The sequence below is a fragment of the Acartia tonsa genome, chromosome 12 (assembly GCF_053477335.1).
Source record: "Acartia tonsa isolate MP-2025a chromosome 12, ASM5347733v1, whole genome shotgun sequence".
In the NCBI taxonomy this organism is placed as follows: Eukaryota; Metazoa; Arthropoda; class Copepoda; order Calanoida; family Acartiidae; genus Acartia; species Acartia tonsa.
The window spans coordinates 18,205,014-18,493,371 of NC_137271.1; the positions used below are offsets into that span (position 1 = coordinate 18,205,014).

A 288,358-nucleotide genomic window follows, 5' to 3' on the forward strand; every position below is an offset into this window, starting at 1 on the left:
GCCAATTGTCTATCCATGCGGGGCGATCATGCTAACCCAATATAACCTAAAATAACCTATTAAAAGCCATTTCAAAAATACGACGAATCGCCCCTTAAGGGGCGTTGCCACGAATTGGACTATTGCATTATAGTATTCAATAAGTGCTGATTGTGACATAATCTAGAAGGCACAGCATATAAATAGCCTAAAGCCAGACCAGATTGAAATAAAGCTTTTATGATAACTTAGAAAAGTCGTCTAAGCCGTTTTCGAGATCTATCTAGATAGTATAAATTTGGGAATTTTGTGGTATCTTCCACCAAAATAGTTATAAACCTTCCCAGTAATGTACGTATGAAAGGCTTCACTGTAAAAGAGAACCATACTTTTTTAACGGTTATCAAAATCCTTCGCTACCCTCCCTCCCCTATCAATCTTTCAACGGTTTCGTGAATTATTTTATCATGTTTAATATTTAATTTTCATAGTCCTAGAGGTTCGCTCCTTATGGATGTAGTCATCCTTGTTTCTATCTCTTTTCTTTCCAAAACCTTACTTCACCATGTCAGCAACGTAAATTACAATAATTACTATGTTCTAAGTAAGATATCTATTACAAAGAAGTCATAGAATAAGTTTAAATAGAATCATCATGTAGAATATATCGGACGGGCAAGACTGCTGGCAAGGACACTGTAACGTCAGGTTTAAAAAGCTTTTTATAACACCTATAAAAAATGACTTTATACTGGCCTACCATTGGTCAATCTAATTGTATACTGGCCTGCCATTGGTAATTTAGTCTGTGTATTGATCTATCATTGGTCATTTAAAGCCAGACCAGATTGAAATAAAGCTTTTATGATAACTTAGAAAAGTCGTCTAAGCCGTTTTCGAGATCTATCTAGATAGTATAAATTTGGGAATTTTGTGGTATCTTCCACCAAAATAGTTATAAACCTTCCCAGTAATGTACGTATGAAAGGCTTCACTGTAAAAGAGAACCATACTTTTTTAACGGTTATCAAAATCCTTCGCTACATTTTCTTTCGTTTTTCCATTTTCTGTAGCTGAGCTACTCTATCATTCACTTTTTCTGCTCGTCAGTAAGTCCGTAACGCTATTTTCTCGGCTCTTTTTCAAATCAGACAGCTACATATTTCAACCAAGTTTTATTAAAACGGGCCCATTAATTGGAGTTCTAATCCTTATAATAAAGTAACACGCTGTCTGTTTGTACAGGATCTCGCTAACCGCCGAACCGATCGGGTTCTCCTTAACAGGGCAGCTTCTCATAGGTCCCGGGAAGGTTTATAGCTATTTTCGTGAGGGGTGGGACACCCCAAACCCTCAAAAAAATGAAAAATACCCTCCCTCCCCTATCAATCTTTCAACGGTTTCGTGAATTATTTTATCATGTTTAATATTTAATTTTCATAGTCCTAGAGGTTCGCTCCTTATGGATGTAGTCATCCTTGTTTCTATCTCTTTTCTTTCCAAAACCTTACTTCACCATGTCAGCAACGTAAATTACAATAATTACTATGTTCTAAGTAAGATATCTATTACAAAGAAGTCATAGAATAAGTTTAAATAGAATCATCATGTAGAATATATCGGACGGGCAAGACTGCTGGCAAGGACACTGTAACGTCAGGTTTAAAAAGCTTTTTATAACACCTATAAAAAATGACTTTATACTGGCCTACCATTGGTCAATCTAATTGTATACTGGCCTGCCATTGGTAATTTAGTCTGTGTATTGATCTATCATTGGTCATTTAAATTGTATGACGTCAGGATAACTAAATGTACCAGTAACTTCTTTGCTGTCCAAACATTAGTCAAAGAAAGGCAAGAGACAAGCAACCCTTTAATTGTAGACCATTGATAAGAATTTTTAACTCTGCATGTTAATGGGTTGTACCTTTTGGCAGACCAAGGCATTCCCTCTACTACAACTATTTTAATCTTGCCCGCCTGACATAGCAGTAGAAACATTTTTCTTCTAAGAACACAGTTTCTATATAGTCTATGGTTTATTTTACATTAAATAAACAAAATCAATTTTCTATAGCAAAAAAAAACACAACCTCGCTTAAAAACACTATTGCTTGAATTGAATCATGGCCTGTAAAGAAAGCAAAGTAGTGGGTTTTGTTGTATTTTCGTAGCAGCTTTTGATAGGTTAATATAGGTTAGGTTAGGTAAAAGATTGTCACGCAGGGTTAGGAAATTGGCCCCGCGGGTTTAGAGCCCCCGAAGGGACTAGAAATAGGAGAAAGGCTACTGTGAAAATACCACGAAATTCTCTACTTCGTTTTCATTCGTAAATTTTCTATAGGATTGCTGTAAAACTAGATCCACCGTTTTTTTATCTAGAATATTTTTGCGCTACCTATGTATATAATTAACCTTGTTGTGATAGTCTATTTTACTATTATTCTATGTAAAAATAGATGTTACACTGCACAGTAGGAAGGTTTTATATAATTTTATATAACATATGTTGTCATTACTATATTATATGCAGGCATCGCACTTTGGCTCCTTGCCTTATTGCATATAAAAGCGTAGAAACAGCGTATAGTGCCCAAAAAATGACTTCATTCAATACAAATGACCAATGATAGGCCAGTATATACTTTACATTGTATTGTTTGACGTCATTTTTATTGGACACTTCTTCAAATCCTTTAAACTTTGGGTACTTTTATTAAATCTTTATTATTTGGTTACAATAACTACAATTTAAACTTTTCGACTATATTTATGATTATCTTTAAAACAGGAGGGTTTACACATAGAAATACTTACATTTTATGAATTTATTAAAGATCTATAGTATAGATGTATATACAGACAACTACCTTACTTCATTTTTCAGAGACCTCTTTCGTCTGCTTCTAAATTATTTTCTGCTACTTGGCTGTGTTAATATAAGCGGTACCATTGGTTGACTTTCAATGACCCAATAGGAAGGTTACACAAGACGGTTGCGATGGGGAGATTTAACCCTTTCTCCTTCTAGTGTTTTACTCTAATGAATTTATTATAGAGATACTTCGCTCATAACCTTGTACCTAATGGTCCTAGAAATCCAGATTCCAATAATTAAGTTAATAAGTTAAGTATAAAAATCATCATGATTTAAGTAGCATAAGGACTTTCTGGTAATGGTTACAGAGTTGCTACGCTTTATAAATTGTACTTTAATGCTATAAAAATCGTAATACCAAGTTTGAAATTGATAGGACAATTCTAACATGTCTAAATCTATAATGTTTTGTAAATGTTTGAAAATTGTTGTAACGCCTAAAAATATTATTATTAACCCTTTACAGTCGGGCCCCTAGCCGCACCTTCATCGGTCGGGGCTAGAGGGCTAAGTTTTTTTTGTGCAAGTCCCCTGTTTGATAATGAATTTCCGACCTTTTATAGGTCTAAGTCATTTTTCGCTTCCTTCACCCTTTTATTTAACAACCTTTGTTTTTAGGTCTTTTTTTCCTTGAAAATTTCAAACGGCTGTATTTTTTTGTATTTTTGAAGCTAGATGAAAATTTTTTTTCCAGAAAATGTTTATCTTTATGTAAATTTTACATTAGAAATATCAAAATATAAATTTCAGCGGCCGCAGCTGTACTTGGCAGCTGCCAGCCGCCGCAGTCGGCGGTCGGCGGGAAAACGGCGGCGGATCTTCATGAAATTTTAATACGTTATGTAGACATGTCAGAAAAGCTTAAGTTTAAAATTTGAAGTCTCTAGATAAAAAATTGCGGCCACAGGAGCCTTTTAAAGATTTCTGGAGACCTGCAGGATCAGGACCTGCAGGATCATACCTGGAACCTGAAAGTGACTTGAACACCTGTATTTCATATAAGGATATACTACTAGAGGATTTTTTAGTAATATGGTATGATAAAATGCTTTGTTTTAGTCAAAAAAATATTTTTGCTCTTTTCCTGGATGACCCTGCCAGGATGGAGATATTCAAAAAATTCCAACTCTCAGTTATGTGTCATACCCATACTTAAAAAGTCAAGCAGTTTGGGCTCTTTATCTTTCACACACAGAAAATGAGATAGAAAAAACCGGATGGGGGGGCGTTCAACGCCCTCCCCCCCCCCCCCCCCCCCCCCCGACCGTTAAGGGTTAAATATTATTAATATTAAAGAGTTAACTAACTAACTGTCTTATTACTTCTTCTTTTTTAGTAGCAAAGATACTCTATAATTCCAAATGTCCGTCCGTAAGAGACAAGGTGAGGAAACGTGATTTTCTCTACTCCTATTAAAGCTAGACATCTGAAATTTGTAGTGAAGATTCCTATGACACATGCTCATCTCATTGTTTGTCCATTTGTCTGTTAATTGGGGCGCAACCTTATTCAAATTTACACTCTACAAATTTCTATCAATTTTTAATCTTATGATTGTATATTTATATTTTGGTAGAAAACTGGATAAAATACGATTATAGACATAGGTTTTTCGTATGGATGAAAACCGGTTCTAATTCACCGGATTTTAATCGGTTTGGAATAAATATGAGAAAATGTATACTTTATTATAAAAGTCTGTGTCCAAATTTTATCAAAGAAGGAAGTAAAAATTTCCATGAATACAGGGATAGAACAATTAATGGTAAATTAATCTTCCCCCAAATAATCATATATTAAATTTTGTCTTTGGTAACTACTAAATATTGTATGGAGAGCAGTGGTTGTACATTTTTAACAGGCCATGGGTTTCTCTACCTCCATGAAAATTATTTGTTTGGATTCACTATAAATTTGCATGTCATCAAGGTGAACATAATTTAATCAAAATAGTTGCTTCTTTTTAGTATCAATAGCGGTTGCGCCCATAGCTTCTAGGAAGCTCTGTATTCAAAGGAGTAAATAGGGGACAGAAAGAGAGCCTTAAACCATCTAACGGAGTAAATGTTCAATTATAATAGCCTAAAACCAACCCCTGACCTATTTGATGCTTTCTTATAAAGGATAACTCAATCAGTTTAGTAGTTATTGAAATCTTAAGATTCATACAAAAAAAACCTAGTACTTTATGTAATAGGATATCCGAAATATTCATAGCCTCAATTTTGCCTTTTAGGAAAGCTTCTTTTAATGTTCAATAGTACATTTTACCTAGTTAGGACTTTGACTTTAAGTAATCATACAATGACAATTAGGTATGGCGTAATTTTTAGCTAATCCCAACAGACAACGAACCATTTGAATGCAAGCCCCTAGCTGAGCATAGAAATAAGCTGCGCCCGTTTATGGGCAAAGGCATTCCAACTACTCTACATCTTAATGTCTCTATTATACCGCGGTAGGGTCCAGACTTAAACCAAACAATTTTTTAGGGTAAACTAAATAGTGAGATATATCCTTATACTAAAGTAACAGGATGTCTGTGTGTTTGTTTGTCTGTGTGTTTGTGTGTTTGTACCGAAGGATCTCGCTTACCGCTGAACCGATCGGCTTCTCCTTAACAGGGTAGCTTCTCATAAGTCCCGGGAAGGTTTATAACTATTTTGGGGGAGGGTACCACCACCCTATCAGGAGAAATCGCCCCTAGCAAAAAAATTACCCCTCCCGAAAAAGAGACTCCAACGAAACATAAACCAATTATTTCTGTAATAAGATATTTTAAATAAAAAAAAAACACATTCAAAGTGCCACTAGAGGCCTCTAGGGGCGTAGCCGCTAGTCCTGATAATAAAGTAACAGGATCTGTGTGTGTGTGTTTACTTTTACAATGTAACTTCTCAAATGTCCTGGTAAGATTTATAACTATTTTGAGGGAGGGTACGATCTCCCTCCAGAGAGAAATAGACCCCAGAAAAGAAATGTCAAAAAATATTTGAAGTGCCGCTAGGCGGCGCCACTGTATGACTTTCTGGACTTACCTTCGTACAAGGGTGCCGAAACTTTTTCTTTTCGAAATTAATATTTAAAGGAGGGGGTTAACTTCCACATTCCTTCCCCCACCTCAAGTGCTCCAAGAGGCCTCTAATGGCGTAGCCGCTAGTAGTAAATATACTATAAATACATATAATTTTGTACAAATATGCTTTTATGAAATGCATGCGATGTTAGAGTGTGCAATAACTTCCACTCATGTATAGCATTTTCAAGTCATTAGAAGAGAATAAACACACAGTCTTTATGTACCCTTTGTTTCATTCTCATTATGTTCCATTCTCTATATAAAATAGTAAGTTTAATTTTACTGTAACTTAAAATTTCAATAGCTGATGAAAGTTTCACATAGGTCTCGGGATGGTTTTAGGCTATTTAGATTTATGATTTTAGTTCTTAGAATAGTTTTAGGCTATTTATCTGATTCCCTATCCTACGAAAACCTAGCCCCTAGGTGCTAGGGGAGTAGCCGCTAGTTTGTTTATAAAACATTGCGAATTATCAATCCCTATGTAATAATAATCTACGGAAGCACATGCACACCTAAGTTGTTGTTTTAAATTTTTTATTTATGCATGACAAAATTTCAACATATGTAGAAATGGATATATAAATACCTGGATCTTACACCAGATTTTCATGTTCTCTAATTAAGTGAAACTTGTAGCAGGCTAAAATAATGTTACCCCCCCCCCCTCTTTACCCCCCCCCCCTCCTGAACCCATTCCGTCCCCTTCTACTGGATGAACGAACTGACCAATAAATAAGTTTTATGTTAGCAACTTTAATTGGCGACATTTTTTCTTCTAACATAATATCCACGTTTATTGTACATCCATTTATGTAAAAGATATTCTTAGATGCGTGATATCTTTATGAGTGTAATTTTCATGTAATTCCTATAGTAATGTTTATCTTGAATTTTTGAGTCTTTCCTCTTAAGGGGAATTGAAAGGGAAATTGTAGGAAATGAAAAAAGACTAAAACACTTACTAACCGCTGAACCGATATAGTTCTATTTTGCATGGTTCTGGAAAGGTTTATACCTGTTTTGGGAGAGGATACTTCAAACCTACCAAGAGAAAAATGACCATACCCAATTTGTATAAAAAATAATAGAGAGAGGGGGGATCAGATTCAAATCCCCCCCCCCCCTCACTCACTAATTCCCCCTTGAGGCATCTTAGGGGCGTAGTCGCCAATAAAATATTACTTGGATGTTTTTTTGGTCGATATAAAACGGATAAAAGGCGTTGTATTGGTCTATATTTAGGTTAAATTGTGATAAGAAGAGGAAAAAAAATTATACAACAATTTTTTTTTCTTTATCTATACAAATACAATACATGATTTTTCAGTCTGTGTTTATTCCAGTGAAAATTAATCGAATTTAGGGCCATACTGTATCTAAAAATAGAAATCATTAGTAATAAAATACTAATACTTAAATATTTATTACATGATACATGAGATCAAATTGACTATAAATCAAATAATTATCAATCTATGTCTAATGTATATGATGGTTATTTCCTTTTAGGTTTTTATTATCACATCTACTTTATAACTAGAGTGTGTCCGTACATCCTTCTGTCACAGATGATTAGCTATGACAACCATATGTAACGTCGACTATGTGGCACTTATATAAAGTGATCATGGCTGACATAATATCGATATATGAAGCTCTTTATAGTGCCCATAAAAAAATACAAATGCCCAATGATAGGCCAATACACAGACTAAATTGTCAATTGCAGGCCAGTACACATCTTAATTGACCAAAGGTAGGCCAGTATGACGCCATTTTAATATAGGCACTATAAAAAGCTTCTCGATACACAATTGTCTATTATTTTATGGCATTAAATCATATTTTATATGTTTCTATTCTATATAGTATACTTAAATTGATGTTATAACACAAAGTTATTAATTTTAGGTATAATTATCCTTTTTTCAGAAAATAATGTCGTGAAACTTAGAGAGAAAAGAAATGATTTATTTTTCAGGCAATTGTTATCAATAAAAAAACCTCTTAAATTATGTGACGAGTGTTTAGTAAAGCAGAACCATACCTACATAATAGGTCCCAATAATAGTACATCCAAACTTTTTAAAATATAGTGTTTAAAAGGTTTGAAGGGGGTAAACTAATGTTTTTTTTTCATTTTGAGGATTTAAAATGAGGGTGAAACACCTCTCTAGTCACACCCTTAGACATATATGGTCCCAACTATTGCTGGCAACAAAACCTTTAATTGCACGACCCTTGTCTGGAGGTCCCAACTGTGCACAGTAATGAGTCGCGTCTTTTTTTGGGCCAAGGCATTCTCCACACTCTTACTATTTATGACACTGCAGGAGTAGGTATAACTTTTAGCGTCTTTAAATATGACATAGTTAGGGCCGAGATTCGAACCAACGACGAGTTTATGCTCTATGCGTTATAAAGAAACAATCGTATAGAAGCTTCGCGTTATATAAAATTACACCAATCAATTAAAACGGAAACGTCTTGAAATAAAAACAAGGATGAAAATGATAACAAAATCAAAGCTCAAATAATAAATATTTAGACCAAAGTTTATTTGCAAGATTAGCGTATTGCCCTTTTTATTTACATATTGTTAAAGAGATGCTGTGCTTATAAAAATCAATATAATTTTTATATTTTTTTCTAATTTACATCTTCATATTTTTTAATAAACGTACGGAATTACAATCACTAGGTATAGAGTAGCTTCGCTACTAATAAGAAATAGACCTTTATAAGTATCAATAGATAATCAGCAACGGTATTTGTTGTCATTATTAAATTGTCTGCCTTTTATTTGTTCGGTGTTCTATCACTTCCGCATAGTCTCATATTCGCTAAGTTATTACAAGCGAAACTTTTCTACATTTTGGTCTGCCCGTACGTCCGTCTGTAATGGATAGATCTGATGTATAATTTAGGGATGTTAGATTCTTCCTATCAATTTACAATAAAGTACATTTTATTAAGCTTGACAACTTTACATACTTTTCCTTTAGTTAATTTCTGAAAATCCGTACAATATATAATATCTGCTGGATTTGAACCGGTTCTCAGCCATACTGAAAAGTTATGTATAGCATTGAATTACAGACAATTTTCAACGAATATTAAACTAAAAATCATAAAATTAAATCCAGTTTCGTTATCCATTAGGCAACAAAACTGGTTTTAATCTTATGATTTTTCAATTTAATTTCCGCGGAAAGCTGTTTATAATACAGTTTGATGACATTTCCTTTTGTTGTTCAGGGGGGGAGGGAACATCAATTGGACTGAAAATTATACTTGCTCCCAAAGGTATATAAAAACGTTCTCTCATTCGCTGGCCTAAATTTATTTTGTTATATTTTGATTGGCTGGTTAAAACTAGCAGTTTCTAAACGATGCTCCTAATAATAATCTACCAGGGAGCGGGTAATGGATATAGAATATTGACAGGGGAAAGTTAGTAATCAATTTAGGTTGCTAACAGTATGATGAGTGAGAGGGGGTAAAGTGGGTTGATGGCGGGTTTCGTAAATTTTTGCCATCAGCATCAGAGTTCATGAAAATCTGGTGTAAAATCCAAGTAATAATATATCCATCGTATGTACACAATGTACATCAATTTATCGTCTATTGATATATCCCTGAGTTCTGTTAGATGTGAAATTAATTATATTTTTATAATCATATAATTATTATCACACATTCGACAATAAGGTTATCAACAAATACAACAAAATTGGCTCTATAATTTCTAGCAAAATTAGAAAATAAATGCAATGCGAGGTAAATTGATATTCATCCCAATTACTGTAAAAAAGTAAAAGTAGAAGTAGAAATGTGTTGACAATCATGTTGAAAAAAAGTACCCACGAATTTTGCTATGTTTGTAGAAAACTTTGGGTATTAGTATAATTTCTGATTCCTGATCAACCACAGCAAATTAAAATTTTATTAGAAAATATTTTTTTTCATCAAACTTACATAAAAGTAACAGGATGTCTGTCTGTGTGTACTATATCGAAGGATTACGTCAACCCATAGACCAATATAGTTTTACTTTACAGTGAAGCTTCTTAAAGGTCCAGGGAAAGTATATAATTATTTTGGGGGAAGGTACTCTCACCCTCCCAAGCGATATCACTGTTAAACAAGGATGACAGCATCCATAAAAGCGAAGCACTAAAACGGTAGGACAAACGGACATTAACACAGAACTTAATAATCAGAATATAAATGTACAAGTGTCGAAGCAAGATTGTAAGTAAATTGGTTGAAAAACAGCTTAATACAGGATAATGTATATGGACATACTTACATCTTTAGGACTTGATTATATAGTTGCTTCGCTTATAACATTATACTTTGTTGTCCCAGGAATCAGTATACCAAAAATCAGATCAATAGGATGATTAGATCACATAAAAATTTGTTGTTAAAAAAAGAAAAGAAAAATTAATATTTTTAAAATGGACGTAAGGACATTCTTGACATTATAGAGTTGCTTTCTAAATCGTACCTAACTACTAAAGGAATCACCATGCAAAGTTTGAAATCGATAGAACAATTCTAACGGGCCTAAATTAACGGGATAAAGCTATCCGTTTGTGACGGACGGACGGACGGACCGACCCTAATTATAGAAAAGCTTCGCTTTTAAAAACCTCAAAACTATTTTTGTGCTTTTTCTTTCTTAAGCTAAAGTGTAAAGTTGACCACTCTCCCTCAAGTGCCCCTAGAGGCCTCTAGGGGGCGTAACCACCAGTCCTTATACCAGTTTGTGTGTAGCCTTGAATCTTACTAACTTTAAGACCTGTATGATTTTCCTTTCATTTAAAGCTTATTTAAGTCCAAGGAAGATTTTTAACTATTTATAACTCCCTCCTTCAAGTGTCAGAAGTAGTAAGGTTTTATTTCGGATCTCAGACAAAATAGCCTCAGAACAAAATAACCTCAGAACAAATAGCCTATAGGACAAAATAGCCTTAGGGCATCTAATTTAGAACTTATCTGGCTAGGGAGCCGAGCGCCTGCGGCCATTAAAATTTTCAATTGAGGCTATTTTCTTTAGGGCTATTATGTCTAAGGTTATTTTGTCCTAGGCTATTGTCCAAGATTCTTTATTTCTGTCCAAAAAGATCTCGCTAACCTCAGAACCGATTGAGATCTCCATTTTGAGGAAGCTTTAGAAAGCTTCCGGGATAGTTTTAGTCTATTTCAATAGACCCTATCCCTTCCCCATGTTTTAGCTGCAAATATTTTTTTAAAATCGATGCATTTCTATCATTTCTAAATTAAATCCTATTGTTTAGATTATTCATTGGTTTTATTCTTTCTTTTCTAATAAGTAGCCCCCCAGATGCTAGAGGCGAAGAACTAACATAAGAACAAATATCTTCTAATTATATAAACTAACTATAAAAAGGGGGCGTATCAGTTTTTTGCTATTGTAAATTTTCAGAGCTGTTTTTTATAACTTATTGTCTATTGTGTTTAATATTAAGTATGTATTATCTATTTTATATCTAATTATAGTTTTAGTATTTTTTTCTAATAACAAAATTTTAAACAAATCTTTTCATATACAATATGTAACTCACTCTGTTTGTCCGTCCGTCCGTCAGTCTTAAGTAACAAATGTAATTTATGGACAAAATCAGTGTGGGAGGGGTCAATGGGCTGTTTATTGCATTAGTCCCCAAACTTTTATAATAACGTTTTCTTTTGGGACTTTAGTGAATTTTGATTGGTTTATTTATTAAGTTGAGTGTTCAAACGTTTGTACAACTAATTTCACGCTACAGAAGGGGTAATTTTGTAAATTATAAATATGGATGAAATCAATTTGTCGGTCATTGTCTTATTTATCCCTAGATCCCTGGAACTAAATACTCCCATCAAGGACGTCCAAGTTTTTATAATTTATTATTTATAGTATATTAAGACGGACGAATTGATACTGATAAAAAAAACTACTTATAAAGTAGCTTTGTTTTTTTATACAATCAATATTTAATATCAAGATTTATTTTTTATTAATTTAATACATCGATTATTTACAGTTTGAAATCAACTAGTTCTCAAGATATTGAAATACAATTACACAAAGAAAGAGAGGGGACAATGGACTGTTTATTACACTAGTCCCCAAAGTTTTATGATAACGTTTTCTTGTTCGTTCGCCAAACAACTTTGGTAAATTTTGATTAGTTGGTTAATTAAGTTGATTGTTCAAACGTTTTAACCACTAATTTTAATTTTTACATAATTAATTAATTTTGTGCATCTTTAAAGGGGATGTACATGAATTTGGCCATTGTCTTATCCCTTTAGATCCCTGACAATTAAAACAGTGCAACAAATTTTAATTCTTGTAGCGCAGCTATAAGTTTAAACGTCCGTTCGTCACTTAAATTTGTAGTCTACAGTATCTACAAAGTTTATAACATACTAGCGGCTACGCCCCTAGAGGCCTCTAGGGGCACTTGAGGAGGAGAGAGTCGAATTTAATAATTCAATTTCTTATTTTAGATTTTATTAAAAGAAAAAGTAAAAAAAAATTAGGGGGGGGCGAAAATTTGTTTTTTTGGGGGCCCCCTTATTTTTAATTTTAGTTAAAAAATTCAACAAAAAAAAAATTTTCGGGGGGGGATTTTTCATTTTTTGGGGGGTTGGGGGTGTCCCACCCCCCCAAGAAAATAGTTATAAACCTTCCCGGAACCTATGAGAAGCTACGCTGTTAAGGAGAACCCGATCGGTTCAGCGGCTAGCGAGATCCTTCGGTACAAACATATAAACACACAAACACACATACACACAAACACAAACATCCTGTTACTTTATTATAAGGATATAGGGGTCTTTTTTAGAAGCGAAGCTTCTCTTTAATTCACTTTGTCTCTGTCCGTCCATCAGTTTGCATAATAAGGGGGAAATATACTTTTCTCGACCACTAGTTAAGATATACTGATGATATTTTTGTTATATACACGTTAGTCCGTCATTCTATCGACGAAACCTGAAAAAAAAACATTCATATTTTGATATATATTTAAATTACAAAGGCTTCGTGATTTTCTATAATTTATTTGTCCTTTTTTCTTCTACTCTCCCTCTCTTTTTAATACCATTGAACGAACATATGCTGTAAATCTCAATATATGTTTGTTTGTCTATCTAGAATTTTTTTTTTCGCCGCTTATCTTTGTGTTGTCATTCTTGATTTTACTATATCTAAATGATCTCGCTTTTGCCGCGTTTCTTTTGTATGAAAGTGTTCATGTTGAAACAAAAGTTACTCTGCAAAAGTCTTTTGTCTAACTGTCTAACGGATATACCATATTTAGACAGTAGTTGCGCTACTTAAAATAAATTAATCATGGTCAGAAGAAACAGACGTAATTATAACTGTTAAACAATAAAATGGCAAGTAATATTCAAAATGTTGCAAAATGCAACAAAAAAATGTTAACAAAATAAAAGTAAATAAACATTAACACGGATGAAAACATCAAAATACATATGTTTAACATTTCAATTGGGACAAAAATAAAAAAAAATAATAATACTTTTATTTAAAGTTAAAGTTTTTTATATTTTCCGTTAAAATCTTGCTTTCCACTAAGTTCTACATTTTAGGGAAGCTTTATTAAAGTCTTTGGATGGTTTTCGGCTATTTGTTTGGATCTGGCCATCAAAGAAAAGGAAAACATATTAATTTGTGTTTAGTCTCATAAAATTGATTCCAGTAATATGAGCAACAAAATTTTTGGACGGTAAAAATTCCCCAACGTTAGCTCTATTCAACTATTTATTTCCTACTTATGTTAATATTTTAAATAAAAACAAGGATGACATCATCCATAAAAGCAAAGCTCTGAAACAGTAGGACAAAACGACATTAACACTTGTAGAGTGTCATAACTGAATAATCAGAATATAATTAAATAAGAGTCAAAGCAAAATTTTTGATACAGTTTACGGACATACTAACATTTTTAGGACTTGATTATAGAGTTGCTTATAATATTGTACTTTGTTGTCCCAGGAATCAATATACAAAAAATAAGAACAGTCGGATAATTAGATCACTAAAAAATTTGTTGTTGAAAAAGTAAAAAATCAACATGTTTAAAATGGACGTACGGACATTCTGGTAATGATTATAGAGTTGCTACGCTTTCTGAATCGTACCTAACTACCACAGGAATCACCATGCAAAGTTTGAAATTGATAGGACAATTTTAACATGCATAAATTAACGAAAAAAGCTATCCGTCTCGGACGGACGGACGGACGTACGGACGGACCGACCCTAATTATAGAAAAGCTTCGCTTTTAAAAATAACTGCCCTTTTGTTCCAAAATTGTACACGTTCTACCAATAATATGTTGGGATTATCTCCTATGTTAGTCTTTGTCTAATTAACTGAGTAGGGATCTACTACATTTATTATATTGGTCAAATTTTTTTACCACACAAAAAACTAATTATAAAGTATCAACATGTATTAACAAAAATAAGATAAACAAAGAAAATGAAAGTAATGATTATTGCATAGTAAGGCCAAAGAAGATAAAGTATAGAATAGAATCCAGGTAGAAGATTCTGCCTGGCTAGCCTGAAGAAAAATTGGGACATTTGAAAGACCAAAACGGCTACAAGGCTGTTAGTAAATCACATGATTTAAGTAATTATTCTGAAAAAATATTCAAAATAAATTCCTTTTGCATTAATTTACTAAAAGCCTTGTAGCCAAGCTTCGACCTTTCTCTTCCCTATTCACAATGGATTAAAATCGAATTTTATGTGCAAAGCCTTAAAAATTTTAATTAAAGTAAGCAACTTACTTTTCAAAAATGTATCAAAATTATTGGTCTCAGCATTTATATGATAGGTTTCGCTCCTATGCTGTTTTCAAACAGCTGATTATACATACTAGCAACTACATCCATACATGAACTTGAGGTAGGGGAGGGGGGGGGGGGATGGGTTGTACCCATTTAGCTGACCCTTAATAATTAAAAACGTGGTCAATCATACTTATCAAAACAAGGTGTACTTAAAAAGTAAATTTTCATCTTTGTCTAAGACGACCAAGCATCTAATGCTGTAACCACCTCCATGTGAGGTGTGTATTGCAGCGGTGGTTTTCATTCTAATGAAACTAATATTTTAAAGGGCTAAAGAGTACCCACTGTAAACGATAGCAATATATTCAAAGATAAATCAAACAAATCACAATATGAAATTAAATTTCAAAATCTTAAATCAAATATTTAACAGTATCTATTAGACTTTGATACAAATTAAATTTTTTTAATTTTGTCCAACTGCTCATTGTGATTTCTTCTTCAGCAATATTGTCTTTACTGCGCAAGTCAAAGATTCCTTCAAATTTCCCAGAAATATTTAGGGTTTTCACTTCTATTCCTCCTTATTCTATGAGTAAGGCAGTGGACAATGGACTGTAAATTATATTAGTCCCCAAAGTTTTATGCACAATCTCTCATTCATTTGCTATGGGGACTTTTATTAATTCTTATTAAGCATATTACACCCTTCGGTTTCAATCCCGTTATTTTTTTGTGGGGAGGGGGGGGGGTGTATGAAAAGTTAGGTACAGGAGAACAATACAAAGATATTATTCCGCAGGGGTAAAGGTTCCCGCAGGGGCTATGAATTGAGAATTATAATCTAAAAATAGGAGGGGGGAGGGGGGGTGGTGTCTTTTAATGATAAAAAGGGATTCTATAGAAACCGTTCTTATAGATACCAATGAAATTTAATAATGTGCAAATAGTGGTTTTATTTATGAGTTAATTTTGCCAAATCTTTACAAGAAAATTTACAGTTTTAAAAACGTAGAATAGATTTATTAACCTAGATGATTAATCAGACACAGTAAATCGTCCAATTTTTAGCATGTTATGAATTTGTTAGACATTAAATAGTATAAATGAAAATAACTGTCATTATGGACTAAAATATTCACATTTTACTTATAATGTGGTCAGATTTCCCCTGTACTGCGTTGTAATTGATCTATTTACGGGATTGTTCATCTAAAATTTCTATATCTATTGAGCGTAGTACTCTGCAATAATCAGGGAGTAAGGGAGGGGACAATGGATCGAATATTCAATTTTTAGGAGTCTTAGACTTTGGGGACTGGCTTAAGGGGAATGTGCAAGAATTTAGCAGTTTCTGACTGAGTTTGGGGACTTGCGCATAGAATGCTGCTACTCGTTATGTATGTTTTGAATATTGCAGACGGGGAGAAGGGATAAGGGAAGTGGGGGGAAGGGAAATAAACACTCGTTGTGTTCGTTTGGAAAGTAGCAGACGGGGAGAAAGGAGAATGGAGGTGGGGGCAAGGAAAATAGACAGAATAAAAAGGGGCAGTCATATTCTTGCTAGCAGCTTGCCGGGTCCAATAATCTTTTAATATAAAAATCACACCAAAAAAACTCAATATATTTCATCAAAAACAAGTTGTGATTTACTCTACATGACGCTATGGAAATCTATTATTCAATTAATTAATTAATTATTAATCTATTATAATTTCCTACAAATTTATTGGATTAAACGCGATTTCATGCCCTTTCTTTGATAACTCTTATATGGAATTAATTGCCCATTGTCCCCTCCCTTACTCCCTGGCAATGATGGATATATGACATATGTGGATATATTGACAGGGGAAAATTTGTCGTCAATTTAGCTTGCTAAATATGAACCTATTTTTTTGGCTTCGTTCGTTCATCCATTAGGAGGGGAGAGGATGGTTTCAAAGGGTTGGATGAGGGAATCGATATTTTAGCCATCTGCGAGCATCACATGCAAATTCGGTGCAACATCCAAGTAATAATATATCTATTTTTGCTATTGATAACAATTGTCTTGTAGTTTTATTTCTGTTGATGTATGATATCGAGGCTAAACCATCGAATTTTGGGGCAGGTAATAAAAACAGCTATCGGCGGATATAAAAATGTACAATTACAAACAGCATCTCGGAGCTAAACTGGTTCTAATCTTAAGATTATACTTTTTTACATTCGTAGAAAACTGAATGTATGATGCTATACATGATTTTTCAGAATGGCTGATAACCGGTTCTAATCCAGCGGATATTAATCAGTTTGGAAGCCAATCTGGAAAATGTTTGAATAGATCTATTAAAAACAAGGATAATCATATTTATAAGTGACAAAGCATAAAAAAAAACAATCTTATTTTAGTTTAAAGGGGAGGTGGGTATTTTTTAAAAAAGCTTGCAGTACCCTCCCCAAATAGGGGCTATTTCTGTTAGGCGGGTGGTTGCACACTCCCCCTAAATAGTGACAACCTTCTCTTGACCAATCAGAAACTTCACTATAAATGAGAACCATATAAATACAGTTTGTTCTTTTCTACAGACTTACACACAGACACAAGACATCCTGTTACTTCTCTATACTTTAAATAAAGTTTTAATTCTAGTAATGGCTCCAGGACAGCAACAAAGCTTTTGGAGTGATATTGTTTTCAGAAATAAAGGTAGAATAATAGTCATTTATAGTATTATAGACACCTTTCCGCGGATATCAAATAAAAAATTATAAGATTAAATACCATAAGCCCGGATCTTCGGCACTTTCGGGCTAACAAAGCTGGTATTAATTTTATGATTTTTTTAGTATTCATAGAAAATTGTCTGTAATACTAAGCTATATTTTTTTCAGTATGGCTGAGAACCGGATCTAATCTAGCGGATATTAATCGAATTCGAAGCCAAACTGGAAAAATATTTTAACATTGTTTTCAGTTTTTTATTTAATCAACCGGCTGGCAGCTGTGGATTATTCATAGAGAGAGGGGACAATGGGCGGTTTATTACACTAGTCCCCAAATTCCTATAATAACGTTTTCTTATTCAATAAATTTATGGACCATTGTCTTATCCCTTTATATCCCTGGATTACTGCTGGTAGCCAGCTGGTTACTTTTTGTGGATTAAAATTATAGGTGAAAAATTTTGGACACCACTGCTAGCTGTATTCCCTAAACAAGATTTAATAAAAGTGCCCAAAGCTTTTAAGCCAATGAAGGAGGGAACGTGTTTTCAAACTCTTTAAACCTGTTGTATAATTACAGTATGTTGTCTCCTCCACCCCCTTTACCTTATTTACTCCCCTCCTACTGGAAAAACGAACTGATCAATAAATGAGGTCCATATTAGCAAGCCACGTATCCCCGTATATCCTATATCACTTATTGAAGTCTTGTTCAGTTTTTCAGTAATGCATTGTAATTCATCTGTTTTCAGGGGAAATTTCTATGCCACAAATACTTATGCCTGGCTGTCCTATACACATGAGGTAGATAGATAGATAGATAGATAGATAGATAGACATACAAAAAAACAAACAAAACAAACAAACAGACAAAAGGTGACAGACAGATAGATGGATAGATAACAAACAAGGATGACAACATCCATAAAAGCAAAGCACTGAAACGGTAGGACAAACGGACAACAACACTTGTATAGTGTCAGAACTGAATAATCATAAAATAAATGTATAAGAGTCAAAGCAAAATTGTAAATAAATTTGTTGAAAAACTGCTTGATTCAGGATAATGTTTATGGACATACTTACATTTTTAAGACTTGATTATAGAGTTGCTTCGCTTATTTCATTATACTTTGATGTCTCAGGAATCAATATACCAAAAACCAGATCAATCGGATGATTAGATCACATAAAAATTTGTTGTTAAAAAAGTAAAAAAATCTACATGTGTAAAATGGACGTATGGACATTTTGGTGATGATTATAGAGTTGCTACGCTTTCTAAATCGTACCTAACTATTAAAGGAATCACTATGCAAAATTTGAAATCGAAAGGACAATTCTAAAATGCCTAAATTAACAAAAAAAAGCTATCTGTTACGGACGGACGAACCGACCCTAATTATAGAAAAGCTTCGCTTTTAAAAATAAACTATTGATATAAAGTTAGAGTCAATCCTTGTTGACCATGAGAAATTCAAATGAAATATCAAGCATCATCCTAAATAGCAGCCAAAAAAACTATTATAAATTGATAATCATTTAGATGTGTGATAAGAAATTTCTGCTCAGACTCAATGCTCATGACTCACGAGGAAACATAAACTTTCAATTACATCTGTTGAAAAATTAGTACCCAAAATCGTTTGAGTACCCAAACTTACAGAACGACAGAGAATTGCTACTAAAAAGCTAAAATAAAGCTACTTTTATTTCAGAGAAAAATATAATTTTAGAGAAGCTCCGAGGTTTTTAAACTTCTGAAGGGTATCTAAAAAAGTGAAACCACGTATAGCGTCAAATAAAAAATGACGTCATAAAATACAATTTACCAATGATAGGCCAATATTCATTGGCCAATGTTAAATTGTTCTTTAATCATTGGTGAATTGCATTGTATGACGTCATTTTTTTATTGGACAGCATGTCCTGTTTCCTAAAACGTTCAATTAAAATTTTCTTCTTCAATTTTCTCTAAAAACCAAATATGAAATAAACCTTGATTTTTATTTAATGGATTTTATATTTGTCATTTGTATTAAATAAAATAGAATAATCCTGACGAGGTTTGTTGAAAAAAAGTTTGTTTCCGTTTATTTATTTTAAACTTTTGGTAAAAGATTATGTTTCAAAATTCAATATAGGCAGAAAACTCGCTATCATTTCAAAGTGACGACCGAGGATTTTTGGTAAGTATGTTGTTTTATATAATTTTTAGTAGCAAAGCTACTCCATAATTTACTTTGTCTGTCCGTCCTTCAGTTACTCAGTTAGTCCGTAGCGCTATGCCCATGGGGCAAATGTGATTTTCTCAGCGCATAATGAATATGGCTGATTTTTTAAAGATTCCTTGTATTAATGAGCATTCAGTATGTAACTTACTTTGTCCGTCGGACTGTCAGTCATGCTACTAAATGTAATATACAATACATGAGAAAGATTTAGTGATTTTTTTCTCTATTGCATATATTCTTGATTTTGACAAATACTCCTTAAATTTCCTTGTCCGTATACCAATCCATATTTTTTTCGTGCTTCGCTACTTATGGATGTTGTTATCGTTTTTGTTTAATATTTAACACCAAGATGATAACACCATGCCGCGGAAAACTAAGATATATGTACAATACATTTTCTAACTTTATAACACAAAATGTCTTTAATTTATACTTGGTTACTTGGTTGTATTTCTGTGGACATTTTCGCTTGAAACTTGAAACAGCGTATATTGTCTATTGAAAAAATGACGTCATACAATACAAATGACTAATGAAAGGCCAGTAAACAATTTCCCATTACAATGTATATTGACCTCTCATTGATTATTTGTATTGTATGACTTAATTTTTGATTAAATTTTAAATTTTATACGCTGTTTCCCTTAACTTTTTATATAAATGGTATAAGATTAATTAAATTAATTGTAAAATTGATTTGTGGTTTAGAGTGTAATAGATACTTTCATTTATTTTATTTCATACAACAAGAATGTTTAATCAATGAATGTGAAGCTAAAAATTTTAAAAATCTAAACAAAAATTTTTTAATAGCTTTTTTAGAGGCGAAGCTACACTATATGTTCGTCTGTCCGTTAGAAACGTGATTTACTCGGCACCTATTATAAAGAAAAATATCTTGTCGAAATTCTCACCTTTATGGAGCATATTGAAATTGTGCCTTATTTTCTTATGATTTACCCTTCTATAAATCTGTAATAATAAAATGTTATGAAAAAAATGGAATGCTACGCTACCCAGTCATACCATAATAAACTATCGATCGATTCTAAATAGAGAAGAGTTTTGCTATAAAAATAAAAACTTAGGATTTAAGTATAATATATTATTGTTATTTTCAGTCCTGTGTAATGAAACATGTCCCAATGCTTGGCGTTTGCTGTAGAGGTATATTTTATTAGCGGGGCTACTCTATGATTAAGATATGTTCATCTGTCTGTTCGTCTGTTCTAAATGTGTTTTAGTTAAGGGAAGTAGGGGACATTGGATTGTTAAAAACACAAGTCCAAATTTTTATATCACGTTTTCTTTCTCGTTGGCTTAAAAACATTGGATATTTTTAAAAGTTCTTGATTAGTTGGTTGATTTAGATGAGTGTCTAAACGTTTCAACCAATAGTTTAATCTACTGAAGCGGTACATTGTCTTGTACCTTAAAATATAAATTACACGGGGAAGGCAATCATCAACAATTTTGTTTCTTTTAATATTGCACGTACTGGATAACACTAAACCTGAAAAGGTAGGACAAACGAACATTAATGTTGTAGAGTTTCAGAAGTAAAAAAAAAGAATATAAATATATACGTCTTAACAAAATTGTATGTTAATTTGTTGCAAAAGTGCAAAAATTAACAATTACAAACTTCTAGCGTTCAGACCGACCAACCGTAATTATAGAAATAATTAAAAACTATTTTTAAGAACCTGAGGAAAGCTCAATCAAAAATCATACCACAACAATGGGGAAGGTAATAATTTAGAAGATCTTAAACTGGGGTATGTTCGTATGTTCCTCCAGCATTGCTAAAGGGTTATTGAATAGAGGAGCTACCCTTTTTAATCTCATTTATCATAGATAATTTAACCATCGACTGTCAGTATATCCATAAAACAAATTTGCGTTGTATATTTTGATATTTTAAAAACTCTGAGCCTACAATGCTTCAGGGTACTTGCCCTGTATCAAACCAGTCTGTGCTTTCCCCCCAAAAAAAGAGACTATCGAGCTCTGACCCCACTCATATTTTCGATTTTTTTAAATGCCCAATTTCTGTTGATTGCCGTTACCCTAAGGAGGTTACTCAGTACCAAATGAAACCTAACTTAACTAAAAACTACAACAAAGTCAAACATTCATTTTTTTATGTCGAGTGGGAGATTTAGACTTGCTTTACTGGAGAAATAATAATTTTTTTGAAGGAATTAATTCTTGTTGATTCTGCATTGTTGAAAGAAATGCCGGGAACCAAACCCAAGTCTGCCATAACACCTCGTAGGTTCAGACAGGTATGGTTGAAAATTTTAAAAACTATCAATAATGTGTGAGGGATATTGGAATCGATATATAATTACTGGGATGTTACACCAGATTTACATGTACTCTAATCAAGTGATATTCACTGGCAATCCCCCCCCCCCCTTAACCCATCCCCTCCCTTCCAATGTCAATATATCCACGTAGCCTTTATCCATTATAGTGGAACAAAATATAATTGGTAGGGGGGGAAGGAGTTTAAAAATGTGTTTAAATGCTAAAAACCTTTCACCATTGCACTGGGGAAAAATTTCCATCTTACCCTCCTGGTTATAATTTTTGAGGAGTGGGGGGGGCTAGGAGGGTTAAAACACTTATTTTAAGATGTACATATGATTTATGTACATCAAAAAATGAAGGTTAGGTTATCTATGGGATAAAATCTAACATATTTTTTTTAAGGGAGGGGGATGGGGGTAAAAAAATCCGTCCATTGTACGAAAATTCTTTAAACTGTTTTTAACCTATTTTTAAAACGTATATAAAAAATATACTATGACACCAGTAAAATCAGACTGCAGAGCCTAAATTTGAATTAAGTCCCCAATAAACTTTTTTGGGGGGATTTAAATATTAATGTTTACTGTTGTCGTAGTCATTTTGATCAAAGAAAAGGTCTTTTTTTTATTTGGGTAAAATTCATAGCTTTTAGAGTGTTTTGCTTCATAAATATTGTATTCTGGTATAGAGTAAAATTAGGCATTGTGATTTTACTATAAAAATTCACTAAAAAGTTAAATCTTTACAATATACCAATGAATTAACATTAACATGTTTGTGTTCGTTCACCTATTTTAAACACATAAAAATTGGCTGTAAAGGGTTAAATTTGATGTCAACATGACAAGATGTCAACAAATGTTTATGCAATACAACAAAATTATTTTTGACACATATACAAATATGATATAAAATAAGATTATTCAAACTTATTTTTTTAAAATATTTTTAAAAATTATGTATCTTTTACATGTATAGTTTTCATTCTTTTCATTTTAATTAAATAAAAATTATTTAACTACATTGTAAATAAGTCACTTTGTGAAAACACTCTTTCGGAAATCATAAAAAATTGAAATGAAACAAGAAATCTTATTGGTTTAACTTTAGCAAATGTGTTTTATTGTATTATGTTAAATTTTTTACTGAAATTGATTGTTTTAGAAAAAAAATTATTTCCATCGAACAGAGTAGAGTTTTTTTATTATTGTATTGATATAAACTGAATCATATAAAATTGTTCTGTAAGAAACAATGTAACCCCAAACTAAAAGTTGCTTTTGCTTCCGTCAAAATGATCACAGCAACATATAAAATTAATTTTTAAATCCCCCCCAAAAAGTTTATTGGGGACTTAATTCAAATTTGGGCTCTGCAGAATGTTTCTACTGGTGTCATAGTATATTTTTGATATATGATTAAAAAATAGGTTAAAAACAGTTTAACTTTCAGAGACCAACACCATTACCAAAGCCAAGATTTAAGAAACCCACAGCATCTGCGGCAAGATTAGAGATGTCAAAAAATATTCCTATGAAAAGATTCAAAGGAATTAATATCCAATAAATTTCTAAATCAAACAAGGATGACAACATATATGAAAAAATAGCTTAACAATTCAGACAGACAAACGAACATTGACAAATATAAAGAAACAGTGCATTCATATTTTTTAAAAAGTCTAATGGTAATAGGCCAGTTAACATTTTAATTGGCCAATGGTAAAATGTATACTGGCCTATCACTGGTCATTTGTATTGTATGAGGCACTATAAGCTGGTTCCCTAGCTAGAGGCCCTAAAAGCCCCTTAAGTAAAATAGGTGGGTGCACTTTAAGAAATGAGGGAGGGGTATCAAATCACGACCTTAAATATTATATATTGTTTTTTTTGAGGGGGGGAGGGAGAATGAAAATTTTTACTAGAAAGGTTTTCTCTTGGATTGGAGGAGATAAACTACCCCAAATAAATAAACGATATGCACTGATATGCACATATTGGTCCAGCGATTTTCTGAATTCAAATTAGATATTAAATAATTCCCAGAAATGGCTGAGCACCTTAGTTTCTCCAGTCTTATTCATGAAGATCAGTCTCTAAATCAACAGGAGATTCCTATAACAACCAGGTAAACATTTATAATGCTAGATCATTGAAAGCTCTGAGATGGATAAAACTTCATGGGTAGTAAAAGCATTATTTTAAGATATAAAATAGAAAGGTGTTTTTTTTTGTCTCTAGCGAAGGATCTCGCTAACTGCTGACACAATACGGTTCTGTTTTACAGTTTAGCTTCTCATAGGTCCTTGAAAAGTTTGTAAGTACTTGGGAGGGAGAGGGGGTGTACCAACACCACCCCTCCCTCCCCCCCTAAAATTGTTTTACTAATTCTTTTTCTAAAATAAAAAATTGAATTTCGAATTCAATCTTCCATCATCTCAAGTGTTCCTGGAAGCATATTTTTTTTAAAATCATGAATAAGAAAATATCTTTAAACCTTTCACCAATATTGATGTTAACAATTCTATTATTTAATTTTAGAAGACCTAATATTCCAGATTTTGGTAAGTTATTTTGTTTTTATTTTAAAATTTTATTATATCTAAAATTAATCTTTTTATACATTTAAAAAAAGATATCCCTTTTTTGTCTATTTTTTAAGGTGGGGGGGGGGGGGGGGTGTGTGAAAAAAATATCACGTTTCGCGCATCCAACTATCAACCAAAGAACGCTTTTTGAGTATATTGATTACCTGGGTGGTTGAAGACAAAGAGGAAATAACCATTTTCCTTACCTTAAAATAGCACTTATCTTATCATTAGTATTACACCCCCATTTATAATGGTTTAAGGTGGGTGTTAAAATAACCCCCCCGGGCAAAAACCCTGTGCACGACACTGCACTAGTATTTCGACTATTTTAAAATACAAAGGAGAATCATTTGAAAGATGAAAATCGGGTGTGATTAATTTATCGTCTATTGTCCTATCCTTACAATAAAGTCAGATGATGACTGTCTGTCTGTCTGTTTGTTTGTTTGTTTGTTTTGGAGGATGGTACCACCACCCGCCAAAGAGAAATCGACCCTACAAAAAGAATTACTACCCCCCCCCCAAAAAAAAAAAAAAAATTATTTTTAAAACTAAAACTAGAAATGGGGGAATGGTGATCAACCTCCCCCCCCCCCCCCCACACAAAAAAGATTATTCTCTTTAAATAGAAATAAGAAATTGAGTTATTGAATCGAACTCCCCCTCGTCAAGTGCCCCTAGAGGCCTCTAGGGGGTGTAGTCGCTAATATCTAACTAATGTATGTATTATTAAGTTACCCGGAAGCCTAAACAAAACTCTATGGTGGTGATTAATGTAAACCGACAACAATTAAGAAAACCAAAATCAAAAGGAAATTAAAGTTTGAGTGGTATCATATAGCAAGGCTTTTCAATAAGTTGGGTCTGTACGTCAATAAACACATGATTGATATATATCTAGATATACCAGGGATCTAATGGGATAAGACAAAACCTGATAAATTGATGTACATCACCGATAATGATGCACAAAACTACCCCTTCTGTAAATTAAAATTTGTGGTTGTAACACTCAACTTAATGAATCAACCAATAAAAATTCACTAAAGTCCCCAAAGCTGTTAAGCCAACGAATAAGAAAGCGTTATTATAAAACTTCGGGGACTGATGTATTAAACTGCCCATTGTGCCCTCTTTCTCTGCTAGATTACTGTATTTACAACTTAAAGTTAAAAAGCTACTAAAAAAGGTTTTGCTTTAATTAAGCCATATATTCAATGCATATACTGACATAATGTTTTATTAGCAAAGCAACTCTGTAATTCTACATATACGTCCATCTGTCCGTTATCTTAATTTTTATTTAATTTTGAAATGGATATATAGATTATACGTGGATATATTGACAGAGAAATTTTGTTATCAATTTAGGTTGCTAATATGGACCTTATTTATTGATCAGTGTGTTCATACATTAAAAGGGGAGAGGATGGTTTAAAGGGGGTGATTTAGCCAGATGCGATTATCACTCCCTTACAGTGCAGTGCACGAAATTATGGTGCAACATTCATGTAATAATATATCGATTTTTTTGAAGACGTATTTCTTCCATACCAATGAGCATCTTCTCAGTTACTTACTTTATCTGTTCGTTGTTTGTTAGTTATTCGTAATTAGCTTCGCTAGTTTCGGATGATGTATGAAAATTGTTACAAGTTTAATTCCGGGAGTGGGGGATATTGGAATGTTTATTAAACTAGTTTTATAATAACGTTTTCTTATTAGTTGGCTTAACAACCTTGGTGACTTTCGCTGGATTTTTATTGGTTGGTTCATTAAGTTGAGACCTTTTAAACACTAGTTTAGATCTAGAGAGGGGGTAATTTTGTGTATCATCATTGAGGATGTACATCAATTTATCAGCCATTGTCTTATCCCTTTAGATCTCTGGGTTTAATTACTATACATAGGGTACATACATATTTAGATTTATTACACTAAGGAAGTAATCTAAAATATGCCGAGGGAAGAAAAAGCAAAATCTTAACATAACAAGGAAAAAATTTTCATCAAAAGCGCAGCAAAGACAAATATTATTAATGATACTTTAATAATAATACTTTGTTACTTGTGATAGTCCTAAAAATATGTATAAGCCTCGACTTTTATTTTCAGCGTTTTTTATATTTTTGTAACTCTAGGACATTGAAGCTTTTTATTTTGAGAGGGGGTAGAAAATATCTACGTTTATAGGAGGGTTATTTCAATTCGATTGAACTTTAGCACGAAGCGCTTATTTTTTTTTTTTTTTTTGGGGGGGGGGGTTAGAGGTTTGTAGGTAGGGGTGGGGAGGTTGTCTCATTATATATCTATAGGTATGTACTGTGATAAAGTTATACTCGCAGCTGGCTAAAAAAAACGATACCCCTCTTTTCTCTTCTGTTAGATGAACTGACTGACCAAAAAAAATATGTCCATATTAGCAACCTAGATTTCCCCTGTCAATATGTCTACGTATTCTATTTCCATTATTGCTTTTTTAATATTTAGATTTTTTATCAAAACATCTGGGTTGCATTTTTCATAAAAATATTTAAATCTTCAAGAACAATTGTGGTCAACATGAAATGCAAAGAAACAAGGATGACAACATCCATAAAAGTGAAGCTCTAAAACAGTAGGACAAACAAACATTAACAAGTAGAGTGTCAGAATTGAAAAAGCAAAATATAAATCAAAGTCAATGTTGAAAAACTGCTTTAATACATGATAATGTTTCAGAACACAAACTTACGATCATTTGAGACGTTTTCCAGATCACACCTAATTTTTATCATAGGCAAAATTTTAAATCGATAGGACAATTGTAACATGTATAAATTAACGAAAAGAGCTAACTGTTCATGATGGACGGACCGACCCTAAAAATAGAAAAACGTTACTTTTAAAAATACATTTGCATATTTTGTATTCAATAATACATTAGTACAAACATACACACATACTATATATGGTTGGTAGTTGCACAGCTACTCTATAAATAATACATTAGTACAAACATACACACATACTATATATGGTTGGTAGTTGCACAGCTACTCTATAAATAATACATTAGTACAAACATACACACATACTATATATGGTTAGTAGTTGCACAGCTACTCTATAAATAATACATTAGTACAAACATACACACATACTATATATGGTTGGTAGTTGCACTGCTACTCTATAAATAATACATTAGTACAAACATACACACATACTATATATGGTTGGTAGTTGCACAGCTACTCTATAAATAATACATTAGTACAAACATACACACATACTATATATGGTTGGTAGTTGCACAGCTACTCTATAAATAATACATTAGTACAAACATACACACATACTATATATGGTTGGTAGTTGCACAGCTACTCTATAAATAATACATTAGTACAAACATACACACATACTATATATGGTTGGTAGTTGCACAGCTACTCTATAAATAATACATTAGAACAAACATACACACATACTATATATGGTTGGTAGTTGCACAGCTACTCTATAAATAATACATTAGAACAAACATACACACATACTATATATGGTTGGTAGTTGCACAGCTACTCTATAAATAATACATTAGTACAAACATACACACATACTATATATATGGTTGGTAGTTGCACAACTACTCTATAAATAATATAATTCAACGGAAAGGCTGATATTTTACATTTATTAGCGTCGATGGTTTGAATTAAGTACCTATCGGAAATTGAAACCCTCAACCGTTATTTTTTAAATGAATTGGAATCAATGTGGCGTTTTTTTTCTGTTACCTAAGCCCTTCAAGGATCCTATTCATGTAGTGACCCAAGCCCGCGAGGCTACCCTTTAACCTAACCTAACCTGACTCTGGGTAATAAACAAATAAATGAAAAACTATCACCCCCCCCCCCCCCGGCCCTCCCCCTCTAATTTTCGAAATAAGCCTACAATTTTCATTTTAATTTTAATAAGTTGCCTATTTTTATTGTACTAAAATTTACTATTCTTTTTCCATCTTCACTTTACTACCTTTGATCCATTTTTGTTCTTGTTGTAACCGCAAATCATGCTTTGTTTATAACAATTAACAACACGGTAACCACAAAAATTAAAATTTTATGCAATATAACCAAAAACATATAAAGCGAACCCAACAAGAACAATATTGTCCATAAATAGCGCAGCAATAATATATGGACTATGATAGCTGGGAGGCAGGCATGTAATAGAATAGTCTATAAGTTAATGATCCTGCATTTGGTAGCTTGTCCGTTCATATACGAGAAAAGAAGATACCTTTTGTATTGTAGGGGCATCTCTTTAGTCCCTGATAAGTGATAAATAAAACTAGAATACTCACAGTATAAATGATGTCATTGTTAAGTTTAATTGCTTATTATATGTGAACACTAAGATATAGACACAAATTAATAATAGCTATTTATCACATTGTATTATAGACAGCTTTTCGCGGATATTAAAATGAAAAATTAAAAAATTAAAAATTGACTTGTTAGCCTAGGGAGGGGGGGAGTTGTCAACGCTCCAATTTTAATTTTTCTAGGGATGATTTCTATAGTTGGGTGGATGCACCCTCCCCAAAAAATAGTTATAGATCATCCCGAACCTATTATAATCTTCACTATAAAGGAGTGCCATATCGGTTCAACAGTCCCTTTGATGCAAACAGACAGTTAGACATCATTAATCTTTTATAAACTTTTGTCTTAAGCTAAAGATCTCGGAAACTGATGGTCATAATTGGTTATACTTTTCAAGGAAGCTTTATAAATGTCTTTAGATGGATTTAAGCTATTTTAGACCCAACAGATCTCTAGTACAATGTACATATATGCAGATAACTACTTCCCTCTCTTTTCCAGTGACTTTTTTCGTCTGCTACTTGGCGGTGTTAATATTCTCGACACTATTGGTTGATTTTCAAAAACCCAATTGAGAGTCGACACAAGCTCATTGAGGTGGGGAGTTACAGTTAATAAACCCTTTCCCCCTCTAGTGTCTAATTTTCACCCTCCCCCAGAGTCTTGTTTCAAATAAAGAAAATGTTTATGCTAGTTTGTGTAAAACTTTAATCACTGATCAGAAATGAGAAGCAGAAGGCCTGGACGATTAAGAAAGACTAAACCTGATGAGGCTGCTATTCTCACCAGGTTCAACCAAAGATATCCAGAAATACAGGTATAGTACAGGGAGGGAGGGGACATTGCTTATTACACCAGTCCCCAAAGTTTTATAATAACGTTTCCTTATTCGTCGGCTTTACAACTTTGGGGTCTTTAATTGAATTTTGATTGGTTTGTTCATTAAGTTGAGCGTCCAAACGTTTCAACCACTAATTTTTTTCTACAGAAGAGGTAATTTTGATCATCAGCATTGGGGATGTACATCAATTTATCCCTTTAGATCCCTGGATATAATAGCCTAGACACAGACAGACGGAATGCATGTAGAGTTGCTTTGCTTCTTAAACATTTACAAACAATGATAATTAGGTCGATGTACATAACAGCGCCGTACCGTTGACAATTAAGAAAAAAATGGCTTAGATTATAAAAATTAAGCTTTTTTATTTTAAAATAAATTGAAATTTAGTTTATTACAAAAATAACATTGAATCTTTTTCTATCTATCTTTAATTTCCATATTAAAAAATTATAATAAAAAAGTTTTTTTTCAATTCTTTCTGGTCATTTGTATGGCCCTTGGGACCTCCAAATCTATGATCTCCAATATTTATTTGTGTGTAACACTTTTATTATAGTGCCCTGCATAGGCGTCCAAGGGGGGGGGGGGTAATGGGGCGATTACCCCCCCCCCAAACGATTTTGGGGGTGCCCTGGCACCCCCAAATTTTTTTTCATTTTACTCCCCCCATTTAAAATTTACCCCTACCCTGGGGGTGCCGTAGGCACCCCCAACCATTTAGGAGGGGGTATTTACCCCCCAAAATAAAAAGCTTGGACGCCCCTGGTGCCCTGCTTCTGTTATGTGCTTCGCAAGGTTGCGTGATTATAAAAATACAAATATGTGTTTTTTAGTTCATTTGAATTTTTTTATGAAAGCATTGGCAGATAATTTCTAATAGTGCAATACAATAATTGGAACTCGATCTTTTTTTTCTTTTAAAATTGGCATACTTTTTCATGAAAACTAACAACTTTTTATTTTAGGATTTGTTTTTAAGAAATCTTCTGGATCTAATGGAGCTACAAGAACAAAAACATCAAAAACAGTAAAATTATTTTGTTGTTTTCTAATTAATAATACAAAATAACAGGAAGTTTGTATGGCTCGATGCCTGTTTTTTTTCGACCATTAAAACAAACAGGAAGGGAATTTAGGGACCAAATAAGATGCAGAAAATGTATGAAATTGTCCTTGTTTCAATATAGTTATTATTAAGGTCTACCTCAAGCCTAAGAAAGCAACCAGAAGTATTTATTTCCTGCCCAGCCGCCATGAAGTGTGTCCAAAGAAATAGGTAACTAAAAACTAGTTTTAAATTCTCATCCTGTTGTATAAAGTGTGTTCAAAGAAATAGGTAACTAGAAACTAGTTTTTTATTTCATGTCCTCTTCTATGAAGTGTGTCCAAAGAAAAAGGTAACTAGAAACTAGTTTTTTATGTCATGTCCTCTACTATGAAGTGTGTCCAAAGAAATAGGTAACTAGAAACTAGTTTTTTATTTCATGTCCTCTGCTATGAAGAGTGTCCAAAGAAATAGGTAACTAGAAACTAGTTTTTTATTTCATGTCCTCTACTATGAAGAGTGTCCAAAGAAATAGGTAACTAGAAACTAGTTTTTTATTTCATGTCCTCTACTATAAAGAGTGTCCAAAGAAATAGGTAACTAGAAACTAATTTTTATTTCATGTCCTCTACTATGAAGTGTGTCCAAAGAAATAGGTAACTAGAAACTAGTTTTTATTTCATGTCCTCTACTATGAAGAGTGTCCAAAGAAATAGGTAACTAAAAACTAGTTTTAAATTCTCATCCTGTTGTATAAAGTGTGTTCAAAGAAATAGGTAACTAGAAACTAGTTTTTTATTTCATGTCCTCTACTATGAAGTGTGTCTAAAGAAATAGGTAACTAGAAACTAGATATTATTTTTGTCTAGCCGCTATGAAGTGTGTCCAATAAGTAAGTAGAAACAATTTTTATTTCGTGTCCTGCTGCTATGAAGAGTGTCCAAAGAAATAGGTAACTAGAAACTAGTTTTTATTTCATATCCTCTGCTATGAAGTGTGTCCAAAGAAATGTATAACAAGGGAAACAATATCCACTTCAGCGAAACACAATATTTGGACTGAGGAAAAATAGATTATTGTTAAATATGTTAAATTTAGGGACATGTAACCAATACACTATTTTTTTAGTGATTTAAAATACAACGTTTTTCCTTACTTCTTTAGCTATAGAGTAAATTATAGAAATAAAATGATTAATATAAGGAGCTTAATTAATTTTAAACAATTAAGTAGTTTTAAAATCTGTCAAGAAAAGGATGGATGACGGACAGACCATAATTACAGAGAAATGTAGCTAACCTTTACTTTTATTTATATGTGATATGAATGGATGGATGACGGACATACCATAATTACTAAGTAGCGTAGCTAACCTTAACTTGTATTTAGATGTGATATGAATGGATGGATGACGGACATACCATAATTACAAAGTAGCGTAGCTAACTTTAACTTGTATTTAGATGTGATATAAATGGATGGATGACGGACATACCATAATTACAAAGTAGCGTAGCTAACCTAAACTTGTATATAGATGTGCATATGAAGGGTTGGATGACGGACATACCATAATTACTAAGTAGCGTAGCTAACCTTAACTTGTATTTAGATGTGATATGAAGGGTTGGATGACGGACAGACCATAATTACAAAGTAGCGTAGCTAACCTTAACTGTATTTAGATGTGATATGAAGGGTTGGATGACGGACAGACCATAATTACAAAGTAGCGTAGCTAACCTTAACTTGTATTTAGATGTGATATGAAGGGTTGGATGACGGACAATCCAAGAGCAGAAATTCTTAAATTTGCCACCAAATCTGTTCCTTTAATTGTAAGTTAAATCGGCCTTTTCCCTTAAAGTGCCTTCTTGAGCACTGAACCTCATATATCAATTTAGATCAGCTAAGGTTGGGTTTTATTAGTATTGGTTAGCCCAGCAGGGCTATAACCCTATAACCCACCGCAGGAATAGGAATAAAACTTTAACCCATCCCCCTTATTTTCAGTCTAGTTTAAAGTTAAGAAGAGTAGTTTGTTTTTTTAGGAAGGGGGGAAGAAAGGCTAAGGGAACCTAATTAACTTTTTAAAAGCGAAGCTTTTCTATAATACGGGTCGGTCCGTACGTACGTACGTACGTAACGGATAGCTTTTTCCGTTAATTTAGGCATGTCATAATTGTCCTATCGATTTTAAACTTTGCATTATGATTCCTGAGTTAGTTAGGTACGATTTAGAAAGCGTAGCAACTCTATAATCGTTACTAGAATGTCCGTATGTCCATTTTAAACATGTCGATTTAAATTTTTTAACAACAATTTTTTATGTGATTTAATCATCCTATTGATCTTATTTTTGGTGTACTGATTCCTATGACAATAAGGTACAATCTTGTAAGCGAAGCATCTCTATAATTAAGTTCTAAAAATGTCAGTATGTCCTTAAACAGTACTCTGCATTTAAGAAGTTTTGCAACAAAGTTACGTATAATTTGGTCAAAATATGTATATTTATATTATGTATATTCAGTTTTGACACTCTACAGGAGTTAATGTTCGTCTGTAATACCGTTTTAGAGCTTCGCTTTTATGGATGTTGTCATTCTTGTTTTCTATATTCACAATTTATTTAATAAGCAATATAATGTATTATCCTATTATATAAAGTAGTAAGCGTTTTTTGTCTGTCCCGAAGGATCTCGCTAACCGCTTAACCGATATTGTTCTTCTATACAGTGAAGCTTCTTATAGGTCCTGGGAAGGTTTTAAACTATTTTTAGGGAGGGTGTCTTCACCCCCCTCCCCCCAAAAAATATTTTTTTTATTCTTTTTAAACTCAAATTAAAAATGGGAAGATGTCGACTTTTCCCCCTCCAACCTTAAGTGCCCCTAGAGGCTTCTAGGGGCGTAGCCGCTAGTATAAATATATGAAAACATCCTTTTTAGGTTTGCGATGATCCAAACTCTAACTTGGAAGATACTGTCTGTTGTAGAGATCCTCATTACAAGGTCAGTCTGTCTGTTTGTTTGTCAATCTGTCTTTATATCTGTCTATCTATCTTTTTATAGTCTGCCTGTCAGTCTTTTTGTCTATCTATTCGCCTGTTATTTTTGTATGTCTGTGTCTGTAATATACATATAAGATAATGTTTGTTGTAGATATCCTTATTATGAGGTCAGTCTGTCTGTATGTCTGTTTGTCTATCTCTCTATCTGACTATTTGTCTATCTCTTTTGGAGATGCGATCCCCAAATTTCAAAATTCTTTGAACATACGAATGAGACTTTTACAGAAATGCTTCGCATCTAGTCCACTTACCTATGTTTACTATAAATTTTACACCATATAAAAGTAGAATCTGAATATTTGATTGACGTGCCATGGCAATTATCGAGCGCAACTCAGGCACGAGATACAATTACTCTAGCTAGCCCTAAGGCACTTTTTATATGCTTTTAAGTATTTATTAGCCTATCTTTACTAATATAATACCATATATGGGTAATGCTAGCCTAATCATGGTAAACTGTATGTGATTGATTATTGTTATATGCTTATTAAAACATTATGTTTATTATTGAAGTAACCATGTAACCACTTAGTTCTAGTATGTATGCCTACAACCATAGTTTGATTTATGTCACAAGTTTAACATACAAACACTTTATTAAACAGACAAGGGCTTAGACCCTTATTAATAGTTGATGTTATAGCTTGCACTTCTTAAAATAATTCAGTTATTTATTGACTCTCTAACCATCAAGTTCTTCTGGCTTTAAAGGTAATGACTTAGTTGTTTGGCATGCATTGTAGTTTAAATTTAGGACCCTCAGTACTTAGCATGAATTGAGCTTAGGCCTTATGTTAGAGATCTAACACTTAGCACAATTCAATGCTTAGGACTTGGGGCACTTTTCTGTCCTACACTACTTATGATTATTATCACTTATCCTGTAAATATTTTCATACTTAACTTATTCACTTGTAATGTAAATACACTTTATAAAACCATCTTCCTTCTTGAGTGCTTAATATACTTATATGACATAGATCGAATACCATAACCAACCATTTATTCTTAACTTAAAGCAATATAATACCTTGCGTGGGTCTTTGTTGAGCTACCATGGGCTCAACCAAATTCGTATTATACTTGTGGGAATAGAGGGATAAGCATTCTAAATTGACGAACCGACGATGAGAATGTCTATGTGTATTGCAGTAAAAGTAGGAATTTTAGTAGTACTCATAGAAGAGCGATCTCCATACCATAATATTGGACAAGCGCCCCATTCGCACTACCACTTTGTTTGTCTATCTATCTATTTATCTATCAGTATGTTAGAAAATTTATCTATCTATCTATCTGTCTATTTGTATGTCTCTCTATTTGTCTATCTATTTGTCTACCTATCTGTTTATCTATTTGTCTATCTGTTTATCTATTTGTATATCTGTTTGTTTGAATGTTTGTCTGTCTGTCTATCTGTCAATCCGTCATCTGTTAATCTGTTAATCGTCAATCTGTCTTTTGGTTTGTCTATATATATAACAGTCTGTCTGTCAGTATATTTGTCTGTCTGTTTGTGTGACTGTTTGTCTTGTATCTGGCTGTCTATCTGTCTGTCTTTTATTACTTAAAGATTCCTTTCAATAATGAACATTTATTTATTACGCTGGAATATGCGATTAATATAATGGGAATCGATTATTTTTGTGCTTTACTACTTTAAAATGTTGTCATCCTTGTATTTAGGAAGAAAGTAAAGATTATTATGATTATCCTGAGGCAGAAACTAACACAGAATCAGATGATTATGATTATGATTATGATTATGAAACAGAGATTGAGGAATTAGATAGTGATCTGGGGTAAGTTAATATTCAGAGAACTGAGAAGTTGTCTAAAGTTCTACCTCTTAAAGCTTTAAATCATTTAGTGGGGATAAGTGATAATTGTAGATACAAAAAATAAAGAATTTTTTAATACTTTTACCTAAAAATTTATTTTTACAACAATTTGATTTTAATTTCAGAGTGAAGGCATTATTGGATGTTGTGCTTAGGAATACATTTTATAATATATTCTTAAATTAGAAAAAAATAATATAGGAAAGCGAGAGTAATCTGTAAATTAGAACGACATTAAGTCTAAATTGAACACTTTTAACTTCACCTTGAAATATTAATGAAGGGTTAACAGCAACCCCCCCCCCCCCCCTAAACACACACACACACCTAATTAAAGTTTTTGTTTAAAAAATAGATTTGTCCTAACATCCCCCATTCCCCTCCCCCTTTTGCTATTTATTTCAGCTTATGAGTAGCAAAGCCTCATTGGTCTACAAGTCCCCGAGAAATTAAGACGGACAGACATTGTTGTTTTAAATGTCGTGGACATTGATTTCATTTAGGAAAAAAATGGGGGCTGGGTATATTTTTATTTGAAGGGGGCGGGGTATCCTACCTAACCCATGATAACTCAAATTTTGAACAATGCTATGTAGAACGGGAGGGGACATTCGGCTGTTTATTACACTAGTCACCAAAGTTTTATAATAATATTTTCTTATTTATTGGCTTAAAAACGTTGACTTTATTTGGAGACTTTTGTTTGTTTTTCTTTGATTGGTTGGTTCATTAAGTTAAGTATCCAAACGTTTCAATTTCAATCTACACAAGGGGTAATTTCGTGTACCGTCGTTGGCGATGTAGATAAATTTATCGGCCATTGTCTTATCCCTTTAGATCCCTGATGCTATGACCAATATTATTATTATAAATATGTTAATTATCAGAGAGGAGATAATTGAAATAGCTGCATTAGGTAAATACAAATACAATTTCCAGTATGGCTTCCAAAACCGATTATTATCCGCTGGATTAAAACCGGTACCCAGCCATGCTGAAAATTCATGTATAGCATCGTATTACAGACAATTTTACACGAATATTATTATCAAAAATCATAAAATTAATACCAGTTTTGAAACTATTAAAAGTCTAGTTTTGTTAGCTTAGGCCTACGGCCCCTCGAGGCAAACAAAACTGGTAATAATCTTATAATTTTTCATTTCACTATCCCCCCCCCTTTCCCTATTCCCTCCCTCTTTCTGGATTAACGAACTGACCAATAAATAAGGTCAATATTAACAACAAGCTAAATTAACCGTGCAAATTTTCGATGCTGTGAGTATTGGTGCAAAAAATGGGGACATGATTCCAGTAACGTCATATTTTTCTTTCCAGAAAAAGGGAAGAGGGGAAGAAAATCTCTTCAAAAGAGATGGGGAAAACCCCCTTTTCTCCCATCTCTTTTTTTCTTCCCCCCATCCCTTTTTCGGGAAAGAAAAATATGACAGTTGGACAGCATCAAATTTTCCCCTGTCATTATATCCTCGTATCCCATTCATATGTTTTTCATTCTATATCAAATCATACATCTATACATTTATGACCTTTTTCGTTCTTGTTCTAGAGAGAGAAAGAAGAAAAGTACAAAAACAACTTGAAGAAAGTAGAAGGTACAGTATAATAAAATTTTATAAAAATTTAACATGATTAGAATAGACAAACTAACAACTATCTCGTTATTATTATAGAGTCACTTCGCTTTTTAGATTGTACTTTATTCTTACAGAAATCGCCATGCCAAGGTTAAAAAGAAAAGGACAATTATAAAAAAATTAATTAACGATCAAACGAACTGTAGGAAATTTAGCTTTAAAAATCTTATAATTATACTTATTTATTTTCAGAGATAGAGAGAAAAAGTCCCTGAAAGTTAGATTTAATGTACATTAAATCATGGTAATTTAATATTGTAAATATTAAACTATTGTTTCAATAAATATATTTAATTTTTTCATTTAATAATTTAATAAATCAAAAATTGATGTATCAATATTTTTAAAAGCGAAGCTTTTCTATAATTAGGGTCGGTCCGTCCGTACGTACGTCCGTCCGTACGTCCGTCCGTCCGTCCGTCCGTCCGTACGTCCGTCCGAGATAGATAGCTTTTATTCGTTAATTTAGGCATGTTAGAATTGTCCTATCGATTTCAAACTTTGCATGATGATTCCTGTAGTAGTTGGGTACGATTTAGAAAGCGTAGCAACTCTATAATCATTACCACAATGTCCGTACGTCCATTTTAAACAGGTTGATTTTTCTACTTTTTTAACAACAAATTTTCAAGTGTTTTAATTATCCGTTTGATCTGATTTTTGGTATATTGATTCCTGGGACAACAAGGAACAATATTATAAGCGAAGCAACTCTATAATCAAGTCCAAAAATTTAAGTATGTCCATAAACATTATCCTGTTTTTAAGCAGTTTTTCAACAAATTTACCTACAATTTTGATTCGACATTTATACATTTATGTTCCGATTTTTCAGTTCAGATACTATACAAGTGTTAATGTCCGTTTGTCCTACCGTTTCAGTGCTTCGCTTTTATGGATATTGTCATCCTTGTTTACTATAACATCATAAGCTCTAACCAACAACTAAAATAATTTGAAGAAAAAAAATTTTTGTTATTTCAAATGTTTTGGGGGTTTGTCTAATTAATTCAACTACCCCCCACCCCCCTACCCACCCAATTTTATCAACAATTAATTTTGCTAGCTGGTTATGCCAATTATCCATGAAACCATTTAATAAATATAAATTTTTGTATTTTATTTTATTTGTATTTTTTTCAAAAGTAGCGAAGCTCTTTTTTTGTAAAAGAAAATCAGCAAAGCGTGAGTATCCTATTATTTAAAGTAGTAAGGTTTTTTTGTCTGTAGCGAAGGATCTCGCTAACCGCTCAACTGATATGATTCTCCTATTACACTGGTCCCCAAAGTTTTATTATTGTAGCGTTTTTATTCTTGGGACTATTATCAAATTTTGATTTGTTCTTTCAGTTGAGTGGCAATCGTTTCAACCACTAACAATAATCTATAGAAGTTGTAATTTTGTTTATAATCATTGGGGATGAACATCAATGTGTCGGCCATTATCCTATATCAATACATCACTGGATTTAGGGCCTATTTCGCTTACATCAAAAAAAAAATACACATTTGCAAAGACGACATTTACAAATTTGACAAAGTTGCGGTATTTAGTAAATAATTTGCGCTTTGCCGACCAAATTCTACGTTTTATTGATTATTTTTCGTCTTTTGTAAATTACGCTACGTCTATTTATTAAGAAGAGTGATTTTCTGTGGTTTTAAAGTGATTTTTTAAAATATTTATGGATTTTGGTGAAAAACAATTAATTTATTATTATCATTTTTGATGGTACACTTAAACAGGTGAAATAATTAAAATGCAAACGCCCATAATTATTTCCTTATTACATCACGAAACAGGTTATTCCAATTATTTTTTGCTATTTTCAAACCAGTTCTAACCTGTGAAGAAATAATATTTTTCGGATTGTAATCGATTTTCTACAAAAATTTTAACATTATTACTGTTTCAATAATTTTCTTATCCGCGGTCAATATCTGTGTCAAGAAAGTATACAATAAATATGAAATATAGAATATACAACGCATATTTACGCCGGGAGAGGTTAGGGACAATAAGCTGCTTATTGCATTAATCCTCTAAGTTTTATAATACATTTTCTTTATATGTTGACTTAACAACTTTTTGAACTTTGATTGGTTGCTTCAATAAGTCTCCAAATGTTTCAAATAACTTTTATCTAGAGAAGGGTTAATTTTTTTGATTTACCGGATTTTGTCTAATCCTATTAGATCTCTGATATGTACGTGTAAAATTCTGTTTTTGATAGCTCATAATCAGACACAATGTTCACTCTTTTCCTTCACGTACTGAAATGATATTAACTGTATGATTTAGGAACTTAATTACGCACATTTAAAGGTTTTAACGGGGAGATAGGAAACATTGGTCTATTATAAATATGATCTCTCATATGATCATTCCTTGATTAAAATCTTTTAGTACCTTTATTAAAACTTGGTTGCTTGGCATAAAATAGCAGTGTCTAAACTTTTCAACCAATAATGAACAGATGAAAAAATTTTGTTATTTGTCATGTATTGAAGAGTACATTGATTTATTGTCGATTGTCATAAGATCATATCCCTTGAACCCTGGTATATACAAGTGTAGGGTAAGGGGGGTGGTAAGTAAATGAGCGGTCAAGCTGATTATTTAAGTAAATGGTATTTACTGAAAACAGGAGGATGGGTGATGGATTGAATAACAGTAAAATTAATAATCATCTTCTTCCTACTTTTAATATGAAATAGTCACTATTCTTCAACCAAATAGATAAATCATAAATAATAGTTTGAGACATTTAGAAAATGATAAATCTTTATCTTTTAGCCTTTTTTTGAGTGGATGGTGTTTGATTTTCCAAGAAAATAGCCTAAAACCATAGGACGACCAGTAGGGACATTCCCTTAAAAATAAAGCACATGCGGTCCAATGATTACTGACAAGGAGGGGGGTTGGCCCGTTGGGGGGTTGGAGGAATAATAAACCCCTAAAATTAAAGCTTGGGCGTTTTTATTATTTGGCGAGATCCGAAGCTTCATTCGGATAGACAGATGGACATTGTTCTATATACTCTGTATTATAGATTAAGATTGTTAGTAAGTTGATTACGTAACAACTAGAAACAATTTTTATGGTTGCATAATTTACATTTTAAACATTTTTCATATTTTTACAGTAGAGTATAAAACTATCTATCTACTTTTAAAGAAGAAACTTTTCTATAATTTGGGTCTGTAGGTAAGGTTTAATTCGAAATTATTCGGTTTTTCATTCGTTAACACAGAAACTTTTTAGGGTTATATTGAATCTTAATGTTTTCTTTTCTAAGTAACAGTGACAAAACTTTTTCGCCAATAATTTCAATCTTCGGGTTATTTTTGTGTTTTGTATTTGTACGTGAATTAATTTATCGTTCATTGTCCTATCCCTGGAGAAACTATAAATATAGCTGGCTATCTGATCTCTTTCATGTTTTCATCTTATACTTCTGCATTGACATTAAAAAGTTTTTAGCTTAGGTTCCCATCTACTATCTTCTCCACATTCTAAAGTTTTCATTCTCTGTCCCTCATCTTTATTTTGTGTGTAAATGTATGCTGTATATGTATGTGTAAAATTCGGTGGTTTCTGCATTAATGCAAATTTGTACAATATCACAAATAAAATTGAAATGGCCATTATTCGCAAGATGAATTTAAAAGTAATGATATAGTATCAAAATAACCTGATAAACAAAACATAATCTATTTGTCATCTTCTTCATAGAATATCTAGATATAAGTATAGATTGTGTTTTAATCAAGAAGGAAGGGAACATTGGACTGCAGAGATGCCAAATTTGTGTATACAAGTTGTCTTCTTTTCGTTGACTTCGAAATTTTATTAAATCCTGATTGGTTGGTTTGAACTAGCAGTGTGGAATTCTTTCAACCAATAATTTATTTTAAGAAAGGGTTAATTTTGTTGGGGATCATACTTTGGGAAGTACATCAACAGGGGCGTCCAAGCTTTTTTATTTGGGGGGGGGGGGTACAATTTTTTAGGGGGGGGGGGGGGTAATTTGCGTTTGGTGGGGGTAAATTGGAGCACGAAGCGCGTCGCTAATTCCCCCCAAAAATTTTTACCCCGGGGGTAAAATTTGCTTGGGTGGGGTAATTACCCCCCCCCCCTGAAATCTGTTGGCAGGGGGAAATTTGTTTTAACCCCCCCCCAAAAATAAAAATTTACCTCTGGGGTAAAATTTTTTTTGGTAATTTAATAATGTAAAAAGGTACCTACCTATTAAGGAAATACCAATAAATATATTTTTTTTTAGTGATTTTTTATTTTGGAGGGGTATTTACCCCCCCAAAATTGTTTGGGGGGGGGGTAATTACCCACTCCTAAATGGTTTGGGTAAATTTTACATGGGGGGTGGGGTAAAATGAAAAATATTGTGCCAAATTCGTTTGGGGGGGGGGGGGCGGTAATCACCCCTTTACCCCCCCCCCCTTGGACGTCCTTGCACATCAATATACCGACCATTGTCTTATCCTTTTGAGCAATTTTGTGTGACAACTTGTAAAATTAGGATTGCAATTTTCTGCCTTGGACATTTCTCTCCCTCTCTCTCTGTCTTTCTCTTTCTCTCTTTATCTCCCTTTTTCTCCTTCTCCTTCTCTCTATCTCTTTATATTTATCTTTATCTACATTGCAAATTTTGTTTTGCATCCTTCCTTTGCCCATTTCCTTACAGTTGGTAGTTTTATCAGCAGAGATACTCTACAATTTTCAATATCTTTTTATTTAATCCTTATAGTCTTTTTAAAAGCGAAGCTTTCCTATAATTAGGGTCGGCCCGTCCGTACGTCCGTAACAGATAGCTTTTTTCGTTAATTTAGGCATGTTAGAATTGTCCTATAGATTTCAAATTTTGCATGGCGATTCCTTTAATAGTAAGTCCATTTTAAACATGTTTCTTTTACTTTTTAACAACAAATTTTTATGTGATCCAATCATCCGATTGATCTGATTTTTGTTATATTGATTCCTGTGACAACAAAGTATAATGTTATAAGCGAAGCAACTCTATAATAAAGTCCTAAAAATGTAAGTATGTCCATAAACATTATCCTGTATAAAGCAGTTTTTTAACAAATTTACTTACAATATTGCTTCGACTCTTATACATTTATATTCTGATTATTCAGTTCTGACACTATATAATTGTTAATGTCCGTTTGTCCTACCGTTTCAGTGCTTTGCTTTTATGGATGTTGTCATCCTTGTTTTTCAATTTCTATTACAATTCACAAGAACTTCGTATTATTTTGGCGTACCTTTGTTATGGACTAGAGGATGAAACCAGACAATAGCAAACTGAAAGCATCCCAAGATAGGTATGGCATAAAACCATACCCTCACTTATTTATAAAAATAAAATAGGATGAAACCACCATAGGAAGCCTAACTATAAAGATGGACAATATCGGTTAAGCAGTTAACGAAATCCTTCGCTACAGACAAAAAAAAACTTACTGCTTTATATAATAGAACATAGAAACAGAGTTATTTGGTATTAATGAATTTATTTTTGTATTTTTCCAAAGTTGCTTGTTATGGATGTTGTTATTCTTGTTACTTTTCATTGCTGACAAATGTTATGAGAAGTTTGAGTTTACATAATTAAAAGGAAACTTTGCTTTTTCAAAACATTTGTTAAACAAGGATGATAACATCCATAAGTAGCGAAGCCCAAAAATTCATGGATGGGAATACGGTTGTTTTCTTAAAACGACAGGAAATTAAATTTTCATATCCTTAACTTAAAAAATTTGTAAAATCGGACTATATACATAAGAGAAATGGTAAAATAAGGAAAAAATTAAAAATAGCCAAAAACCTGCAAAAAAGGCAGTTTGACTGTCATGGTTGTTTTCTTTAAAACGACAGGAAATTTAATTTTGATATCTATAACTGAAAAAATATTGGAAATCGGACCATAAACACCAAAGATATGGAGAAAAATGTGAAAAATACAAAAATAGCCTAGAACTTGTTTAAAGGTAGTCTGACTGTCATAGTTGTTTTCTGTAGATGACAGAAAATTTAATTTGGGTATCTATAACTGAAAAAATTTTGGAAATCGGACCATAAACACCAAAGATATAGAGAAAAATGTTAAAAATGCAAAAATAGCCTAAAACCTGCTAAAAAGCGCTCCGACCGCCATTGATGTTTTATAGTTAATTGTGCTCCTTAATGATGGAAATGTTGTCAAAATTTTAGCATTCTATCTTTTATAGGTAGGAGCTGAGTAAATCCCATTTCCCCCATAGTGTTACGGACTTACTGACGGACAGACAAAGTGAATTATAGAGTAGCTTCGCTGAGACAATGGACGAAAAATTGATGTTAATCCCCGATTTTAATAAACGAAATTACCCCTTCTCTAGTTAAAATTTATTGGTGGAAAAGTTTGAACACTTACGGTTTGTTCATTGCAATTCAGATAAAACAACAGAACCCAAATCTTTTTGGCCAATAAATGAATGATCGACGATCGTGTTGAAAAAAAAAATACAGCCCTGTTACGGGGATAGGACAAGTTTCTTCATATGAAAAAGACAAACAGATAAAAATGTGGGATAAACGAACAAATTAAACTTAATTTCATTAGTATAATATTCAAGTTTTGAATACATAGCAGAGTGAAGTTAAGAAAGAAGTTATGTTAAAAGGGATTTTAAGGTGTAAGACAATAGAAGATAAATTATGACAAAAGTAGTTAGGTACTCTTTTTATAGATTTAAATAATTGGTGAAAACCTTTTGAACACTGCAAGTTTAAACCAATGAATCATTAAGTAACAAATTACCCAAAGTTTTTAATCCAACAAATGAGAGCATTTTAAAACACTTGCAGGACCATTGTTAGTAGCGAAGCTACTCTATAATTCGAAATGTCCGTCCGTATGTCCGTCTGAGACAAAGTGGGGGAAACGTGATTTTCTCGGCCCCTATAGAAGATAGACAGCTGAAATTTTTAGTGAAGATTCTTATAACATATGCCCATCTAATCTATACATTGTTTTGTCCATCCGTCTGTTATTTGGGGTGCTAGATCGATTCCTACATTTTCATGTTTTCCTGATTTTCTCAATTCCTTTTTAAGATAATGAGCTGAAATTTTCAGGAATTAAATAAATTTACATTCTACCTATTTTCCTTAAGTTTTATTACGATTTTCTATTAGTAGGGGTGCTAGATCGATTCCTAGATTTTTAGGTTTTCTATTGTTTTCTCGATTCCTATTCAGGATTTGCGGCTGAAATTATTAGGAATTGAATATGCTCATATTCTACATTTTTTTATCACGTTTCATTAAGATTTGTCTATAAATTGCGGTGCTAGACCGATTCCTAGATTTTTAAATTTTCATGATTTTTAAGTTTGCGTGATTTTAAAGATTTTCTGATTTCTCTATTTTATCAACATTAATGTTTATTGTATGACACTGCTTTTTAGTAATTTTTCCTGATATATACTCATAATCTTTGAGCTTCGCTACTTATGGATGTTGTCATCCTTGTTTGATTTATAGTCCAAAGTTTCCTTCCTCCCTGACAGACTTGGCAATGAGATGGAAAAGTCTTATTTTAGCAATTTAGCAAGAACAATTTTGCGTCAAAGATCTACTAACAAAATTTTTAAAAATATTAAGAAGCTTTAAACTCAAGAAAATATTTATAGATACTAGCTTTAGAATTATGCCTAATCATCAAAAAATCTTTATTTGCGTAACAGCTATCCTTCGGATGGAGAACCAGCACACATTAAAAGGTTTTTACTTCATGACTCTTGTAATAGGAACATATATCATACTTGTGTGTGTGTGTGTACGTGCATTATCGCAGCCTCGACCAAAATAAGAGGGGCAGGGGTTAGAAATATAAGCAAGTACCATGGGGAAGGGATGGGGTGTCTCATAATAAAGAGAAAGACAGAGAATAAGAAATTGAAAATAAAGAAAATATAAATATAATAATAAAATGTAATGAAATAAAAATAGTCATGGATACTTACAATATTAAAAAAAAACCAGAAAATATACAGAGGGAGGGAGAGAAAGAAAGATAGACAGAAAGGATTTGAACTAGTAAATCATATAGAGATAAAGTTATAGAATAATATAGAGAAATTTAAGACTGGGGGAAGGGAATAGGGGATTGGTAAAACTCCCAACGGAGTAAGATAAGGAAATGAGTGGGGGGTAGGGGAGGGGGATACGGCCCTATAACAGCTGATTTCCCGGGTAATTGCTTTCCTGTTATGGTTCAGAGCCGGGCCCGGGCCGATACCAACACACAAACTCACACACACTGACTAATACACACACTCACACACTCGCTCACTCTGCGAGGTCCCACGGCCCTTCACTGAGGCCAGTGCGGAGCACAAAAAGAGGGGTGGGTAGGAAAAGGGAAATTTTGGGGAAGTGGGTAAAAGAGAATTGGACTGGAAATGAGAAAAATTGGGGAAAGCATAGTATGGAAGTGGGAATGAAAAAAGTGGAATTAGGGGGAAGGGAAAAATTGGGGAATATTTGAGGGAGGATTATGCAAGATAAAGGTCCCAAGGGAAGGCACAGCTAGGGGAATAGTGGCACTAAAGGGGGAGTAAAATGGTTTATTCAAATAAGATACATACAGTAATAATAATACAGTTTGCAATTGAGATCAGTCAAGAAAACACGCATTTTCTAAATATTCTAATAAAATTTAAATTTTCCTAATGTTTAACATACTTTTTACATTTTAGTGAAATCAGTTTAATTCAAATTATCAATAGTTTTTGTCAGGTTTATTTCAAACTTATATTTTACATTTTTTAACTTAAAAGGTTAGTATATATTTTTCCGACGTTTAAAGCATGTGTATTAGGCAATAAGAATACGTATAAAAAAGAAATTGTTTTATTTTAATATTTTCAATTTCATTTTGTTTGGTATGGACATAGTTTTACAAGTTAGTAGCGAAGCTACTATATAATTTGCTTGGTCCGTTGGTTTGTCTGTCTTTAAACTGTCAAATGCATAAAACTTTTCAATATTATTGTTTACAGTCTAACTTAGAATTTTAATCAAATAATAAACCCTTAGATGAAAGAATTATCATTTTAGACCATGTAGTTTTGAAAAAGATACAAGCAACTTGTACATATATTCAACATTAATACATGATAATATTAATGATTTTAGGTCATTAACTGCTTGAGTGATGAATACTTATGTAATATATCTTAACATACTAAACATTAAGGTTATTATATTTGTATACTCTTGTGTTTTATGCATATACTAGTGGCTACGTCCCTTGAGCCCTCTAGGGTAGGTTTTAAGTTTAGGGGGAGAGTGTAAAGTCGACTCCTAATTTTTATTGAGTCTAAATAGGAAAAAGAATAAAACTTTTTTTTTATAGGGATTATATTATTTAGCAGAGTTGTGGTACGCTCCCCTAAAATAGTTATAAACCTTCCCAGGACTTATGAGAAGCTACACTGTAAGGTTGGAGAGATCTTTCGGGACAGACAGACACAGATCCTGTTACTTTTATGTGAGGATTATTCTCAAATTAAGCATAATTAAGAGTATAGATTCAGGTATGTATTATTTTTGCTGCTCAACCTATGGACATAATTTCTCTTGTTTTATTAAATATGTCGCTGTGTTATTAAAGATGTTTTGTTTTCGAAGAAGATCATTTATCATATAGGAAAAGTTTTCTAAATATTTTCTTTTCATAAATATTATTTTAAAACTTGCTCTAAGAAACTATGTACCTACAATATTTTAAGTTAAATATTTTCTTAATTTGAACATTATTTTTATTACACTGTCTGTCTATATATAAGGCTTGTGTTCTTTATATCACAATTAAAACAAGCATGACAACTTACATGAAAGCAAAGCTCTAAAATCAAAAGTACAAACGAACAATAATTCAGAATTTGTTGGAAAATTGCATAAATCATGATACTATAAAAGGACATACTTTCATTATTCACGCCAAGCTACAATTGAATCAAGACATAAGTAAGTGCCGAGCTTTGGGACCTATGTATGGCGAAATTAGACATAAAACCATAATGATTCCAGGTAAAACCAAAATATTTCAGCAAGATCTTTTTGAGAAAATTAGATTTGAAAATTTCAAGTTCAATTTTCATCCCCTAGGAGTTACCGCATAATAATGACAAGAAAAGCAAAGATTATTTATTTAATATTTGAACAACTTTGCTTTTATAAAGTCTTTCATAAAACCTCTCTATATATGATTTATTTAAGGCTGAATTTCTGTGACCTTAGCAAAGCAACTGATAAAAATGGCCATTAAATAACTCCATTCAGGAATGGTTTTATGAAGAACTTTATAAAAGCAAACTTGTTCAAAATTTTAAATAAATAATCTTCGCTGTTCTCGTCAAGTTTATGCGGTAACTCCTAGGGGATGAAAATTGAACTTGAAATTTTCAAAGCTAATTTTCTCAAAAAGATTCCGCTGAAATATTTTTGTTTTATCTGGTATTATTATGGTTTTAAGTCTAATTTTACCATACATAGGTCCCAGAGCTCGGCACTTACTTTTGTCTTTATCCAATTGTAGCCTGGAGTGTATTACGATCTGATTATAGAGATGCTTTGCTTATAATTTTGTACCTTGTTATAGGAATCAGTACTGCAAAAATCAGAAAATTGGATACTTATATCTTACAATAAGTTGTTGTCAACAAAGTTATAAACAAAGTTATGGACGTACAGACTTTTTGGAACGATTATAGAGTTGCTACGCTTCCATAACAAATGTTATAGGAATCATCATAATACAAAGTTTAAAATCGATTTCTTTCATGTCTAAATTAACTAAATAAGCCATCCATTTCGAATGGACGGACGGTTTTTTGTTACATTGAGCTTTGCTATTATGTAAAATGTTATTCTTGTTACCTAATATTCATACTAATATCGGTTAATATATTATTTTACTGGTTCTACTTAATTACCTATACACATACCTTTAGGTAAAGGGCGGAAGCATAACCGACAGAAACACAACTGATCAACTGATGCTAATGTCAATGTTACCTATTCAAGTTTTTATGTCGGCAATTTTAACTTTTTTAGATCTTTCTTTTCTAGGGGTGATTTCACTCGGGAGGGTGGTGGTACCCTTCCCAAAAATGATTATAACATTCCCAGAACCTATGATAAGCTACATTGTAAAGGAGAACCATATCGGTTAACCGTTTGGCTAGATCCTTCAGTACAGACAGACAAACTGATATATAGATAGATAGACAGACATACACAGATCCTGTTACTTTTATATAAGGATTAAAAAGATATTATTTTGAGTTTATTGTTTAGTGCCTTACTGAAATAAATTGTAATCACGATATCTTATTTGATGGCTCTTAAACTTTGGGAACTTTGTATTAAATGATGATTGGTTGGTTTCAAACTATTTAGGCCAGGTGGTAGTTGTCTGGATTATACATCTAAACTTTAACATTTATTGTGTGTGTTTTTAAAGTTTTCGACCGATGCACAGTGGGCCAGCAGGTGTCAAAATACAAAAATTGAGGGGGTATTTGGTTTCTTGGTATTTATATTTTTTTCTTTATATGACTAAATTACATACATTAGGGCTTTTAAAAATGATATTTTCAAGGTCCAGGTGTATTTCTGAGTGCGTCCAGTGCCTAACAAAGTAGAGTAGGGTCGCATTCTTTTAAGGTTATTTTTGACCACTACCAACCCTTCTTCAATTCAAGATTTCTCAGGCTAATGATGGCCGATTTTCGAAAAATCAAGCTTCAGATAAACGTTACAACAATTGTAATCAGATAATAAAAGTAAAACTAGAAATAAATAAATAAAATGGTATTTAAACAATCAATTATATAAAAAATATTCCTAAAATTTTGCTTATTTTTAAGCATATGTCAACTTTCAAAGCTTGTAGCAAATTTTGCCCAGACTTGCCCGGTCTAAGATCTTAACTCTCATAAAATTTAGCTCATTCATAGGCCAGGAGAAAAGATTTTAGCTGCAGCCGTTTGCAGCCGTGCATTCTAGAAAGTTTTAAAATTTGCTGGTTGAATTTTAAAAACTACAATTTTATACGTACGTTAAGAATTTGAGTTGCGCATTTTTTTTCAAATAAACCTAATATTATATGTGTAAATGTGACAATTTTGTATACTGTCATTTTTTCTCTCTCTCTCCCTATCTCTCTCCCCCCCTCTCTCTCTCTGCCTCTGCCTCTGCCTCTGCCTCTCTCTCTCTCTCTCTCTCTCTCTCTCTCTCTCTCTCTCTCTCTCTCTCTCTCTCTCTCTCTCTCTCTCTCTCTCTCTCTCTCTCTCTCTCTCTCTCTCTCTCTCTCTCTCTCTCTCTCTCTCTCTCTCTCTCTCTCTCTCTCTCTCTCTCTCTCTCTCTCTCTCTCTCTCTCTCTCTCTCTCTCTCTCTCTCTCTCTCTCTCTCTCTCTCTCTCTCTCTCTCTCTCTCTCTCTCTCTCTCTCTCTCTCTCTCTCTCTCTCTCTTTCTCTCTCTCCTCTCTCTTTCTCTCTCTCTCTTTCTCTTTCTTTCTCTCTCTCTTTCTTTCTCTCTCTCTTTCTCTCTCTCTTTCTCTCTTTCTTTCTCTCTCTTATTCTCTCTCTCTTTCTTTCTCCCTCTCTCACTCTCTCTTTCTTTCTCTCTTTCTTTCTCTCTCTCTCTCTCTCTCTCTCTCTCTCTTCTTATAATTCTCTCTTTCTGTGTGTGTGTGTGTGTGTGTGTGTGTGTGTGTGTGTATGTGTTTGTTCATAAGTGTTGATGCTACATAAAACTAACCCTTACATATGAAGTCCCTTAATTTATCCCCCTTCCCCATAAAAAAAGCATTGACGTCCTTGTATAATGTCCTGAAATAGTGCAGAAATAACTAATTTTTTGTTAACAAGAATGACAACATCCATAAAGCGAAGCTCTCTGAAACGGTTGGACAAACGAATATTACCATTTGTAAAGCTTTATATTAAAAACCTGTCGTATTAGCGTAAATGATAGCATACCTGTGTGTTCGATTCTTGTTACACCATGTTATACTAATGACGTTAAAAATGTTACCTTCTGCTGCTATGTCTGATACATGACACTAATAGTGAGAGTAGGGCATCATTACTTAAACGTTTTTTAAGCAAACACAGGGAGGAAGGGACCATTAAACCATAAATTATACTAGTACCCAAAGCTTTCTAACCCCGTGGTATTATTTGTTGGCTCAATTTGTTGACCATTCATTGAATTTTGTTGTTGATCTCAAATTTCTTATTAATAATGTTATTCAACCTGGTTAAATTTGTCAGGGATCTTAATGGATAAGACAAACAAGATTAACATTTCTGTAGATTAAAATTATCCATTAGTTGAAACATTTAGAAGCTTTTATAGAACTCAAATTTAATAAAGGTACCCAAAGTTTTTAATCCAGCGAATAAATAAGCATAAGTTTAAAACTTTTGGTATTTGTGTATTTAACATTCCTATTCCCCCTCCCCCCGAACTTTGTTAATTTATTATCATTATCAATATACCGTCCATTGTCTTATCCCCTGTGATCCTGGATAAAATAAATTAATAATATTATATAATTAGCTGTGGAGATATTTATATTGATTATTATGGATTTTGTCATCCTTGATATTAATGCTCCTCAGTCTAGTTTTTTCAAACTGGGTATTTCCCCCCTCCACAGTTAAAAATGTTTGCACGCCCTTGAACAAGAATGAAAACCATGCATCTTTATAAAGTAAAAACGCATTGAATACTAAGATTCTTAGATAGTACCCTACTGTTGGAATTATTATGAAAAGTTTGAAATCGATTGGACAATTATAATTTGTCTCAATTATTAAAAGGAGCTATACGTTTTGAACGGACAAACGGATAGAACGACCGGAATTATAGAAAAGCTTAGCCTTTAACAATTGTTGCTTATGCATAGCTATACTACTAATCAGAAGTCAAAAGGGATTAGACAATGGCCAATAATTTGATGTACATCCCCAATAATGATATACAAAATTACCCCTTCTGTAGATTACAATTATTGGTTAAAATGTTTGGACACTCAACTTTAAACAATCAAAATTTAATAATAAGTCCCCAAAGTTGTCAAGTCAATGAATAAGAAAAAGTTATTATAAGACTTTGCGGACTAAAGTAATAAACAGCCCAATGCCCCCTCCCTCCCAAACTACTATACTGCTTTTTCCAGAGAGAGTGAGAGGGGACAGTGTGTTTAATACAAAAGTCCCTAAAGTTTTATAAAAATGTTTTCTAATTCCTTGGCTTTTCAACTTTAGGGGGCTTTAGTTAATTTTGATTAGTTGTTTCATTGAGTTGAGTGTTCAAACGTTTCAACCAATAATTGTGAAATGAAGTTCTGTAGGTTAAAAAAAACCGCGAAAAATACACCAAAACCACCTGAAGGAGTGGTTAGAGGTGAAGTGTACATAAAAGTAAAGTTGCTTAAAATTTAAAAATATGAAATTGTTCTTTTGGTGTTGAAACTGTAAAATGAAGTTTGGTAGTAATTTTTAAAAAAAATCCGCGAAAAATACACCAAAACCACATGAAGGAGTGGTCAGAGGTTAATTATACATAAAAGCAAAGTTGCTTAAAATTTAAAAATATGAAATTGTTCTTTTGGTGTTGAAACTGTAAAATGAAGTGTGGTGGTAATTTTTAAAAAATCCGCGAAAAATACACCAAAACCACATGAAAGAGTGGTCAGAGGTTAATTGTACATAAAAGCAAAGTTGCTTAAAATAAAAAAATATGAAATTGTTCTTTTGATGTTGAAACTGTAAAATGAAGTTTAGTAGTAATTGAAAAAAAAATCCGCGAAAATTCCCCCAAAACTGAGTATACACAAATAAGCAAACTTTTAGTTTTTGCTTAGATAGACATTTCATGTTTTACAATTTTTTCTCTAAAACAAATAGTTTTTGAGTTATTGAATTTTGAACCGTTTTGGCCAATTCTGGCCCACTGTGCGATGGTTTAAATTTATAGTCATAATGATAAATTGGACAAAAGTACAATGAGATTGTATTTGCCGGTTGTATGAATTCTGCCGTCCCATCAATTCACATTATATAATATGTATATAATGGTTGCAACAAAATAGAAATTATGTATATCAATCCAGGGAGGGAGGCGACATTGGGCTGTTTATTGCATTAGTCCCCAAACTTTTACATGTAATATCGTTTTCTTATTATTTGGGATTATTTTGTGAATCAAGATTGGGGATGTACATCTATTTCATTTACAAGTATATTAGTCTACAGTTTAAACAATACTAGATATTAGGCTGCTAGGTCAATTACAATGTAGTCAGTTGGCTTCCCCTTTAAATGTATTTTGGGAGAAGGATTCAAATATACAATGGGTCTACAGGTTAAATTTAGATTTATTACAATAGCACAGTTTTACAATATTTTCACGGTTCTATAGCAGAGTAGCTACTCTGTTTATATGTCTGTCCACTACCTATGTTTATGAGAACATATCAGTTTTAACTTATTTTCACTAACCAGTTTATCAGTCTTATCATAATCACAGAGTAGCTGAACTTCTTCTTATAATGAATTAGGCATCAGGTAGTAAGGGAGGGGACAATGGGCAATTAATTCAATTTAAGAGTATTTGCTGAAAGACCTTGAAATCCAGATTAATCCAAAAAATACGGAGGAAATTGTAAAGGGAGAGTTAATACAATACAGAAAATTATAAAATAAGAAGAAAGTTCCAAGAAAAAAGCATTCATTTGAAAATTATATTACCAGCACATCAGACTGACATAACCATTCTGTAATTAATAACTAGAAAAATCTCCCTCGAACCCATTCAACCCATAGCCCCATAACCCAAAATTTAATTGGATTCTTAGATTGTTCATAAACAAAAATCACAATAAAGTTTTTATCTATGAAATGATATTTTCTGGAGAGAAAAAAATTGTTAAAACCAGCCACATCATAACAAAGGGGGGGGGGGGGGGGTTAATGCAACCATCTCGTAACCAAAGTATAAATGGCACTTAGAATTCGAATTTTGATCTGAAATTTTGCATGAGTAATCCTTGGTAAGTCTATTTTTTTTTGCTATTTTTAGAGCAAATCTGTCATAAATTACGTAGGAATCAACTTTTTGAAACATATTTTTGCTTTAAATCATGTGAAATGATACAAAAAACATTTTTTAGATTTCTAGTACCAGCAACTACCGGCTAGAACCGTTTGAAAACGTTTTGGAGCGGAAAAGAGTATTATGTGGAGAGAGGTTTCGTGATGGATTTCCCTTGAAAATACCCAAGAAATGGCTATACGGCTGAGCCGCAAGCCGTTAGCCGCTACTTTTCCAACTTTTTGTTCGATTTAGGGAAAATAGACCTACCAAGGATTACTCATGTAAAATTTCAGATCAAAATTCGAATTCTAAGTGCCATTTATACATTGATTATGAGATGGTTGCATTAAAACCCCCCCCTTAAGTTTATTGATACTTGTCTGCAATATTCAAAACTAACAAACAAGTTAGCGGCATTTTGTGCGCTAGTACCCGAAGTCAGTCAGAAACTGCTAAATTCTTGCACATTCCCTTTAAGCCAGTACCCAAAGTCTGAGACTCCTAAAAATTGAATATTCGATCCATTATTCCCTGATTAGGCATGCAATGGTAAAAAGAGCCATTATAAATGGCTTTTTTATTAAGAGACAGATACTACCAACCTAAAAATTGAAATAAAACATAAAAAAGCATTGACAAACATTGTAAATCCAAAATGTGTATTAGGAAATAGCCTAAAACTAGCGTAGGACTAATATGATCTTATTTTTTGTATTATTTCAATGTTCTTAACCCTCAATGTTATCAGTTTATTACTAGCGGCTATGCTCCTAGAAGCCTAGAGGGCCACTTAAATTGTGGGTTTGGGAGTTCCTCCCCCACCCATTTCAATTAAAGTTTTTAGGAGAAAAGTAAAAAAAAATATAGGTATAATGTTTTATATGGAGGATGGAGAAATCCTCCCCCAAAATAGTTTAAAATCTTTCCTAAACCCATAAAAAGCTTCACTGTAAAGAAGAAACAAATCTGAACAGCGGTTAACGGGATCCTTCGCTACAGACAAAAAGGCTTACTACTTTATGTAAAAGGATCTCTGCTCTTCTTATAGATATAACTATCCTTATTAGATATAAATCATTATTGGTAATTTTATTCCCTTGGTCTTAATGAGTGTTACATAAAGGAATAAACAAGAATAGCCAATGGAATAAGTAGAGCAGCTAATTTTGCATCAGGTTTTTAATGATTACATAAACAGAACGTCTGAAAATGGGGTCAATCTCCCCCAAAATATCTTATTTAAACACCAAAACCTGTTAAGCCAACGAATAAGAGAGGGTGTTTAAAAAACTTTTGAGACCATTAAAGATTACAATCCGATGTCCGGGCCCTCACTCTCTGAAAATAAAATATGTAGGTGTACAAAGTCAGTAATCTAAAGGGAAGACAATGGCCGATAAAATTATCCCCTCTGTAGATTACCATTTGTTGTTGAAACGTTTAAACCCTCATCTTAATAAACCAACCAATCATAATCCGATAAAAGTCCCCAAAGTTCAGCCATTATAAAAGAATGCGGTATTATAAATCTTTGGGGACTATTGTAATAAAACAGCCCAATGTCCCCTCCCTCCCTGGTACAAAGTACATAGACCCATATATAATAATACATACTCTACACCATATACTGATATGATAATAATATAATTAAAAACTAATATCAAAGTAGATTGTTATGGATAAGATGGGGAAAGAATACTGGAAAATAATAAATATTAATAGGTATTCACTTTTGAATACCTAACCTTTTTCATGTTTAATATTTGTACTTTTAGAAAAGCACATTGTAGCGTTTGATATTTCTAATATGGGGGATTAATGTAGATATCTTGTAAAACGACTAACTCAAGGCACCTAAAACTTCAAAGAAAGCTATGTGTTGTAGAAACATGCATTTTGAAGCAAAGCATACCATGGTAGGTAATCATTTGTCTTATATTTAATTGAAAACATACTTATTACTTATTATTTTTAAGGAAGAGTTTCATGAATTTTAACTATTTAACAACATACTTTTTTGCTTTTGTCAGATTTTAATTTAGCTGTCGTTTTTTAATGAGATATAATATAAATAGAACAATGAAAACCCATTATCCTATCCTATTATATAAAGTTTTAGATTTCATTAATATCTGAACTGATTTAGTTCTACTTTTGGGGGAAGCTTTAAATAGGTCCCGGGTTGTTTTTTTTGGCTATTTTTCTGACTCCTTTCTTAAACCTTTGAATGCGGAGCTAGGGATGCAACCGCTAGTTTTTATTAAGAAATATATATGATGTTATAACTGAGATACTTTCTTACATGTACATCGCTTTTTAACAACTTTAGGTGGAATTCTTTAGTTTTACAAATCATTTAGTGTATCCACTTAAATCTAAATTAAAGAACTTTGCAAATATCTTTAGTTTATTAATAACCTTCATTGAACTGTTTTCATTTTTACACTAGATTTTCATGTACTCTAATTAATAAAGTGAAACACGCAGCGGGCTGAAATAACGATTACCTCCTTCACCCTTATCCCTATTTCCTGTATTAGCAAACTGACCAATAATTCACAGGGGAAATAGTAAGATAAATTGACGGCACTTGTTCTCCAGTCATAATATCCACGTATAATCTACATCCATTGTTGTATCACAATATCCGGATCAACTGCAGTTTACGGTAAAATATTCCTGGTAACGAATATTTCCAAAAATCTATGAATTTTAAAGGCTGCTACCTGCCAAACGGCTGAACGTACAGATCATGCCCGCACACTGTTTTAAGCGGCATAAGAAGGCCTACAAATAATCTGGAATAACCATAAATCAATAATGCATAATTATCTCGCAGTCCAGAGAAATGCGCGAAAAAGACCTATTTTACGCATTTTTTCTTCAGTGAAGCTTTCCCTGTGCATCATTGGATCTTGGCTATTCCAGATTATTTGTAGGCCTTCTTAAGCCGCTCAAAATAGTGTGCGGGTATGATCTGTACGTTCTGCCGTTTGGCAGCTAGCAGCCTTTAAAATTCATAGATTTTTGGAAATATTCGTTACCAGGAATATTTTATGGTGAACTGCAGTTGATCCCAATATCCCTGATGTTTGTAAAGATGAAAGAAATATTTAGTGGCAAGTAAAATTGGTGTGGATTAAAGTTTTCTGCAATGCAACACCTTGCTTGCGAATACTTTCTTTCATTTCACCATACATTTGTCAAAGGGTTGTGGCGAATTTCTGCAGGATATTGAAATGAAAAACTAGAAGATTAAATCCAGTTATTTTTTATAATGGCTTATCATTAAATTTATTATTTTAATACTCGTGTCTGTAAAACAATGCTATACATGATTTTTCAGTATGGCTGAGAACCGGTTAAAATCCAGTATATGTTAATCTGTTTCGAAGCCATACTGGAAAACATGTTCTCAATGCGTTTTAGTTTAAGATCGGATTTTTATGCTTTCTTGAAAGATTAAAAGAAACAAAGGCAGTTCTAATGGATGTTTACGCCTTTTTTTTTTTTTGGGGGGGGGGGGGTATGGTTAATGTTTTTTTCGTAGGGTTTCATAGTTTTTGTTTGGGATGAAATATTTATGGAGAGGGGGAGGGGTAAAATCTATTTATTTAAAAGTTTTTTTTTTTTTTTTTTTTGGGGGGGGGGTACCTACCAAATCAACCTCCTCAATTCAACCCTGGGATGTCCAACTTTACATATTAATATTATAAACTTTCATTTGATTTACAAATAACTGTGACAACCCTATGAAGCATGAGGTACGGATATTTTATTAAGGCCACTGGGAATATTTTATACAAAATATCTTCAATCCGGAAAGAATAAAACACTCAAACATTTTTTGCTTTGGAAAAGAAGCAAATTTAAAATTTTGCATAAAAAATGCACTATATGAGAATTCTATAGATAATTCTTTTCCATACTTTTTTTTGAAAGACAGAGTTTGGATTCTCATAATAAAAGTATGCTTTCAAAACATTTAATTTACTCTCAATAATTGTAATCTACAGAATTATCTTTCCATTGTGGCCCCTCGAATAACACTTGAAATTAATAGGTTTAAAATTTTTACTTTGGTTCTGCTTGTTATTAGAAGTATAAGTGTATTTTTCTATTATTCTTCTTGATTTTTATATAAAACATTTTTAATATTTGCTTAGAACTGGTTTTAAACTTTTTATCCCCACCTCTGCAACAGATATTTTATGTAGCATGTTATGAAGTTGCTCATTGTTGTATGAAATAGGCCTGCTGCAGTTTTATTCAGGGATCTTAAGGGATAAGACAATAGGCACTAAATTGAAATTCATCCATAAATGATAATAAAAAATTTCTACTATTTATGAATCAAAAGTACACTAATAATAGTTATTTCTCGCATCGTATTATAAACGGCTTTCCGCGGATATAGAATGTACAATTATATGTACATTTCTATATTCGTAGAAAACTGGATATAATTCGATGCTAGACATAGTTTTTTCGTATTGCTGAGAACCGGTTCCTGTCCACCGGATTCGAATGAATACGAGAAAACTGTTTACAATATTATAAGTTACCATCCCTTTTTCTAAATTAACATGTTTCATTGAAAAAGTTTACTTTTGTATCACAGTAGTTTGAACTCAACAAAACATTTGATAATATATATATAAAAAAAAATGGCTAACGTTTCGAAGTTGTTTTCATATAAAACCATGGTAAAACTTATTTGTTTAATTGATATAATGATAATAAATATAACCCTAGTATATTCACCAAAAAACATTTAGAATCACTGCTGGAAGGTGCTTAGAATCACTCGTTCTTGTTCGTGCATACTTCTCTTTTGATTTTAGATTTTATCCTGAAGTTTCAATTTGTTCATTTTTTCTCCAACTGAATATTGATCAATTTAGAAAAAAAAACAAATCTATTTCTGTAAATGTCAATTTCTGATATTTAGAAAAATTCATATTGTTCTTTTATAAATGATAATACCTATTTAATATCGCATCGTATTATAGACAAACTTTCGCGGATAGAAAATAAAAATGATAAGATTAAACCCAGTTTGGTTACTAACAAAACTTGTATTAATTTTATGATTATTTTATAAAACTGTTTGTAATACAATGCTATGCATGGTTTTTCTTTATGGTTAAAAACCGGTTCTAATATAGCGGATATTAATCGATTTCAAAGCCATTTATAAATGTTTGATTTTCGCCGTAACTTTTTTCTCAAAATTGGGCATCGACTTCATCAAAAAATGTGGAGTTACTCCCTTTTATTTTTGAAAACAATAGCCAGTCGTTTACAAGATCTTAGCAGACATGCAGACGTTTTATAAGTATCAATACTTGTCACCCCTCCCTGTTTTAAGTAATCATATGTTATGTAGAAGTAGTAGTAGTGATTGTAAACTTAAATAACAAACTGCCAAATTAGAGATAACAAAAAATAATTACATTTTTTAAAGAAAACTAAATGCTAAAGTGTCGATATTAACTTAAGTGATTGATGTACATAATAACATTCAGAAAACCTCTTAACTAGAAAAGCCTTATTTTCTGAAATCCTAATTTTTATTACTTACTGATATATGTTATGTTTTTATTTCAATGTTTTTTCTTCTGTTAAAAGTTGTGTATTTGTTTTTCTTTGCAATTTTTGTTTGTTTAAGTTATGTTTTTATGTTTCAAATTATTTCTACAAGTTCAATGTAAACAAACAATTTTTTTAGCCAGATGCTTTTAAAAAAAAAGTTTCAATTTTAATTTTTACAGGATGGTTGGTTGTAAGAATAAATGTATAACCAAGGAAGGATAGTAACTTGCCCAAGTGGTGGGGACCTTTTTCATCTGCTAGCAAACTGCTTTCTGCTCTTTTGTAGTGGCTTGGCTGTGTTTACGTTTTCGAAACTATTGGCTGATATTCAAAGACCCAATCGAAAGTCGGCACAGGGTCCCCAAACCTGTGGTTTGATAGATATAGCTAGGTCCCCCTTTATCCTTTAACTTTAATGTTGTAAGTCAATCCCTCAAATCATTTTTTGACATACATTCAAACTAAGAAAAAACTGTCTAGAATTGGTATGAAGCTTTTTGTTAGTTTTAGACATTCTAATAGACACAAACATATAACATAGGACAAACTAACAAGAATTATTTTTTTATTTGTATGCATTCTTATCAAGTTACCTAATTCTACATCTATCCTCATACATGTATGATACATTTGTTTACATATTTTATATTGTAAATTATTTATACATTTGACCAATTTACATAGTTGTTTACAAGAGGAGAAATTTTTCTACAATTATGGTTTGTTCTTAAGAGGTGGAATTAAAATGGATAAGACATTGGACGTTAAATTGATTTATAGCCCCAATGATGTTTAACAATGTCACTGTTACACATTCTCTAGATTAGAATTATTAGTTGAGAAGTTTGGAAACTTCAAGTTTTAACCAACCAATCAAAAGAACCAAAAGTTTTTAAGCCAACAAACGAGAGGGCGTGTGTGAAAATCAATAAAAGTAGCGTGACTCACCACAAAACAAGCGTGTGTAACCATTTACCCAGGTAGACAGCAGCTTTTCATATATCTGTACAATTCACAAATACTTGGTCTATGACTTAATGTTGGATAAAAAACTAAAACCCCAGAATAGACTAAAATACTCTGGAATGTATAAAAGCTTTATAGGTACATAACAATAGATCATCGAATAAACAAGATAAAATGCACATAAATATATTTTTATATTAAGATGAGATAAAATAAGATTCTTGGTCTATGATCACTGGGTGCTTATGATTAGCAGAAAAGTCCTCCCTTGGTCATTTAAAGTCGGCCTCTTCTTCTTCAAGATGATTGGACACCCAGGCTGTTATTTGGTCTGTGATCACTGATAAACATACCTAGATAAAACATAGGTATTGGTCTGTTGATTATCAATCCTCACAGCCTATTTTAAACTTAAGGTTTTAGTATGATTATACCTACACAATCTTGAAAAAAACTTTTAATTTCTGTTCATGCCGTCCATTGATATTACAAATGATCTATATAAAGATTAGAATGGATGTTGCCATCCTTGTTTGCTTTTGATTACATTTTGATGGATAATTTGTTTGCCCATACCAGACTAACACTTATATAACACTAGAACATGATAAGGGGTCCTACAATCTAGTTACTAATCTAGCTAATAGATAATTTGTAGGTATCTAGAAAAGTGAAGTCATAGAGGCTAGGATCAAAACCACTTGGTATTAGACTTTAAAAAGACTTGTAAATTATTTCTATCTTAAGGTTCTAAAATAGCTCAGCATTAGAAAAAAAGGTTTAAATTAGCATCTCCCTTACCTAATACTAGCGGCTGCGCGCACCTAACATTAAAGGGGTTTATATTCAATGGGGATAGGAGAAGATAAAAGCAGTCTAAAATAATCCAAAGACCAGAATAGCCTAAAACCATCCCATAATACTTATGAATCTTTCTTATAATAGAGAACTCTATCGGGTCTTACATAACAAATAAAAAAAACTTTATTACCTAGGTACTTAAAATTATAGGGTATCAAATATTCAAATGTGTATTATGCCTATTTACTTTTCACTGGAGCCTAGTTATGAAAACACACATTATTCATTCTAATCAATCTTCATTTACACTTTTCCCAACACTGAATCATCTTATTAAATACAACACATACTAACCGCTTTGTATGGTACAAGAAAATGTTTAAAGATTTTTTTGTAAAAATCTTCTAATATTTTCAAAAACTTTTTGTTTTTGTTTTTTCTTGTAGTAAATTCATATAAAACTATTTCTTCATACCAACAAATTTGTGTATGACCCAATTATTAAGTATTATTTTAATTTGGAAAGCAAAAAAAATTCATGGTGAAACTGTATATCAATAGGGTCTCCTGTTTTTGAGATCTTACTGGACATACAGCACATAGGAAATAGCATAAGACCCCTACTCTGAATATAAAATAAACTTGTATATGTGGAGATGAAATAGTTAATTTAATTTATTATCTAGAGTAGATAATACCTGGAACCTGCAAAGTATTTCGTGACATTTGTGTTAACTCAGGGTTAAATAAGATGTCTTCCTAGTTAAGTTATTGGCTATAGAGTCTTAGCACCCAGCTTATACCAACAATGAAATTAATTCGGAAAAAAAATTCGGAACACATCGTAAAATTGACGACCTCTCCATTTGCCCCCCAAATATCATTTCAGATTTTTTTCGCTTGTTGGTTATACCTATTCCTGCTTAGCACCCCTTCAAGGGTTAAACTCGCCACATGGGTCAGACCGAGATTTCTTTGAAGGGAAGCTTTTATACAATTAGGGTTTCATAGTAAAATAAAAAAATATTTAAGATTTATCTCAGTTTTATTTTATTGACCCTGAGAAGCCGAAGGTCTGGGCCAACAAAATTGGTATTAATTTTATGATTTTTATTTCATTATTGGTGAAAAATTGTCTATAATACGATACGATACATGATTTTTCAATATGTCTTAAGAACCAGTGTTAATCCACCGAATATAAACTGGTTTCGTAATCATACTGGAAAATTTATTAAGTACTCTGACTTATAGCTTTAAATATTTGTTGCTGTTTTCTTTTCATCATTACCTTTGCTAAATATGCCTAAAGATACATATTTCTAGAAATGCTCCGCTTTCTATTGACAAAATAGTTCATGTTTTGAAACTTGTTGTCCCTCTAATAATCTAATACTTGTAGTGTGGCTCCTAATGGTTTTCTTTTTATCCTCAACACTAAGATTAGTTCTTTCACACATTTGCCAGGGATAAGACAATGGCCGATAAATTGATGTACATCCTCAATGACGATGCACAAAATTATCCCTACGGTAAATGGAAATTTTTGGTTGAAACGTTTCAACACTCAACCTTACCATCTAACCAATCAAAATTTACTTAAATTCCCAAAGTTGTTAAGCAAACGAATAAGAAAACGATATTTTAAAACTTTGGGACTAGTGTAATAAACAGCCCATTGTCCCCTCTCTCTCTGCACATTTACACATCATTATCAGAGAGAGAGAGGAGACAATGATCTGTTAATTACACTAGTCCCCAAAGTTTTATATGTATACAAAGTTTTTTTTATTCGTAGGCTGAACAACTTTGGTGACCAACGCCATAAATATTAAGGACTTGAGGCAAAAGGTCGTTCAAACAAGGGATATGTTTCCTTGACACTTATATGACAATATATTAATCTAGTTTTTTTTTTGTAGCAAAGCTACTCTGTAAAATACGGAATGTGTATATTCCTTAAACCAACGAGAATTCAGTATAAAATTAAGTAGATACATGTTTAGTATTTTAACGCTCAAATTTGTTTCAGATGAAAAAATAGCGTTAAATTCCGAGGTGTTTTTATTTGACGCATTTGTTGAAAATGGACGGAAATCCGCATCAGCGGGGTCACGCCGCCGCTGGCGGTGAGAAGCGGGTGAACGAGGTGAAGCTCGCCGAAGTAAAGAAACCCGCCGAAGTGCTCGCAATGTCTCTGAAGGACAGTCTCAAGTTTGGCATTCTTATAGGTGAGAGAAATAGTTTAAAGCCTGTCCGTCCCTTTTTATTCATTTTTTTTAACAAGTTTCGTCAATTTTTATCAATTAGAATTGTATACCTATTAGTTATTACCTATTATTGTATATTTTTCACTTTCTTATTCACTCTCATTTAAGTGATTTAAACAGATTAAATCTTAAAATACTTTAGGTACCTAACATTTAACTAAATCTGAATAATTTTTCTAATTGTTGCAAAAATCAAACTCCTTTTTTAAAAAGTCCTGTACGTTCAGCCGTTTGGCAGCTAGCAGCCTTTAAAATTCATAGATTCTTGGAAATATTCAATACCAGGAATATTTTACCGTGAACTGCAGTTGATCCAACAAAATAAATTAAGGGATTCAATTTTACCGGGTACTGGACAAAATCTAAAGCTGCATTTTTTTCATATTTTTACATTAGCTTTTCTATTTCGAGACCCTACAGCGGCCAAAATAACAGTTAAAAATTAAATATATATTCGGACCAAAAACAATCAAGACGCTAATTTTATCCTAACAATTAAGAATCCGAATCCGCTATTAAAAAACGGATTCCGGATTCGGATTCCGAAATTGGCCAAAAATTGGGCGGATTCCGGATCCCGGATTCAGATTCGGATTGCCAACCCTATCCTAAAGGCTGTATATTTGCGTACTTTGGCTATTTTTATCAGAGACATAAGCTCTGATGACAACTAATCTTGTTTAAATTCTAGGAATGCTGGATCTAAAGACAGTCAGTAATAAAGAAATCGTCGATGCAGTTCTCCACTTGGTAAGTTTTACACGCAATTTCCCTTTAAAAGTCCAGTTGAGCTCAGAACCCCCCCCCCCCCTTAATTTTGATGGAAATAATAAAAGTAAATGGGCGGGGGAGTTTAGCGTTGCGTGTATGTGGGTTATATTTAGTACGGGATAGTCCGGCAGGGTAAGGGCTTCCCGCGGAATGTAGGCATAAAGAAAAAAAAACTAGGTACCTCTTCCTTATTTTAATTAATTGCAAAATTAAAAGAGGGGTTTGCTCGCTAGGCACTTAGAAAGAAAGTCACGTTTCACACGGAAGGAGATTATTTGTAATTTAGCTGCAATTTTGTTTACATAATTATCAACAATTTATGAAACTAATAAGGACCCTTAAAGTATTTTTACAATCTTAAGTATATATTTAATACCCACCTACACAAACGTAAATAATAAATATTAAAAAATTACCTATCTACTTAATTTAAATAAGAATAGCGTAGTTCTCTTAATTTTCCATCACTTAAAAAGAAAAAACATGGTGCGGGGGAGGGATGGCTTTACTTATGGAGATCCATATCGGTTCAACTGTTAGGAAGATCCTGTGGCTCATAAACACCGACAGACATTCTTCTAGATATCCTATTTCTTTTATATAAAAATAAAAAAACAGAGAAGCTGTACAACTCATAAATAGAGACAAAATATTCCCAGACATGAATAAGTTGAATTAAAGACAGACTTGATTAATAAGGATAGATAGGAGGGATGGCAATCCGTCAAATTTTTGGACCGGATTCGGATTCTTACAAGAATCCGTCCAAAAAAATGGCGGATTTTCCGGGGATTCCGGATTCTTATTTTTGGCAGATTCTGGATTCGGATTCCGTATTGTCCCAATATTTTAAAAGGCTTTTTAAGAAAATAAAAAAAAATTAAGTGCTACATATGTCCTAAAAAATAATGTTCTTGGTGTTCTCTATAATTCACTTCCGAGAATCGAACCAGATTTTAAAAGATATTATATATAATGATGATAATCTTTGCCTTCAAAAAGGGGGAGTTGAAAGAAAAAATTCAAGACGCTAATTTTAGCCTACCAATTAAGAATCCGAATCCGCTATTAAAAAACGGATTGCGGATTCGGATTGCCAACCCTAATAGATAGGAGGACACATCCAGAACGTATCTTATTTCCATTTCTTAATTTATATTCGCACATTTTATCAACCATCATTTTGTGACCATAAAAAAATCACGGTAGCTTGATAAATGTCCTAGGGTGGTTTTAAGCTATTTTCCTTTTCTTACCATTTGTAACTTGTAAGAGCTTTATCGCAATTCAGGACCTCTAAAATAGTAGTCTCTAAAAATTTTGTCTTTGTGTCTTTTTTTTTGTAGTACCTATCATTGACAACTTTCCGCGGATATTAAAATGAAAATTATTTGATTTACCTAAACCTGTTTTATTTCATGTAAAATTGTCTGTAATACTATGTTATACATGATTTTTCAGTATGGTCGAGAACCGGTTCTAATCCACCGGATAACAATTGGCTTCGAAGCCATACTTGAAAAATTATTTTTTTCAGGTTTTTCAGATAAATTGTCTTTTTTTCCATTTAAAAGAAAGTTTATATTTAAACCAAAATCATTATATTCATATTTTTTACTACACTTATCCCGTTAATTGTCATAACTACCAAAAAATATTTTTGGAGGTTGTTTAAAACCCCAGCATCTTCCCAATTTGATTATAAATTATGTTTTAAGTTGGTTGGTGGAGAATTCGACATGGAGCTCAACTTTATCATTCAAGATTCTGAAAACATCAGGAAATTATCAAATAAAACTTTTTTTTTGCGCATTTTCTTGGGTTCGTTGTTGACGTAGATTTATAATTTTTGATACCTACCTATGTAACTTTCTATTAGTATTTTAGAATCTCTAATGCATTAGTTGCAAGATGTGTGTCTGTATGTTTTAAACAATAATTTAAAAACAGCGGGACTATACCTATTGGTCTTCGTTTTGAGATCAAAAATTCTTTTTGTGATGTGGGTTGGAATTTGCAATAAATATGAAAAATATATTTAAAAATAGGTAGGTATAGTCATTATCCAAATCATTCTAAGGTATTTGTTTTTTTTATCCATCCGTTCCCTGTTGGAAGGGGAAGAGATTTGACAAAGAAAGATATAAATTAATCTTCTTACACCAGTAAGTCTTAAATTATTCATTCGGCATCTTAAAAAAATGATGTGTAGGAAAAGTGTGTAGATTAATCAAAGGATCTAAAGGGATAAGACAATGGCCGATAAATTGATATACATCCCAATGACGATACACAAAATTATCTCTTCTGTAGATTAAAACTAGTGGTTGAAACGTTTGAACACTGAACTTTATAAACCAACCAATGAAATTCACTAAGGCCCCCAAAGTTGTTAAGGTAACGAAAAGTAAACGTTTTTTTAAAACTTTGAGGACTTGGTAATGTATTAAATGCCCATTGTCCCTCTCTCTTCGAAGATAAATCCCTGATACTTTATTATGTTTGCCTCCCTAGTTTTTTAGTTCTCTCTCTCTCTCTATTTTCTCTGTTAATTTGATTAAAAACTTTTCTAGATCCCAATTCAAAATAAACATTGAGGGGACACAAATCCCACCTCTCCCCCTCTTCTTAAGTCAATCTCCCTCCCTCCCTCAACAGGAAGTTAAGGTCAGAGAGAGAGGGGACAATGGACTTTTTTACACTAGTCCCCATGGCCCAAAGTTTTATATTAACGTTTTCTCATTCGTTGTCTCAACAACTTTGGAGACTTAATTTTGATTGGTTGGTTCGTTTAGTTGAGTGTTTAAACGTTTCGACAAAAAATTTAATCTACAGAAGGGATAATTTTGTGTATCATTATTGGGGATGTACATCAATTTATTGGTCATTGTCTTATCCCTTTAGATCCCTGAGTAAAGGTACTGCTATGAAAGGCATTTAATGTATATAATATATTACTTTACACTTAGATGTAATTTTCAAATATCTTTTATAGCTCTATGCTAATGAGAGCTTACTGGGTTAGCTTTTAGAGTACTGCTTACTGTCTAGGGGTTAGAATGTTTAACTCTACTACATACTAACGCTAATTTTCCCTATGTGAGATTAGGTCCATTAGTTGAATTACAAATTATTAGGACACCTTATATAGTCATTTAGAATAGAGTGACACAAAAATATCACTTGATTGATTAGCCGTAGTTTTTTTAGTGTTTGAACCTAAGTCGTGATGGATTAGGCTGAAAAACTTTTTTTATAGCCACTTGGACAAGGCAGGGCCAGCTCAAGCTCAAACACATTATTACTTGACCCGCTATCTCTATCCTCTATAAATCCCTTAGTTTTAGAGATTATTGGGTGAAATCTTTTGGGCTGGGTCACTAATTACCCCAAGTTTTGGTATCTTTCAAAAAAAAACCGGCGGCGGGTCCGCCGCTCCCGCCGTTCGCCGCCATTTTCCGCCGCTCCCTTATAACCAACCCTGCGGGGGACTCATTTTTTTTCAAATTTTCGTTTACCAAGGTATATCTTACATTCAGTGCCTCTCTTAAGCTTTTAAAGATATTGAGTCAAAACCTTTTGAGGTAGATCAGTAAAAAATATTGGAATAAAAAATGGCAGCGGTAACGCCGCTCCCGCCGTCCACCGCCGTTTTCCGCCGCCGCCGCCAAATTTTTTTTTGCTTTTCTCGCCGAATTAGGCAATTTGGAATCATTTGAGACCATATTATTTTTTTCAAAAATTTTTCCCCTTACAAGCCGTCCTCTGGCGGAAAATGGCGGTGGACGGCGGGAGCGGTGGTACCGCCACCATTTTTTATTCAAATATTTTTTGCTGATCTACCTCAAAAGATTTTGTTTCAATATCTTTAAAAGCACAGGAGAAGCACTGAATTTAAGATATATCTTGATAAACGAGAATTTGAAAAATAAAACTATGAAGTCCCCCCACAGTGTTGCTTGTAAGGGGAAAAATTTTTGAAAAAAAATAACATGGTCTCAAATGATTCCAAATTGCCTAATTCGGCGAGAAATGCAATAAATTTTTTTTTACGGCGGCGGAAAATGGCGGCGAACGGCGGGAGCGGCGGACCCGCCGCCGTTTTTTTTTTTGAAAGATACGAAAACTTGGGGTAATTAGTGACCCAGCCCAAAAGATTTCACCCAATTATCTCTAAAACTAAGGGAGTAGCACCCAAAATAAAATTGCTGGTATGTCGTGGCACGAGTCACCACATTTCCCCCCCCCCCCCCTTTATTTATATCCCCAATGATGATACACAAAAAAGCATTCTGTAGATTGGTTAAAACGTTTGACACTCAATTTAATGAACCAACCAATCAAAATTCTATAAAAGTTCCCAAATTAACATTTGAATAGTTTGATAACTTTTTTTTGTGTACCAGGAACCTTATGGAACTTATTGATCATTGCCAACCTGATTTACAGGTAAAATATAGAATATAGATAGATAGTTTTGTTAGATAGATAAGTAGTTGTTTTGGATCATGGAAAGAAAACGAAGTAGCGGGTTTCGTCGTATTTTCACATTAGCTTTTCTCCTATTTTAAGCTCATATTGGGCCAATTTCCTAATCCTAATCATTGACATTTACCTAACCTTAAATAACAAATAAAAAGCTACTGTAAATATACGACGAAACCCGTTTCCTTTACATGATCCGTTGTTTTTTAGTAGGATAGAAACTTGGATACCTAGACAAATATATTTTAATTTTTAGAAATTCTAATTATTGATAGATAGAGATAGCTGTATACCAAAAAATGTATGAACGGCCGCTCGGCGACCCTAGTTTTTATTTTTATTTTTGAGATTTATCTTATAGGGTGTTGGTACCCTCCCTCAAAATAGTTATAAAACTACCTAGGACCTATTTGAAGCTACACTGTAAAGGAGAACCATATCGATTAAGCGGTTAGCGAGATCCTTCGGTACACACAGACTGACAGAAAGACACACAAACAGACAGAGAGATCAATTTACTTTATTATAATTTATAATATAGGATAGGATAAGCATATATTTTTTAGTTGAAATAGAAATAATATTTTCTTTATTTTAGGCTGAATTATTTTCTGTGTTTATCGCGATTCTAAAGAAATCAAATAGAAATCTTCAGGTAACAGAAATTCTTTAAAATTATTATCTAAAATAAATAATGGAACATGACAGAGTAATGGTTGTTTATTGTATTGTATTATAGACAGCTTTCCGCGGATATTAAAATGAAAAATTATAAGGTTTATATCCAGTTTTGTCAGCATCGAGCTGAAGGCAACAAAACTGGTATCAATTTTATAGTTTTTTTTTAAATATTTGTAGAAAATTGTCTGCAATACAATGCTATACATGATTTTTCAGTATGGCTGAAATCCGGTTCTGATCCATTGGATAATAATCGGTTTCGAAGCCATACAGGAAAATTTTTACCTATTCTCAAAATTTTCAATTTAATATGAAAGAAATAGAGGCTAGTGGCGCAGCCGACAGTAAGATAACATATAAGACACTTATCTTATTTTTCTCCGAATCATTTGATAAAGTTTTTATTTATTGAAGTCTCTATTTCCTAGGAAATTAGGAAATCAAAGAATATAGAGAAAAGGAAATGGGTTCGAATTTCGGCCAAAACAGTATTATATAATTTGTTAAATAACAATGATTTAAAACAGTATTATGAATATTAAATAACAATGATTTAAATTGTTAAATATTGGATGAAAGATGTTTAGAAGCAAATTTGCGGCATATCAAATATATGTATAAAAAATTATTTCCAGTATGGCTTCGAAACCGATTAATATCTATACTAATAAATCATGTGTCGTATCTTAATATATCCAGTTTCCTACGAATTAAAAATGTTCAAACATCATAAGATTTAAACCAGTTTTGTTAACCCGTGCCTTCAGCATTTCGGAGCTAACAAAATTAGTTTTAATCTTATTATTGTACATTTTTATATCCGCCGAAACCTGCTTATAATTCGAAGCGATAAATAACTATTCCCGTTTAAAAGTGCGGTTACTCTATAAATGTTGATGTTCATTTATTTGACTGTATGATTTGTTTCAGTTTTTTTTAGATTTGTCATCTTCGTTTTGAATAAATCCTGGCCTGACAGGACAATTATGAAGCTTTCCTTAAAAAGTGTACTCACTCAATTAACTAAGACAACCAAACTTTATTATTTCAAAATAATTTACTTTTCTATTTTTGTCCGCATAAAAATCTAGGAATTCCCCAATTAATGCTAAGAAATTTCACTACAACTTGGAAACTTCTAAGAAATATACAATTGTAACTAATATCCTTATACTAAAGTAACAGGATGTCTGTGTGTTTGTCTGTGTGTTTGTGTGTTTGTACCGAAGGATCTCGCTTACCGCTGAACCGTTCTCCTTAACAGGGTAGCTTCTCATAAGTCCCGGGAAGGTTTATAATAGGGTTGGGCCGGATACTTTTTTGGCCGGATACCGGATACCGGATATCCGGTTGATTTCAAATGCCGGATATCCGGCCAACGCCGGATATCTGGCAAATATCCGGTTATCCGGCTAAATTACCGGATATCCGGCCGGATAACCGGTCAAATTACCAGATATTAAAGTAGTAAAAAAAAAATTTCTTCAGAAATCTTATATAAATTTACATAAAGTTAAACTTATCCAGAAAAAATGTTCTTCTAGCTTCAATAATAAGAAAATTATAGTCATTTAAGATTTTAAAAGGAGAGATTTTTGGTGTAAAGTATAAAAAATTATAGAGCCGGATACCCGGCCGGATAGTTTCAATATCCGGTATCCGGCCGGATATTGAAAATGGCCGGATATCCGGCCACACCGGATATTTGGCCCAACCCTAGTTTATAACTATTTTAAGGGAGGGTACCACCACCCTATCAGGAGAAATCGCCCCTAGAAAAAAATTACCCCTCCCGAAAAAGAGACTCCAACGAAACATAAACCAAGGGGGGGGGGGGAAGTTCTGACACTTTAGCGTAAACAGTGATTATAGGCTTTGTCTTTGGAGATAATGGATAGGTTATTTGGCAAAAAAGTTTCCTTTTGGGATGTAGTTTTCCTATTTTTAAAAAAATTTTGGATTCGGCCTCCAGGTTCCGGTACTCCAGGCCTCCAGGTGGATTCTGGACAGGTAAAAAAAAAATATAAGACAGAACAAAACTTATTTAACAAAAGTTGGTACTTTATGGATGGTATGAACTAATTTGAAGAAAATTTTGAAATCGGGCTCCAGGTTCAGGTGCTGCAGGCCTCCAGGTGGATCCTGGACAGATAAAAATTGAAAATTTTTACTTTAAAAGTTAGAACAAAACTTATTTAACAAAAGTGGCTTCTTTATAGATGGTATTAACTAATCTGAAGAAAATTTTGAAATCGGGCTCAAGGTTCAGGTGTGCAGACCTCCAGGTGGATCCTGGACAGGTAAAAATTGAAAATTTTACTTTAAAAGTTAGAACAAAACTTATTTAACAAAAGTGGCTTCTTTATAGATGGTATTAACCAATCTGAAGAAAATTTTGAAATCGGGCTCCAGGTTCAGGTGCTGCAGGCCTCCAGGTGGATCCTGGACAGGTAAAAATTTCAATTTTTACTTTAAAAGTTAGAACAAAACTTATTTGACAAAAGTGGCTTCTTTAAAGATGGTAGGAAGTAATTTGAAGAAAATTTTGAAATCGGGCTCCAGGTTCAGGTACTGCGGGCCTCCAGGTGGATCCTGGACAGGTAAAAACTGAAAAATTTTTCTATTAAAGTTAGAACAAAACTTACCTATTTATCAAAAGTTGATACTTTATGGATGGTATTAACTAATTTAAAGAAAATTTTAAAATCGGGCTTCAGGTTCAGGGACTGCAGGCCTCCAGTTAGATCCTGGACAGGTAAATATTGTATCCATAAAGTATCAACTTTTGTAAAATAAGTTTTGATCTAACTTTTAAAGTGAAAAAATTCAATTTTTTATGTCCAGGATCTACCTGGTGGCCTGCAGTACCTGAACCTGGAGCCCAATTTCAAATTTTTCTTTAAAGTATTTAATACCATCCATAAAGTATCAACTTTTGTTCAATAAGTTTTGTTCTAACTTTAATAGAAAAAAAATTCAGCTTTTACTCTCCAGGATCCACCTGGAGGCCTGCAGTACCTGGACCTGGAGCCCGATTTCAAGATTTTCTTCAAATTACTTCCTACCATCCATAAAGAAGCCACTTTTGTTAAATAAGTTTTGTTCTAATTTTTAAAGTAAAGAATTTCAATTTTTACCTGTCCAGGATCTACCTGGAGGCCTGCAGTACCTGAACCTGGAGCCCGATTTCAAAATTTTCTTCAAAATAGTTCATACCATCTATAAAGAAGCCACTTTTGTTAAATAAGTTTTGTTCTAACTTTTAAAGTAAAAAATTACTGTTTATCTATCCAGGATCCACCTGGAGGCCTGCAGTATCTGAACCTGGAGCTCGATTTCAAAATTTTCTTCAGATTTGTTAATACCATCTATAAAGAAGCCACTTTTGTTAAATAAGCTTTGTTTTAACTTTTAAAGTAAAAATTTTTAACTTTTACCTGTCCAGGATCCACCTGGAGGCCTGCAGCACCTGAACCTGGAGCCCGATATCAAAATTTTCTTCAGATTAGTTAATACCATCTATAAAGAAGCCACTTTTGTAAAATAAGTTTTGTTCTAACTTTTAAAGTAAAAATTTTCAATTTTTACCTGTCCAGGATCAACCTGGAGGCCTGCAGCACCTGAACCTGGAGCCCGATTTCAAAATTTTCTTCAAATTAGTTCATACCTTCCATAAAGAAGCCACTTTTGTTAAATAAGTTTTGTTCTAACTTTTAAAGTAAAAATTTTCAATTTTTACCTGTCCAGGATCCACCTGGAGGACTGCAGCACCTGAACCTGGAGCCTGATTTCAAAATTTTCTTCAGATTAGTTAATACCATCTATAAAGAAGCCACTTTTGTTAAATAAGTTTTGTTATAACTTTTAAAGTAAAAATTTTCAATTTTTACCTGTCCAGGATCCACCTGGAGGCCTGCAGCACCTGAACCTGGAGCCCGATTTCAAAATTTTCTTCAAATTAATTCATACCATCCATAAAGAAGCCACGTTTGTTAAATAAGTTTTGTTCTAACTTTTAAAGTAAAAATTATCAATTTTTACCTGTCCAGGATCCACCTGGAGGCCTGCAGCACCTGAACCTGGAGCCCGATTTCAAAATTTTCTTCAAATTAATTCATACCATCCATAAAGAAGCCACTTTTGTTAAATAAGTTTTGTTCTAACTTTTAAAGTAAAAATTGAAATTTTTACCTGTCCAGGATCCACCTGGAGGCCTGCAGCACCTGAACCTGGAGCCCGATTTCAAAATTTTCTTCAGATTAGTTAATACCATCTAAAAAAAAGCCACTTTTGTTATATAAGTTTTGTTCTAACTTTAAATTAAAAATTTTCAATTTACCTGTCCAGGATCCACCTGGAGGCCTGCAGTACCAGAACCTGGAGCCCGGTTTCAAAAATTTCTTCAAATTAGTTCATACCATCCATAAAGTACCAACTTTTGTTAAATAAGTTTTGTTCTATCTTGAATTTTTTTTTTTACCTGTCCAGAATCCACCTGGAGGCCTGGAGTACCGGAACCTGGAGGCCGAATCCAAAATTTTTTTAAAAATAGGAAAACTACATCCCAAAAGGAAACTTTTTTGCCAAATAACCTATCCATTATCTCCAAAGACAAAGCCTATAATCACTGTTTACGCAAAAGTGTCAGAACTTCCCCCCCCCCTTATTTCTGTAATTAGATATTAAAAAAAAAAACATTCAAAGTGCCACTAGAATCCTCTAGGAGCGTAGCCGCTAGTAAAATATAAAAGTAACAGGATATCTGTGTATGTGTGTTTGTTTGTTTGGATGATAAGTAAATTCTTTATTTTGTGTTATTGTAGACTTTTTGTCATAATCAGTATTTTTAACCCACCAGTTTCCTGTAAAATAGCCTAAAACCTGTCTAAGACTAACAAAAAGCTGTCCTTCAACTTTCAGACTCGCCGTTTCTAAGATTTTGCTTAACACACTCATCTAACAACTACAGAAGTCATGATATAGTCACTGAATAAAAATGAAAATTATTTTAATATTTCTAGAAGAGGTTTCTTCTATACCTACTTTTTGAAAGGCCGCTGATTGATGAAAGTTCCCTATGCAGTTGAAATGGACCCCTTTTGGAAATCCTCTATACAGAATCCAGCGTGCACAGATCCTAGCAGGGATCCAAAAGGATAAGAAAATGGCCGATGAATTGATGTACATCCCAAATGATGATACATGAAATTATCCCTTATTCCTTAATTTATAATTAGTGTGTAAAACATTAAAAAAAAATAATAAAAGTCCCCAAAGTTGCTAAGCCAACAAATAAGAAAACGTTATTATAAAACTTTGAGGACTAGTGTATTAAACAGTCTAAACCCTTCCTCCCTGGATTCTAGGGGTTCAGTATTATCAAGGGATAAGAAAGGGGCAGAGAAACAGCCTAAATTTTCCCAAGGCTTAAATCTATTAACAGAGCCGCCAATGTCTTATCCCTTTAATCGTCCTTAGTTTGCTATAAAAAAAATGCAAGTGTTACATGCATATTTTTTCTAGTTTTTGCAAAACTAGGAAATTGTTCTATGTGTCAATAAGAGGTTGAAATATTCATATGAAAACTTTCACAATATGATTGATCCAAAATATTCACCCTATATAGGATGACGTGTGTGTTATTTCATTTTCGCTAAAAGACAAAATAGCAAATATAAAAAATGGGCTGTTTAATGGAAATATTGAAGTTAAGGGTAAGGAGTATTATGTGCTGTTGTAATAATATGCGATTCTAGTAAAATGTGCAAAAATTTACTATGAAATTCCATGTTAGAATTATGTTTTCTGCTCTAAGCTTTTTTTTTTACATGTATGAGAAATCTTTTATGAAAAATTCTCTTTTAGTATAAACATAAACATAGGAGATCATGAATATAACAGGATATTTAAACATTAAAAAAAATACTAATAACATTTTACATTTGAAAAAATAACAATAAATGCTATTTGATAGCTATCAAAGACTTTTTTTAAGTCTAGAAAATTTATTAGCTAAAAAAGTTTATTCATAAGTAGTACCTAAGAAAACATAAATATTGAAGGTGCAGATTAAAGAAATGATGGGTTGTAATATTGGAAGTAATGTATGTGAAATAAAAAGCAAAAGAATATTTTTTTTTCAAATAGGTCAAAGTAGGGTTTTAATTTACAATCTATTCCATATATAGTATATACCTTTCTCTTTTTTTTTGAGGGGGGGGGGGTCATTTATCGTTCAACCCTGAATTCCTATTAATTTTTGTTATTTTAGTTTGATATTCAATAATCATTATGTTTCCTGTTATAGGTACAATTTGTAAAGACTAGCGGCTATGCCCCTAGAGACCTTTAGTGGGCCTTAAAGGGGAGGTTGGGACTCGACCAACTCCACTTAAAATTTTAGTTAATATAGAAGGGCGGGTCATTTTTGTAGGGGCGATTTCACTCCCCTAAGACCTATGAGAACTTAAAAGCTACACTTCAGTGGTTAGCGAAATCCTTTAAAGAGAGACACAGAGAATCTGTCACTTTTATTTAAGGATATTATTATAAGTTGTCTTTCAAATTTTGTATTTGTTTTTAAAATCATTTTTTGTTACAGGCGTGCACAGACATCTCCTTGATTGAGCTGATGCTGCAACGACTTCCAGACGTTGAACAAGTAAGTTCCTAATTTTTAGTAAATCCTTTACAATTCCAATTTACATGCACCAAGCATTGCAGGTTTAACCCGGTGCATTAGTTCCCGCCTGCCGTCTCGGGGATGTGTCGGGTTCGATTGAACCATACTAGAGACGTTAAAATGGTACATTCATTGTCCGGCACGTGACACTAATAGTTAGAGTAGACACAGCTTATTATCATGCACATTAGCCTGTCCCGGATTTGAAAAATTTTGTTAAAATTTTTGCCCCCAGCCATAATATAGTTGATTTATGCAAAATATTGACCCATGCAAAATATTTTTTCTGTAATGCAAAAATTGCGATGGTACAAGAAATGCAAAATTTTAAAATTTGCAAAAAAGACCTGTTTTTAAAGCTCTTGTACCATCTCAATTTTAAAGATTTTTACAAAATTTCAATTCTAGTGTGTCTATATAAACCTGAAATTTACCCAAAAAAATGGGGGCAGTCTCAATTCTAACATATAATGGAAGAAGGTGTAGCAAGTAATTTTCCAAAGTAAAAATTGCCAGATTTCATACATAAATAATGGGGTTGGGCTGGAATCAATAGATACAGATATCCGGCTGATCTATAATTCTGGATATCAAGTATTTAGGGTTATATTGACACACTAGAATTGAAATTTCGTAAAAATCTTTAAAATTGAGATGGTACAAACTTTTTAAAATCTGCAAAAAGACCGTTTTTAAAGCTTTTGTTTCATCTCAATTTTAAAGATTTTTATGAAATTTCAATTCTAGTGTGTCTATATAAACCTAAATACTTGATATCCAGAATTATAGATCAGCCGGATATCTGTATCCATCCAATCCGGCCTAACCCTATTATTTGTGTATGAAATCTGGCAATTTTTACTTTGAAAGATTACTTGCTACACCTTTGTCCTTCATATGTTAGAATTGAGACTGCCCCCATTTTTTTTGGTAAATTTCAGGTTTATTTTGACACACTAGAATTGAAATTTTTAAAAAATCTTTAAAATTGAGATGGTAAAAGAGCTTTAAAAACAGGTCTTTTTGTAAATTTTAAAAATTTTGCAGTGCTTGTACCATCGCAATTTTTGCATTACAGAAAAAATATTTTGCATGGGGCATTATTTTGAATAAATCAACCATATTATGGCTGGGGGCAAAAATTTTAACAAAATTTTTCCAAATATAAGGGTAATGCACATATAGGACTTTTATACCAAGTTCGTAAAATTAAAGGCTTGGTTATCTGTTGGGTATTATTAAACTTATTATCCTTTGGTAATAGAGCAGAGAATTTTTTGTAATAATTTTGGAAGCGTGTCTACTCTAGATTAAGGGAACAAAGTAATTAATCTGATTCAATTTTTTATCATTAGTGAATTTATATGAAGCTCTGTAACATATACCTACCTAATATTTACCATGAAAAATTGTACAGCCGGTATTTATTTCGCATAAAAGCTAGTTATTTATGACCCTGCTAGGTAAGGCATGAATCTTCAGTTTTTGAGGGAAATATATTGTAAAGTTTTATTGGAATTGCACTTAATTTTGAAAGGTGTAATGGGAGACACCGCAACCGAAATAAATTCAGGTTTTAAAGAAATTATGCTAATTTTATTTTATTTATCTATGAATTTAGATTTGTGATTGAAATCCTGATAGGTCATAGTAAAGAAAAGCATAACAACAGATCTATAGTATAGATGTATATACAGATAATTACCTCCCTCCCTTTTTCAAAGACCTTTTTCGTCTGCAAGCAAATTGTTTTCTGTTACTTAGATGTGTTAATATTGCCGACACCATTAGTTGATTTTCAATGACCCAATTGGTAAAAGGTCATTGCGATGGGGAGAAATAGTTATGTAACCCCTTCCCCCTCTAGCGTTTTACTCTAATAGCATAACATCCAAAAATCTCTACAATTTGCAAATTGTACTAAAAAAAATAAATGTACCTAGTATTTTTTTTTATTGGTTAAAAAGATTTTACTCTTAAAAAATAAACTTATTTTATACTTATCTTAAATTAAATAAGAATAGTTATTTCTCGCCTCGTATTATAAACGGCTTTCCGCGGATATAAAATATAAGATTATAAAATTAAAACGAGTTTTTTTGGCCCCGAGATGCCGAAGGCTCGGGTTAAAAAACTGGTTTTATTCTTATGATTGTACATTTTATATTCGTAGAAAGCTTGATATAATACGATGCTAGACATAGTTTTTTTCGCATGGATGATAACCGGTTCTTATCTACCGGATTCGAATGAATACGAGAAAATTTTTTAAACCTATATTTTGTTCTGGTTAGCTGTGAAAAGTAAAAGGAAACAAGCTGTAGTAAAAACGGAAAGTATTTCATTGATTGAGAAATGGGGTAAAGTCAGGGATAAGACATTGGACTTATCGTATTGATGTACATCCCCAATGATGATAAACAAAATTATCCATTCCGTGTTTTTAAGTTGCAAAGTGTGGACACTTAATTTGAACCAACCAATCATGATTTGATAAAAGTACTTTAAGATTTTGAGTCATTAATAAAAGAATAAGTTCATAAAACTTAGAAGAAGCTTCCCTGTAAAGTAAAGCCTTATCACCCTAGTGCAGTGGTTAGTGATTTTCTTGGTAATTATAGACAGATAGAAGATATCCTTTTTTCTATCTTAAATAACTCTGATCAAAATTGTCTTTTTTTATGGGATGTATGTCTTTTTCCTGTAATGCCAAAGTTGCAATAATTGGGGGAACAATGGACAAAATAAAATAGCCTATCATTCTTTAATTTCCTAAAATACATCAAAAAATATAAATTTAGCAAATTGACTTTTTTACTCGAATTTATTTTGAACATTTTTCAGAAAAAGCAGAGATCCTACTACTGATTACTTCTATTATATATTACTAAGGGGTACGACAATAGATGATAAATTGACCTACATTCTTAATAATAATCGAAAAAATTACCCCTTATTTAGATTAAATATTTGGAAATATAGAAATTACTAATTGTTTGAAGGTAACCAATCAAATTTCAATAAAAGTACTCAAATTTTTTAAGCCAACGAATGAAATAACGTATAATTAAAAACATTGGGTACCAGTGTAATTCACAGTCCAATGTCCAATCCCTCCCTAGACAATGTTCGCACTCTTGATTATTTTAAATTGTCAAAACATCCTTTTAATTTAACTAAAAACCTAAATATCAATCAAAACCAAAAATAGAAACCAAACAGACAGAAAAAGCTAAGCATTATTGCAAGAGTAGGATCGGTATTAAAAATCAGGCTTAAGCTTTTCTGATCCAAAATTTATGTATCTTTGATATTTGAGGGAGGAATGTTTAATTACCACAAAGGAATCTTCTGTATTGATCTTAGCAAATAGGAAAGAGCGGAAGACACAGTGGGATTAATTCACGGAAAATAGAGTTTTTAATGATTGCAATGCAAATAGGAAAGTGAATGGAGCAGAGAGAAAAAAATGTACAAAAAATAGAAGTTTCAATAATTGCAAATCTTCTTAATTACCTTTGAACATAGGAAATATAAGTGCACAGTAAAAATAAATCAGTTTTTGATGATAGCAACAAACATTTGTGTTAATATAAGTATACAAGAAAGAGAAGCATATATGAAAATTTTAACAATTTCAGTAAAGATGTGTTTTTTTTACTGTAGCTTAAGATTTCAAGAGCTACTAAAACGTATTAGTTATAGATTTCAGAGAAGGTTCACATAGTCTGAAGATAGAGTATTAAAAAAAAGTTGAAGTTTTCAATTAATTTCCATTGTGAATTGTCAAGATGTGGTATGAACAGGGAGGAAGGGGACATAGGGGACATAAATATACTAGTCCTCAAAGTTCTTACTCATGGCTAAACAACCTTGAGTACTTTTGTTAAATTTTGATTAGTTGGCTCATTATAGTTGAGTATCCAAACGTTTCAAACACTAATTGTAATCTAAAGAAAGGGTAATTTTGTATATCATCATTGGGGATGGACATCAATTTATCGGGACATTGTCCTTTAGATCCCTGGGTATGAAAACTATAGAATGTATGTAAAGGATGTCAAGTATTTCAAATAAACCATAGCTATTGGTGTCAGGGAGTACGAGGCATAGGTGCTTTCCTTTCAAGTGAATATCAAGCATTGAATCCCCCCCCCCTTTGTATTTTGATAAAAAGGGAGGGGGCGGAAGTGAAACTTTTTTAAACCAAAACTCAAACTCAAAGGAACTTAACTATATAAAGAGTCACAGCTCTGATATTTGGCATGACAGTGGTTTTGAAGATTTATATATGGAACTGTGAAAAAACGGCGGCCGAACCGCCGCTCCCGCTGAAAACCGCCGTTGTCCGCCGAAATTTTTTTTGCCTTTTCTCGCCAAATTAAACTATTTGGAATCATATGAGACAAATTATTTTTCCCAAAAATTTCCCATATATTTTCTTTATGATTTTTCTCCATATTCAAACATTTTCAGTGCAAATATAAGGATTTTTTTTTGTTGAAAAAAAGTTTGTCTAAAATGATTGAAAAGGAAAAAAAATTACGGCAGGTTTCGGCGGGAGCGGCGGTTGGACCGCAGTTTCTTCACAGTACCATATTGTACCTCTTTTAAGTAACTACTATGCCTAATCTCAGAGCTGTAACTCTTTATTTAGTTGAGTTCCTTTGACTTTTAGTTTAGGTTTCAAAAAGTGTCACTTCCGCTCCCTCCCTTGTACTAAGGGGAGGGGACTGATTGTACTATGCCTAAACCCTGCAGGGCCTTTAACTGCAGTGCCCCAACCCCACAGTTTGCCTTGTACCCAATTTAACCCAACCTAACCTGACCTAAATTAAAGCAGTACAGTAACAAAAAATAGTATACTGTAATTTATTTATAAAAATAGAAAATATATGTATTCGTGGGTTTGTGTAAAATGTTGACCGGCTAGGCTGTGTTATAAGTGATGGTCAAACAGGTGGATGTCTGCAGTAAAAAACCTAGTCATAGAGAGGCTTTGCAAAAATTAAGAAAATTTTAGATTGCTATACTTATTCTTAACAAGATTTGGATTAAAATTTTCAAATAAAATACAAAATAAATCTCGCTCAAAGTAAATATAAAATTCTTGATTTCAGCAAATATCTAACAATAAATTGCATAGAATTGTCAATCTGTACGTTCATCAGGGATTTAAAAAGATAAGACAATGTACCATAAATCCACAATGATGCATAAATAATAATGGTTAAAGAGTTTAAACACTATGCTTTGGAACCAACCAAATCTCATTCAATAAAAGTACCCAAAGTTTTTAAGCCAATGATTAAGATAACTTGGTCATAATCCTTTGGGTACCAATTTAATTTACAGCCCAATATCCCCTTCCTCCCTGACGTTCACATATTGATACTGTATCTGTTCAATACACACCAAACCAATCAAAAATACAATGAATTCTAACAAATTTTATTCCATCTTCTAGGTATGTCATATAATAATTTCAAGAATATTGTTAAATGTATTCAAATGTGTACCTTCAAAACCGATTTATATCCGCTGGATTAGAACCAGTTCTTATACATACTGAAAAATCATGTATAGCATCGTATTATAGACAGCTTTCCTAAGATATTACAAACTGGTATTTATATTATGATTTTAATTTTAATATTCGTGGATAAATAACTAATATTGTTATGAATATGATTTTATAGATTGACGTCTTTTTCAATGAAACAATACGATACATGAATTTTTAACATGGTGTAGAAATCTTATTTATCAATAGATAATGTTTATAATTCTGATCAGTGCTGAAAGTAGTCGAACCTAAAACCCAGGGGGGAGGGGACATCTGACTGTAAATTATACTGGTACCAAAAGTTTTGTAACCAGGTTATCTTAATCACTAGGTTGAGAACTTTGGTTATTTTTATTGAACTGTATTCCAAACTTATAAACCACTAATTGTAATCTACCCTGGACCTATCTACATCTGTCCAGTATGTAACGTCGAGCTTCGAAGAAATTCAAGATCCGTCCAATGCTGCAAATGTTTAGAATGGATACATTTTCGTTCTCAAAACAACTGCAGCAACCTTAAATCTACAACCAAAAAAGACTATGACAAGAACACCTATGTTTGTCCTTCCTGCCTAAATGACCCTTTAACACTTCCCAACAACATTCCTACTACAACTACACAACCTTCAACAATTCATCAACCTTCAACAAATCCTCAACCTTCCACTCCTCGACAACCTAAACTTACTCTCAACAATGACAACATAGACTATAAACTGAACATACTACAGTGGAATTGCAATGGTATAAAAACCAAGACATCAGACCTTATCTCATTCATCAATGAACATCAGATTAAAGTAATGGTTTTACAAGAAACCAAACTTTCTTCAAAATCTGCTCCTCCTGACATTCCTAACTTTACCATGATTCGGAAAGATAGGAAAAACAATGGTGGCGGTGTCGCCATCTTTGTACATAAATCCATCTTGTTTGCACAAACACCTGATCTTCTTAATGACGGCCACACAGAATCCAATGGAATCTCAATTGGTAACATTAAAATCAGGAATGTATATATACCACCAGTAAACAGCTGTGCCCCAGGATTTGAGCCAGACATCAAAGCCATTTTATCTGAACCAGACTCTCTCATTCTGGGTGATTTCAATACCCACAATCCTTTGTGGTATTCAAGCATTCAGGATGCGAGAGGAGATAAATTAGCTGAAGAAATTAGTGAATCAGATTTTGGAGTTCTCAACGAGAATGTACCAACCAGACTTCCATCTTTTGGCCAACCCACATCTCCAGATGTTTCACTAGCATCAACATCTCTACTACCATATATAGAATGGGAAACTAAAACTGCATTAAGTTCTGATCACTTACCCATCATCATCAAAATCAACACCTCCATCCAGACTATCAAAAGTGATTACAGAAAATTTATAAACTTCAAGAAAGCTGACTGGGACAAATTTACCAACATTACTGAAGAAAGATTCAGTAGACTCCCAGAGCCTGATAATATACACAATGCAGAGAAAAAGTTCAGAAAAATTCTTAACAAGGCCTCCAAGAAAACTATCCCTGGAGGTCGAATCAAGGACATTATACCTGAAATTCCCACTGCAACAACTAACAAAATGAAAGAAAGAGATAATCTCCGAGAAACAAATCCAGACTCTCCAGATATACAAACTCTTAATAGAGAGATCTTGCAAGAGGTTAATTTACATCGTAAAAATAAATGGAGAGAAAAGATAAATGAGATTACCAGCAGCTGCTCCTCTAAACTGTTTAAGCTTATCAAAAACTTGAATGGAAAAGGATGTAGCAATAATAATCAGGCTATTAAATTCAAAGGTCGATATCTTACTTCATCTTTAGATATTGCTAATGGATTCAATAAGCAATATTCCTCTGTAGTCAGACACATCAGTTCTAAATCATCCAGATGTGTTACAAGGAATATTAAGAAAAATAGCCTTGAAGATCCACCCTCTTTCACCACACAACAGACAGCTGAAGCCATCAAAGCCAGCAAAGCTTCTAAAGCAGCAGGACCTGACAACATCTCTAACCTGCACCTTAAACATCTTGGCCCAATTGGCGTGAGCTACCTAACAAAGATTTTTAATCTTTCATTAGCTCTCAGCATTATACCTGACATTTGGAAAAACTCGGTCATTATCCCTCTCCTGAAACCTGGTAAAGACCCTCAAGATTCCAACTCCTATCGTCCTGTCTCTTTGCTTTGCCCTGCCATCAAAATCCTGGAGCGATTAATTCTTCCTGCACTTTCTGAATCCCTTGAAATACCTGTTTTTCAGCATGGTTTTCGTAAAAATCACTCCACAGTTTCAGCCCTGAACGATTTTAATGACCAAGTTGCTTCCGGTTTCAGCAAGAAACGACCACCAGACAGAACGGTTTTGCTGCAAATTGATTTAAGCAAAGCTTTCGACATGGTGTCTCATGATAAACTCTTGAAAGACCTCGGACAATCTTCCCTTTCAGATCCTCTGAAACGTTGGTTTAACTGTTATCTGAAAGGAAGACAGTCTCGTGTCAACTTCAGAAACACTACATCCAAATGTAGAAATATTAGAGCTGGAGTTCCCCAAGGAGCTGTAACATCACCAATCCTGTTCAACTATTACCTGAGGAATCTCCCAAACCCACCCAAGAATGTCCAAGTGGTCCAGTATGCAGACGACATCTCTATTTATTCTACTGGTTTGGACATAAATGCTCTTACTGAAGCCATCAATAAGTTTGTCCCTAAGGTCATTGAGTTTCTCAATGAAAGAGAGCTGATAGTGTCACCAGAAAAGTCAACAGTAACTCTGTTCACTCCAGATACCAAGGAATACAAGATCCACCCAAAAGTTCTGATTAACAACATCCAGGTCAAACTTGAACATGAACCTAAACTTCTTGGTGTCACATATGACACTATGTTAACCTTCTCCAAGCACATAAGAAACATCACAAGCACAGCTGATACCAAAATCAATATGCTGAAGTCTCTCTGTGGCACTGACTGGGGCCAAGATAAAGAGACAATGACAATGACTTACAAAGCCATTGCCAGAAGTGCTATGGAGTATGCCTGCCCTATTTGGAGCCCCATCATCTCTGACTCCAACTGGGAAAAATTACAGGTATCTCAAAATAAGGCTCTCAAAGTTTCCACTGGCACACTGAAAATTACCCCTTATGAACACATACATCAAGAAACCAAAGTGTTACCTATTAGGGAGCACTGCATGATGAAAACTAAGCAATATCTGCTTACCTGTCATCTCCAAGAACACCCAGGCAACAAACACGTTGATAAGCCTTTACCTGCCAGAAAACACCTGAAACCAACCATTCAAAACTTCAGAAATAGCATACAACAACATCTTCCAATTAATGCTGAAAACAGAAAAGCCAAACTGAAAGCTATTCACACATCTGAAGTTAGAAATACTCTAGAGAATCTTCCCCCAAATGACGTTTTGGGTTGCAAACCCCCTGAAATTAACAAAGAAGAACTTTCTCTTCCCAGACATGTTAGGACCCAGCTCTCGCAACTTAGATCTGGTTTTAGTCGCAAACTAAACTCCTACCTAACAAGACTTGACAATACAGTTGAAGATAAGTGCCCCAACTGTAGCTACGTTCCTCACGACACTGCACACCTTTTTAACTGCCCCGACGACCCCACAACCCTGACAGTTGTATCCCTATGGACAAAGCCTAAACAGGCTGCTGAATTTCTGAAGCTCGACGAAGGATCTACCTGATAAATTTCAATATAAGACGCAAAATACATGTTGTTGGCAGATGCATGTGACAAATCTGTGGAGGCTAATCAATCAATCAATCAATCTACAGAAGGAGTAATTTTGTGTATCATCAATGGGTATATTTATCGGCCATTGTCTTATCTCTTTAGATCCCTGCCTTAAACCAACTTGTAATGTAGGATCGAAAATTCATTTGAAAGAAACATTATGTACATACAAGTTCTACTTTTACACCTTTGAATTTTATCCTACAATAATACATACTCTTTTTTTATTTAGATTGTAGCAGATTTGTTAGTGGAGCTACTGGGAGTATTGGCCAGCTACTCTATAACTGTCAGAGAACTAAAGATTCTCTTCTCTTCAATGAAAGCCACAAACATGGCGTGGCCAAGGCATTCAACCAAGTTGCTGAATGTCCTGCGTCAAATGCCAAACAGGTAAAGTTTTTTGAATAGCGAAACTACTCTTTAAGTGCATGTGTTTGTCCATACGTCGGACTTTAATACTTTTTTATCTTCTTTATTGGTTGAAACATTTAAAACTAACACTCGATTTTGGATGTATAGATATTTTTAAGAAATCATTGTCTTCAATGTACTTATTTCGTAATGGAAGAATATGTTTTCTTTTAAGAATTTACCCTATAAATAATTAAACATCTAATTTTCATTACCCGGTTTAATGTTATTTTTCAAGCACCGTCATAGAAAACTTGTTAGGTATTTTTTAAAATAAGGATTGAATTAAGTGTTTTAAGAAAAAAGTTAATTCTAGTTTTAATATTTTACTGTTCTCAATATACAAACTCTTAATGATAACAATTAAGGACCACCCTCTAATATTGCAGTCCACTTCTAAACAATTTGGGGTCGTAGATTTCGAATCTGGCGTCCATTTTTATCTAGCCTACATCCTTCATGGCGTAAAAGTCGACTACAATTCGAAAAATGCAAGTGCACCATCTTTTGCGAAAAAAATCCACTAATTGATATTGTATTAATTTTAGATCTGGACCTGATGTGTTCTTCAGTTTCCCTGGAAAATCTGGCAGTGCCATAATGATTCCACCTTTGGCAAAATTTCCCCAGGTAAGTGAAAGTAGTCACAGTGGCGTGCAGAAGGAAAAAAAAGATATAAGAAACACTACGCTTTTTCAAGTGCTTTGCATACTAAATGAATAGTATACATGTATAACCTAGACAACTACCTGGTCCAAATGGTGGAGACTTTTTTCGTCTGTTAGAAAATAGTTTTCTGCGTTTTTGTAACGACTTGGATCTGTTTATATTTCCGACACTATTGACTGATATTTTAAACCTTATTGAAAGTCGACACAGGTTCTCAACCTCGTTGGTAGAGTTATTTAAAGCTCTTCCCCCCTCTATTCTTTTACTTTAATCTTTACAGCCCTCTGTTTAATTGATGTGAATGCTTCTGCTTTTAAGAAACGTTTTTGAAAAAAGATTAAAGCCAAACCAAATTAATGATTTCTTTCATTTACTTTAATGTGCCAAATATGGACTAAGTTTTCCATTTTATTATTTAAGCTAAAATTTTGTTTTTCAAGACGAATATTCTTTTTGAATCATTCTCAAATTGTACGAATTATCTATTTTAAGGAGAACGGATTTACTTTTTCAACCTGGTTTCGCTTGGATCCGTACAATTCCATCAATATCGAGAAAGAAAAACCCTATTTGTTTAGGTAAGTAATGATTTAGTATTTTAAATACTTATAAATAAATGTTACCTAGTCATTTAAGTTTTGCGAAAATTATTGCTTAATTGGAGAAAATATGAGAAATTGAAAATGACCAAAAGATCGGTCTACTTCCGCAACTAATTTGAAAATATGAAATATCCTAGGACCTTAGTTTAATTTTGATTCTTGCCGGTCTTGTTCTAAAATTTGCAGGGAGGGAGAGGGGACATTGGGCTGCTTATTATACTAGGATCCCTAAAGTATCGTTTTATTATCATCGGCCATCGTCGATTTGTCTTGTCCCTTTAGATACCTGAATATTTGTGAGCTGTAGACAAGACTTGGTACACCTATATATGTGTGTGTAATATAATAATATTTATATTCAACTGCACTGCAAAGTAATTTCCAGAATAAAGGGACAAATATATTTTTCATGACATGGTAGCTTTCCCACTAAGCACCTCGTTGAGTACTGACACCCACCCTTCCCTTTAGGATAAGGGCACCACTAGGGTTAGGTATAAAAGATTTAATCTACCATACCTTATTTGAATTGAATTCAAAACTAAGTGGGGGGGATGCGGGTTGTGTTCAATAGTTGCTTCGGTTGATTTAATTTCGCATTTATTAATTTTAATTGAAAATCATTAGGTACAAAAAGACGAAAAATGAGATAGTATAAAGATTAAGATATTCCTTTTTTCTCTATACCAGCTGCAACCTATAACTTAATTAATTCAAAAATCCTAATTTCAGCTGATTTTTTCTAGATTTTGGGGGGCAATTTATCGTAATAAAGACGACTCTTTATCTTTCTCCCAAATATTATTTTGGATTTATTTGGCTTTTTGGCTATTCCTTATTCCTGCTTGTATACACAGATAGAACTGTCTAATTGATATTCCTAAATGCTGTCGGTGTCTGCATTTATACACATTTTTTTCTTTACATATTGGGTTAGAATAGGCCATTTGGATGTTTTTATTTGAGGGTTTTTTTTCTCTATGTTTTTCAGTTCGAAGATTTTTTCTCGCATTGCTTTTAAAAACATTAAAAAAACGTTGAAAATCTTATCTTATTATTTTTTCTTGGGTTTAACATTATGAAAGTTATTTTAGTGTTTTTTTTTCTATAATTTTGGAGTAAATTAAAGTAAATCTTTAAGCTCTTTTGTAACTAATGATTATTAGTATGTTTGTCCGTCATAGAATAATAAGATTGAATTCGACCTAAATGTTTATTCAGGTTTTCAAATATCCTTTAAAAGTTAGTTAAGAAAATTATATCGGTTCAGCGGTTAGCGAGATCCTTCGGTACAGACAGACAGACACACACACAGACAGACAGACAAACAAACAAACAAACATACACACAGTCAGACATCCTGTTACTTTAATATTATTAATACTTCTTTTTAAACAAGAACCCTTTTTTATATTTTGTACAATTTAATCCACTGTATTGTATGTGTACCAAGTACTTGTGGTACTTATTAGCTGTACTTATCCTAGAACTGTACTAATGTGAGCCAATTTAGTACACTTATTTACAACAAAAAAAGATAAACAATTACTGGGAAATTAAAAATACACGGCTCAGCAAACAGCCGGAAATTATTTCATTTTTGAAAATTGGATAAATGTCGATTTTACCCTCAACCCCCCCCCCCCCTCCTTTTTTTGAAAACAATTTAAATACCTTAGGGAATTGTTTTTCCCTATGCTTAATACCTAATAAAAACAACCAACCTTATTTTTTTTGCCTCAGAAATAGAGGGTTTCTTTAACAAGGCTTTTAAGGCTAAAACTAATAAGAATTAATTTCACATTTTTTTGGGGTGTTTACAATCTACATGTAAAGTAAATTAACATTTATTAAAAATCCTTTATGCGTAAATTTTCATAAAAACTAATATTCTTTTATGCTGTTTTAAGTATTTGTCCATACTGTTGTAATACAGGATAATCCTCAAAGAGAATATTTACATATACAGTCTGAAAATATTCATCATATGCATTTATTTATTCATAATAATGCAAGGTCGATTTTTTTTTATAAGATTTGTATGTCTCATTTTCGGACTAATTTCTAAGTAAGTTTACTTTTTTATCTTCAAATAGCTTTAGGTAATACAATTATCAACAAAATAAGATTCAAAACCTAAGTAAATTTGATGACTAGGAACTAGGGGTTTTTTTTCTTAAAAGTATAAGAACATAGACTAAAAATAGCCGAAAACCATCCCCGGGATTAAATCTAAAAATAACAAGGATGACAACATCCATAAAAGCGAAGCTCTGAAACGGTAGGACAAACGGACATTAACACAAGTATAATGTCAGAACTAAATAATTAGAATGCGAATGTATAAGAGTCAAAGCAAAATTGTAAGTAAATTTGTTGAAAAACTGCTTGATACAGAATAATGATTATGGACATACTTACATATTTGGACTTGATTATAGAGTTGCTTCGCTTATGATATTGTATTTTGTTGTCCCAGAAATCAGTATACCAAAAATCAGACCAATCGGATAATTAGGTCACATACAAAATTGTTGTTAAAAATGTAAAAAAAATCAACATGTTTAAAATGGACGTACGGACATTCTGGTAATGATTATAGAGTTGCTACGCTTTTTAACTCGTACATAACTATTACAGGAATCACCATGCAAAATTTGAAATCGATAGGACAATTCTAACATGCCTAAATTAACCAAAAAAGCTATTTAAAAAAGTTAAAAAATCAACATGTTTAAAATGAACGTACGGACATTTTGGTAATGATTATAGAGTTGTTACGCTTTCTAATTCGTACCTAACTACTAAAGGAATCACCATGCACAATTTGAAATCGATAGGACAATTCTAACATGTCTAAATTAACTAAAAAAGCTATCCGTGACGAACGGACTGACGGACCGACCCTAATTATAGAAAAGCTTCGCTTTTAAAAATCTTTTTGGTGGTTTCGCAACCTTTTCTTCACATTTCCACAGTGTTCCTCAAAATATCAACTGCTGTGCCAAATTTCAGTGCTGTGTTTCTTTTTTGGTTTCAAAAGTGTCTTTATCATATCCGACTACCCCCTTTTTAAAAGAATATTAAGGAGGATGGCGTTTTTAGTGCTCTCTAGGAACTTTGTGGTAAAGCACACAATTTTTCTTTGAAGGGTAAATGATGTGAGCGCTGACAAAATGCTTATTCAGCTTTGCTTAGTTACCTACCTACCTAACTAAAAATAATCAGGATAGGAAAATAGATTAAGAAAATACACAAATAGATCATAAACTATTTTTTTTTCTCAATTACTTTTAAAACAAGAAATAAAATTTACAAAATTCAATTAATAGAATGATTTTTATCTTCATGATATTAGAACTCAACAGCCAAATTTCTACATGTTTAAAATGGACCTAATGACTATTTACGCATCCCATATAATACCTTATTGTTACAGGATTCTCAGTGTATATTCGAAACCGACAGGAGAATCCTAAATTTGCCATACTTATTACTAACTTACTACATACAAGGAGAGACTAACGAACATATTCTAACTTTTTTCTTAAGATTTATTTCTCTCTGTTGATTATGCATGTTCTTCTAACATATTTATTTATATGTCTGACCATTACAAATAGGAAAATCAAAGAACAATGTGATTATGTAATAATACTAGTTAATTACTGCATCGTATTAGAGACAGCTTTCCGCGGATACAAAAATAAAAAACTTTAAGATTGAAATCAGTTTTGTTAGCCATAAGGGCCGAAGGCCCAGACTTTCAAAACTGGTATTAGTTTTATGATTTTTATTTTATTATCCGTGAAAAATTCTTTATAATATCATGATATACTTGATTTTTCAGTGTAATAAGTTCTGAAGCCGCACTGAAAAAATTGTTTATACAATACATTGAGATAAGTATATATCTTATAAAGATTAGGTTACATACCTAGCTTTTTTATAATAAAGTTTGAGTTTTAATTTGTGTTCTTTTTAGACTTTATCAAAGTGATTGTCCCCCTCACAGTTTGATTTATTTAGCCTAATAATCTAATGCTAAAAATATATAGAAAGCATAGAAGTTAAACAAAAAATGAATGTAACAAAATTAAAACAATTTAGCTTTAAATACACTCAAATAAATCCCTGAATTAAAATCTCAAATTCAGAAGTTTACTTATATGAGCAAAGTTACAATTTAATTTAATGGTGGATTTTTAGTACAATTTTGAAACATTCGGACACCAATAAATAGAACTTGAAATAGATTAAAAGATAAGAAAAGAGGGTAGTTTTTCTGGTTATGTTAGGTAATTTAGGGTAAAGGTTAGCCCGCAGAGTCAGGGCCCACGTTGGGAAACAATTAACCCTACCCATTTTTCTAATTTATTTCTAAGAAAAGGAGGGGTTAGGGTTTTATTTGCTCGCTAGGCACTTTGAGGAGAAGCTACGTTATTTTTTACAATGGATTTATCATTAATTGGATCTTACACCAGAATATCATGTACTACATTAAAGTGAAACGTGTAGCTGGCTAAAATTACTAACAACCTACACCCCTTTTACTCCATACCCTCCCCTCCCACTGGTAGAACTAACAGAAATGACTTGAATTGTCTCAAATGATGGGATGTAAAATTTGCGCCAAATATTACTTAATACCCTGATAACCTCGGGTGAGGTGGTGATCTTCCTGGGCTGCACAGCCAACTTGATGATCACCAAGGCCAGACTCTAGGTCCGTCACCTCATACCTCATCTTCTCCACCTTCCCCGCTCTCTCTCTCTCTCTCTCTCTCTCTCTCTCTCTCTCTCTCTCTCTCTCTCTCTCCTCCTCTCTCAATAGAGCTTACAGTATATACAGTATTTACCTAAAAATAAGTGTGTATATATATTTACATTATGGTTGCTAATACTTATTCAAAGTAGCTAAATCTTTTGGTTTTCTTGAAGAATTTTACTAAATCCCTCAGATTGAGTTCCCAAAAGTGTTTAGCTAATATAATGTTATTACCGAAGATGTTTGCCCTTATTTGATTGTATTTGGGACAATCTCCTAAGATGTGTTCAATAGATTCAATGGGGTCATTGCAATGTTCACATGCTTTTGTGTCAGCAAACCCCATTTCTTTAAGGTGTTTGTTAACACATGCATGTCCTGTTAGAATTTGAGTTATGTACATGACATCTCTTCTTGTCCAATTTTGGATAAAATTCCAGGCTTTATTACGTATGCTGGGTAGCATCATTTTTGTCTGCCTGCAGTCTGATTTTTTCTTCCTGGTTCGCCATTTTTTCTGATGTTCTCTTAGTCCCCATTCCTTAATAGTAGAATTAATGTACGTTAGCGACACAGGTAAGTATGGTTCTGGCCTGGTCCTATGGCTGTCGCCTCCATAGGAACCTAGCTTGGCAAGTCTGTCCGCCACCTCGTTGCCAAGGTGGCCGACATGACTTGGTATCCAGTTTACATTAACAACATTATCTCTGCTAAGAATATTAAGAGCTTTCTTTGCATTAAGAACACTCTTGTTGACCACTGTGAAGTTACTTACTGCCATAATGGCGGCCTGACTGTCAACAAAAAAGTTGATAGTGTTGTCCGAAATATTGAGTTGAATAAGTTTTGCCGCGGCTTGTTCCAGTGCTGATAATTCAGCTTGGAAAACAGTGGCGAGCTTACCTAGATGATCAAAGTTTTGTGCCTTGATATCTGTTGTACCTTTACAAATGTAACCATAACCGCTACCTGCTCCTGTTTTGGAACCATCGGTGAATACATTTATTGTATTTGGGGTTCTGGGTTTCATATGAACTTTAATACTTTCCATTTCTGTCCTGGATTTAATGATTGTGTTAAAATCACAGGTCTCCCTCTCTTTAAGAAGAAGTTTGTCCGTTGGCATTGAAATATCTTGTATTTCTTTGCTTAATTCAGTTACAATAACTGAATGATTATACTTACTATGGGTTTCTCCAGGTTTATGTTTCCAGTTTCCATTCCTTACTAACCTGATGTAGCTTTTTAGGGCCACTTCCTTGAGATGAATCTCAATGGGTCTGATGTCTAGGATGGTCTCCATTGATTCTGACCCTGTGGTGCACATTGCACTAAGGGTGAGGCGGCAACCTTGTCTTTGAACTTTTTCAAGTTTACAAAACTTACTTTTTTCTATGGCAACCTTTAGCCATACAACACTTGCATAGGATAATATAGGCCTAATAAGGCTGATATAAATCCAGCGACATACCTTAGGTTTAAGTCCCCAGTTTCTGCCAATGGTTGACCTGCACATGGCCAGAGTCTTGGTGGCCTTGTTTGTGATGTTCTCAATGTGTTTACACCAGGTCAGTTTACTGTCTAGGGTGACACCTAAATACTTAAAATGTTGTACCACCTCTATTTGTTCACCTTGTAAGAACAATATGGGGTTTCTGTACTTTCTTTTCAGTGTGAAAACCATTACCTTGGTTTTTTGGCCACTGAAACTGAGGCCGCTGTCTGTGGCCCATTTTTCTAAAATTTTTATGTCTTGCCTGAGTCTGCACTCTATGGTGCTCATGTCAATACCTGATATGATATCTACAATATCATCTGCAAAACAGTTTATAAGACTGGGATGTAACTGTGGGAACCTGTCCAGAAGGTCATCTGGCTCCAGGTTCCAGAAAATGATACTTAAAATACCTCCTTGGGGAGTGCCTCTAGTTGGTACCTTCATTACTGTTTCTCCATTTAAGGTTGCAAAACATTCTCTGTGTACTAACATGTATTCAGACCAGCGTACTATACCTGGATCAATACCTTTTCTTTCCATGTTTTTGAGAATACTCTCAATACTTGCCTTTGAAAAAGCAGCGTCTATGTCTAGAAATAGAGCAACTGCAAATTCTTTTTTCTCCAAGGCTTTTTCAACCTTGTGAACTAGAGAGTGCAAAGCATCCTCTGTACCTTTACCTTCCTGGTATGAGAAGAGATTCTGGTGAAGTTTGTTGTACTTGAAGGTTGTCTTGTTAAGGTGCCAGAAAATGATACGTTCTAGTCCCTTTAACAAGAAGGATGTAAGACTGATGGGTCTGACCGACTTGGGGTCACTAAGATCTACTTTACCTGGTTTACTGATGAAGACAATTTTTACCTTTAGCCATGCCTTTGGGATAATTCCCGTTTGGAGGCTTTTTCTGTAGATACTAACTACCTTTTGTACTATAATGTCTATACCTTGCTGTAGCATGGCTGGGTAAATCCCATCTGGCCCACAACTTTTATATGGTTTAAAAGATTTAAAAGCTGCTTTAACCGATTGGGTATTTATTACCTTGTTGACATCTAGATTACTTGGTTCATATGTTCTTGGAATATGATCTATATTTACCTCACTGTCTGGAAAGTGTGTGTCCAATAACAGTTTTAGAGTTTCCTCAGGTGTCTCTGTATATGATCCATCTGGTTTTTTATATGTACCAAACATTTGTTTTTTACCTTGTTTTAATGTTTTCTGTAATCTGGCTGCAGAGGTCAGATCTTCTAATTCTGTGCAAAATTTTTGCCAACCTTCCTCCTTTGCCTTCCTAATTTTGTACTTATAATCCCTTTTAAAGGAATTATGCTCCTCCTGGTTTTCCGGTGTTTTATACCTGTTACACTTTATCCTAGTGGAATGGACCCTTTTTTGGAGTATGGTAAGGTCTTTGTTCCACCAGGGTGGCTTTTTATTTTTTTTGAATTTAAGTACCTTGCTGCTACTTAAATAAGACTTAATTATAGCTTCTTCAAGCTCTGTGGCCATTGTATCAATGTCCTCGTTACCTGTGTCCTGAAAATTTTCCTTTAAATCCTTTTTAAAAGTTGACCAATTAGTTTTTTTAATATTCCTGTAGGTATCATTAGGGTTATCTGCATGTTCAAGAATGAGGTCAAACTCTATTCTGTTGTGATCAGAGAGAGTGACATCATTGCTGACATGCCAATTTTCAATGTTGTCCACAATGTTATTACTACATAAGGTTATATCTATAACTTGTTCCCTCCTAATATCATTAAAAGTTGGTTTATTACCTTTATTTACAATATGTAGTTGTGTCCCCAGGATCCAGTCCAAAAGTGCTGTCCCCCGGGGGTTGTTGTCTGAGGAGCCCCAGACTTGGTTCCAGCTGTTGGCATCAGATCCTATAATGATACCCCAACCCTTTACCCTACAATGATCCACCAACTTAATTAGTAAATCACTGGGGGGCGGGGATGGACTATCATATGGTAAATAGACGGAACAATAGATGTTAATATTATTGTTTTGTTTGACCCCAACTGCTACCATGTCCTCATTTGAGAATTGGTTTATAAGCCACGCATCAATTTCTTTACTTACAACGATACACGCACGGAGTTTGCTGTTGTTAGTACCAACAAAGAGTTTTAAATCCTTTGAAAAACCTTGTACTTTAAAGTTTCTTGCATTAAAATAAGGCTCCTGAATGAGAGAAATGGAGCCAGAGTATTTAATATGCGATTTACTAGTGTTATGATTTCTATGTAAAAATTGATCATGTGTAGTCATAGCCGTCACACAGTGATGGAGATTTAACTGTGAGATTTTTATGGCTACACTTGACCTATCCCTACGCCGATTATTGAAAATTAAATTTTTACCTATTCACCATTTTCCATGGCAGATTCCTCCTGGGTTCCTGCCTGATTCTGGCCGTTGGTATCCTGTTCTATGTCCATGTCCCTTATGTCATCCTGCAGCTTGGTATCAGCCAGGAGATCCTCGAGGCTGGTGGCGCCCTCCATTTCCTTAACTCCCCTGAGTTTCATGGCCTTTTCGATGCCTCCACCAACAGCCTTTACCTGGGAGAACATTGCCACTGACACTAGGTTATCCTCCCTGATTAAGTCCTTGATTAAGAACTCATCCATTTCTAGAATAATGGAGAAATGTCCCTTATTTGTGACCTCTTTCTTCTTGTTTAGGAGTCCACTGCAGACTCTGATATGTGTTGGCCTTTTAGAGCCATCCTCAAAGTCATCTACCATGTAGTCCAGGTGAGGGTTTAGAGCTCTGATAAGAGCTACAAATTTCTCCCTGGATCTCCAGATGTTCTCTTTGATACCCTTGATCAAGAAGTACCTGTAGGGCCTGCAACCAGGTCCGAAGACCTTGTATCCATAATCGGATCTGCCCTCAGGTATGCCAGCCCTTGGAATACAGTCTAGAATCCAATTCATGTATTCTTCATTCTTGAGGACGTACCATACGCCTCCCATGCTCCTTCCTTTTTCTACCATATCCCTTACTATATTGAAGGATGGTTTAACCACAGCATCAATATATGTGTTTGTCATGTATAGCTCCAGGTGATTGAAGTCTATCTGGTCTAGATCTGAATTTGATCTAGTGGATCTTACTTCAATTTTAAGACCCTTTTTAAGGGCCGTTGCAAAGGAGGAGGAGTTGTCAAGTTTAGCCTTCTTAGGCTTCGCCCCTTGACCATAACCTTCCTCTCCTTCCTTTCTGTTCAAATGTTTTCTCCTTTCCTGAATAGTAACAGAATTAGATGTTTGCATATTGACACTAACAGAGTTTGGCTTAGCTGGAGGATTTTGTCCGCTGCCTTCACCCTTTCCCTTTTCTCCCTTACTTCCCTTTTTTGGGGCGGATTTCCATTCTCCAACGTAGTCATTCTCATTGGTGTCATTTACATCATGAAGAGTGGCTTTAGTGGACTCAATAGTGTCACTCCCGAAGCTTGTGTTCAATTCTACTCTAGTTTTTTGAGCAGCATTGAGCTCTTCCTGAGTGAAACCATTGAAGCCACTGCCGTCACCTTCATCTATGCTTTCCATATAGTTATCAAGAAACTTAGTGTGACTATCCACTGAAGAGTCTGAGCCAGAACCTGATTCTGGATCAGACTCCACAGCTACGGTTTTGTCCTGCAAATTAGCTTTAGATTTCTTCAATGTTTCTAGGGTTTTGCCTTTAAAACCTTTAGTTTTCTTACTAGCCAGGGGCAAGGGAGGAAACTCTTCCCCCTGGATAGATAGATTGCTCGAGGTGGGGGATTTTTCAATACACCCCTCCTCTATTTTCTCGGCATTGGCTTGCGCCTCCGCTTGGGGTGTGCTGCTGGACAGGGGGGATACACCCTTTACCTTGCTCTCCTTTACAGGGGTAGCTCCGGTTCCGGTTTTATCATCCCTGGCCAGAGGCACAAAGGTTCTTTTTGTACCTTGAAGCCTTGGAGAAGATCTTAAGCTTTCTTGCACAACCTTAAAATTTTTCAATTTAGAAGGACTTTCATTTTGATTTTTGTACTCTGATAACAATGCACTTTTGCTATTATTAAAAGTTCCTACCTTTCTTGGTGTGTTTTCCCTCTTTTTTTTCACTGTGGAGGACTTCGTCGCTTGCTGGGTGGGGGCTGCCAAAGTCACAACAGACCCCCCTGCCCCGTCAGTAGCTGGTAGAACGACAACATTATCGCCGTCCTGCAGATTGGCTGCGCTGCCGGCACCACTGTCAATCTGGGTCCCAGTGTTTCGATCACTGGTAGGTGTATCATTGTTAGAGCTTGACATATCTGAAATGGATGGGGTTAGGTGCCTGTTAAACCTAAAAGATGTGATTTCGACACCTAAAAAAAATCACATGTTGTTTGCGGGAAAATTTTAATTATTTTGGGTGGTTTGGTTAAGTGTGGAGGTAATATATCTTTAGTTTTTTTTATTTTATTTTATTTCACTGAAAGTATAAAAGAAAAGAAAATAAGGGAAAAGTTAGTAGCAGCCGTTCTCCATGCGGGAAAAATTAAAGTGTAAAAAAGGTAAACAAGAAACAGCTGTTTATATTTTACTTTCAGTGAAAAGACGACATTTGTTTCAGGGGGAAGGGAGTCAAAACCTAAGATTTTCAGTGCTAAGAATTTTGCCGTATCTTATAGCTAAAGGATACAAAGGAGTCAAATACTTAAAAGTGAGTCAATTATATTCTTATCCTTGCATTGTAGATCCGTTGTCCAGGAAAGACCACTAGGAGGTAAAATAGCACCTAGTGGATAAAAAAGATATGTGAAAAGGATCAGATATATTTTCTACACACCACCTTTCCTAAATATTACTTAATACTCGAGCACCAAAGTTTGAGACAAACTAGAGTTGGCACATTTTCAACATCCAAGGCAGGGAGGGATATTTTATTGAAGATCAATTATCTAACTCTTAATATCTTAAATGTGCGAATTGTTTCTTCTACGGGCTGGTTTATCTTTCACTCTTAAACCAATGTATAAGGAAACTGGACACATATAAGACAATTTTTTTTTTTTTAAATTCCTTTATCATTATTTGTCGCACCTGTCCATGAATCACGACATTTCCTTGCTACTGCTGATCATATCACTGACCTGATAGGTATTTTATCAATGTCAATGATTTGAACCAGAATTTATAAACCTATTCCTTTCCCTGTTGTAAAGCATGTCAAAGGGGGGAGGCGGATGTGCCACTTTTTGAAACCAAAACTAAAAGTCAAAGGAACTCAACTAAAAAAAGAGTTACAGGTCTGAGATTTTGCATGGCAGTTGCTTAATAGGGGTACAATATGGAACTGTAAAGAAACGGCGGCGCAACCGCCGAAAACCGCCGAGAAAAGGCGAAAAAAATTCGGCGGGAAGCGCCGGTTTTCGGCGGTTGCGCCGCCGTTTCTTCACAGTTCCATATTGTACCCCTATAAAGCAACTGCCATGCAAAATCTCAGACCTGTAACTCTTTTTTTAGATGAGTTCCTTTGTTGACTTTTGGTTTTGGTTTCAAAAAGTGGCACATCCGCCTCCCCCCTTTAATCCATTTCATAGCTTTTGTGACTAAGTATGTTTGTGTATGTGTGTGTCTGTTTGTATGCTTTTGGTAGTTTGAAATTGCGCAGAAATTAAAATAAAGATTCGGAAGTCACAGTCTTACCGTAATCATATAGGTAATCAAACTTCAAACAAAGTTTTTGAGCTAAGAATTAAGACAACGTGGTTTACAGTCCATTGTCCTCTCCCTCCCAGGCATTCACCTTTTGTTAGTCATCAAAATGCTGTAATTTCTGCGCAATTCATTCATAATTGTGATCTTGCTCTAAAGATATTCATAAAAATGTTTGTGTGTGTGTGTGTGTATGTAAGTGTGAGTGTGTGTGTGTGTGTGTGAGTGTTTATTATTATAATGTATTACAGCAGAGAGTAGAATATTAATTTAGTTTAATTATTGTTTATGTAAGTCAGAGATATAAGAGGGATAAGGAAAATCTAACACACACAAGGTTTGAAATGTGAAATTCTGTTATTTTTTTTTATAAGTTTGTAAGTAGGATGAAAAAATATATTAACACAGGTAGCAAAGAAATGGATTTCATGTAGATATGGATGTAGACTGCGCAGAGACTTCATGTTATTTTAGATAAGGACAGTCGGACGGACACAAACCTAGAACAAACAGTTGCTTTAATAGTTGTTTATCGCATCGTTTTATAGACAGCTTTCCGCGGATATTAAAATGAAAAAGTAATATGATTATAACCATTTTTAGCAAGATATTGTATTTTAAATTTTATGATTTTAATTTAATTGTCTGTTAAACGATGCTATACATAATTTTTCAGTATGAATGAGAACCGGTTCTGATCCAGCGGATATTAATTTGTTTTGAAGCTATACTGGAAAAAATATTCCCAAAAAAGTAGACTTGTTTGACATATTCCTTTTTCCTTGATTTTAATTGTGTATTTGATTTCCTCTGCAATACTAAACGTTTGTTTATTTTATCACCTAGAGGAGTATCATTATGTAATATTTAAGAATGGGCCAAAATCTTACAATATTCCTTAGAAATGATCTAACGCAGCTTATACCAACAATGATATAAATTCGGGAAAAATCACGAAACCTATACGTGTTTTTCAGCTGTCGTTGGGGGACAACACATCGTAAAATTGACGACCTCTCCATTTGCCCCCCAAATATTATTTTATATTGGTTTCGCTTGTTGGTTATACCTTATACCTGGATCTAAAGTAATCTTTCAAATGTGTTTAAAGACACTTCTAGCGTTTCAGCCTTTAGGTGCTTTGCACCTAGAAGATATTTCTTGCTTTTAAAAGAGTAAAAAACTTCAAAGGGCCTCTCTTGGACTTTCGCCTGTATTTTCAATAGCTTGTAAGACAAAGAATTTGTTAAATTAGAATTCATTTAATCAAATGTTTAAAATAGACACAGAATTTGACAATTGCTCTTCCCCTTAACTTTAAGCTAAACTAGCGGCTATGCTTCAGAGACCTCTTAGGGCACTAAATGAAAAAAGGGTGGAAAGTCGATCATTCACTTAAATAAATTTTTTTTTTCAATTGGGGCGAAGTACATTTTTCTAGAGGCGATTTCTTTTGGGTGGGTGGTGTTACCCTCCCTTAAACTAGATTTAATCTTTCCTGTAAATGAGAACCATATTGGTTTATGCAATAGTTAGGTAGATACTTCGCTACAGACAGGTCCTATCTTTCCTATAATATCAAGTAGTAAAAATTTTTTTCTGAAGCTTAAGATTTCATAAACTATTGAACTGATTCGATTTCTTTTTAGGGAAACTTCATATAGGCCCCAGAAAGGCTATTTTATGGCCCCTTTTTACTCTAAATACAATGCCCTAGATCCTAGTTGTGATCTACTAGTACTTTTATATATTACAACGTTTTTCTACCTTTTACTTTTATTTATCTATGATAGCTGATGAAATCTAGCTGACACTATTTTGACAAATTAAAGGATAGAAGTGAGAGATGCATATTCAAGCAATAGGATTGGAACAAAGTTCTATAAAAACAAGGATGACAACATTCACTAAAGCATAGCTAAAGCAGAAAAATGATATTTGATTAATAATGTATAAAAATGCTATGGTTATTCAACATTACTTAGAAATTTGAAGAAAAAAATCCGTAAAAATAAATCTCAAATTCTAAAAAGAATCTTGTTTTGTATGACTCTCTGATTACTGAGTTGCTATACTATATAAATTGTACATAACTGTTACAGGAATCATCATACTAAGTTTGAAATCAATAGGCCAATTCTAACATGCCTATTAATATGGACTTAAATGTGTTCATGTTTAAGGCTAATACTAACATGCCTATTAGTATAAACTTGTGTTCATATCCTAAACCCCCCCGACGACTTTCCTTCTCTTTTTTTAAGAATATTTATCTCTATTCAACCTTTGCAAATGGAAGGACATATGCGAAAACCAAGACAGACAGACAGACAGACAAACAAACATAGACTAACCTATTTTTTATGATACAAATTGGGATGAAAAACATTTAAGCTAAAAAGTACATTTACTTTTTTCCTACCGAATGTGAATATACTCTCTGCTTTTTCCCAGGGATAAGACAATGGCCGATAAATTAATGTACATCCCCAATGATGATACACATAATTACCCCTTTTATAGTTTACAATTATTGGTTGAAAGGTTTGGACACTCAATTAAATGAACCAACCAATGAAAATTCAATAAAAGTCCCTAAGGTTGTTAAGCCAACGAATAAGAAAAGGTTATTATAAGACTTTGGGTACTAGTGTAATATACAGCCCAATGTCCCCTCCCTCCCTTGCTTTTCCCACTATTCTATATGGAAAAAATTATGGATCATAAACTTGAAAACATAAGTTTTTGCATTTCTTCAACTAGATTTTCTCTATTGAAAATTCGGGAATAGTCCCTTTCGGGGCGTTTCGTTGTATTTTGAAAATGACTTTTGATAGGTTATTTTAGGTTAGGTTATATTGGGTTAGGTGATTGCCCCGCAGGGTTAGGCAATTGGTCCCACAGGGGCTAGAAATAGGAGAAAAGCTACTGTGAAAATGTGAAGAATCGCCCCTTATGGGGCGTTGCCACGAAAGGGACTAAACCCGAAAATTCCTCAATGTATTTGTTTGTCTTTTCTATATTTAGTTTCAACATATTTAATTTTAAGATATTTGTGTGTATTTTTTTACGATTAAGAAAGCGCAATAACTCTATAATCTTTACCAACATTTTTTATGTTTTTTATTAAATGATATTTTCAATTGATGTAGATTTACTAGTACAAAGATTCTTGAATTTGAAATTCCTGGGATGATAGGGCATCATGTATTTAGCAAAACGTCTCTAGAAATAAGTCTAATTCTTAAGTACGTTAACATCAAATTTCCTGTCTTTAATCAAGATATTCTAAAATAGTAGGTATTCTTTTTCATTTATATTTAAAGTGGCATCCTTCAATATGTTTGTCCACCTGATTAATCGAGCTTCACTTCTATGGATGAAATCCTTGGTGAAATTTATGTATTATAAAGTTGAATATGAGCCTTTTGCAGAATTTCTGACTAAAATTGCTTAACTTTTTATCAGAGTATATTAGGAAATAGAATACATTTCATATAGGTATTTTTTAAAAAATATAATTTTTTATTGTCATTATTGGAGTTTTTAGAACAATGAACCCTTTTATTGCATGACCTATGTTTTGAAGTCGTAACTGTGCAGTGTGCAGGGTAATTAGTAGGCCTAGTTTTGGCAAAGGAATTTCCCTACATAAAAAAGTCGTGCACTTGATATAGCAGCATTAGAACATATTTTTCTCGTATTCATTCGAATCCGGTGGATAGGAAGCGGTTCTCATCTATACGAAAAAACTATGTCTAGCATCGTATTATATCCAGTTTTCTACGATGTAGAAATGTACAATCATAAGATTAAAACCAGTTTTTTAGCCGGTGCCTTCGGCACCTCGGGGCTAAAAAAACTAGTTTTAATCTTATAATTGTACATTCTATATCCGCGGAAAGCCGTTTATAATACGATACTAGAAATAACTATTATCGTCTTTATTTTTGACGCGGCGCTTGGTCGAAAAACAATGCCAATGAACGGATACGCTACGTGTTACGTAATTTTAATATTTGTAACCATCCAGAATCGATATAATATTACTCGGATGTTGCACCATATTTTTAAATACTCTGATAAAGTAATACTCACAGCTTGCTAAATTAACAATAACCCTATTCACCCCTTTATTTCATAACCGCTCGACCTACTGGATGAACGAACTGAGCAATAAATGAACTCCATATTTGCAAGCTAAATTGACGAAAATGTTCACCTGTCAGTATTTCCACGTATATTTTATGTCCATTCCATCTTGTCATATTTTTCATATCTAAAGGGATAAGACAATGGCTGATAAATTGATCCCCAATAATGATACACAAAATTACAATTAATGGTTGAAACGTTTGGACACTCAACTAAATGAACCAACCAATTAAAATTCAATAAACGTCCCCAAGGTTGTTAAGCCACCGAATATGAAAACGTTATTATAAGACTTTGAGAACTAGTGTAAAATCCAGCCCAATGTCCCCTGTTTCCATGCATATCTAATTTTATTTTAAATTTATTATTTTTTTTCAGTTTTAAGACATCCAAAGGAGTTGGTTACTCAGCGCATTTTGTTGGCAACTGTCTGGTCCTTACTTGTATGAAGGTAATGCAAATGATTTTCCAGTATGGCTTCGAAACCTATTGATATTCGCTGGTTTAAAACCAGTTCTCAGTCACATTAAACAATTATGTTGGCATTGTATAACACAATTTTCCATTAATATTAAAACAAGGATGACAACATCCATAAAAGCAAAGCTCTGAAACGGTAGGACAAACAGAAATTAACACTTGTATAATGTCAGAACTGAATAATCAGAATGCGAATGTTTAAGAGTCAAAGCAAAATTGTAAGTAAATTTGTTGAAAAACTGCTTGATACAGGATAATGATTATGGACATACTTACACTTTTAGGACTTATAATATTGTACTTTGTTGTCTCAGGAATCAGTATACCAAAAATCAGACCAATCGGATAATTAGGTCACATACAAATTTGTTGTTAAAAATGTAAAAAAAATCAACATGTTTAAAATGGACGTACGGACATTCTGGTAATGATTATAGAGTTGCTACGCTTTCTAAATCGTACCTAACTACTAAAGGAATCACCATGCAAAATTTGAAATCGATAGGACAATTCTAACATGCCTAAATTAACGAAAAAAACTAATTAAAAAATTTTAAAAAATCAACATGTTTAAAATGGACGTACGGACATTTTGGTAATGATTATAGAGTTGCTACGCTTTTTAGATCGTACCTAACTACTAAAGGAATCACCATGCAAAATTTGAAATCGATAGGACAATTCTAACATGTCTAAATTAACGAAAAAAGCTATCCGTTACGGACGTACGGACGGACCGACCCTAATTATAGAAAAGCTTCGCTTTTAAAACTCATAACATTGATATCAGTTTTGTTAGCCCGGACCTTTGGCCCCTCGGGGCTAACTAAACTAGTTTTGATGTTATAATTTTTCATTTATGTACATATTTCTGCGGAAAGCTGTCTATAATACAATGCGATAAATACTATTGTTTTATCATCAAATTTAGTATCGAAGATACTCTTCAAGTTTGCCTCTAGTGGCCTCGCCGTAAGAGGAGTTGGTAACCCCTCCTACTATTTTTTAGTTGTTAGAAAGACAAAAAAAAATAGATTGGAAGGTAATTTTGCCATTCACATTTATTACCAAAATAATAAAGTTTTTTTTTTGGAAGAGAAGAAATATTAATGGTCTTTGGGGCCAATCTCCAAGATATGGGAATTATCGCAGCTCCCTTTTATATAGCTAAAACATATGAAAATTGACATATTGACTCTATTCAGTATTTATATAAGAACAGCGTCGCTCATAACCCAATTTTATTGCAGGTGAAAGGTAAAGGATTCCAACACTGTGTAAAGTACGAGTTCCAGCCGCGGAAATGGTACATGCTCGCCATTGTTTATATCTACAGTAGATGGAGCAAATCTGAGATAAAGGTAGGTTTCATAAGGAATTTTTTTCATTACCATGCACAGTTAGGACTTCTCAGACAAAGGTCGTGTAATCAAAGGATTGGTTATCTGTTGAATGTTACTCAACCTAATATCCTTGAATGTTAGAGTATCGCGTCCCATTGAAGCCCTGGATTCTCTAGATGATCACATTAAAAAATCAAAGGAGAATACCGCCCTTCCGATAGTATAAAGCTTTGGGTACCAGTATAATTTACTATCCAATGTTCCCCTCCCTCCCAAATTCAAGGGATTTTTAAAAAGCATAAACCTATATCGCAGTTAAGGATCTTAAAGGATAAAACATTTGATGATAAATTGATATACATCCCCAATGATTTTAAAATCATTTACCACTTTTGTAGATCAAAATTATTTGCTGATAAGTGTGAACAAACAAATCAAGATTTAATAATAGGACCCAAAGCTTTAAGCTTTAAAAAAGTGATTATAAAACTTTGGGTACCTGTATAATTTATTGTCATATGTCCCCCTCTCTTCCTGATTAAAGCCAACCTTTGATAACAAAATTACTGTAGTATTTGATAATTTGTCAAATGCTAATCTTTAGTCAAAAATGCTTTAATCATAATGTTTCCTTAAGATACCCCAAAATAGCTTTAAACCTTTCATGGACCTATAAGAAACTTTACTGTAAAGGAAAACCATATTGAATCCTTATCTACAGACAAACACATAACATTATATGAGGATATCCTTAACTTTTTGGACTAGATAAAAGCAAGAGAGAAAATACATGTTAATACTTTTTTTTTCAAGTTGTACATGTTTCCAATTACATAATGTGATGGAGAAAAGATATTCTCAAAATTTTTTTTTTCAACAAAAAAAATATTATATTATTTTCACATACCTGAAGTTAGGGAAAATTTTTTTAATGATCTGTAATAAAGCATGCTATGATTGTTTGCATTAAAGAAAAAGTTTTTTTTGGCTACTAAGTACTAACAGAAATTGTTTATCCCTCGAACAGATAAACACAACTCATTATTTTTATCGTTGTTCTATTTTTTTTAGACAAAAGATTTGCTACTTATAGATTTTGTCATCCTTGTTTATATTAAAAACAATGTTTTGTTTGAACACTTGCTTTACCCAAAATAGGCAAAGCATCTAAAAAAATTCAAAAAATGATTTATTTGCGTTTAAATTTCAAATTTAAGCAAAATATTCCTGATTCTTCAATGTAATTTTGGGTATAGTCCCTTTCATAACATCGCACCTTATAAGGCGATTCTTCGTATTTTTCACAGTAGCTTTTCTCCTATTTCTAGCCCCTGCGGGGGGCTCTAACCCTACGGGGCCAATTACCTAACCCTGCGGGGCAATCACCTAACCCATTATAATATAACCTAACCTAAAATAACATATAAAAAGCCATTATAAAAATACGACGAATCGCCCCTTATGTGGCGATGTTACGAAAGGGACTATTCCTGTAATCTTTATTAGTATTCGTCCCAATCTCTGAATATGTGTCTGTCATAACGCTCCCTTGCCCCTTTGATCTCTTAACAAAACTTTGGATCCCAAATGTCTGGGTGTTCATACTTTTTGGTGAAAGTAAGGGCCAAAAGCAACAGAGATGTCAAAAAACCAAGTTTTTTTAAAAAGAACAAACCAGCTTGTTTTTTTGGTTTAAACCGGTTTATTTATATAAAAAAACAGGTTTTTTTTATTGATAGGTATCCAAATTATAGTATTCTAATTTTGTATAAAGTTGAATTTTTATGGAACTTATTGAATGTTTTAACTTTACCTAGGTAAACAATGTATAATTATGCATTTAAACTTCTTTTAGAAAAATTATTTGCCTTTAGAAAAGTATTAAATTGTCTAAATTGTCTATTATATATAATCACCAAAGTACAAGATTTAAACTATTTAAAGAATTTTATATCAGGTATTTAGGTTTTTGACACTAATTTACTGTATTATTTACATTATAAAATTAAAAAGATAGAACTGGAAAGATAGGCCTTTGTTTAAATATTTTTTTTAAAAACCATCCCCACCTTGGTTTTTTTGGTTATTTTAAGCTTGTTTTTTTTGGTTTAAACCAAGTGGTTTTTTATGCCTACCCTGAAAAGCAAAATATGTCTTAAAAGTTTTTAAATGGTCTGATTATGAAACTAGGACAAACTTATCACTCTACGTTTTGCTAAACAGAAGATGTTCGAAAGGAAAGAAAAAAGGCAAATTTTTTTTTCATATCATGAAACCTATTTAAATGGTAACGTTTTTTTGTAGCATGGCTAGCTTGGCCAACACATAGAGGTATCAAGTAAATTCTTTACTGGATGCTTATTGATATAGGAAATCATCACCCCAAATTTCAGCCGTCTATCTTATATAACAGTCGAGAAATAAAATTTTTGCTTTTATAAAGTATCCTCAATGTTAAACATTGCTAGGTAAGCATTATCTTTTTGCAGTAATGTTAAAACAGTTCATGTCTGGATTTTTTTGTTCTTTTCCAGATTTTACCCATTTTTTGTAATGGGTAAAATGTCCACCCTCTGGAAAAATGTTTCGTAAAATATTACTTTAGATTTATTTTTAAAACTGTTAGTTTAATTTTAAAATTAGAGGTGGTAGTTTTATTTATGAGTTTTTAATATTAAAAGTATATTTTCAACCTTTTTTTTCTCTAGTTAATTAAGTATTTTATTACACTTTATTCAAAAGAAAACTAAACTCTATCCATAGAACTATCAACTTAATATATAAAACTAGTGGCTACGCCTCTAGAGGAAAGTCGGCCCCCCACTGTCAATTGTAGTTTTAAAAAGAAAATATATAAAAAAATTGGGGGTTCTTTTTTTCTATTTGCTATTTTTCCTGGGAGAGTGATGGTACCCTCCCCCTAATAGTTTTAAATCTTCCCAGGACCTATGAGAAACTACCTTGTAAAGGTTCAGTAATTAGCGAGATCTTTCGGTACAAACAAACATCATATTACTTTATTATAAGGATTGCCCAAATTCAAATAGAAAGGATATTGAAAGGAATTTCTTTGTGTACTTTTATGAAAACTTTAAGTTTTTATCTTGTGTCTGTTTTACCATGTTTTGCTGAGCTGTCCATATGTTATACAAAACTTTTATTGTAAGTAATTAAAGTAATATTAAAGTATTTATGTTATTTTTCTCTCTATACATTAAGATACCTATTCAAAACTCTCATATATTGTGTCTATTTAATTTCTCTTCCTTTCTACCTTTTTTTTATACATTTTGCGACTTAGCCCTTAGCTCCTAAGGAAAATTGATTAACTGAAAAATTACTAAATAATATATTTGAATGTTTTCTCAGAAGTATAACCCAATTGTACCAGACCTTACCAAGATATTTTGATTAAAAAAAACCCTCAACTTGTGTTTTCTCTTATGTTTTACTCTTACCTTTATCCATTTTTGTGAACACCATAAGTATTTATCTATCTGTTCAACTATCAAATTCTCAATCTATCAATATATCTATTCATTCATCCATCCATCTATCACCTATTTGTCTTTCAATTCATCTACTAAACTTGTTATTAATCTATCCATTCATCTATTCGCCTATCTATCAATCCAAATATTTATCATAGACATTTGTGTTTTAGCTACCAATGCTTCAATCAAACTCTCCTTTTACTAATCAATTAACTAGGTACAACATATCAGGGAAATAGGGGACAATTGGCTGTTTATTACACTAGACCCCAAAGTTTTAATAGCGTTTTCTCATTTGTTCGCTTAACAATTTTGGGTACTTCAGTGAGTTCTGATTAGTTTGATCGTTAAGTTAAGTGTACAAGCGTTTCAACTATTAATTGTAATCTAACGATTGAGTAATTCTATTTATCATCATTGGAGGATGCACATTAATTTATTGGCCATTGTCTTATCCCTTTAGATTCCTGCATAATATTACCTATCAATCTATTTATTTAAGTCTTGTATCTTATCTATCATAGTATCAATCTTTCTAGGTGTTTGTAAACGGACAGTTGGCTAGCAGTACAGAAATGGCCTGGTTAGTGGCTCCCGCGGAACCATTTGACAAATGCTTCATTGGAGCTACGGCTGAATTGGATAAGGTAAGAGTGACTACATGTTAATTATAGAGTAGCTTCACTGCTTGCTATGTCCATAAGTAGCACAGGAAGAGATCTTGTTGGAAGTACTTACGTAGATACTACTCTTTTTTTATTCCTTTTTTTGAATGTGTGTGTTTATAATAGTATTTGTTGTATTATTAGTACACTTATGTTATTTCAGGATCGAGTTTTCTGTGGACAAATGGCAGCTATATATTTATTCAGCGAGGCTCTTACCCCACATCAGGTATGTATATCTTTGTTCTTTCCCTCCAAGTGCCCTATTGATCAAAGAACATTCTCTTCATCTGTAACAATGATAGGGGAGGGGGTGTTAACACATATAGCACATACGCTCGTCGTCGTGGAGGTGACAGGTTCGAATTTCGGCCCGACACAAGAAGTTAAAAATGGTTTTGGCCAACGAAAATCTTTGGGAACCAGTATAGTTTACAGTCCAATGTCCTTCCTTTCTTTCTTAATATGCATAATTTAAGGTGTGTGGAATCCATCGGTTGGGCCCTGCATACAAGAACGCATTTAAGTTTGAGAACGAAGCAGGACAAACACTTAGTGAAAATCATAAGAAGGTAAAAAAATGTATACCTACTTATTTGTGTCCGTGGGGGAAAGAAGTTAAAAATTGGCCCCTGCGGGAGCTCTAACCCTGCGGGGCCAATTGCCTAACCCTGTTGGGCAATCACCTAACCCAATATAACCCAACCTAACCTAAAATAACCTATTAAAAGCCATTTTAAAAATACGACAAATCGCCCCTTAAGGGGCGTTGCCATCAAAGAGACTATACCCGAAAATTATTATTTATAAATTTGAAAATTGGAGAGATATAAACAAATTAGAGAATTATACCATAAAAAAACATTTTTGTTAAAAAAATATGATATTTTATAGAAACAAGGACTTTCTGGTAACTATTATATCTTTGCTATGCTGTCTAAAATGTACCTAAACGTTACTGTAATTATCTTAAGTTTGAAACTGATAGGACAATTCTAAGATATATAAAATTAATGATTAGGCCTATACAATGCAGACTTACGGACAGGCTCAAGTTAATAAAAATTCCGCTTTAAAAAGTACAGAGAGAAATAATAAATCCCTCTCTCTATAAAGAATACCTATTGGTTTTAGCAGATCTTTAGGGAAAAAAATGCTTTAATTTCTGTAATTTGAATATTTTCTTTTTTAGGTTCTGTATGACAACAAGCTCTCCTCCTCAATTGCTTTCCTGTTCAACCCAGTGTCTGTGGATTCAACCCTCTGTCTACAGTGTGCCCCTAAAGGAATTTTTCATTACAACAATCAATATGCCAAATGGTTGGGAATATCTTCTCTATTTTTTCACCCTCTCAAGGCTTTCCCCTTCCCCATCAAATCTGTTCATGCTCCAGAAATAATAATGACCAATAATCAATTGCCTTATGAGTTCCTTAATTGAAGATCTCCTATCTCCTACAGAAAATGATTTTTTAACATTAAGAATTTTTTTAAGTGAGTATTACTAAATCAGTCAAAATATTCAACAGTTGTGTTGGATTTGCATCAGGATTTCCCAAGATATCTGCAATTCCAATTCTCTCTTTTTCTCTCTCTATCTATTCAACTTTTCAAGGTGGGTTTATGTAATTGGATGTAACTGATGGTTTAGCAGATAGTTGTTTTTTAGCTTGCAAATATAAGAAAGATGATTACTAAATTCAGAATATTCTTGAGGTTTAATATTCTATAGTGTAAAATACCATGATATTTATTAAGTTAAAACATTAAGGCCTTCTCCCAAACTTAAAAGTCTAATGTCCTTCAAAAAATCTAAAGATATATCCTAGTGTTCATTTTTGTTTATGACAATTTACCCCAATTTGACCAAATGATAACAAATAAGTATGTTAACAAAATATAATTTGTCATATGTCAAACAATTATTTGGCATGTCCCTATTTGTGTAAGTGCACTCAGCAAGCGAGGAAACCTTCCCAGGAAAGATCTGTTGCTTACTTGGTCAACCATACATATTGTTCAACTTCAACTTAGATGAAGTTTCTTACATGTAGTTCCCTAGAGGATATGTATATATTGGTGCTATATTACAATATTTTGCAAACATACAAATCACATGAATAACCATGTAAGATAGGAAATGCAAAAGTTAAAAAGATATATAATAAAAGTTATCCACTGCAGTTGAACATACAAATCAAGTAATCTTCCAACTCACTAAATAATATTAAATTAAATATAATGAACCTTATTCCTGATTTTTTTTCTGGAGTTTGTAAAACTGGATGACCTCTTCTCTGGTGCCTACTAATCTTGTAGTTGAGAACTGCATGCATCAACTTGTCTGCATTTTCCTCTGTCCATACTTAATTTTGCACTCAATCAGGATACTTTCAGAGTATAGTTAACAGAATTCATCCTGGTGTGTGCTAAATAAATATAATTTGCAATCTCTTTCCTGGGATATCTGATATATTTGAAATCCTGCTGCTGTTTCTCATATTGTCAGCATATTATGAAGGAGGTAAAAGGTACAATTGCAAACTATTAGATGGACTGCCCATTTATAAAATTTTCAATTTCTTTTAAAAAAGCATTGAATATTTTTTTATTCTATTCTTTTAAATTTGTGACCACATGTTTAAAACCAAATTGAAGATAAAAGGTACTAATCCTCTTGTATAAGATTTTGTATAAGATTTAGGTTTCCAGTTTCTTGATCTTTCTCCTTTAGATGTTCAATTTACTACCTTGCAACCAATACTTCATTTTCAAAGAAATTTAAAATTACTACACATGAAAGCATTTCTGAAAACTTATTCTCTAGAGTAAGTCAATAAATTCTAAAGGAAAATAGACAGGCGAGAGATGGAGAGAGAATATTGACCCTACACCTGTCTATCCAAAAGCACACACTCCCCTTCCACATTTGTACACATCCATACAGACCACTAAAATGATTTATTTTCTCAGCTTCTCACCCAGGAAATTGATTTACAACAAAAACATGCCAGGCTGTCTTCATTAGTGGGGCTAGATTATACCAACCTTTTTTTCTTTTCTATTTTGTACTTTAATTATTTTTGTTTCAGGATTATTTAATGTAAATAATCCAGTTGCTAAGCTATTTATTTTTAAAAAATTTTAATAGAAAAATATTATTTTAGTTAATTTTCAGCAGAAACAATTTTCTCTCAAATTTTATGAACGTTAGATAATGAAACATAATTCATTCTTTTTATCCCAGCTTAACTTAATCTTAGAACATTCTTTTGTCTTTTTTATCTGGTGAAACAATGGATGGAAAAAGCCAGACTACAATTTATCTTCTCTGGTGATTATCAATCTTTATAATTTTATGGAAGTCTCAATTCAATAATTATTATGTGTAAAGCACTAAAAATATGAAAGTTATTTAGCTTTAGAATAACTGCAAATGCTAAGTTGTAATTTAGTTTTAACTTTTCAATACTTGTTTAGTTACAAACCATTGAGTTTTGAACAGAATTATATTTTGTCACCGTAACTTGCATTAAAACTTAACAGGCAAATTTATTATCTCAAAATGTAATCACATTCAGCAAGGTTTTGAAGTAAGTAAATTTCCACAAACTGATAGATATTATTAGTGTCTCCAGATCCATTTGTCTTTGTACACCAATATTAAACCTTGTTTTTACGTATAACCTATTGAGGTTAGAGGTGAAAATAAAACACAAATTTTGAAGTGTAAAAATTAAAGTAAATCATTTTAAGATAAAGCCAAACCTGGAATTTAACTATTATGTTTGAATAGATCAATCTGTCAAAAGTTTTATCTTTGCCATGTACAATACATGTTTGAACTAAAAAGAAAGAAAGATGAATAATTTAGGATAAATTTGCATGATATGCTGCTTTTCATCTTATCTCACTATTTTATAACATGAATATATTTTATAATTTACAGGGTGTTCAGAAAGTTAATTTATAATAAATCTATTTAATAATTAAAAATAAAAGTGATGCAATTTTTGGATGATATAATTTCCCAAAAGCTAGCTTTATCCAAAGAAATTCATCTATTTATAGGTGACTCTAAAAGCAATGAATGACTGCATTTCATATAAAAATGTGTATATGTACTAACCAATAAATTAACCTTCTATATGCAGCACAAATGACTGTTAAGATCACTATCAAAGCAAAGAAAGCAATGAATGCGTATTTGAACACTCTGTATGGATATTATGCATAAATAACCATTTAAAAATACATTTTTAACTGTTTTTGTCTCAAATTTTGCTATTATGATAGGTACTAAATACTTCTTCAGTAAGATGATAAATCTTAACTGTTACTAACTTACTTTAAAACTTTATTTTGCTAAATATTGCAAACAAACATAGACAGATTTTAGACTATAATTTGATTTATTTTAGCTCATAAAATGTAAAAGTTTCTCTTTTTTGATTATCAATGTTTTGCTACTTCAGAATTTAAAAAAGAGAAAGAGATAAATATAATGTCAAAGATCTTATAAAATATTAAAAATTTTACATTGTTTCTTCAATTGAGTAAAAATTGATAGGATTTTAAAAGTAATAAATATTTACACCTTCCCCTTAAATTAGCTTCCCTTCATTTAAACAGCTTGTTTTTGTTTGTTTGTATGACTTGATTTTTAAAACATTAATTAATATGTGATAACATTAATTTTTTATTAAATCGCACAGATAGATTATAACCCCTTAAACTCATTGTATAGCAGTTAAATTAATAATAGTTTTTTTCCCTTGATAAATTGAAAAAAATTTTGACTTAAAAGTGTGCACCTTTACTCATGAGAATAAGTAATTTATATGTTTTTTTTAACTTGAAAGCTCAAATTGAGTGGTTTCAAAATAAATACTCAGACGTAGATTGAGAGAGAAGTCAGGAATAAAGAATAAAGAACAGTTTGACTTAATAAGAGCATTTGACTGAAAGGTTACACCTAACTTTACAGAAAATATGCTTAAAATAAACCACTTTGTTAATTTGGAGTACTACTCCTAAAGAAGAACTATTTTTTATCCAAGTGATAGGTCCTTTTTTATACGTTTTTTGACCTTTATCTTGTACTTTATCTTAAAACTATTTTTAAACAACTACCTATTTGATCATCAACAGTAGTCTAAAATTATGACCAGATTTATAGTTAAGTTGCACCTGTTTATTGACCTATGATTACCTATTCTTTTATATTAATTTTACCATTTTCACATCATAGCCTCATTAAACATAATTTTAAATGTCTTTATTATGACGCGACATCCCATCAACCCTGTAGTAAAGCTGATATTGGACTTTACTGTGTTTGCAAAGTTTTTTCCCTCCCATACTTATTTTCAATATTATTGAGATGTGAGAATGGACGCTTTGAATCTTAATAGATTTACACACACAAACATATTAACCCACCCACACACACACAATCACACAGATTTTTACGTCAAACTCGGGAAATATAAGCGAAGATACTATAACCTAACAATATTTTAGATATAAAAAGAACAGTAAACTCTAATTTATACAATATGATAATCTTGAATTATATTTAAAATGACGTTTGGTGAAAATTTTGATGGTATTTACATCAAAAGTTACCCAAGTCTTTGTTAAACGTCATTGCTTCATGTACAGACAAACGGACATTAACTAGTTACCGAGCAGCTGTTCAACTGAAAATACCTGGGTGCTTCCCCACAAAGTACCTGCGGTGCCCTAACCCTGTGGGGCTACATATTACGATATCTAACCGAACCTAACCAAAATAATGTCGCTTTAACTAACAACCACCCTTCCCCCTCTATTTTAAATAATATTTTTTTAAAGGAGGACGGGTGCGGGGGGGCTGGTGCTCAAAAAGGTAGTTTTAGGGAAAACGCCAATTCATAAAAATATACACTGTAAGCTCTCAAGTTCATTTAGAATCCGGGTCTGTATTCTCTAACCAAGACAGGCACTAATATTGGAGAAAAAAAAATATTTTTAAGAATTAAGAGTTTAGTCTACAACACAGGGATCTGAAGGGATAAGACAATGCCCAATGATGATACACAAATTTACCCATTCTGTGGATTACAATTAGTGGTTGCAACGATTGGACACTAAATTAACTGAACCAAACAATCAATATTCACTAAAGTCCCTAAAATTGTTGAGCCAACCAATAAGAAATTTTATTATAAAACTTTGAGGACTGACAATTTGTGCATTTGTAATAATTGGCTATTAATGATAATGTGAATAATGCGCGGCACTGAATTCACATTCTTGTTTGGACGCGGAGGGAATTTAAAACATTTATATCTCATCATTTTACAAAAAGATTAAGGATCAACTTTAATATATAAATAGAAAAGAATTTTAATGGATTTTTTTGTATCAAAGCTACTCTTTATATGAATTTTTCCGAATGTTTTTCTCAGTATAAATATTTAATAAAATGATATTCTAATGCCTACTATATACCAATGTATGTAGAATATACGTGGATATTATGACAAAGGGAAAAATTGTCGTCAACTCAGCGTGCTAACATGAAACTCGTTTATTAGTCAGTTCGTTTATCCAGTAGGAGGCGAGGAAATGGTTTAAGGTAGGTGAAATGGGGGAAATCGTTATTTTAGCCCGATGCATTAGAGAACAAGAAAATCTGGTGTAAGATTCGAGTAATAATATATCCATTTCTCTTTCTGTCTGTCTTAATATATAGCTTAGAATGCTTCTCTGCTATTGGACATAATTGTTATTGCTTTATTTTGTCAAAGAGAAAGAATTTTTAATAATGTTGAGATCTTAAACTTTTAGTTCCTTTGTTAGAAGATTATACTTTTAGCAACTTTAAAATTTCTTGTTAGGTTTATTTTAAAGCTTAGGGGATTTTTTTAACTTGAGTACAAATATCTATTTAAAATGTGATTCTTTTTTAATATTCAGCTATCTGATCAAAAACAAACCCGAGGGTTGAAATATCTAAAATTTATCTTATGTTTAATCCCTGAGGGGGGGGGGGGGGTTCATACATGTTGTGCCGTAATCCTGCGTGACTTGCAAGAACCCAATATAACCTAACCTGACCTAAATAAACAAACAAAAAAGTACTATCCCTTATTTTTAATTCATTTTAAAATTAAGGGGAGGGTAGGCTTTCTGTGTTTAACTGGCCACTTTGAGAAAACGCCGGTATTTTAATTAATCCAAATAAAGTTTTTGCCTAAAGTTAGCAAATTAAACGCTTGATTTACCAGGTATTTAAAGGAATAAGACAATTGCCGATAAATTAAGTACATCCCTAATAATGATACGTAAAATTACCCCTTCTATAGATTACAAATAATTGTTGTATCGTTTGAATACTCAACTTAATGATCCAACAAATCAAAATCAAATAAAAGTCGCCAAGGTTTGGAAGCCAACGAATAATAAAACGATATTAAAGACTTTTTAGATTGGTGAAATAAACAGCCCAATGTCCCCTCCCTCCCTCCCTGGGTTTACTGAAATCAATTATTGTACAATATTATTTCATTGTAATGAGAATGTTAAAAATGTAGGAAATCCCTCATTCTTTGTTCACTCTCCACACGCTCTAATGTTACAGGTAAAATATTTTTTCAGTATCGCTTTGAAACCGATTAATATCCGCTGGATTAGAACTGGTTTTCTTCTCACCAATACTGAACAATTATGGAAAGCATCGTATTATATCCAGTTTTCTAGGAATATAAAAATGTCCAATCAATATGATTTAAAATGTTAGCCCGTGCTTTGGGCTCTCGGGCCTAACAAAACTGGTTTTAATCTTACAATTGTACATTTTTATATCCGCGGAAAGTTGTTTATAATACTATGCGATAAATGACTATTATTGTAGAGTAGCTTCTTTATTGGTATTAGTTTAAAATCCGCAATCGAGGTGATAAGTTCGAGTCTCGGCCCTAACTGCGTCATGCTAAATACGTTTTATATGGTTCCTACTGATGTTTTGCCAGGCGACATAAAGTAAGTGGAAGAGTAAGCTAGAGTAAGGGGAATGAAGTTCATTACCATACACAGTTAGAGCTTCAAGACAAAAGTCGTGTAATCAAAATATTGCTTGTCTGTAGCGTAGGACGTTTGGTTGCGAAATTATGTATTTCACTAACAAGATTTTGTTCAGATATCATAATAACTAGAAACCGTCCCTGGACCTATAGGATGCGTCACTGCAAAGGAGAACTATATTGGTACAGCGGTTTTATAGATACTTTACTATAGAAAGACAAACATCCTGTTACTTTTATATCAGGATAACTTATGATTTCAGGGAGTGACAGCCGTAGTTACAAGATCTGTACACAGCACTCTCAATTCAATTGGCGGAATTCAGGAAAATAATAAAATAATCGTCCTAAAACATAAATAATTAAATCGATTCGCCATCACTTCTCTCCCATCTTCCCTCTCTTTTTTTCTCTCTCTTTCTTTTCTCTCTCTTTTTTTGACGCTCTATCTCCTTATATCTCCCTTTTCTCTCAACTTGTTAAAGGAAAGTTTTAATTCTAATTTAAATTCTAATTTAAAAAAAAGCTCGATTGATCTTGAAAGTAATCGTCTTTCTTGATAAAGACCAAATATCAACTCTAGCTGTGCTACCTACTTCACCTTTATCTTGTAACTATTGTAACAAATTAAATATAATATGACAGAACACTTGGAAATAATTTACACCATCAAATGCTTTTATCATATCAAAGAAACACTTAAATTCAGACGTGCCTTTAATACCAGGGAGGGATGGGACATTTGGCCGTTTATTACACTAGTCCCCAAAGTTTTATAATAGCGTTTTCGTTTATTCGATGGCTTAAAAACTTTGGGGACTTTTATTTAATTTTGATAGGTTGGTTTATTAAGTTAAGTTCAACCACTATTTGTAATCGAAAGAAGGGATAATTTTGTGTATTATCATTGGGGATGTATACCAATTTATCGGCCATTGTCTTATCCCTTTTGATCCCTGCCTTAAATGCTCTGGAACTTGACAAGTATTCTGAAAAATAAAGAATAGAATATTAAGAGAAAAATTTAAAACTCAATTTTTTTTTGTTTTTAGTCTAACGACTTGGTTTATTTTTTTTCAATTACACTTGTTGAAATACTGTATATTTTTGTAAGAGTACAAATATATACCTAAATGGACAGCTTAAAATAGGATTAATTCACCTTTTTGAAGCATATAAAAAGGTATGAAAATCTTAAAAAATTTTACCAAAAAAATCTTCAAATTAAAATATTTTCCCCGCGAAATATAAAATGGTTATGTTATTGTAAAAACAGGTTTTGTTCCCTCTCTTCTCGCAATTGGACTATCCAGGTAAAAATTGTTTTAAGTGACCTATCTACTAATTATTTGATTCTTGTAAGTTGTACGTATGTGATTACGTCATATGTTGAATTATGCGACAATGGCCCATCTCTAACAAAGAAATCAACATAACCCAATAATCTTTTAACTTTATTACCTTCTAGCGGCTACGCATCTAACGATAAAGGGTGTCTGTATTCTAAGGGGCAAAGAAGAGCTAAAAACTAGCTAAAACCATATTAAGACTTAAACTTGAAGTAAAATAGCATAAGAAGCCATCACAGGACCTATGCGAGGCATACCTAAAATAGAGAACTAAATTTTTTCAATAGTTAATGAGATCTTAAGCTTCAGACAGTAAAATCTGTACTACTAGGTATAAATTAGGTATAGGATTTTGCAGTAATATTCGCATTTGCCTTTAGAATCTTGCAAAATACAGGAGGATATATTAGGTATAGGATTTTGCAGTAATATTAGCATTTGCCTTCAGAAACTTGCGAAATACAGGAGGAGGGTTAAAATCACCTAAAGACATTGCCCTTGTTTTATTGTGATAAATAATAATGTAATAACATTTCTTGTTTTTTCAGTGCTTGGGGACGGTAACACCCCCCGAGAAACGGGGACAGTTGCCTCTGTGAGGAAAGATCCATCAATGTGTTCTACTCTTATGATGTTCATCTGTGAACTTATAGAGAGTAGTGCCAGTATTCAACAACAGGTAGATAGATAGATAGACAGGCAGACAGACATACAGATAGACAGACATATAGACAAACAGAAAAACAGACAGATAGACAGATAGACAGATAGACAGACAGACAGACAGACAGACAGACAGACAGACAGACAGACAGACAGACAGATAGACAGATAGACAGATAGACAGACAGATAGACAGACAGATAGACAGACAGATAGACAGACAGATAGACAGACAGATAGACAGACAGATAGACAGACAGATAGACAGACAGATAGACAGACAGATAGACAGACAGACAGATAGACAGACAGATAGACAGACAGATAGACAGAAAGATAGACAGACAGATAGACAGACAGATAGACAGACAGATAGACAGACAGATAGACAGACAGATAGACAGACAGATAGACAGACAGATAGACAGACAGATAGACAGACAGTTAGACAGACAGATAGACAGACAGATAGACAGACAGATAGACAGACAGATAGACAGACAGATAGACAGACAGATAGACAGACAGATAGACAGACAGATAGACAGACAGATAGACAGACAGATAGACAGACAGATAGACAGACAGATAGACAGACAGATAGACAGACAGATAGACAGACAGATAGACAGAGAGATAGACAGACAGATACAGACAGATAGACAGACATATAGACAGATAGACAGACAGATAGACAAACAGATAGACAAACAGATAGACAAACAGATAGACAGACAGACAGACAGATAGATAGACAGACAGATAGACAGACAGATAGACAGATAGACAGACAGATAGACATACAGATAGACAGACAGATAGACAGACAGATAGACAGACAGATAGACAGACAGATAGACAGACAGATAGACAGACAGATAGACAGACATATGGACAGACAGATAGACAGACAGACAGATAGACAGACAGATTGAACTAGAATGATAGACAGATAAAACAGGCAGACTTACCAACAGTTAGATAAAAAAAAAACAGAAAAATAGATAACATAACATAAATAAAAAGTGACAGATCGACAATAAAGATAGACTAGAGGAAGTGGAATATTCAGCCAGGTATATTGACCACTAACAGATAGACAGATGTATGGATAGTAAGACAGACAACTAAACTGTCTAAAATAAAAGGAAGATACCTAAAAAGAAAAAATATACATGAATTTTATTATTCATTTACACATCTTTACAAAGGGACTAAATAAACAGACAGAACATACTGATGGATAGGTGAATAAATCAGTCAATAAACAAATAATTACAAAATTTGACAGAAAGAAGAATAGAACGATCATAACAAGGTGATTATAAAATTATTTTATTTAGGTTATTTCTGGTAGAGGTTTTCTGGTCATTTCTCACCTTTTGGCTAAAGCCAGCAAGTAAGTAATCTCATTTCCAGTATTGATTTAAAACCGATTAATATCCACTAGATTAAAACCGGTTCTCATCCATACTGAAAAATTATGTATAGCATATGTATAGTCCAATCTCTGATATAAATTAAAGTTAATGTATGGGGTATACTAATGCTGAAATTAATTTGATATTTTAGTCATTAACTCAACTCTAAAATACAAGGATGAAAACATCCATATCCTATTATATAAAGTAGCAAGGTTTTTTTTTGTCTGAAGCTTAAGATTTTGAAAACTACTGAATGGATTGAGGGAAGCTTGACACAGGTCCTTGGATGGTTTTAGGCTATTTTTCTACCCTAACCTAACTACTCGGTTAGAGGCGTCGTTACTAGCCATATATAATGTAGTAAGGTGTTTTTTGTTTGAAACTTAAAATTTTAATAATTATTCATTAGATTAATTTCTTTTTTTTTAATGAGGCTTCCCTGAGGTCCCAACTGGGAAGGTTTTGTTTATTATAAGATTTACGACTTGGGATGGTTTTAGGCTTTTTTTTCTGCCCCTTAATACAGAGCCCCTAGATGCTATGTCTTAGATCCGCTATTAAATCTAACATAGAAGTAATATTTGTGATTTTATCTCACTAAACATATACATTTGGCTGTCACTCGGTTAGGATTTAGGCTATTTTTCAAGCCGTTTCCAATAGTTATTTCACCCTCAACCAAGCAAGTTTTTTTTTACTACGAATTGTCTTCTTAGATTATTTTATATTAGCTTTTATAACTACTGTAAAAAGAAAAAATATGAAAGTTAATTGTAGAGTATTCACGCTAAAGAGAAGCTTTCATATAATTAAATATATATTTATTTATCTATATATACAGGGTGGGGCAAATAAGACCGGACAAATTCTAACTTATAAACAAATGAACATAAAATCGTCAATTTTAAAGATTTTATTGAATTTTACAAACTGGCAAGCAAAATAGGTATATGACTCTTAGATTATTCAATAAAATCGCTGCCAACCTTAATCACCGCCTCTACCCGCCTCCTCAACCGCCGGCAGGTCCAGGTCAAAATGTACCTGTCCAAGCTTGCGTAGTTCTCCTTGATAGTGGCAATGAGGGAGATCTTTGTGGTATGGGCACGTCTATTGGTGCATGCTTCAAAGTAGCCCCAGGCCCAAAAGTCCATTGAATTAAGATCGGGCTGCTGGAACCTTAGGAACGTGAGTAACCTCAGGATCCAAATTCGCCCAACTTTCAAGCTACCCTTATACACGGAGGCTCTTATTTGGACCACAGTTGAGCTAGAATGACGTTCTTTACCCTTTTAGAAATGGCATGAAGTTTCAGCTAGGGTTGTCAGCGCAACCCATAGTCTAAAGTGAGTTTTTAAGTTCAATCTGGGTCCCTGAAGTCAAGAACCGAGAAATTTTCACAAAGAAGGTGTATCAACTTTTTTTTTATAGCTAGCCGGTTCTTTTAGTAAGTAGTAGATGTAAAATTTTTCATAGAATTCAGATATGCAATCGGTTTTTTTTGTAGACCTCTTATTTTTTAAGTAATTTAAGTTTAAAAAAAAAAAATTAAGTCGATTTTAAGGTACTAAAATGCAACAATAAAAAAGAAAGAAAATGGCCATTATGAACAAAAATAGTAAGATCTTTAATTTGACACCTTACTTTTTCAATTTTGTTAGGTAATTATTGAAAAAATTGATTTTTTTAAACCCACGAGAATAAAAACTTTGAACTTAATTTTATCATTTCACAGGTAAAAAAATATGGGTTCATATATACCTTTAGAATCAGAAAAATATTACGAATCCATTGTAAGCAAAATTGAAAAAAAAAGTTTACAATATAGTATATAAACTACAATAAAAGGAATTATATGAAAATATCATATTATATTATACAGGCAACGTCTTAATTCTTGAATTGAGTATAAAAATGGGAAGGGGGTAAAGAGGGGGTAAAAAAGGGAAGACGAAAGTGTTGCCTGAACAAAAAATATAATTGGCCATTTGTTTATTTTTTATTTTTTTACATTTTTTCAATTTTGCTTACAATGGATTCGTAATATTTTTCTGATTCTAAAGGTATATATGAACCCATATTTTTTTACCTGTGAAATGATAAAATTAAGTTCAAAGTTTTTATTCTCGTGGGTTTAAAAAAATCAATTTTTTCAATAATTACCTGACAAAATTCAAAAAGTAAAGTGTCAAATTAAAGATCTTACTATTTTTGTACATAATGGACATTTTCTTCCTTTTTTTTTGTTGCGTTTTAGTACCTTAAAATCGACTTAATCTTTTTTTTAAAAACTTAAATTACTTAAAAAATAAGAGGTCTACAAAAAAAACGATTGCATATCTGAATTCTATGAAAATTTTTACATTTACTACTTACTAAAAGAACCGGCTAGCTATAAAAAAAAAGTTGATACACCTTCTTTTCACGGTTTTTGACGTTTTTTATATCTCAAAATCTGCCCCGTTTCACTTTGCTGGAGTACTACGGCCAAGCCATTTCAGATAGAAAGCTCTAGTTTATTCTAGTGTCTTACTTATGTATCTAACAGTATCCCCATAAAGTTACATAACTCTACCTCACCTACAGATGGGCTGAGGTCAGATTTAGTGGGCCCTAGTCGAGAATCCATTTTAAACCACCGGCACATTTGGAATCTGCCTTGTTGAACATATGCGCGGCCAGCTCGTTGTACACGTCCATCTTCGTCCAAAGATTTTTTTGTGCTAAAAGGTCATTACCTAAGCTTTTTATAGTGTGGTCAAACGTCCTGATTGGTCAAGTAGTTTTCGCGCTATGACCGTTTAAAGTTTGTCCGGTCTTATTTGCCCCACCCTGTATATCTGTGTTTGTTTAGTTAAAGTTAGACTCTAGTTTGTTTTGGAAATATTTTAACAAGGACAAGACAGTTCACTAGTATCGCAAAGGTCAAGTAAAAGATCGTTAAGTAATTAAATCAAAAAGACTTTTTTTCATCACATTTAAAGAAAGTCTTTATTTTGATTATAGTCTGTACAATTACATTAATGTTACATTTTACTTAAGTATGTTAAAGTTGTGTGATCGTTTTGAAACTTATTAAGATTGTTTAATTCGCAATTTTCGACACAATTAATGTAGCAAAGCAATTTTGTCATTGCATCCATAAACCTTTGTACGTTCATTTCATGTACTTTATCTGTAATTTTGACTCAAACTCAAAAAATTATTTCATTGTATTTTTTGACTTGCGTAGTTTTATTGTCCGCTTATAAATTAAGGTGTTTTATCCTTGTTATTTTTAAATTTTATCCATAATTAGCAAAATAAGGATTACAGACACAGACGGACGTTTAAAAATCTCAAGGTATAGAGAAGCTTTGATACTAGAAATATTATGCAAATTTTGAGGCAGGGATATGTTTAGTTATTCTGAAAAAAATAGATAAAGACAAGGACAGAGTCTTTGTAAAGAGATTAGAGTAAAACACTAGAGGGAGAAAGGGTTAAATAACTGTATCTCCCCATCGCAACCGTCTTGTGCAACCTTTCGATCTATTGGGTCATTGTAAATCAGCCAATGGTATCGCTTATATTACACAGCCAAGTAGCAGAAAATAATTTAGAAGCAGACGATCTGTTGTAAAGAGTACAACTAGCTGGCCTTACCAAGATTAACTGAGTTACACTAACTTAATTCTATACTAGCGGCTTCGCCCCTAGCCTCTAGGGGCTTTGCCCCAAGAGGTGATAAAAAAAATTAATATTTATTGTTTTTAGTGAGAGAATGTTGCTATTCTTTCATTCAAAATAAATGCTGGAATAAAAAATAATAAAAAGGGCAGCCTGCGGCAGCCTGTACCAGAGCAAAATAAAAAATAAGGGGGGGATTTTTTTTGTTTTTTGGGGGGTTAGGGGTGTCCCACCTCCAAGAAAATATCTTAAAACCACCACAGGACCAATAGGTATATACCCTCAAGAGTAGAATCCGATCGGTTCAGTGGTTACCGAGATCTTAAGCTTCAGACGGACGGACGGACAGACAGACAGACAGACATCGTACTACTTTGTATTATTGATATCCCTATAGATGTTTAGAGAATGTTGAGTTGGGTGAGGGTGCACTATGTGCCCAGCCAATGCAAAAACTCCAAGATTCCAAAAAAAGTATTTTTGAATATTGACCAATTTTAAAGTTTTAGATTAATCTTTGTCATATTTGAGAAGGATTCCCAAAGCTAGAGGTGAAAATATCAATTACTTATAATTTTATAGCTTCGAGAAGTAGCCTACCTAGATATTTAGGATTTTGTAATAAAAGCCTGACTATTGAAATTACATTTTATATGCAAACTTTAAATTATCGTCAAACTACCAAAAACTGAGCTATAGTAATACGTTATACCTTTTTTGAAAGCTTATCGAATATACTATACGATTTTAAATTAGTTTTTATACGTTTACTTTTAAAACTTATGAAAAAATTGATGTCAAAGCATTCCCCCTTAAAGAATCAGGAATTATAATATTTTGTAATGATACTCTTAACTTCAAATAGTTTGATCTTTTTTCAGCTAACGATGCCGCATATCAGACCTTTACACATGTCTAACCAAGGCACTCAGTGAATGAATCCCGTTGGTTTCAATGGCGGCATCGTTAGCTGAAATTTTTTTTTCGCATTTTTGTAGGAGTGGTCGGACCCATTTTATAGCAATTTTTACACAAAAAAGACAAATTGAAATACCTTTTTTTTACTAATCATTTTATCGTGATATTTATAGTTCTCGATGCAGTTTTTTGATACAATTCCTTATTCTTATTGCTTAAAGTCTTTAAAGGATATCCTCGCCCCCCCCCCCACCTCCGGAGTGTGGGGGGAGGCCCCCCATGCACACGCCTAGGAATATTCATTTAAGCTATATAATCGAACCTGTTGCTTCTAATCAATTACCATTCTTTTTAAATCAAATTAATAATATCTTAAATGTTTCAATTTGATAAAACTAAAACCTATTCCACTCCATATGCACGCCCTAAAGAATTAAAAGAGTTAAGCAAACTTGTAAAGAAACTAAAAGATTTAAGCAAATTTGTAAATAAACGTATGAAGGCCTAGGGATCTAAAGGGATAAGAGAATGGCAGATAAATTGATGTACATTACCAATAATGATACACAAACTTACCCTTCTGTAGATTATAATTATTGGTTGAAAAGTTATGACACTCAACTTAATAAACAAACAAGAAAATGTTATTATAAAACTTTGGGGACTAGAGTGATAAACAGCCCAATGTCCCCTACCTTCCTGATAAAGGCCCTATTGCCCTATTCCTTTGATTGCAAGGCCTTTGGATTAAAGTTTTTAGTGCTTTTGGGGTGATTTGTGATATATTTGCTTTTATTTTTGAAACAAGGATTGTTTTGTCTATAAGTAGCGCAGCAATAACAGGTCAATTCTTAATGAAAAAGTACAGAAAAATGGGTTATGGGAAAATAGAAAATTATTTTACAAAATGTTATTAACATGTTTCCTTGTTTATAGTTATATGTCAACAAATCCAGGGATCTAAAGGGATAAGTTAATGGCCGATAAATTGATGAACTTATCCAACAATGATACACAAAATTATCCCTTCTGTAGATTACAATTAGTAATTAAACGTTTGGACATTCGACATTTGAAAAAAAAAAATTAAAATTCAGTAAAAGCCCCTAAAGTTGCTAAACCAATGGATAATAAAACGTTATTATAAAGCTTTGAGGACTATTGTAATAAACAGCCCAATGTCCCCTCCCTCCCTGAAACAAATCAATTGATATATAAGTATTTCATTGATTATTTATGTAAAATGTGGTGACTTGAAACACGACATACCAGCAATTTTATTTTGGGCGCTACTCCATTAGTTTTAGAGATAATTGGGTAAAATCTTTTGGGTTGTGTCACCAATCACCCCAAGTTTTGGTATCTTTAAAAAAAATTCGGCAGAACCGCCGTTCACGGGCTGTTTTCCACCACCACCAAAATTTTTTATATTGCATTTCTCGCTGAATTAGGCAATTTGGAATCTTTTAAGACCGTGTTATTTTTTCAAAATTTTTTCCCTTCATAACCAACCCTGTGGGGGACTTCATTTTCAAATTATCATTTATTAAGGTATATCTTAAATTCAGTGCTTATTCTCTGCTTTTAAGATATTGGATCCAAATCGTTTTAGGGTGTCACTAATCACCATAATTTTTGGTATCTTTTGAAAAAACGGCGGCGGGCCCGCCGCTCCCGCCGTTTTCAGCAGCCACCGCCAAAAATTTTTTTTTCATTTCTCGCCAAATTAGGCAATTTGGAATCATTTGAGATTATGTTGTTTTTTTTGGCGGCGGAAAATGGCGGTTAACGGCGGGAGCGGCGATCCCGCCGCCGTTTTTTTTCAAGATACCAAAACTTGGGGTAATTAGTGACCCAACCCAAAAGATTTTACCCAATTTGAAGCAAAATTAACAGAACTATGAGTTTTTGTTTTATATTGGAATTCTGGGCACATAGTGGGGTGGTTGGGTGTTTTAGTTTGAACAAAATTTTGTTTATTACAAATAGCCAGCCAGATAGACAGACAACATTTCTCAAGAAATCTTTTTAAAACCTGTTCTACTCTCCCCTTCTCTGATAACCAACTTCATAGCTGTGTGTGTGTGCTCCTGTTTGTGTGTGTGTATGCTCATCTCAAAATTGAAATCGAGGCTAAAAGGTCGGCGATGAAGAGAACATGGAAGGGATGAAAAACCGCGTCCGCGAAAAATCCATTTTTTGGGGTAGATTAGGCACGGAGGGAGGGGACATTAGGCTATTTTTGCACTAGTCTCCAAAGTCTTATTCGATGGCTTAACAACCTTGCTGACTTTTATTAAATTTTTATTGGTTTGTTCATTCAGTTGTGTGTCCAAACATTTCAACCACTAATTGTAATCAACAGAAGAGTTAATTTTGTTCGAGATTTAGTTATTTTTGTCCTTAACTTTATACTATTTTATCCTTCATTAAAAAAATCTGAATAGTAAAGTTGATAAACATTATTTTGTGTTTATGTATCCAAATGCACAAACGTTGAAGTGTTAATACAAGTCAATAGAACAATTTTAACACTTTGTTATAAATATCACCTTCTGGTGTTTTTATCCACTGTGTTTTGAGAAGAGGTTGGAAAGATAAACAAATTAAGATGCATAAATCAGTTTTATAAAAATGTTTTTACTTTTTGTATAAAAGAATATAAAACACATACTTTGGGTAGTTATATAATTTTTTTTAAATAAAAAATAATAAATAAATAAAATATTAAACATATCAAAAAAATTTTAAATCATTCTTCATTCCACTGAATCAATGTCTGAAAAATAAAGCATTATTTTGTGTTAATCTTGATTTGACATAGGTATAATATTAATTGACGAATGCCAGAAATTCTAGAGGGTGTTTTCCCTCGTAGTTCCTGTTAAGCACTGAAAAGCCTCTCTCTCTTAAAAACAAACAAAATAAGGGTGGGGTGTTTAGTTTTTTAAAAGCGAGGCTTTTCTATAATTAGGGTCGGTCCGTCCGTCCGTCCGAAATAGATAGCTTTTATTCATGTTAGAATTGTCCTATCGATTTCAAACTTTGCATGATGATTCCTGTAGTAGTTGGGTACGATTTAGAAAGCAACTCTATAATCATTACCAAAATGTCCGTACGTCCATTTTAAACATGTTGATTTTTTACTTTTTTAACACCAAATTTTCAAGTGTTCTATTTATCCGTTTGATCTGATTTTTGGTATATTGATTCCTGGGACAACAAAGAACAATATTATAAGCGAAGCAACTCTATAATCAAGTCCAAAATGTAAGTATGTTCATAAACATTATCCTGTTTTTAAGCAGTTTTTCAACAAATTTACTTACAATTTTGATTCGACATTTATACATTTATGTTCCGATTTTTCAGTTCAGATACTATACAAGTGTTAATGTCCGTTTGTCCTACCGTTTCAGTGCTTTGCTTTTATGGATGTTGTCATCCTTGTTTTTTCTATGTTTAACCCAAGTGGTGTTACCTCTAACATAATTATAACCTTACATAACCTGCCCTAATGTAATAAATAAACAAAAAAATATTAGTGTTGAACTGGCACTTTGCAGCAAACCACCCACTTTCGTAAAATTCAAGAAAAAATATTTGTTTAAAGACTGGTGTGTAATATTGTGCAGATAAGTTTGAAGCTTGATTTCTGATTATATTTATACCTAAATATAGAGACTAGCGGATGCACTTCTAGCCTCTAAGGGGCTTCATCTAAAAATGTACGAAAACCAATGTTGTTTGTATTTGTGTTTCTTAAGATTTCTTGAAAGGATTTTAAAGGATCACATTTATTTTTTGTTTAAAAGGAAAAAAAATAAAATAAAAATTTTGGGTGGTTATATTTTTTTTAATTTAAAAGAGAAAAGGGGTAGTTTCACGAAATGCATTTGAACTTTAGTGAACCGCATATTTTTTGCTAGTTAATGGGTTAAACTATATTTATGTGGTATGTATTTGAAAGAATTTCAATTTTCTACCACGTAGTTTTGAAAATATCAAGACTTGAAAATTGTCCTTTTGTGCAATTTAAAAAGACGATTTTCAAGTCTTGATATTTTAAAAACTACGTGGTAGAAAATTGAAATTCTTTAAAATATATGCCATATAAATGTAGTTAAACGAATTAACCAGGAAAAAATATGCGGATCACTAAATTAAGTTCAAATGCCTTTCGTGAAACTACCCCTTTAAGAAAAATTTTGTCTTTGTCAATTTGTCTTGAATCGGTGGTGGTACCCTCCCTCAAAATAGTTATAAACCTTTCCTGCAGGACCTAGAAAAAACTAAATTTTAAAGAAAAACCATATCGGTTTAGCGGTTAGCGAGATCTTTCGGTACACATAGACATCCTGTTACTTTTTATGTAAGGATTGTTTGCCAGAATTCTGGTCTCTAGTCCCTGTGGACAGTCAAGTGTTAGATCTTAGAATCCTGTTTCTAAATATATTATTCCCTTCTTTTATCAATAGAATAGTTGTTTATTGCATAGTATTATTAGAATAGTGTTATTAGATTAAAACACATATTTTTTTGCCCTAGATGCCAAAGGCACGGGCTAAAAAACTTGTTTTTATCTTATGATTGTACATTTTTATATTCGTAGAAAACGATGCTATACATAATTTTTCAGTATGGCTGAAAACCGGTTCTAATCCACCTGATATTAAAAGGTTTCGAATGAATACGAGAATAGTTATTTCTCGTATCGTATTATAAACGGCTTTCCGCGGATATAGAATGTACAATTATAAGATTAAAACTAGTTTTTTTAGCCCCGTGGTGCCGAAGGCACCGGCTAAAAAAACTAGTTTTAATCTTATGATTGTACATTTCTATATTCGTAGAAAACTGGATATAATACGATGCTAGACATAGTTTTTTCGTATTCATGAGAACCGGTTCCTATCTACCGGATTCAAATGAATACGAGAAAATGTTTTATATTTTTTCTTCATTTTATCAATGATCTTTGCTCTAGGGGTAAATCAAATTTCCTTTAAATCTCCCCCCCCCCTTTATTTATAAAATAAACAAGGATGATAACATCCATTGTTGGCAAAGCAAAAAAATCATGGATTTATTAACTTATGAAGTTCTTGAAACAATAAAGATAAAGAAAAAGGGACTTAATGATAAAGGATAGAAGATTTTTTAATTATTACCGACGAGTAACTTGACAAAAAACCTAATTATTGTAATTAATGCTTCTTGAAAATAAAAGTCGGCGCCTAATAGCAGCCGGAAAAAATAATATTTCTGCCATTGCGTTATTGACGAACCGACATACATAATACGTGAAATATAGAGTAGCTTCGCTACTAAAAATATATTTAAGGAAAAGGGGAAAAATATAAAATTTTGTAAAGATTTTCAGATGGATAGACACATTGAGCCGGGGGAAAATCCGGGGAACCTTATTTGTCCAGGAATCAACCCCTTCTGTTTCCTTACAGGACAGGGCCGGGAGATGTTGGATTTTTGGTGAGGATCACATTTTGTCATACTAGAGATATTAAAAATGTAATTTACAGCTGTTATATCAAATCCATCATTTTAATAGTAGGAGAAGATTAATGCCTTTTGGATAATAAACTCATTAAAACACACAGTTAGGACTTTTTGACAAAGGTCAAGCAATCATAAAGTAACTGACAACATCATGTACCTATAGAAAAGATTTTTTCATCCTACTCTATGACTACTGAATAAACTAGACAAGATTCAGTTCAAAAAATATAAAATCTTGTTCATAAAGTCTAAACAAACTAATAAAAATACTCTTGGGTTATCGAAACCCAAAGACCATCCACACCTTTTTGATGTTGAAATCAGATTTTCAAAGAAATTTTCCACAATAGTAAAAGGATGGTTGAACATAAAAGTAACAATCCAAGCTAATGAAATATTGCTGTTAAATCTTTACACAATGAAACAAACTTACTGAATATAATTTACAGTGGCCTGGGATTCATTTTATGGACAAAATTTTCTTGTTAAATTTTTTTTTCATTGTTGGTCTTGCCTTATTAAGGCTTTGAAAGAATTTTAAACGAATATTATGTTACTTAAACATAATCTATACCTTCCTAATATTGAAAAATTAGGATATCTTATGTATGTTTGCCCTTTATTATCTCTATAACGACTGGACCTAAAGTTCGTTACATGCACTGTTGTTGTTAAAGCTCAGGGAGCGGGGGGGACATTGTGCTGTTTATTACACTAGTCCTCAAAGTTTTATAATGCAGATTTTTATTCGTTTAGTGGCTTTTAATAAATTTTGATTGATTGGTTTCAACCACTAATTGTAATCTAGGCACAAAAGATGTAATTATGTTTATCATCATTGGGGATGTACTGTACATCAATTTATTAGCCATTGTCTTATCCCTATAAATCCCTGGTTAAAGCTATTTTCTACGGCGTTAATAATTGTAAAACATTTTCAGGGAACATTTGACTGGTGACCTGCTGAACACTTGTCTGAAGCTGGCCAAGTTCCTTGTGACCTCTCAACACCAGAATTCAGAGCTGTTACTGAAGCAGCTGTTGGATCATTGTCTGTTTAATCCTGGACTATGGATACAGACACCTGCACAGGTTCAGATAAGGTACGTTTTTTATGTAAGGCTTCGAAACCGCGGATTAATATCCGCTGGATTAGAACCGGTTCTCGTTTATACTTAAAAATCATGTATAGCATTCATATAAGGGTTAAATATATCTACTTATACAACTGTAAAGGTTTGATAGGAGAGTTTTACATCAGAAAAAAATATTTTACGGGTTTCTTCAATCGTGGCATGCAAAAACCTGTTTTTTTAAAATCATAAATTGATTTATACATTTTTGTTTTAGATTGTATGGATATCTGTCCAATGAATTTTTGTCGGATACGCAGGTTCGTGTAAATTTTTATAAGCGAAGCTTTTTTACTATAATTAGGGTTAGTCTGTATGTCTGGGCGAATATGTCTTTTTGTTAATTTAGACATGCTAGAATTGTTTTATCAATGTTAAACTTGTCATGAAGATTCCTTTAACTGCTAGGTAAAGTTTGAAAGCTTAGCAACTCTAAACATTACCAGAAAGTGTGTATGTCTATTTTAAATAGTTGATTTTTGATTTGTGTCTAAAGTATTTTTTTTTATGAATATTGATTTCCTTGTTAGAAAACAATCAAATGTTTTGTTGATATCAAACTGTCTGAAACAATATTTTTATATGTTTTAAATGAGTGGGAGGATTCTTTTAAAATCTAATGCCTATTTTGCCTTTAAGTTTAAAATCAATAGAACAATTCTAACCTGTTTAATTAAACGAAAAGAGCTGCTCGCTTTTAAAAAATTATGAATTCCAATATAATTTTAAGGTTATGTAACTCAATATGTACATAAAAATAAAGTGTGTTACCTTTTTTTATGTTTTGTTATTATTTGGCCACAACTTGGTCAAAAATGCTCACAAATCAGACCTTTTTCGACCGAAGATACTCAAATGGTTCCTTTACAAGCCCAATCAATCAGTTTTAAGATATCTTTATATTTCAAGGAAAATTGATGAAAATACTAAAAAATGGCAAATTTGGGTGTTACCTTTTATATGCACAGATACCATAAAATCAACAGAAAAAACACTTATTTTACTTCTTTGTCATTTTTAAAGTTTGATTCTGTTAAATTGGCTATTCTTGAAGGGATTTATGCATTGATTATACTGAAACATAATATTGGACAGAAATTAATGTATTTTAAAGAAAGAAGTTTTGGAAAATAAGAAATTCGACCTCTATCACTTCAGAGGACAGCTGCCAACCTCCAGTTGACAGGATGTAGTTAAATACTTGTTAGCAATAATAATTAGCCCAAAAAGTAAAACAAAATTTTTTTTAATATGGTAAAAAAATGATAATCTAAATCTTAATTTTGGGGATGATGATCTTAAAGACGCTCTTGCTGTTGGTGATGATGACCCAGATGGTATCCAAATACATGAGCATTATGACAACTTGTCTATTTAACTATGGTCCGATTTTTGTATTTGTAGCATTCTCCAATCAAGAGAAATACCAAAACATACAATCATGGTTTTTAAATTCTCCAATTCATAAGGTAAATATAGTAGTTTTTAAAAGATGGTTATATTTCTTGTTACAACTTTTAATTGGAGGCTGCTACAAATACAAAAATTGGACTATAGTTCAATATATGAGTTGTCATAACGATCATGTACTTGGATACCATCTGGGTCATCATCACCACCAGTAAGAGCATCCTTCAGAATATCATCCTCAAAATTAAGATTTAGATTATCATTTTTTTACCATATTAAAAAACTTTTTGTTTTACTTTTTGGGCTAATTATTATTGCTAACAAGTATTTAACTACATCCTGTCAACTGGAGGTTGGCAGCTGTCCTCTGAAGTGATAGAGGTCGAATTTCTATTTTCAAAATTTTCTTTCTTTGAAATACATTAATTTCTGCCCAATATTATGTTTCAGTATATTTCAATGCATTAATCCCTTCAAGATTAGCCAATTTAACAGAATCAAACTTTAAAAATGACAGAAAAGTAAAAATAAGTATTTTTTCTGTTGATTTTATGGTATCTGTGCATATAAAAGGTAACACCCAAATTTGCTTTTTTTTTGTATTTTCATCAATTTTCCTAGAAATATAAAGATATCTTGAAACTGATTGATTGGGCTTGTAAAGGAACCATTTGAGTATCTTTGGTTGAAAAAGGTCTGATTTGTAAGCATTTTTGACCAAGTTGTGGCCAAATAATAATAAAACATAAAAAAAGGTAACACACTTTATGTATCTAACTTACATAAATATATATATGCACTGTTCAAAACATTACTTACATATCAAATTGAGTTTGATACAAAAAAACAGTACTTTACCACGTCAAGTTTACTTATTAAAAAAATAATTCGCAATTCCTTAATAATGTTAGTAGCTTGTTGTTGCTACGCTACTTTAAACATATATTTGTCCCTAGAATCAGGGATCTAAAGGAAAGACAATTGCCGATAAATTGATGTACATCCCCAATGATGTTACACACAATCACTCCTTATGTAGATTAGAAATATTAGTTGAAACGTTTGGGCACTCATCTTAATGAACCAACCAAAATTTACTAAAAGTCCCCAAAGTTGTTGAGCCAACGAATAAGATATAGTATTTAGCGGGACCCTGCCGCTTTTTAATTCCTAAAAGTAAGAATAAAGCATTTAAAATAAATATTTTCAGATTTTCTTTTGAGAATTAGACATTGAATAAAAACTGAGTTTTGGGAATTGAGAAGGGTTTATGGAATTTGAATTTTTGTATGTAAAAAAGTACATACAATTTGTTATTTCTAACAAATATGAAAAAGTTTATCATTTCGTAGATTTTTATTTTTACATGATTTTTTGAAATTTTTTAATATATTTTCAAGTGTGGCTTCGAAACCGGTTTTAATCCGCTGAATTATAAGCGTTTCAGAGCCTTACCGAAAAATTATTATTCGTATCGTATCATGGAAAATTTTCTTTAAAAAGTAAAGATAAAAATCTTAAAAGTAATACCAGATTTGTTGGCCCGGGCCTTTGACCGCCCAGGGTAAAAAAAACTGGAATTAATCTACTTTTTAAAAAAATTAATATCCGCGGAAAGCTGTTGTCCATAATACGATGCGAAAAATAACCATTAAATCTTAAGTTTAATTCCTTACTATGGTTAAATAAGTTCTTTCTTTGTACCTAGTTTTTTTAATATTAAAAACATACAAAGAGTCTCACTAATCATATTTAGATCTACACAAACGTGCGAAGAGTATCAACTGTTCTCCAAACAATGCATACACTGAAGACATATTACTGGGTTGTCAGGTGATACAATATTTAAGTTTTATTGCTGTACTTTTTTACTTGTTCTCGTGATTAGGTGTCATATACTTTTATGTTGGCGTACAAGTAGGGTTGGGACGGATAGATATTTGGCCGGATATCCTACTGATTTGAAATGCTGGATATCCAGTATCCGGCAAATTACCGGAAATCCGACCGTAAAACCCGATATTGATGAATCAAAAAAATCTTTATAAAATTTCATAGATATCCTCCGCCGTTTACCTGCCGACCTCCGGTATTCGGCTGGATACATTTTGTAACAAGATCCCCGTCTTGCTATTTAATTTGATGGGCTATTTTTTACTGTTTCATCCAAGTGGTTATACGAGCATAGAAAGTCTTCCCATTAAAAAAAAAATAAAAAATTAGAAGGCTTTTTTGTCTGTTTGATTTGGCTCTCTTTGGTAATGGGTAGCCAATCATGTTTAGGGCTTCCCGCAGGTGCTAAGCATAGTAAACACCCCCTTATTTTCCATTTATTTTAAAGAAAAAGTTTAAGAACTGTTTTTGCTCGTTTGGTACTGTTTGGGAAATCTTTCAACTTTTCATCAAATATGGGTCTCATAATTTAAAAAAAAAAGTTGAAATAGGATATTTATTTGTTTAAGCAAACAAGTGCTGAAAAATTTCATCTTTTTTAGGCCCCAAGAGAAAGAGGACGAGGCAAACCTAAAGAGCGTGGATATCGCAAGGCCTAATACAAATGATATCATCACAATAAGGTAAGGAACTATACAGATATTTTAGTAAGTTGGGGATTTAAACAATTTCAAAGATGTTGCGCATCTAAAAATGCAAATTTGTGTAAATAAAAACAAAAATCAATGCAAAAAAGTAAAGAATTGCTTTTTTGAACCCCTTGGAAAGATATCTTTAGTTGCAAGGAGGGATTTATATTCTAAAAAGAAAAATAACAACATTGTAACGGTGCTTAAGCTGTTTAATTATTCTTTTTCACCTCAGACAGTAATTAGCGAAGCTACTCTAATCTCACGCCTACTGAAACTTGTTTCGAGGAAGTTAATTAAAGTTCGAGAGCTTATTATTATGTGGAGATTACTCAGCTAAGGTCAGGGTACAGCCAATTCCTACAATCATATTTAGCCAGAATTGACCAGAGAATTGACCCCAAATGTACAGATTGTAACCTCGAGGACCACACCACTGTACAAGTTTTTAACTGCCCGACGAAACCTACTAGGTTAACCCCCATCAATCTATGGACGAAGCCCAAAAAATGTGCGGAATTCCTTGATATATTGTATGAAGAATCTAGCTCCTGATGGCTAATAACAACAACAACAACATGTGGAGATTACTATCAATAATCTCTTTCGTTCATTACACAATAGATGTAATAAACCCCGAACCACTTCATTATGCAATCTACATTTTCCTGGATATTTTGTCTACGGTAGACCATAAGTGTACAGCTTTACAGTACATTGTTTCTATTTGTTAAAGCAACACGTATGATAAAAGAAAAAGATTCTGTTTAAAGTAAAATGCTTATATTTCAATCAAAATCTATATTTTTGTATTTTTTACCGATCCACGTCATTATGCAAATCAAAAGAAAATCAATGAGAAAACGTTTGTTTTGCCCTTTTCTCCACTTTTAAAAATTAATTCTGATAAAATAACAATTTTTTAAGGGATTTATGCATTAATTATAATGAAAAACAGTTTAAGGTAGATTTTATTGATTTTTCTAAATAAGAAATAAATGAGAAAAAGAAATTCTATCCCTAACACTTTAGAGGACAGCTGCCGACCCCCAGTCTTATGGATGAAGCTAAATACATGTAAAAAATAAAAATTTTCCTGAAAAGTATACAAAAATGTTTTTTGATGTGTTAAAATAATCCATTTTAAAATCTTGATTTTAAGGATGATGGCCCTTAAGATGCTCTTACTGGTGGTGATGGTGAGCTAAATGTTATCAAAGTGCATGCCCTTGAAGAAAACTTATATATTGAACTATGGTCCAATTTTTGTAGTCATAGCAGCCTCCAGCCAAGCAATATTAAAAAAGAAAAAAATTGCAATTTTAATTACTAAAATTCATAAAGTAAATAATGTAGTTTTTAGATAATGGTTATATTTCATGTCGAGAGGCTCCACTGGAGGCTGCTATGACTACAAAAAATGGTACATAGGTTAATAGACAAGTTGTTGTAATGGTCATGTACTTAGATAACATTTAGCTCACCTTCACCACCAGTAAGAGCATCTTAAAGGCCATCATCCTCAAAATCAAGATTTTAAAATGGATTTTTTTAACACATCAAAAAACATTTTTGTATACTTTTCAGGGTAATTTTTATCTTTAACATGTATTTAGCTTCATCCATAAGACTGGGGGTCAGCAGCTGTCCTCTAAAGTGATAAGGATAGAATTTCTTTTTTTCAATTATTTCTTATTTAGAAAAATCATTAAAATCTACCTGAAACTGTTTTTCATTATAATTAATGCATAAATCCCTTAAAAAATTGTTATTTTATCAGAATCATTTTTTAAAAGTGGAGAAAAGTGCAAAACAAACGTTTTCTCATTGATTTTCTTTTGATTTGCATAATGACGTGGATCGGTAAAAAATACAAAAATATAGATTTTGATTGAAATATAAGCATTTTACTTTAAACAGAATCTTTTTCTTTTATCATACGTGTTGCTTTAACAAATAGAAACAATGTACTGTAAAGCTGTACACTTATGGACTACCGTAGACAAAATATCCAGGAAAATGTAGATTGCATAATGAAGTGGTTCGGGGTTTAGATTTCTAATAAAACGAGAATATATTCTAATTTGTTGGCTTTTTATAAAAGTTTTGTGATCTATTTTTAAATGTTGATTGGTTGGTTCTAACTAGTAATGTACTATCTTTTCAGCCAAAATGATATAAAACTACAGAAGGTGTCATTTAGTTTTTATAAATTTATTTTCTATTGTCTTGTCCCTTAATTTCTCTGCTACTTACAGATCTGTTGTCATCCTTATTTCTGAATTTCTTTCCCTGTTGGTGAATAGTTGTGCATATGTATTAATGTAATCAGGGAGGTAGAGGACATTGGACTGTTTATTACACCAATCCCAAAAGTTTTATTCATTGGCTTGATAACTTTGGGGTCTTTTTATTAACTTGTGAATGGCTGGTTCATTTAGTTGAGTGTCCAAACGTTTCAACCACTAATTGTAATTGTAATTGTAAAGGGGTAGTTTTGTGTACCATCATTGTATGAAATGTATATCAATTTATCGGAATTGTCTTATCCCTTTATATCTCTGGCATGGAATGGGTGTGAGAAAAGATTTATTTATTTCTGCATTTAAGACTATAATGGACTTTATATACCTTTCTAATCTTAAACAGATATAGATTGATGCTTTTTTTTCTGCATTGCTTACAAATAAAGAACTATTACTTTCAAAAGTAGTAGACTTTGAAACAATAAGACCATAAGATTAAAGTAGTAGGGTTTTTATTTGATTGTTAGTTTAGATATTTGTAACCACTGAACCAGTTGAGTTCTTTATTTTGGGGAAGATTCATATAGGTCTTGGGATGTTTTTAGACTATTGTCTTTCCCCTCTCTTCCCTCTATTGAGAATACAGAGCCTCTAGATGCTAGGGACGAAACTCTTGGTAACAAATATAAATAGATCATTTGGATCATGGAAAGAAAACGAAGTAGCGAATTGGATTCTCCAATGCCAATGGCTCTCATTTTAGAACTTATAATGCATACCCCGTATTAATGTACTAAACATATTGCAATTTGTATAGAAACAGGTTATGATTGAATATCTGGGTTTGAGAATGTAATTGTTATTTAGGAGGGGGGACATTAGACTTAAAATTATAATGGTTCTTACGTTTCCTAAACACGATCCTTCACGTGTTAGCTAAAAACTTTGTGGATTTTGGGTCGTGCAAACCTTAGGGCCCAATTTTTTAACCAATCTTTTTTTAATCTACAGGCGGTTGTCTTATACTTTTTAATGTTATTTTACAGGTCGTACATCCTGCAATTTGTGAAGAAACTGGTTATGCTTGGGTCTGGTTCCAAGGACGATGAATTACAAGCAATACTAAACTATCTCACAACTGTGCACCAGGTAGAGATTTAAATATTTCCAAGGATATGAAATTAAATACTAAATACCATATGTTATTTTTTCATTATTGGCAATAGAACCGGTTTTATTTATTTAGGATTTAATGGGATTTGGAGCTAAACTAAAAAAATATTTTTTTGTCATTCTATGAAGTATCTTTATAAGGCATGTATGTCTGTCTGTCTAACTTTTAAAAATTAGCGTATTTTAGCGTTTTTTATCTGATTTTCTGTATTTCTATTGAATTTCGAAAGACAGGAAAACTAATCTGGTGTTAAAGTAAAAGCGGCGGCGGAAAAGATGAAATATACCTACCAAAACTTAGGATAATTATTATTGACTCAGAAAAAAAGATTTTACCCAATTATCTCTAGGTAGAACTAAGGGAGTAGCACCCAAAATAAAATTGCTGGTTTTTCGTGAAGATTTAAATTATTTTAATTTAGGATGAGAATGTGAAAGATGTGTTGGGTATCCTGATCCAGTTGATGAATGATCATCCTGCCAGTCTAGTTCCAGCTTTTGATGCTAAGGTATAGTTATTTATATCATCGTACTTTAAACAGCTTTCCGCGGATATAAAAATGTACAATTGTAAGATTAAAACAAGTTTTGTTAACCCCGAGATGCCGAAGGCATGGGTTAAAAAAACTGGCTTTAATCTCATGATTGAACATTTTTACCTTAACAATATTAATAACTCATGTTATTTATTGGCTGAACAACTTTAGGAACTATATCGAATTTTAATCTGTTTGGTTCAATATATTTAAGTGTTGAAGCTTTTTAACAACTAATTGAAATCTACAGAAAGAGTTTTTGTGTATAAATATTGGGGTTGTACATCAATTTATCGGCCATTGTCTTATCCATTAAGATCTCTGCATTTTATGTATGTGCTGTGTAATGTATGGAGTGAATTTATGCACTTTAGACTTTAACAAAGCGTTTAACTCTATACACCTGTGCTACCCAAGCTACATTCCATTTAGTTAATTATTTATAACATTATAATATTTAAAACAGGTCATAGTATGATAGGGGTGGTTATTGAATAAAATAAATATTTAGGGAGGGAGTGTATATTGGCAGGGATCTAAAGGGATAAGTCAACGGCCGATAAATTGAGAACATCCCCAAAATAATGATAAACAAAATTACCCCACCTGTAGATTACAATTATGGAAACGTCTGGACACTCATTTAATGAACCAACTATATTGGGCTGTTTTTTTCTGAATGATTAGCTATAGTTTTTTAGTGTCAAGAACTAAGTCATCTTGGAGTAGGTTGAGACACTAGGGCGAGCTCAAGCTCTATGTTCAAGTACATTATGACTTAACCCTCTACCCATCTTATGATAGCTCCTAATTATTACCTCATCCTCAGCGAGCTTGGTACCCAAAGTTTAACCTTGTGACTCTCTAACTTGTGCACTTTTATTGAATTTTGATTGGTTGGTTCAAAATATGTGTAATGTTTTATACACATTGATATACTGGTAAATACCAGGGTTCTAAATGGACATGACAACGGCCGATAAATTGATTTACGTCCCTAATGAAGACATACAAAATTACCTCTTTTGTGGGTTAAAATTAAGGGTTGAAGCGTTTGAACACTCAACTCAATAAACCAGTCAATTATAATTCAGTAAAAGTCTCCAAAGTTGTTAAGCCAACGAATAAGAAAACGTTATTATGAAACTTTGGTGACTAGTGTAATAAACAGCCCATTGCCCCCCCCTTTCTCTCTAGGTAAAAACACACTCTCTTAAAAAGAAAAAAACAGCCTTAAAATAGCACAAGTCTTTGATTTAAAATGAAATGGCCTAACACAATACTGGCAAAATCTTTAACTCAATCAGTTCAGTGGTTAGCTAGATATAAAAACCTTAATATATATGTATATTTTAATTTCTTTTTATAATTGAAAATCTTATGTTAATATATAAAACGCAATTAAGAGTTAATTTGACCACAAAAGTTTCAAATTTATTTAATTTTTTGCTAACTTACTCGAGAAGTTATCTTTTTACGTAATTTTCATTATCTTTTCTAATTACTTCTTTTCTAAACTTTTCGAGCTTTTCTAACTAGGGATAAAGGGATAATTAAAATTATTTTGGAGAAAAGGACCGGAAGCGATGCAAAGATGCCATGAAAGTTCAAATGTTGATAGCAAGAGATAAATTTTAATGAAGAAAGCAATCAAATACTTTAATAAATATGCATTCTTTATAAGACGACTAGCGGCTCCGTTCTCTCTAGGGACATTTAGAGGTTTTAACAAATTAATTGAAATTTTGAAATTTGAAAGTTTTCTTATTCGTTGGCTTAACTACTTTTGATTGGTTGGTTCATGAGTTTGAGTGTCCAAACGTTTTATTTAACCATTAATTGTAATCTACAAAAGAATTATTTCTGTGTGTCATCGCTGGGGATGTACATCAATTTATTAGCCATTGTCTAGTCCCTTTAGATCCCTGATTTTATTATACAATACGTCTTCCTGATTTAGTAATGTGTACAAGTCAGATAATAAGGGGGGAGGCTGATGTGCCACTTTTGAAACCAAAAGTAAAACGTGCCCATAAACGAGTTACAGCTCTAAAATTTGGCACAGCAGTTTTTTTTTTGTGGAGAACAATATGAAACTGTGAAGTAACGGCGGTGGAACTTCCGCTCCCGCCGAAGACCGCCGTTTCCCGCCGAGATTTTTTTTTATCTTTTCTCGCCTTAATAGACAATTTTCAATAATTTCCCTTATATTTTCACTTGACACTTGTAAGATTTTACACTTGCATTTTTTTTAATATTGAGAAAAAAGTTCATCTCAGATAATTGAGAACTGTCTAATTTGGCGAAAAAATGTAAAAATAAATTCGGCGGTTTTCGGCGGGAGCGGCGGTTCTGTCGCCGTTTCTTCACAGTTCCATATTGTTCTCTACAAAAACAACTACTGTATCGAATTTTAGAGCTGTAACTCTTTTATGGGCTGAGATCATGCGCGTTTTACTTTTGATTTCAAAAAATGGCACATCCGCCCCTCCCTTTTGAAAAAAATATACCTACCTCATATAAAAAAAATTTGAATTTTTATGTAAAAATCTGTAATTCTCAAATGCATAAATGTTTTTATGATTTCCGTGGATTAAGAATACTTTTCACTTATACAAATACTCAAACTTTAATCTTTAGAAATGAAGTAACTTTACTTTCTGTCAGTCCATCCGTATGCTATGTGATTTTCTCGGCTGCTTTTTAAGATAAATATCTAAAATTTTTGGAGAAGGTTCCTTGTATCAATGAGCATCAATTTACCTAGTCCGTCGGTCATGCTTACAAAAAAATTAAATGCATATTATATCTTCAGTGTGGCCACAACCAAAAAAATACTGATACTGAAGAAAAAAAAGGAAATACTGAAAATACTGAATCCTAAAATAAGAAAAAATACTGAAATACTGAACAAAAAAATACAAATACTGAATAAGTATTTTTTTATATGATTCCTCATTTCAAGATTTCATATATCATAGCTTTATTATTAGGGGGATATTTTAAAGATCTTTTAATTTTGCCTCTTAGATTTTCTTGCACCAATTAAGCAGAAAATGACTGATAAATACACAAACGTCCAGTCTTTTTTTTGGGGGGGTGTGTAAAATGGAGCGCGAAGCGCGCCGCAAATTTATTTTATCCCCCCCCAAAATTTTTACCCCAGGGGTAAAATTTGCTTGGGGGGGGGGGGGGTAATTACCACCCCTAAAATCTGTTGGCAGGGGTAAATTTTGTTTACCCCCCCCCCCCAAAATTTACCCCTGGGGTAAAATTTTTTTGGGGGGGTAATTTAAATTTTCTTAAATAATAGGTATTAAAAATGCGGCGCAAAAAAATTTTATGTTAGAAATTTTTATTTTGGGGGGTATTTACCCCCCCAAAATTGTTTGGAGGGGGTAAATACCTCATTACCCCCCCCCCCCCCTTGGACGTCTATGGATAAATATTTTAAATTATTACAAAACTTAAATACTTTTTAGTTGAGTTAAGAGCATGCTAAAAAACTTTACCTTCAATAATCATGCAAAGTACTCACCTTAGATTATTCATTCTATTAATAGACAAAAAAAAATATCTGAAAAAAATACTGTATTAAAGCATCTCAAATATCTAAAAAAAATTATATTTGAGATGAAATTGAAAAAAAAATGTATATTACCATAAAAAAAGCAAAATTAATGTACAAAGTTATAGGGTAATTTAAAGGAAAGTAAAGTGAGGCGCGAAGCGCCAAAAAAAATCTAACATCAACTACTGGAAAAAACATCTTATTTATGCAAAAAAATTTGGAATTTAAGTAATAATGAAAATACTGAATCATGAAATTTTCCAAAAACTAAAAAATACTAAATAAAATTTTCAAATACTGAATATTCAGTATTTACTGAAAATACTGAACCCCCAATTTCCAAATACTGAAAAATACTAAATATTTTCAGTATACTGAAAAATGTGGCCACGCTGTATCTTTTTTTCTTTAACTGAACACCTGCTCTACAACTCATTTTGTCTGTTTTTACACTACACATCCACGATTAAATTTTTTTGTGCTTCGTTACTTGAATATTGGGGTATATTCCCTTTCGTGACAACGACACTTAAGAGGCGTTTAGTTGTATTTTCACAGTATCTTTTAGGATGTTATTTTAGGTGATGCCCCCCCTGCAGGATGTTGTAATGTTAGAATTGTTACACAGAAATTAATATGATCTGTTTGTTAAAACCACGTTCGAAACAAAACTACATTATTATAACACAAACAAACTTTCTTTAAAAATTAATTGTAACTGTCTCTGTATTCCATGTGGAATTCAAATATGTTTTCTCAACAAGTAATGTTCAGACTATTCCCTTGGGTCCAAATATTTCCACACACACACACACACTAATACTCACATACACACACACACACACACACACATGAAGGTTAACAAACAAGGTTATTGTTTAAGGGGGATAAAATAAATCTGTGTATAAAAGAAAAATTTGATTGTGACCAGCGGCTGCGCCACTGACACCTAAGGGTATTATGAGGAGAAAAAGCAGTAAAAAAACATTCCAAGTCATAGATTTAAAAAGCAGCCTAAATCCATATCGGGACCTAGGCAAAATTTTATATATTGAGAAGTTAGAACCTTATCTGTAGAATGGTTAGAATTGTAACTTTTTATGATAGGATTTGAAAAACAGTACATTTTGTCTCAATACTTGTCGTTTTTGTTTATAAAAAAAGAAGATAAAACTGTTTTTCTTTCCATAGTCAATAAAGTGAAAATTTAGCTACCTAAGATTAATTTCCCTACTGAAATACATGACATTTTTGCTAAAATTTGTTGAGATATGATTTGTAGAGGTTATTTGGTTGGAATATTTACTCATTTCATGGAACCACAGTATTCACATCAAAGTTGAACTTTATTTGAAATATAGTTTTACTAACTATTAATCTTTTTCATAGATATTTTATTTGAAAAATGGTGTTTTTGATTTTAGGGTTGTTTTGTTTTTCATTCAATCAAGAAATGTTGATTTTGTAATTTTTAGGCGAAGGTTCCCAAAGTTTTATAAATACGTTTTCTTATTGTTGGCTTGAAAACTTACGGTTCTTTTATTAAATCTTAATTGGTTGGTTCAAACTATCAGTGTCCAATTTTTTCAGCGTAATGAAACTACAAAAAGGATTAAGTCGTGCATCATCAATGTACAGTTTATCGTCCATTGTCTTATCACTTGAGATCTCTGAGTTTTAAGAGTGAAGCAAATATACCTAATACTAAAATTTGCATGAATATTTGCAAAGTTTATGGTTGCAATTGTAATATTGAGTGGATTTTGTTATTAACCACTTTATTTGATACAGAATGTACTCAAGTTGGAAGGGGTGTATTCCAGGGAGTAAGGGAGGGGACAATGGATCGAATATTCAATCTTTAGGAGTCTCAGACTTTGGGGACTGGCTTAAAGGGAATGTGCAAGAATTTAGCAGTTTCTGACTGAGTTTGGGGACTTGCGCAAGAAATGCCGTTACTCGCTATGTTAGTTTTGAATATATATAGTTTTGCAGACAGAAAGTAGTTCAAATATAAATACACGGCCCCCCTCCCATACTATATTTCACTCCCTTCATCCCCACCTCCTTTTTAAAAGTAGACGAGAAAGGGAAATGGAGAAGGGAGGTGGTGGAAATAAACAGGATAAAAAGGGGCAGGAAGGCGTGCGGGTCATATACTTGCCCATCCAGCTACACGCCTGCCTGCCCCTTTTTTCCGTGTTCACATTACTTGCCCCCAAATCTCTTTTCTCTTTCCCTGTCATCTGAAGAGATCCAGGGAAATATTTCTAGTAATTAATTACAGAATGGTTATGTCAGTCTGTAATACTAGTAATCTTATTTTCAAATGATTGCTTTTTTTCTTGGAACTTTTTTCTTAGTTTATGGTTTTCTAGATTTAATCAATAATCACTTTACAATTTCCACCATATTTTCGGGATTATTCTGGTTTTCATGGCCTTTCTTCAAAAACTCTTAAATTGAATTAATTGCCCATTGTCCCCTCCCTTGCTCCCTGGGTGTATTCTCCCCCCCCCCCTTTTTCAATTAGTTTTAAAAATAAAATTTAAAAAAAGTTGGGAGTGGAAATTATTTGGAGGGTGGAGAATAGATATCCTCCCCCAAAATGATTATAAACCTTCCCTAAACCAATAAGAAGTGTTACTGTAATGGAGAACCATATTGGTTCAGCAGTTAAGCGGCATCTTTAATGTTTATTGAAATAATTAAATAATTAAAAGGACCCTATATGTTACTCTGAATGAGGTACTCATTGTGCCAAGTTGTTAGCGAGTCCAGACAGACAGAAAAACATACCTCCATATATTATGGAGTTACTAGCAGCTGCACTGCGCCCCTGCGCATCTAGGTGCTCTATATTTAAAGGGATTTGGATGGGCGAAAAATAGCCTGAAACTAAACCCATCAGAAGCATCACTGTAAAGGAGGACCATATCGGTTCAGCGATCAGCAAGATTCTTCGCTACAGATAAAAAAGCTAACTACTTTAAATAATATGGCTAGCGCCTGCAATTAACGCCTCTAGGGGCATCCTTTAAAATGGGACAATGGATCGAATATTCAATTTTTAGGAGTCTCAGACTTTGGGGACTGGCTTAAAGGGAATGTGCAAGAATTTAGCAGTTTCTGACTGAGTTTGGGGACTTGCGCATAAAATGCCGCTACTCGTTATGTATGTTTTGAATATTGCAGACGGGGAGAAGGGTTAAGGGAAGTGGGGGCAAGGGAAATAAACACTCGTTGTGTTAGTTTGGAATGTAGCAGACGGGGAGAAGGGAGATGGGGGCAAGGGGGCAAGGGAAATAAACAGAATAAAAAGGGGCAGTCATATTCTTGCTAGCAGCTGGCCGGGTCCAATAATCTTTTAATATAAAAATCACACCAAAAAACCTCAATATATTTCATCAAAAACAAGTTGTTATTTCACTTTACATGACGCTATGGAAATCTATTATTCAATTAACAATCCCTTTATAATTCCTACAAATTTATTGGATTAAACTGGATTTCATGCCCTTTCTTTGATAACTCTTATATTGAATTAATTGCCCATTGTCCCCTCCCTTACTCCCTGCAACCAAGTGGTTAGCGACTTCTTAACGGACTAACAAAAAAACTTCTTTGTATTACAGAGTTATTGTTAAAATGAATTGAAGCTATGAAAATAAATAAGATTTTTAAGCGGACCTTTAGAGTAGTCTTAGGTCCAAACTTTAAGAAACCATCAATCAATCAACTAACTATATTTGTTTTCAGGGTGGCGTGAAGACAGTATTCAAGCTTCTTGAGTCACAATCTCAGGTTAGATTTGACTTTTGGTCACATTTAGTTTTAAGGCATTAAGATAATAAATTGGCTGCTCGTATACAGAATTTTTACATACAACAAAGGTAGGTTTACAACACTAGAAAGTACCAATAGCAAAGATTCTTTATGCTTCTAAATGTCTACATGTCTGTCTGTATGCTATTGACGGATAGGTTAGAAAGCAGTCATTCTAAAATAAGCTTAATAGAGCGCTTGACAATTTTTGTTGCTTCTTTTCAATATAAATAATTTTTTCTATCCATGGTAATTTTATTTTTTAGGACATTCGCCTCCAAGCATTGAAACTGTTAGGATTTTTCCTTTCAAGATCCACGCACAAGAGGAAGTAAGTTGTAACTTAATAGTTATTTATCGCATTGTATTATAGGCAGCTTTCCGCAGATATTAAAATGAAAACTTATATCAGTTTTGTTAGACTTTCGAGACTGGAGATCCGGGCTTACAAAACTGGTAATAATTTAATGATTTTTATTTTAAAATTCGTGGAAAATTGTCTGTGATACGATGTTATGCAAGATTTTTTTTATATAATATTAATCGATTTTGATTATTTAAATTGTTTTTTTTTTCTCTCAAATGCTATTAGGTCAAAAATACGTCAATTAAAACTTTAAATAACAGATCTATATTAAAGATGTATATAAAGACAACTACCTCCCTTCATTTTTCAAAGACCTCTTTCGTCTGCTTCTAAATTATTTTCTGTCACTTGGCTGTGTTAATATAAGCGACATTATTGGTTGATTTACAATGACCTAATAGAAAGGTTGAGCAAGGTGGTTGCGATTGGGAGATACAATTATATAACCCTTTCTCCCTCTAGTATTTTACTTTAATCTTAAAAAAGTTTGCCTAATGATTTTCAATTTGTCGTAAAGCATTCTAAATTAAAGGTAATGCCCTAATTAAATATAATGTTTTAAAACCAAGGTAAAAAAATGAACGAATTTTATTATTGATTATTTAAAATTTTAGGTACGACATGATGAATCCGCATAATTTATACAGTTTGTTAGTTGAGAAACTGTTGGTACATGATGAATATCTCACTATGCCTGTTTATAATGTTCTATACGAGATCTTGACTGAACACGTGGGACAGGTAGCGTAGATATCTATCTATCCATCCATTAGTCTCTCAACCCATCCATCCATTTATCTGACAATGCCTGTTTATAATGTTCTTTACGAGATCTTGACTGAACACGTCGGACAGGTAGTGTCCATCTATTTAATGAAGCATTTGACCTTGAATCCAATAGTTATCTACTAAAGTAATCTATGTTACTATCAATTTATCTATCTATCTATCTATATATCAATGTATCTATTTATCTGTCAATGGATTTATTTATCTACCCATGTATTTATCTATCTATCATTTTATTTATCTATCTATACATATATCAATTTATTTAGCTATCTTTCTCACATGTATCTATCTATCAATGTAATTATCTATCTATTTATGTATTTAGGAGATAATCTATGAGAAGCATGCCCAGCCCGAACCACATTTTAGACTTGAGAACCCAAGTAAGTTTCCTTCTTTTCTATTTTAACTACTAGTCTAAAACCAACCCAAGACATAAATCTGAAAATAAGATATCCTAAATTCATCATAGGACCAATGAGAAGCTAACTTTAAATATAAATTCCAATCGGTTAGTAGTTATTGGAATCCTAAGCTTCAGACAAAGAACCTTACTACTTTCTCCTTTCTTGGAAACGTTGTGTACTTAAACTTTGTTTATGAGAATAAATACCATTATAAAATATTTATATTTTAAAAAGCAGAAAGATGACAACATACATGAAAGCTGGCCCCTTTAGTAAAATTGGACTTGGATTACGTCAGATTTGCATGAATCTAATTTTAAAGGAAGCCTACTTTAAATGCGAAAAGACTGCCCAAAGTAGTCCCAATACCCCAAATTTGAAGCCTTCAGTTAAAATGACATTTTATATATTAGGGAGTTGAAAATTGGGATATTGGATTTACTTGTGGCAGTCTTTTAGCCGTTTGAGCGCTATATTTCCTGCAGGCTTCCTTTAAGCTTCATTGTGAAGGAGAACTATATCGGTTTAGCGGTTAACAAGATCCTACATTTTTTTACTTTTTTTATGGGGATACACCGTTAAGACTAAAGCGACAATGAACATATCTGCAAGGTTTTAAAGAATAATATAGTGCAATACTAATATTCTTTAAACTGAATGGTATAGAGAACGGATAATCTAGCATTGTAGAAATGATTTGCTACTAAAAATATCTGAAGTAACATAATGTTATAAATGTAGAAAGAATAAAAAAAATGAAAAATCATGAAATGGTAAACTATGAATAATTTATTGACGGCGATAAATCTTTTCCCAACTCATATTTTTACATTTATTGCAGCGAACATAATCATTGAATTGTATTGTCCGTGTGTACGATTATTTTTTCATATATTTGACATATATGAAGCAATGGTTCGGTTGAAAAAAAACCTTACTACTTTATTTACCTAATAGGATTATTTTTTTTATTGTTTTAACATTAAGTACTTAAACAATTTTCTTTTTTTAGTGATGTTGAAAGTATCTGCTCAACTTATTAGACAAAGCAAGGTAAGGATTTTTTTAATAAATATTTCAATTATAGTTTTTTAAAAAGAATTATAATCGTTGTTTATTGTATCGTATTATAAATAGCTTTCCGCGGATATAAAAATGTATAAAGAGAGGGGTAGGTTTCTGGTAGAATCCGCAAAGGTGTGTGTTTTAAGGCTTAAAAATAGTAGTAGAAAGATAATATTCACTAAATATGTGTATTTCTTATTGAAAAGAACTATAGACAAAAAATTTGTAAAAAGTTAACATAAACTTTTATCGTTCTACTACTGTTTTTTTACTTATAACACTTAACCTTTACGGATTTTACCAGAAACCTACCCCTCTCTTTCTGTATAAAATTCTACCAAAATCAGTAGAAAAAATGTTGTATTGTCACTTAAGTTAATTTCAAACACTACGGTGATCTGAGTTTTTATTCCCCCCTCCCACAAAAAGTATATTAATAGCTTAGACGTCCTTGTTTTGTTATACTTCCCTCTATACTCTACATAAAACTTTTGTCTCTTTATATTTTTTTCTTTTTTGAAATTAAATCTTTTCAATCAACTTTTCAGTTTTTATTTGAAAAATTAAGTTGTAAAGTTTTATTACTCGCACACACACACACACACATACACACACACACACAAACAAACACACAAACGCACACACATACACACACACACACAAAGAAAACTGTAAAGAAGAAAATATCAAGATTTTATAAGTTAAATGTTTAAACATTGTCACAAAATTTTGGTGTGTGTTTTTGGAGGTTTCTTGTAGATTGTTTTTAGACAACAAACTATCTTTTTGAGAAAAAAAATGTATTTTGATGCTTAGTTTAAGGTTAGGTTAGGTAAAGTTAAGTTTAGATGAGAAGTAGGGTTAGAGGTTCCCGCGGGACATGTTGTTTATTCAAAGTTGAAAATAAAGCATATGTAGGGGGGTGGGATGATCAAGTAGTAGGTTAGAGTGAGAGCACTGTGCTTTTGTTTAGGTTTAAATACATGACTGTCTTAAAGCTTTGCCGAAAAATTAATTTTTGGGGGCGTTATTATTATTTATTAAAAAATAGGACGAGTATGATTTTTTCTGTCCAATATTAATATTAATACGAATATTACTTTTTGAACAATTTTTATAAAAGTTCAGTCACCCTTTTAAAGTTTCCTTGCAAAAAGTAACTCTTTGTTAAAAGGATAAAATTTTAAAAGTTTTTAGTCTTGAGCTCTGCAAAACTTGTTAAAAGTATACACAGATTTTCAGGATTTACTATTTTTTATTCATACAAGGAAAAAATAATTTATAGTTTTTTTTAATCATTTTTTGTCCTTTTCATACTTAGATAATTCCAAGGAGAAAGGGAACATTTGACAAAAATCACACTGGTACCCAAAGTTTCAAACAGCATTAACCTATTTGTTGGCTCAAAAACTTTGAGTACTTTTATTAAATTTTGATTGGTTTGTACCACATTTTCTAACCAATATTTTATCTACAGAAGGATTAATTTTGTTACTTACTTTTAAATCTTTTTTTCATGATTTTTCTTACTCTCTCTTTTGTTGTTTTTATCTATCTTCTAAATCTAAATTTTTTCTAGAACTGTCCTGAACTACTAGATGTAAAGAAGTTGTTCCTTTCCGACATGACTCTGTTATGCAATAACAATAGAGAAAATAGAAGAACTGTACTTCAAATGAGCGTTTGGCAGGTAACTTAAACCTTGGTTTGTACAGGTCTAATAGGATTTGTTTATCTGTCAATTAAAGTTTAAAATGGAAATTCTTTGTAATAATAATAACTTAGAAAATACAATACCCAACTGTCTTATCCTTTGTTAAAATCAGGGAGGGAGGGGACATAGAATGTAAAGTTATGCTAGTTTCCATATTTTGTAAGACTCATTCCTAAGGTGAAATCTTTGGAGATTGATTGGGTTGTGCAAACCTTCAGTGTTCAAACTTATCCGCAAATAACTAAAGTCTACGAGAGGGGTAATTTTGTTTGTCGTAATTTGGGAAGTGGTCAATTTATCTTCAAAGTGTAATAAATCAAGATCCCTGATACATATGACTTATTTGCCTAGGAATGGTTGATATCCATGGCTGTGATTCATCCCAGCAATGATACAGATCAGAAGATTAGTGACATGGTCTTCACTCTCTTCAGGTTATACAACTTTGCATTTGGTTTTTCTTGTTCTTGCTCTCTTAATTGGAATTTTCATCTGGAATATTTGCAAAGAAGGTGATTTAAAGTATGGCGGCTGAATTTATTTGTGAAGATTTCTTATACTAATGAGCTTTCAGTATATTAATAATTTACTTTTGTCTGTTGGTATGTCTCTCATGCTACATACAATATAAGGGGGGGGGGGGTTAATGCAACCATCTCGTAATCTATGATTAAATGGCACTTAGAATTCGAATTTCGATCTGAAATTTTTCATGAGTAATCCTTGGAAGGTCTATTTTCCCTAAATGATAGCAATAACCATTTGTTAAACTTCTAGTACCAACAGCTACCGGCTAGAACCGTTTGATACGGTTTTTGAGCCACAAAATGTATAACGTGGAGATAGGTTTCGTGACTAATTTGCTTTTAAGATATCAAAAAATTGGCAAAACGGCTGAGCCGCCAGCCGTTAGCCGTTACTTTTTCAACTTTTTGTTCGATTTTGGGAAAATAGACCTACCAAGGATTATACATGCAAAATTTCGAAGAAATTCGAATTCTAAGTGCCATTTAATCATTGATTACGAGATGGTTGCATTAACCCCCCCCCCCCCCTTATATTGTATCTAACGAAACGTTTTTTCTTTAATTCTCTTTGCCTGTTCGATCATTCCTTTTTTGTGCTCTGTGTGTTGTCTTTCTTGTTTCTTTTTATGTATCAATGATGATTTTCTATTAAGTAAGGATATGTTGAACGTTATTTTCTAATATATTTGCTTGGAACAGTTTTACTGTATTTAATTATAATTCCTAATGAGGTATTTTTTGTTTAGGATGTTGTTACATCATGCTATCAAGTTTGAATATGGTGGATGGAGAGTTTGGGTTGATACTCTGGCTATTGTTCACAGTAAGGTAGGTTTTGCTAGGCTTCGAACCTTTAACTTAAAGCTAAAAATGTTGTTTACACTAAGTAGTCCCAAAAATTGAATGATAACGTTATCTTATTCGTTGACTTAACAACATGGGAACTTTTATTAAATTAGATTGGTTAGTTTATTAAGTTGAGTGTCCAAACGTTTTTGCAACTAATTGCAATCTAAGAAGAGGTAATTTTGTGTATCATCATTGGGGATTTAAATAAATTTATTAGAAATTGTCTTATCCCTTTATATCCCTGCTACTTTGCGAGTCAGAAGCTTTGTAGAACACGCATTTGCATGTTAAAACTTTATATTCAGTACAATTTGGTACGTTTCACTAGTTCAAAGTTTGAAAACTTTTAATATGCGATTTTAAAAGTTTTAATATATTGTAATTTACAGCAAACATGTATAATATATATGTATAATGTACTACTAACCATGTACTTACACAGTATCTATTCCGGTAGGGAGGATTACACTTGTCCCCAAAGTTTTATAATAACGTTTTCTTATTAGTTGGCTCTATAACTTTGGAAACTTGCTTTGAATTTTGATTTGATGTTTCATTAAGTTCGATGTCCAAACGAATTATCAACTAATTGTAACTTACACAAGGGGTATTTTTGTACATTGGGGATGTACATTAATTTATCATTAATTATCATTGTCTTATCCCTTAATATTGCTGGTATCTATTAGAGGTTGACATCTGTACACTTTTGCTTTCAACTATTACTTCAGACAAAAAGGATGTTTTTATTCTACACATTTTTGTACAATTTTTGATATAATTTTATGGGTTTTTTTTCTGACCTCTTTTAAAATCATTTAGAGAGTAGGTAATAAATTAAAAATCAGTTTAAAAACATCTTAATTTGTTTAGGGTTGAAGTGGGTTTTTTAATTCACAATTTTTTGTAGCCAAAATAATTAAATTTTGTCTACCTTTAATTTGAATGTACTTAACTTTCAGCCAATTTTTTACTTTAAATAAATTCAAAATTTAGTTTAACAATCTTTAATCTGGTAATGTATAAAAATAAAGTACTAGGTTTGCTTAGTACCAAGTACCAAATAAAAACCTAACCTAACCACCTGATCTGAAGTAATAAACAAACAAACGGAATTAAGGGGTGGGGGTGGGATTGGGCTGTATTGAACTCTTCTAGACATTTTGAGGCAAACCGCCTTTTTTAGTAGCGAAGCTACTCTATAATTTCATTTTAAATTTCCGTCTGTCTGTCAAAAACTTTTTTGAGGGGGAAACAAGATTTTCTCGGCAGCTTTATAAGATAGAAGCCTGAAATTTCTTGTCAACATTCCCATCAATTTTGAGCATAATTGAGTATAGTACATCCATGTCAGTCGGACTGCTTTTAGGCAGGTTTTTAGCTATTTATGGATGTTGTCATCCTTGTTTTTTACTAAACTACAACTGACACTTTATTTATAGGTAAGTTTTGAAGAGTTTAAGCTGCAGTTCAGCGCCATGTACGAGCAGTACGAGAGAAGGCGGGCAGACACCCTGACTGATCCTATTGAGCGGTCACAGCGACCCATCTCCACCATCTCGGGCTGGGACGAACAGAAGGAGAAAATGGCAGCAGGTCAGTCACAATATCCTTGTAATAAAGTAACAGAATGTCTGTCTGTTTGTTTGTACCATCTTGCTAACCGCTGCTGAACCACTATGGTTCTCCTTTACAGGGTAGCTTCTCATAGTTTCTGGGAAGGCTTATAACTATTTTGGGGAGGGTAGTTTTTTATAAGCAGCTAGTTCTTGGTAACCACTGAATAGATAAAGTTCATAATTAAAGAGGAGATTCACTTAGCTCATAGGATGGTTTTGGTCTCTTTTTTTTTGCCTCCTTCATCGCAATTTGAAAAAATATTTTTAGATTCAAGTATTAGTTTTTGGCCATTTTACTGTCTCCTAGATATAAAATTATTAGTTTCTTTCTTGAAACACATTCATAATATGCCCATTGATACACAATATGAACATATTTGCATGGGGGACTGCTAATCGCACATCCGGCAAAAGTACAGTGGGTGTATTTTCGTCAGTGCAATTTACTACATATTTTTGAAAATAGTCAAACCTGTTATGAGCGTTATTTTTAAATTGTAATTTTTTTTCATTATGGTCGTTAAATTCATTTATTTCTTACTTTACTACCTACACTTCACATGAAATTGAATTTTAATGAAATAAGTTTTTTTTTTAATGCAACCATCTCGTAATCAGTGAGCAAATGGTACTTAGAATTCGAATTTCGATCTGAAATTTTGTATAAGTGATCCTTGGTAGGTCTATTTTCCCTAAATCGAACAAAAAGTTGAAAAATTTACGGCTAACGGCTCAGCCGTTTAGCCGATGTTTGGCTATTTTTAAGAAAAATCTGCCATAAATTATGTAGGAATCAACCTTTTGAAACATATTTTTGCTTTAACTAGCGGCTAGAACCGTTTGAAAACGTTTTGGAGCAGCAAAGAGTATTATGTGGAGATAGGTTTCGGGATGATTTGCCTTAAAAATAGTTTAAAAATGGCAAAACGGCTGAGCCGCCAGCCGTTAGCCGTTACTTTTCCAACTTTTTGTTCAATTTAGGGAAAATAGACCTACCAAGGATTACTCATGCAAAATTTTAGATCAAAATTCGAATTCTAAGTGCAATTTGCTCACTGATTACGAGATGGTTGCATTAAACCCCCACCCCCCTTCGATAAATTTTTCTTAAGTGAAAGATTCAATAAAGAAGTGGCGCAATGTTACAATTTTTTATAGGTGAATCAGGAAGAGACATTGATGGAGAACACTCCGATAGCCAACTTGAGGATCCTAGATTTGAGGAAATTCAGGTATAAATAGATATGTAGGGATAAGACAATGGCCGATAAATTTATATACATCCCCAATGCTTTGGCACAAAATTACCCCTTTTGTAGTGTAAAATTGGTGATTCAATTAAAACGTTTGACAACTCAGCTTAATAAACCAAGTAATCAAAATTAACTTAAGTCCCCAAAGCTGTTAAGCCAACGAATCAGCAAACGTTTGCTGTTTTCCCTGTTATTTATTGATCAGTTCGTTCCAGAAGCATGGGGTGTGGTAAAAGCAGCGTTTCGGAGCCGGAGCCGTATTTTTCGTTAGAAACGGCTCCGGCTCCAGATTAGCTAAAATTGATTTATTAAAGTAATATTATAATTTAGCAACGGTCTATTTCTCTATAATAAACTGAAAAACTATTGTTACTTAACAAATAGACACACATCCTTCTACTTTTATATAGCTTTAATCAAATAAAAGCAAAATATTTTATATTATTTATTTTATTTTATCAAATTCAATAATGAACAAAAATTGATATATTAATTTTGAGGTAGGAGCCGGAGCCGCATCAAAATTATACGGCTCCGAAACGCTGGGTAAAAGGGTTGAGATAATTATGTTAGCCCGCTACACGCTTCTCTATTAGAAATCATTTTAATCTGGTGTAATATCTAAATAATAATAAATCCATTAATAAGGATGACGTCACTGTGGAAGATGATTTTGACACAGACCTAAATTCTGAGCCGCCAGAAGCATCACCATCTAAAGCTGACGTCATAACAGCTGACGGAGAAGAAGGAATTATAACGGATGACGTCATTCCTGCTGACAGTAACGTCAAACCATCTGATGCTGTTGACGTCACTCCTGCTGAAAGTAGTGACGTCACAGATGCCAAAATAGCTGATTCTGATGATGTCGCTGAAGAAACAGCCAATGAAGACAAAGCAGCTGACCAAGACGCGGACAGTGAAGTTAAAACAGCTGATGCTAAGGACGCTAAATCAGCTGATTCTGATGATATCATAAAAACAGCTGATCCTGTTGCAGACACTGTGGCTGAAGATGCGGGTCAAGACAATGTTGAAAATGATAATAGTGCCAAATTAGGAATGTACAATTTCTTTTTAAAAGTTGAATATAGCGTAAAGATTTCTCAAGTAAATTTTTGTATTACTTCAATAGATAAAAACCTCTTTCAACTGTATAGTTTTCTTAATGATTAGCCAAGTTTAACCTAAAATTTGGGCACCCCACTGGGGTAAGTAGCTTTTTTCATGTTTGTGGGTTAAATCTTGTTTGGTTACAATCCTTATAGGTATATAAGTAATAGAATATCTGCCTGTATGTCACTCTGTTCCGAAGGATTTCCCTAACCGCTGAACCAATCCGTTTTCCCTTTTCAATGTAGCTTCTCAGGTCATGGGAAGATGTATAGCTTTTTTTTTTTGGGGGGGGGGGGGGGGGGGCGGTACCACCACCATCCCAAGAAGAATCGAAAAATCTAACCAAATATATATTTTATATTATTTTACCTTCACCTAGAGGCCTCTAGGGGCGTAATTTTTTACAAGAAAAAGGCCTAATCAAGATCTAAAGTTGTCTTTTACTAAGATACGGAAATAAACTTATTGTACAAAAATGTATAGAAGTTGTAGAAGATAAAATAGAATCATGTGACGAGGCAGCAGCAGCCACTACTGAGCCTGTATTCAAAGCTAAGAGTGTTGATAAGAGTGATGATAGTGGGGAGGAGATAGAGAATGATATTCCGGAGGAAATAATAGAGGAGCCAGGTAGGAATTTTATTATGGTTCACAGATACACTGCAATTGATTGATTAGCAATAGTTTCCTAAGAGTTTGGACCTAAGTAGTCATGGGTTAGGCTGAGACACTTTTATAGCCAATAGGACCAACTCAAGAGCCACGTACATAAATCAAACCCAAATTCTTTATTTTCTCTCTTTGATACCCACTTCCCCTTAGTTTCATACCGAAATTTAGTTTGCGTGTACTGCCCTTCGCAAAAATATAAAAGTGGAAAAAAAATTTTTAATAGCTGAATGCATACACTATACCTAAAAGATAGACAAATAAATATAATTTTATTATGCACACATTTAATAGAATTAAACTAAGAATAAATCAACAAATTGGCTGCTTTGAATTATAAAATTGAGACATTGAAATATTTTAGATTCTGAAGAAAGTGGTAATAACAAGAAAGATGAAGCACCTACAGAACCCCATACAGTTGAAGATACTGTAAAAGCTGAAGAAACAGCTGTCTCCGACGACACAGAAAAATCCGCCAAATCAAATGATGAAAAATCTACAGAAAATAAATCAGCTGGTGAAAATGATACTACCAAGGATAAGATGGAGGAAAAGAGCTCAGCTGTTGAAACCACTGATGATGCTAACTGTGATAATATCCCTAACAAAGATGAGTCTGTACCTGATGTTCAACTAAATGAAGGTAATATGAATTGTGTAATCATGGAAGCCGGGGACATGTATTTATTAGTCCCCAAAGTTTAACATGTTTTAAATATTTTGTTCACTTAAAAGATCTCAATTGAGCTGTACAAAGTGATAAAAAATATTTTAATTTTGATCTATAGGTAGTAGTTTTCAGGAGTAATCTATGATTGGGTTTTTGTAATTGATTTAAGGGTGTAGATATTAGCCAGCTACTAGTTTCATTTTATTAATATATAGGATAATCTGAGGTGAATTCTTAAAATAACTTTTGCCTCACCAAAATCAGTTTGCCTTACTAAAATTTTAGTGAGGCAAAATTATCCTCTCTAAATTTTAGCGAGCCTCGCTGATTTTAGTGAGGCAAACGTTTTTTTAAGAATTCAAGTAATAATAAATCCATTTGTGGTGAACATCTTATCTAATGAGAATTTTCAGGTACCTTAGCCAATGATATTGCTTAATGAATCTTTACATTCGAACGTACTGAAACCTAGCGATAGGAATATTATTTTATATCAATCTAACTGCTTCCTTAAATGTTCCTCCTATTATTAGCTGAGAGATTAATTTATTACCCATTGCTTATCCATGAAAAATAATGGGTTAAATTAATTTAATCTCTATTGCTATAGTAATCTCTTTTTTTATTATTGAATTCTACTGGGAGGGAGTAGACATTGGGCTGTTAATTACATTAGTCCCCAAAGTTTTATAATAATATTGGCCTAACTTTGGTGACTTTTTAACGATTTTGATTGGTTGGTTCATTAAATTGAATGTCCACACGTTTCAACCACTAATAAAATCTACAAAGGGGTAATTTTGTGTAATTTTGGGGAAGTACATCCAATTATCTGCGATTATCTGATCCCTTTAGATTCCTTTAGTTCTGTGCCCATTAAACTTTTTTTTATATAAGAAGCAGTAGATGATACTGAACAAGATTCTAAACCTGAAGAAACAACTGATACAGCTGATGATGATAATACTGTAGCTGTTGAAATTAAACATTCTGAAAAAGAAAAAGACAATACTGAACCTACTTCTGATTCCATTGCTACAGAAAAAGGTAATTTTCTTGCTTATAGAAAGTTTATATTGCAGTTATGTTAGATGTAAAATAGTTGTTCTAGAGTTGCAATATCTCTCATGCAAGTTTTTGTTTCGAGAGAAAATAGGACAAAAAATAATCAATAACCTTTTATTTTACCCCACATTAGCAAAGTTAGGGCAGAATTTTCCCCAAAACAATTGATAGAATGAACTCCAGGGAGGGAGGGGACATTTGGTTGTTTATTATTCTAGTCCCCAAAGTTTTAGAATAACGTTTTCTTATTCGTTGGCTTAACAACTTTTGGGACTTGAATTTTGATTGGTTGTTTCATTAAGATGAGTGTCTAGATGTTTCTACCATACATTGTAATCTACAGAAGGGGTATTTTTGTGTATCACCATTCGTAATTTATATAAATTTATGGGCCGTTGTCATATTCCTTTAGATCCATGATAAATGTCCTAGTACTAATTCGTTGTTAAACTTTAGACGAAACAGATACTGATGTACCCAAACTAAATGAATCAAAGACAGAGCCTGCTGAAGAAAAGCCACTTGAAGAAAACAAACAAGAAGAAGAAATACATACACTTGCCAAAGACGTTGAAAAAGTAAAGCTTAACAAGGACGACAGCGTCTATCTTTCTGAAACTGAAACTGATCTTGTTGTCAATAATTTTGAGGATATTGACATCAATGGCGAGGAGGATGGGGAGGAGAGTGAGGGTGAGAATGAACACAATGGTGGAGGTGGCATTCATGTTATTAAACTAGCAGATGATGTCAAGTATAATAATGGCAAAAAGGTAAAATACTTCTTTGACAATCAACGGGCAGGTCTCTAGTGGCACTTGAGGAAAGGTGGGAGGGTTAGTCGACCTTCTATTTTCAATTTAAGTTTTAAAATAAAGTTTAGTGTTTTTTTCCAGGGATGATATCTCTTTGGAGGATAGAGGTCGCACCCTTCCTTTAAATAGTTATAAACCTTTCCTGTGACTATAAAAAGGTTCAGATCTCTGTAAAGGAGAACTGTTTCGGTTCAGCAGTTTCAGAAATCCTTCTCTAATGACAGATAGATTTACAAAGAATTTACACAGCAGTAAACGGGCAACTAAAAAATAGGACAATTAATTATTCATCTAATATTTTCGAGCAAAAGTCTTATTAACAAATAATTTCATCATTATTTGAATTTCAAATAGATATATTTTCTATTCAGGTTATTGAGATATCTAAAGATTTCCTTGACACGTCCACAAGTGATAACGAAGAGAGTGATATAAACACAACTAAAGATGATCTAGAGGACTCTGTTGATACTGTCCCCACTAGGAATGAATCATTATGAATCTGTGATTTTGTTTCCTTTCATAAAATCCCATTGATTTATCTGTTGTTTAATTACACCGGTACCCAAAGTTGTATAGATAGCCATGCCATCCTATTTATTAGCTCAAAAACCTTGGATACTTTTATTTGATATTGATTTGCTGGTTCCTAATTGGTAGATTCTAAACTTTTCAACCAATGATTTTACATAAATGTAGTTTTGTTTATCATTATTGTGGACGTTTTCAATTATCTGCCATTGTCTTAGCACTTAGGATCCCAGCCTCACAGAAAGTTTAAAAACTCGTTCTGCGCTTGTTGGCATAAAAAAAACTGCGGGATTATTGTATAATCAAAAGTATAGTTTTACAATATATTAATGACTTATTAAAACAGAGAATTCAACCATGGGAAAAGAAACAAGATAGAAATAGCAACCACAGATGATACCTATCAACATGAAAAGAAGAAAGAAAAAGAGGCAAAAAGACAGGTAGTGTATTTATAAAGTATTTTGGTTGAGATATTAAATAGCCTAAAACAAGTTAATTAAGTCAATAACATAACCTTACCTAACCTAAGTTTAAACTCTAAAACACGAAAAATAAGGAGGGTTGGGTTTCTGTGCTCGACTTGGTTCTTTAAGGGGTAAAATAGAGAACAAATATTTTGTTTTTATGTACACATAAAAAATCTGACATCATTTCTTTTATTCAGACTTTCAGTCCTGGACCAGCTAGACCACCATTTAGAATTCCAGAATTCAGGTAAATTAACAGATTTTGTAGTTTGGCTCCGATTTCTATTCTTTTCCGCTGGTATAGAACCGGTTCTTAGCCATACTTTAAAAAAACATGTTTCGTATTTTAGAGAATTTTTTACGAATAATAAAACGGAGGGCCAGATCTGTCTAGCAGTTAAAATAAACCTAATTACTTTATGTAATAGAGTTGTTTATTAAATGGATGTAAAAGTATAACATTTTGGCCCAAGTGTTGGATACCCTTTTTGTCTGCAAGCAAATTGATTTCTTTTTCTGTTGGGATTGGGCGGTGTGTTTATATTTCTGACGCTATTAGCTGATTTCAAAGCCCCATTACAAAATTGGGACAGGGTCCCTGCCCTGTGGGTAGGGTTACATATATAGCTAAGGACCCCTCTATTATTTTACTTTAATGTTAATTACCACTTTACTTATCCTAAAATATATACCTTACTGCATTATTTATTTTTAGATGGTCGTATATACACCAGAGATTGTTGGCTGACATACTGTTCAGTCTTGAGACAGACATTCAGGAAAGTTTTCAATGTTTTGATTTTTTCTACTTTTTAGAATTACTAGTCCTATGTTATGTAAAGAAAAGTTTAAAGGTTAAAGGGGTAGTTTCACGAAATGCATTTAAATTTAATTTAGTGAACCGCATATTTTTTGCTAGTTAATGGGTTAAACTATATTTATTTACTAAGTATATTTGCGATAACTTTTATTTAATGAAATCTTCCAATTTTTAACATTTACAAAAGGGCCTGCTTTATTGCTTCAAGATCCATGTCAGATCTATATAGGAAATAAATGTCTATAAACGAGCTCAAGTTTTCCAAGGAATAAATGTTTAAAACTCATAGTGCTCCAATAATCCATAATAAACTCTCATTGCCCAGAACGATAAGACTCATTATTTTACTTTATAAAAATAAATTCCTTTTTTTTATTTCATGTAGCTATTTACCTTATATTGATGTATTTAATTTCTAATCATAAAAGAGAAAATTTAAATTTATAATATAATAAATTTAAGAAAACTCTGTTTTAAAAGAATTCGATTGTGGCGACATTTTGTGTGGTCAAATATTAAACCAAAATTGTAATCAGCATCATTAACCCTTTAGTGATGGTAATGTAAAGAAAAAAATATAATTTAAAAAAATCTTTTTAAAATCATTTAAATTATTGAATATTTACTTTCTTTTAGATAGTAATGCCAGGTGAGGAAAATAGATTTATTGAGAAATAGATATGCATATAGAAAACTAGCCAATAGGGAGATAATTATATCGAGCCAACTCTAGTATGGCATATATTTGAAAGAATTTAAATTTTCTACCACGTAGTTTTGAAAATATCAAGACTTGAAAATCGTCTTTTTGTGGTATATGCAAAATAAAAAGACGATTTTCACATCTTGATATTTTAAAAACTACGTGGTAGAAAATTGAAAATCTTTCAAATATATGCCATATAAATGTAGTTTAACTAATAAACAGGGAAAAAATATGCGGTTCACTAAATTAGGTTCAAATGCATTTCGTGAAACTACCCCTTTATGTTTTAATTTAACCCACTTACCTTTGACTTAACTTATTCACTAATATGTTATTTTCTTCATCAACTTGATGGGTTTTAAACGGAAAAAAATGCTTTAAAAATTCTAATTAGTTAACTACTTTAAATGTACGCGTATCGCGTATTTTTTTGTTTTTCGCGCATTTTATAAAAAGAAAAAAATTGAAAATTTGGCTCTGCAGGTCTGGCGTTCTCATTCCACGAAGAGTGTTCTGGATTTTGTAAACTCCAGCGAGAATAATATTTTTGTGGTCAACACTGTTCATCTTATTTCTCAGCTAACTGATAATTTGATCATTGCTTGTGGGGTAAGTCCATCTATATATCTATTTATCTGTCCACCTATCTATTTATCTGTCCACCTATCTATTTATCTGTCCACCTATCTATTTATCTGTCCATTTATCTGTTTATCTTGTTATAAATCTTATCTGGTTATTATCCATTCATCTATTCAATTCCTAACTAACTATAATAGTTTAATCATTGCTTGTGGGGTAAGTTCATCTATTTATCCAATTATTTATTAATCCTTTATATCAAGTCTAAGCTCTGTGTATTTAAATTAAAATATAAATCTAAATATATTTTTAAAGGTGAAGCCTTTCTATTATTAGGGTCTATTCGTTCGCCATAACGGATAGCTCGTTTCGATAATTAGGTAGAAAAGTCCTATCGAATTCAAACTTGGTATGATAATTCATGTTGGGTTCGATATACAAAACATATCAACTCTGTAATCGCAATAAGAAAATATGTACGCCCATTTAAATCATTCCGTCAATTCACATACATTTTCCTTAAACTTTTACATTTACTGCTCATGAAATTCTGACAAACTTCTATTTATCTATCCATGTATCCATCTCTATCTCCACCTGTCCATTCTTGTATTCTAAATTTGTTTAAATTGGCTTCCAATATTTTGACAAGTTAATTTAGACTTCATGTTTCATTTAAATTCCTATTAAGTTAGGTTTCATTTAGTTTATTTTAACCCCTTCCCAAAATATTTTTGTATTACAAGAACTTGAAGACGTCAAAGCTTTTTATTCATATTTTTATGCACATGGGGGAAAGAGGGTAGGTAATAAACAACGTTTTGGTGTAAAAAAGAACTTGGGTGTTTTATAGCGCTATAAGATTTTTCTGGTGGGGTTCAGTTTTTTTTTAGAGGTTGGAGGGGTTTTTACGTTTTTAACCCCTTCCCCCGTTTCCCTTGTGCGTTAGACGCATTTGGAATAGCCGTATCGCTTTCGGAAGCTTCACTATACCGATAGAAAGTTTTGCTTTTGATACACCTCATCATAGTCTTAAATATAATTAAATAATTTAACTTATATATTTATTATTTACTTCTGATTTTCATGATACTTTAAAGGTGGTAGTTTAGTGAAGAACTTAATAAAATAATGGGATATTTTGAAGTTATTTGTAATTTTCTATTTTAAATTAGACAATTTTAGTTGAAAATAAAATTGCAATTTTAACCTTTTGCATTAATTATATTTTCATTTTACCAGATCAATTTTACCTTTTTAACAATTTTTTTTAATTTAAAAGAATTTAGTATGACTTTATTTAAAAATCTTCCGTCTTACATCTAATGGGCATCTCAGGTAAGGTTGCGTGATAATAATTTGACAAATTGCTACTGCGTTTGTCAACTAAGTTCATAGTCTACTTGGGGCATGCACATGATCTGATCTTTCCCGAGCAGAGCTTAGAGCGCTAACCACAATTCTATAGAAAATTCTCGTTCACGTTCTAGCAGTAGTATTACTTATATTCGTCAATCTATATACCTGTATTTTTATATTTAGGGCCTGCTACCACTGCTAGCAAGTGCAACCTCTCCAAACAGTGAAATTGACGTCTTAGAGCCAACACAGGTTTGATAACATAGATAATCTTATAAACCAAAGTATCAAGATGTATGTCTGTCTAACAGTTTGTCTAGCAATCACAGCAAGATATTGGTCATTGCACATTTTTCAGGGATGTATAGTATATTATTGATTCATTGATAATCCAAAATATCTCATTTACCCTGATAAAATGTTTTTCGCAGCTGGCTAATATAATGATACCTTCAATTTCCTTTAAGAGTTTATCCTAACCCCTCGTTTGACTATGGAGTAATGTATTGAACAATAAATTAGTTCCATGTTAGCAACCTAAATCGACGATATTTTTTTCCTTGTTATAATATCCACGTATATTCTATATCCAGTTTCATTACAACTCTTCAAAGTCATCTAGTCATAGTCTTTCATTTAATTTTTGATGAAATTAAAATCTTTAATTTAAATAAACTTTTGAAAAGAAAATGAATAAAATGAAAGTACTGAGATAAAATCATAATTAGAAAAGTTTGTTTTCAAAAAGTTTTATTATCACAACGAGTCTAATCATATTTTAGAGGATTTTTTAATTGAAAAGTAAAATTTCTTTAATTTTTAGAGCCTTATTACACACCTTTTCAGCTTTCACTTATTATTGTTTTGCGGTTTAAAGATCTATTTTTGTTTTAGGGAATGCCGTTGGAAGTAAGTTTATCCTTTCTACAGAGGCTTCTCAATATGGCTGATGTTTTAGGTAATTTTTGAATTTTAAAAAAAATAATTTTAATTATATCCATATAAACCATTTCAAACAGGGCTCGGCAGCTGAGCATCAGCCGCGTGTAATCCTTTGTGAAATCGTCTTTTTATGACTTTAAAATTAAGCTGGATGTCTAAACCTATTTCTTAACAGACAATTGTTTTTTTCCCCGGAAATATTACTACGCACAAGCGGGTTTAAGTAAAGGCTTATGCGCGGCTGCCGAGTTCTGATTTCAAAGCAATCCGCAGCCGCTCACCAGATGTACCATTTGGATGGTTCACTGTAAATTACGTTTATTATCCGTAAAAGTTTAATTTCTTCAGCTACGTATACCCTGTGTTCAATAATTTGTTTCTGTTTCGTTCTAGATTAATAGGCGACTGCCAAGCCCTGACTTAACTACTTACATTTATAACTTACTTTTCTTTTCATTAGTATTTTGTATATAAAATAGAGAAGAGAATAAAAAATGTTTTGGAAGCACTACCTATTACCTATTTATACTTTTTAACTAAACTATAGCGTTGGATACCTAGTTTTTATTCTGATTTTTTTTATAGATATTTTCAACTATTTATTTTATTTATTTTTCAGTGTTTGCATCGAGCCTTAATTTTGCTGAATTAGAAGCTGAGAAGAATATGTCAAGTGGTGAGTTAATTTTTTTTTAGTTGTTCAGGAACTCTATTAACCCGCGACCGTGGCTTAAGTCGTAGCGCATCCGCTATTGGGAGGTGATTGGTTCGAACCTCGGCTTATCACCGCGTCATAACTGAAGACTTTAGATGGGTGTTACTTAACCTAATTCCCCAGGTGTTAGGACAGGTGATAGGTAGGTAATTTTAATAACTTGTTTGTCCATCTACTGATTAGGTAATAGGTATATATTATTACTTGAGTTTATACAGTTGCTTATTATTTGCTTTATAGTGTTTTTAATCAAAGTTAGGGTTGAGCTATATAGATTCAATGTAAATTCTAGTTTATTTTCATTACAAAATGCTTTTTTTATAATGCATCATCCTTGTTTATAAGTAAGCTAAAAACTTTGTAAGAAAAATTGGCGCATTTCCACAATGTGTCTTGAGCACTTATCTAGTCCCGCCCCCATTTTTAAAGATAAGTGGGAAGGGGGGATAGTTTTTAGTTTGTTTGTCTGTTTATTACTATAGGTCAGGTTAGTTAAGGTTAGGGCATGTTAGTTTATGTTATATTAGGTACTGAGTTGCCCCGGAAGATTAGAACAACCTACAGGAGTTAGGCAATAGGCATAGAAAAAAAGGGGGTTAGGGGTTTGAGGCACTTTGATGGAAATTAGTGTGTTCATGTTTAATGAAAAGAATGTGAAACAATATGTTTGATTGATCTAGACCAAAACTTATAAAACCATGTCTATAGAATGTAATAGCACCAGGATTTAAGAGAACAGTAAAATATACAAAAAATCAAAGACAATCATGTCCATAAGTAGCGAAGCAATAAACTATTTGTGAAGAAGAAAAAAGACATAATACGCATAAAGTAGTACCTAAATATTCTTTGTTTTTAAATAGTTAAAATTTACAGAAATATTTTTAGATTTTTGGGGTATTGTAATAAAATGAAATTTTTTAATTTTAGGAATCCGTCAGTTTACATACAGTTCATAGTTATTAAAATAGAGTCTTTGCTTTACTAACTAATTAATGATGATGTCTGTAAAAATTAAAATATCTCATTGAAAATTGGCTGGTCGTTATCGAAATTTTGCTTTTGAATTGTCTTTCACCAATAAAACTAGCTATCTGTTCCTTTATCCATGTTAATACCAGATAAAAATATATTTTATCTTAACAATAAACTTAAGTAAAAACAATAAAGAAGAAAAACTTTTCTACACAGACTTTGCTTTTGCTAAAAATATGAAAGATTAAGAAAGTTTTATTTGTTTTAATATTTTTATTTTCCTTATATAAAAATAACAGGATCTGTATGTGTGTGTTTGTACCGAAGTATCTCGCTTACTGCAGAACCGATATGGTTCTCCTATACACTGGTCAGTGCAGCATCTCATAGGTTTCAAACTATTTTGGTAGAGGGAAGCCTTATTTTTTACTTTTTCTTAAAACTAAAAAAAGAAAATTTATGGGTCGAATTCGGGCTAACAAAACTGGTTTTATTTTTATATCCAGGGAAAGCTGTCTATAATACAATGCTATAAATAACTAGGTATTAAAATACCTAATCTAAATTGTATTATGGTTTTGATGATATTTTAATATTTTTTAGGTGGAATTTTGCGACAATCTTTGCGACTTGTATGCACATGCGCTGTTAGAAACTGTCTTGAGTGTAAGGTATTACATTTTCGAGTATTCATTCGAAACCGATTAATATCCTTTGGATTAGAACCAGTACTCAATTTCTCATCCATATGAAAAAACCATGTCATTGTCAAATGCTCCTATGAATTCTAACTGTTTATAATTAGGACCAATTGTATAGTTAGCTTTTGGTCATAATTAAGAACAGTTTGACCTAATAAGAGTATTTGAATAAAAGGTCACACCTAACTTTATGGAAAATACGCGAAAAATATGACCCCCTTTTTATTTAATTCAGGGTGGAAAGACAGGACCTTTCACCCCTCGGAGTATGATGGAATCTCCAGTGAAGGATCCAGAAAAGTTGCTGCAGGACATGGATGTCAACAGGCTCAGAGCTGTAATTTACAGGTAATCAATGTTATACAGGTTTTTGTAAACAAGACCATTTGCTTGTTTAGACATGAGAAAAGTTGAATCCTATAAGTACTAAATAAGTTGGGTACTTTTATGGACTGTAAGACTAAGTAAGGCATTGATGCTTTAATGCCAAATTACTTATTTTTAGAATCCATTACTTTAAAGATTTTAGTAATGGAAAGAAGTAAACTAAATATCTAGGGCTCATTGTATTTAAAATCTATCTTTTCCTAAACAAAAATTAAATAATATATTTCCTAGTTCACCTTGCATTTTCTTAGAGTGATAATAAAAGTGTCTCTTTTCACTATCCCTTTTCTATATCCATGTATTTTACCATTAAGGGATGTTGAGGAAACGAAGCAGGCACAGTTCCTGAGCCTTGCCGTGGTGTACTTCATTTCTGTCCTGATGGTCTCCAAGTACAGGGACATTCTGGAGCCACCTGGCAAAATTACCAAGAAATCTTCCCATGTCCAAGCTGGTTAGTATTTCACATTTTTTTATAAAGAGAGAATCATGTAAAATTGATGAATATTGGAAGATAGGCAGGGAGTGACGGGACATTGGTCTGTTTATTACACTGGTCCCCAAAGGTTATAATAACATTTTCTTATTTGATGGCTAAAAAACTTTGCTGACTCAAATTTAATTTTGATTGGTTGATTCATTAAAATGAGTGTTCCAACGTTTCAACCATGAATTGTAATATATATAGATGAGATAATTTTGATATAATCATTGGGGATGTACTAGGGTGGGTCGATTTTGGAATTTCACATTATCAGACATTGGCAAGGGTTACTGGGCCAATATAAAACCCTGTGAAACTTGAAAGAGGTTTTTTAATCCAAAAACAACGGGCGCGCGGGGGGTATAAAATGTGCCCGCCCCCTTATAAAACTAAAAATTGAAATTCCTTCAAACACAGGCATGTTGCATATCAAAATGACCGTATTGAAATGCTGATTACAGATCTGAAAACCGTTTTGAAAAATATTGATTCAGTCTGAAATGATTTTCAAATAACCTACCAAAATGAACAATTTTGACTAAATCAGCTGTTTTGAGGTACTTAATGAGATTTTATTCGAACTAGGAGCAATATTTTTCAAAACGATTTTCAGATTCGTAATCAGCATTTTAATGCGGTCATTTTAATATGCAACATGCCTGTGTTTGAAGGAATCTAAATTTTTGGTTTTATAAGGGGGTGGGCACTTTTTATACCCCCCGCGCGCCAGCAGCCATAAGAGCCAAATTAATTTTGAAACTTGAATGGGGCTTATTGTACATATATATGACTTCCACAACTTATGATAACAGTAAAATCTAAAAAAAGGGGGAAATGGGCCCACCCTAGGATGTACATCAATTTATCGACCATTGTCTTATTCCTTAAGATCCCTGGAAGATAGGGGATGTGCTAAGATCTGTTTGAAATGATTCAAGTATTTTAATGAACATCTGCATGGATTTTGAATCCTCTATTTTGTGTTCTAATGAAATTTTAACAACAGTACAATTTTGGCAACATTTTAATTTTTGTACAAATGGCAATTATTCAAAGTAAATCATTATTTAAAAGGGCGGAGGGTGAAAGTGCCACTTTTTGAAACCTTCACTAACTCAGCTTAAAGTTCCACTTTGTATACATTAAAGCAAAACTATTTTTTAGCCGAATTTCTTTGTGGTTGGATTTTGAAAGTGACATTTCCGCCTCCTTCTCTAAGCACACATAGTTTTGCTCTCTCTTTCTTAAGTCACTAAATATTAATAATTATTGTAAATGTGTCACTCTCATTATTGGATTTAAATAACTATTTATCTGTATGATATATATGAAAAGAGGATGTTCCTTTGAAGGAATTGTGCTAGTTTACCAGTTTTTGATATAAATATGTAGATAAAATAAAATATCACACAACAGGTTAAAATGAACTTTGAAACATATTTTTAAATGGAAAAAGTCGGGGCCAATTAACTAATTACAAAAGACTCGATTTCTTTAATGGAACAACCTCTTTTTGCCCTAAAAGTTATAAAAGTACACAAATAAATAGTTTTTAATGATGATTTCTACTAATTCAATGCACTTACACTAAACTTTGTTTGCACGCTGCACCCACAGAGCGAGGACATGGTCCTAACACCAGCACTAGTAGCACAGTAATGGCAGGTAGGAACAATATTGTCAACTGTCCCCAGTGTATTCCCCCAGCTGGTCAGCGCAGTGCTAGTACCGGCTCGGCTCCGCATGGTGGCAGCACTAGTTGTGTACAGTGTATGAATGCTCCTCATGGCATTTGCGCACAATGTGCCGCTAGTCCTCAACAGTTTCAGCATAATATGCCCAGAGTTTCACAACAACAGGGATGTATAATGTTTATCAAAAACTTGATAGTACTTTTTATTAACAGTTAAGAAACCATTGCTAAGTTTTAAAATCGGTTTATGCTGTGAAAATGAAAATTTAGTATTTTATGTTATGACTAGCAAAGCTGCGCTAAATTACTTTTTAACTTTAATCATTTATACCCTTTATCTCAACAGTCATTCCATTCTTCTCACCAACAAAATCAGTACTACAACAACCCCACCGGTGGACCTCGTAATTCATCATACCACCATTTCGGTGGCCCTGATCAGCAGCCACATTCTTCCAGGATTCCCCAGCAGCAGCAGCACGGAGCCTCATATCATGCTCCAAGTTTTAATAATTCTAGTGGTGGTGGTGGTAATGTTGGCAACCACGGTTTCCGCTATCAACAGCGCAGCAATCAGCCAGGTCAAATGATCTCAGACCCGGAATATGTGGCCGGGTGTAACTGTTTGCAGTGTAGACAAGTTATACAGGGTAGGCATGCATGATAACATGCATGTTCTTTTTATTTGTCTTATAAGTTTTCATATTAATAATCAGCTTTTGGCTGGCTTTAATCCCTTTAGTGCAAATGGTATACTTAAATTTTGTCCTTTCTTTTAATGCTTATTGAGTATAAATATTTTTTATATATTAGAAAAAACAACAGTCTTATTTAAGATAAAAAAATCTGAATTTACATAGTATTATTGATGATTTAAATCTTTTTATCTGTTTATTTTAATGAATTAATTTACCATCTATGCCTAAATCTGCCTTGTTAGGACCTGGACCTGGTAGCTCTTCAGGTCAAGGAGTTTCACAACAGCAACAACAACAGCTGGATTGTTGTGACTGTTGTGCATGTTCAGCAACTGCAGCTCCTCCTCAACATCTTACAACATCAGGCCACAACAGCAATGGTGGTGGTGGAAGGACACAGCATCAATATAAAGTTAAGTCGGTGGAGCTTCGCGGAGAAAATCAGGAGACTCTTGAGGTTGTCTGTCTTGCAAATGATGAGTCTACTTCTAATGATGACATGGAAGAGTTGAGCACAAGTTCTGCTGGTGGCGGCAGGCTTCATCATGGTGGAATATCTCCAGCTCCTGGTGCGCAGTCAAATCATCCACACCTACACAATGATGACGATGGCTTGGCACCACCTCCCTCACCCTGCAGACACTGTCCCCCGCCCTGCAATGATCCCCAGTGTATGGCTTGCCTACAGCAATGTGCGCACAAACAGTACACAATAATAAAGTACCACCAAGGTTAGCTGATCCGAGTTTTGTCAGGAAAAAAATGCATTACAAATCAGTTTTTTTAGATTAAGATGGAAAGTTGTAAAAATTGATAATTCTTCTACAAAATAGTTATAGAAATGCACTTTATAAAAACTGATAGTAATAAATTTTTATTAAACTAATGCTTTTTAAAGATGCAAAAAGCATTAGTTTATCGCATAAATTTCCTATAAATGAAAAAAAATGTTTCAGCTTTCCTCCTTTTTGTGTTTTGCTTGTAAAAAGAGTTAGATACTTTAAAATTGAATAAAGTACATGTATTTTTTGAGTATCTAGCTTATCTGTGTTTTTGCTTATTTTTAATTTAAACTTGCATTGAGACCTTTAAATGAAAAACAGAGATAGATATTCTTAAAAAAAGATAATGAAAGACTATTTATTAAGTGGAGATAATAAAGTTGTATGTATATAATAATTCTCAATATTGGTTCCCCTTATGACTTGTACATTTGAAATTCCATATCTTTTATATTCTTAATTCAATTGCTTTTAATTCAGAATATCTAGGCCTCCTAGTTATAGCCAGGGATAAAGACAAAGCACCTAAAGAACAAAAATAATTTTTAATAACAATCATTAGTTTTGAGAAAAAACAACATCTTTAAATAAAAAAGAATTTGCTAGATAGTTTTTTGTTTACGTGTAATTTTCCTGGCATAAGTATAAGGACTCAAAAATAATGTTTTAAGTGTGTTTTTTATCTCAAGTCATATTCATTTCTGCATGTTTTTATTATTTTATTTTATTATTTAAAAATTGTTTTGCTTTATTTTCATCTTGTATTAACTGTGAACATTTATTTTGAACATTAAAATAAATAATTAAAGAGCTTTAAGCTTCTTGAAAATATAATAGATGGAGAATGTTAATATTTTTTTATTTATTTTTGTATTTGTGAGCATGTTATTTTTACTAAAAGTACATTAAGAATGTTTTTTGAATTAAAAATTCATTTGTTATTTTTGTCTTGTATAAATATTTCAAATGTGTGTAATAGCTTGCTATTTAGAAGAAAAATATTAATCAAAGAATTCCTACAAAAAAATTTTAAAGAACGGATACATTAAATGTACTATAAAAAACCTTGTTTTGTGTTAAATAAATTTTAATTTTTCTTGTTTTGTTTTGCATGAAATATTGCCCTGATAATTTTACAAAAGAAATACCTAATTCCCTCAAAGTAAATTTTATTTAATATATATAATAACAGAAATTAAATTTTAGGTAAAGGTTTGGAGGGAAGCGATAAGAAGGCAATTGATACCTCTGCAGATTCTACAAGCTCCGCTATGATGGAGGTAATTATCATTGTTTGCTAGCAATAGCATTTATTTGATATATACCCTTTTAGAAACAAGAATATATTAGTTTTACAATTTTCTTCTATTAAACTCAGTTTACATTGGACTGTAAATTGTTTTGATACAAAACGTTTTTTTACCATTCGTTGGCTTTGAACATAAGTACTAATTCTTGATTGGTTGATTCAAACTAGCAGAGTTAAAACTTTTAAAGCAATAATTTTAATCTTCATATTCGTTTGCACTCATTGGAGGTATACATAAATTTTTCGTCTATTGTCTTATCCCCTAAGATATATTCCCTATATTTAAAATAAGTTGTTTTAGACTCCTAAATTTTGTAAAGACTTAAAAAAAATTTTCACGAAAAAGGATTATTTGTGGTCACTCTAGGTTAAAGTGAAAATATTGAATTTTATTTTGTATTGATAAACCTTATATTCTAAATTAAACTTTCCAACTTTTCATAAATTAAAAAAAAATATTATCTGTAGGTATAGAAAAATCTGGTACAAAATTTGGGAGTGTACGTTTACTATTTTTAGGAGGCTTCTGAAGAGGAATTGGGTGTGGATATGAAAGGGGAACATGGAATCACACCAGAACCAAGAGATAATACAGGTAGGAACAGAATATTAAATTGTTTTCTTATTCGTTGTCTTAACAACTATGGGGATTTAGATTAAATTTTAATTGGTTTCTTTATTAAGTGTTTATTAAATGTTCCAACCACTGGTTGTAATCTATAGAAGGTATAGGTGTGTATCATCATTGGGGATTTGTATAAAGGGAAAAGTAGGTTACGGGTAAAATCCGTAAAGGTTGTGAGTTTTAAGTTAAAAAACAGTAGTAGAACGATATAAAATTATGAGAAATTTAAAAAAAAATAGTCTATAGTTCTTTTCAATAAGAAATACACATATTTAGTGAATATTATCGCTCTACTACTATTTTTTAGCCTTAAAACACACACTTTTACGGATTTTACCCGCAACCTACTTTTCCCTTTATCACCTATCATCTTATACCTTCAGATCCCTAGATAATTTTGTTAACTTCATTTTTTAATCCCTTTTTTAAAAAAAAATTTCCATTAAAATAGGACAACTGTCATACTAGGTCATCTCTCTCTCTCTCTTTAATCTCTCTCTCTTTTTCTATCTAAACCTGTTTGTATCTATGTAGATGGAAACACTGGAAGCAAAGGATCAGAAGGACATGGACACACCCACCCTCTTCACGGAGGGGCAAGCAATCTAATGAAACATCAATCTGGTGTTCAAGGGATGATCAACAAATTATGAAAATTTTGTTTACTTGCAATGGGTCAGTTGGGGTTGGGATATCTGTAAAGATCTCGTAAATAAAGATAGGTGCAAATTTAAATACTAAAACTTCTCATAAGCATCCCATTATATCATGTATTACGAATGAAATTAATTTAAAATAAATATTCATCTCACATTATTTAGACGCTTAAAGCAGTTATTGGTAGAAGTATTAACAAAAATTATTAAACAAGTTTGATAAATGAATGAGATTTATTTCAGTTGTGCCTAGGAATATTTATATCCTTGGTTACGAGTTCTCTATTCAACTGCCAATAAAGTTTGAATTACTTTTATATCTTTATTTGGTCACTAGACTTTTATTGTACAAATTATCATTGCTATTGTTGATCATGTGATTAGGACACCCTGTACCAGTGAGTGATGATTTACCTGGAGTCAGTGGTCATCATCATGGACAATATCAACAGGTAGGACACCCTGTACCAGTGAGTGATGATTTACCTGGAGTCAGTGGTCATCACCATGGACAATACCAACAGGTAGGACACCCTGTACTAGTGATTGATGATTTACCTGGAGTCAGTGGTCATCACCATGGACAATATCAACAGGTAGGACACCCTGTACCATTTAGTGATGATTTACCTGGAGTCAGTGGTCATCACTATGGACAATACCAACAGGTAGGACACCCTGTACCAGTGAGTGATGATTTACCTGGAGTCAGTGGTCATCATCAACGACAATATCAACAGATAGGACACCCTGTACCATTTAGTGATGATTTACCTGGAGTCAGTGGTCATCACCATGGACAATACCAACAGGTAGGACACCCTGTACCAGTAAGTGATGATTTACCTGGAGTTAGTGGTCATCACCATGGACAATATCAACAGGTAGGACACCCTTTACCAGTAAGTGATGATTTACCTGGAGTTAGTGTTCATCACCATGGACAATACCAACAGGTACAACACCCTGTACCAGTGCGAAATTAATTCGAGAGAAAAAAAATCAAGAGACCTATACGTGATTTTCAGTTGTCTTTTGTGGGCAACACTTACAGAATTGATGACCGGTTTATCTGACCCTAAATATTAGTGAAGGTTTATTTTGCTGGTTGGCTGTAACTCATTCCTGAAATTAACTGATGGACTGAAAAAAAGTTGTATTATAAATCTTTGTTGATACATTCATGAAATTAATTTCTTTTCTTCATTTGGTGTAAAATTGTATAGAGAACAATAATATGCCGCTTTTGATGATACATTAAGAAGTAAGAGCTGTAAAACCTAAAAAAATACTTTTTGTGGGTCTTTCTGTATAATAGAATAGTATATAGTTTTCCCTAATTATAGGCTGGTAAGCGACCAGAGGATCTGGACATTAATAAGTTTTCTGATTCACAAAACGTTTCTGGATCTGGACCTAACAGGTAAAACATTTATTTTCTATTGTCCAGTCCATCCAACATTCAAAAATTTTAATCAGTATATTAATCTTTCTTACAGCCATCCAGTTTTTTCATTTTATTTCATTTTTAGTATGTGAATAATAGAGTCTAATCTAGAGGCAAAAAGGAAAAATATTTTTTTGACTAACAAAGCATTTTGTGTGACCAAAATAGTAGTAAAACACAATATTAAATACAAGTAGATATTCAAGTCAACTTCAGGTTCCAGGTATGATTCAGCAATCATGTAATGATTCCTGTTACCGCAATTAATGACTTATATACTTGAAATTGTAAACTTATGCTTATCTTACATTTGTCTCTCAATTTCTACAATTTTCTATTATTATATTTTCAGGGAAGCTATGTTGACACAGAAGCTAGAACAAGCCCTTGGGTCTGTTTGCCCATTATTAAGGTAAAGCTGTTTTTTTAGGAAAGTTTTGTTATTTAGGTGTGTTTTTAGTATTAAAAAACATGAAATAGGTACTAGAAAAAAAGAGCTGTTAAGAATTTTTAAACTTAAAAATACAAACAAGCAAAAAAGATATTTTTTATTTGTATAGAAAGGAGTATTAATAATTTATATCTGGTATATAATTTCAGTTTAAAAAAATTCTATTCAATACTTCAATATAGTTCACAAAGAAGGACTTCTTTAATTTGTTTAATTTCAAATCTTTATACCTAGTCGAAATTGAATATATTAATTACATACGTACACACATAAATACAGAGGGAGAAAAGCAGATCTTTATAAAACAAGTATATGATCTCAGGGATATAAAGGGATAAGACAATGGCCGGTAAATTGATGTACATCACCAATGATGACACACAAAATTACTCCCTTTTTGGATTAAAATTAGTGGTTGAAATGTTTAAACATTCAACTCAATAAACCTACCAATCAAAATTCAGTAAAAGTCCCCTTATTGTCAAGCCAACGAAAGATAAAACGTTATTATAAAACTTTGGGGACTGCTGTAATAAACAACCCACTGTCCCCCCCTCTCTGATATGATCTTGTGCTTTTAATTAAAAATTTGTGCAACTTAAGATTAAACTTTAAGCTTGATTAAGTTCTGAAAATATTTTGTAACATATTTACCTAAGATTGGGGGATGTATTATCATAGAAAATCCCCCAAAATATTAAAGACTAGAAGTGAACAAAGAAGAAAAATTTATTAAAAACATCAGGGATCTAAAGGGATAGAACAATGGCCGTTAAATTGATGTTTATCCCCAATGATGATACACAAAATTACCCCTTTATAAATTTGAATTGGTGTTTAAAACGTTTGGACACTCAATCAAATGAACCAACCAATCAATATTCATTAAAAATCCCCAAAGTTGTTAAGCTAACGAATAAGAAAATGTTATTATAAAATATTATAAATGTCCCCTCCCTTCCTGTGGCAGAATATTTTTTTTTTCAGATGAAAGTACTCCCACACCCCTCCTTAACCAAACTTTAGATTTAAAAAAATTTCCAAACATTCGGACAATTGGGCGTTCAAATAGGACCTAGTGGTAGTTAGAATCAGTTGAGAACAAAATCCTAGCCGTTCCTTCTTGCCAGATATCGCCATTTTAAGATTTTAAGTAAAATTACACTAAAAATCCAAATACAAACTTAAATCTTCTTTCAATTTTTTATATAATTTTAGTGAGACAGCCCAAAACAGGGTATCTTTGCTCCTGTGGCCATACTGACTGTCTGGAGTTCCTAACAGAGAGTGCCTTCATGTGTTAACACAAGTAGGGATTCGAACCCATTCCCAAATGTGGAATAGCTGTGTATTACAGTATGATGTCAGTATTTTTAACACTGATAGATGGTTGGCCAGCGAAGGCAAGGCATATCCTAACCAGAAAACCTGATCATTCGCCTACAGGCCCCAGTGGAACACCTTTGAGGTCTGCACCACATGTTTTCTGGGGTGTTGTTCACCTGCTCTAATGGATTTGGCAGGTTTAGACCCAATGGTGCCCTCAGACTCCCATTAACCCTGCTATTTGGGCCAGGTTTAGAGTGATGTTACACACCTGGCCCGTGAAATGGGCTGTGAGATGCTCCCCTGCCAAGATCAGCACAGCCGCCACAGAAGGATAGCTACAGGTGGTGGGCCGCATACATTTCTCAAGTTGCAAGTTAGCCCCATTCTGATCTTGATCCTCTAGGAGATCATGGAAGTGTGCATTTTGAACCATACCCTGAGCCTGGGAGGGTTCTTTCTGATGGAGTTGGGGACACAGTTACAGTTTGACAGATCTGAGCTGTTGGAATGGATCAGTTGGGAGAGTAGCCATGGTCGCCCCCACTCACACTAACCATGTGGCCCCAGCCCTGCCAAGCCTGGGACCTGGTTCTTTTCCACAACCAGCGGCTGAAGGCAAGAAGCGCTCTAGCCATACAATTGGCCAGGGCTGCTTACAAGAGGCCACTGCAAGCCACAGCCCTTGTTCCCATTGAATTCCCTGAGTTCAAGGTGCACCTGAGCTGACCAATGAAACCATGAAACTGGACAAGGGCTATTCTTAGTTGTACACCCCCATGGAGTTCAATGTGCCTCCAGGAGGTGCAACTGCATCAAACTGCCCCCCAGGACAGAGATGGTGGTCAAGACCAGGCCAAACTTCCAGTGCAGGGGCCTGACTATGGGGACCCCAAAGTTCAACAAGGAGCTGACCCTGCTTATCACAAACAACAGCTAGAGGGTATCCAGAGCCCGAACCCATTATACAAATTACCACTGTCGTGCTGTAATATTTAAGGCATAGTTCATGATGCACACCACCATAATCTCTGTGGAGGATCAAGATCAGGGTAGTGCTTATTTGCATCTTCAGAGAAGGTCCAACCACCTGCAGCTATCCTTCTGTGGCAGCTGTGCTGATCTGTGATTGGCAGGGGAGCATCTCATGAACAGGGCATGGGTCAGGTGTGTAACATCACTCTGAGCTTGGCCAGGGTTAATGGGAGTCTAAGTGCCCCATTAGGTCTCAACCTGCCCAATCCTAGGATGCAGGTAAACAACACCGCAGTAAACATGTGGTGCAGACCTCAAAGGTGCTCCACTGGGGCCTGTGGGTAAATGATCAGGTTTCTGGTTAGGATAGGCCTTGCTGTCTATCTGTCAGTGGTGAAAATACTGACCTCATGCTGAAATACACAGCTATTCCACGTTGGTTAGTTTTGGGAATGGGTTCGAATCCCTATTTGTGTTAACACATAAAGGCACTCTCTGTTAGGAAATCCAGGCAGTTAGTTTGGCCACAGGAGCAAAGATACTCTGTTTTAAGGCTGTCTCACTAAAATTATACTAAAAAATTGAAAGAAGATTTAAGTTTGTATTTGGATATTTAGTGTAATTTTACTTAAAATCTTAAAATGGCGATATCTGGCAAGAAGGAACGGCTAGGATTTTGTTCTCAACTGATTCTAACTACCACTAGGTCCTATTTGAACGCCCAATTGTCGGAATGTTTGGAAAATTTTTTTAATCTAAAGTTCGGTTAAGGAGGGGTGTGCTCCCTTATGGTTTACACCCCCTACAAGCCATTTCGTGCAGAGAGAAAGAGGGTACAATGGGCTGTTTATTACACTAGTCCTAAAAGTTTTATAATAACGGTTTCTTATTCGTTGGCTTAACAACTTTGAGAACTTCAGTGAATTTTGATTGATTTGTTCATTAAGTTAAGTATACAATCGTTTCAACTACTAATCTACAGAAGGGGTAATTTTGTGTGTCATCATTTGGGATATACATCAATTTATCATACATTGTCTTATCCATTTAGATCCCTGCATTTTGTGACATTATTTACTCCACAATTTTCCCGTTATTTCATTTATTTTCTGATTATTATTCCCTATTCTAATATAAAGTTGTTTATAAAACTCATGCACCGAAAATTAACTTTAGATAATATTTTCTAACTAATTACAACTTTTAACTTGTATTAATTTATATGAGTTACATAAAATTCTCTTTTATAAAAAGTAAAAAAAAAATCAATATAAAATATATCAAGTAAAATAATTTAGGTAAGTATAGCAAAATGTCGTCACTGTTATAAAGACAAACCTACAAAAGTAGCTGAAATGGGGTATTCCTGTCCAGTTTTTTGTTTAGGAATGAATATTCATTCCTAAACAAAAAAACTGGACAGGAATATCATTCTCATTTAAACAAAAACTCATTTTTATGCTAGTAAAATGTGGTTTAATTTTGGTTTTTAAATTTTATTTATTTCCCTGGTATAATTTTTCTTTCTTTTAGTAATTAATAAAAATTCTAAAATCTTCCAGAAAAAAATTAAAAATCTTCTAAAATGATACCGGGATATAAATGATCATACCCGGGAAATAAATGAATATTTACATCCACTATTTAAGGGGTCGTTTATATGGGAATGAATTTTTCAGTTTCGCTGCGAAACCGGTGGATTACAACTGGTTCTCAGCCATACTGAAAAATTATGTAAGGCATCGTATTATATCCAGTCTTCTACGAATATAAAACTGGTTTTAATCTTATAATTGTACATTTTTATATCTGCGAAAAGCTGTTTATAATACGATGCGATAAATAACTATTTTTGTAATTATTCAGTTGTTGATACCGCTTTATAAAACTACTTAAAACACAATATATGGTAAAATAAAAAAGAGACTGGTTAAAGGGGGGGGGGGGGAGTTTTGACACATTTGCGTAAACAGGAAGCATAGGCTTTATCTTTGGACTGAGAGGATAGGTTATTGGAGATAAAATCATCCTTATATAATGAATTTTCCCAAGTTTTAAGATTTTTTGGATAGGCCTCCAGGTTCCGGAGCTCCAGGCCTCCAGGTGGTTTCTGGACAGGTAAAAAAAATAAAAATTTCTTATTTGAAGAGTTAGAGGTGAGTTTATAAAACAAAATAAGCTTCTTTTAATATATTATTTACATATTTAAAGAAAAAGTTACAATCGACCTCCAGGTTCAGGTGCTGCAGGCCTCCAGGTGGCCTCTGGAGAGGTAAAAATTAAAATTTCTTATTTAAAGAGTTAGAGGTGAGTTTATAAAACAAAATAAGCTTCTTTCACTATATTATTTACATATTTAAAGAAAAAGTTACAATCGGCCTACAGGTTCAGGTGCTACAGGCCTCCAGGTGGCCTCTGGACAGGTAAAAATTAAAATTTCTTATTTGAAGAGTTAGAGGTGAGTTTATAAAACAAAATAAGGTTCTTTTTATATAGTATTTACATATTTAAAGAAAAAATTACAATCGGCCTCCAGGTTCAGGTGCTGCAGGCTTCCAGGTGGCCTCTGGACAGGTAAAAATTAAAATTTCTTATTTGAAGAGTTAGAGGTGAGTTTATAAAACAAAATAAGCTTCTTTTAATATATTATTTACATATTTAAAGAAAAAGTTACAATCGGCCTCCAAGTTCAGGTGCTGCAGGCCTCCAGGTGGCCTCTGGACAGGTAAAAAATTAAAATTTCTTATTTGAAGAGCTAGAGGTAAGTTTATAAAACAATATATGCGTATTTTTAAATGTTATTTGCATATTAAAAGAAAAAATTACCATCAGCCTCCAGGTTCAGGTGCTCCAGGCCTCCAGGTGGCCTCTGGACAGGTAATAAATTAAAATTTCTTATTTGAAGAGCTAGAGGTAAATTTATAAAACAATATAAGCTTCTTTTAATATATTTTTAACATATTTAAAGAAAAAATTACAATCGGCCTCCAGGTTCAGGTGCTGCAGGCCTCCAGGTGGCCTCTCGACAGATAATTAAAATTTCTTATTTGAAGAGCTAGAGGTAAGTTTATAAAACAATATATGCGTATTTTTAAATGTTATTTGCATATTTAAAGAAAAAATTACAATCGGCCTCCAGGTTCAGGTGCTGCAGGCCTCCAGGTGGCCTTTGGACAGGTAAAAAGTATAAATTTCTTATTTGAAGAGCTAGAGGTAAGTTTATAAAACAATATAAGCGTATTTTTAGATGTTATTTGCATAATTGAAGAAAAAATTACCATCATCTTCCAGGTTCAGGTACTGAAGGCCTCCAGGTGGTCTCGGGGTAGGTAAAAAATTAAAATTTCTTATTTCAACAGTTAGAGGTAAATTTGTTAAACAAAATAAGCTTATCTTTGGATGTTTTTTTGTACATATTAAGAAAAAAATGAAATGGGCCTCCAGGTTCAGGTGCTGCATGCCTTTAGGTGGTCTCTGGACAGGTTAAAAATCAAATTTCTTACTTGAAGAGTTATGGGTTAACTTATAAACAACTTATGCATATTTTTTTAATGTTATCTTCATATTATTCAGGTTCTGATGGCCTACAGGTGGACTTGGGAGAAGTAAAAAATCTAAATTTCTTACTTGTTGAGGCCGATTGTAAATTTTTCTTTAAATATGTAAATAATATAGTGAAAGAAGCTTATTTTTTTTATAAACACCTCTAACTCTTCAAATAAGAAATTTTAATTTTTACCTGTCCAGAGGCCACCTGGAGGCCTGCAGCACCTTAACCTGGAGGCCGATTGTAATTTTTTCTTTAAATATGTACATAATATATTGAAAGAAGCTTATGTTGTTTTATAAACTTACCTCTGACTGTTAAAATAAGAAATTTTTATTTGTGTTACCTGTCCAGAGGCCACCTGGAGGCCTGCAGCACCTGAACCTGAAGGCTGATGGTAATTTTTTCTTTTAATATGCAAATAATATCTAAACATACGCTTATATTGTTTTATAAACTTAACTCTAGATCTTCAAACAAGAAATTTACAATTTTTACCTGTCCAGAGGCCACCTGGAGGCCTGCAGCACCTGAACCTGAAGGCCGATTGTAATTACATCTTCAAATGTGTAAATAACATTTAATAATACGCTTATATTGTTTTATAAACTTACCTCTAGCTCTTCAAATAAGAAATTTTAATTTTCTACCTCTCCAGAGGCCACAGGGAGGCCTGCAGCACCTGAACCTGGAGGCTGATGGTAATTTTTTCTTTTAATATGCAAATAACATTTAAAAATACGCATATATTGTTTTATAAACTTACCTCTAGCACTTCAAATAAGAAATTTTAATTTTTTACCTGTCGAGAGGCCACCTGGAGGCCTGCAGCACCTGAACCTGGAGACCGATTGTATTTTTTTTCTTCAAATGTGTAAATAACATCTAAAAATACGCTTATGTTGTTTTATAAACTTACCTCTAGCTCTTCAAATAAGAAATTTTAATTTTTTACCTGTCCAGAGTCCACCTGGAGGCCTGCAGCACCTGAACTTGGAGGCCGATTGTAACTTTTTCTTTAAATATGTAAATAATATATAAAAAGAACCTTATTTTGTTTTATAAACTCACCTCTAACTCTTCAAATAAGAAATTTTAATTTTTACCTGTCCAGAGGCCACCTGGAGGCCTGCAGCTCCTGAACCTGGAGGCCGATTGTAATTTTTTCTCTAAATATGTAAATAATATAGTGAAAGAAGCTTATTTTGTTTTATAAACTCACCTCTAACTCTTCAAATAAGAAATTTTAATTTTTACCTCTCCAGAGGCCACCTGGAGGCCTGCAGCACCTGAACCTGGAGGTCGATTGTAACTTTTTCTTTAAATATGTAAATAATATATTAAAAGAAGCTTATTTTGTTTTATAAACTCACCTCTAACTCTTCAAATAAGAAATTTTTATTTTTTTTACCTGTCCAGAAACCACCTGGAGGCCTGGAGCTCCGGAACCTGGAGGCCTATCCAAAAAATCTTAAAACTTGGGAAAATTCATTATATAAGGATGATTTTATCTCTAATAACCTATCCTCTCAGTCCAAAGATAAAGCCTATGCTTCCTGTTTACTCAAATGTGTCAAAACCCCCCCTCCCCCTTATGCAAGAGAATGTGCATTTTATTGTTGAATATTTGACAGTAAAACCGTTCCCCTTTTGTGAAATGTTAACTGTTTTCTGTTTTTAGGGAGATAATGACTGATTTTTCACCATTCCTATCCAAGACTTTGGTTGGCTCGCATGGACAAGATCTTTTAATTGAGGGCAAGGTAAGATAATACAATAAATGTATAAGTATAAATGTGTAATCCAAACAACTACCTGGCCCAAGTAGTGGAGACCCTTTTTGTCTGCTAGCAAAATGCTATCTGTTCTTTTGTAGAGACCCGGCTGTGTTTACATTTCCGACGCTATTAACTGATTTCAAAGACTAAATACAAAATCAGGACAGATGCAAGAGATACATTTTCCTCTATTCTTTTACTTTAATGATAATGCGTCTGTAAATCTATCTAATTATCTATCGGTTTCAATTGTATATACCTTTCTATTTGCAAGTGTCTATCTTTCAAATGGTTTGCTTTAAATACTTTGATGTTGCACCAGATTTTAATGTACACTAATTTACTAAAACTCGCAACTGGCTAAAACAACGATACACCCGATCAACCCTCTTTACCACATCCTCTTCCCTCCATCTGGATGAACGAACTAACCAATCAATGAGGTCTATATTAGAAACCTAAATTGACTACAATTCTCCAACCAATATATCATCGTATTCAATATCCATTATCTATTTCATATGTGTCTATCTATAACGACCTATAAAACTATAGCTGTATTATCAACCTTTTAAAATTGCCCTTTTCTTGCATTCAAAAAGTCATTTTATTCATTACATTTCCACACAGATATCTATTAATATATATATATATATATATGGATGTATATATATCTTTCCAACTATCTATCCATCTATACATTATCCTATTATATATATCTATGAATGTATATACATATATCTTTCCAACTATCTATCCATCTATACATTATTCTATTGAACTTTATTTCTTAGGCTATCAACACATTTAAATCAAGTACAAGTGTTGTTGAGCTTGTAATGTTGTTATGTTCACAAGAATGGCAGAACTCGTTACAGAAACATGCAGGAACGTCAATCCTTAAAAAAACGTACTCATATAGACGCCAATACTTAAAAAACATAAACTAAATGTTAATACGCAATAAGGCAAATTCATTATTTATCCGTAAAATTGTTTACCTACAGAAATTTAAATACAATTTCAAACTTATTAATTTTGAAAACTATCCGACAAGTTAAAATTAAGGATTTTGACTAATGCTAGGTCTGGCATTTATTGAACTGATCAACGAGGGTCGTCTGTTATCTCATGCCATGAAGGACCACATTGTTAGGAATGGAATATTAATATGCTTTGTGTCTGAGCCTCTACCACCTAGGGGCTCTATTTTCGAAGATGTAAAATATAGCCAAAAATCACCCCAAGACAAAAATCACATTTTTGCATATATATTTAAGTTTTAAATTTTATTTATCATAAATGTGATTATTTTCCCAGTACTTGATAAACTCGTTCTGTCATTGGTATTATATTCCATTATAATTAGGGTGGCAAATGAAGCTGAGTTTATTTTGAATAGAATGAGAGCCGATGATGTACTTAAAGTGAGTATTTTAAAACTTGATTTGAAGTCGTTATGTTAGTCTATATAATATATTTTTTCTGATCGTTCTTCTGAGCTTTTCACGGGACAGTAAGTATTACCCTTACATAACACGGCGTAAATGAAAAATAAATCCTTTTTAAAAGCGAAGCTTTTCTATAACTAGGATCGTTAGCTCTTTTCGTTAATCTTATCAATTTCAAACTTGGAATGTCCGTACGTCCATTTAAAACATGTTAATTTTACTTAAAGTCCTAAAAATGTAAGTATGTCCTGAAACAGTATTATGTAATCAAGCAGTTTTGCAACAAATTTACTAATGATTTTGTTTAGACTTTTATATTTTGTTTATTCAGTTCTGACACTCTACAAGTGTTAATGATCGTTTGTCCTATCGTTTCAGAGCTTCGCTTTATGGCTGTTGTCATCCTGGTTTAAATATTCTAACATAATGTAATTTTGTAGCATGCTGAATTTGAAAGCAGTTGTATGGCCACTCTACAAGACAGGGTAGATGAAGAGAGGATGTGCGATCATCTCATCTCAGCCGCCAGGTATGATTCAATTGTTCTAGCAAATCAAAACTTCACAAAAATTGTTGCTTTAAACCCCCACTGTACCAATCAAATGCTTTAGGCGAACGGACAGACGGGCATAAAAATACATTTCATTATAGACTTGGTGCTTTGCTATAATCTCTTAAGCCAAGCTTTAGACAAAAAAACTAACTACTTTATATTAAAGGACTAGCAACAATATATAGGGGTTTTGTATTTAAAAGGGCTAGAAAAATAGCTTTAAACCATCCTAAAGACTTAAATCTGGAAATGAAATAGCTTAAAACTTTCACGGGACCTTAAGTAAAGCAAACTTAAAATAGAGATTCTCTATTTTCGTTTAGCTTTACATTAGAGAACCCAAACAGTTCAGTAGTTATTGAGGTCTTAAGCTTCGGACAAAAGGCTTATCTACTATATTTAGACGGCGGGATGCTGTATTGGCTGGGCGACTAGTAGACAAACTGTGTACAATCCTGCATAACCCCCACGGGGCCTGGAGTAGTCTGAGCACCCCGGGCAGCAGCCCAACCAGCCTGCAGAGTATCAGAAGTGTTCCAAGGTATACATTTAGTTCTTCCTTACAATGTAGTTTTAATGTGTCCTGACGTGTTTTCTTGAATTTATAAAAAAAATGATTTTAAATGTATCTATTTATCCCAGTAGAAACAAACCCACAAAAAATCTATAAATAAAAATCAAGTTATTTAAATTTATGTAATATTTTTGGTAAGTACTTCTATAACTGTCGGTAGCTTTATGTTAATTAGTTTTAAAATCATAAAACTAAGCATAATCAAATTATATTCAATAGAAATGTATTTTAAGCGGATCATTAAAAAGACAAAATTTGGTGCAATCAACCTTTAAATGGGCCACAAATTATCCCCCGTTCCTTGGCTAAAAACGGTGATTTAAAGGAATAAGACAATAACCTATAAATTGATGAACAATTGTACATCCCCAACAACACCTTCTGTAGATTACAATAAGTGGTTGAAATGTTTAGACTTCAACAAATCAAAATTCAGTAAAAGTCCCCAAATTTGTAAGCCAACTAATAAGAAAACGTTATTATAAAACTTTGGGGACTGTGATAAACAACCTAATGTCCCCTCCCTTCCTGGGTAAAATCATGTTTCTACCCCAAGGCCTTTAACTCTCGCTCAATTTTGATCTCACCTGGCATATATGTTACTGAATTTAATAATTGTTTTTATTTGCTGTTTTTAAAAAATACCAGGATAAAAGTTATGAAGGCCGACAGATGCACAAATTTTAAACATAAAAGTTAATTAGGTAAAGTTGAAAGTTACCAAATATTCTCAAATATAAATAGAATAAAACTTTACTTTTATTGGATTTTGAGTGGTTGGTTCATAATATTGAGTGTCTGAAGTTTCCAACCACTAATTGTAATCTCCAGATTGTGTAATTTTGTGTATCATCATTAGGGATATTCATTATTTTATTGACCATTGTCTTATCCCTTTAGATCCCTGCAAGTAATAGTGTAATAAAGCCATATTTCCTAAGCCACTGGACTGATTGATCAACAATTCTAGAGAAATGTCCTATCCCTGTTTACTTGAAATAAATGACATTTTCGTGACGATGATAAAACACCCCATACATGCATATTTGTATCAGCAATGAATTTATTATTACTTGGATCTTACTCCAGATTATCATGTACTCTAATAAAGTGAAACTTATAGCAGGCTAAAATAACGGCCATCCCCCCACCACTTTACCCAATCCTTTTCCTTCATATTGGATAAACGAACTGACCAATATATGACAGGGGAAACAACAGCCTAAATTGATGACTATTTTCCCCCGTCATAATATCCACGTATACACTACATCCATTGTATGAGCAGAGCAAAGATTGCTGTGAAGATTAAATCCATAATTTCAATACTTTGATCATTCAACTAGGAAATATTTGTACATCCAGGGATCCTAAGGGATAAGACAATGAACCATAAATTGTTGTAAGCCCCCAATGATTAAAAACAAAATTGAACCTTCGGTAATTTTAAATATTAGTTGAAAAGTTTGATCAGCCACTAGTTTGAAATTTATTAAAGGTCCCTACGGTTTACAGCCAACTAATTGCACAATATGGTTGCAAAACTTTGGGTACCAGTATAATTTACAGTTCATTGTCCCCTATCCCCCTGAAGTATATCACAGATTTAATCATACAGTACAGGGTCTGCAACTGTATTGCCAAAAATCTTGCGAACAATAAAAGAAATTTAATCAGCACAGCAAATCTATAAATATAACTTGTCTGTACGTCCGTACTTAACCAATAGTTCGAGTATATACTATGTAATCAAAGATCAGAGCCGTTTGTCAAAGTGAATTCAGATATTTAAATTACACAAAGATTAATTTTCTGTAGTTATTGGAAGTCTTAACTGATAAAGTAGTAGGATGTATGTTTTTTTGAATTTTGGCGTATCTTAATCTGTTTTCTTTGAATTTTAAATTTTTATAATTTGTAAGTTTCAGAAAATAACTTTTAGATGTACTATATGGTAACGAAAGAACATTTTTTTTATTTTTAAAGACATCAGTTTTTATAAAGATTAATCATATTGAATGAATAAATGTATAAGTAATAAGTATAGATGTCAAACCCAGACAACTACCTGGTACCATTAGAGGGGACTTTTTTCTACTGCTAGCAAATTTCTTTTGTAGCGACTTGGCTTTGATAATGTTTGTTGTATTGTTTAACTTAATTTGTATGAAATAGTCAATGTACACTCTGTATTCCTTTATTTACATGTGTGAATATACATACTTACAATAATCCTTACACACATTGAGGTATTAGGCAAATAATTTCAGTAGAAATCCTCATTTAAAAACCTAGCAGCATACCTAACAAAATTTTCTTTTCATTCACATTTCTGTTATACCTAATAATGGCTGTTTTATTTAATACTAGCGGCTGTATCCCTTGCATCTAGGGGCTCTCTATTTGATGACATAAAACTATTCTTAGACTTATTCTTAGCAAATGCTTAAAACCATTCTATGGTAAACTACAAACGCAGAACTCAATCGGTCAATTATTTATGGAAATCTTAAACTTAAGCCAATAAGAACCTTACTACTATATTTAATAGGATTTGGATATTTTAAAAGCAGCACTTTTAAGAAATAACTTGTAAACCTTAAAAAAATCAACATATTTTTTTAAGACACCATAAATCATATGTTATTGTTGAATATATTGTTATTTTTTCAAATTAAAATTATTCCCTAATCATTAAGCACTTTCAAATAGGTCTGCAATTTACTATCAATATAGCAATATTTATTATTTGCACTTTGGTTGAATTTTTGTGGCTGTTGTTGAGCAACACTTCTTTATGAAATGAACTGTACCTATGTGTCAAATATTGGCAAATTGACTTCAAATTTAGACAAATTTGCACCCTATTCATTCATACACACGCACTGCACTGCACTGCACTGCACTGCACTGCACTGCACACACACACACATACACACATACATAAATATATCAATTAATGATCTAAAGAAGACAATGGCCGATTTAATGTACATCGCCAATGATAATCAGGGAGTAAGGGAGGGGACAATGGGCAATTAATTCAAAGAGTTATCAAAGAAAGGGCATGAAATCCAGTTTAATCCAATAAATTTGTAGGAAATTATAAAGGGATTGTTAATTGAATAATAGATTTCCATAGCGTCAAAAGGGGCGTCGTAGCTCAGTGTTAACGCACTGAGTTACGGTGATGAGAGTTCGAGTTCTAGTCCCCATGTGGAAACTCGAATTTCTCAGTTAAATACATTCACGCAACTTCCCCTGGTTGTGTAAGAAGGGGATTATTGAGTAAGTTTAGATACTTAATAGTCAAGTACAAAATATCAGTACTACCCTTATCCCAAGCTCCTCTGCGGAGAGCGTCATTCATTACGGTGACTTAATTTGGGACACCTGCCATACTCGGCGAGGGTGAGGTAATAATGAGTAGCTCTCATGAGATAGCGGGTCAAGTCATAATGTGCTTGAACGTGGAGCTTGATAGCCCTAGTGGCTATACAAAAGTGTCTCAGCCTACTCCATGACTACTTAGGTCCAAACCCTAAGAGACTATGGCTAATCAATCAATCAAAAATTTCCATAGCGTCATGTAAAGTGAAATCACAACTTGTTTTTGATGAAATATATTGAGGTTTTTTGGTGCGATTTTTATACTAAAAGATTATTGGACCCGGCCAGCTGCTAGCAAGAATATGACTGCCCCTTTTTATTCTGTTTATTTCCCTTGCCCCCACCTCCCTTCTCCCTTCTCCCCCCCGTCTGCTACATTCCAAACTAACACAACGAGTGTTTATTTCCCTTCCCCCCACTTCCCTTCTCCCTTCTCCCCGTCTGCTACATTCCAAACTAACACGACGAGTGTTTATTTCCCTTCCCCCCACTTCCCTTGTCCCTTCTCCCCGTCTGCAATATTCAAAACATACATAACAAGTAGCGGCATTCTATGCGCAAGTCCCCAAGCTCAGTCAGAAACTGCTAAATTCTTGCACATTCCCTTTAAGCCAGTCCCCAAAGTCTGAGACTCCTAAAAATTGAATATTCGATCCATTGTCCCCTCCCTTACTCCCTGAATGATAATACAAAAAAATTACCCCTTCTGTATTATTATAATTAGTGGTTGAAACGTGTGGACACTCAACTTGATTAACCAAAAAATCTAGATTAAATAATAGTCTCAAAGTTATTAGGACAATAAAAAAGAACTATTATAAAACTTTGGGGACTAGTGTAAAAAACAGTCCAATGTTCCCCTCCCTCCCTGCTTAAGCACACACAGACTTTCACACAGACGAATAGATGTTAGACGAAAATGAAACAAAAAAATCTTTTAACAGTTAAAAATCTATCTCAACCATAACGATTAAATTAGTAACTACTGCTGCTTCATAACAAAATCTTCAATATCTTTAAAAAATTATAATTCAACAATGTTATTATAGACCAATTGTTAGAATATATCATCAAAAATAAAATCACAGCTACTGTATACATCTTAACTCTATCAAAACCAAATAAAAAACGAGTGAAGGCTGTGTTTCAAGAGAGAGAAAGGGAAGGCTATATGTGGACATTTTGGTACCATTGATTTCTAATTCTATGTTTTTCTAGAATGCTAGACGACAAGAAGGCAAGGTCTCCGCCCCCCGCCAACACAGGACCCAGAACTCCGCCCCAGTATTGGAAGCTGGATGTGTGGGAGGATGATGCGCGGCGGCGCAAGAGGTTTGTCCGCAACACTTTCGGCTCCAGTCATCCGGAGGCAACTCTCAAGGCACCGACAGAGGCCTCCTCTCATGAAGATGCTATTCAGGTTACTGTTAGAATCAGCTTATACAAACAATGAAATTAAATCGGGAAAAATCACGAAACCTATACATAATTTTCAGCTATTATTACACGGGGCAACACTTATAGAATTGACGACCTTCCTAGGTGCCCCACAAATATTAATTTATATTTTTTCGCTTGTTGGCTATAACTTATTCGTGGGTTAGAATAAGGGGGGGGGGAGTTTTGACACATTTGCGTAAACAGTGAGTATATACTTTATCTTTGGACTGGAGGATAAAATCATCCATATTTTCCCAAGTTTTAAGATTTTTGGATAGGCCTAGCTCTAGGATCAGGAGCTGCAGGCCTCCAGGTGGTCTCTGTACAGGTAAAAATTAAAAATAATTTTTTTTGTCTAGTTTAAGGTCAACTTCAAAAACAAAATATGCATCTTTTGAATGTTATTCACATATTTGAAGACAAAACAAACATACCTATTTTGTTTCATAAGCTGACATCTAACTCTTAAAAAATTATATTTTTCATTTTTATCTGTCCAGAGACCACCTGGCGGCCTGCAGCTCCTAAACTTGGAGGCCTAGCCAAAAAATCTTAAAACTTTGGAAAAATTCATCATATAAGAATGATTTTATTCTAACCTCCAATTGTTACTAGGCCGCAGAGGACAAGATGCATAGTGTACTGAGCCAGTCACGTGACAGACAGGGAGGTCATCATCAGCAACAAGACCTCATTGAGGACGCTGAGCTCATGGTCGAGGACAGAGAACTGGATATTGATCTACAGGTCAGTTCCCCAAAATATTTCTAAATTGATTGATTTGTAAGTCATCTACCTGGAACTATATCTATCTATCTATCTAGGGACCTGTAAATATGAGTACTATAGCTGAGCTAGTATCCCCTGGTCTCTCTCTACCTGGAACTATATCTATCTATCTATCTATCTAGGGACCTGTAAATATGAGTACTATAGCTGAGCTAGTATCCCCTGGTCTCTCTCTACCTGGAACTATATCTATCTATCTATCTATCTAGGGACCTGTAAATATGAGTACTATAGCTGAGCTAGTATCCCCTGGTCTCTCTCTACCTGGAACTATATCTATCTATCTATCTAGGGACCTGTAAATATGAGTACTATAGCTGAGCTAGTATCCCCTGGTCTCTCTCTACCTGGAACTATATCTATCTATCTATCTATCTAGGGACCTGTAAATATGAGTACTATAGCTGAGCTAGTATCCCCTGGTCTCTCTCTACCTGGAACCATCTCTATAACCTCGTCTGAGCTGTATTTCGAAGTGAACGAGGATAGTCCGGAATTTGCCAAGCTAGATCCTGTTGTACTTAGGTAGGGTATTTCCTTTTTTTGTGTTAGTTTAAAAACAGTTGTCCGCTTATTAAATCAGATTATTTTAATTACATCTTTGTAATCAAAGGGGAGAGGCGGAAGTGCTACTTTTTGAAACCAAAAGTAAAACGTGCATGATCTCAGCCCATAAAAGAGTTACAGCTCTAAAATTCGACACTTGTAAGATTTTACACTTACATTTTTTTTTAATATTGACATGTTTGAAATATCACAAGTGTCACATGATAAAAGAAGTTTATCTCAGATGATTGAGAACTGTCTAATTTGGCGAAAAAAGGCAAAAAAAATTCGGCGGGTGCGGCGGTTCCGCCGCCGTTTCTTCACAGTTCCATATTGTTCTCCACAAAAGCAAATACTGTGCCGAATTTTAGACATGTAACTCTTTTATGGGCTGAGATCATGCACGTTATACTTATGTTTTCAAAAAGTGGCACAACCGCCTCCCCCCTTTGAATATACACTGTTTTTTTTTTTTATAGTAAAATATTGATTCTTGGCCTCTTAGGAAACCGATTAATATTTGCTGGATTAGAACTTGTTCTGAGAAATACTGAAAATTATATATCGAATCGTATTATTGACAATTTTTCACGAATAATAGAATAAAAACCATAAATTGAATACCATTTTTGTTGGCACGGAGGGTCTGAATGTTCGGGGCAACAAAACTGAAATTGAGTGTGTTATTTTTATTTTACTATCAGCGGAAAGTTATCTATGATACGTTGCTAAGAATAACTATACGTTTAGGTATTGTGACCATTTGCATGGAAAGTGGTTCTTCAGTGAAATCAGAGCGATATTTTCTAGAAGGTAAAACTTATAAAACATTTCTTTAACACTAAAATAGAAAGGCTATCCTATTTGATAAAATGACAAGCTTCCTTTTGTCTGAAACGAAGAATCTCGCTAACCGCTGAACCGATATGGTTCTCCTTAACAGTGAAGCCTCATGTAGGTACAGGGAAGGTTTTTAAGATTTTTATCACAGTAAAAAAAAACAATAAATTCATATATTTAGTGATTAAATGTATTTTCATCTTCTTTCATGATTTATTTTAATCCAGATTCTTTTATTTCCCCTTGTTAAATCATCTCCCATTGTGTATAACCCATATATAATTTTCCTAATCTTTCTAAATCTAAAATTAATATAACATTTCAAATATTTGTAGGTACTTACTGAACAACACAGCCCTAGAAATATTCCTCGCCTCTAGAACTTCAATCATGTTTGCTTTCCCAGACCAGGTAGTGTTTTATATTTTACAGTGAGGGCCAGGAATAAGTTTTTACCTAAATAATTAGGTGCTTTTGCCCTCTTATTTTTGAAATGAATTTAAGACAAAGTGTGGGTTGGGTAGTTTTCTTTACCTATGCCTAACAACTGCAGGTGGACTTAACCCTGCGGGGTAAAGTAAAGATTGTCATGTATTCTAATGGAGTGAAACTTATAGCTGGCTAACATAAAGATCTCCCCCCCCCCCCCCCACACAATTTAGCCCCTTTACCCCCTCCCCCACTTCTACTGTATGGACGAACTGACCAATAATTAATGTCCATGTTAGCAACCTAAATTAATGACAACTTTTCCCCCGTCATAATATCCACGTATATTAATAAAACCTGTCTCATATTTCAGTCTACAGTAAAGAAAGTGATAAAAGCCCTGCCACGTGTTGGAGTGGGGATAAAGTATGGCATCCCACAGACACGAAGGGCTAGCATGATGTCCCCGAGACAGCTGTACAGAGCTTCTAATATGACACAGGTAAATTTCTTATGAATTGGGATAAGATATAACAAAAGGTTGCATTGTAAAATCAATGTTTTGGTAATAGAGTAGGACGAATGGCTACGGACCCAACATGTAATTTCGGTAATAGAGATCAGACATAAATGGTTCGGTGATTTCCCGTGGTATTTTTTTAGAAATGGCAAAGACGCGAGATTTCCAACTTTGAGTATCTGATGTTCCTGAACACAATAGCAGGACGTACTTACAATGATCTTAATCAGTATCCAGTTTTCCCATGGATTATCACTAACTACGATTCCAGGTAGGATTATTTCCCTGCGGGGTGTTCTTATCCTGCGGGGTCCTAACCCTGCTGGTCTACCCAGTTCCCAATATAACCTAACCTAACCTGACCTAAAGTAATAAACAAACAAAGAAACAAAATTACCCCTTCCCTCCTCCTTTCAAATTATTTTTGAAATATTTGGAGGGGAGGGGTGTTTTTATGCTCAATCAGTTGCTTTGTGTGACAGCACCCGTAATAATCGATAGGTATATTATTACTTGGATGTTGCACCAGATTTTTATGTACTCTGATAATGAGATGCACGCAGCTGGCTAAAATAACGATAACCCCCAATCTAGCTTCTTTAACCCCTCCCCCTCCTCTCCTACTGGAAAAACGAACTGACCAAAAAATGCGGTCCGTATAAGTTAGTTAAATTAAGGACACATTTTCACCTGTATATATATCCACTTACATCATATATCAAATACAAAAATCTTTTTTTCTGGTTAAATTACTTCTTAATAATTCTATTACAAATATTTAGGTATCAAATATCCAAATGTCCTGAAAATGAGATAAGATTAATCCTTTCAAATTTTGAAATTATTAAATTGTATTGATTCTATTTGATATTAGATACAAATGGGAAGGAGGGGGGGGGGGGGGCGGAGATGTCACTTATTATACCATTTTACAGGAACTCAGCCTATAAAACTCTGATTTTGCATAGTTTGATAATAAATGTAATAAGTATAGATGTGTAACCCAAACAACTACCTAGCTCTTGTCTTGGGGACCTTTTTCGTCTGCTGACAAACTGCTTACTGCTCTTTATTAGCGATTTGTTAATATTTACGACGTTATTAGATAAAAGACTCAATTGAAAGTGGGCACAGGGTCCACAGGGTTTGGACAGTTATTTAACCCCTTCCCCATCTATTGATCTACTCTATTTTTTGAAAAAGCAGCGGCCATCGCCAAAAACCTTTAATTCTTAAGTAATAATTGTCGAAAGAAAACTATAACGGTTTACAGCGATTCCGCCGCTGTTTTAGCAGTGTATTACAATAAAAAAGTACGGTGTGTATGTAGTGTATTATTTGTAAAATTCATAGCTGAAAGAAAATATATAAAATAATCATATCTTTCAGGGAGCTTGACCTTAGTTCGCCGAACAATTTCCGAGATCTTAGTAAACCAATAGGAGCCCTCAATCAGTCCAGACGAGACTACTTTGTCAACAGGTAAAAAAAAGGGTTGTAGATCAATGTTAATTTATTCTACCAAACACTTTACCAAAGTCTAAAACGCACAAATTGTAGCTATATTTTTAGCAAAACTATAACTTCAAGTTTATAATTTGCGAGTCATTAATAAAATTTATGTTGTTTTTTTTGTTTAAAAGTAAAAACAAAAATTTTCAGACCAACGGTGCTTGATAGGTAAGTGTTTAACAATTGCCGATAAATTGATGTACATCCCCAATTTTAATACACAAGATTACCCCTTCTGTAGATTACAATTACTAGTTGAAACGTTTGGACATTTAACTTAATAAACTAAACAATAAAAATACATTATAAGTCCCTAAAGTTGTTAAGCTAACATATCAGAAAACGTTGTTATAAAACTTTGGGGACTAGTGTAACAAACAGCCCATTTTCCCCTATTAATCTGCCTCGATGGGTACTTTTAGGGAAAGCAATTAACATTTTAATTTATAATGTTAATTTTAGATATGAAGCGTGGGAGCATGATCAAATTCCAGCATTCCACTATGGCACCCACTATTCTACGTCTGCATTCACTCTTAATTGGCTCATCAGGAATTTATTCATTTATTAAATACGGACGTACATACATGGATATTCTTAAAGAGTAGCTGCGCTTATGAGCTGAAATACTCAAAATTAATTTTGATAGTATTTTAAAAGTTCTTTTGATTTTTTGTTATGTTCTATTGCCGGTCTATATAAAGAAAACACTTTACAGTACTTACTTACCTACTTAGGAAAAGTTTAATTTTCAAATTTTAGTGGTCATTGAAAATGAACACCCGTAAGACCAACCCTTAAATTTTACAACATTTTTCTGAGGGTCTTTTCTTTTCAAAAATCATTCAATGAATTTGCTTTCTACTATAATTGTCATTCTTTCGGTTTGACATAATAGCTTGGAACCTATTATCTTTTTAGTTTATAGGCTAAGATTTGATTAGTATCCACATAAAACTAGCGGAGTTTATTTTTGGGTTGTTACAATTATTATAAATGAAATATTTGAAACAGAATTGAACCCTTCACCACACTGTTCCTTGCGATGCAGGGTGGCAAGTTCGATCATCCCAACCGTCTCTTCTCATCTGTCAAATCATCCTGGCAAAACTGTCAGCGAGACACTAGTGACGTTAAGGTAATATTGATACACTCCATCTAATTAAAGTATAGCTGCGCTACTTATAAGAGACTCTTATTTATAAATATAAATGAACATGAATTGGCCAAAAGTGTTTTGGCTTTTATGCATACGGGAATTCAAGAACTTTGTATACCAGTAAAGCTTCGAAACCGTTTAATATCCGCTGGATTAAAACCGGTTTTCAGCCAATCTGAAAAATAATATATAACATCGTATTTCAGACAATTTTCCACAGATTTTTAAAAAAAACGCAAAATCGGGTCTAGCAAAACTGGTTAAGAATTTTTCATTTTAATATCCGCGGAAAGCTTTCTACAATACGACTATGCGATAAATAACTATTATAAGATTTATATAACCTTCTATCATTGTTTCTGTACTTTTTGCGACCTTTTAGCCATTATAAATCCATTAATTATAATGATATTTAATTTTCAGGAGTTAATACCCGAGTTTTTCTACCTGTCAGAAATGTTTGTTAATTCAAATAATTACAAGCTTGGACAGCTAGACGATGGACTTGCCGTTGACAATGTTGAACTCCCCCCATGGGCATCTAGCCCTCAGGTAAATTGTCTATCTATCCACATGTTAATGTCATTGAATAGCTTGATGATGGACAAAGCTGAACCATTTGTTTGCTTGCTAGTATGTATGAATCCCTTTATCAGAGCATATGAAAATCTGGAGCAACATTCAAGTTATGTATATATATTTATTTATACTATTTGTTTTCTTTGTTTCAGTAAAATAATCAACTTTTTATCTATCAGGAGTTTGTCCGGATAAATCGTCAGGCGCTGGAATCTGAGTTTGTGTCCTGCCAACTGCATCAATGGATTGACCTGATATTTGGATACAAGCAGAAGGGTCCGGAGGCAGTGAGAGCCACAAATGTGTTCTACTATCTCACTTATGAAGGTATTGCTATAATAAGCAAATTAGCGGGAATAGTCCCTTTCGTGGCAACGCCCCTTAAGGCGCGATTCGTCGTATTTTTAAAATGGCTTTTGATAGGTTATCTTAGGTTTTATCATATTGGGTTAGGTGATTGCCCCACAGGGTTAGCAATTGGCCCCGCAGGGGCTAGAAATAGGAGAAAAATTACTGTAAAAAAAAAACGAAAAATCGCCCCTTAAGGAGCGTTGCCACGAAAGGGACTATACGCAAATTAGCAAATCATTATTATGAATTTTTAAGATATCCAGTCAATGTTACGCAATCAAAGGATTGTTATTAACTGCCAGGGAGGCAGGGAACAATGGCTGTTAATTACTTTAGTCCTAAAAGTTATAATTACGTTTTCTTATTCGTTGACTTAAAAATTTTTGGGGCTATTATTGAATATTGATGGAATGGTTCGTTAAGTTGAGTGTAAATACATTTCAACCAATTATTGTAATCTACAGAAGGGCTAATTTTGTATCATCATTGGGGATTTACATTAATTTATCTACTAACTAGCAAATACGCCCCTAGAAGCCTCTAGGGGCACTTAAGGTTGGAGTGGGAAAAGTCGACCACATCCCATTTTAAATTTTAGTTTCAAAAATAAAAAAAAATATTTTTTTAGGGGGGAGGGGGCTGAAGACACCCTCCCTAAAAATAGTTTAAAACCTTCCCAGTGCCTAAAAGAATCTTCACTGTAAAGGAGAACAATATCGGTTCAGCGGTTAGCGAGATCCTTCGGGACAGACAAAAAACGCTTACTACTTTATATAATAGGATATCTTATTCCTTTAGATCCCTGAGGAATTGAATTGAGAAAGCATATATGTATTATCGTTGAAATATAATGATTTACGAACATAGTTGCAATTGCAATTTAAAGTCGGTGTAATTTTGTGTATCATCATAAGGAATGTACATCGATTTTTGGGCCATTGACTTACTCCTTTTAAAGGATGCCTGATTAATTTATCTAAATTAGGTTCTGTTGATTTGGACAGTGTGCATGATCCAGTGATGAGAGAAGCTGTGGAGAACCAAATCCGCAGCTTTGGCCAGACCCCCAGCCAGCTGTTGTTGGAACCACATCCCCCAAGAAGGTAGGGAGTTATTTGCAGCGTGGCCACATTCTTCAGTATACTGAAAATCTTCAGTATTCTTCAGTATTTGGAAATTGGGGCTTCAGTATTTTCAGTAAATACTGAATATTCAGTATTTGAAAATTTTATTCAGTATTTTTCAGTTTTTGGAAATTTTCATGATTCAGTATTTTCATTATTTCTTAAATTCCAAAAAAAATTGCATAAATAAGATGTTTTTTCAAGTAGTTGATGTCAGATTTTTTTCGGCGCTTCGCGCCTCACTTTACTTTCCTTTAAATTACCCTACAACTTTGTACATTAATTTTGCTTTTTTTTTATGGTAATATACATTTTTTTTCAATTTCATCTCAAATATAAATTTTTTAGATATTTGAGATGCTTTTATACAGTATTTTTTTCAGATAGTTTTTTTGTCTATTAATAGAATGAATAATCTAAGGTGAGTACTTTGCATGGTTATTGAAGGTAAAGTTTTTTTAGCATGCTCTTAACCATAGACGTCCAAGGGGGGGGGGTAAAGTAGCGATTACCCCCCCCCAAAACGAATTTGGGGTTGCCGTAGGCACCCCAACTGTTTAGGAGGGGGTATTTACCCCCCAAACAATTTTGGGGGGTTAAATACCCCCCCAAAAAATTTTCCCCTGGGGTAAATTTTAGGGGGGGGGGTAAACAAAATTTACCCCTGCCAACAGATTTCATGGGGGGTAATTACCCCCCCCCCCCAAACAAATTTTACCCCCGGGGTAAAAAAATTTTTTTTGGGGGGGGGTAAAAAAAATTTGCGGCGCGCTTCGCGCGCCATTTTACCCCCCCCCCAAAAGCTAATTACCCCCCCTTAAAAAATTTTGCCCCCCACCCCCCAAAAAAAAGGTTGGACGTCTAGGCTCTTAACTCAACTAAAAAGTATTTAAGTTTTGTAATCATTTAAAATATTTATCAGTCATTTTCTGCTTAATTGGTGCAATAAAATCTAAGAGGCAAAATTAAAAGATCTTTAAAATATCCCCCTAATAATAAAGCTATGATGATATGAAATTTTGAAATGAGGAATCATATAAAAAAAATACTTATTCATTATTTGTATTTTTTTGTTCAGTATTTCAGTATTTTTTCTTATTTAAGGATTCAGTATTTTCAGTATTTCCTTTTTTTTCTTCAGTATTTTCAGTATTTTTTCTTGTTTTAGGATTCAGTATTTTCAGTATTTCCCTTTTTTTCTTCAGTATCAGTATTTTTTTGGTTGTGGCCACACTGTATTTGTTTTTAGCAAATTTTCTTCTAGGGGCAATTTTTCTTAGAAGGATGGTGGTAGCCTCTCCCAAAAGGAGAAGCATATCGGTTCCTTCGGTACACATACACACAAAAAAATTTATTATAAGGTTTATTACAAAGTTTATTTTATTTTGAATTTTCTTACCGCTCAGCTTTTCCTGTTGGATGTACAATTGAAACTACTTCCTTTTAATAAGCCGTACTGAAAAAAACATGTATCGGAAAGCTGCTTATAATACGATGCGATAAAATAACTATTCATTTTCAGCTCTGCAATGCACCTCTCACCAATGATGTTCAACAGTTCTCCCGAAGATGTCTGCATGGTCATGAAGTTTCTCTCCAATTCTCCTATTGTTCATATTACAGCCAATACATTCCCCCAACTACCTTTACCTAGGTATAATACATAGATAGATAGATAGTAGGATGTTTGTATGTTATATAGTTACTCTCTAATTCTCCTATTGTTCATATTACAGCCAATACATATTCCCCCAACTAACTTTACCTAGGTATAATACATAGATAGATAGATAGTATAGACAGGTAAACAAATAGACATATATACAAATTCACAGATAGACAAACAGACAGATAGACAAACTGACATATAGACAAACAGACATATAGACAAACAGACTGATAGACAAACTGACATATAGACAAACAAACTGATAGACAAACTGACATATAGACAAATAGACAGATATACAAACAGACATAAAGACAAACAGACAGATAGACAAACAGACATATAGAAATGACAGACATGACAGTAATCATTCTTTTTCAGTGTGTTAACTGTATCAGCCGCGCACCAGTTCGCCGTCAACCGGTGGAACCCCTCATTCACAGGTCGGGACTCGACTCCCTCCACCCCAAATCCTGCTACTTCGTCCATAAACCGGTTTTCGTCCTCGTCCCCTATTGCTAGTAGTCCTAGTCCTTCCCAAGCAGCTACGGCTGGGGCCGCTAGCGGCGGTAAATCAGAGACTGCTGCCGCCGGCGGTGGCCCAGCAGCAACGGCGGTTGGCGGCGCAGCTTCAAGTTCTGGCGGCAGTGTCGGGCAAGGTAGAATAATGGCGGCAAAATCGCCGCCATTTTCATGTAATCTTACAAAAAAAGAGCACTATCATATTACTATTAATATCTTAAAATCAAGAGTAATTTTAATTCAAATTTTAAAAAATGCTTTATTTCGTTGATTTTAAATATTAATAGTAAGCACTTTCTTTGGGGTAGGCCTATTTACACTCTCACTAACTTTTCTAAATAACAAAAAATATATTATATATACCTAGTTAATGGGGTTATAGGTATTAAAAAAATTAATGGGGTAATCTAAAGCATTGCACACACAGTAATGATGCATATTAACTTTTATATATGTATTCACTAATATATTTAGTAATAACAAATCACTTTTATATGTATAAATAATTATCACTAACAACTATTTAATTAGGATTTGCTTTATATGTATCTTTTAATAGAAATTATTTGATCACAATAAAATATATATTCTCACCTCCCTTTAAATTAGGGGGGGGGGGGTCAATATCAAAATACTTTGACATTAACCTTTTATTTTACATTTTGAGCATTTTAAACATTCAGTTGAATGTTTTGAATAAAATTTTCACCCCACTGAATGTCTGTTTTACACCCCAAGGCTCACACCCCCCCTATTGATAATTTAACACCACTCTTGTTGTCTGTATTACACCCCCCTCGTGTCAAAATCATTAGAAGTTGCATAAGTTTGCCAGAGAATATTTTTAGCGACTGTTGCTACAGCTTGGCAGTCTCATACTGACTTAAATTATGCAAAAACATACCTAGTTACTGCAAATTGGATGAATTGTTATTGTGATTATTCTGAATTCTATTAAAGTATGCATATTTAGAATTATCCTAATATTGTGTTACTAACTCACTAAGTATTAAGTATTTCACAAAGGACATAAGTTATTAAAAAGATTTAAGCATTCTGTTTCTTGGTACTTTAGAACTATTATTGAATCACATTTTTATGATAGAAAACTATTATAATCCATGAATAATGTATAATTGTATAAATTTTATTTTTATTAACTAGGGAGGGGGGTTCATTTCAATGGATTGAACGGCAGAAAATTTATAGATTTAAGGAAGATACTATAGAAATGAACAAGTAACTTTGTTTCTATATTAGTTCTAAAGCACATCTAACCAGAAGTAAAAATCTTTTGCTTAATTTATGTCTTGTAATCTTTCACATGCACTAAATAATCACACCAGTTAGATTGAAGTAAAAGAATTTAAAAATACAAGCTATTGGCTAAGCCACACGTATTTTTTTTTTTTTTGGGGGGGGGGGGTTGTAAAATTATATACGCAATTGATAGCAAGTTCTTGCTGTCGTTCATGTACAGTCTCTTTTTTTATAATTTTTATCCCCACAAGCAGTCTAATCAATTTTACCATTGACCAAATGATTTTTACCGATATTTAACTGTGTCACTTTGTAATAAGTATAGTAATTCACTTGGATAAGGTTTAATATTTAGATTTGGTTATGGAAAATTATAATTTAAATTACATTGATAATTGATATCCATAAGTCGTACCAAAGAAGCTGGCTGAATGTCAATTGGTGGACCGATAAGTGCAAACCTTTTACTGAAAGAATAGTATTTTTTTCTGGCGATTTCTCTTGGGATGGTGGTGGTACTTTCTCCTTAATAGTTATAAACCTTTACAGGACCTATGAGAAACTACATTGTAAAAGAGAATCATATCGGTTCAGCAGTTAGCGAGATCCTTCGGCATGGACAGAAATCCTATTACTTTTGTAAAAGGATGCCTTGACTGATAACATTACCTAATAAATAAGAAACTTTATAGAGAAGCTACAGTTTTTATATCATAATAAAACTTATAGATATTTTGTAGTCAATATATCAAAAAAAGTGCTCTTTAAACCAGGGATAGGGGAAAGGTAAACAGAGGAAAAGCCAATGACCAGCCAACCCGCTAGCCCTCAGCTTTCAAGCTTACTCAGTGGCTAGAAAACTGGGCCAGGGACATGTTTTCTGATATAAAAATAGGAAACCAGGGTAGACAAAGATTTTAACAAACTTTATTGTACATTAACGTTATCTGGTATTATCCTCATAGAAATTTTTTTTTCAATTTTGAAAATTTGATTAACTCCCCCCCCCCCCCCCCCCCCCCGACAGTGAACTATGAACTCTGGCCGCAGCACTCAGCTCCCTAGCCTGCCTAGTCGCAGAGCTCGGCCCCCTAGCCTGCCTAGCCGCAGCGCTCGGCCCCCTAGCCTGCCTAGCCGCAGCGCTTGGCCCTCTTGCCTGCCTAGCTGCAGCGCTCGGCCCCCTTGCCTGCCTAGCCGCAGCGCTCGGCTCCCTAGCCTAAAACCTAACCTAAAATAGTTGTTCGTCGTTGTTGGGGGGGGGGGGGGGGGATACCCAAATTTTCAAAATTGAAAAAAAATTTCTAAGAGGATAACGCCTGTTATCTTTGTCTATCTAGGTTCACTATTAAAATGTCTAGATGACATATTCCTGTCCCTGCTAGTATCACTGCACCCTGCACGTTAACAATTCAGTAGTTGCAACAATTTTGGCGCCAAAGGGAACTATCCACGAACGAGAGCAAGTGATTCTAAGCATCTTCTAGCATTGATACATGGTAATTTTTTTGTTGTGAATATACTAGGTTTAAGTTTAATATTTGGTTTATCGACTAAAAAGTTAGGATTTACCATTGTTTTATATAAAAAAACTTTTAAAAGTAAAGCATTTTTTGGTGCAAATGTTTTGATGAGTTCAAACTGTTTTTTAAAAGCTTTGTCACAAAAGTATATTATTTTGATTGAAAATGTATATTTAGAAAAAGGATTGGTAACTTATAATATTGTAAACAGTTTAATTAAAGTTCTTTTGCAATTTACAGCATTTGATGCTTTTCTACCGTGTTATTTAATTTTATCCTTTGAACTCAACAAAGCATTTGGTGATATTGCATCAAAAAACGATTTACATTTAAAAAAAATTTTTCATATAAAACCATACCTAGTAAAACCTTACTTTAAAAAAAAAAAAACTGAATATTAAACACAAACCTAGTATATTCACTAAAAAATTACTAAGGACCAATGCTGGAAGGTGGAATCACATGCTCTCGTTCGTGGATAGTTCCCTTTCAACAAATTCGCGCCAAATAATAATTTGGCGCCAACTAAAAAAATGGCGGACATACAACATTGTTGCAGCTGTATAATTGCTCTTATACCTGTATTTCAGATATGTTTATTTTTTGCATGGGTTATTTATTTGCATGTTTATATTCATTTCAGGGGTGTATATTCTGCACAAGATTTATTTTTTTCCCCCTGCTACAAAATTTTTAATTTTTTTCCCCCCTAGATTTTTCTTAAAAAGTAGGGGGGGAAATAGAAAAATATTTAAAGAACTCTATATTTTTTTTATTTTATCCCTCCTACCACACATTTTTTTATTTTTTTAACCAAGGAGGGGGGCGAAATGGAAATAATGTTTTCAGTTTTCTTAATTTTTACATTTTTTTTCCCTCCAACCACTTATTTCCCCCCCCCCCCCCTGAGCCGGGGATTCCATGCAGAATATACACCCCTGATTTATTTTCTTTTTGTATATTTTTTTTGCATTGATTTTGAAGTTTATATTATCAATTTATATTTCTTTCTAAAACGCTTTTTATAATCTATTTATTTTTTATTTTAATTATTCACTTTTGTAGGTATTTAATTTATAATAGTTTTTTAAAAATCTAAAATCATAACATTAAGTATGGAAACTATATATATATGAGGTAAGTGATATGCATGTTTTTTTTATTATTATTTATTAAATAAAGGGGGGGGGGCGAAAGTGACACTTTTTAAAACCAAAACTAAAAGTCAAAGGAACTCAACTAAAAAAAGAGTTACAGGTCTGACATTTTGCATGGCAGTTGCTTTATAGGGGTACAATATGGAACTGTGAAGAAACGGCGTCGCAACCGCCAAAAACCGCCGAGAAAAGGCAAAAAAAATTTCGGCGGGAAACGGCGGTTTTCGACGGTTGCGCCGCTGTTTCTTCACAGTTCCATATTTTACCTCTATAAAGCAACTGCCATGCAAAATCTCAGACCTGTAACTCTTTTTTTAGTTGAGTTCCTTTGTTGACTTTTAGTTTTGGTTTCAAAAAGTGTCACTTTCGCCCCCCCCCCCCCCCTTTAAATGTCATTGTTCAAAAAAAAGGTTAAGAAACTCGTATTTTTTAGCGTTCATTGAAGACTTACATTGAAATGTTTCTTAAAAACTAGTACCTTACATCTTCTTGTCCTATTAAAGACTTAAATTTAAAATAAAAACATTTTCAAAAAATATCTACTCTTTTTGTTATTAATTAATTACAAAATGAGCCAATGTTTGCTTTAACTAATACAATTTTTATGTGTAGCTCCCACGCAGTCTCCGAGTTACGCGGCGGAGACGCCCAACACATCCGCCCCCCTGCCACTGGCTATGGATCCTGTTCTGGCGGTTGTAACCAACACTACCGGGCAAATGGTAAGTAAATAACTGAACACAATATGGAATGTGTCCCATTTGTTTTCTTTTTATTCTTTTTTTCTACTCTAAATTGCTTTCTAGTATTGCTTCGAACCAGATTAATATTCGGTTGTCAGCAATACTAAAAATATGTATATCAACGTATTATATCCCAGTTTTCTACGGATGTAAAAATGTAAAATTATCCATCTCTTATTCTCTTTATTTTTTCTCTGTATCATCCATTTAATGAAGTTTGTTCAAGTAATGGCTAGATTTATTTATTATTTCTTTTCTGGAAATCTTTTTCTCTTGTGCTAATTCTTGCTTAATATTTAGGCAAGACGACATTTAGGAGAGGATTTCTCTCAGAAAATCCGCATGAGCCAACATTGCTTTGTGGCCACAGTTGATAGCAGGTTACATTTACGTTACTCATAACACACAAAAGTTATATTTATATTACGTATCCCACACAAAAGCATTTCAGGGGTGATACTTTTAGGTTAGGCTGGTTAAGTTAGGTTCAGGAGGGCTCTAGCAGGGGCTAGAAACCAATTTTTAAATGCTTGTGGTTTTTGATCGCCTATAGAAAGTTTTAAATTAGTTAAAAGGCATGAATGGAATATTTGGCTGTAAATTTACCGGTACATCAATTTTTTATTTACACGTTTATTCGTTTTATCAAATTTTGATAGTTTGTCTCAATCTAGTAGTTTCCAAACTTTTCAACCAATATTTTAATCTACAAAAGGGGTAATTTTGTTGATCATCACTGGGGATTCACACAAATTTATCGTCCATTGTCTTATCTTATGAGATCTCTGGTTAGATTTTAAAAAGGACCTATAAATTATTTGAGGCCAATTTAATTTGAATTGACTTTAAAATATTGAAATATTTGTAAAATATTATTCCAAACCAAAAATGTTGTCAAAGCTGCGCTACCTAATACCCTACCCATGGACATTTTTTTTCTTGTTTTAGGTTTATTTTGGCGGCTGGATTTTGGGACAATTCCTTCCGAGTTTTCTCTGCTGAAACTGCTAAAATTACACAGATTATATTTGGTCATTATGGTGTGGTAACCTGTCTTGCTAGGTCAGTTCTTTTTATTTGTTTCTAGTTGCCCCGCCCCTATCTACGAGTGGAAAGAAAAGAAGGCCAGAAAAATATTCTTAAACCACCCAAAGACATTTATAAATATTTTCTGAAAACTTAAATCAATGCAGATCAGAACTTTTCGAAGAGGTAGAGAGGGGCTAGAACAATAACATGAAACCATCTAAAGACTCAAATTTGAAAATAGATGTTTCCCTTAAAGGGAAAACTCGATTGGTTCAGTAGTTATTGAGATTTTAAGCTACAGACAAAAAACCTTGAAATTGAAAAAAACGCAATGAATTTAAAAGTCAAACACATACCTACATATTATATATAGTGTAGCTTGGCTGCCAATAGGAATTTTGTTAAACATAAATTTTAAGAAATAGCAAGAGGTTGCGTGATATTTTATAGCATAATTGCAACACTTGAATGTTCAGGTCTGAGTGCAATATATCAAGTGACTGTTACATTGTATCTGGAAGCGAGGATTGTACAGTTTTGCTCTGGCATTGGAATGCCAGGACTCAAGCCATTGTCGGCGAGGCGGAGGTCCCCACACCTAGAGCTATTCTTACAGGTAAGCCTTCCAACCCTGGGAGGAGGGGACAATGGGCTGTTTATTACACTTGTGCCCAAACTTTTATTAGAACGTGTTCTTATTCGCTGGCTTAACATCTGTGGGGACTTTGTATAATTTTAATTGGTTGGTTCATTTAGTTGAGTGTATTATCATTGGGGATTTAAATCAATCTATCGGCCTTTGTTTTTTCCTTTAGACCCTTGACTTTGCCATCTGTTTTAAATTTAATGCTGCAAACATTTCTAAAGTATCTTTTTCAATGACCTTTTTCGTCTGCTACCAAATTGTTTTCTGCTCCTTAGCTGTGTTAATATTCCCAACACCAATGGTCGATTTTTAATGACCCAATTGAGAGTCGGCACAAGAACATTGTGATGGGGAGATACAGTTATTTAACCATTTCTCCTTCTAGTGTTTTACTCTAATAATATGCCACGGATAGAAGATAAATAAAAAGTAATCCTTTTCAATTTTTCAGGACATGAGAACACAATAAGTTGTGTGAGTATCTCAGCTGAGCTTGGCCTCGTAGTATCCGGATCTCTGTATGGTCCCCTGCTGGTACACACCACTTTTGGGGATCTTCTCAGGCACATACAAACTATGGTTTGTTTATCTGTTCAGTGTTCATGGCCAATTTTTGGAACTTATTTAAAAGTATTTATTTTTACTTTTTAGGCATATTTATCCTAATCCGTTACGGATTTATACGGAAGTTTTTTGTACCAAAAACTATAATCCAAAAAAAAACCTAAGATTATTTAAAACCCGTAAACATTTTGCCAGTGACAAGATACCAGGATTCTGACAAATTTTCTCTCCAACCCACTTTCTTTTCCCCTCTCCTTCTTATCCACTTCCCTTTAGAAACAGAACAAAAAAAGTTTTACGTCAATATTACAAAAATATCGAAATTTTAAGTAGTTTCAAATGGTAATAACTAATAACTTGCCGTATCACGACCACTAAATTTTGCATATTTGCATATTGTTAGTCAATCTGATTATTTTTGCCTTGAATTGAACATTTATTTTCTAGACATTAATGAAGGCTTGTTAATTAAAAAAAAAATAATCTAAAACTTTGTAATTACATTCCCACATCTACCTGACCAATGACCTATAGTTGTTAATGTGCTCAGGTCATTGAGTGGTCCAGTTGACCTGCACAGTGCAGCTTGCTTGTGGCTCAGTAGGTCAGTCTCATCATTCATTTGCATAGCTACACTTAAATGTACTTTCCAGAATGGCTTCGAAACTGATAAATATCCGATGGATTAGAACCGGTTTCAGCTATTTTGAAAAATTATGTATAGCATCGTATCCAGTTTTCTACGAATATGAGATAAAAATGTACAATCATAAGATTAAAACTAACTTTTTTTAGAACGTGCCTTCGGCATCTCGGGGCTAAAGAACTGGTTTTAATCTTATAATTGAACATTTTTATATCCGCGGAAAACTGTTTATAATACGTTGCGATAAATAACTATTATAACACGTTTGTATGTCTGCAAATCATTTTCTAATTGATGTAATTAGATTATTTTTCTCCCTAATGGAAAGAGTTGGTATTGGACTATAAATCATAATGGCTCTCAAAGTTTTATAAATACAGTTACTCATTCATTGGCTCAAAAACTTATAATAAATTTTGTTAGGTTGTAAAAACTGTCCAAACTTTTGCAGCTATATCTTTTCCTCACAAATGGGGTGTATTAATTTCATAATTGGGGCTGTACAATGTACATTAATTTATCGTCCATAATCTTATCCCTTATGATACCTCTCCGTAGTAAATGTTCGTAGATTAATACCTAAAATGCCGTGGCGTCCTAAAGAATTACAAGCTTCTATATAATTGCAATTTGAGTAATCTTTAATACTTATATACTATGTTATTCTTTTCAGGGAAGGAATTGTATTGGCAAGCTATCCTTCACATCATCTAGCTCTCTTTACTATCAACGGAAAACTTCTCAGATGCGAGCTTCAATCCGATAGTATTAATGTAAGTTTTGGATCGTGGAAAGAAAACGAAGTTGTTGTTGTAGCCATGAAAACGAAGTTGCGGGTTTCGTCGTATTTTTACAGTAGCTTTTCTCTTATTTCTAGCCCCTATGGGGCAATCATTAACATTTACATAGCCTAAAATAACCCATCAAAAGCTACTGTGAAAATACGACGAAACTCGTTACTTTTTTTTCTTTCCATGATCCTAAGTTTTTGTTGTTGTTGAAGTTGTTGACCTCAAATCATATAAAACAGACTTATTAAATTGTCACCAAGTCAGATTTATAACATTGAAATAATGGATGTAGAATATTCCTGGACATTATGACAGGGGAAAAGTTGTCGTCGATTTAGGTTGCTATTTTCTCTGTCATTTATTGGTCAGTTCGTTCCTCCAGTAGGAGGGGATGGGGTAAAAGGTCGGTGGGGTCGTTATTTTAGCACTTACAAAGTCAAACTGTTCCTAATTTTGACTAAATGTATATATATAAAATTGTCAAAATTAAGATCACTTTGACTAAACTCACAACTTTACGGAAATTGCTCGAAAAACAGAATGATCCTCTTTTTTTTATTTTAGAAGTGAATCTTACTGATCTTAGAATTATTATTTTAGAGCATTATAGTATCTCGAGATGGGGAGTATGTGATAACCGCTGGAGAAAAAGGCATTATTGAGGTAAAAGATACTGAAGCTAAAGTTACGGGATGTTTTTTAAGATCTCATAAATAGTTGGGAAGTTATTTACTAATGGTAAAACAAGCCAATTTATTATAATCAATGGCACTTCTTTATATAAAGTAAAAGAATAGTGGTGACATGAGCTATATGTAATCCTAACGATGGGGTAGGGACCTTGTGCCGACATTCAATTGGGTCTTTGAATATCACCCAATAGCCTCGAAAATTTTTGCACAGCTACAAAGAACAGAAAACAATTTGCTAACGAGACGAAATAAGTTTCCACCACTTGGGCCAGTTATTTATCTGGGTCATGCATCTATACTTCCCTAAGCTTTTGAAATTCGCTCACTCTTATGCTTAAGAGATTATTCAGTAGAGTAGCTACTCCATAGTTAGGGCCTGAACCTCCGTCCGTCCGTAAAGTGATATAACTGTTATTTTTTCAATTCTTATCCCTTTTTTATCTCTCCTTATTCCTAGGACACGTCCATCTATTAATCTAATGGATATAGAATATACGTGGATATAATGGCAGTGGAAATATTGTCGGCAACTTTAGGTTGCTAACATGGATATCACTTATTGGTCATTTCGTTCATCTAGTAGGATGGATGGGGGAGATCGTTATTTTAGCCAGCTATAATTTTTACTTTATTAGAGTACATGATAATCCAAGTAATAATAAATCCAATGTGAATTTTGACAAAATTTTAGGTTTGGAGAACTTTCCACCTGACCCTTTTGTATTCTTTCCCAAGTTGTGAGTCAAGTGTTCGAGCTCTGGCTCTGTCCCATGATCAAAAGTAAGTTATTTGTATATTGTATACTATCGGATGCGTCTCCAGTGGCCCCAAAATGTTTTCTTTTAGATCTGTGTTAATATCAGCTGTTTAACCAAATATAGTTAAATGTCCGCTAGGCGGCGCTAGTTTCATAGAAATTTGAACTATGAACGTGGTGACTTTTTAAATATTTATATTTTGGGCGACTAGGCATGGGAGGGTGGTGAACCCTATCCCAAAACGTTTCCATGACTATGAGAAGCTACATTGTAAAGGAGAATCATATTGGTTTAGCTGTTAGCGAGATCCTGTTACTTTTACAAAGGATGAGAGGACCTTACGATTGGTGATGTTCTAGCACTGAAACTTGACCCTTAAAAATGAGATTTTTAACAGGTTTGCTTCCTAATTAGCACTAATGCCTGTAAAAAAAAACTGGTATTAATCTTAAAATTGAACAATTTTATATCCGCTGAAAGCTGTTTATAATACGATGTGATAAATAACTATTTTTTTTCATTTCAGGTTCTTGCTGGCAGGTCTGTCAACAGGATCTGTTGTTGTTTTCAACATAGACTTCAACAGGTGGCATCATGAGTTTCAACAGAGGTATTGAGCGCTCACAAATCACCAACTCAGCGCTTACAAATAACCATCTAAGCACCACAAATAACATCTAAGCACTAAGTCAATCAATAGACTTCAACTGTTGGCACCATTAGTTCCAACAGTGATATTGAGCGTTCAGAACTCACCAACTCAGCGCTCACAAATAAATATCAAAGCGCTCACAAATTTCCATCTATGTGCTGTCAAACAACATCTAAGCGCTTATCAATCATAACCTGAGGGCTCATAAATCGCTATCTAAGCGCTCACAATTCTACATCTTATCGCTCACAAATCAACATTTCAAGGTTTACAATTCACAACTGAGTGCTTATCAATCAAAACAAGAGCGCTCACAAATATATTAATATTACAAATCAACATCTTAACGCCCACAAATATACTAAGCGTTCACATTTCAACATTTGAATGCTTAAAAATTACCACTAAAAAAAAGGATGAACGTTGATTATAATTGTTAGTGTAAAAATTTAAACAAAATATTTAGCGTATTTTAATGGCGCTTAAAAAAATTGTAAGATTTTTATCGCTCATATTTGTAGAGTTTTACTGGGATGCTTTTTATGTATTGTATAAAAAAAACATTTATTGAAAAAAGCATTTCCATGATTTTGTGTGATTTAATGATAAAGTATTTAACATGTAACTTCTTAAGTTTTACAACGAATGTATTTTTTTCTTGGTGGAGGGTACTTTTAAAAATGTTTTAGGTTTTTAAATTTTAATTTTAGATTGATTTATTCATGCCATATTGTAAATTTTACTGGTTTTATTTTGAATTGTTTTAGAGGTTTTCCTCTTTAAAATAACACGATTGATTTTTTGTTTGTTTTTACAAGTATGGTTTCGAAACCGATAAATAAAACCGGTTCCAAGTCATACTGAAAAATCGTATATAGTAACGCATAAGCCTTGCAGTGCGGTTTTATATTCTTTTTTTTTGGCTGATCTTATCTGCAGCTAATTTAGTATGAAATATAAACATAAAAAGCTATTGTGCATTTTTAAAAAAAATTATGTGAATTTAAAACATTGATTGATTTATAATCATCCCCTATTTATGAATTATCATGTGATTGCGGCAAGGACGGTTATGTCTAATAGTAGCCAAGTTATTTTTTGCTTACATTTTATTAGAAAAAGAAATTTTTTCGCGTATTTTCCGTAAAGTTGTGTTTTAGCGTTAGTCAAATGCGCTTATTAAGTCAAACTGTTCTTAATTATTAACATTTCATATATATATATATATATATATATATATATATTTGGTCAAAATTAAGAACAATTTGACTTGATAAGTTAATAAGCGCATTTGACTACACAACTTTACAGAAAAATTACCCTCTTTATTGACCTAGGCTTTAGAAGTTATTTCTTTACTGAGTCCTCTAGTATTTCTTATAGAGGAGCTTCGCTACTAAAGTTTAGAAAAAGTTTTGAATCTTGTATTTTAGCATTTTAACATTTTTATTTGGTTTGATAATTGTGAAGATATTCTATGATTATGAAATAAAAAATGTGAATTATTATGAACATGGTCATATTTTTCGCGTATTATTTTTTTGATTTAATAAGCGCATTTGATTAAATGCTGACACAAAACTTTACAGAAAATACGCGTAATAAATGACCCTTTTTGAAATATGTGAAAGAAAAAACAGCATTCCAATTGTATATTCTTAAACATTCCGTTTTTTAATTAATTTTTGTGATTTTTGTTATTATTAGTACTTAGAATTAATCTTAATTTTTGTTTTATAATTGTATTTTGCTTTTTATAGTTTTATGCTTGTTAATTTTTGTAAGATTTTCCTTACGCCATTAATGTTTTTTTTTATAAATAGTTTTAAGTTTTTTTATGGTTTGGTTTTTACATGATCAATTTTAAAGAAGGATGCAATAAATCTAGTCTAAAATATTTTTTCTCATTTTTAGTAGCAAAGCTTCTCTATAGTTCACTATGTCCGCCCGTCCGTATATCTGATATAAAGATGAAATTTTTGGTGAAGATTTCTATTATTTGCGCGCAACTAGTATATACATTTTTTCTGTTATTAACGCATTAAGCAATTTTTTCAGGAGAAATGTGATCGTAATTATTTCTTTATGCTTTAATGCTGTAATTCTTGGTAAAGATTTCTATGACCTCTATCTCTAGGCATCAACTTTATACTTTGTTTTGTCCGTTTGTTTGTTAATAAAGTAGTAAGGTTCATTCGGGTTAATGTAATTTTCACAACTACTTGTATGTAAAGGTAGATGGTTAACTTGTTGCCAACTGCTACATTTCTTATTAGTGTACCTTCATTTTTTTTCTATTTTGCTAGAAGGTTTTTATATATCTGTGCATCGCTAATTATAGTTATTATCATCCTGTTTTTGTAACTGAGGTTCTCTTCATTTGGGTATTTTCGTTCTTCTCAAATGACTGATATTATTTTCTCGTATTCATTCGAATCCGATGGATACGAACCGGTTCTCATCCGTACGAAAAAACTAGGTCTAGCATCGTATTATATCCAGCTTTCTACCAATATAAAAATGTACAATCATAAGATTAAACCAGTTTTTAAGCCCGTGCCTTCGGCACCTCGGGGCTTAAAAATCTGGTTTTAATCTTATAATTGTACATTCTATATCCGCGGAAAGCGGTTTATAATACGATGAAAGAAATAACTATTCTCTCTTTTTAAATCATAAGTGAATATATATAATATACTAAAATGAACAAAACCAGTGGCGTGCACAAGGTTTTCTTGCTCACGAAAATTTCATACCCCCCTTCACACCAATACTCGTTTCGCCATAAGTTATAATATAGTAATTAATTTATTATTACTTGGATCTTACACCAGATAATTATGAACCCTAATTATGAAACTTGTAGCTAGATAAATTAACGATCCCACCCCCTTAACCCCCCCACCCCCCTGGATGAACGAACTGTTTTATAAGTGATATTCTTGTTAGCAACCTATATAAATGACAATATTTCCCCTGTCATAATATTCACGCATAATATATATCCATTAATATAATTTCAAAAAGAAATTAATAGCAAGACGACATTTTAGATCATATATTTTTATCTTAAATTATTCGGATTTTGATTACAAGGTTTTTTTCTGCATATCTCAGTGCTTGAGGCTTTTTGCATACATAAGGTTAACACAATAGAAATTATTTTATAGAGGCATTCATTTAGCTGAAAAATTGTTAGACCCAGGGATTTAAAGGGATAAGACATTGGCCGATAAATTGATTTACATCCCCAATAATGACACACAAATTACCCCTTATGTAGATTATGATGATTCACAAAATTACCCCTTACATAGATTACAATTAGTGGTTAAAACATTTGGACACTCATTTTAATGAACCAACCAATCAAAATTCAATTTTCAGTCCTTGGATACTTGAATTATATTGTGTAAAACCTATAGTATTCATTGTTTACTAAAAATAGTTTATTAATTTTTAATACAATGTAATTATCATTTTAAAATGTTGACATCAAATGTATATGTTGTTTTGTCCCAAAAATATTTGAATTTGATATAAAGTCCACAAGGTTGTTATGCTAACTACTCAGAAAACGATATTATAAGACTTTGGATTGGAGACTAACTAGTGTGATAAACAGCCCAATGTCCTCTCCCTGCCTGGCATCTTTTGCATACCCAGAGAGAGAGGGGACAATGGGCTTTTTATTACTCTGGTCCCCAAAGTGTCTTGTATACGTTTTCTTATTCGTTGGCTTAACAACTTTCGGGACTTTCAATGAATTTTAATTGGTTGGTTCATTTAGTTGAGTATCCAAACGTTTCAACCAATAAACGTAATCTACAGAAGGGGTAATTTTGTGAATTATTTTGTAAGGTACATCACTTTATCGGCCATTGTCTTATCCTTGTAGATCCCTGTATATACCTCTCTTTATATTTGATATCTCTATTACGATGAAAAATGATTATGTTGATAAACAAATATGTTTTCAATTTTCATAAATCTTTCAAACTTTCACAATGTGCATTTGTGGTATCCGCCGAGGATCAATGGCAGACACCGGAGTTCAATCAGATTACGGCAGTGTGACAGACGTGGACACCTTACTATAGAGAAGCTACGCTTCTCTAGCTTTCACTAGATAATGATCAACATCTACTTTCAGTTGTCACTTTATTGAAGGGTTAAGAGATACTGGAGTTATATACAACAAACAATAATTACATGGATAGGAATAAATAATCATAACATAAAAGCATAAATAATATATATACAATGGTCAGTTTGGGCAATAATGATTCCCCCATCCCTGGAAAGGGTGGGGGAGAATTAAGAATACAGTTAACCATAATAAACATGACAGATTCAAATCATTAATTCTAAGCGTAGGGAGGGGGTCACTAGACCCCTTCCCCAGGACTCGGGGGAGGGCCATTGACCCTCCACCGAACCCCAGATCAGGGGTGCCATAGACATGGCTCACGGTTGCCGAATACCACAACTCTCCCCTCGGAAGGCTGGGAGATGGTTTCCCTACCAGACTTCCGACAGTGGTTGAGGCCTTCGGCCCGCTCCTTAGGGCTAAAAATATATACAAACGATAATGATTCAATGGAATCCTAGTGGTGAGTATCTTCTTAGGGTTGATGGGCTCCCAATGTGGGGTAGAAGGCAGAGGCTGCCTTGGGTTGGATACGTTGGTCAGCGCCGGCAGGTATCAGGTTTGGTGGTGGCACATTTGTTGCTGGAACGGTCAGCAGTGGGACCTGCGGGTTGTTGTTGGCAGCGGCTGGGGCACTGGCTGCCAGGTTGAGTGTCTGAACAGCGGCCTGTCCTCCTGAGGGGCCGCGGGGTCTGCCAGAGGGCGGTCCTGGTCTACCTGGGCGGTCATGCCCGCTGTCCGTTGATTTCATAGACACCATTTCCTCGGCTGCTTCCCTGCCGATGGGGATGGCATCCCAGTCCACTGAAAAGTCCCGGGACTTGGCATGGTTGAGCCTGGCTCTAGCCATCGCCTTCTTATACAAGGCTGGGTGGTACAGGAACACTTGTGATATCGCATTCAGGGCTGCCCGGACTCCTCCTTGTGCTGCTGCCAGAGAAATGATGGTGAGGTCCCCCAGCAGTTTGAGGATCAGCAGCAGCAAGCACAAGATGGCGGCGCCATCTCCCCACTCGTGGATGGCTTGTCTAAATCCTGCCCAGACATCCAGGGCTGCCTCTCCTTCCTCCGCCAGTCGGTCAATGTTGTAGGACACTATCCCATGGTCTCCTGTGGCCGAACAGCTGCCTTGCTGAACGCAGGAGCCATAGGATAGGCCGGTCAGCATGGCACTCTTGTATGCTGGGAACGCCAGCAGCTGTTGCCAGTCGTTCAACTCAGCCTGTGAATACAAACCACCTGAACTGAAGTCATCTAAGGGGTCTGTCAGCAACTGCTTGGGCGTATCCAGCGGGGGTGGCCTCTTCTTGGGAGCAGGGGTCAACTCTATCCAGCCTTCCTCTGCGTGCACAGTCAGGGGGTAGGTGGAGGAACAGGGAATCTTGGTGGCGTGCTCACTGTATACCCGCGTCACGGCGTCTACAAAACCGGTGGGCTCCACTGGCACTTTGTCCCAACACTCCTTGTGTTCGCGGACAACATACTTGTGCCTTTGGCAGGTCAGCTGCAGCAGGATGTCTCCCCTCAGTACCGAGAACGTGCTCCCCTGGACACGCACCGGGTGGGCCGGATCTAGTTGCTGGAGCTTCCAGCAGTTGGCCGCTACTTCTTCTGCTGCAGTGCTCCTCATGCGTGTTTCCAGGGTGAATCCAATATAACCTGTATGGATCTGTGCTTGGAGGGGAACGTCAACATCCCTGGCCGACACTCGGGGCAGCGCAGCCGCGGCTGGGTCAGCTGCCACAAACAGCGCTGGGTGGTTGGTGGCATGGGCCTCGAAGTCGCAGTTCACAATTGAGGTGGGGCTGGTCATGTTGATGAAAAACTGGGCCTGATGGTCAACCAGATATGCATCCCTCACCAGGCTGGGCTGGAGGCTGCGGATCAGCCTCAAAGGGCAATCTCTTCCCAGGTGGTCCCACACGTAGGTTGCTTCCCCAGTGATACAGGACAGCTCAGAATGGGGACAGTCGAGGGTCAGGTGGTCAGACTGGGACTCCACCCGTCCATCCTCCACCACATAGGTCTCCTCCTTGACCAGCAGCCGCCGCTCCTGGAGCACTAATTCATTGCGGTAGAGCTGGCCCTCAAAGTGGACGTCCTCCCCCTCGCAACCCACCCCCTCGGGGCTGTTGACGAGGGCGCCCACTACATCAACGGTGAAGAACAGGGGGTGGTTCAGCTGGAACGTCAGTGGCTGGGTCTTGCCTGGCAACGTGTATACTCGGTTCCTGGCCAGGTCTCGGCACGCTTCTGGGTCTATCTTGGTTGGCCTCATGAGGGTGGGGACCGAGGTCACCTTGAGGTGACCCCATACCCCACACCTGAATGTCCACTGGGACACGGTGAGCTGACAGCTGAACCCAGTGGTTTCCCTCACCTTGACTTGCTGCAGGACGTGGATGTCGTGGCCCAGGGGCACCTCCTGGTGTAGGGGCTCCGTGTCACACATCTTTTCTTTGTTGTAAGACGTGACATGGGTGGGGTTGGCACAGTCCCACCCCACCAGGACGTAGCTGGTTGTAGGCCACACGGCTGCCAGCAGGAGGCCCCACAGGACCATCCACCAATGGGAGAGGCTTCCAGGTAACCATCTTCCTCGTGCACGCGGCTGGGGATCTCCGGCTCTGGTCACGGCTGCTTCTTGGGGCTGGACACGGCTGGGCTGCTCCTGGCTAGACACAAATTTCCATTGAGCGTTATCTGTATGCGGCCGAGGCACCCCGATACCCTCCCCAATGACAGACTGGCAAGCGACTGGCACTTGCCTGGGTGTCGGCTCCCCTAGCCCTAAATGCTCCCTTCCCTGGTCCAAGGCATGCCCAGTGGCATGGGGCTGAAGTGCATGTGGCACAGGCTCGCCCTTACTCAATGCCCTCCCCTGCCCTAGGAACTCAGGTGCATGTGGCACAGGCAAGCCCTCATTTTCCCAATTTTCAATCTCCCCAGCCTCAAGTGCAGGGGGCACAGGCAAGGCTGGGTGTTTACAAGGTTTTGGATTCAATACATTTAACAAATTCAACTTATCCTGATGGTGAGCCGCTGGGTTCCCTTGGCTGGTAGAGGGCTCTGGATGGCATGTAGCTGGACTCTCCCTGCAGGCTGGTGGCGCTGGCTGGCATGTAGCTGGGCTCTCCCTGCAGGCTGGTGGCGCTGGCTGGCTGGGGGTGACGGGTGTCACCCCTTCCTCTGGGACCGCTGGCTCGTTCCAGGACTCAGGTCTCTCGGTGGCGGCGACGGTTGTCGCCCCAGACATCAGGTTGGAGGCTGGCTCGTTCCAGGATCCAGGTATCTCGGTGGCGGCGACGGTTGTCGCCCCAGGCACACGGTGGGAGGCGCTGGATAGCACCCCCCCATCATCCCAGGTGGCGACGCCGGGTGGCGTCCCATACATCGATGCAGAGGTGCTGGCTAGCACCTCCTGCCTCTCTCGTTCAGCGGCTGCCAGGGCCTCCCCATACACCGTCTCAGGGACGCTGGGCAGCGCCCCTCCACTCCTGCTGGGTAGGCTCGGTCGGGCAGGTTCCATCATATTGAGACTGAAAGGCTGGGGCCTCAGCACCTCTGGCTCGGCTATGTTGTTGGGCTGTATCAGCTCTGGCCCCAGATGGTTAAGACTGAAGCCTAGGCCAACCCGGTTGGGCTCAGCCGCGCCGCCCAGTACGTTGATCCTAGCTGGGACAGTCCCGAACTGCGGCATCCCATCGGCTCGGTCCGCAGCTCTGGAGGCGGCTGCTTGCGGTGGTGGTGCTGGGGGCGCGCTCCCTTCCATATGGGCCACTCTGCTGGGCTTCCCTGGAGGGGCACCTTTGTCGGCGGTGCGCCTGCGGCTGGCTACCTGGGCCCAGTCAGCTCTACACTCGGCCGCCGTGTGGCCGTCATAGTGGCAACGCTCACACTTGGCAGAACGGTCACGGCGTGGCTGGGTGCGCCTCTCCTCCAGGCTAACTTCCACAGGCGTTGGACAGTCTCGAGCTCGGTGGCCTCTCCCCTGGCAGCGGTAGCAGCGGCCTGGAACCTTGTCATCTGGAGCGACCTTCCCCATCTGGTGGAGACCCGGAGCCAAGGAGCCAATCTCCATTGGCTCCGACTCGTCATATTGGGGCAACTGGATGCAGGCAGATCCAGTCAGCCCGTCGGTCGAGTCGACTAAGCACACACCCTCCTTCAGCTGCTTAGTAACCATGGTCACGGTGAACATGGCCTTGCGAGTGTACTCAGGTACACTCGCAATTTCATGGTTCATCATGAGGCGTTTTACATTGGCGTTACGAATTCCACGGTTTAATTCGTCCACCAACAATTCAAGATCCTCATGATTGTAGGCGTCCCTATACAAGGCGCACTTTGTTGATATGTACGCCTGTATAGGTTCTGTCGAGTGTTGCTTGTAGTCCCTAAACGCTTGTTTAAGCGTTTGGGACTCAAAAGCAGGACGAAATAACAATTCACACTCGGTCTTGACCTGCTCGTAGGTCAAGGCTTGGCCTGCCTCGCCAAACAGATGGGACGCCATTTCCGCCGCTTGCCCTACCAATGACAGTAGTAGGGCGTTGCGGCGGTTGAGGGAATCATGAGGTGGCACGCGGTAAGCCGCCCATGACATTTCCAGTCGGCGGATATGTGCCGACCAGGACTGCTTGGGCGGCCCTCTATACTCCGGCAGATTGCTCAGCATCAGCTTGCGGTACTCGGCTGGGGCCGGCTGAGGGTCATCCTGGAGCCATCCTGGGGCTTGGTCACCTCCTGGGACTTGATGCTGGTCCATTGGGTCAGCGGTGAAACGGCGGGCACAAAGTTATACAGGACTACAATGAATGGGTTGTCACTTGAGGCTTCCTAGCCTAACAGCCAACACTGTTTGTATCACTAGGTTGGGAGTTTTAGTTTGCAAAGGTATAACTTAGCTGTACCTATCAATAGTTAGGTGTTGAGGTAGATAGATGTTGAGGGTCTGAACTGCTGTCAGGAACTGATTGGGTTTTCCCTTATCACACTAGAGCTAGGAGGAAAGAAACTTGCAATTCTTTATTTGCTAAAAATACCCCTGTTAGATGCTATGGAGTAGCTCTGCTCTGGTGTGAAAGTGTGTGGGTGTGTGTGTGTGTGTGTGTGCGTGGAATCTTCTGTCCTTGTAACGCGCGTTCGCGCCGTCAAATCCGCGCACACGGGGAAAACGCGCTCTCACCCCTCAGCTCGCTCCCTCATTGGTCCGCTTCGTCCGTTGGATTTATGATGTTTTCCGCACTTTGTTGCGCTACCCGTGAATGGCGCTCTGTATATCCGATCGCTAGCTCCACACTACAGACGGACTTAGCCTAGTGTGGGTAGGAAGGGGGAAGCGCGTGAGGGGACGGGGGTAACTCCGGCCGTTCCCACTGTGAGGGAGGGGGTAACTGTGTGTTGGTGTAATGGGGCCTCTGCTTCTTAATCTTAGGCTTATCTGTTATATAACCCTGATTGTATTTGTCTTCAAATGGAGAGGGGCCCCCTCCCCTTCCCTTGGAATAAGGGGTGTATTTGTTATTGTGCTGTGGGCTTGAGATTGTTTTGATTATATTACATCTAACTTTTATTGCTGTCCTTATCACAATTGCATAACAGATTTGTTGACCAACTCTGTTCTATTTTTAGCTGTTATCACAATAAACAGTAATCCAAGCCTGTTCTATTCTTAGATTTATCACAACACAACAATTTGTTTGCCAAGCTTTGCTCATAAATCTATTGTTTGGTCATCACATTAGGGTGGTAATCCCTGCAAATGTGATATAATATCTGCCTTCTAGATGGGTGGCTGCGTTGTAGCTTCTCAGGATACTCGGGGTTGACGTAGTTTTTCTCTGTTCTGGTGCACTACACCCGTATGTTAGCTCGCAGCTTGCAGCTATGTGGCATGTTTCAGCCTATCGGCGGCAGGGAATGTCCCGTCCTGCTAGCGCCACTGGTTCGGCTCCTGCTATTTCTTGCAGTAAAGTTGGCCTATTTTCAGCCGTCTACACGTATTTGGCTTGTTTCAGCCGGTCCGCAGGCCTGTTTCAGCCCTTTTGGCGCTCAATTCTCCGTTAGATATCAGCGCTGCTCGCGGTTATTCGTCAGATTTCGCTGTTTTGCTTCCACAACTGCCGGATGCAGAGTTAAACTTTGCTGTCCAGGGTGGGTAATTCAGGTTGCTTGCGTCAGTTTTGCCAGATTCACTGCTGGGAGTACCTTAGCCTCAGATGCGCGTCTGCTCTACACTTGTGGTTCGCCGTAATCTCACACAGCTGACACCAAAGTTGTGGTATCCGCCGAGGATCAATGGCAGACACCGGAGTTCAATCAGATTACGGCAGTGTGACAGACGTGGACACCTTACTATAGAGAAGCTACGCTTCTCTAGCTTTCACTAGATAATGATCAACATCTACTTTCAGTTGTCACTTTATTGAAGGGTTAAGAGATACTGGAGTTATATACAACAAACAATAATTACATGGATAGGAATAAATAATCATAACATAAAAGCATAAATAATATATATACAATGGTCAGTTTGGGCAATAATGATTCCCCCATCCCTGGAAAGGGTGGGGGAGAATTAAGAATACAGTTAACCATAATAAACATGACAGATTCAAATCATTAATTCTAAGCGTAGGGAGGGGGTCACTAGACCCCTTCCCCAGGACTCGGGGGAGGGCCATTGACCCTCCACCGAACCCCAGATCAGGGGTGCCATAGACATGGCTCACGGTTGCCGAATACCACACATTCACAAAGAAAAAAAATAGTATGCATAGGTTGATAACAGTGATCTAAAGTGATAAGTCAATGGCCGATAAATTGTTGTGTATCTTCAATGATGATACACAAAATTAACCCTTCTGTAGATTACAATTAGTGGCTGAAACGTTTTGACACTAAATTTAATAAACCAGACTATCAAAATTCAATAAAAGTTCCCATAGTTGTTGAGCTAACGAATAAGAATACGTTACAATTAAACTTTAGAGACTAGTGTAATAACAGACCATTGTTCCCTTCCTTCCTGGGTTGATAAACTTGTCAAAGGATAGATTTATAAATAGTACAGGACTGTGAATTTTTCCTTAATTCAAAATGGTGATCTGTAATTCTCAATTTCAAAATTATCTTTTTTTTAAAGTCTGTGTGACTGTGTCAAAAGATCAACCAAATCGCTGGATCGTTATGGTTCTTCCTTTCAGTGAAGCTTAATATAAGCCCATAGAAGGTTTTTTTTTAAATTTGGGAGGAGTATAAAAAGTTTAAAAGTTTTGAAAGTTAAGGGTAGACTTTCTTTAAGTGTCTTTAGAAGCTACTATGGGAGTAGCCACTGTAATGTAAAATGAAGTAAGATTTTTGTTTGTCCGTTAAGACCTTGCAACCCATTGCACCGATTTAGTTCTCATTTCAGAAAAAAAAGTGAAACCTATTTTTGACAGTACTAGATTGCTGTGTCTGTAGGGTGTGTTTTACATAAGATCTATAAGTTATGAGCTACCATATCGGTTCAGCGGTTAGCGAGATCCTGTACATACAGACATCCCATAACTTTTAAAGAATTAATTTTGTACCTGACCATTTATCTACAACATTCATAGTATTCAATATAAATTGTGAAAGTTAAATAGAAAATTGGAATTTCATTTGAACAAATCACGTTTCACATTGGACAAAAAAGAATCAATCCAATAATGCACTTTTAAATTTGGTTTTATAATTATATAGATGGTTACAGGAGGGGGTGTATCCATCTCCCTATGATTCATCCCCCTCGACAAGGGTCTATACCCTGTTAAAACAGCCAAAGGAAGTGTTGAAGTAAAAAAATGGCGAACCTCTCTAAGATTTAAGGAAAGTGTGGGAAAAAATTTGTGTGCTTTTAACCCTAAACGCGCCCCCCACCCTCCGGTTTTTTTTATCTCATTTTCTGTGTGTGAAAGATAAAGAGCCTAAACTGCGTGACTTTTTAAGTATGGGTATGACACATAACTGAGAGTTGGAATTTTTTTAATATCTCCCTCCTGGCGGGGACAGGATGCCAGCAAACCTGGCAGGGTCATCCAAGTAAAGAGCAAATTTTTTTTAAACTTAAACAAAGCATTTTACCTTACAAAAACACTAAAATATTTTCTAGTAGTACCTCCTAATATTAAATACAGGTGTTCAAGTCAATTTCAGGTTCTAGGTATGATCCTGCAGGTCCTGATCCTCCAGGTCTCCAGAAATCTTTAAAAGGCTTCTGTGGCCGCAATTTTTGACTTAGAGACTTTAAATTTTAAACTTAAGCTTTTCTTACATGTCTACATAACATATTAAAATTTCATAAAGATCCGCCGCCGTTTTCCCGCCGTCCGTCCTAATTATTAAATAACACCAATCTTGATGTCTATAACAATTTCCCTCGAATTTTGTATAAGGGTGGTGTAAACCCCCTTTCAAAAACTGACGCCACTGTTCTAAATTATTTTAATCGACTAAATATTTGCCTATAAACATTTCTCGTATTCATTCGAATCCGGTGGATAGGAACCGGTTCTCATCCATACGAAAAAACTATGTCTAGCACCGTAATATATCCAGCTTTCTACGAATATAAAAATGTACAATCATAAGATTTAAACCAGTTTTTTTAGCCGGTGCCTCCGGCACCTCAGGGCTGAAAAAACTAGTTTTAATCTTATAATTGTACATTCTATATCCGCGGAATAATACGATGCGAAAAATAACTATTAATAAACTTTCTATTAACCATTAACCCTAAATATAACATCATTAATGTTTTATAAAAATAATGTAGAAAATGATAAAAATTGTATTAAAATCATTTATTTCTAAAAAAAAAACTCTGTATATCTACAATTATATAAATTAAATTTAGACTTTTGTATTTATTTTCTTTTTATCTATTATATGGGTTGGAAGCTCTTTACAGTGTCTGTAAAAAATGACGTCATACAATGACCAATGATAGACCAATTCATAGACTAAATTATCAATGGCAGGCCAGTATAGATATTAATTGACCAATGGTAGGCAGGTATGACGTTATCTTTTTATAGGCACTATAAAAAAACTTCTGTGAGTTGATCTAAAATATTAAATAATAAAAAATTCCACAAAGAAATTATCAAAATATCACAAAAATGGTTCAGATTTTTCATTTTTTGCAAAAAGGATTTAAAAATTGGAGAATTTTAGATATTGGGTACAAACTAAAATATTATGTTTTAAGTAATGCCATTTTAGTTGGGGTAATCTGGCATCCAAGAAAAATGTTTTTGCCTCTTACTTTTCACCGGTTATAAATGATTTTTAATTGTATTTTGTATTTATTACACTTTTTGGATCATGGAAAGAAAACCAAGTAGGCGGTTTTGTCGTATTTTCACAGTAGCTTTGGATAGGTTATTTTAGGTTAGGTTAAGTAAATGTTATTGATTGCCTCGCAGTGTGAGAGCCCCTGACAGGGTCTAAAAATAGGATAAAAGCATCTGTGAAAATAAGACGAAACCCGCTACTTCGTATTCTTTGTTTTTTTTTTCATTTACGAGACAGTCCATTCTTAATAAATCAAATTAATTAAGAGACAAAAAGATTTTTCTCCGGAGAAATTATCCCTAGAATCCACTGAATTTAAAGGTACTAATCATACTATTCCATATTAATTACAAAATGTTATAATGGAAATTTAAATAGCTTTTATCTAAAAAAAAGTAAAACAACTATGAATTCAAATGTAAATTAAATTTTTTTAAAAGAAAGTTTACATATTTAAAATGTGTAAAATGTATGAAATAGAAAAATTTACCTAATAATTTATGCAGTAGGTAATCTCTTAAATTTTGACAAGTCTAAATAATTTTTTGTTTTACAGTTTTAAAGAAAGTAAAAATATTTAGTTCGGTGCTTTCCATCAAGTAAATTCTTGACCACAAAGTCCCCCTCCAACTTTATTTTAAAAAGGGATAGAAAAATACGGGAAACGTACGTGAGTTGAACTAAACCGTAGCAAAGTATGGAAAGGGGGGTATAGCCCTACGTAATCTAAACCTACAGTTCCCTAACCTTGTGATGATATTCTCTACTATAACCTAACCTAATATAAAACACTGATAAAATTACCTTATTTTCAAATTATTAAAATATGGCGTGGGGAGTTGGGTTCCGTGGCGGGTTCTTGAGTGAAAACACCTTTTTTCAAAATTCAATTTTATGTATATTTCTCTATATACAAGAAATAATCACAAATTATACAGAAAATCTATTGTTAGATAAAAACAAAAATGAAATGAGATCTTTTTGGTAAATTTTCTTTGGGTGAGCTTATTTCCAGTATGGCTTCAAAACTGATTAATATCGTTGGATTAGAACCGGTTGTCAGCCATACTGAAAAATCACACAGCATCGTATTACAGACAGTTTCCATAAAAATTAAAATAAAAAATAATAAAATTATAACCAGATTTGTATACCCGGGCCCGGAAAACTAGCAGTGGGTAATATAGGCTCAAAAAAAGTAAATATACCAAGAACGATAAAATCCATTATAGCTATACAAATAATATTATCACAGACCAAGTATATAAAGAGTGGATGTTACCAGCAGTGTTGGTAAGAATAAATCTCCAGTCTATACAAATTATTTATCTATGTTTTCATATTTCAAATTTTATAAGAATAAGGATGACAACACCCTTAAATCAAAGCTCTAAATTCAGAAGGCAGGTCAAACGAATCTGAATACTATGTAGAGTGTAAGAACTTGAATATTTTATTATAGAGATGCTTCTATTATGATATTATACCTTGTTGTCTGAGGAATCTTATTAAAAAAATCAGTTTAACAGTATAATTTTCAAACAATGCGTTCTTGTCAATAAAGTTAAAAAGCCGCATGTATTTAATGGCCACTCTGACTTTCTGATAACGATTATAAAGTTGCTACGCTTTCTAAATCACCTAAATATCTAACTGATATAGGAATCATGATGCAAAGTTTGAAAACGATAGGACAACCACAACTCTTACATGTTTAAATTAACAAAAGAGTACGGACGGACGGACAGGCCAGCCCTAATTCAACTATGAAAGAACTAAAAAAAAATACGCAATAAAAAATTATTTTTGATAGATAAATTTCCTGAATAGAGCCTTTAGAAGTTACACTAGCTGCTTTACCACCAGAATTCTCTCTAAAATAGATAGATATATAGATAGATAGATAGATAGATAGATAGATAGATAGATAGATAGATAGATAGATAGATAGATAGATAGATAGATAGATAGATAGATAGATAGAAAGATAGATAGATAGATAGATAGATAGATAGATAGATAGATAGATAGATAGATAGATAGATAGATAGATAGATAGATAGATAGATAGATAGATAGATAGATAGATAGATAGATAGATAGATAGATAGATAGATAGATAGATAGATAGATAGATAGATAGATAGATAGATAGATAGATAGATAGATAGATAGATAGATAGATAGATAGATAGATAGATAGATAGATAGATAGATAGATAGATAGATAGATAGATAGATAGATAGATAGATAGATAGATAGATAGATAGATAGATAGATAGATAGATAGATAGATAGATAGATAGATAGATAGATAGATAGATAGATAGATAGATAGATATGGACCATGTCATATATATACATTTGGTTATAGTTAAAAACACTTTGACATAATAAACGCATTTGACTGAAAGCTTGCACCCAATTTACGGAAAATTGCGAAAAAAATGACATTCTTTATTAATAAAGTCTATAAAATGCAGCGATGTAGTGCTAGACTACATGAAAAATAACAGACTTCTACAGTTGAATATGTATATATTTAGCTTTATTAAATGAAATATATCAATTTATATAAAAATATAAATATAAAAAAAAGAACAGAGTAATGAATAACCTTTTAATGTTTATTTCTAAATAATACATATTTGACCTTAAATATTGCAGAAACTTTTCCTAAAGTTATTCTACCCTTTAACCCTTAATATTATATTTAGATTCGATAATTATTCTAAATATCTACTTTAAAATTTGTTAAACTTAGTTAACAGGTTTCATTAGCTATTTTAAGAATCTGCAGCCGCAAGTGCGTTAAAAAAGATCAGCTGCCAGATTTACTGCTGTTCAGTTATTTTTTAAAAATCTGCAGCTTAAAAAATGGATTTTAAAATCAAAGGATCATACCAAAGGATTTAATGGGATAGGACAATGGCCGATAAATTGATGTACATCCCCAATAAAAACACAGCAAAAGTCCCTAAAGTTATTAAGCCAACGAATCAGAAAAAAATAAAAATTGTAAAACTTTGGGGACCAGTGTAATAAACAGCCCACTAATTCTACCTGTTTATAATCTATACCAAAAAATCTGCTCATCAATCCATCTATCAATTTAATTAAAAATCAATATTTTATTGTTAAAGAGTTTTACAATCTTCTTTTAGAAAACATCTATCATTCTATTCATTAATCCATCTACTATTTCATAAAAATCTTGTTAAAAATCTATAAAAAATCTTATTGTCAATTCATCAGTTAACCTTTTTACTTATTCAACTACCATTTATATCTAAAAAATCTATCTACCTATTCATTATTCTGTCTATTAATCTACTCATCAATCCATCTCCCAATCTATTTATTAATCCATCTACTAACATTTTACCTACAATGGATATAGAATATAGTTGGATATTATTACAGAGGAAAAATTGGTCAATTCGTTTATCCCATAGGAGGGGAAGGGAAGGGGTAAAATGGGGGATAGGTTTTTAAGCCAGCTAGAAATTCCACTTCTTTAGAGTACATGATAATGTGATGTAAGATCCCAATAGATCCATTGTACTTACTCATCAATCTATCTATCAGTTTAATCAGATATAGATATTTGTATTGTACAGGTTTAATTTTGAAATCTGCCAGAAATTTTGCAGTGTTGTTGGATTTTGATGCAATTTGGCATTTAATATAATAAAGGATCTAGCTATAGACTGAAATATATCCTTTTATATAAAGTAGTAAGGTTTTTTTTGTCCGTATCATAAGATTTCGATATCTTTTGAAGCGATGTGATCCTCCATTTAAGAGAAGCTTTATATAGGTTCTGGGAAGAGTTTTAATAATTTTTTACTTTTTTTTTACCTTTTCTTTTTAAAATTTAAATTGAAAATGGGGGTTTGACCTCTCACCTAAAGTGTCACTTGTTTTATATAAAGTAGTATTTTTTTGTCTGTATCATAAGTTTTTGATAACTATCAAACTGATGGAGTTCTTCTTTTTTAGGAAATCTTTATATAGGTCCTGAGATAGTCAATGGTTATTTTTTAGATTTAAATCTTTGGATAGTTCTAAGTTTTATGTAATACCATATCGGTTCAGTGGTTATCGTGATCCTTATGTGCAAACAGACACACATATACTGTAATTTTCAAATCAGGATTTAATTGACCATAAAAAAAACTTGTTAATGCCTCTATGATGGTAGCCTTGACTATTGAAAGCTCTGATAATCTGTTTTGAATCCAATTATAATTTGAAACCTAGGCCTGGAAATAGTATTTCATTCTAACAACTAAAAAGCACATGCTATTAGCTCCTAAACCAGCGTCTACGCCCAAAGGAGGAAAGAGGGCCAGAGCTTTATTCACCGATTTGAAGAGAAAAAGTATTTATATAGTTTTTTTTTTATAAAATTAATATTTCTCTGGAGGAATCCTACCCTAAATTGATAAAAAAAAACGCCTTGGACCTATAAGAAGCTTCTATGTAAAAGGAGAGTCATATCGGTCCAGCGGTTAGCAAGATCTTTTGGTAAGGGGGGAAGGGAAATTGGGCTATTTATTACAGTAGCCCCCAAAGTTTTATAACGTTTAATAACGTTTTATTTTTCTTCGGCTTAACAACTTTAGGTACTTTTTTAAAATTTTGATTGGTTGCTTCATTAAGTAGAGTGTCCAAACGTTTCAACCACAAGTTGCAATCCAACAGAAGGGGTAATAGTGTGTTTAATCATTGGCGGTGTACATCAATTTATTGGCCATTGTCTTATCATTATCATTTTATCCAATTTCTTTTGATACAAACATTGTGTACAATAACTTACTAATAGTCAGAAATGTTGTCTGTTTTCATTAAATTTATTTATTTCTCGAATTTTGCAAGATTAAAATGAGATAAATTGCAACTTAAAACTATTGGAAAGATTGTATATGCCGTTCACTTAAATTAAATATCTTTGGTTTACGCAGGGATCTGAAGGATACGACAGTGGCCGATAAATTGATGGACATTCCCAATGATGATACACAAAAGTACCCCTTATGTAGATTACAATTTAGGCTTTAAACGTTTGGACACTGAATAAACCGACCAATCATAATTCAATAAAAGTTTAGCCAACGAATAAGAAAACGTTATTATAAGACTTTAGGGACTAATGTAATAAACATCCCAATGTCCCCCCCCCCCCTCCCTGGGTTTAGCCTTGGTTTGTTTGTGTGTGACCCAATTTCATCTCAACATTGAATATTATAATGGATATGATACACGTGGATATATTGACAGGGGAAAATTTGTCGTATATTTAGCTTCCTATTATAGGCCTTATTTTTTTTGCCAGTTCCTTCATCCAGTAGTGGGGTAAAGGGGGTGCATGGGAATTATCGTTATTTTAGCCAGCTGCGAGTATTACTTTATTAGAGTACAGGAAAATCTGGTGCTACATCCAAATAATAATATATCGATTGATATTGTTTAAGATTAAATATCAAATTTGTGTGTTCTTAGGTAGCAGCGAAAAAAACAAGGTCTTTTATATAACCAGCAAAACTTTTTGAATAAATAAGTTCAACAAAAAATTAAAGGAACTTCCTCTGGGCTAAAATATTTTCTGTGTGGCTTCGAAAACGATTAATATCCGCAGGATTAGAACCGGTTCTAAGCCATACTGGAAAATCATGTATTGTATCATATTATATTCAATTTCGGCTTTTATAAATCTGTTTATAATGCGATGCGATAAATAACTATTATCCGATAAGTTTAAGACTTCTCTTTATTTCTCTTAAATTTTTCGGCCATTTCTAAGGTGCTTAAAACTGGATGAAGGATTGCCATTATAGAAACATCTTTTTAGACAATCAGCTAATCTTTAAGGAAGAAAAAACACCAATTTCCCAACGGCTTACGGGTGGTTGATGCAAAACCCTCTTGATATAATCAAATATCGCCTTAAACAAAAAATAACCACTTAGAAAAGACTTAAATATTGGTAATTTTTTATACATGAAAAACCTGAGAAAGCTCAAAGTGTCATGTGTGACGTCATAAAAATACGTGGATCATATGAAGGAAATGAAGTCATTCCTTACAAGGACAGAAATTTCATTGCAAAAAGGACAGAAATCATCTTCCTTTTTCTCAGATAAGTGAAATATGGACAAAAATCACTCTCCTTTTTCTCACATATCTGAAAAAGAGAATAAAAATCACCTTCCTAAATCTCACTTGATCTTCCTAATCCTAAGTAAATTAACCTAGTTCCTCCAAATTCTACCTTTTCATAACAAAGTCTACCTTTTCCTTACACATTCTCACTTATTCTCAGATAACCTACCTTATTCTAAGAAATTCTTCCTAAATCTAAGAAAATCTACCTTACTCCCTCAAATTCTTCCTTAGTTTCCCAAATTCTTCCTTATTCTAGGAAATTCTACCTAATTTTAAGAAATTCTTCCTTATTCTAAGAAAATCTACCTTATTCTAAGAAATTTTACCTTATTCTTCCTAATTCTTTCTTATTCCCCCAAATTCTACCTTATTCTAAGAAAATCTTACTTGTTCTAAGAAAATCTACCTTATTCTAAGAAATTCTTCCTTATTCTAAGAAAATCTACCTTATTCTAAAAAATTCTTCCTTATTCTAAGAAATTCTTCCTTATTCTAAGAAATTCTACCTTATTCTAAGAAAATCTACCTTATTCTAAGAAATTCTTCCTTATTCTAAGAAAATCTACCTTATTCTAAGAAATTCTTCCTTATTCTAAGAAATTCTACCTTATTCTAAGAAAATCTACCTTATTCTAAGAAATTCTTCCTTATTCTAAGAAAATCTACCTTATTCTAAGAAATTCTTCCTTATTCTAAGAAATTCTACCTTATTCTAAGAAAATCTACCTTATTCTAAGAAATTCTTCCTTATTCTAAGAAATTCTTCCTTATTCTGAGAAATTCTTCCTTATTCTAAGAAATTCTACCTTATTCTAAGAAAATCTACCTTATTCTAAGAAATTCTTCCTTATTCTATGAAAATCTACCTTATTCTAAGAAATTCTTCCTTATTCTAACAAATTCTTCCTTATTCTAACAAATTCTTTCTTATTCTAAGAAAATCTACCTTATTCTGAGAAATTCTTCCTTATTCTAAGAAAATCTACCTAATTCTCCCAAATTCTTCCTTTTTCTAAGAAAATCTACCTTATTCTAAGAAATTCTTCCTTATTCTAAAAAAATCTACCTTATTCTAAGAAATTCTTCCTTATTCTAACAAATTCTTCCTTATTCTAACAAATTCTTTCTTATTCTAAGAAAATCTACCTTATTCTAAGAAATTCTTCCTTATTCTAAGAAAATCTACCTTATTCTAAAAAATTCTTCCTTATTCTAAGAAATTCTTCCTTATTCTAAGAAATTCTACCTTATTCTAAGAAAATCTACCTTATTCTAAGAAATTCTTCCTTATTCTAAGAAAATCTACCTTATTCTAAGAAATTCTTCCTTATTCTAAGAAATTCTACCTTATTCTAAGAAAATCTACCTTATTCTAAGAAATTCTTCCTTATTCTAAGAAAATCTACCTTATTCTAAGAAATTCTTCCTTATTCTAAGAAATTCTACCTTATTCTAAGAAAATCTACCTTATTCTAAGAAATTCTTCCTTATTCTAAGAAATTCTTCCTTATTCTGAGAAATTCTTCCTTATTCTAAGAAATTCTACCTTATTCTAAGAAAATCTACCTTATTCTAAGAAATTCTTCCTTATTCTATGAAAATCTACCTTATTCTAAGAAATTCTTCCTTATTCTAACAAATTCTTCCTTATTCTAACAAATTCTTTCTTATTCTAAGAAAATCTACCTTATTCTGAGAAATTCTTCCTTATTCTAAGAAAATCTACCTAATTCTCCCAAATTCTTCCTTTTTCTAAGAAAATCTACCTTATTCTAAGAAATTCTTCCTTATTCTAAAAAAATCTACCTTATTCTAAGAAATTCTTGCTTATTCTAAGAAATTCTTCCTTATTCTAAGAAATTCTACCTTATTCTAAGAAAATCTACCTTATTCTAAGAAATTCTTCCTTATTCTAAGAAATTCTTCCTTATTCTAAGAAATTCTTCCTTATACTAAGAAATTCTACCTTATTCTAAGAAAATCTACCTTATTCTAAGAAATTCTTCCTTATTCTAAGAAATTCTTTCTTATTCTAACAAATTCTTCCTTGTTCTAAGAAAATCTACCTTATTCTAAGAAATTCTTCCTTATTCTAAGAAAATCTACCTTATTCTAAGATATTCTTCCTTATTCTTAGAAAATCTACCTTATTCTAAGAAATTCTTCCTTATTCTAAGAAAATCTACCTAATTCTCCCAAATTCTGTCAATATATAGAGGTCCCAAACTCAAAAACAAAGTTTCAGCGTGATCTGACCACCCATTCTTGAGATACAGTGACCTGGTGTCCTTGGCACTGACGTTGAGATTTGGGAAATGGTTCAAATCCTTAATAAAATATTTTGGCACTTAGTCAAAATTTTGAAGAAAAAATACCCAGGTGGACAAATAATTTTGATCAAATATTTGAAAATTATTTTAAGTGTCAAATTATTTTTGGACTTTAACCAAATTTACTAAGGATTCGAACCATTTCCCAAATCTTACTGTAGGTACCAAGGACACCAGGTCACCGTATCTCAAGAACAGGTGGTCGGATCGCGCTGAAACTTTGTTTTTGACTTTGGGACCCCTATATATTGCAAGAATTTGGGAGAATTAGGTAGATTTTCTTAGAATAAGGAAGAATTTGTTAGAATAAGGAAGAATTTCTTAGAATAAGGTAGAATTTCTTAGAATAAGGAAGAATTTCTCAGAATAAGGAAGAATTTCTTAGAATAAGGAAGAATTTCTTAGAATAAGGTAGAATTTCTTAGAATAAGGAAGAATTTCTTAGAATAAGGTAGATTTTCTTAGAAGAAGGAAGAATTTGGGAGAATTAGGTAGATTTTCCTAGAATAAGGAAGAATTTCTTAGAATAAGGTAGATTTTCTTAGAATAAGGTAGAATTTCTTAGAATAAGGAAGATTTTCTTAGAATAAGGAAGAATTTCTTAGAATAAGGTAGATTTTCTTAGAATAAGGAAGAATTTGGAAGAATTAGGTAGATTTTCCTAGAATAAGGAAGAATTTCTTAGAATAAGATAGATTTTCTTAGAACAAGGTAGAATTTCTTAGAATAAGGAAGAATTTCCTAGAATAGGGTAGATTTTCTTAGAATAAGGAAGAATTTTTTAGAATAAGGTAGATTTTCTTAGAATAAGGAAGAATTTGGGAGAATTAGGTAGATTTTCTTAGAATAAGGTAGATTTTCTTAGAACAAGTAAGAATTTCTTAGAATAAGGTATAATTTGGGGGAATAAAGAATAATTAGGGAGAATAAGGTTGATTTTCTTAGAAGAAGGTAGATTTTCTTAGAACAAGGAAGAATTTCTTAGATTAAGGAAGAGAGAATAAGGTAGATTTTCTTAGAATAAGGAAGAATTTCTTAGAATAAGGTAGATTTTCTTAGAATAAGGTAGAATTTCTTAGAACAAGGAAGAATTTGAGGAAATAAGATAGATTTTCTTAGAATAAGGAAGAATTTGGGGGAATAAGGTAGGTTTTCTTGGAATAAGGAAGAATTTCTTAGAATAAGGTAAGTTATCTAAGAATAAGGGAGAATTTGTGTAATTAAGGTAGAATTTTTGAGAATAAGGAAGAATTTGGTAAAATAAGGTAGATTGATTAAACATGGTTGTAATAGTGAGGAAAAGGAAGAATTTCTAAGAACTAGGAAGAATTTGTAAGATGGTGGACAGAGGTCACCTTCCTTTAGTGTGAATTTGTAAGATAGTGGACAGAAATCACCTTCCTTACTAAGAATTTGTAAGAAAAAGGAAAGGAAATAGCCTTCCTATACCCAAGGAAGGGAATTTCTGTCCTTTTTAGGAATGACTTCAATTCCTTCATATGATCCAAATACGTCTATAAAGGAGGGATGAGAGGAGAAGTGGTAAAGAATACCCCTAAAAAAGAGATGGATTTTTATGACGTCATACATGACACTTTGAGTTTTCTCGAAAAACCTTAATGTTAAAAGGTTATATCTAACCAGAAAAAAATAATATTCTAAATTGTTTTTGTTAAAAAATGAAGGGTTTTCAAGATTGGAAATGTTAACTTTTATAAAAAATAAATAATTTATTACACAATACGTTTTGATTCATGTTGTTTCTTTATTTTATTTAACTTATTTTTAATTTATCTAATAACCGTTTTCTTCGGAGATCTATGGATGGGACAATGGATTGAATATTCAATATTTTAGTGGTCTCAGACTTTGGTGACTGGCTTAAAGTGATAGTGAATGATTCCGCAGGTTTAGAAAGACTTTGGGGATTACTTTTGAATGGCGTCATACAAGAATCAGCGTCATTTATTGATATAAATACACAACATTAAAATTTAAACAGAAAGACAAATTTTATTTTATGGTTTTCTTTATGTGTTGCTTTATTTATCTTTTTTTTGCAAAAACTCGTAGAAATCAGAAAAATATATAGCTAGGGGTTACGCCTCTAGAGTCCTAGAGGGAACAGAAGAGGAGTGTGGTTGACTCCGACTTTAAACCTTCTCTGGACATATGAGAACCATATCGGTCCAGCTTTCCGCGGATATCAAATTGAAAAATTATAGGATTAAAGCCAGTTTTTTTTGCTCCGGGGAGCCACAGGCCCGGGCTTATAAAACTGGTATTAATTTCATGATTTTTATCTTAATACTCTTGAAAAATTGTCTATAATAAGATGTTAAAAATGATTGTTCAGTATAGCTGAGAACCGGTTCAAATCCTGCGGATATTAATCAGTTTCGAAGCCATACTGGAATATTGATTTAATAAAATAATTACCTAAAAATTTCTGACTGTATAGAAGGGGCGAGATTGGAAGACCTCTGGGGAACGACTACAACAAATATTATGTAGTTAGTGAGGTCGGTAATGCCTTTTGACGGCAACGACAATTTGATTTCAAAATTAGATTTTCTCCAATTTTTAATGGATATAAAATTCTCTCAGGAAAATATAACAGCAATTTCTTAGATGCTGTTAAAGAAAGATGGCTAAAATCTGAAGTCCTTCATAGTGCCTACCATAGTATGTATGATTTCAATCATGTCGATGTTAAAAGTGTAAACCACCATTCCAGTTTCGCCTCTCTTGAAAGTGGAATGGTACATTTCAAAAATCGTATCGGCATTGATGATATCATCACCAAGAGAGGCAAAATTGGAATGGTAGATTACAAAAATCATATCGGCGTTGATGATATCATCACAAAGGTAAATTACATTTTTTAGAGGGTCAAACCCGTAATCATAGATTATATTTTTGCTTCTATAAAAATGGAATCAACTCCCCAACTGTACTTAGCAATGATATTAATTAATTAATCGTCATGTTTTAAGGATCTTTGCTGCTTATCATACTTTTATATAAAAAAGTAGTACCTGAAATGTTCAAAAGAGGGCGATAAGTCCAGGATTCTGAAAAACAATTTGAGATTTTAAATTTAATTCATTGAAAAATAAACACCAATATTTTCATGATTGCAATTTAGATTTTTTTTATTTTTTAAAGAAAAACTAAAAATAAAGGTAGAAAAGAAATTAATACACAAACAGATAAATATATAGCTTCAAAAACGATTATCTAAATTATTTCATAATTAGCCAGATAAATTGCTTGCCATCTATACCTACATATAGTATGCATGTCCCCAAAAATTACTATAGATAAAGGTTTACATTTATAAGAATTTGATAAGATAATTAGAGTAAAACACCAAAGGGGAAGGGGTTAAATAACTGCATTTCCCTATCCCAATAACCTTGTGCCGGCTCTCATTTTGGGTCTTTGAAAATCAACCAATTGTGTTGGGTAAATTATCACAGAAAGTAGAAGAAAACAATTTGCTAGCAGACGAGAAAAGTCATTGGAAAAGGGGGTGGGAGGCAGTTATCTGTTTATTCTCCTAAACTATAGATCTGTTGATAGATAGATGTATAAAAATTTAGACTGATGGAAATATGTTCATATGATATTAATAACTTTTTTTTATAATTTCAGAAATTAAAAAAATCCTTACTTATATAACATTCATTGTTAGATAGATAGATAGCTTAGATATATACTTATATGTAGAGGCCTAGACAGATAGATAGAAAATATATTAACAAGTTTTTACCTATATATCCATAAATTACTAGATGAGAGTTTTCATACATCAGAACCTGAAAATAAAAAGTTTTCAAGGATTTTTGTGAAGGTTTAGTCATCAACTATACACGTGGATATAACACAATGTTATGGCAGCAATTTAATAAAAGTTTCCAGTAGAGGCGCAGAATCCCCAACTCTTATTTCGAAATAAATTTTAAACAGTGGGGATATAATTAGTTTTTTTTTAATATTAGGTTAGGTTAAATTGGGTACTGGGCAACACATGGTTAGGACTCTCGCATTGGTAAGGAAATTTAAAAAATAACCCACCCAAAATTAGGGGGATTGGTTCATTTCTCCACAGTTACTAAGTGGTAAAGCACCATATTTTCTTATTTTGTTTGTTTGTCTATTATGATATCAGATGCATTGAGAATTAAAAGTTAAAGTAAGGCGAATGCCTTGGCCCCATTCAGGCACAACAAAGGGTCTAGATTATTATGACTAATCTTATTCGTTGGATTAACAACTTTGAAGATTTTAGTGAATTTTGATTGGTTTCAACCACTAAAGTTAATCTACATAAGGGGTAATTTTGTCCATCATTATTGGAGATGTATATAAATCTATCAGCCATAGGCTTATCTATTCCTGGGTAAATCATGTATAAACCTTGCAATATCAAAACCTTGATGAACTGCTCAATTTGTCAAAATTAATGTGTTCAGTTCACTATACAGAGAGGCTATACACCAGGGAGGGAGGGGACATTGGGCTGTTTATTACACTAGTCCCCAAAGTTTTACAATAACGTTTTTTTATTCGTTGGCTTAATAACTTTGGGGACTTTATTAATTATGATTGGTGTGTTACTACTAATTGTAATCTACAAAAGGGGTGATTTTGTGTGTCATCGTTGGAAATGTGCATCAATTTATCGGCCATTTTCTTATCCCTTTAGATCCCTGCTACACACACACACACACACCTCCCACCCAAAACACTGTTTTATTATCTGTTCATTCAATATCTAATAAATATTAATTTCAAATAATAAGATATCTTTCTGTGCGTTATTATATGAAACAAAATATCTAGAAACTAGAGGAGTTAATCTTTATACATATGTAGAGAGATCAACTAAGTTATCTGAGATCTCTGAAAGGGCCTAACTTTGCTTACATTAATGTCTGGGCTATATCTCGTTATACTAAAGATGTTAAAAAGTATTCATGCAACTTAATAAATAAGACTTTAGAGAAAGAAAGGTCGTACAATCAAAGGGTTGATTATCTGATGTATAAATACTGAGTCTTAGCCTAGTTTCCTGGGGGAATAAGACCTTTCTTTTGACGGTAGCTGGTTATTGCTGCGCTAATTATTGACAGCCTTCTGCGGATATTAAAATAAAAAATTAAAAGAATAAAACCAATTTTGTTAGTTGGATCTAAAGACACGGGCTAACAAGACTGGTTTTATTTTATGATCTTCATTTTAATATTCTTGAAAAATTGTAAGTAATACATGATTTTTCATTATGTCTGAGAACCGTTTCCAAACCAGTTGATACTATTTGGTTTCGAAGCCATACTGGACAATGTTTTACCGCTTATCCTAATATATTGTGAAAACGTTGTTATAGCCTACTTGATAAATTTATCTAGCCAGCAGTCTATGAAAATTATTTAGTTCTAGCCTTTATTAGTAGCCCTGTTCATTATTGAGATAATCTAGCCAGCAGTTTAGCAAAATTATTTTGTTCTATCCTTTATTAGAAGCCCCGTTCATTATTGAGATAATTATTTAGTTTAAGCCCTGTTCGACATAAAACTTCTGCATAGTCTATGAAAATAATTTGGTTTGAGCGATTATTAGCAGTCTTGGTCATTAATTACATCTCAGAGTATATGAAAATTATTTTATTAGAGCCTTTGTTCATTATTCATTTTGTGTTTAGCAAGAAAGAGATTAAAGCTAATTTTTTTTAATTTGTACAATTTGTTTTTCTTTTTACATTAATTTTTATTTTATTCTCTTTTTATCTTTTAACTTTCTTTTATCAAATAAGCTATAAAAATTATTTATTGGCTGAATGCATTATTGAAGGAAAAAAGTTATTATATGTAAGGAATCTAATTATTTAGTTTTTATATAATTTGCGAACTATATAACTTTAGTTGCAATTGTACTTTTTGACAATTTTATAATTATATTCTTTTATTTCCATAGATCTATAAGACAAAAGCCGATAAATTTATGAACACCCACAATGATGGTACACAAAATTACCCCATCTGTAGATTTCCATTAGTGATTGAAACGTTTGGAAAATCAACTTCATAAACTAACTAATCAATATTCAATTTTTGTCCCCAAAGTTGTTAAGCTAACGAATAAAAAAAGATTATCATAAAACTTCGGGGACTAGTGTAATAAACAGCCCTATGGCCCGTTCCTCCCTGGATCTTACTGTAAGAAAACAAGGATGACAACATCCATAAAAGCGCAGCTCTGAAACGGTAGGACATACGAACATCAACACTGGTAAAGCGTCAGAACTGAATAATCAGAATATTAATGTATAACAGTCAATGCAAATTTATAAGTAAATTTGTTGAAAAGCTATTCAAATACTGGATATTGTTTAAGGACATACTTACATGTTTAGTACTTGATTATAGAGATGTGTCGCATATAACATTTTACTTTGTTGTCCTAGGAATCAGATTAAAAAATCAGATCAATTGGATTATTTTATCACATACAAATATGTTATTAAAAAAAGTTAGAAATCAACATGCTTAAAATGGACGTAGGGACATTCTGGTTACGATTATTGAGTTGCTATGCTTTCTAAAGCGTACTTAACTACTACAGGAATCACCATGCAAAGTTTGAAATCGAAGGGATGATTCTAACATGCCTAAATTTATGTAAAAGGCTATCCGTTCCAGACGGACGTGCGGACGGACCGACCCTATTCATAGCAAAGCTTCGTTTTTAAAAATGTTTTGGCTAGGTATACACAATTCTTGTAATAGGTTTATCCTTTTTTGCTTTCAAACAATTTTCATAATGGTCCTATAAAGGTTCTAGGGTATTTTGTGGTGAACATTTTTACCGCTAGATTTGTTATATGTATATCATAACACAACAGTTGAAGTAATTGATAACAATTAAATATAACGTTGTTGTACAAAATATTAATTGCATTTTACGCTTTGCTTTCATATTCCAACGAAACCAGTCAAAGATTGAAAAATATGTTAAAAAAATTTTTGATAAGGCCCTAAAAGGGGTACATATAAGACAATGGGCGGAAATTGATCTACATTCAAAATGGTGATACACAAAATTGGTTCTTTTGTAGTTTACAATTGGTGGTTGAAACGTTAAAACACTCAGCTAATCAAAATTTAATAAAAGTACCCAAAGTTTTTATAAAACTTTGGGTACTAGTGTAATGAACAGCCAAGAGTCCCCCCTACCTGCATATTCTTAATATAACATTTGGACGATTAGATATGGCATTATGAAATTTTGATACTGTCTTGTAAATTCGAAATTTAAACTTAGCAAAAAATGGTAATTTGTACAGTTTTGTAAAATATTCACTTTTCTATCAACAATTTCGTGACTTTGATAGAAGTGTTCATCAGTTTTTTAACAGTAGAAAATTCTATATTAAAACTTAAGTAAAAAATTTCTATCCTACTTCAGAAAGTAGTAAAGGTTTTTTGTCTGAAGCTTAAGATCTCAACAACCAATTAACCAATTTGGTTCACATAGGTTCTGTGCTGCATAATATTGTAATTAATAATGTATTTTCTACTCTCTATAGTCAAAGATATTATTTTGGATTGTACTAGCGGATGCGGCCCTGACATCTAGGGTCTAAAAGGGGTAAGAATGGGACAAAAAATAGGTTAAAACCATAACGAGGTTTAAGTAAAATAATATTTTAAATCTATCTCAGGACCTATGTAAAGCTACTCTTAAAGGAAGAACTTAATCAGTTCTGTATCTCAAGCTTTAGACAAAATAAACCTTACTACTTTGTATAATAAGAGGATCATATTTATAAAATCGAAACATAAAAAAACTCCAAGTTTTTGCCATAGTGATAAATACTTGTATTTTCAGTAGGGATATAAGAATAGGACAATGGGCAATTATATCAATACTAGAGTTGAAAACTACAAAAATAGCTACGGACAACTTTATTAAATTTGTATCATTAGAATTAAGTAAGGGCTCAAAGCCAATTATTATACATTCTTATGATGCTGTAAAAGATCTTTAGAATAAAAGCCGCCAATTATTTATTACTCGCGGCTGCGCTCCTAGCATTTAGTAGCTCTTTATTTGAAGAAGAAAGGAAAGTAAAAAAATAGCCTTAAACCAAACCTAAAATATTAAATAACCTAATACCATCCATGGACCTTAAAGAAGCTTCCATAAAATGGAGATCTCATTCGGTTTAGCAATGATCAAAATCTTAAGCTACAGACAAAAAAAACTTACTATTTTATATGAGAGGATTACTACTAAAACCTCCTAGTTTTTCTTATATTTATTTGTATTGAAGTGTATATTATATTGTCTCCCCAAGGTTTAGTTTGAAGGATCTAAATTTATGGATAAAGCATTTATGCTTTATCAGGAAACAATGCAAAAGGTGCAATATTTATCAGAGACAAATTTTTAGAATTTTTTTCATTGCAGTTTTGTTGTGTAAAAAAAAGGAAGGTTATATGAGAGATATAAGAAAAATAGAGCTACTTGTTTGTGATAGTAAAATGATATATTAAAATTGAATAAACAGAAACTAAAAATTTGTTGACTAAAAGCTTGTTGAAACACGGACGTTCATTAAAGTAAACTAATAGAGGGGGCCTGAGCTATATGTAACCCTGTCCCGAATTTGTATTGGGTCTTTGAAATCAGCTATAGCGTCGGAAATATAAACACAGCAGAGTACCTAGAAAAGTAAAAAGAGCAATTTGCTAGCAGACGAAAAGGATCTCTACTATTGGGGCCATGTAGTTGTCTGGATACATCTATTTATATACATTTATTGGACATACAAACAAACGTATGGATGGCAATACCTCAATTAAGTGAGTGTCTCCTCTATTAATTTGCAGTAGGTCTTTTTACACCATTTATACAATACGACCTTTGCTTCTATACAATAATAAATTGAGCCTGTTTTGGGACTAGACATTCCCCTTACTCTTGATAGAATTTTGCAGCAATAGGCAAAATTTTACCACTATAAATTTTGATAAGGAATTAATGAATAGGGCAATTAGGAGCTTTGCTTTAAAAGGAATAATAAACCTTACTAATTGAAATAGTAAGTAAGTAAATTCAAAGAAATCTTTTTTTTATGCACAAGAATTATGTTGTGTATTTGACAGTACAGGAAGAACAAAAGCGGGGCTCGGCAGTTGTGCCTGAGCCGCGTTTAGGCCTCAGTGAAATTATATAACTTTTTAATTCAGCTGGATGTCTAAACCTGTTCCTACACAGACAATCTATCTTTAAAAAAAATGTTTGTACATAAGCGGGTTTCAATTTGAGGCTCACGTGCGGCTGAAGCACGGCTGCCGAGCCTTGAATAAAAGGAAGTTAAGACATCAGAAAACTGTACAGGATTTCAAAGAAGATATTTACACCAAACAAAAAAGTTTTATAAAAAAATATTGTCTAAAAATTGTGTATCAATTATAAGCTAAAAACATTTTCGGTTAAAACTTATTAAGAAAATCAAGTTATATCAGAATTTTTAAAAAAATTTAGAAGGTTGATTGCTGAATTTAGTATTTTATAAAAAAAAAGAATTTAGCTGTTTATCGATTCTAATTGTTTGTTACAAAGTTTGAACTCTTATTGAAAGATGTTTATTTTGATCCATTGGAAATATGTCATATTTCATTTTACTTTTTCAATGTCATAAAACTTTTTATATTTCATTGTAATATGAATAGTACACAAATAGTATTTATATTTATACAGACTTCTTTATTTCTGTACTAGCGGCTTTAAAAAAAATTGTAGATGCAACCACTTATTTCAAACATATTAAAAAAACATATTTTGGTGCTGCGAACCATAGTTTTATGGGTTATCAATATCCATAACGCTTTCTTTTCAATATTTTAATCAATTTTTTTTCTTAGGGGGGGGGGTCGTTCACCCCCAAGAAAATAGCTTAAAACTACCACAGGACCAGTAGGTATATTCCCTGAAGTGTAAAGCCTATTCGGTTCAGTGGTTACCGAGATCTTAAGCTTCAGACGGACCGACAGACGGACAGACAGACAGCGTTCTAATTTGTATTATAGATAGATAGCAAAGCATAAAAATATCAAAAGATTAAAACTGGTAATTATTTTAAGATTTTTATTTCAATATTCATGGAAACTTGTCTGTAATATGATGTGATTAAAAAATGTCCTTATATCTTTGATGTTTGTGGTTCAATTTTCAAAATATTTGAAATGAAAACCGGTTCTAATTCAGCGGATATTAATCGGTTTACTGTTTACATAGTGATTCAAACCTATCACCTTCTCGACGACGTTCGAATGCGCTAAGTGCTGAGCAACGGTTTGCGGGTTGCAAAACGTTTAAACTATATGGCTTTTTTCTTCAATAAATTAAAAACTTACCCTTCCTCCAAGACCACGGATATGAGGGCCCTGATCTGAGTAATACATCTTGTTGAACCATAACTTTGACGTTTTAAACACTCCTCTGTTTAGATAAAATTATTTCATTATTTCAATATAATTTTTTATTGACTTTTAAATCAGTTTGTAAAAAATTACTTAATACAATTTAAATATTAAAATCCATTGGTGATAACTTAAACTTAACAGTGGACATTTGGCTGTTTACTACACTTGTTCCCAAAGTCTTATAATAACGTTTTCTTGTTCGTTGGGGACTTTTATCGAATTTTGATTGGTTGGTTCATTTAGTTGAATGTTCAAACGTTTCAACCACTTATTCTAATCCACAGAAGGGAAAACTTGTTTATCATCATTGGGGATGAACAACAATTTATCGGCCATTGTCTTATCCCTTTAAATCCCTAAATAAGTTGCAGTTTATTGGACAAGGCACTTACCCAGGGAGTAAGGGAGGGGACAATGGATCGAATATTCAATTTTTAGGAGTCTCAGACTTTGGGGACTGGCTTAAAGGGAACATGCAAGAATTTAGCAGTTTCTAACCAATCTTGGGGACCAATTATGAATGACGTCACGCAAAATCATGCATAATCTCGCGGCAAACTAGCGCGTCAACAAAAAGATAAACAATAACAAGCAGACAGAATATTTTGATTTTGAAAATTATTTTGTAAATTGAATCATTACATTTTTTATATCTAATTCTTGTTTAATGTTAATTCATTCCGATTAGTGCGTTGTAGAAAGAAATTATATTAAGATTATTAGTTATTATGAGCAAAGCCTTCCTATAATTAGGTCCCGCACATTTGTACGTCCGTAACGGTTAGCTCTTTTCGTTACTTTAGACATGTTAGATGTTTCTTATTGATTTAATGTAAAGGCAAAAGTTAAAGTTAAAGATTTAATTTACTAGCGGCTACGCCCCTAGAGGCCTCTAGTGGCACTTTAAATGTTGTTGTTTGTTAAAGTTAATTTTTTATGTACGATACCACCTTATTTGACGTTGAAGTCTCCCCTAAATTAAAATTCTTTTTGATTTTTTTGTCATTTCTCTTGGGAGGGTGGTGGTACCCTCCCCCAAAATAGTTATAAACCTTCCCGGGACTTATGAGAAGCTACCCTGTTACGGAGAACCCGATCGGTTCAGCGGTTAGCGAGATCCTTCGGTGCAGACACACACACAGATACACAGATACACACACAGACAAACAAACATCCTGTTACTTTAGTATAAGGATGTAATTAATGATCCGATTAATTTCAAAATTTTAGGGAAAATTCACGAAGTCCTGAGTTGTTCAAGGTTTGTTTATCATTAAAATCTCAAAATGGTGTTATTTTATTTTTCTGTCCTGGATGCTAGGAGCGCAGCTACCAGTTATATATATGTTACTTAAACCTTAAGATCTTTAAAATTAAGATGTACTTATGTTCTCAACTATTTTATTTATGTAGTATGAAATTTTGACGCAAGGTATCTCATTTTTATTTCGTTAAATGAAATAACTTGAGTTAAAAGTTCTGTAGGAAGGTAATTGTTTTAGCAAGTTTTGTAATATAATTATTTAAAGGCTTTTTCATGTTAAGCTTTTTAATAAATACAATAAAAAAATTTGGGTAAAAGAAGTTGTAAAAGTAAAATGGTACGTTTCCTTAATTTTCCGAAGTTTAAATAATAACAATTATGGAAATGAATTGTAACAAGGGTTTTGATCTCTAGAATTAAAGGCTTGTAGTAAAGCATCAGTTTAAGGATGGTGCATTTCGAATTAAAAACAATTCAAAAAGTCAAAAATTTCCACTAAAGGTTGCTATATTGCAAATACTTGTTTTATCTGGAAATATCTGGGTTTTCAACCTTAAAGGGTCACAACTATAAAATTGAATTAACTGCCCATTGTCCCCTCCCTTACTCCCTGCACTTTCCCCTTTAATGAAATATATTTTTAGATGTAGGAACCCATTAAGAAGATTTCAGGGCTCGCACCCAAAAAAATAGATTTCAGTCCTTTAATTTAAGGGTAGCAACTTAGAAGACAAAATAAATCTAAATTTACCATTAGAGTAAAACAATAGATATGAAAGGGGTTAAATAACTATATGTCCCCAATTAGGTCTTTAAATATCAGCCAATAGCGTCGGAAATATTAACACAGCCAAGTCGCCATAAAAAAAACAGAAATTATTTGCGCTCAGACGAAAAAGGTCTTCAACACTGGACCCAGATATAAGTTATCTGGGTTATACATCTATATTTATAAATTTATTAGTTTACCATGAAATAGTTAATGAAATTATTCCTGTTATAGACAAGTGCCAGCCCCAGGTAGGTATCATGAAGGTTTAGGTTATAAGGCACACTCCACATCACCACTAGTCGGGTTGATAGTCCAAAAATCTGAAAAAATTACCGGATCAATAAAAGCGAAGCTCTGAAACGTTAGGATAAACGAACATTAAATCTTGTAGAATAAGCGAAATATAAAAGTTTTGATAAAATTTTACGTAAATTTGTTGCTGTTAAATACAAAGATGCTTCGGTAATAATATTGTATTTGTTGTCCTAGGAATCAGTAATACAAGAATCAAATATAGGATAAAGGGTGTTTAAAAAAAAACCAATCGCTTCACTCTTTTCAATATAAACCCTACAGTTTTGGCCAAAAACTAACAAAAAATGACCCAAATCATGTCCAAGCAATGACAACGAGAAAACATTATTCAATTTTGATTTCTACTCACCTCTCCTGAGGACTACAGCTCGAGTCCTAGTCTTTGTGTAAAATTTTTCTCTACGTTTAGAGTGCTTATTTTATTACAAATTAACTCAGGTTTGTCTTTTTTAAAGAAAAGAATAAACTGTCTAAAGTACTTGAAATCTTGTAGATAGACCCTATAATGTTTAGAGTTTTGATGGGGCATATAAAGACCCCTCTATAGACGCCTTAACCAGATTTCTGACTCAATCATTGCCAATTTGGCATAAAAAAGACAGACCCATCAAACATTGGGACATGACTGCTCTGTCTTTAAAAAAAAAAGAACAAACCATCTTAAGTACTTAAAATCTTGTAGATAGAACCCATAATGTTTAGAATTTTTGATGGGGCATATAAAGACCTTTCTATAGACACCTTAACCAGATTTCTAACACAATCTTAGCCATTTTTACATCAAAAAGAAAGATCTGTCAAACATGAAAAACTAGAGAGACCCGTCATGTATAAATGTTTGATGGGTCTGTCTTTTTTATGCCAAATTGGCTAGGATTGAGTTAGAAATCTGGTTAAGGTGTCCATACAAAGGTTTTTACATGCTCCATAAAAAATTCTAAACATTATGGGGTCTATCTACAAGATTTTAGGTACTTAAGACGATTTGTTGATTTTTAATCTCCATGTAAGGAAAAATTCTCTACAAGGGCTAGGACTCGAGCTGTAGTGCTAATGGTAGGTGAGTAGAAATCAAAATTCAATAATGTTTTCTCATTGTCATTGCTTGGACATGATTTGGGTCATTTTTTGTTAGTTTTTGACTAAAACTGTAGGGTTTATATTGAAAAGAGTGAAGCGATTGGTTTTTTTTTAAACACCCTTTAATTATATCACATAAAAAAGTGATGTCAAAAAAGTTAAAAATCAACATGATTTAAATGAATGTACGGCACTTCTGGTATTGTTTATAGAGTTGCTACGCTTTCTAAATCATTCCTGTTAACTTTATAGGAATCATTACGCAAAGTTTGAAATCGATAGGACAATTCTAACATGTCTAAATTAACAAAATGAGCTAACCGTTACGGACGGATAGACCAACTCTAAATATAGAAAAGCTTCGCTTTTAACAAGGTTGATTCACAAGTTCATACTTATGTTTTAGAAAGTAGTAATGTTAGTTCACAATTTAAAAAATAACCTTTTTAAGTTCTAGTTAAGTTATAAGCTAATAAAGAGCAGAATAGCTGACTATAGTGCCCTAGCACAAGAGGGATAGATTTCACCACTTTTGACGTGTCTATATTCTATTCACATCATAAAACACCCTATACCCCATCTCTTTTGTTAGGGGGTTTCTTTCCCCTTTCCCAATCTTTTTCTCTCTACTATGATGGCAATAGAACACGTAAGCCAAACGCGATGACATCTATCACCATTTTGCCAGTGTACTATAGACAGTACCCCGTCCCGGATTTGAAAAATTTTGTTAAAATTTTTGCCCCCAGCCAAAATATGGTTGATTTATGCATAAAAATGACCCATGCAAAATATTTTTTCTGTAATGCAAAAATTGCGACGGTACAAGCACTGCAAAGTTTTTAAAATCTGCAAAAAACCCTGTTTTTATGGCATTTTTGGGGCTTTTGTACCATCCCAATTTTAAAGATTTTTACAAATTTTCAATTCAAGTGTGTTGATATATACCTGAAATTTACCAAAAAAAATGGGGGCAGTCTCAATTATAACATATGAAGGTGTAGCAAGTAATCTTCCAAATACAAAATTGTCAAATTGCATACATATATAATAGGATTGGGCCGGATACTTTTTAGGACGGATACTGGATATCTGGCTGATTTATAATGCCGGATATCCGGCAAATATATGTTATTTGGCCGGATATCTAGTTATTCGACCGGATATCCGGTTATTTGGCCGGATATCCGGCCAGATATCCGGTTATTCGGCCGATGTTCTTTCATTCGGCCAGATATCCAGTAATTTGCCATATAACGATTATCTGTCATTAGAAATCAACCGGATATCCGCTATCCAGCCAAAAAAGTATCGGCCCAACCCTATTATATATGTATGCAATTGTTTCTTCTTTACAGTAAAGTTACTGAAAGATTCAGGGAATGTTTCAGTTATTACCACTTAAATAAAATTAGAGGATCAACCCTTCTCTCAGGTGCCCAAGAGTCCTTTAGGAGCGATACGGCTAGAATGTACTATGGAGAAGCTCTTCTTGTGAAAATTAGATAATTTTTAACATTATCTTTTTATGTGTCATTATTCATTGTTAATCTCTGTTAATTTTTAAAAAGATGTCTTAGCTTATAAAAAATGTTCGGTGCTTTCCCTCAAAGTGTCTTTTGATCACTGACAACCCCTCCCTCTTTATATTAACTTGCAAGTGTCCCTGGTACCCAATATAAACTATCCTAACCTGACCTTATATATTTAAGAAACAAACTAGAAAGTATCCCTTCCTTTTTTCAAGGTCGGGAGATGGGGGGGGGGGGGTATGTGCTCGACTTGGCACTTGGGAAACTGGCAATAATTTGCATTAAACTTACGTCTTTAATATATCAAAAACTAAAGCTATAAAGCAGAAGAACCGATTGCAGAGTTGCTACACTTTCTAAACCCTTATTGTTATAGGAATCATCAACCAAAGTTTTCAATCAAAAAATTTCAACTTGCTTAGATTAAATAAATGAGCTAACCTTTACGGAGTTCGTTCAGACTCATATTATAGAAAAGATTTGCATTTAATAAGTATCAGAAATAGGTTGGACAAAATAGGCCGTTTAATACACTAGTCCCAAAAGTTTGAAAATGCCCTTTTCTTATTCGTTGACTTAATAACTTTGGGGACTTTCAATAAATTTTGATGGATTGGTTTATTAATTTGAGTGATCAATCGTTTCTACCACTAATTTTAATCTACAGAAGGGTTAATTTTGTGTATTATTAATGGGGATGTACATCAATTCATTAGCCATAGTCTTATCCCTTAGATCCTTAAGTAACATGTTATTTCTTGTTATGTAATAAAAATGAGTGTTCCATTTATTATTAGACTTTGGGTACAGGGATCTAGAGGGAAAGACAATGGCTGATAAATTTATTTGTATATCCCATGATGATACACAAACTGACCCTTTTTTATTGATTACATAGTGGTTGAAACGTTTGATCACTAAACCTAATGAATCAACCAATTAAAATTCAATAAAAGTCTCCAAAGTTGTTGAGCCAAGAAATAAAAAAAATTTTATTATAAACCTTCCGGGACTAGTGTATTAAACAGCCCATTGTCCACTCCCTCCCTAGTTATTATTAGACTTGTGATACACTCTTGTATAGTTCAGGGAGGAAGGGGACATTGGGCTGTTTATTAAATTAGTCCCCAAAGTGTTATAACGATGTTTTCTTATATTTGGGTTAAAACATTGGGGAAAATCAGTAAATTTTATTTGGTTGATTTATTAAGTTAAGTGTTTAAAAGTTTCAACTTCTAGTCTTAATCTACAGAAGGGATAATTTTTTGTATCATTAATGGGGATGTACATCAATTTATTAGACATTGTCTTATTCCTTTAGATTCTTAAATAACAATGTTATTTCTTGTTATGTAATAAAAATATAAGTGTTCCAGTTATTATTAGACTTTGGGCACAGGGATCTAGATAGAGAATGGCTGATAAATGGACGTGTATACCCCATGATTATACACAAACTTACCCTTTCTGTTGATTACAATAGGTGGTTGGAACGTCTTATTAAACCAATTAAAATTTCAAACAATCTAAAAAGTTGTTGATTAAACAAATGAAAAAGTTTTTTAAACTTCGGGGACTAGTGTAATTAACAGCCCATTGTGCTCTGCCTCCCTAGTTATTATTAGACTTTTGGTACACTCTGGTATAATTCAGAGAGGGAGGGGAAATTGGACTGTTTATTTCACTTGTCCCCAAAGTTTTATAATTGTTTTTCTAATTCATTAGGTTAACAACATTTGAGAATTTTATTGAATTTTGATTGGTTGGTTCAATAAGTTAAGTGTATAAACGTTTCAACCGCTAAGTTTAATCTACAGAAGGGATAGTTTTGTGTATCAAACAAATTTCATACTTATATAATAGAGGTAGGCCGGATACTTTTTTGGCTGGATAAATTTATAATGCAACATATTTGGTATCCGGCAAATTACCGGATATCCGGCCGAATAACCAGATATCCGGCCAAATTACCAGATATTTGCTAGATATCTGGCCAGATGTCGGATATCCAATATCCGTCCAAAAAAGTATCCAGCCCAACCCTATTATATATTAGGGTGGGTCGATTTTGGACATTTTTTTTCTGAGGCCAAAGCGGGGACCTGCACTCAATTTATATAGATATAATACACCTCTGGGTGATTTAAAATTTATCCTAAGTCTTAAAACCGCTGACGACCAGACATTCAATTGTATAGCTATTTGTAAATGGGAGTCAAAAAATTATTGAATCAGAACTATGGCTTCATGGTGCTCCCTGGAAATGCCTTGAGGAGCTGAGTCAGGAACTTTTGTCCGTTTTAAAAAATCTCGTTCCTAGCCTGAGAAAATCTAAAAAACCTCTACAAATTGGACAATTCTCAATTAACCTTAAATTTTTTTGGTTTTTTAGTGATTTCTAAGGCTAGGAACGAGATATTTTGAAACAGAAAAAAGTTCCTGATTCAGCTCCTCAAGGCCTTTCCAGGGAGCACCATAAAGCCATAGTTCTGATTCAAAATTTTTTTTGAATGTCGTCTTTGCATACTAATAAGTAATGAATTCTATTTTTAAGTGGTCGTGTTCTAAAACTCAATTTTTTAAAATTCTTTTTCGGTCAGAAATGTTTTTAAGGTTAATTTTATCTGTTGCATATCCCCGCTTTGTCTAATTCCGATATGAACCCACCCTATTATATATGTATGCAATTTGACAATTTTTATTTGGAAGATTACTTGCTACACCTTCATATGTTATAATTGAGACTGCCCCCATTTTTTTTGGTAAATTCCAGGTATATATCAACACACTTGAATTGAAATTTTGTAAAAATCTTTAAAATTGGGATGGTACAAAAGCCCCAAAAATGCCATAAAAACAGGTTTTTTTTGCAGATTTTAAAAACTTTGCAGTGCTTGTACCGTCGCAATTTTTGCATTACAGAAAAAATATTTTGCATGGGTCATTTTTATGCATAAATCAACCATATTTTGGCTGGGGGCAAACATTTTAACAAAATTTTTCAAATCCGGGACGGGGTAATAGACAGCTACAAGTACAACAGCAGATATTAAATGTTTGACCTTTTAGCGTAGATATAACATATAACATCAAATGCATTGTCAAAGTTAAACTGATAAAAATTTATTTTAAACCTAATTAAGAATTTAAAATAGTCATTAAAAACCAGTTTTATTTAATGCTTTAAAATATTGAAGCGAATTCTTTTTTAAGTTGCCATTGTCCACTCTCTCCATGGTAAAAACAGAAGTAAATAATTGCAACTAAGAACAGGGATCTAAAGGGGTAGGACAATGGCCAATAAATAATAATTTATAAATATCACTAATAATGCTACAAATATTACACTGTATATTACAATTATTGGTTGAAACGTTTAGACACCCAACTTAATGAACCAACCAATAAAAATTAAATGCAAGTCCCCCAAGTTGCAAAGCCAACGAAGAGAAAAACTTATCATAAAACTTTGGGGACTAGTGTAATAAACATCCAAATGTCCCCTCGTTCCATGAAGTATGATACTTCCAAGGTCATTCATAATATTAGAAAAGATTTTCTATTAAAAGTACACATTTTATATTGATACCACAGCTACTCTATAAACAAATTAGGGACGTCATTGGGCTGTTTATTACACTAGTCTCCAAAGTTTTATAATAGCATTTTCTTATTCGTTATTCTTGGGAACGTTCATTGAAATTTTGTTTTGTTGGTTCTTTAAGTGGGGTGTCTAAACGTTTCAAACACTAATAAATTTTTTACAAAAATGGGTAAATTTGTTTATCATCAATATATTGGCCTTTGTACAATCCCTTTAGATCCCTGAGAAAAATTCGTCATTTTTTAATGCTACAATTTAACTAAAAAATTTCTTTGAAAAAGATTATTTTGTCATTATTTATTTAAAAGAATATATAATTCTACTTTCAGCTTGAATTGGTGCGCTGCGTATGTATATAATCACTCTTGTGCTACAACACATTTCTATGTGCATAGCCAAATTAAACGAGGCTTTAATTGCTGGTATTGTAATTAAGAAAAGGTATAACTCAGGAAGCGAGGGGATATTGGACTCGAAAATAATCTGATTTGATTGGTTGGTTCCGAAATGGTAGTGTCAAAACTATTAAAAGAATATTTTTAATCTATCACTTTATCATCATATTCTACTTAATGAATTTATTGACGAAGCTCAAAAACTTTTGCACCACGTCGTCTTCCTGTGACGTCATAAAAGGAGGGAGATGAGAGGAGAAGTGGGAAAGAAAATTCATAAAAAAGAGATGGAGAATATGACGTCACAGGAAGACGAAGTGGTGCAAAAGTTATATATTTTGGGCTTCGTCAATTTAATAAGGTGACATTAGACTGTAAATTACTCTCGTACCCAAGGTTTTGTTCACTTTGGGTACTTTTATTGCAATATGATTGGTTGGTTCCGAACTAGTTGTGTCCAAACTTTTCAAGCATTATTTTAATCAACTGAATATTGTGGATGTTCATATATCAATTTATCGTCTATTGTCTTATCCCTTTAGATCCCTGGTATAACTGGACAATTTTATTTTTAATGTCCCTATTAGCATGCAAATTACTCAGTCACCACTTTCTTTATAAAGTACCCAAAGATAAAGTGATATTTTAATGGATGATAAATTAATCTCAGTTATAAATAAAAACTATGCTTGATTATAAATATCAAAGAAAGATACATATTTTTTTAATGACTATTTCCCCCAAAATTCCCCTTCACCGACGTATTTTTAATTAATATAAATTAAAATAATTGGTGGTGTAGTTTTTTTTACTTGTTTTTTACTTAAGGTTAGGTTATATTGAGTACTCGGCAGCCCCGCATGGTTATACTACAGCAGTTATAGGCAGCAGGGGTAAGGTATGGAAAATATAGAAATCCTTATTTATTATTTGATTTTAAAATAAGGAGAGAGGTGTCTCAGCGTTCAATAGGCAAATTGAGAGTAAGCACATTTTTATCTTCTACTTACCTATCCATATAGCCTTGAAAGGGGAAACTTGTTATAAATTGTAGTATAAAATTTGATGAATTTGTCGCAAGTAAGTATTTAAAAAGAAGAAATCTCTTTTAGCAGCCGAATAAATCTTTGGAGAATCATTATAACAGACCTACAGATTCACAAGTAACACTTATATTCTAATTTGAATAATCCTACAAGGACAATCATGTCCAAACGTGTTACTGCATTGATAGATTGGACGTACGGAAATACCCTAATTATAGAGCAGCTCGCTACCAAAAAAAAAAGTTTTACCTGCCAAGAAATGGTTCCACACGTTCCTAAAACATAAAAAAAAACAATTAAAACCAGAACAATTACATCAATAAGTAGCGAAGCTTTAAAATTATTTTCCTAAAAAATTGCATTTTTCTTAATTAACCCGGATTATTTTTAAAAGGACAAAAGTGACGTTTTTAAAATATTTAAAATTAGATTAATTCCAATAATCTATCTATGTTATCTATCTAACTGTTAGTCTGATATGGTTCTCCTTAACAATGTAGCTTCGAATAGGTCTATGGAAGGTTTATTTGGGGAGGTTACCCCTATCTCCCAAAAAGAAAAGGCAACTGGAGAAAAATAACCCCGCCTAATTACTTTTTCTTTTAAAAATTTAGAAAATTTGGGAGTAGCTGTTCGAATTCCTTCCTCCCCCCCCCCCCCACAGGTGCTCCTAGAGGCCTCTAAGGGGCGTGGCCGATAGTATACAGATAGTGTATATCAATTATAAAATACATACATGTATTCTTCCCATCTAGTTTTCTCAATAAACTTACATAAGAAGGAAAATTTAATCAAAACTTTGTTGATAGAATTAGTAAATAATTTTCAGTTTAGCTAGCTAATTATCTATCTATCTATCTAGGTAATATATTTCTGTTGTGTACTAGTAGCGGAGATACTTTATACGTTATAAGGGCTGTCTAAATGTGCATTTGTATGTACCTACTTAACACAATTGAGAAAGTATGGTTTTCCTGACTTCTAAAAGAAATGGCTTTCTGAGCTAGATAAAAAGATTCTAGGACCTTGATGGGATTCTGAACACTTTATATGAAGTTTCTCTTAACCAATAACAATCTTTTATAAACCTTTTCATTTTGTGTTTTAATATTTTTTTCTTCTTTGCATCGTTGCGTAGCGGTAGAAAGGGTTTAAAAAATGAGCCATGTAACGTCATAAAAATGAGTGATTATTTATCACTTTTTCAGGGGTTTTCTTTCCCGCTTCTCCTTTCAGCTCACTCATTTTTATGACGTCACATAGCTGACTTTTGAGACACTTTGTACCTCTACATCGTTGCATATAGTCATTCTTGTATTTAATTATTATACATAATTTTAATTATTTCATAAAATTAGATAATTAGTCTTGAAAAGGATTAGAACATATTCTTTTCTAATTTTGTATTCAGATTTGCATAGTTAATTAATTATAGTAAAGAGAGATATTTAGAGTATCAATAAGGGAGTGGGCAAAACTAAAATTGAATATAAGGGTAGTTTTTCCCCTTTTTTTATTAAAACCCATTGGGAGGGACCCATACCTACTTGGCACTAATCCAGCGGGGCTACCCAGTACTCAATTTTATTTTATACAACATTAGCAATCTAATTCTATAGTCCAATATGAAAACTATTTTGCACATAATAGATTATTTTGTCAGAGAGGGGACAATGGGCTGAATATTACACTAGTCCCCAAAGTTTTATGATAATAATATAAAAAATAATAGCTTTGGTGACTTTGGTGAATTTTGATTGGTTGGTTTTTAAATGGAGAAAGTCACTCAAAAATCAGACATGTGACGTCATAATAATAAGTGATTATCCAGCTCTTTTTTCTTTACAACTTCTCCTCTCATCTTCCTCATTTTTATGACGTCACATGTCTGATTTTTGAGTGACTTTCTCTATTTACTGGTTGGTTCATTAAGATGAGTGTTCAAACGTTCCAACCGTTAATTTTAATGTACAGAATGGGTTATTTAATATATTAGCATTAAGGGTGTACATCAATTTCTTGGCTATACCTTCAATACACTGTTAAAGTGTCTGAACTTTATTTTTTTCCATTAAGTACAAACTAGTATCTTCTCCTCTAGTCTTTAGAAATTGTCCTACGTGCAACAAAAATAAAGATATGAAGCTTTCCTAAAAAGCTTAATTATTATAGTAAAGCTTTTTCCATATATTATGCTGAAGACATAAAATCTTATATTATGGAGGAGCGACCTTTTGCTTTTGGCAAAAAAAAAATAAACCATTTTCTAGCAGGGAGGGAGGGGATATTGGACTGCTTATTACACTAGTCCCAAAGTCTTATAATAACGTTTTCTTATTCGTCGGTTTAACAACCTTGAGGATTTTATTTAATTTTGATCAGATGAGTTTCCTAACGTTTCAACCACCAATCTTCATAATGAGTAATTTGTTTATTATCATTGGGGATGAACATCATTTTATCTTCCATTGTCTTATACCTTTAGATCCCTGATTTTCTAATCTTTTATAGAATTTTTACTTATTCTTTTGTTTACTAAATTTATTTTCTGTCGATTTAACCCGTTTTGTTCATAACTTAATTAATATTAAATGTTAAAACTGTAAAAATGTAAAAGGTTATAAAGATTTGTAGCTGATCTTGGAAGATTTTAGAAATGCTAGAAAATGTTGTTGATCAAAGGAAATCATTTTCTTCAGAGATGAAGGACTTGCAATCAATATTGAAAAAAGACAATTTTGTCCAAAATAACTTAGTAAAATAACTTATATGATTAAATTATTTTTTAATGTTTAGAAGGGCTAAAACAACAAAAAAAGTTCAATATCTGAAAAAGGATACCAGCAAACCAGTTTTTGTCATCCAGGTTCATGTCATATCTTTTTTTGTATAAAAAAGTAAGTTTTTTAGGCAAGAGCTTGAGATTTAAATAACTACTGAATCGGTTGAGTTTTCAACTTTATGAAAGGTCCAAAGATAGTTTTAGCTTATTCCATTTTTAGATTAAAGTCTTTTTATGGATTTACGCTATCTTTCTATCCCCTGAATACCCCTTTAAACACAGAGCCTCAAGATTCTATGGGTTCATCTTCACATGATTTTACAATTTGTGTAAACAATACCTAGTCCCTGTGTTTCATTTTAGAATTAATAATTTCACTATTGCAATGGGTGAAGGAGAAATCTTCATAAAAATCAAAATTCTAGATGATTTTTACTTAGGAATGTAGTAAAATAGTATGAAATACTCAATTTTTAGATAAATATGATTCTAAAATTTGTTCTGCCAATACCTAGTCCCTGTGTTTCATTTTAGAATTAATAATTTCACTATTGCAATGCAATGAGTGAAAGAGAAATCTTCATAAGAATCAAAATTTTAGATTTCATGTACTTTTTTTTTACACTAGCGGCTATGCCCCTAGAAGCCTCTAGGGACACTTAAGGTGAAGGGGGGAAAAGTGGACACCGTCACCCCCTCATTTTCAATTTGAGTTTTAAAAAGAAAAAGTAAAAAAAATTCTTGGAGGATGCAATTTTTTATTGGGAGGGTAAAGATACCCCCCTCCCCCCATAATAGTCAAAAACCTTCCCTGAACCTAAAATATGATCTACTGTAAAGGAGAACCATATCGGTTCAGCGGTTAGGGAGATCCTTCGCTACAGAAAAAATAGCTTAATATTTTATATTGTAGGATAGGAATGTATTAAAACAGGAATAGTATTAAAATAGTATGAAATACTAAATATTTTAATATATAATTTATTATATAATTTGTACTGCCAATACTTTGTCCCTGTTAAAATAGGAAGATGAATACACTAAAACATTTCCTAGTTTATAAACAAAAACTATACCTTAATACATTTTAGACTAATTTTCCAACTGCAAAGTTGAGAATCAAGAATTTTATGTTGATGTGTACCTTGTATATGGTTATATAAACACTTTTTTTCTCTCATTAGATGAGAAATCTTCAAATCTATAAGAAATTTAGATTTTTGTACTTTGTAAAAAAAGAAAGATAAAGAATCCAAAACATTTAAAATTAAAAAAAATTCTCTACCTAAAAGGATATATGATATTTAATTTAATATCTCTGCTATAAAAAAAAAAATATTTTCAAGTTGACAACCCTGGTTATGAATCTATACGGCAACCTTGTCGAAGAAACATGGTCTCATATTGACTTGCCGTTTATCAAGGATCAAAAGGGATAAGGCAATGGCCGATAAAGTGATGTACAATGTACATCCTCAATGATGATACACAAATTTACCCTTTCTAAAGATTAAAAATAGTGGTTGAAACGTTTGAACACTCGACCCAATGAATCAAACATTAAAAATTCATTAAAGTCCCCATTAAAGTTGTTAAGCAAACCAATGAGAAAACGATATTTAAAAATTTTGGGGACTATTGTAATAAATAGCCCATTGTCCCATCTCTCTCTGGCCGTTTATGCATTTGGCATGGAGTCTGCTCGCATCCATATTGTTAAGTGACAAGGGTTGTTAACCACCGAATTACGTCGGGTCCCGGAAATAGAGCAAATAGTTTAATCATAGTTGTTGGGAATATGACTTTAAGGGTTTAAAGTAAGTATTGAATTCCATTGATTGTTAAATGAGTTTAATTTATAGAATTTTAAGCTTATTCAATTTTAGCCTGAGATGCACTACTTTAGTAAATAATTACTTTTTTTGTGATATGTCGAAAGTTGTATTTTTGTCAGTAGTCATTTTACCAGTTGTTATATTGATAGATACAATACTTCTGTATATAAATGTGTCTCTACAGAACCTCAATTTATTACCTATAAGAAATGGTTTAAGAATAAACGTCATAATTAAATAAAATTTAATTCAAAGCTTCTTATATTAATAGATAAAGAATATACGTGGATATTATGGCAGGGGAATGTTGTCATCTATTTGGGTTGCTAACAAAGACATCATTTATTTGTCAGTTCGTTCATGCTTTAGGAGGGGGAGGAGATAGGGTAAATTATAATTTCTTAGACAGTGTACCTACATGATAATCTGGTTTAAGATCCAAGTAATAATAAATCCATTGCTTTTTTTAGACATGCGCATGGTTAATTTCGTACTTTTAAGAATTAGGACCTAGTCTTACTCATTTTTAACGAATGTATGTATATATATGAAATGGTCATAATTAAGAACAGTTTAACCTAATATTAGCATTTGATAAAAGGTTACACCCAACTTGTAAATCCCCTAATGATGATACACAAATTACCCCTTCTGTAGATTACAAACAGTGATTGAAACTTAACTTTATAAACCAATCATTAAAAATCCATTAAAAGTCTCCAAAGTTCTAACGCCAACGAATAAGAAAACGATATTATAAAACTTTGGGGACTAGTGCAATAAACAGCCCATTGTCCCATCTCTCTCTGATTTGCATGACTATATAAACACTGTGAAGAGATACGAAGTCAGTGGGACAAATATAATAATTTCCCCCTTTTTTGGATGCCAATCACAACTCCAATTGGGGAAGGTGAGTGGGGGGGGGGGGTAAAAGGACACTCCTTATAATATGATGTTTACCCAGGGATAAGACAATGAATGACAGGTTATATACAAACCCAAAATTACTCTTGGAGATTAAAATTATTGATTGAAAAGTTTGGATACTAATAGTCTGGACCTAACCAAATTAAAAGTGACCATTTTTTAGAGCCAACTAAAAAGATAACATGATTTGGGTACCAGTATAAATTACAGCCCAATGTTCCCTACTTGCCTGTGTAAAAACAACAATTATGCAGAAAGGTTGATAGCCTGATATCTAGTTGCCGAATGTGTACGCAGTTTCCTGAGTGTTTCCTCATTCTAGCTCAATATTTACTACTAGCTAAAAAAGCTTCAAACTTCAAAAAAAAAAATCAAAATTTAAAAAATTCAAATTTATAATGTATATTGTATAAATCGTTTACACATTCAAATTTTGATTTTTTTAAGGGAAGTTTGAAGATTTGTAGCTAGTAGTAAATATTGAGCGAGGATGAGGAAACACCCAGGAAACTGCGTACACATTCGGCAACTAGATATCAGGCTATCGAAAGGTTATTCTTTAAAGAACGTGTTCTAACTTTTGTTATTTTTTATGAAATAGCTAGTCGGTGTTTTTAGTAAGTAGTAGACGTAAAATGATCTTAGAATTTAGATATACAATGTTTTTTTTAAAAGTAATTTAGGTATTTTTAAACAAAAATTAAGTTGGTACGCAACAAAAAAAGAAGAATTGCCATTATGAACAAAAATAAGATCTTTAATTTGACACCTTACTTTTTGAATTCTGTTGAGTAACTATTGAAAAAATCTATTTTGTTGAAGACTGGAGAATCAAAACTTTGAACTTTGTTTTCTCGTCACGAATGGGTTAAAACAAAATCACAAAAGTTAGGCCACCTTCTTTGACAAACTTTGCCAGATAAAACTTCTGGTACTCCTATTAAATTTTGTCCAAACTGGAAGTGTTGGAATTTTTCAACCAATAACTTAAATCTACAGAATGAATAATTGTATGTCACCATCATGTATGTCTATTTATTTTTCATTGTCTTATCCATTGAGATCCCTGAATATTTTATGGGATTTTTATAGATGTATATAGAGACAACTACCTTCCATCCTTTTTAAAAGACCTTTTTCGTCTGCTTCCAAATTATTTTCTGCTAATTGTCTGTATTAATATAAGCGACACCATTGGTTGATTTTTAACTATTCAATAGAAAGGGTGCACAAGATTAATTAGATGGGTCTATACACTTATTTAACCCTTGAACACTGTAAAAGTGTCAGACTTATTATGACGTAACAAAAAAATTAGCCGATGAGAGGCCACTATAAATTTTACCATTGGTCAATAATGGCCTCTCATTGGCTAATTTTTTTTGTTACGTCATAATCATTCAGACACTTTTACAGTGTTCTTAACCCTTTCTCCCTCTAGTGTTTTACTCTAATGCCTTCTCAATAAAAAAAATATATTTAAAAATTCCTGAATAACCATTTACATGAGTGTCCTTTAAGTGGGGGAAAATCATGGGAAAAGAGAATAGAGAAGGGGAAATAATAATATTATATTATTATAATATTATTTGTTTGTTAAAGGAAATAATACAATTAGTTTTTCTTGGTTACATAATAAATTTATAGTATAGATGTATAACCAGACATTTACCTGGATCCCCCTGTTAAGGACCTTTTTCGTCTGCTAACAAATTCCTTTTTCCTGTTAATTAGCGACTTGGCTTTGTTAATATTCCTGGCGCTATTTGTCGACTTTCAAAGCCCCGATTAAAAGTCGGAACAGAGTCCTCGGGGAAGGGGACATACAGTTATTTAACCTCTTCCCCCTCTATTGTTTAATCTAATGGTTACATAGAGTTTAATACAAAGATAAGTATTGTCAAAAGATATAAGTAAAAGTCACAATTCAGAAACATTAGGATAAGTTTTTGTTCGTTTATAACCCACCTCCAACCCCCCCCCCCCAAAAAAAAACCCACATTTTCTAACGAAGAAGATTTTGTTGTTTTGTGTATTAAGTATATTTATTCATGAAAAAGGTCAAATGTAGATTTAGATTTACAGATTAAGTTTAGATTTAGTTTATATTTCTTTATCAGTTTTTAAATTTTAGCTAGCATACTTGTATAGTTTGGTATATTATCAAAAGCAAAGCTTTTCTATAATTAGGGTCGGTCCGTCCGTCCGTCCGTACGTCGGTCCGTCCGTCCGAGATAGATAGCTTTTTTCGTTAATTTAGGCATGTTAGAATTGTTCTATCGATTTCAAACTTTGCATGGTGATTCCTGTAGTAGTTAGGTACGAGTTGGAAAGCGTAGCAACTCTATAATCATTACCAGAATGTCCGTACGTCCAATTTAAATATGTTGATTTTTCTACTTTTTTAACAACAAATTTTTATGTGATTTAATTATCCGTTTAATCTGATTTTTGGTATATTGATTCCTGGGACAACAAAGTACAATATTATAAGCGAAGCAACTCTATAACCAAGTCTTAAAAATGTAAGTATGTCCATAAACATTATCCAGTACCAGGCAGTTTTTCATCAAATTTACTTACAATTTTGCTTCGACTCTTATACTTTTATATTCTGATTATTCAGTTCTGACACTATACAAATATTAATGTCGGTTTGTCCTACCGATTCAGTGCTTCGCTTTTATGGATGTTGTTATCCTTGTTTTTTTCTAGAACACTAACCCCCAGTAAACAAGATAGGGTTAAAGATACCTAAACAGTGGGTGGTTGGGGGGGAGGGGGGATTGTTTAGTGATTTGCCATTGTAATATTAATCAATGTGTTTTTTCCTGATTTTTTGGGGGAGGGTCACAATATATGGATCTAAAGAGATAAGACAATGGCCGATAAATTGATGTACAATGTACATCCCCAATGATGTTACACATGATGCACCGCTTTGTATTAAAGCATAAGGAAAAAGGATTTTTTTATCTATGTATTAAAGACAGCTTTTCGCTGATATTGAAATAACAAATAATAGATTTTAACTATTTTTGATAGACCAGAGGGGCTGAAGGCCCAGGTAGCAAACCTGGTAATAATTTTATGAGAAGTGATAACCGGTTCTAATCCAGCGGATATTAATCGGTTTCAAATCCTTACTGACAAAAAAATATTACCTGAGAAAACTCTTGACGAAGTAGCTTCCATTACTTCCCTGAAATAAGATAAGTGTTTTAAAATAATTAAAATAATTTTTGTTTGTCAAATCAAATATTTTGAAAGGGGCGTAAGACAATGGCCGGTAAATTGATTTACATCCCCAATGATGATACACTGATTCTGTAGATTACAATTAATGGTTGAAACGTTTGAACATTCAACCTAGTGAAACAACCAATCAAAATTTAATAAAATCTCCAAAGTTGTTAAGCCAACGAATAAGAAAATATTAAAAAACAAAAGTTATACAGTACAAAACTTTAATTTTTTTAAACTTTGATTCTTTTAAACCCCCATTCCTTCTACCCCTTCCCCTTACACCAAAACCAGCGGTTAAATTGCGCAGTTTTAAACAAACCTTTGTACAGTAAAGAACTAATATAAAGAAGGAATAACCATATTCATTATAATACATTTAACTTTTCCTTTGTATTTTCGAGCACTTATTCATTATTTTGTTGTTTCTTTACTTTAAAATAACCTAATTTAAAAAAAATATATCTGATTTTACTATAAATATATGAAATATGGTTAATTTTGTGCAGGTTGACAAGGATTAGATGTGATTAAAACGAAATATATTCCTACAAATTGAGCTGTGTGTTTTCCTTGGATAGTCTCTTTTCAACAACGTTGCCGTGTATTATTCCAAGAAAATATTATTATAAAACTTTGGGCACTAGTGAAAAAAAACAGCTCATTGTCCCCTTCCTTCCTGGTAATTTTAAATTTAGATTGTCATCAAATATTATAACAATAGTTAGTTATTCACCCCATCGTACTATAGACAACTTTCCGCGGATATATAAATGAAAACCAGTTTTGTTAGCCTGGGCCTTCGCTATGACTATAATCTAATTATTCGTAGAAAATTGTCTGTAATACGATACTATACATAAGTTTTCACTATGGATATTAATCGGTTTCGAAGCCATAATGGAATAGATATTTATTGCATCGTATTATAGACATCTTTTCACAGGTAATACAATGAAAAATTCTAGGATTAAAACCAGTTTTGCTAACCTCAAGGTGCCGAAGGCCCAGCCAAATAAAACTGGTATTAATGTTATGATTTTTATCTTAGTATTCGAGGAAAATTGTCTGTAATAAGATACTAAACAAGATTTTTCTGTATGGCTGAGAACCAGTTCTAATCCAGCGGATATTAGTCGGTTTCGAAGGCATCCTGTAAAATATTATCAAAAGTTTCCTTCCCTTGTATTACTTGCTGTGTTATGCGTTCTTAATTGATTTATATCTCTCTTGATAATAATATAATCTATTTGCAGTCTGCTATAATTAGCATGCTTGCCCTAGGGTGTGCATGTTATTTGGAGAAAAACAAGGATGACAACATCCATAAAAGCGAAGCTCTGAAACGGTAGGACAAACGGACATTAACACTTGTATAATGTCAGAACTGAATAATCAGAATGCAAATGTATAAGAGTCAAAGCATAACTGTAAGTAAAGTTGTTGAAAAACTGCTTGATACAGGATAATGATTATGGACATACTTACATTTTTAGGACTTTATTATAGAGTTGCTTCGCTTATAATATTGTACTTTGTTGTCCCAGGAATCAGTATACCAAAAATCAGACCAATCGGATAATTAGGTCACATACAAATTTGTTGTTAAAAATGTAAAAAAAATCAACATGTTTAAAATGGACGTACGGACATTCTGGTAATGATTATAGAGTTGCTACGCTTTCCAACTCGTACCTAACTATTACAGGAATCACCATGCAAAATTTGAAATCAATAGGACAATTCTAACATGCCTAAATTAACGAAAAAAGGTATTTAAAAATGTAAAAAAATCAACATGTTTAAAATGGACGTACGGACATTCTGGTAATAATTATAGAGTTGCTACGCTTTCTAAATCGTACCTAACTACTAAAGGAATCACCATGCAAAATTTGAAATCGATAGGACAATTCTAACATGTCTAAATTAACGAAAAAAGCTATCCGTGACGGACGGACGGACGTACGGACGTACGGACGGACGGACGGACCGACCCTAATTATAGAAAAGCTTCGCTTTTAAAAATATGAAGACTATGTACACTGTGAAAATTAGTTTAAAAAAAAAGGCTACTGATTTTTGGGTGAATATTTCTCAAATCAATTAGCATCTACTTTATTTGTCACATGCTCCATCAGTCTGTCTGTAATGCTCTAGAGGAATACAATTCTTGTAGGAGACATTTGTTTTTCTATTTTACTGTTTAGGACAAAAGCAGATTTGCCTTGGTTGAATTTTGCTAACCAATGCCTGTCAAATCTATTTGAAGAATTTGAAAATATATTTTTTTTAACATTTATACAAAGTTCATTTATATATGATATTTTTTTACTGTTTTATTAAAACTCTATACATTTATTGTTTATAGATGTAGATAATAAGGGTAAAGAATTTACTAGATAAACACTTATGCAGATAATTAGCCAATAGTAATTAGGTAAATAGAAATAATTCTTACTTTGCTTTTATAATCTTACAAAGAAAATTATGTGTATAATTTGCAATGCAGTTTGATTATCAAGAATAACATATTTTTATTAAAAACCTAGTATTAGTGTCTAACTTTTTATCTTTGTGACGTAACAAAAATCGAAGCATGAGAGGGGAGGTGGGAAAGGAAACCCCTAAAAAAAGAGATGGATTTTTGTTACGTCACGAAGATAAAAAGTTAGACACTATTACTAGGTTCTTTTATTAATATACGGATATTAGTTTGACTTTGTGTACCAGTCTGCATGAGCACACATCATGCATGTGTTCAATCCAGTCTTATACCTGTGTGTGTTTGAAAAAAAGTAAAGTGAGAAAAAAGATCTTTGGATGGTTCAGAATTAATTAAATCTGCTAATTTGCAGAGAAAATTTATTTCATACCTTTATTATAAAGTAGCTGTGCAATTTATATATATGAAGAAAAAAATTATTCTTGATATGCACATCAATTTAATGGATTCTATTGTTCTTGTCTAACTGAATACTATGTAGACAAACAATATTGTTGATAATATCAATCTCATTTGGCTTTAAGTAGGCCAAGAATTAAGAGGCATATGAGGCAAATATATGAATGAATGAATATCCAAACATTATAGTCAAATATTTTTATTTCAAAGCATTTCTTACTTTAGTCAATATGATGTCAAGAGTCTAAAATATTTTAAAGCAATGAAAACTTTTTAATTTTCCTGAATTTGTTTAGTACCTTTAACGAAGGTTTTCTTGGGATATTACACTCCAAATATAAAATTTTTATTACAGAACAAGAAGCAAAATAAATTTTACACAGTTCCTGACAACTGCAATAGAGAAAACTATAAAATGTCTTGATTATTTCATTCTCCAGTAATATATTTTTGCTGTTTTGTAGCACTTCTGCATAAATGGCATTCTGTTTAAAGTATGCCTAAACTATGTAAATTGATAATATGGTAATCTAATTAAACAATAACTGCAATCTCCAAACATTGAACAATATGCATTATATAGAGGTTGATAGAATGATGAATTTTCTTGATTTTATGTAATATTTATCAAATCTTTTTGGCTTTTCATAATTCAAACTTGAACATGTAGTATAATAGTATAAACCAAATTCTCAAATTCTAAATACTCAGTATCATTCAATAGCAATTAATTATTGCAATCAAATAAAATTTAAGTAATAATAGGTATAAATATGATTTAATTAACAGTTGACAATTGAAAAATATTGTATTATTATAGCCTTTGATTAAAAAAAAAACTTATTTAGCAAATTAGCATTTGACTGTAATGTAGACATGATATGATACCTAATCTAATATTAAATGCAATTCAGTATTAAAGTCAAGAATAAAGGATTATAAAATAAATTGAATAAATATATTCATCAACAGAATTGTCATTCATAGACTAAATTTACTCAGGATGATAAAAGATAGAAGAATAAAAATATTATTTAGTTTTATATATTTTTCTTGCTCAATATATCTAAATCACTGTTTATATTCAACAAAGATTTCTTAAACGTTCAGTAATGGTAAGGTAAATCATCTTTAATTTACATAAGTTGTTAATTTTAAAAGTAAGTTCATAGGATTATAACAAATAATTGATGCAGGCTAAAACTAATTAATTATGTGTTAATCATGTGTTTTTTTTCTTTTGTATCAATCTTGGATGCTGTCATTCTTGTTCCTCATTGACAGACAATTACATAAAAGTAGAACAAATATTATAAATAATAAAAGAAGAAAATAAAGAGGCCATATTTGTTCATATATGTAATTGAGAATAGAAATAAGTATTCTCAAGAAAAAACACAAAACAAATTTTTTTGAGTTCATTCTAGATACAGCTCTGTCACAGATTACTAAGACTACTAGGTCTGAATTTTGAGATTTTAACTTCATTTACACAAGCTGAAGCTGAAGCTCACAAATTTTTGAACTTTTATTTCACAATATGTTTAGAATGTCTAGATCATGAATTCTCAACTTCAACCAATACGAAAAAGGTGTAAAAACAATCTGATCACATTATTGTTAGGAAATGTAAACATCGTTTAGTTGTGTAAAGGTTGAAGCTTTGCTTATGGAAATTATATCATCCAAAAATTCATTGTTTATATTATTGATTTGAATCATATTTGACTAAATATTCTCAAAGATCTACGTCTGCCTGAACTTAAGTTAAACAGATTACTTTAAGTGATGGACCATCTAGGTTGATAAATCTATTCATTTCACTTTTTTTTGCAAATATATATCACTGTTTGGTTTTCACCAAATACAGGGGATGCATCTAAACAAAGCAAAAGACAATAACATTATGTAGATCTGTTGCAACCAATTCCCAGGAGTAGGCAACTAATAGCCATGTTAGAAAAGAGGAAAAAATAGTTTTCACTAGTGTTTAGCTATAGCAAATGTTTTAAAGGAGCAAGTTAAAGTTAAATTGAATCAAGATATTTTTGTTGTAACCCTTTAAAATGTTGGATCATAGAAAGAAATCAAAGTAGCGAGTTTAGTCATATTCTAACAGTATCTTTTGATAGGTTATTTTAGGTTAGGTAGAAGTTAATGATTGTCCTGAAGTGTTAGCAAATAGGCCCCACTGGGTTAGAACCTCCCTAAGGGCTAGAAATAGGAGAAAAGCTACTATGCAAATATGACGAAACTGGCTACTTTGTTTTCTTTCCATGATTAAAAATGTCATTCACTTCAAATATAACTAACAAGGGCTAAAACTGGTAAAATACCAGCCTACTGTACATAAATGTATTTTGTTATTAGCATAAATGGGTTTTAATTTTAACAGTGTAGGTTGTTAACAATGGATCAATCAAAAGAGCCTATACAACTTGTACCTTTATTGTTAAGATGGATAGAAATTGAAGCTTTTCTTTACACACATTATATCTTTATTAAAGGAACATTCTTGCCTTAACTTTTGTGTTTTATCATGTAAAAGATGTTTAGGACTGATCCTTAACTGCTCAATAGTTTTAAACCTTCCCTGGATCATTTCAAAACTTTCCTTTATCAAGCCCTTAATACTAGATCTTTTGGGACACACACACACACAAACAAATTACGTATTACTTAAAAGAATAGTATAGTCATTAATAAGATATTAGGTAACTTTTAGCATAAAAAATAATTAAGACTAACATACAAAGTAAATAAAAGAATAGTTAGATAGGCTCATACAAAAAATATTGATAATCCAGTTTGCAGATCCTAAGAATATGTCAAAAAGATTTTTCCATTTAAACTAAATAAAGATATTTTCCTACAAAAATGATAAAGATTAATATACATATCCAATGATGATAAGCAAAAAGGGTACCCCAAACGTGTTTATTAAACTTTGAGAACCAGTGTATTTTTACAGTCCAATATATCCTCCCTCCTTGGGTAAAATAAAGTTTTTGAATGCCCATTAGAGATTTGTCTTGTATAAGAAAATTTTACAACAAGAGTGGGGGAAACGAATGCTCCACTTATGGAAACAAGGAATTTATGAGAAAGACCTCAGGGATAAGACAATGGCTGATAAATTGATGTACATCCCAAATAATGATACACAATTTTACCCCTTCTGTAGATTATAATTATTGGTTTGAACACTCAATTTAATTAAACAACCAATTAAAATTCACTAAAGTCCCCAAAGTTGTTAAGCCAACGAATAATAAAACATTATTATCAAACATTGAGTTCTAGTGTAATAACCAGCCCATTGTCCACTCTCTCTGGAAAGACCTATTATTGAATATAGACATATCTATCAGTCTAAGCTTGATATTAGGTCACTTTACATTAAGATGTTTCTGTGAAATAGAGAAATTTTTCTTTTGAATTTTAGCAGGAATATATCATGTCAGAATTGTAAGAAAATATTCCACGAACTGATCTTCCAATCAAGTACGTCCAAGTTTTTTTGTTAGGGGGATGATGGGGTTAAAAAATTTAAAATTTATTTGGGTGGGAAGGGTAATCTTTATATCATTTAGGCAAGGACGTCCAAGTTTTTTTATTTTTTTTTTTTGGGGGGGGGGGAGAGGGAAATTTAAAATTTAGAATTATGAAATTCATTTGGGGGAGGGGGTAATTACCCTTTTACCACCTCTTTGGACGTCCTGCCAAAAATATTGATAACCAATTCCCCTTCAACCTGAACAATAAATCAATAAATGAGTTCCGTGTTAGCAACCCAAATTGCCGACAATTTTTCTCCTGTCATAATACCCACGTATATTCTATATCCATATATGTAAGTTGGCTACATTGTAAGTTAACTGTACAGATATATTTAGGTACAAAGAAAAAACTGTGTTCTTGTATATGTGCAAATGAACTGTTTATCTCCCTTATATTAAAGTAACTGTATGTCTGTCTGTGCCGAAGGATCTCGCTAACCGCCGAACCGAAATGGCCCCTTGGGGCTAATAAAACTGGTTTAAATCTTGTATTTTATCATTTTGATATCCGCGGAAAGCTGTCTATAATACGATGCAATAAATAACTTTTACATGTCCTTAGATGCCTCTAGGGGCGTGTTATAGTTATAAATGTATTACTGGATTACAATACCAATAATAACATTTTTGATTAAAACATATAAGTGAACTGTTATAAGTAATAATAATATTATTTTGCATTTTTAAAAGAAATATAGGGCAAACAAAATGATTAACCCCACCTCAATTATTAAAATATATTACTTTGCAATTGTAAATTTGTGAAAAATTAGGCTTAAAGACTTTGATATAACTTGTTTTATTTACTACTGCAGTTTACTCTATGTTTTATACGTGGATATTATGACAGGGGAAAAATTGTCGCCAGTTTAGTTTTCTAACATGGAAACCATTTTTTATCCAGTAGGAGGGGAAGGGATGAGGTAATATCGAGTCAAATGTTTTTAAAGAGTAATTACAATTTAATGTTTTTGCGCTACTTATAGATAAAACTGTCCTTAATAATTGGAACTTCAGTTTGGTTCAGGAATAAGTTATAACCAACAAAAGAAATAAATTTAAAGTAATATTTTGGGGGCAGATGTAGAGGTTGTCAATTCTACCATGTGTTGACCCCCCCAACGATAGCTGAAATTACATTTAGTTTTCGTGATTTTTTTTCAAATTATTTTTTTTGTTGGTATAAGCAGACTGCAGAGTTTGGTTTAACTTTAAAAACTGTGCAGAAAGGATGGGACACTATATATATAAGAATATTGTCTCAAGAAATTAGGATACAAATGTGTATTGGTATGTGAATACAGATAAAGATTATTCTTTTTCTATAATTAGGGTCAGTCGGTCCTTCTGTCCGTAAAGGTAAGCTCTTTTCGTTAATATAGACATGTTTTGAATGTCCTATTGATTTCAAACTTTGCATGATAATTCCTATAAAAGATAGGTACAAATTAGAAAGTGTATCAACTCTGCATGTATACATTACCCAAAAGTCTTATTAAAACATGCTGATTTGTTAACATTTTGATATAATTTATATCTTTGGGATATCTAATTTCTATCTACTATCTATCTATTATATATCCTTACCTGTACCCAGGATATACATTAGGTGCTGGATATTTGGCAGATATTTCGCCACAGTGAGTATCTGTCTCCGCATCTACAACAAACATGAATATTAGCTTAATTGAATGGATTTATTAATACTTGGATCTTACACCAGATTTTCATGTTTTATAAGAAAGTGAACTCTGTAGCGGGCTAAAATAACGATTTTGTTCCCTTTACTTTCTAAATATCTAGTTCTTTATGTTTATTCAAATATGTTAGAATTGTCCTATCGATTTCAAACTTTGCATGATTACTACTATAACAATTAGGTACGATTCAGAAAGCGTAGCATCTCTATAATCGTCACAGGAAGTCCGTACGTGCTGATTTTTACTTTTTTGACAACCAATTTTTGTATGATATAATTAATATTATGCTATTCATCAGATTTTTGAAATAATGATTCTTATTACAACAAGGTACACTATAATAAGCAAGGCACATCTATGTTATATTCTGCTTATTCAGTTTTACACTCTACAAAGTTAATATTCGTTTGTCCTACTGTTCAGAGCTTCGCTTTTACGAATATTGTCATCCTATTTTTTTTGTCTTTGGTAATATTTGAAAAACAAAAATAATCATGTTTACGAGTCAAAAATGGAGTAATAACCTCAAAATAAATGTAACAAGATAAAATTACGAAAAATATGGTAAAAATAACCTAAAAATATCTATAATAAGACTTTTTGTCTACTGTTATGTATGTTATTATTAAAACAGGGATGACAATATACATAGGAAAAGAAGATTATCAAAGCATACAAACGAACGTTAACAAATATAGAGAAACAACACATTCATTATTGAACATATTTTACGAATAAAAAACTAATATTCATTATAATTTTATCATACATTTACTTTATTAAAGAATATGTATTGTGGAAATACTTACATTTATAGAATTCACAGTAGATATGCAACGGACTTTATGGTAAGAATTATAGAGTTGCAACTTGCTACGCTTTCTATACTAAAAATCATCCTGCTAAGTTTGAAATCGATAAGACAATTCTGGCATGCTTATATGACGATATGATGTATCTTTTACGGACGGACGTAAAGGCCGACCTTAATTTTAGAAAAGCCTTGCTTTAAAAACTATGTTACCTAGTAAAGGAAATCTTGACCAGTTTTCAATGTTGAGAATAGTTCGCACCTAAAAAATTTAATTTACATAATTTTTAGGCCCCTAAGACGTAGTTTTTTTCCCAGAAAGGTAAGGGTCAATATACTTTAAACTATAAGGATCATGGAAAGAAAATTAAGTAGCAGGTTTCGTCGTATTTTCTCAATAGCTTTTATCCTATTTCTAGCCTCCACGGGAAGCTCTAATTCTGCGGGGCCAATTTCATGACCCTGTGGGGCAATCTTTAAAATTTACCTAACCTAACCTAACCTAGTGTGAGAATAAGACAAAAACCAATACTTCGTTTTCTTTCCATGATCCAACTATTCTATGTAGTACTCAAAGTGTTATGAACACGATCTCTTATTCGCTGGCTCAAAAACTTTAGGTTCTTTTAAATCTTGACTGGATAGTTATAGTATAAACTGTTCAACTAATAATTATACTCTAAAGAAGACTTCCTTTATCATTGAGGTTATATGTCAAAATATCGCCATTTGACTTATCCATTTTATCCCTATTTTTATTTGTATTAATAAGTCTAATAAAAAATCAGATTGAGGCTACAGAATTGTGTAATTGTATATGCCCACACAACTTAGCATGCAGCTTATATTGCCTATAAAAATGACCAATAACAGGCAAATATAGATTTTACGATTGTTCTATACAATGTATACGGGCCTTTCATTGGTCGTTTGGATTGTATGACTTCATTTTTATTGGCATTATAAGCTGCCTCCTTAGGCGATTATTTTTTTATCCTCCCCCCCCCCAGTTTTAGAGTGTTATAATCTATTTATAAGTTTAAAAAACTATAAACATTAGTAAGTTTAGTTCGTTTATCTATGTAATTGTTTACAGGGAGAGGAATTAACCATATACTTTATTGTCCAATAAGTCAAAATTAAGCTATATAGAAAAAAACTATAAATATCAACAAATGTACTTATAGTTAACAGTACATATTTTGCAATAAATTTCTTTTAATATACTTTTGAAAACAAAACAAAACCGTAACATAGGATAAAAAGTACATAGATTAATAAAAGCAGACATGAAAAACAAACTGACTAACTTTAATGACTGTTTAATTATCATCTAAATGTAACAGGATGTTTATATGTCTGTACTAAAAGTTCTCGCTACCTTAGGGACCGATATGACTATTCTATCTACATTTACAAAAATGTTTTTTTTCTATTTTGGGGAGGGTACCCTCTCCCATTCAAGAGAAGTCACCCCCCATAATCACAAACATTTTTGCTTTGTCTTAATTAAAAGGTGGTGGGATACTCTCTCCCTCATTAACTTTCTAGTAGAATATAACTACACACCCGTGTAGAGAATACAGAAGTATCTAATTAGGTTATATTAAGTATAATCAACATAATCTAATAAACATAATAGTTAGACATATAGAGATAGTTTGTCTGCTGTTTAAACAGATATAGATAGATATTTAGACAGATAGATTTATAGGTAATATGTTATATCAATTATAATTAAGATAATCTATTTAATAAACTTAATAGTTAGACATATAGAGATAGATGGATGATAGATGGATGGATAGATGGAAGGATAGATGGAAGGATAGATGGATGGATGAATATATGGATAGATGGATGGATGGATAGATGTATGGATGGATGGATGAATAGATGGATGGATGGATGGATAGATGGAAAGTTGGATAGATGGATGAATGAATGGATGGATGGATAGATGGATAGATGAATAAATAGATAGATGGATGGATAGATGGATGGATACATGGATTTGAAGATGGATGGATGGATGGATGGATGGATATGTAGATGGATGGATAGATAAATGGATGTTTGCATAGATAAATAGATGGACTAATTTCCTTTCCTTTCTTTTGTAACCACCAAAGTGTTTACAACTATGATAACTTATTCGTTCCAAACTAAGTGTCCAAACTTTTCTACCCATAATGTAGTCTACAGAAGGGCTAATTTTGTTTAAAATCATTGGGGATGTATAAAAATATATCGTTAATTGTCCTATCCCTTAAGTTCCCTGGGCTTAATCCAAATATATTATAAGATTTAAAATTAGATCAAACTAATATCTAAATAACATCCCTCAAATGGTTAGTGGATTATTTTTCAAGATTTGCTTGTACAAAAGTAATAGAAGATTTTATTTTACCTCCATGACAGGTCCAACAACCAAGGATACCTAAGGGTAGCCAATCTATTCTTTTCTGTCCAAACATCCGGGTAATTTGTATAGTAAGAGATTTTGATTATACAACCTTTGTCTGAAAGACCCTGGTTGGCCAAGGCAACTCCCTAATCTAAACTATAATTATCGTACATCTGACAAATCAGCAGTTAAAATTTTGCATAACTTCTTTAGTTATGACGCATCGTTAGAACACCGAAAGGTAAAAGTTCCCAGAATGGTTTTCAAAGTTGAAATAAAAGGAGGGGTTCAGTGATCCACAAAAATGTAAAAGGGAAACTACCAACATTTCTTTGATGTGAATTATATTTCTTTTTAGGTCATTGAAAAAAATAACATCTTATTTTAAAATTGTTGACCCACATATATAGCTTGTTATAAACAAGAAAAGTTGATTTGAAATGATTTTTTCAAAATGCAAATAAAGTGATGCTCGCAGATGGTTAAAATAACGATGCCCATCATCCATTCCCTTCATCCCATCTAATTCCCTCTTACTGGATGTACGAACTACGCAATAAATGAGGTCCGTATTAGCAAGCAAAATTGACGACAACTTTTCCCTTGTGAATGTGAAAACTTTGGGTACAGTCAAATGTACCCACCCTCCCTTGCTTGCAAAAAGCCGCTATTGCTCGACAATTCGCATTCATACTTATATTTCCCAAATATGCCTCAAATTTAAATATAAATACAGTTTACATTTCTGATATATTAAACTACAGAATTGTTACAAAATTTTTTTTCTAGAAATATAATTTAATTTGGTTTTGTTATTAATGCATATAATTGTTCTTGATAATATAATAATATGTTTGGCGAAAGAATTTGTTTTGAAAAATATTGTCACCAAAACTTCATAACAAAATATCAAATTTAAAACTTTTAATATTTAATAATTTTGTTACATAATAAGAAAAATTGAGTTTTATAATTGTTTATTATTATTTCTACAAATTGATTTCACTTTAATGTAACGGCTAAACCCTCTCTAGATGCTTTTAGAGGCACTTAAAAAAGGGTGGTTGCAGTCAACCAATCACCTTAGATTCACGTATAAAAAAATATCTATTTATCTATCTATCTCTTTATTTATCTTTATATCTATCTATTTACCTATCAATGTATCTATCTGTTTATCTATATATCTATCTGTTTATCTATATATCTATCTATCTATCTATCTATCCATCCATCTATCTATCTCTCTATTTATCTATATATCTATCTATTCATCTATCTATATATATATCTATCCATCTATCTATCTCTCTATTTATATTTATATCTATCTATTTATCTATCTATCTATTTATCTATCTATCTATCTATCTATCCATCCATCTATCTATCTCTCTATTTATCTATCTATCTATCCATCCATCCATCTATCCATCTCTCTATTTATAACTATATCTATCTATTTATCTTTCTATTTATCTACCTATTTATCTTAAAATTTATCTATCTATCTATTTATCTATCTATTTATCTGTCTATTTATCTATCTATTTATCTATCTATTTATCTATCTATTTATCTATCTATTTATCAATCTATTTATCTATCTATTTATCTATCTATTTATCTATCTATGTGTCTATCTATCTCTCTATTAATCTATGTATCTATCTATTCATCCATCTATCTATCTATCTACCTTATGTTGGGACTTCCCCCATCTAAGATGATGTAGATTAGTTCCATTGAGGGAGAGACCTATCTATCTATCCATCCATCTATCTATCTCTCTATTTATCTATCTATCTATCCATCCATCCATCTATCCATCTCTCTATTTATAACTATATCTATCTATTTATCTTTCTATTTATCTACCTATTTATCTTAAAATTTATCTATCTATCTATTTATCTATCTATTTATCTGTCTATTTATCTATCTATTTATCTATCTATTTATCTATCTATTTATCTATCTATCTATCTATTTATCAATCTATTTATCTATCTATTTATCTATCTATTTATCTATCTATGTGTCTATCTATCTCTCTATTAATCTATGTATCTATCTATTCATCCATCTATCTATCTATCTACCTTATGTTGGGACTTCCCCCATCTAAGATGATGTAGATTAGTTCCATTGAGGGAGAGACCTTCGTTCAGCATATATCTGTTTGTCAATCTATAATACACAATTAAACTGTAAAAAAATCTTCGAATGTTCTTAAAGAAAATACTCGAAAATGTAAATCATAAAAAATATACTTTGAACTAATGTAGATAAATTTCTTTATTTAGGCCTTTTAGAATAGTCTTAATTATTTAACACCTTGGAAGGACCCTCTCAAGAGAAATAGTCCCTAGAAAAAATTACCCCACCCCTCAAAAAAATTCATTGAAAAATTAAATTAAAATTTTTTGTTTTTTGCTTTTTCTTTTCGAATCTAAAATAAAAAATTTGGCTATTAAATTCCACTCCCACCTTAAAAGTGCCCCTAGTAAAATATCAAAGTAGCAACGTGATTATTTAAAATTTTCCACAAAACCTAATCTTTTAGAAGATACTTTCTAAATTACTTTATTGTCTTCTAAAATCTATTCACTGATGTCAGACAATAGAAATCAGAGATAAAAGGGATAAGACAATAGCCGATAAAATGATGTACATCTTCAATGATGATACACAAAATTACAAAACTCTGTAGTGGTTAAAACGTAAAACTAAATGAACCAACCAATTAAAATTCAATAAAAGTCAACAAGGTCGTTAAAACAACGAATAAGAAAACGTTATTAGAAAACTTTGGGGATTAGTGTAAAAAGCAGTCCAAAATCTCCTTCCTCCCTGAATAGAAATAAGCTGGTTCTAAGGACTTATTTATATTAGAGGTACAGAATAACATATTTGATAACCTTTGTTATAATTCCCATGTGATTTTTAAACTTTTAATAAAATTAGAAATCACTGTAAATTTCCGACGCTATTTTAAATTGCTTTTTACTGGGGAAACTATTAAAAAAATAATTCACTTTAAACCATAACATTAATATTATCCTATTATATAAAGTAGTAAGCGTTTTTTGTTTGTCCTAAAGTATCTCGCTAACAGCTGAACCGATATTGTTCTCCATTACAGTGAAGCTTCTTATAGGTCCTGGAAAGGTTTTTAACTATTTTTGGAGAGGGTGTCTTCACCCCCCTCCCCTCCAAAAAAATATTTTTAAAAACTTTTTTGAAACTCAAATTTTAAATGGGATGAGGTCGATTTTTCCGACTCCAATCATGCCCCCAGAGGCTTCTAGGGGTGTAGCCGCTAGTAATTTAAATAGTGTAATTATCATAAATGATTATAATCTTTAAATTATTGATCCTAATTTAAACAAATTGTCTTCAATCAACAGTCTTTTTTTTATTTTAGTGAATATTTACTTTAGATATACAGATTATTTTTTTTGTAGCGAAGCTCTTTATAGTGCCTATAAAAATGACGGCATACAATACAAATAAACAATGATGGGCCAGTACACAGACTGAATTACCAATGACAGGCCAGTATACATTTTAATTGGTAGGCAAGCCCCCTTCGACAAAGTAATGACCATGGCCCCAGCTCTCGGTCACCTAGCCTCCCTAGCCGCGGGAGCTTGGCCACCTAGCAATATAACCTGACCTAACCTATTATTAAAAAAAATCTTGTTTAAAAAATTCTAATTGAAAGAAAAATTCCTAAGAGGATAACTCAACTAAATCTTTGGTAATACTAATAGATTAAATTCATTATTAAAAACCTACAATTTATCCATCTGTTGATATGGACGTACAGATAATATTCATATATAGAGTAGCTTCGCTACAAAATACTTACAAATATTGTAGATACTGATCATCATATGCCAAGGTGCTGAGAAAGACCACGAATAAAATCAGTAATCGCTCCATACTAAAATTTAGAAACAGCTTATAGTGTTTAATAAAAAAATGACGTCAAACAACACAAATGACCATTGATAGGCCAGTATACATTTGAGTTAACAAATCGTAAAATGTTTACTGGCCTTTGGTCAATTGTATTGTATGACGTCATTTTTTATCAAGAACTTTAAGCTGCTTCTAAAATCTATTTTTAAATAAATATAAAGAATTTGTCTGCCTGTCTCTTATATTAATCTACAGGGTGTCCCACGTAAACTGTTTTTTTTTTAAACGCTTATTACTCCCTTAATATTTGAGCTATCTTAGGAAAATAAAAAGTGTTTGACAGCCTACTACTGACCATTTTATAGGATAATGATGAAAAATCCACAAAATAAACAGGAAAAAATCTACGAGGTATTACATAAGAGGTTCATTTTATTGAATTTAGACTAACCCACAAGAAAATATTTGCTTTGTGAACTTTAAGATTAGTTTGGGTCCAAATTGCTGGTCGCTCAGACTTTCTAAGCACAAAAATAGAACAATCTTGACATGGCATACTAGAAATTCTCAATATTCAAGAATCTGAAGTGTAATATAAGTTAACAATATGTAAAAATAGGCATAATATTGATCTTCTTTGTTAATTTTTCATGTGAGCTCGCTTTAAATGCACACAAGAACCTTAAATATACCAGAATGTTTAATTAGACTACAATGCCAGTTCTTATAATGTCAGAGTAAGTCTTTGTGATCCACCGTTTGACCACCAGCTGCTTTAAAAGTTAACTAAGGCATATTTTTCTTGTGGATTAGTCTTATATTCACTAAAATCAGCCTGTTATGTATTACCTTGTAGATTTTGATCTGTTAACTTTGCGGATTTTTCATCACTATATCATTAAATGGTCAGTAGTTTGCTGCCAAATACTTTTTATTTTACGAAGATAGCTCAAATATTAAGGGAGTAATAAGCGTTTAAAAAAAAACAGTTTACGTGGGACACCCTGTATCTATCTGTCACTTATAAGTTTACCCATCTGTCTAATTAAAAATCTATCTCTCTATATGTACATTCATTTTTATTAATTTACTTATATTTTTCTATTTATTTGTCTATGTATTCATATATTTTATATTAAGATTTGAAATGAATGAATCAAAAAGCTAATTCAAACTGAAAATCCAATAATTTGAACATTAAGAAATTGAAAATAAATCCGCGAACTATTGGAAGAAAATTTATCGAAAACAAATTACAAATATTTCTTGGTCAATTTATTAATACAATGTTACTATTTTTAGCATTTATTTGGAAAAAATGATTTTTTTAGATTTACAATATTTCAGAGAAAAAATTAATCTCTCTCTTATTTCTTTTATCTCGCTCACTATCCAAATTATTAAATCAACTTTTCTCTATTTCCTTTTATCTACTTCTCTCCCTATTTTAACTCTTTCTCGGTCTATTAATATCTATTTATCAATTTTTCTCTCTATCTATCTTTTTTATTAATCTACTGAACAAATTGTTAAATCAACCTCTCTCTATTTCTTTTATCTCCCTCTATCACTATCCTATCTATTTATCTGTCTATCAATATGAATATTTATCTATTAATCTCTCAATATATTTATTAATCTATATATCTATCTATCATCTTATCAATTCACCTAAAAAATTATCAAATCAACCTATCTAAAATAATTTCCAAAATTTCTTATTATTATTCTCTTTTTGTATCTTTGTCTCTCTAATCATCAACTCTTATTATCTATCTATCTTTTTATCTATTTACTGATATACAAATCCATCTATCAAACTATCTATTTGTCTATTTACCCATATTATTTCTTTCCCTTAATTGATATTATTTGAATCTTACACCTGAGTTTAAGGTTCTCTAAAAAAGTTAAACTTGCAGCAGGCTAACATAATGATACACACATTCCACCCGCTTTACCCCATCCCTCCCCTCCTACTGTTCCATGTTAGCAAGTTAAAAATTGACGATAATTTTTCATAATATATTACATACACCCATTTCTCTCCCTTAATATTTTTATCTATCTGTATATTTATTAATCTATCTATGTTTTTATTTCAACAATATTTACCTCATAGCCAATAGATAGCTCTAATAATCTTTGATTAACACATCTTTAAACAATCTGAAATAGAAAATTTAGTTTAAAAAAACATGTACAAAAAATCTTCCAAAATATTTGTAAAAATCCTTTAAATTTTAATTTATTTTAAACTTAAGTTTTACATTAATATCTGAAGAGTGCAAAATTGCACCAAACAATTTGTAATTTCTGAATAAATATTTAAAATTCATATTTTGTTTGTGATTTAACCTCTTAAAATTAAAAATACCTATTTATATTTTGTAGTACTCAATTTGGCATATAAACTATTTGAAAATTCCACAACTTCTAATTTATTTTCAATGATTTATTTAATGTAGTAGCAAAAAATGGCCTATTTAAATCTTTCCGCATTTTCATTCAAGAAGGAACGGTCCGGATTTAATTTTTACATTTCTGGCTGGAGCGTGGAAGTAAATATGTTAAATTAATCCAGTTTGGTCTCTGATTTATTTGACAAATTAAGTCCCAATGAAATATTATTTCTAAAAAATTCCTCCCTGGATGTTGCCATTCCAGGTTTTGATTTTTTTCTGCATTGAAAGTAAATAAAGTTGCAATGTCTTCCATGAATAAAGGGATGTTTAATTGATGAAAAAATATGTACGTGAGTAGAGAATAAATGTATAACCCGCACAACTACCTGCCCCAAGTGGTGGAGACCTTTCTGTATGCTTGTAAATTGCTTTCTACTCTTTTGTAGCCACTTGGCTGTGTTTATATTTGAAACGCTACTAGCTGATATTGAAGAACAAATTGAAAGTCAGCACAGCATCCAAGCCCCTTTTGTAGAGTTACATGTAGCTTGTGCCCCCTCTATTCTTTTACTTTAGTTATGTGAATTATAACATGGAATAAAAGAGGCAAATAGTTTTTAAATGTTAAAATGAAAGATTAAAACCAGTTTGGTTAGACCCGAGGAGCCAAAGGCCTGGACTACCAAAACTGGTATTAATTTTATGGGTTTTTTAATATTCGTGGAAAATTGTCTTTAATACGATGCTCTACACTCTATTTCAGTATGGCTGAGAACCGGTTTAATCCAGTTTACTTGTTCTTTTATCTCTGGATATCTCTCCACTTGTTTGAAAAATATTATGTACATATTTCAATTAAATAACACAAAATATGCAGAAAGAAATGCAATTTTTAAATATAAATATTTACATGCTATCATCACTTGTATAAGATATGGCATTTTTTAAATTGATTTTTTGATAGCCTAGCTATTGAAAATTAGTAATTTCAATAAGTAAGTCAATCTTCATTTTTAGTAGTGTTTTTGACCATCTTTCCAAGAAAATGGCTTAATAACATGGCATGGCCAGTAGGTGTATTTCTGAAAAGCATTTATTATCCAATTGCATCTGCAGTTTAGAAGCTTTCAAAAGACCACTTGTACTAGAACTTATACCAGAATTTTCATATTTTTAAAAAGTATTTTTATTAGTTTTCCATGACATAGATATTTCAAAACTGATTACTTGGGCTTGTAAAGAAACTGTTTCAGTATCTTAGTTTGATAAAAGTTATGTTATGTTATGTTTGTCAAAAATATAAAAAAACTAAGAAACTAGCATCAATATAAATTTATTAAATTTAAACCTTGCTATTCTTACAATTCAGCAACATTTACAAACAATTTATATTTAAATGGACACACACCTGTACTGGATTAGAGTAAAACAATAGAGGGAGTAGAGGTGAAATAACTGTATATTCCCACCCCGTGAATCATGTGTCGACATTTAACTGGATCTTTCAATATAAGCCAATAGCGTTGGGAATAATTATACAGGCAAGTCACAACAAAAGAGCAGTTATCAATTTGCTAGCTGACAAAAAGATTTCCACCACTTGGTCCAGGTAGTTATTGGGCTAAATGTTATATTTATAGATTTATGGTTACACTCACTAAATAGAAACACTAAAATTAAGTGTTCTATAATATTGCACATTTAATCCATTTCATTTCAACTTAACATGACAATTATTGATTGAAAAACACTGCTAAAGTCACATTTAAAGTCACTGGGAAAGGTGAAAATTAAATCTATTGAATATCCGCGATAATTTTATCCTTTCTATTATACCATACTGGCCCTGGAGGGTATAGTCTTTACTGCAGCAGATGAACACCTGGAAAGTTTATGTTGAACCTGGGGAAACAATAAGCAGATTCATTCAGGATATTGCAGGGGTACAAGGATAGATTAATGCAAATAAAGTCATTCTTCTTGCCAACTACAAATTGACATTTTTACCTTTAAACTAAGTCATTGAAATCAACTTAATATGGCATTTAAAAACATTTTGGGGTCAATTCCTTTTGAGGCAACGCCACTTCAGGGGCGTTTCTTCGTATTATCATAGTAGTTGCTTTTGAGAGGTTATTTTAGGTTAGGTTATGTTAAGCTAGGTTTGATGATTGCCCTGCAGTGTTAGGCAATTGGCTCCGCAGGGGCTAGAAATAGGGGGAAAGCTACTGTGAAAATACGACGATGCGATAAGAGGCGTTGCCACGAAAGGGACTATACCCACATTTTGTATTGCAAAAGACAAAAATAAAAACTTTAAATTAAAGAATAGTTATTTCTCGTATCGTATTATAAACGACTTTCCGCGGATATAGAATGTACAATTATAAGATTAAAACTAGTTTTTTTTAGCCCCGCGGTGCCGAAGACACCGGCTAAAAAAAACTAGTTTTAATCTTATGATTGTACATTTCTATATTCGTAGAAAACTGGATATAATACGATGCTAGACATAGTTCTTTCGTATGGATGAGAACCGGTTCCTATCCACCAGATTCGAATGAATACGAGAAAGAATTTTATACCATCTATTAATATATCTTTATCCCTGGGATATTGCAACCATAGGTTTAGGAAGGGAGGGAGAGGACATTAAAAATTAAACTACACTGGTACCCAAAGTTTTTAAATACGCTCTTTATTCGTTAACTGAAGTACAAATTCAAAACTTTTCAACCAAAAGATATTTATATACAGGAAGGGCCTTTTGTTGATTTTATTCTTCATGGAGGATGTGCATCAATTTATCGTCAATTGCCTTATTTCTAGTTTAAGTTTAGTTGCCCATAGTGCTCCCTAGGTTGCTAACAGGAACACTATTACACAATAGGGCCAAGTAGTTGTCTGAATTATACATCTATTAATTCTTTTGTTAATTTGTTTCGTTAATTTAGGCCTGTTAGAATTGTCCTATCGATTTCAAATTTTGCATGGTGATTTCTTTAGTAGTTGGGTACGATTTAGAAAGCATAGCAACTATATAATCATCACCAAAATGTCCGTACGTCCAATTTAAACATGTTGATTTTTTACTATTTTAACAACAAATTTTTATGTGATCCAATCATCCGATTGATCTGATTTTTGGTATATTGATTCCTGGGACAACAAAGTATGATGTAATAAGCGAAGCAACTCTATAATCAAGTCCTAAAAATGTAAGTATGTCCATAAACATTATCCTGAATCAAGCAGTTTTTCAACAAATTTACTTACAATTTTGCTTTGACTCTTATACATTTATACTATGATTATTCAGTTCTGACACTATACAAGTGTTAATGTCCGTTTGTCCTACCGTTTCAGTGCTTCGCTTTTATGGATGTTGTCATCCTTGCTTTTTTCATTTGTACACCTTATAATAACAGAAAAAAAACTATTAAAAATTAAGCTTATTGAAATTTACAAAAGATGCGTTGATTGCTTAGTTTTTTTTTATAATCCAGTTAATAATAGAGTAAGTTAGTTAGACCTATTTAAAGCTTTTAGGCAGAGCAATTTTACTGGAAATTACTCTTGTATTTTGAAATATGATTGAATGTCTATCCCTCTAACTTAACACAACTGCATCAAGGGTTGAACTATAAGTTCACCTTCAATCAATAAGCATCTAAAGCTATAAAAAGCCTCTCTTTCTTTTGTTGTTGTAAAATAATGGATTTATTACTACCTGGATCTTACACCAGATTAGCATGTACTCTAATAAAGTAAAACATGTAGCTGGCTAAAATAACGATCCCCCCATTTCCTCTCCTCCTACTTGATGAATGAGCTGACCACAAATTTATGTCCATATTAGCAACCTAATTTAACGACAATTTTTCCCCTGTCGAAATATCCACGTATTTGTATAATTTACAATGTAAGTATGTAATAATTTTTAAAAACATTATCTATTTTAGCTTAAAGTATAAAATAAATTAAAGGAAAGCTATACATCTTAGTTAAAAATGGATGGGGAAAATTGAAAGCAAAACCCTTTTCCCTTTATTATACTGAGATATAGCTAAAAATAATATTTTCATATATAACAACACATACAATATACATGCAAAAAAAACATGCACAAAATGTGTTATCCCATCCTAATTTGTAAATGACTGATTGCCTTGCTATTTCTCCCCTCCACCATCTTAAATTAAGTAACATCATTCTTAACCATGCATTAAAAGGACACTATATAGGTTATTTTTTTTAGTTTAGATGAAAAGTTTTTTTTGTTATAATATCAACACAACAATATAGTCTAAATACTATTAAAACATAGAAAATATGTTATTCATGACAACATTTCTATAGAGGCAAAAAGTTGACATTTAAGTTTGCTTTTATAATTTTATGGCATCGCCTTTATAAATATAAAAGTTAAGGGTTTAAAGGGATAAGATAATAGACGATAAATCAATATACATCTCCAATGGCAATCAACAAAATAATCCTGCTGTATATTTAAATATTGGTTGAAACTTTAGAACACTGTTAGTTTAGAACCAAATTGTTAGAACAACATACAAAGTTATTCAACCAACGAATACGAAAACAAAACCTTGGATACCAATGTAATTTACAGTCCAAATTCCCCTACCTCCATGACCGTAAATGCTGAGAATGTGAGTTTCCGGGATAGCGGAAAACGTCATGTGTAACGTCATAAAAATAGGCCTATTATCCATCTCGTTTTTAGAAGTTTCCTCTACCACTTCTCCTATCATCCTTCTTTTTTAGACGCAATGTTATGACGTCACACATGACACTTTCCGCTGTCTCAGAGTTTCCCTTTACCCTTGCGTATAATGAAATTGTTATAAGTGCCAGGACTAATGGGTGTACTGATTGAAAGCTTCATATCATAGATAGATAGATGGATAGATAGATAGATAGATAGATGGATAGATAGATGGATAGATAGATGGATAGATAGATGGATAGATAGATGGATAAATAGATGGATAGATAGATGGATAGGTAGATGGATAGATAGATGGATAGATAGATGGATAGATAGATGGATAGATAGATAGAAAGATAGATGGATATATAGATAGATAGTTGGATGGATGGACTGGTCATTTATTATAATTTACTAATTGATGATAAATAAATTTATTTCCATATCATTATTATATAAAAGTAACAGGATGCCTATATATATATCTGTCTGTACCAAAGTATCTCGCTAACTACTAAACTGATATAGCTCTCCATTACAATGGAAGATTTATAACTATTTTTGGGGAGGGTACCATCACCCTCAGAAGAGAAATCGCCACTAGAAATAAAAAATCCCCCCGAAAACTAAAATCAATATAAAATCTTGTTGAAAACCGTTTTAATTATATTACAGATCAGCGCTAGATAGGCATATAAATGAATAGATAGTGATATAGATGGATAGAATTAGATAGTGATAGTGTTAATGTTGAGTTGATTGAAAGGTATAATTATCAACCAAAAATATTCTTATAAAACTGCTAAATATCCTATTCTTAATAGCCAGTAACTTGAGAAATTGAAAAAAAATATTAATTCTAAACTCCACGCCTTCAAACTTTACAAAATATATAAAAATATTGATTTTAACAATGTGAATTTACTTTTGTAACAAAAATTCTAAAATATATTTCAAATATCATATAAACGCTATTTATTAACCACTATATAACCTCAAAATTGGTTTTGCCTGCTTTTAGCTAGGATATTTCTGGTTTACATTTTGTTTAATATTATGCTCAGGTTGCTTTTATTAAAAGTATATGAGGGCAGCCGCGCCTCGGCCGCGCATAAGCCTCAAATTATAACCCGATTTTGTAAATCACATTTTTACCTTGGAATAAATGGACAGACGGACAAAATGAGTTAATTTTTAATAAATTAGAATCTAACAAGGATGACAACATCCATAAAAGCGAAGCTCTGAAACGGTAGGACAAACGGACATTAACACTTGTATAATGTCAGAACTGAATAATCAGAATGCGAATGTATAAGAGTCAAAGCAAAATTGTAAGTAAATTTGTTGAAAAACTGCTTGATACAGGATAATGTTTATGGACATACTTACATTTCTAGGACTTGATTATAGAGTTGCTTCGCTTATAAAATTGTACTTTGTTGTCCCAGGAATCAGTATACCAAAAATCAGACCAATCGGATAATTAGGTCACATACAAAATTGTTGTTAAAAATGTAAAACATCAACATGTTTAAAATGGACGTACGGACATTCTGGTAATGATTATAGAGTTGCTACGCTTTCTAACTCGTACCTAACTATTACAGGAATCACCATGCAAAATTTGAAATCGATAGGACAATTCTAACATGCCTTAATTACCGAAAAAACCTATTTAAAAAAGTAAAAAAATCAATATGTTAAAAATGGACGTACGGACATTTTGGTAATGATTATAGAGTTGCTACGCTTTCTAAATCGTACCTAACTACTAAAGGAATCACCATGCAAAATTTGAAATCGATAGGACAATTCTAACATGTCTAAATTAACGAAAAAAGCTATCCGTTACGGACGTACGGACGTACGGACGTACGGACGTACGGACGTACGGACGGACGGACGGACCGACCCTAATTATAGAAAAGCTTCGCTTTTAACAATTATTAATAATGACTAAACAAGTTCAATTTTGTCTGAACTAGCGATGTAATTCGCTGCGGAGAACCTTCTGTTTTGAAAAAGTGACGGACGAACGAAAGGACGGCTGCATGGACATACTCTAATCATAGAGTAGCTGCGCTACAAAAAAAACTATTAGTGATAACAATTACTTGAAAATTTGTTTATTTTGGGATTCATTAAAATAATAAAGTGAAAATAACAAATGGTTTTTCTAACCTTGAAACAATGCACATAAAAATGCGTCTGACAAAACAGCAAATCTTTTTAACTCAAGTTTTATAAATTTAAAAATAAACATTAGAAATTAAAATCAACCTTCTCTAAAAAGTATTAAGACAAAAGAGAGCTAACTTACTTAAAACAACCGTTTCTAAATAAGCCGCAGCTCAAAGCCGAATTAGAACTACAGCCCAGAAGCCTAAAAAAAATGACGTCATACAAACTAATTTACCAATGGCAGGCCAGTAAAGATTTTAATTGATCGATGGTAGGCTAGTATGATGTCATTTTTTTTATAGGCACTCTAAACAGCTTCACAGCAGAGCCAACCAAATATTATAAAGCTACCGAGATAACCAAAAGAGCTATCCTTTTCCCTTTTTAACCTAACCTAAAGAAAAAAAGCAAGCCTAAGAGAAAATATATTGTAAGTTATTTTTTTACTACAAAAAAAGGTGTTTTGAGTAAACACTGACAATAAATCATATTTCTGTTAATACTATGAATCTTAATTATTGTATTCAATATAAATT

At 33.0% G+C, this 288,358-nt stretch overlaps 4 protein-coding genes across 7 annotated transcripts; 3 read left to right on the forward strand and 1 right to left on the reverse strand.

Moving 5' to 3' along the window:
* The first annotated feature begins 7,868 nt into the window (after positions 1 to 7,868).
* Positions 7,869 to 23,617, forward strand: LOC145333226 (uncharacterized). Its single transcript, XM_080178366.1, has 10 exons — positions 7,869 to 7,923; positions 16,849 to 16,902; positions 17,425 to 17,481; positions 18,251 to 18,302; positions 19,045 to 19,091; positions 19,641 to 19,687; positions 20,857 to 20,902; positions 21,439 to 21,485; positions 21,937 to 22,023; positions 23,504 to 23,617. The coding sequence occupies exons 1-10, from the start codon at positions 7,908 to 7,910 to the stop codon at positions 23,615 to 23,617; spliced, it is 567 nt and encodes a 188-aa protein (XP_080034492.1). The 5' UTR covers positions 7,869 to 7,907.
* A 472-nt stretch (positions 23,618 to 24,089) lies between these two features.
* On the forward strand, positions 24,090 to 37,812 carry LOC145333953 (uncharacterized). The gene is made up of 13 exons (XM_080179212.1): positions 24,090 to 24,178; positions 24,592 to 24,614; positions 25,376 to 25,451; positions 29,735 to 29,831; positions 30,824 to 30,885; positions 31,057 to 31,134; positions 32,663 to 32,741; positions 33,853 to 33,915; positions 35,664 to 35,779; positions 35,944 to 35,971; positions 36,704 to 36,734; positions 37,386 to 37,431; positions 37,666 to 37,812. Exons 1-13 carry the CDS (start codon positions 24,099 to 24,101, stop codon positions 37,709 to 37,711), a joined length of 825 nt encoding a protein of 274 aa, XP_080035338.1. The 5' UTR covers positions 24,090 to 24,098; the 3' UTR covers positions 37,712 to 37,812.
* A 25,235-nt stretch (positions 37,813 to 63,047) lies between these two features.
* On the forward strand, positions 63,048 to 213,824 carry rg (A kinase anchor protein rugose). 4 transcript variants are annotated; one of them, XM_080179419.1, is made up of 89 exons: positions 63,048 to 63,249; positions 63,980 to 64,038; positions 65,778 to 65,836; positions 68,463 to 68,508; positions 69,143 to 69,199; positions 75,827 to 75,886; positions 85,495 to 85,655; positions 86,225 to 86,306; positions 86,838 to 86,923; positions 103,440 to 103,512; positions 104,792 to 104,902; positions 108,918 to 109,025; positions 109,207 to 109,272; positions 109,523 to 109,615; positions 110,236 to 110,327; positions 116,622 to 116,670; positions 117,376 to 117,435; positions 118,386 to 118,425; positions 119,010 to 119,140; positions 120,468 to 120,523; positions 131,594 to 131,755; positions 132,003 to 132,045; positions 134,952 to 135,028; positions 135,691 to 135,771; positions 139,070 to 139,172; positions 139,619 to 139,705; positions 147,063 to 147,107; positions 147,395 to 147,459; positions 148,110 to 148,236; positions 148,613 to 148,670; positions 149,707 to 149,747; positions 151,339 to 151,449; positions 151,825 to 151,907; positions 152,747 to 152,828; positions 154,292 to 154,445; positions 155,627 to 155,700; positions 156,370 to 156,781; positions 157,321 to 157,470; positions 157,874 to 158,155; positions 159,080 to 159,229; positions 159,704 to 160,020; positions 160,434 to 160,544; positions 160,938 to 161,036; positions 161,261 to 161,310; positions 161,779 to 161,839; positions 163,070 to 163,198; positions 164,714 to 164,782; positions 165,425 to 165,488; positions 166,092 to 166,148; positions 167,766 to 167,833; positions 168,099 to 168,211; positions 168,565 to 168,704; positions 173,114 to 173,187; positions 173,736 to 173,811; positions 174,376 to 174,472; positions 174,880 to 174,949; positions 175,844 to 175,920; positions 176,297 to 176,356; positions 183,925 to 184,006; positions 184,816 to 184,907; positions 185,106 to 185,173; positions 185,387 to 185,448; positions 185,913 to 186,001; positions 186,429 to 186,566; positions 191,208 to 191,409; positions 192,045 to 192,176; positions 192,598 to 192,743; positions 193,515 to 193,577; positions 193,940 to 194,015; positions 194,407 to 194,535; positions 194,697 to 194,824; positions 195,943 to 196,035; positions 196,528 to 196,614; positions 197,077 to 197,203; positions 197,648 to 197,776; positions 197,983 to 198,130; positions 199,140 to 199,257; positions 200,801 to 200,932; positions 201,329 to 201,606; positions 206,019 to 206,128; positions 206,450 to 206,529; positions 207,098 to 207,211; positions 207,655 to 207,794; positions 208,276 to 208,387; positions 208,939 to 208,992; positions 209,708 to 209,807; positions 210,426 to 210,488; positions 211,209 to 211,297; positions 211,802 to 213,824. In XM_080179419.1, exons 1-89 carry the CDS (start codon positions 63,105 to 63,107, stop codon positions 211,890 to 211,892), a joined length of 9,225 nt encoding a protein of 3,074 aa, XP_080035545.1. In that variant the 5' UTR covers positions 63,048 to 63,104; the 3' UTR covers positions 211,893 to 213,824. The 4 variants fall into 4 exon arrangements, with proteins under 4 accessions (XP_080035545.1, XP_080035544.1, XP_080035547.1 ...); XM_080179418.1 differs by lacking the exon at positions 174,880 to 174,949 and adding an exon at positions 174,952 to 175,021; XM_080179421.1 differs by lacking the exon at positions 174,880 to 174,949 and adding an exon at positions 174,952 to 175,021 and having other exon boundaries at positions 201,329 to 201,390.
* A 13,291-nt stretch (positions 213,825 to 227,115) lies between these two features.
* Positions 227,116 to 280,669, reverse strand: LOC145333227 (echotoxin-2-like). Its single transcript, XM_080178367.1, has 13 exons — positions 280,620 to 280,669; positions 278,452 to 278,526; positions 276,680 to 276,767; positions 272,384 to 272,432; positions 271,247 to 271,319; positions 263,116 to 263,153; positions 254,654 to 254,679; positions 246,655 to 246,752; positions 244,328 to 244,412; positions 237,676 to 237,721; positions 236,939 to 236,974; positions 236,340 to 236,394; positions 227,116 to 227,275 (listed from the first exon to the last, which is right to left on the reverse strand). Exons 1-13 carry the CDS (start codon positions 280,622 to 280,624, stop codon positions 227,116 to 227,118), a joined length of 834 nt encoding a protein of 277 aa, XP_080034493.1. The 5' UTR covers positions 280,625 to 280,669.
* Positions 280,670 to 288,358: the final 7,689 nt, after the last annotated feature.

Bases quoted from the DNA above. Each gene is read 5' to 3' on its own strand.
- LOC145333953 (XM_080179212.1), top strand. From the start codon at position 24,099: ATGGCTGAGCACCTTAGTTTCTCCAGTCTTATTCATGAAGATCAGTCT. The intron at 30,886-31,056 runs GTAAAATTATTT...GTTATTATTAAG, and splicing joins GAACAAAAACATCAAAAACA to GTCTACCTCAAGCCTAAGAA. The intron at 33,916-35,663 runs GTCAGTCTGTCT...CCTTGTATTTAG, and splicing joins GTAGAGATCCTCATTACAAG to GAAGAAAGTAAAGATTATTA.
- rg (XM_080179419.1), top strand. From the start codon at position 63,105: ATGGACGGAAATCCGCATCAGCGGGGTCACGCCGCCGCTGGCGGTGAG. The intron at 132,046-134,951 runs GTTCGTGTAAAT...AATCATATTTAG, and splicing joins AATTTTTGTCGGATACGCAG to ATCTACACAAACGTGCGAAG. The intron at 197,777-197,982 runs GTAAATTGTCTA...TTTATCTATCAG, and splicing joins CATGGGCATCTAGCCCTCAG to GAGTTTGTCCGGATAAATCG.
- LOC145333227 (XM_080178367.1), bottom strand. The intron at 246,753-254,653 runs GTAAAACTTTTT...TAATTTTTTCAG, and splicing joins GTGGAACCATTTCTTGGCAG to ATTTTTGGACTATCAACCCG. The intron at 227,276-236,339 runs GTAATTATTTTA...TATCTATTTTAG, and splicing joins ATACAGTCAGAAATTTTTAG to AGAGAATTCTGGTGGTAAAG.
- LOC145333226 (XM_080178366.1), top strand. The intron at 19,092-19,640 runs AGGAAACATAAA...AAAATTCAATAT, and splicing joins CTCAATGCTCATGACTCACG to AGGCAGAAAACTCGCTATCA. The intron at 22,024-23,503 runs GTATGGTTGAAA...TTTAACTTTCAG, and splicing joins CACCTCGTAGGTTCAGACAG to AGACCAACACCATTACCAAA.